This window comes from Sparus aurata, chromosome 22, assembly GCF_900880675.1.
Source record: "Sparus aurata chromosome 22, fSpaAur1.1, whole genome shotgun sequence".
NCBI classification, from domain to species: domain Eukaryota; kingdom Metazoa; phylum Chordata; class Actinopteri; order Spariformes; family Sparidae; genus Sparus; species Sparus aurata.
In genome coordinates this window covers 9383274-9627066 of record NC_044208.1, presented here as the reverse complement: position 1 = coordinate 9627066, position 243793 = coordinate 9383274, and the positions used below count along the sequence as shown (strand labels likewise).

At 40.3% G+C, this 243793-nt stretch overlaps 11 protein-coding genes, 1 long non-coding RNA gene and 1 other non-coding gene across 19 annotated transcripts in view; 5 read left to right on the top strand and 8 right to left on the bottom strand.

Annotated features, from left to right (window-relative positions):
- Positions 1-3541: 3541 nt before the first annotated feature.
- On the top strand, positions 3542-4296 carry LOC115574391 (E3 ubiquitin-protein ligase TRIM39-like). The gene has a single exon (XM_030405892.1). It carries the CDS (start codon positions 3585-3587, stop codon positions 4272-4274), a length of 690 nt encoding a protein of 229 aa, XP_030261752.1. The 5' UTR covers positions 3542-3584; the 3' UTR covers positions 4275-4296.
- Positions 4297-5109: 813 nt separating this feature from the next.
- Positions 5110-50332, bottom strand: ift172 (intraflagellar transport 172). The gene is made up of 48 exons (XM_030405891.1): positions 50294-50332; positions 49643-49786; positions 49109-49221; positions 48963-49002; positions 48504-48569; positions 48048-48127; positions 47751-47838; positions 47432-47646; positions 47172-47295; positions 46522-46617; positions 45626-45787; positions 44965-45018; positions 44374-44477; positions 43028-43113; positions 41403-41515; positions 37007-37174; positions 35511-35647; positions 33136-33243; positions 32125-32209; positions 31005-31097; positions 30263-30340; positions 29687-29935; positions 28359-28437; positions 27098-27218; positions 26416-26560; positions 23564-23653; positions 23290-23387; positions 22850-22985; positions 21097-21213; positions 19295-19437; positions 18790-18883; positions 17920-17984; positions 17076-17256; positions 16820-16929; positions 14323-14452; positions 12160-12258; positions 11956-12065; positions 11711-11774; positions 11325-11411; positions 10463-10579; positions 9271-9381; positions 9033-9152; positions 8742-8837; positions 8104-8163; positions 7898-7996; positions 7655-7808; positions 6381-6472; positions 5110-5950 (listed from the first exon to the last, which is right to left on the bottom strand). The coding sequence occupies exons 1-48, from the start codon at positions 50330-50332 to the stop codon at positions 5861-5863; spliced, it is 5250 nt and encodes a 1749-aa protein (XP_030261751.1). The 3' UTR covers positions 5110-5860.
- Positions 50333-50742: 410 nt separating this feature from the next.
- On the bottom strand, positions 50743-50814 carry trnaa-ugc (transfer RNA alanine (anticodon UGC)). The gene has a single exon. It is a non-coding gene; the product is annotated as a tRNA-Ala (tRNA).
- Positions 50815-54156: 3342 nt separating this feature from the next.
- Positions 54157-79705, top strand: cad (carbamoyl-phosphate synthetase 2, aspartate transcarbamylase, and dihydroorotase). Its single transcript, XM_030405721.1, has 44 exons — positions 54157-54585; positions 55464-55603; positions 55777-55906; positions 56132-56274; positions 56439-56580; positions 56904-57075; positions 58335-58520; positions 58612-58721; positions 59027-59169; positions 59395-59526; positions 59837-60070; positions 60157-60378; positions 60555-60743; positions 60828-60952; positions 61215-61348; positions 61467-61579; positions 62595-62759; positions 62849-62934; positions 63180-63426; positions 64313-64411; positions 64670-64894; positions 65040-65222; positions 65306-65524; positions 65724-65891; positions 65977-66159; positions 67110-67214; positions 71115-71360; positions 71468-71549; positions 71872-72038; positions 72217-72381; positions 72726-72857; positions 73022-73220; positions 73332-73522; positions 73674-73814; positions 74312-74401; positions 74609-74750; positions 74985-75178; positions 76216-76290; positions 76561-76773; positions 76971-77096; positions 77247-77402; positions 77493-77594; positions 77711-77805; positions 78762-79705. Exons 1-44 carry the CDS (start codon positions 54495-54497, stop codon positions 78859-78861), a joined length of 6702 nt encoding a protein of 2233 aa, XP_030261581.1. The 5' UTR covers positions 54157-54494; the 3' UTR covers positions 78862-79705.
- Positions 79706-80576: 871 nt separating this feature from the next.
- Positions 80577-103896, top strand: dnajc5ga (DnaJ (Hsp40) homolog, subfamily C, member 5 gamma a). 4 transcript variants are annotated; one of them, XM_030405551.1, is made up of 7 exons: positions 80577-80778; positions 91715-91842; positions 94060-94273; positions 96067-96223; positions 96638-96816; positions 98081-98120; positions 98745-103896. In XM_030405551.1, the coding sequence occupies exons 2-5, from the start codon at positions 91724-91726 to the stop codon at positions 96811-96813; spliced, it is 666 nt and encodes a 221-aa protein (XP_030261411.1). In that variant the 5' UTR covers positions 80577-80778; positions 91715-91723; the 3' UTR covers positions 96814-96816; positions 98081-98120; positions 98745-103896. The 4 variants fall into 4 exon arrangements, with proteins under 4 accessions (XP_030261411.1, XP_030261412.1, XP_030261414.1 ...); XM_030405552.1 differs by lacking the exon at positions 98081-98120; XM_030405554.1 differs by lacking the exon at positions 96638-96816 and having other exon boundaries at positions 98745-98882.
- A 3524-nt stretch (positions 103897-107420) lies between these two features.
- Positions 107421-124317, top strand: trim54 (tripartite motif containing 54). The gene is made up of 9 exons (XM_030404244.1): positions 107421-107892; positions 109328-109506; positions 113507-113684; positions 116485-116580; positions 116689-116922; positions 119139-119161; positions 121633-121757; positions 122042-122130; positions 124165-124317. Exons 1-8 carry the CDS (start codon positions 107701-107703, stop codon positions 122116-122118), a joined length of 1104 nt encoding a protein of 367 aa, XP_030260104.1. The 5' UTR covers positions 107421-107700; the 3' UTR covers positions 122119-122130; positions 124165-124317.
- LOC115573492 (uncharacterized) lies at positions 115602-124425 on the bottom strand. 2 transcript variants are annotated; one of them, XR_003982289.1, is made up of 4 exons: positions 124310-124425; positions 123924-124179; positions 117473-122642; positions 115602-116950 (listed from the first exon to the last, which is right to left on the bottom strand). It is a non-coding gene; the product is annotated as an uncharacterized LOC115573492 (long non-coding RNA). The 2 variants fall into 2 exon arrangements; XR_003982288.1 differs by having other exon boundaries at positions 117473-124179.
- Positions 124426-128010: 3585 nt separating this feature from the next.
- Positions 128011-131081, bottom strand: uts1 (urotensin 1). Its single transcript, XM_030404561.1, has 2 exons — positions 130523-131081; positions 128011-129941 (listed from the first exon to the last, which is right to left on the bottom strand). The coding sequence occupies exon 2, from the start codon at positions 129936-129938 to the stop codon at positions 129498-129500; it is 441 nt and encodes a 146-aa protein (XP_030260421.1). The 5' UTR covers positions 129939-129941; positions 130523-131081; the 3' UTR covers positions 128011-129497.
- Positions 131082-132401: 1320 nt separating this feature from the next.
- Positions 132402-150532, bottom strand: mpv17 (mitochondrial inner membrane protein MPV17). Of its 2 annotated transcripts, XM_030406345.1 has the most exons (8): positions 150393-150532; positions 149561-149641; positions 145585-145700; positions 143522-143614; positions 140588-140683; positions 135075-135107; positions 134858-134910; positions 132402-133985 (listed from the first exon to the last, which is right to left on the bottom strand). In XM_030406345.1, the coding sequence occupies exons 2-8, from the start codon at positions 149631-149633 to the stop codon at positions 133916-133918; spliced, it is 534 nt and encodes a 177-aa protein (XP_030262205.1). In that variant the 5' UTR covers positions 149634-149641; positions 150393-150532; the 3' UTR covers positions 132402-133915. The 2 variants fall into 2 exon arrangements, with proteins under 2 accessions (XP_030262205.1, XP_030262207.1); XM_030406347.1 differs by lacking the exons at positions 132402-133985; positions 134858-134910; positions 135075-135107 and adding an exon at positions 135140-138858.
- Positions 150533-151158: 626 nt separating this feature from the next.
- LOC115574243 (uridine-cytidine kinase-like 1) lies at positions 151159-174612 on the bottom strand. Of its 2 annotated transcripts, none has more exons than XM_030405644.1 (15): positions 174491-174612; positions 171599-171807; positions 168846-168952; positions 167795-167965; positions 165666-165737; positions 161496-161685; positions 161047-161108; positions 157918-157937; positions 156607-156705; positions 156320-156413; positions 156044-156106; positions 155794-155916; positions 154855-154962; positions 154403-154559; positions 151159-154007 (listed from the first exon to the last, which is right to left on the bottom strand). In XM_030405644.1, exons 1-15 carry the CDS (start codon positions 174577-174579, stop codon positions 153931-153933), a joined length of 1641 nt encoding a protein of 546 aa, XP_030261504.1. In that variant the 5' UTR covers positions 174580-174612; the 3' UTR covers positions 151159-153930. The 2 variants fall into 2 exon arrangements, with proteins under 2 accessions (XP_030261504.1, XP_030261505.1); XM_030405645.1 differs by lacking the exon at positions 157918-157937 and adding an exon at positions 158554-158570 and having other exon boundaries at positions 153591-154007.
- Positions 174613-176281: 1669 nt separating this feature from the next.
- Positions 176282-197884, top strand: slc30a2 (solute carrier family 30 member 2). Its single transcript, XM_030404501.1, has 8 exons — positions 176282-176773; positions 187493-187698; positions 188698-188844; positions 189871-190024; positions 190200-190419; positions 190874-190979; positions 192654-192788; positions 192919-197884. The coding sequence occupies exons 1-8, from the start codon at positions 176691-176693 to the stop codon at positions 193062-193064; spliced, it is 1197 nt and encodes a 398-aa protein (XP_030260361.1). The 5' UTR covers positions 176282-176690; the 3' UTR covers positions 193065-197884.
- Positions 197885-199360: 1476 nt separating this feature from the next.
- Positions 199361-231085, bottom strand: gtf3c2 (general transcription factor IIIC, polypeptide 2, beta). Its single transcript, XM_030406294.1, has 20 exons — positions 230810-231085; positions 229923-230033; positions 227587-228187; positions 227338-227483; positions 226297-226496; positions 225919-226004; positions 225560-225637; positions 224883-224984; positions 223678-223905; positions 223284-223395; positions 223039-223156; positions 214193-214218; positions 213839-213968; positions 213431-213575; positions 206870-207031; positions 205541-205619; positions 204231-204359; positions 203770-204048; positions 202352-202459; positions 199361-201584 (listed from the first exon to the last, which is right to left on the bottom strand). The coding sequence occupies exons 2-20, from the start codon at positions 229945-229947 to the stop codon at positions 201384-201386; spliced, it is 2955 nt and encodes a 984-aa protein (XP_030262154.1). The 5' UTR covers positions 229948-230033; positions 230810-231085; the 3' UTR covers positions 199361-201383.
- Positions 231086-242770: 11685 nt separating this feature from the next.
- znf512 (zinc finger protein 512) overlaps positions 242771-243793 on the bottom strand; it is a 14317-nt gene continuing 13294 nt past the window's right edge. The window contains exon 16 of the mRNA XM_030405837.1: positions 242771-243793. This exon is cut by the window's right edge and continues 3814 nt beyond it. The gene's annotated coding sequence lies outside the window, so the exon portion shown is untranslated.

Here is a 243793-nt window from a genome sequence, read left to right as displayed (position 1 = left end):
TCAGCCGAAACGTCACATGCGTTTCTTAATCTCCACGACCCAGTGGGTTTGATGAAGCACCTCTATCCCCGCATTGAATCATATCACCGAGGAAGAAAGGACAGAGAAACAGAGTCAAATAGTCTCACATACTCTGTAAAAGCTTAAATGTGGCTTTATTTATGCTGCCTTCACCTCTCCACTCCACCACCACGCTCGCTGTTTGCGTTTCTGCTCGGTTGCCTCTCACTTACATCACCCTCCGTCATTAAAATAAAAAAAAACCCCAGTCTCCCAGCGCGACATGCAGGTCAGGTTAACGTCCTCACCGATGCATCGGATTCATTTGAATTTATCGCCTTTTTTTACCGTAAAATAACAATTCAAGTTCGTTTTAAATAACTTTCAGAATCGTGTTGATGGCACAGTGACTTGTGACAGGGTGAATGAAGTCTCTGTCACTTGTTTCTGCGCTATGTGACTTCAGTTCTCAACACGCGAGCTCTGTTCGTAGCCAGCAGCCGACGTTACGTCTGACAAACTGCCCCACGCCTGGGATTTGTGTTTTTAGAGACTGGCCTTGCGCTTGGAAACTGTAGGGGGCACCAAATCGCACAAAACGCCAATTTCCACACAATGTTGCTTTAAAGTACGGAGGCCGATATTCGCATAACCAGGTTTGCCAGATGCCTTACACTGAATGTGGATCAGGCGTGCAGAATATCCTATATAACCTGTAGACATAATATAAAGGAGCTCCTGCTGATAAATACTCCCAACGACAAACCGAGAGGATTACAAACAAAATCACGAGAATTGCGACATGATGTGACCTTCATTTTTTCAATCAGTTCAGTAAAATGCACATTTGTGGAACCACAGCCTCCTGAGAACATCTCTATCACCTTCTTTCTAATAAACTTACGGTGTTTTAGCATAATCTTTGTCTTCCAATCACAGGTTTTTTTGTGTAATGTAAATAAAAACATAAATATAAACACTGATATATGAACTGAATTCAGTTAACCATCTCTTCTTGGCCCGAGCGATGTCGGCGGAGTGCGTTCAGTTTCAGGGGACATGGAAGCAGAGCAGGAAATGTCTTCTCTTATCGCTTACTAATGCGTTTCCCTCAAACACACAGGCTTCTGTACTGATTGCGGATGTACAGTATCTCTGCTGGGAAATGAGGCCATATATTTACTGTAGTATGTAATGTATGTATGGACAGTCCACCACAGTGAGGGGATATACAAAGCAGGCGGGACTTTGTGTTCGATATTTTGTTTTTTCAGATTGTGTTTTTTAAAAGTTGTCTTGTGTATTTTATAATTGAGGTTTTATTTGCATGTATTGCTCAGATGGAAAAAAGCGCTTAAGACAACTGCCAATCATCTTGCAGCGGTCGGTCTAGACTGAAAGACATCTGAAAAATATAAAACAGACGATCAATATAGAAGAAAGGCAGAAGATATATATATATATATATATATATATATATATATATATATATATATATATATATATATATATATATATATATATATATATATATATAATCCACACATTTTATCCTGCAACTACATTATTTTCTTTACATTTTCACAAACTTGATGACGTGTCCACATTTTTATGTCAAATTCAAATAAACAAATCAACGCGCTGTATTTTCCCAACGAATATTTTTCAACTTTGTTAAAATGTATGTATGTATATTTGCTCATTGACTACTGAAGAATGAAATAAACAAAATGATTCAAACTGTTTCCTTTGTGTGTTTCATCTCCTTCTCATTTGACAGATTTTGTTATATTCTACACATATCAAAGGAGCTGTCAGAATTTTGGTTTAAAACCTTAAGGAGAATCAATATTTGGGGAAATAAGCGCTGACATCATGTCAAACACGCCTGTGTGCAGTTTCGCAGAGATGATGAAATTATTATTATTATTATTATTATTATTATTATTATTATTATTATTATTATTGTTATTATATATTGATTTAGATAGGCACCCCTCTCTTCTTGAACTCTGGGTAAATAGTTTTTGGGTGTGTTATTATCATGTCATGCACATGGACTTTAAGGACACAGTGGTTAAACACACAGGAAATAGCTCTGAGGGGCATTTTGTGATTTTTTTGCATCAGGAGAATTGTCAACAACAGCTGCAAGACAGTGATGATAATATGGTTTTCATCCTCACAGTAAAAGTTTGACATCACTGGTCATCAGCTTTGACTGCGTTTGAGCATCGTCGACCTCTCCTCGTCCTGATGGAGTCCTGTTGCTGCACCTACACACATACATTTCTTGCAATGTGAACTTGAAGATATGAAGAATATAAAACTCACATTACACAAGTAATTTCTTGACTGAATCTGCCTGTTTCTACAGGTAATAGTGGTTTACCTGAACGTCCATAAGCGTGCACACAGAGATCTTTGGCTCATGTTCATGACATACCAGACATCAGCAGATCTTCTGTCCTCATGCATCAGGGACACTGAACATCATGATAGGAGATTCGCATCCACCAGTTTTTTCAGCATAGATGAGTGTTAGATTTTTGAAATTCTCAATGTTGAGTCATTAGAGCACAGAATACGAGCTGTTACCAGTGTTTAACCACACAGTTTATAAAAATCAAACTTCATAGGTGGGTGCATGGTTTGGAAAAACCTGTTTTTGCAGCCAGGAAGACAATCACATCTATGCAAATCTACAGTTTTAGTCGTACCTACTATAGCTAAGCTAGCTAGCCAGTGTTGCCAACGTTAGCTAGCAAACATTTACGTTGCTAATGCTGGCTAATGTTAACATTGCTAATGGTAGCTTGCTAACGTTAGGGCGCTACAGTTGCCTGAACCAACTGTCGGAATTCTAACACAGAAACAAAATCACTTTGAACGCGACAAACAAAAAATGATTAATTTCATGCATCCTGACGATGCTTTTAGGGAAAATAGATTTTAAAAAATGAAATTCATAAACATGTTATCAATATGACCTTCAACAGTTTGGGATTCAGAGATTCAGTTGTGCTCTGCTAGAAGCTGCTAATGTTGCTTCGGCCCAAAAACCAGTGCTGAGGAGAGTTTTCACATTTCACAATCCTCCATATCTCACATTTGCAGCTGTACTCCCCTTAAACCTGCAATCAGACGGTGAAGTGTAAAATCTTTGGACTTCTCCTTTAAAAACAACACTAGACTTGGATCCAGGATCAGTCTGACGGGATGAGTCAGACGCTCCCTCAAGTCATTTGGCAGTATCTGTTTTAAGAGTTATGCTAACACGGTGGAATGAAACACACCCCTGGTTCATTCCAGTTGCACATTAAGCTCCGCCTCCATCCTCTTCCTGACTCACCTGAGTTGTCATTCCTCCACTGAGAGGACACCCGTACACCGAGAGACGAGAGAGAATATTCAGGAGGGGAAACTGGAATATTAACACCTCGACCTGCCGCTGACTACAACCAGTAAGTACTCAGCGCTGCTCAGACTGCAACAAGTTTACGCAGGACCAGCGACGCGTCAGCTGACTGATATCTCGTCTCAGCATCGCGCCTTGGGTGTTTCCTGCTTCACAGAAAGAGAAAATGGCGTCCAAATCGGAGGAAAATCTCTGCTGTCCCGTCTGCCAGGACATCTTTAAAGATCCTGTTCTTCTGTCATGCAGCCACAGCTTCTGCAAAGACTGTGTGCAGAGATGGTGGACAAGGAAACAAACACTCAAATGTCCTGTTTGTAAGAGGACTTCTTCAAGGAAACACCCGCCTCGTAACCTGGCGTTAAAGAACCTGTGTGAGGCCTTCCTGCTGGAGAGAGATCAGAGGTCTTCAGCAGCTCTCTGCAGTCTGCACTCTGAGAACCTCAAGCTCTTCTGTGTGGACCATCAGGAGCCGGTGTGTCTCGTCTGCAGGGATTCACAGAAACACACCGACCACAGATTCAGACCCGTCGACGAAGCTGCGCGGGAACACAAAGAGGAGCTCCAGAAATGCCTCAAACCTTTGCAGGAGAAACTGAAGCTCTTTGAAGGAGCTAAAAGAAACTGCGATCGAACATCAAAACAAATTAAGGCCCAGGCCCGAGACGCGAAGAGGCAGATCAGGAAGGAGTTCAAGAGGCTTCACCGGGTTCTCGAAAAGGAAGAGGAGGTCCGGGTGGCTGCTCTGAGGAAGGAGGAGAAGCAAAAACGCCAGGCGATGAAGCAAAAGACGGAGGCTCTGCGCGGAGAGATCGCGGCTCTTTCGGACGCGATCAGAGAGCGGCGACGGAGGAGCTGAGAGCTGAAGACGCCTCGTTCCTGCAGAACTACAAAGCTGCGCTGGAAAGAGTCCAGCAGCGCCCCCTGATGGATGACCCAGAGCCACTCACAGGGGCTCTGATAGACTTGACCACACACATGGGCAACCTGAGCTTCAAAATCTGGAAGAAGATGAAGGACGCGGTCCGTCACACCACTGTGATCCTGGATCCAAACTCTGCTCACCCTGAACTCCTCGTGTCTGATGATCTGACCAGCGTGAGAAGCAGAGAGCGACAGGAGCTCCCCGATAACCCAGAAAGGTTGGACAGCTCCTGCTTTGTGCTCGGCTCAGTGGGCTTTAAACCAGGTCATCACAGCTGGGTCGTTGAGGTTGGGGACAGTGCGCACTGGGTCTTGGGTGTGGCACCAGAGTCTCTTCAAAATAAAGGAGATGTAGACTTTCAGTCCAAGTTACTGACATTAGCCTTCTACGACGGGACGTACAAAGCAATCGGCCCAAATGATCAAATCTACGTTCTTCCAGTGAAGAAGCAGCTCCAGAGGATCAGAGTGGAGCTGGGCTATGGCTCTTTGTCATTTTTTGATGGAGACAAAATCATACGCCTGGTCCCACACACTTACAGTGAGAGGCTGTTCCCGTACATCGCCACAAGAGATAAACTCCCACTGAAAATTTTACCAGACACACCAGATATCAGAATACTGTTACCAAATACTACCAGCATGAGTGACGATGACGATGACGATGACGATGGCAATGACGATGATGACAATGACAATCAAGGCTGGTATGAGAGTGATAGTGAGACGATTTATGAGTTTAGGGGAACGCAAACGGATTACTTGAAATGCAACTTTAAGTTTTAACTTTATTAAACAAAATACATTCCATATCAAACACACAATAAAGGCATTTTCACAGACCCCCCCCTCCCCGACTTTGCACATGAAGAAGTCCTTCTAACTTTCCGAAGAGGACCAGCTGAGAACAATAAAGTATCATCGTAACTGCTGGAACAGGACCTATGTGGTTGAAACGTGACAGAAACCTTTGGCTTTTATTCAGCGATGCCATCCTGAGAGAGAAAATCCTTCCGATGGGAGAAAAAGGGAGAGGATAGAAAGAGAAGGTAAAGTGGGAGGTTGTCTATAAATTACCAGGTTAAATCACGGTCATGTCCGAAGATTATGTTTACTACTTTCTTCCAAATAAAACAACAGGATTGTAGCATAATTTATGTCTTCCAATCACAGGTTCTATGTAATTGTGTATATAAACCACTCACATGTGGTCTCAATTCAGTGGGAGACTGTTGACTGTTTTTTAGATTAACTTGATCAAAAAAATAATGTATATATACGTATTAAGTAGCTCAACAGGATTACACGCCTGGAAGTGCGAGATGGCTTTGAAACAGCGCTGAGACGGCCAGAAAGGAGATGAAAAGTTGAATAAATAACAAAAAGTAGCTGGTGGCTGGTCGACCGTTTGTTCGTCAGTGTGGAGTTTTGGGACAAGTGTAAAAAAACGACAAGAAATGGAGAAGAAGAGAGGTGAAAGAGCACAGAGGAAAAAACACAAAAATAAAAGAAGTGTGTGTGTCAGTGGAAGGAGAATCCAGATGCCGGCGGGCTGTCGCACCACTGGCTGATGAAATTAAGGACGTCCTGACACTCTGGACTGTGAGTGGTCTGCAGGGGAAGATGGACACAAAAGACAACCAATCACAACACAGCTTCAACATACACTGTCACCACTTCAAGTGTGGGGTGTACAGGTGTGTGTGTGTGTGTGTGTGTGTGTGTGTGTGTGTGTTTCGTTAAGATGCAAGATAATGATGCTGCGACTAGTCGACTGCTTATGCTGATTCCCAGAAAATCACTGATGTGGAGAGATGATGAAACAAACTGAAATGAGTTTGGCTTTTGTAAGAGAGACATCAAACAACTTCCCTTTGTGTGTGTGTGTGTGTGTCTGTGTGTGTGTGTGTAGAGAAATTTGACAAAACTAAAAATTTAAACAAAAAAAGTTCATCCATGTTCTCTGCTGTCTTTGACCAATATAAAACAAAAAACAACAACACAAGAAATCAGTCAGACATCTTAAATCAGTCCTTCTCACCTTCGTGGCCATGAGGAATTTGTTCCAGTCTTCCTTGTTGGCCGCTTTCCCCACAGGAGAGAACTCCACCTTGTTCCTCAGCACCGGGTAGCCTGGGGGCAGGAACACCACAGAGTGAGGAGGGTAAAACTGAGGAAATCGACACTACAGTGAGGTTTAACCTCGTTGCTGCTGGAGTTTTTTATATTGTAGCTTTACATTGTCCTCATATGAAAACTTTAAAGGAGCCGGTTACCCTTTAAATAAAGGTGTTTGTAACAGGCCTTAGTTAAAAAGATGTTTAATAACATTATCATGAACAATTAATGTGTTAAAGGGGCACTGTGTAGTTTTGGGCGTCAATTTTATTCAGTAGAGAAAGATGTTTTTACGCCTAAACAAACTAAATAAACAACTGACCATAAAGAATATTACAGTTTTATTCTGTTTTACTTTGTTTATATGTGGCGGACCCTGCCACCTTTCAAGCTTCAAACCATGTTCTGGGACCTCTTTTTCCTCTGAGAATAGCTTGTTTATTCAGTAACAGAAAAGACAAATATTTCTGACTTTTGTATCAATTTCTTCTCTAAAAATACAGAGTGGCTTTTTAGATGAAATCTATAATTCGTTTTACATTTTGTGCTTTTTCATGTTAAAGTCTTTTACAGTTAAAAAGTTTAATATCCCCACCAACAGGAGCTCTTCTCTCACACAGAAAAAACTGCTCCTGAAACGCCTCGTCAGTTTAGTTCTGTGTCATTCTTGTGACATCACATTAGAACACAGAGTCTCACATTTGCACAAAGTACGTCTATAATCACGGTAGAAGTGAAGCTAACTGGGAGCTGAAAACAAGACAGAGCCGGCCAGAGACAGAGTGAGCGGTGCTGGCTCTTGCGTGTGTGAGCTGACCAATCAGCACAGACTTGGGAGACTTAAAGAGACAGTTTCAGTTTGAGAAAACTAATTAGTTTTTTTAACATTACAGCATACAAACCTGTTAATAAAAGCCTAATGTATCTTTGGGAGCATATTAAGCCAATTTGAAGTGTTTTGTTAAGAAAATGCATAATTAACAACTGCTATGTGCTGCTATGTGGGGAAATTTAGTAAATATAAAGGAGACTGATGTACAAAAGTTAAAAAGCATGTGTTTTTGTACACTAAATGTGAACATTTACTTCACCTCTGATATCTTTTCAGTGTTGAATTCATCTGATTTGATGAGTAAACAGGATAGTTGAGTTCAGCGAGTGTGTTTGTATATATATATGTGTGTGTGCGTCAGTTACCGGTGAGGATGCAGGGCAGAGAGCGCAGGCCGGTGTTGACGGCCACCAGCGAGGCTTCATACGAGTTCCTCTCGTCGCGTGGCAGAACTTGCTCCAACCGATTGTCCATGGACACCATCAGCACCCAGTCACGGATCTGCTCCCGCTGGGCATCCTGTAACACACACACACACAAACATCAGCCTCACCAGTGTGTCCAGCGGGATGTTTAAGTTTGAAGTGTTCGGTGGATGGATCTCTTACAGTGACACAGAGTTTGGAGGGAACCGGAACCTCAAAGGGAATATCAGTGTCGACGAAGTCCGAGTGGTCCAGAGCGTCCAGGGTCCCCTCTTCCACCGCCTGGAGGCAGAAATCAACCAGTCAGAAACGAAAAGTCCAGTGCTGATTTGAGACGCTAACATGTCATCATGTCCAGCTCTACAGTTGAGTTGAGACAGTTAACTCACGTCACACAGATCCAGGAAGTGATTGAGGAAGATGAAGGCCATGTTCTCCCAGCCAACAGCCTGACACGTTAAAAAGAAAAAAAGGAACATGCATCGTTAATCTGGTACACAGGTTCATGTATCCGTCAGAGGAACTGGGATGTTCTTCTAGTACAAAATGTACGGAAGCCCAGAGAGGCAATGAAAAAAAAAAATCATCGGTAGGATCATCTAAAAAAAATAAAAATAAATTGTTTATCAAATGTTATGTCCATGAAGAACAGGTGAGAGGACACTTAGGCTTACTAATTTCATTTTTCCTAAATAAGACTCAACACATTCTTGTTTTCTTCTTTGTGAGTTTTAAATTCTCTCTGTGTAGTCTAGACACAAGTTATATTGTGTGTTAGCAAACAATGTGATTTAAAAAAAAAATGTTTTCATGGACAGAAAAAAAAGAATTACCTAAAATTATCCTGGCTAAACTTTTTTTCTTCATTTAGCCAGAATGTCTCAGGGCTGTCCAATAAACATTTTAAAAGCTGAGAGCTTCAGAGCTTTTTCCAGGCACCAGGTAGACAGTTATTAAGTGTAAAGACTAAAAATCTGATCTTAAGAGGAAGAACTTGTGCTTCTTCCTCTCCTTACGGTGGACTCACCCTGCAGGCCAGTCCCGCCTCGTAGAACGCCTTGTCTGCAGGAACGAGCTCGGTGTGACGCAGCAGAGACACCGACAGCTTGGCTGCTATGCTGATCTGCAACAGAACAGCAGCAGAAGAAGAAGAAGAAGCTTTAATTTGAAAATGACTAATAAAACCACTATCAACCTGTTGCCTCCAGCTGTGCAGAAAGAAGTAGCGAGTTCAGCTCTGACATTAAAAATATCGTTTATCTATCAGAGCCTTGTTTTGTTAAAAAAGGTAAAAAATAATCTGTGGCGTTTGGAGTACCAGCTGCTCCACTCCTCTGGCGGCAGATCTCGTTGCGTAGTAGTGAGCGATCAGCAGCATCTGTTCAAAGTCTTCATGAGCCGGAGAGTTCGCCTCGGCCGACCTGGACATGTTCTCACACTGAAAATCACAAAGAAAAAACTAAATCACCCCTCAGCTTCACAGCAATTACTACATTTAGCATTATACTCCACATTAGAAGGTGCTTTTCATCTCAGGCGATTCTGTTGTGGTCTACCAGCTGCAGCAGGAAGTTGCGGAGGTCGCCCCACATCCGGTACGACTCTGGTCCATCGGTGTCAGGAAGGTTAATCAGGTCCAGGAACAGGCGCTTGTAGATGTTAAAGTTCTGAGAATAACAATGGTGAAATGTATTGTTCGTCTTTCCACAGATGCTTCGTGGTTTCATCACAAACAGGGTGACTACAGGTATCAGACACTTACATTTGACACTTTTTAAGACCTTTTCGAGATATCTTTCACCGAATTTAAGACAGAGGAGAGCATTGCAGGTTACAGTATAAAGGTGAGCGGAATATATGCAGTCGCATGCAGGGGAGATTTCATGCCAACAGGTAAGTGCAACTATAAGTAAAAAAACTGTATTCGGTTCAGTGGCAAGTATAAAGATTTGTAGCATCAGAAATTATGACTTTAACAAAGAAGAGGAGCCATTTGGTCAAAAAAAAAGAAGAAAAAAAAAGAAAATGAAGAGATAGACAAATAAATAAATAAAATGTCTGCGGCAATTAAGACCTTGTGGATTCACATTTACGACTTTCACATATATTTGTAGTGGAAAATACGACACATGGGACTTCCTTTAATCGACTGACTCCTTATAACACTGGTCAGGCCAGGAATGTTGTTTCGGACACAATCCTGGTGCCAACATCGACAGGGGTAAGGAGTTATGTCTGGTTTTTTTTTCGTGTTTTCTTACGTTACCAACCTCGCCCTTTGTCTCATCCTTGGCTTTGAGTCCCAAAAGGTAATAATTGTCCAGTGCGTTGACGTATAGACTCCAGATGTGGGTGTAACTTGGCTTGTGTGCATGTATATAAGTAAAACCCACAAGAGCATGTTTAATGGTTGAAGCGCCCACTTGCAAGTGTTGAATAAAGGGACGTCAGCTCTCCCCTGTGTTTGGTCCTCCGTTCACAAGAAATTGCAGCGACAAAATGACAACATACCGACACATGGGAGATACGACTCGAGATATATGACCCTGGTTTGTGACTTTGTTATTCAATTTTCACAAAGCAACACTGATGTTATTGTCTGGTGAAAACTGCACAGACTTTGGTGGATATCTTCGTCGAGATAACATATAACCTAGGATTTTTTTGAAGGTGTAGACTGGAGGGAGAGATGATAAATAAATTGGAGCTGCCATTGTGAATATGAAGTTAAAGGTGTTTGTTCAGTACCTGAGTGTTCGGCGGAGCTCCGTGCTGTATGTAGAGCTGCAGAGCCTTCAGAGCCTCTTCCTCCTTGATGAGGTGCGTGGCGTACAGAGCGACGTACTTATGGAGGATCTTAAAGTTCTGACAAAAACACGACAGGGAGAGTGAGGGATGATTTCAAACACAAACTGCACAGCTCTGAATTTTCTAATTTCTATTTATAATTCTTGACTTGCAGTACATGTTTTTTTAATCTTTCTTTTTATGTTGCTACTTGCTATGTGCACTAAAACACCAAGGCAAATGACTTTTTTTGTAGAAGCCTACTCAGCAATAAGCCTAATTCTGATTCTGACGAGGAGCGCGGACATGTTGCGCCAGGTTTTCATGAGCGATACCCCTGCACTACATGACATTAAACCATCCAAAAAAACAAACTGTAGCCAACTGCAGTATGTTAACACTACAACATACTCTCATAAATGCAGTCTTGTGCAAAATTGCCTATTCGCCCCTTACATGTGTTCTTAACTGCTCGATAATCTGAGCTTCATATTCAACAGTTTCCGCCAGGGCTGCGACTAATGATTATTTAAATTGTCACTTAATCTGTCAATTACTTCCTTAACAAATCGATCACTTGTTTCCTGTAAAAGATACGTGAAAACAAGATGATGATCTCAAATGTCTTGTTTTGTCCACAACCCTAATAAATCCAGTTTCCTGTCATAGAGGAGGAAAGAAACAAGGAAATATTCACATTTAAGAAGATGGAAATAGCTGAAAACGAATGGTTTAACAGATGAATTGTTGAAGCTCAAGTTTGCACCATTTATCCAAACGGATAATCTATCCAGGAGGGTGAGGCTGATTGTGTGTACAGTACCTGTTTCGATGCTGTATCCAGACATTTGTCCCACTGGCCTCTCTCTGCGTACATGTCCAGAGCCGCCATGACATCCACACCCACCAGCTGACCGCACGCAGGCAATCACAACAAACACATTTTTCAGTCTCATTGACGATAACAAAATCAAATGTCAACTTCCAGAAATCCCGTGAAGCAGTTTCTGTCTCTTTCCGATCGGTTTCACTTCCTGCACAATGTGAAGACTTTCCCCGCAGTGTTTCACCTGGTTCACATTCATTTGAGTGAATGAATGACAGCCCAATCAGGCTCAAACCTACTGCTCAGTATTGGATCAATATCATTGCAAGAGTTCCCTGGATAAATTTGATCCAGTCGGTAACAGAGTGTGTAGTTGTACTTACAGAGTCCACTTTGCCTTGGTTCTTAAGGTGCTCTTTGTATTTCTGGTCCACATATTCCTCGTACCTGCCAAAGATCAGAGTGATGACATACAGGGCAGGTAAAAACTACAGATAACTCCAATTAACCTGACCTGGAGACAGTTATCTTTTCAATGTCAATCTTAGATTTTTCTTCTGTTTTGTCTGCAATAATAACTGTGAAACACTGCGTGTGTGTACGTGCACGTGTGTCTTTGTCTTTAAACCTCGGCTTCAGCTCCTTGGCGACTCTCTTGGCTTTGTTCCACTCCTCGCCCTCGATGAAGACATCGATCGCCTCTTTGATGAGGCTCATGTTCAGGTAGAGGTCAGCAGCCTGAAACATGTGAGCACAAAGAAAAAAAGCGGGTTGAAACGGGGCAGATTCGCACCGAGGCGCGGCTCGTGTGCTTGCGTGTGTGTTGACTCACAGCGTTGAACTTCCTCAGCTGCGTGAGCCGCGGCCCGACCACCAGGATCACCTCCATCGCTCGATCTCCGCTGAGGAACTTGATGGACAACTCTGCTGCCTGGAAAACACACACACACACACACACACACACACACACACACACACACACACACACACACACACACACACACACACATATATCAACACACACATCGGAGCACACAAAAAGACCTCTGGTGAGAACAAAATGAATCAAAGTTAGCTTTCATTGGTTGGTACTCGCTCACTAGATTTAATTAGACTAGCCTTTGTATGTTTCAATTGTTTTGGTAACTCCGGAGAAGGGGCAGAGGTTAAGTGACCGTACCGGTAGATTAAATAAAATCTAATGTGCACTTTCAGGCATTCTACAGGAAGCCACTTATTGATCCTGTTGACCCTGCGACCTTGGCTCGAACACCACCAGGAGACCAAACGTCCAGTTCTCAAATGAAAACACGCTTGTCTTTCTTCTACTCGCGCTGGTTAATCAAACTCCCGAAAGCGAAAGAATTGATCTCTGAGACCCTGTGACCTTTCTCTTTCAGCGCCACCATCAGACCAGCCTTTCAGATTCTAAATGATCTGATCTCCATTGCACCTCGATCAATAACACACAATACCCACCGTGTGACCCCTGAGTGAGATCTATTGATGTCGGTGACACTGTGACCTTTCACAGTAAGAGAACGTTGGCTACAATTATTAACCTGTTCTATCATCTGTCCACCGCAGCGCTGAATGTGATACAACCAATAGGAGCAATGTTGTGTTTCAGTTGGAGGCGTTTTTTTCGGCTTAGCCCTTATTTTGTTTGTTAGTTATTTTTTCTATGATTAGATTAGATGTAGTAACACCCACGTTGCAGTGCCCTGCGAGTATAAGAAAGAGTTTATTATGACATGAAGACGAAGGAGTGGTGATCACACACAGGTACTCTTTGGGTGGACGGCTCATTGCACTGGTGTAATATCTGCCCAATCTAATACATCTAGGTGCAGGGTGCCCCAGACTGTTGTTGGGACAGAGTTCTAGGATGAAGTGTTGGGGCTACATTGCAATTCAAACTGATGTTTTCCAGAGGCACACATCAAAGAACTCTCTGTTGCGTCAGTGTATTTCGGTCCTTTTTCTTTACAACGACCACAAAACAATCACTACTAGTTCGCTGATGTCTCGGCTATTAGCTTGCTAGCTAACCTCACATTGTTAATACTGATCCGTGCATGACGGTCCCACATTCTGATGTATTTCAATGTCACTGAGGTATCTTGAGGCAACACATTCTGATTTTTGAATTTACTTAGTGTAGATTAAATGATGACTAATTGTTTCTCCTCATGTGAGTTAAAGAGTGCAGACATTGTGAGGCTCGCAGCTCCAGGTGTCCTAAAGTAGTTTTTCAACTGGTGAAGTCTAAAGGTTAACACACGGCAGGCCATCATAAAGTACTAAAACCTGAGGTTGGCCCCCGCCAAATGGTGGGAGATGACCGAACGCTTATGTTCCCGTAGAGGGATGGGGAACCCATTTGGGTCATTTTGGGGACAAGACCTACAGTTGACCGCAGCCAGGTCAGATGCGTTAGGGAGAAGAGTAGGGAAACAGGTCAACTCCTCTTTTAGTCTATTGGATAATATGCTAAAATGACCAATTAGAAGAAGTGGGTGTTTACTGGAAAGAGGGCTCTAAAGGCCAGTGCAGGGGAAGAAACGGGGGTGGCACTTGGAAAAACCTCCTAAGAAGCAAGAGCAAGAGCGTTTTTGGCATTGTTTTGTCCACAGATTTGATAATATCAGAACGCGGCCGCTTCTGACCCGGATTCAAGGCGCTAGATTCTGTGTTAATAAAGATTGCTTCTTCATTCCACCCGCCTTGCCTCCACAGACTCCTTTTATGATCAAACTACACGCCGACACCTTAAAGAAGAGAAGCCCAGAAACCACATCACACATCCCCCCTTTGATGCATATGATGCCAAAATTTGACTTAAGTCCAGTAGCGAAGTTGCTGCAGTTGGTACCGCTCCTCTAATCTTAGTTCAAGCAGTAGTAAATAGTTCAGCGATTATTCTTTCAGAGCTATAAATGGAGCTGTTTTCGTGCTGACTGTATGTAAATGCACGTGAAATTGTGTCCTTCACCTTCATCCAGCACTTCTCCATCAGGGCGGTGTTGGAGTCGTCCTTCACCTTCAGGTAGCACTCCACAGCCCGGGAGTGTTCACCCGACTGCTCCCACTCCCTGGCCTGTTCCAGCAGGCCCTCCACACTCCTGTAACAAACACACAGAGTGAGAGTCACAAGCAGGAGACACCAACATTCATCTCATCCGATGGTGGAATCAGCACAAGCATCAAATATGTAACAAGGCACTGGCATGAATAGAATGGATATCTGGGCCAATTAGGGCCGAAACAGCCATCGCGCCTCGTTTTAAAATATCAATCAGAATAATTAAATTTTGCAGTTATCATGCTTTCGTCATTCCAAGACTGAAGAGTGCAACTTGCAAAAAATAAAAAAGAAGAAAAGAAAAACGGAAGAATAGAAGACGATATATAATAAAAACATTCACATGCAACATTGTTAAACAATCGATGTCTCTTCAGTCTCTGGTCATCACATATTAATGCACTCAACAGGAAAAACGTTCTTTCTGTGTTCCCACTGTAGCTATAATAAAAACTATTTGTAATTTACATAAGGCGGTCTTTCAAAAAGGGTTCATGTTGTTATTTTCACTTATCCACAAATGATCCCAGCACCTGACAGGAAGGAATAACGTTTGTTCTGGCAGCTGACTCGACGTCATTGTAAATGAAGGTCACCACTAAACGATCTCTGAAGAATGAAAAATGGTAAAGGAAAAAAAAGACGATTCGACTGGCGTGCACCTCTTAACAAACTAAAGTTCGATCATGGCTTGCAGACGCCTTTAAGAGACAGGAAGCCTTGCATTTATCTGGAGCGTGAGCCTTAAACTCTGCAGGAATAATTCAGTGTTTTCTCACTTTAACCCTCTTCCCTGCTCGTTTCCATTGGCAACTTTTGATGTTCTCTCCCACAAGTCATTAAAGAGAGAGAAGCGATGGGAGGAGGATGAGAGCTGCGCGCTGCCGGCTAACTAACGAGCTATTCCTTGTTGGTAGTTTCAATTCGGGAGAACACATGAGCTGTGTTTTAATAAAGCATCAAACCGACTCTTTGTGCATAGATTATGCTGCCGGGCGAGATGGGAGAGTCTGTAAAATGTTCATAGAGCTCTTTGTGGTTTCCCTCTGGTCTTTTAAAGGGTTTCTTTATAACATTACAGGTCAACAAAATCTGATTGAAAACTCTTAAAATAAAGCCCCGCAGATACCAAACCTTGGATCTATAATTACGAGTCTCGTTGACGAGGCTTCTAGCATCTGCTGCTGCTGCTGCTGTTGCAACTATAACAAGATGCAGCTTCAGTGAACGCTTTTATTTATATTTAATCAGGAAGGGATCACAGTTTTCCTCCTGTTGCTTCTGTGTAATGAGAGGAAAACACTGGTAAATGAAGGTAAATTAAATCACCATTTCAGCGCTCAATGGACTAGAGCCTGACCGATATATCAATCAGCTGACTTGATCGACAGCTATTGGCTTATCACGGCTATAATTGCTATATATCCGTGTCTGTATATACCGTATATAGTCTTATATGTATTGATTGGAAAAGCATCATTTTTATTATTATAGTGAAGAGAAACATTCTCGTGATGATTTAGAAACGGTGTACTTTATCAGACTCTCTAAGCTTGGTTGTGTTTTTGCGGGTAACGAAATACAAGCTGTTGTTTCAGAGAATCTTCCCTCAGGCCATCTCGTGACTCTGCTTTTTTGCTTTTTGTGCTTGTGTTCAACAGTTCGTTCCAAGCTGACCGGCAAAAAAACTGACTACATTTTAAATAATTTATTTAAAGGAACAGTTCACCCCAAAAATGAATGATTCTGTCATTATTTACACACTCCCATGCTGATGGAGAGTCAGGTGAAGTTTCCACCTCTCTGGAGCTTCACAGCAAAACAGTCTTGCAGCATTCTCCTCAACAACTGAAGTAGCTGGGGACTTGTTTTTAAATGCAGTGTGCGTTGAGAGACTCGATAACGTCTTTTCAAAAAAATGTTTGGATCTCAAACTTCCGGTGATTTGGATTACGCCAGAGGAGGATTTGACGTTAACATTTTTTGGGTTATTTCTTTCACATTTCAAAAACAAGTCTGCAGCTACTGCAGTTGTTCAGGGGAATGCTGTTGATACTGTTAAGCTCCAGAAATGTTTTTGTGACCTGACTTTCCATCAGCATCGGTGTGTTTTTTTTGGTGAATTGATCCTTTAAATTTGACCACGTGGCCTTGGTGTGGTACATTCCCCTAGATAACATATCTTTTGAAAGAAGAATCTAAAAATGTAAATGAAAATACTTGTTTGTGTTGAAATGACAAAACAGTTGGTGCCGAAAAAAGCTGAAATCCAAAGTCAAATATCTGCTGATGCTTAGATATCTGAATTTTTATGAGCATCAACCCCGAAAATCCAATATTCATTGTGATCTACTGTGAAGTCTTGATGAATACTGATTTTTTCTATTTCTTTCTGTTTTATTCTCACCGGATTCCCTTCTTGGATGTCTCCTTCTCGTACTCCTCCTGGAGTATGGAGAGCTTGTTGGGGAGGTACTCCTTGCAGATTCTCATGGCGTCGCTCCACATGTCTGCATCCTGAGCAACACAAACAAGAAGACACAGAGGAATAAGGGAACATACGGAAAGGTGGTCGAGTCCAGGATGGGTAAAGTTTCAGTAAAATGAAGAAATCCTTTTAGCTCAGAACATTTTGAGACTCTTTCCTTGGCTCCCGTAGTCACCTTGTAATATTTAACAGCCATCTCTGGTCTCTGGGCTCGGAGCAGGAAGGCTTCTGCCTTCTGGAAATCTTTCTGTTCAAAGCAGAACTTGGCTTGGCCCACCAGAACCTCAGACACACTCTCTGGATCGTGGCCCTCAGCAACCCGCTGCGCACTGGCCCAGTCCTTGTTGTGAACATACCTGGAGCACACACACACATAAACACATGGCCAAAAAACTATATGAAAAAACACAACTTTTGTAGATGCTAAAATGCAACTGTAGAGATGGATGCTCTCTGTAAATTTCAGAGAGCAGACACTGTGTGGAAGGTGGAAACACTATTTAAAAACACATTATAGGCTATGATTAATATCATGTGCGCAGGATTTATAGTAAAAAGGTGAAAATATGCAATAAAGCAGCAGCATGACCCTTTACAATTACTGCAGCTTTTACAAACTGAGTTAAATCCTCAAACACTTTGAGCGAGTGAACTCTGTGAACCTCCATTAATAATTAATAGGAGCCGTATCTGCAATAGTGTTGGAGGAAGTATTCAGATCCATCACTGAAGTAATACCACACTTTAACACACTGTTACAGGGAAAAGTTGTGTATTGGAAAGGTATGGAGGGATGATCAGGAAAAACTAAAAGTATTCAAATTTAAAGTGCTAAATCCGTTGACAGTTTACTAAAATTACTCAGTTCAACTCAAATCCCGATATCAATACTTTCTTCATCTCTTAATCAACTAACCCGCTCTAGATGTACCCCCGAGTCTAACAGGCTTAGGTGACAGTCTCACTGAGCTACATGTGTTAGCGTGGCCGGCGCCACCATCATCATCTGCAGCACTCACATGAACACGGCTTCTTTGGGTTTCCCCGCTTTGATGAACTCGACCTCAGCCTCAGGAAACTTTCCCTGGACGACGAAACAGTTACAGAATATCATGACCGGCACCGCTCGGTGTGTGTGACATGTCATCTCAAAGCATTCTCAGAGAGGAGATAACAAGAAAGGTATGCAGGAACGCTGGGAGAGTCGAAAACCAGTCCATGTTGAAATTAAACTCCAACAGGAGCCAAGTGTCACATATAGGAATATGTGTTGAAATAAAAGGTAAAATTGGTAACACTTTATGGTAAACATTGTTTATAATTAAAGTTTAGACGACCTTAGTTAATAGTTATTTCACTGTTAATAAAACAATGAAATGCTGTTAAAAACATTTATTAAGGAATTGCAAAGGTTTATAAACATCATTTGTATCTAACAATCATTTAAATAATGTTTACAGATGCACTACACAGTATTTAATAACGTTTGACAAGGTATTAATATATCAGTTGCAACTTTCCTATAATCAATTATTTAATTAATGGTTTATAAAGCATTTAGTTCTTTGTTAACAATAACTGTTAACTAACGTTTAAGTAACTCTAAATGTACCATTCATTAATCAAAGTTATGCTAAGGGCTTAGGGAGAAAGTTATTATTTTTACAAGCCTGTTCTGTGTTTGAGCTGGAATATTGTTAAAAAGACGACAGATAAATATTGCGGACCACAAAAAAACATATCGGTAAAGGAGTATACAATGAATGAATGTCTGTGGAATTGCAACAAAACAATCCCTGCGTTTATGGTGATAGGTGTAATGCAGAGGTACGGTCACGGTACGGACAGCAGGCAGGTTAGAGTCTGCAGCAGGACCCTGACGGACTCACCTCGTCCTCCAGGTATATGGCGTGCTTGAAGTGGATCTCTGGGATCTTTTCCTTACACGAGAGACGAGCCAAATCAAAGGCAAAGTCAAACGTGCTGGAGAGTTAAAAAAAAAGAAAAGAGAAAAGAAATTAAATCAGGATTTAGAATTCAATAACCGACTGTTGGGTCAATATTCATTTGAGTATGTGGATGGAACGAGCTTATTGAGGTCTGCGGGTGGGTGTTGTGAAAGAATGTGCTCCGGGGGCCACACATCGGCTACAGTGCCCTCTTCGTACGCTGCATTTATCCCAGAAACTCCACAGCGCTTCGCACTTATTGAATCTCAAGACACAAATCATTAGGAAGCTCCCTGCCAGGCAGCGGAACTAATAAAACCTCCGGTTGAGTATCAAAAGTGTCTTTCCTCAAGATTTAAAACAGATTTGGCTCGATGTGACGCGAGTAAATAAGGATGAATCATCGCGGTGTGTGTTGGGTCTGTGTGCAGCGGGCGGGGCTCACAAGTTATTCGCCGCGGATTCGATGGCGTATTCCAGGAGGCCGAACTTGTTGAGCAGCTTGACGGCCGCCTCTCCTCCCAGGCTCCTGGCCCACAGGTAGGCCACCTGTTTCTGGGCACCAGCACCTCCATGGTTCTTCGCCACCTGACAAACACACACGCACACACACAAATACACGTGTAATCATATATCTCTATAGGTGAGCTGCAGCCGTTTCCCTCACCACAGATAGTCCCAGAGAAAGACATTAAGCCGAGGCTATAAAGTTGCAGCGAGCCCTCAACACAACAGCAGCAATAAACATTATCAACAGGGACGCGCACAGATGTAATAATGCTGCTCCGATGAGGGACTCCATGAAAACTTGATATTTCGCTCAGATGGGCGTGGTTCTGCCGTCTACACCCACGCTCTGACGGAGTGGCACAGTCTGGGCTACATTTACGTCTAAAGCTTGGAAAATTAGGCAAGCTACACTGAATAACACATGTTTACAATATCAGATCAACTTATTTGATCCATGTCATGTTTCCTGATACTAGGCTATATAAGGTCCCACACTTCTCAAATTGGTAGAATGCCTTATAAGTACCTTTGGACTCAGCATCAACTGATGCAAGATGCGAGTAAGGCAAAGACTAGGTTAACAAAAAAAAAACACATGTTTTGGTTACTTTTTTGTTAGCTGAACCAAAAAGTGACATGAACGTTGATGTATCAGGTACCAAGTTTTTACAGAGTCCCGTGCCCATGAAGTCACGTCTCTCTGTAAACTGCAACAATTCACTCCAAGTCCTCCTTCTTTACTTATACAAGCAGTTATTCAAACATTTAATAAAATGGCTTATAATGCACTGTTATACACATGTTAAGAGTTTATTGTCTTACATGTTTATGAATATATATTTTACATTCATCTAACTATGTTTTACATGTACTGTCATTCAGTATCTGTTTAAACCCCAGCCCACACTTATGAGTGTCCAAAGTAGTTATAGGAGTTATATGTAGTAGGAAATACATAAAAAAATGATATATGCTTACACCTAAAATGTGTTACAAACCATTTATAAAATGTTCTAGACTGTTTCCTATCCGTCTAAAGTGTAAAGGACAAATTAAATACAATTTGAACGTATCAAGTGACATTCAAACCACAATGTGTTTTTGTAATTATATTATTTTTTGTAGCATAAGTTTGTATACAGACTTTTTTGTAGATTTCAGTCGGTGCTGTCCACCACATTTTCTTTTTTTTATGTGACCACTGCCACATACTTTCAACCCAAAATTAAGATCTTTTAAGTCACTGATATTTAACTGTGTCTAACCTCACTTTATCATAGGTATTTATGCCTATTTATTTATTTAGATATATATTCATTTTTAATAGAACTCCGAATTCTCGCTAAAACCCTAGATTTACATACATACATATATATATATATATATATTTTTTTTTTAATATTATTGTGACATTCTCATATGTTTTTATGTTATGTCTTATTGTATTGGACTGACTGAGATGCATCTGTGATTTCATTGTAAGCTGAGCTAATAAAGACAGTAAAAATAATTCTATTCTATTCTGTTTTATTAAGTTGTAATAATAAGTAGTAGCTCTGACACGTCAAAGGTGTTATTATCTTCTCCTGAACAAGTAAAAGGTGGGTTTAGAAGCACTTGAAGGGGTTTAATAAACAACTACAGTTCAGATGATTGCAGTACAAACCTCTATGTTATCTGGAGATTAAATGGGATTTACAGCTAGCAAGACAACAAAACAAATGTGACCGTATCTACCCTGTATGCCTCTTCCCACATATCATTGACTCTGTACATGTGGACCGCAGCCTTCCACTCTTCGGCCTCCATGAAGTGGTACTCCGCCTCTGAGAACCTGGATTCGGCCTCCAGCAGCTACAAGAAACATCAAAAATGACAAACACATCAGGTACAGCAAGGCCTCAGCAAACAGCCTGACCCAGCGCTGATCAGCCTGAAAATGGGTTGAGGCACATGAATGTTTAAGTTAGAACAAGATGATTAAAGCAGAATTTCTGTCCCTCAGCAATACTTTCGCTCAGCAAGTGACACAGCAAAAAGGAAAACTGCTGACAAAATTAAATAAAAACCACTTAATGATGAAACTCTATTAGATTTATTTCTGAATCTTCTTTGCCGCAACTATCAGAAGCTTAAAATAGTCCCAGAGCGACCACAACTGGACACAAATAATTCATGAGCCCGAGCTTTAAAACTTCAGAATTTAGACCGAATTCTTCATTAGGGACATTTCTAATTATTGTTGGAGTTTAAAACACTGCTGGGCAATTCTCACAAGATAACCAAAGAACTGTGAACACACTCATTAACACTCACAGAACGGTCTCGCTTGCAGCCCTCATGACAAAATCACGATCGAGTTGAACTGGAGGTGTTCTCTGAGCCTATGAGAGCTTTTCTCAGATGGTTAAACTCATCCATTGCTGGCTGATTATTGCCAATGATGCCTTCAGAAGTCCTACTGACACTTTTCAACTCATCTTTTGTGAGCTCTGCAATGCTTGCAAAGAACTGAACAGGGAAAAATACTGAGATGTAATCTAAATCTAATCTCTGATGTTATGTGATTAAAGGTTCAGTGTGTAGGATTTGGCAGCATCTAGCGGTGTGGGTGCAGATCACAAACAACTGAACACCGAGAACAATTTGAAGGGCCCTCTCTAGATTCAGTGTTTGGTTTGTACATTCTGGGCTACTGTAGAAACATGGCGGACCCCCTGGAAGAGGAACTCCTCCCCCAGTAGATGTAAAGGACTCATTCTAAGGTAGCAAAGTCCTCAGAATTACTGCAGGGTGCCCTAATTACTGTTTGATAATATTTTGAATGTTTTTTTAATTTCAAATATTTAAATCAGTTATAGGTATTACCATCCTAAATCCCAATCTTGTGAGCCACAGTGGATTTTTTTGTAACTTATTGAGCAAAAGATTACATACCCTGACACATCCACCTCAGAGACCAACGGAGAAAATGGAGCGAGTTGGGCTAACGTTAGCCGCACTACAACTGCGGCCAATTTGTTATGGAGACCACTATAGGCCGCCCTCTGTAGGCCCAGTTAAAAAATGCAATAGGACTTTAACCTAGAATCCCAGTTTGAATCCCAGACACTGGACCTTTAATACAGGTTTTTGCTGCTGTGCCCGCTGACAGCCATCTGACCAATCAGCTTAGTGGGTGGGATTAACAATGAGGAGATCAACTTCCTTCATAGCATTTGGGTTCCAATCTACGTCAATGACAAACAGTGACAAAGGTCAGTTGGCTACATGCTTGGCTGACTCTGACTCAGCTGCAAAGGTCGTCCTGACAGCTACAGGATGGAAGACACCAGCTATCATGAGCACAATGAAGTGAAAATAAATGGCAATTCCATCTGATTATCAGGCTAATTCATTCTTATTTTGGGAAGAGTCCAGTTGCTGCAATCAAGATCGCTGTCTGAACCTCCCTTATCCACCAGTCCCCTCCTCACAGTGTGCTGTATACCTTTGCCAGGTGCAGGTGGGTCTCCGTCAGCAGGTCGGGGTGATGTTTGGCCACCAGGCGAATCACATCGTCAAACATCCGGTTCTTCTTGTACATGGCTATGGCGAGGTCGGGCTGCTTCACTGTGGAAAACAGCCTGCACACACACACACACACACACACACACACACACACAAGCAACCATTACCACGTTTGTTTTCATTTTAGTGTTTGAGTGTCAAAAAAAGTCAGAGAAGACTTTCGAAAGGTGAGCCAGTCTTCACATAATGGAAAGAAATGACCTGCCAGCAGCCAAGCACTGTGTTTATTATTTTTCTTGCCGTAGCTGAGGTGCGAGATAACCTCCAACATCGTCATGTTAGTCTGCCTCTCTCCATTCTCTGTGCTTCCAGCAGCCAGTGAGGCGATAAATTACTATAAATGAAGTGATCTCCGTTTACCGCTCGGCCTCCTTGAATTTGCCGTCTCTCTCCAGCTCCTGAGCTCTGCTGAGGTACAGAGCCATCACTTCCTCCTCTGTCATGCACTTCACCGCCAACTGCAAACAAAACACAGAATAAAATATACAAGAATAAAAAAGAGAAATAATTAAAAAAAAACACATCACATTTTATACAGAAAGGTTTGATTTCAATGAGACAAATTGTCACAAAAATGCATATATATGTGTATCTATGTTACATACTTAATTGTGTAGCTTGTCTCCGTACTGACCTTGTGAGCCTCCTCCCAGCGCCCTGCTGCAGTGTACATGTCTATAGCGTCTTTGATGTGACCTCCCTTCACAAACAGTTGCTCTGCCACCTGCAGGCCATTAACACACAAAATACACACAACATCCTCTCAGAGAATATAAAAGACAACCTGAATACCATAAGCTCTCTCCATGTAGCCTCACATTTTACATCATTCTGGCATGTAAGCTTGAAAATAAAACATTTTAGATCATATGAATATAGGATTTCTGCTGGACCAGGGCCTCCCTATAGGCACATCTGGAAATCTGGTAAACAAACAAAATTACATAATTGCAACATGGTACCTCCTTAATTTAGTTCGATATATTTTTGAGAGTATGTAAAGTAAGCCATGTAAGAAAACATGCTTATTTCTGTCACTGACATGAAGTGTTATTCTGCAAATTCTTTTACATTTTTATATTCTTAAATATTTAAATGTGAATATGTATGTGAATAAGTATGTGGGACATTATGAGGCAGTTCTTTTCTCATCTGTCTGGGCCCCCTAGTGGCAATGAGGCCCAAGACATGTGCCCAGAATGCTGATGCCTCGATCCTGCCCAGTGTGCTCTTTCAATTCCCATGTTGGCGAAATAACGAGCTAGCTGGTTGTGTAACAGGGCTGAGAAGGAAGCAAGGTGGTTCACTCGATCCTAACAGGTACCATCTCAGAAAATTTGAATATATATAAAATTATTTTTTTTCCCCCTAATTTAATTCATTCAATTCATTGCGGCGTGGCATGGAAGTGATCAGCCTGTGGCCCTGCTGCGGTGTTATGAAAGCCCGATTGTGGCCTTTCAACTCGCCTGACCTGAACCCCAAAGATAATCAACGGGGTATTGTCAGGAGGAAGACGAGAGACACCAGACACAACAATACAGACGAGCTGAAGGCCGCTATCAGAGCAACCTGAGCTTCCATATGAGTGTGAAAAAGAGATATAAATCAATCTGCACCTGTACGTCCATCCTCAGCTCCAGAAAAAAAAACAAATGTATATGGTGATTCTTCGTCCGCTCCGATTATAAAAATGTTTACTCATTCTTCCTTTCCTCATAATTCCTGCGTCGAAACCACAGGTGTGAGATTCCACCATTGTTTGAGTTTGCACGGAATTATACTTTCCTGCGACTCCCACAAGTTGGAAAGCAAAGAGCTTGTTATCTTAATTACTTTCTGTGAATATGCCCATAGAGCAAACAGACAGAAATGGCCTGCTATTTTCAGAGGCTGGCAGTCTGTGGAGGCTGTTTGGCTCAGCTGAGCTCATCAGAATAAGCAGAGCACGCTGCGTTCACCACCACCACCATCATCATCATCTCCCTTCCCGTTCTCTTCTCTTTGTGTTTAGACCAGATTTCTCTTTCTCTTCTCCTCATCAACACACTCCTGTATTTCTGGTATGTTGGCAACTATTGTTAGTACCGTCCAATTTGTCATCACTGCCAAAGCTCCCTCGAGCAAACACAGCCCACACTGCTCCATGGAGACCGAACTAAAGTTTGTGTACGCGCACGAGGCTGTGTGTGTTACAGGTGACTGCATATATCTCTGAGCGATGTGCAGATTAAAACTGCCAGGGGCAAAATGTCACTTTAACCCTGTGGCTGCCTCCGTCTCGCTGTCCGGTGCTCAGGGACAAAACTGACCTCAGGTGCTTACACAAGCACAAAGCCACACGCACCAGCATCTTGGCTGGCACATACAGTATTTCCATGAGGTAAGTCTACAACTGAGGGTCTATCAAAAGCATGCTATGCCGAATTTGCCGGTTGTTGTCAATCAAAGGTGCAGTAAGTGCATTTTGGAGAATGATAGATGGTCTCATTCTACAGAATCACTTATGTCAAGGAGCATCCTGAACACAACAAAAATAATAGGAAAATACAGTCAGAGGGCTGGAACACTGCAGATACAGACAACACCACACACTTCTAGTGAGTCATAGTTGAGAGGTTATTTTTGTTTTAACCCTCTTCATATTGTTATAAAGGAAAAATCCTGCAAAGTATACTTTTAAAAAACTACTTAAAAAAAAAAAAGTTAAGAATGTTACTAAACAGTGACCTGTTTACACATCCAGCATGCACAAAATAATTGATTTTATGCTAATTAAATAAAATTAAGTTTCTTGCCACCTGACAAATCAAATCCAACTTTCACTCCTGTTTTGGCTCCATTTTTGGTCTCCACCCACACCTGAGGGAAATATCTGGCTCTTAAGCTGCCAGATGCTCCACTATGTTCACCAGTTAGTCTAAGGAACTGTGTCTGTCTGTTGTTTGGTGCTGAGCAGGTAGTGTACAGTGGGTTTTTACAGCGTTTTCTCCGAAAACAGCTGCCTGCTGCTGAATCCAAAACAGAAAGGTTTAGGGGCACTCAACCAAAAAAATAAGCTTAAAAATACTAAATCACTCTGTCGAGCTGATTGGAACTGCAGAGTTTCACATTCAATCACTACCTTCGGCACCTTTAACAGTTCATATAGTCAATTAAAGGATTGGTAACACAAAAATATACCAACTAATTTTTTCTGTTAAGGAGTTATTTTATGCTAGCTAGCTTAACACCACAAAGCTGTTTTGCTGTGCAAGTAGTCAAAACTTGACCAACATTATCACGACAATCCTGCCGTCTTGGTGAGCGTACTTCTCAGGTAATGTGGATATGATTTACAAATTAAGACTTTGTCGTGTAAAGCTATCATCAAAGGAAAGTCATAGGTTAACCGTCTAACTGCCTCTCCTTCCCTTAATATTTCTTCTCCTTTCCCTTTTTTCTAGTATATTTAGTGCCTTCCATTCCTCGTCCCTCCTCTCTCACCTCAAAGTCCTGCAAGGAGGCGTAGTACTGAGCGATCTTCACGTAGTATTTCACTGCTGATGAATCCTCCTGTAACTCCAGGATGTGGACGGCTTTCTTCCACTGACGAGCCGCGATGGCCGCCTCGATGGCTTTGAGTGAACAGCTAAGTGGGGAGCAGAGAGAGACAACAGAACAGTTTTAATATGTTTGTACGTATGTAAGTGTCGCATGTCTCCATCCACTCTGAAATGTAGATAATGTGAGTATTCAACAATGTTTGGTTGACAGAAGGACAAAATGGAGATACAGCCAAATTCAAAGTATATCAACTTTGGTTAGAATTGAAGTTAAACCAAATAATTCTTCTTGGACAAACTTTACTGGCAGAAGAGATCATCAGCGGAAGCCTTTTTTTAAAAACCTTTGTTTCTGTGGACAGTGCTGGTTTCCCAGAATTCAGTTTTAGAGGCTTTTTCAACCAGAAAAGACTAAAAATCTGGGCGCTGATCACCTGCCTTTATTTGGTATTTTTGGGAAATGACTATAATGTTTAAAGATATCTCTTCTCATCTCTCCATTATGTTCCTGGTGATGATTTAAAGAACTGTTGGCCATGTCTGTTGGATTGTTTTTCATGTGTCATCTTTCCTCCTCTCCATCTGCCTGAATCTTTGTCTCTTCACTGCTCTACTCTCCTCACCCTGCTTCTATGAAGTGATTGATGGCGGCGTCCATCTGTTTCTGCTGGACGAGGTAGTCTCCCCAGGCCTCCTCCAGTTTCACCACCTCGGCGGGGAAGGCGAGGCGAGCCAGCTCCACCGCTACAGGAAGCAGGAGGGACAAACTTTGCATGAACTCTAATGTACATCTGAACTTAACTCAACAACATACATCCACACAGCACCTCGCAGCACAGCGCTTTGAGCTAAATGCTAATGTAAAAATGCTAACATACTGATGTGAAGCAGGTACAATCTTTTGACCATCTTAGTTTAGCATGTTCACATTAGAGAGGTAAGAGTTAGTATATTAATCGCTTAGTCTACAGATAGGAAACTATTTGCCAATACTTTGATAACTGATAAATGGTTAAAGTCATTTTTCAAGCAAAAAGGTCAAACATTTGCTGGTTCCAGCTTCTTAAATAAAAGGATTTGCTTTTCTTTCTCATTTAGGTCAGTCAATGAAGTGTCTTTTGGTTTTGGACTGTTGGTTTGACAAAAGAAGTGAGTTTAAGACGTCACGACATACGAAATTGCGATGAGCATTTTTATACAAGCTTTGCCATTTTATAGACAAACAATTGATTAATGGTGAAAATAATCAGCAGAATAATCCCTAACTAAAGTAATTGTTAGCTGTAACCGTTGCTAGAAAGCTAACATTGCCAATTAACTAACAACATTAAGAACAGCAAAAGCTAAGGTGAAAAGGCTTTCTTTTTGCAGGTATTTGGTGATAAATCAAAGTAGTAGGCTCATTTGAATTTTGCGCTTAATCCAAAGTCAGAGGATCGCCAAAATGAATACAATTTATCAAAAGGGGTTCTAGAGCCAACAGTTGCTGAGACATTTAATTCAAAACAACTTTATGGTGGGGCGAGAAGAAAAGTCAGAGAATCACCAAAGTCATTAAGATTCATCCTCTGTGAGCCCAGAATGACATATCTACCAATTTGTGTGCGAATCCATCCAATAGTTGTATCTGTATCAAAACGGTGGACTGACCAACATTGCTTCTACATGCCACCACCATGAAAAGTCTACCTTTTGGTATCAGATCAGCGTGCTGGGTATCTCAACACAGGGGTGACAAAAAACAAAAAACAAACAGGACAGTACAGCAGTTCTTTTGGTACCAACCCACAACTTTTCTCATTGGAAAATAATTGTTCCAGGGTGTAACAAACTGAACTGAACTGAATCAGACTGCTCGGTGGAAAAGAGATTTCATTGATTTACCTTTCCTGAAGGCCCCTCCTTTACAGTAGCACTCCAGAGCTCTCTGGTTGTTTCTGATCTTCTCATACAGATCTCCTGCCTGGTCAGAGGACACAGAGAGAATCAATTTGTTAAACACAAATGTACATAGTAGGAAAATACAATATGCTGAGTCAGGGTTACAGTAAACTATAAGGACAAAACTATGTGGACATACGTTATGTGGGTGTTTTTTTAAGGTTTTGGTCTTGCCCCTTAGTTACAATGAGAGGAAATCTTCCTGCTATAGGACACAATGATGTTTTTTTGACAACAGTGATCATCTTCAACTTCATCAGTCAGTGCCCACCTCCGGATGCCTGAGCTACACTGTCAGACTATGGCCTCTTGAGGTACAACTGGTACGACTACGAGACAGGACAAGCTAGCTGGTTAGCATGCTAATTTCAGTACATATCTCTGCAACAAATAGACATCTTTGACAAATTGTCAGAACCTTAATTTTTTCCACATTCTTTTGTTAATTGGAGCTATTCCTTGATGTTTTCAAACTAACACTCCCACATATTGGGTCTATAAACGTGTTGCATTTTATCCAGCTGACCTGTACTTACCATCTCTCTCTTAGTCATGCTTTGAACAGGAACAGGTTGGACCAGTATTCCTTATTCCTATGTGCATTTTCAAGGACACCTATTTTTCTTTTCTGTTCCAGATTTTCCTCCATTCTCATTTCAACTTCTCTAACTCTTTCATCCCCTAACTTTTAATTTAGTGGGATGCTTGTCCTTAAAGCCTCGGCCTCATTAAAACGACTTTCAGTGGAGAGTTTTCTTGCCCATGTTTTAAATGTTTATCCAGTGGCGTTTTCTAACCTCTTAACAACAAAATGCCAAGCACAAGCTCTTTCCGAGATACACAAAATCTCCTGAATGTCAGCAGGAATCGTTGCCATTCACAAGCTAGACACTGCCAGCCTCTATATCAACCTTCAAACACCCTAAAAACAACCATCAGGAGACGAAAACAGAACTTCTCTCTGTCGGAGCCTCTATCCCACCTGTTGCATAAACACAGATGGCTTCTGGAGAAGAATTGAGTTCTCAGACCAACAGCAACAGAGACAGATGGAGGGAGACAGAGCTTAAAACTGAATAAACAAAGAAAAATGTTTTTCCTTTCTTGATACCTCTCCTCTCCTGGCATCTGTTAGGAAAAGAGGTGTCTGAGAACAGTTCAAGAAAAGGAGGAATGGAGGAGAACATTTAACCGCACAGGTGAGCAGTACCAGCTGTGATCAGTCCATAACTCCCCAAAGGATTTGCCATGAAGACGGAGTGTCCACTCACCCGCTCATAAAACTCTCCCTTGATGAGACTGGCGGCGATTCGGCTCACGGTGTCGCTGTTGTTGGTGATCTCCGGCCGACTGATGGCCAATCGGGCGGCTTTGGCTGGCAGTCCGGCCTTCAGGTAGAGGTTGATGGCACCCTGGAAGTCCCCTTCGCTCTCTTTCACCTCACCGGCCTTCTCGTCCTGACTGGTCTCAGTTAACCAGTGATAGTAGTTCCCACGCAGGCTGTCCAGCTCCGGGTGGCCCTGATGCATTGATGGGTTGAGTGAGAGGGGTGAACTTACAATTAGTTTAGAAATCTACTAATCTTTAAGCCATTTATTGGGCAAAATGTTGGATATTCACTTCAGTTTGCTGATTTTGACAGTTTTAAATGTTATTGTACATTAAATATCTTTGGATTTGGACTGGTTCATTGGAAATAAGCTGTTTGAGGAAGATACAGGACCCAGCAAACACTTGTTAAACGACTGCACCACAGAGAAGGTTACAGTATGCAGACAGCGAGAACAAAATCTCCCTCCGGTAAAGTGCAGAGTTGTTCAGTACAAGTTCAGTCTGTTCATTATTACCTTGGCTTCGGCCACAGCAATGCAGTCGTCCCACATGTGGAGCTCCTGGTACATCTCTATAGCTTCATCGATGGCATTCTGCAGACACAAGATTATACTTCCACGAGTCAACAGCCGAAACAGTGACTCAGCAGTCCGCTGTGTGTTTGTTTTAAGTAATTTCGACTTTATGATTGATTGTGTTTGCGAAATTATGCTTTTAAATTGATCTCAACTACTTTCATCTGTTTTACTGGCTCTTAAAGTATTGATTGTATCCCAACTGGACTTTTAAGTGGTGGTGTTCGACTGCTGTAACAGCTCTGTGCTTGCTAGTTTTTACACACCGAGCACATTGAATTATCTATCTAAGTCTTGAATAAAGGTTTCTGATTGAATTAAACTGAAATATACACAAATATCTGATTATCACAATTACAATATTGGGTTCGGAAAGTAATGAAACAGATTTGAAACTGACACACAGTGTTTAGAGTTCCTGACCCGCAAATTTGTAGGTAAACTCTCTGACCACTCACAGGTGCAAGCATACTAAAATTAAATGATCAGTTCAACTGTTTTGGTAGACAAAACACTATTGTTTAATACATTACAATTAAACAAGCAAAAAAAAAATATCTTGTTCAAATGCTGTTGAAGAGCACAACTTTCGGGAGTGTTCACTTTGTTGTCCTATCCAAACTGAAGTGCATCAGTCATTAATTCTACACATTAGGTGTGAAAGGTCTCGTGTGTCACCAACCTGCTCCATGTAGTGCATCTCAGCCAGTTTGAAGTTCTTATCCAACATGGCCACGTGGGCTTGGACCTGGAAAAACGCTGTTCCATCTCCTCCCTGCTCAAAACAGATACAAACAGTAAACCAAACACACACACACACACACACACACACACACACAGAGTTATGTGTTGAGTAAATCTGATTAGTTTGACATTTCAAGAATTGTAATAATGCATTTTTATATAAGATGTGTAAAATGTGTCTTGATGAGAGTTTGGGGTGTTCATAAATAAATTAATGGAAATGACAAATGCCTTGTTCAGTCTGCTGGCCCAAATATGTTCTAGGCATATCAAGATTGATTTGACAGTGTTTGGCGTTGTTGTGTGTGTTGTGTGGCTAGAACATCCAGACTGAGGCGTATCTGTAGAAATCCGATTTTGGATCGCATTTCAAACCGCCTCCCAATGTGTTTATGGATTTGATTAGCAAAAAAAAAAACGCATTTCATGTCATTTTTTCTGGCCAGACTTCCTAAAATCAATCTGGGTACAATCTGGATATTCCCAAAAAATGTATGTGGGCTGCTAGTCTGAACATGGCCCGACTAACTGATGTCGTCACCACGGAAACCCGTGCATATGGTGATTTGGTGATTTCTGGACACACAAATTCCATCTTTTCACTTGCAAATAACAGCGCAGTCAATGTGTCTTAAGGTTTGATTTGAAAAGAGCCTGATTTCCCTCTGTGAAGCAAGCAATCAGAACAAAGATGAGCTGGTTTTGTGTTGATTCCAGTGTAGAGTTTTGGTTTTCTTTGCTCAAGTTGCTGGTTTTATTTTTTGTACCATGTGAAGCATAAATCTTTAAAGCAAATACTATTGAATCATTCATGTCTGTGTCGAAATATCCAAATACTGGTAATAATAACTAATGCTGGTAAATATCAACTTTATCCCCCAAAAAATCGCTCCACTTTTATCGGTTGTATAAGCCAGTGATTCTCAAACTGTATCACCCCTCCTGGAACCACCCCTGGCAGTCACCGAACCTCACTCAAGAGCACCACTGGCACATACAGTACAGTCACCGTGTCGATGTACTGTTGTGTGTTGTATCTGTTTTGACATAAAACGCACCATTTCCTGTGAAACTTTGTCTGCAATCTGGTTCGTTTGGTGGAGGAATCGCACGGTTGAGACGTCTCCCAGCGCAGCAAAACACCTGCAAAAGAAAAAGAGAGCGAGCAAGTAAACACAGAGAAGAAACCCAGAGAGAACCATTCTGCCGAGTGAAGTTAGAAGGTAATAGCGCCTAGCCAAAACTGAGAATGTCTTCACTTAATGAACTGAGATAAATTAGAGCTTTTGTCTAATTAGCCTTTGGATACACTGCAGTGTGAGGCTGCTGAGAAATGAAAAGGCACTTCTTAGCATTCGGCCACTTTATTAGCAACTCTCTCTGAACAGTTGCATCAGATTAATGAACGAGTCATGAAAGAAAAAAAGTTTGAAGAAAAAAAAAGAAAGAAAAGAGAACTCCTTCTGTCTGACTCTGTCTCGCTTCACTCCCTCATTAACATTACCCACTCCAGACAAAACCGTTTCTTTCCCCGATTTCATGATTTATGCAAATCAAGCCCATGCCTAACGAACAGCATATGCATTATTAATGACAGAGAATTCAAATCTGAAAAGTTTCTCAAAACAGAGAGGGAGAGAGAAAGAGAGAGAGAGAGAGAGAGAGAGAGAGAGAGAGAGAGAGAGAGAGAGAGAGAGAGAGAGAAAATAGTGCTTATGATATAAAATTTTTAAAAAAGTGTCTTTGATGATTAACAAAGTTAAAAGTTACAGAAGGATGTCAGGCAGGGACACAGTCATCTGCTGTGCGCGTGCGTGTGTGCGCGTGCGTGTGTGTGTGTCCAATCCAAGTGACCACAGTGCCCTTGTTGTCTAGATAAGTCAAGATAAGATAAGTCTTGGCTACAATGAAGACTGATGAGCTACGTAATTAGCTCAGAGACGTGAATATAAGCTTGCCAGGCTGAGTGTGTGTGTGTGTGTGTGTGTGTGTGTGTGTGTGTATGTGTGTGTGTGTGTGTGTGTGTGTGTGTGTGTGACTGTGCATACGACAGTGCGTGTCACGCTGACCTTTCTGCGATGTGCAGCTGGTGAGCCTCCAGAGCCAGCTTGCTGAGCGTCTTCCACATGGCTTCAGTCTCTGGTGACATCTCCAGAGTCTCAAGGAATGCTGTGGCTCTGTTAAGGCGCACACACACACACACACACACACACACACACACACACACACACCACACACACACAGTCAGGCAGTGAGACAGTTCCATCGATATTCTATGTTGCAGAGGCAGACCAGTGTAAATATCGGAGAATTGGGGTTTATTCAAAAGTCACTAGCAGATTTGGTCATTGAGGTCACAGTGAATTTGTTGTTCAGAATAAGGCCTAGAAAGAGTCGAAAATTGTGACATTGGAGAGACAGATGATTCAGTGTAAACATGTGACGTGACGTGAGGTGACGTGACGCACGAAGTTGGGCTGTGAACAGTGACAACGAATTTGTCTTCAAAATAAGAGCTTTACATTGCACCCCATTGGAGTTTAGAACTGGGTTCTTAGCGGGGGGCTTTTAATTTGAAAGTAGCAACCGTTCCTAGCTTGCCGCTACAACAACAAGCTGACACAACCAAACAGCTACAGAGACTGAGGAGACGCTAGCATCTCCTGGATCTCAGCGGCTGTCCAGTTGCTCATCTTAATGTCCGCGGATGAAGTGATGGACTGACTGCTGTGATCAGCTGTTTCCTGGTTTTAAACTCCCCGGCTGTGGGTTGCACAACAGTGCAGGTCATCGACACCTCCGCCCACCTCACGCAGGGGCCGGCACATTGACGCCTCGGATTTAGATAGCAGGCGAGGTGGAAATAAGTGTACCCTCCGAGGCGGAAAATGGGTGGACCAAAACAGACCCCTGATTTGCCAGCCTCTGTCTAAAACCGCGGACCGAGCCGCCAAAAGGACGGGCAAATTGGCGGCTTGCTGCCCTGTCTAAAATGGCTATTGTCTGGTGTTTATGTTCTATAATGTTGACTGCTGACTGGAGCTGGAGGGGAAATGTACCTTACTTCGTGAACATAGCTTAACAGAGAGGCGAGGGGGAAAAGAAGAGAGAGACCCGAACTCTCATGCAAGTGCTGGTTTAAGTGGGAGTAGACCTAAATTCAAACACACAGGCACACACCATCAGCATGTCGTTGTTAGCTACCTTACGGCTAATGTAAGTACACAACCCAACAAAATTAGATAACAAAGGTCTAGTTCTCCTTAGACATTCTGATAAGAAGATGTTAGACAATATATATTTAAGAATAGATCCTTATAAAGAGCCACCAGCCGAGGCAGTGAAGAGACAGCAGAGTCTAGCTTCGTCAATCAGTCTTTTTTATCTCTTGCAGGATTTCTGCAGGGTTCAAATTTAAGACTTTTCATCCACACCGAGAACACAATTTAATTCCTGTATTGCGATTGGAAGTATAATGTAAAGCCACTGGAGACAATATGGGCCGGAATTATTACACTTATTTTCAAAACTTCCTGCCGGGCAGTATATTGTAATTGTTCCTAATTATGGAATAATTAAATAAATGTAACCTGTTCTCAAATAAGCAGCAGAATGGAAGTGTCAATCAAAATGAAAATGATTTATTAATTATCTATTTTCTAATTTTTCTTCCTATTATACTTATACTTATATACTTACTAATTATCATTCTCATTTTATTATTTTAAAAATAATAGTATTTTTTGTTCACTACAAAAAATGCAAAAATTCAGATTGCTGTAAGTATAAACAACATTATATGTAACTAAATGTACATTTATATAAGATCTGGCATCTTTGACATGAAGTACAGTCACAAAATCTATTGTTTATAAATGTTTAACAGCCTGCTATATGGTTGAAGAAACATTTTTACTAATCATCTAACCCATAGATGGCAAAACTAAATGTGTAAGACAATGAAATGTAAAATTTTTATATCTAAATTTATAAGGAAACTGAATTCAAGACTGATCAGACTTTCAACGTAAAGAGAAGCGCAAGTCATCAAAATCCCTTGTACGGTGGCTGGCTCCACTTTATGTGACGGAGTTCAGAGCAACAGTGAAGAGTTCAGCTGCTGCTCCTCAAAACCAAGAGAGAGGCCAGTGATAAGGAGGAATCATTTTGGTGGCGTTCAAATCCTGACACAGTGAAGAGATTATAGATTATATAGATTATAGATCTCCCAGCTGGCCAAGGAGCTCTGAAGAAACCCTCAAGACGAGCTGGAGGAAGCTGCTGGATAAAAGGACATCTGGCCTGTTCTGCTCGCCCCGCTGTCACTGCGAGTCCGACCCAGAAAAGCAGCATGTGGTTGGAGGACCAGATACACGTTCAACTCGACGATAATCACAGCGACGGGCTGATTTTCTGTCAACTCACTATCGGAGTCAAAACGTACCGGTCGTAATCCCCATCATCGACAGCGGTACCAAACTCGATGAGGCCTTCGTCCAGTGTGTAGGAGACAGTGTTGACGCCCTCCGTCACGATCACATCCGTCTTCCCGTCGGTTCTTTCTAGATCGACGATGTCTCCCTGACGAAGAGAAGTGAAACCAGTTAGACGCGATGTTTATCTTTTATATACTTTATTGTAAAGGATGAAAGATCTTGCATAGATGTAATGTAAATTACATCTGACGTTCATACTTATAGCATTTTTTGCTTTATATTGAAGAAAAAAAAGAGAAAAAACAGGAAAAAAAAACAGGACTAAACAAAGACTTTAACAAAATAAACAAAATGCTTGTATAACAACTACTAATCATAAAAATGGTAGTAAAATAAATTTTGAAAAAAATTTGGAAAATAAGATCATTTAGTTTGATGATCTGCTTGTATTTATATACATACATTTATATTTCTATATCTTTTCAATATTTTTTACATAAATTAAAAATCAAGATTATAGCTTCTTTTCAATATATGCTATTTTCAAGGAGTAACATAAGTGTCCACTAAGGCGGGCACACGCATTAAAGTACAAACTTGAGGTGCAATTTCCGTTTCATGTTCCCCTACTACTACTCCGTTTAAATTCAGATGGAAATATATTGCAGCTACAGCTACAAATAACTTCTGAGATAAAGATTGTACATACAAAACATATCATCTTATAAATGTATGTGTGTTCAATATGATGCACTGTTATAGATTAAACTACCTAACAGATTATTGAGTAGTTCATTTTTCTGCATTAATACATTTTCCTTTTTTTACTTATATAACATTTTGAATGCAGGCTATAGTTGACCAGATCATTTTTACGGTGTACTATTAAAACATTTTAAAATGGTTTACTTCTTCCACGAAGATGTTGTAAATATTCGCACATAGCTTTAACTGTTATGAGCAAGCTCCCATCAAACATGCCCAACATCGGTTATTTTCACTATAAGATATCTCTTATTTGTCTGCAAAACACATTTTTCTGTCTTGTTCTGTCTGCTTTTTATTATTAATCAGAAAAACCAGTTCTCAGTTGTTCCACAAGTTTTAGAAGCTTGTTCCTGCTGAGGGCGAGAAACTGCTCCGGGACAGCAGCTCTGAAAACACTCGCTCAGTCAGCTGTGCGCTGAGCAGAGAGACATAAAGCTCGAGGAAAGTACAAGTGAAACAAGTGGTCTGGGGATAAAAACAGAAACTATTGAAACTATTGATTGCAAAGACAACCACAACAAATGGGCCAGAGGCAGAAACTTTTTGCCTCTACTGTTTTGTTTTTTACATGGTGCTGCCTTTTACTGTCTATGTTACTGTAAGAAGGCAAATGTGAGTCATGATTAACTGTGAAATCATATACCATGGAACCCTTTCATGTCATGTCAATTTGCAACTTGATGGAGATGCTTCTTGTTGCTCTAAACCCGCGCACACAGAGACGACCAAGTCTCACCTTGATGGGGAACATGGTGATGCTCTCCGGGCTGTCGATGCTGTACCAGATGCAGAGGTTCCCCCTGTTCTGGGCGACCACCACATCGCTGCCCGGCACCCACTGGACGTAGGAGCAGAAACTCAGCACCGTCGTCTTCACGCCGGACCCTATGTCGTACAGATGGAGCTGAGGGGGAAAGGAGGGGGAGATTTATATAAAATATTTTGTTCATTTCATCATCGAAAATTGTTCTGTTTCTTTCTGAGGGTGAGGTGAGAAGATCCACACCACTCTCACACAGCGTCTGTCCATTCAATATGAAGCTAGAGTCAGAAGATTATTAGCTTAGATTAGCCTGAAGACCTGGAACGGGGGGAAACAGCTAGCCTGACTCTGTCCAAAGTAACAAAATCTACCTACCACAGCTTTAAAGCTCAATAAATATCATGCTGTGTCTTATTATATCCCAGCGGTACGTAACAATAATTTCAAGTGACACATTTGATTACATCGATGCAACTTAGACGCGGATAAGTGGCATACAACTGAGAGGACGTTTAACCAATTAAAAATCATTAATCAGTTTAAGTTCATTTTAAATGTCGAGTGTCCGTGTGCACTACAGGTCTGATGGTTCTGACTGAAACAAAAAAAAAAAAAAGGACTGCACAGCCTCCTGCAGCAAAAAACGATCAAAAACTCCATCACTGCCTACTGCAGAGGGTGACAAAAAACTTAATAGTGAGACTTTTAATACATTTGAATCCTTTATTTCCATCATCTTCTAAAACAGAAGTTAATGCTTTAAAAGGATTTTCAAGGCCCTGAGCTGGTGCTATGACAAGCTAAGCTAACAGGCTCCTGGGGCCCAGCTTCATGTTGCATTAACAGCTAACTCGCTAACTCCTAATTCAATGGTAGGAAAGTGCAGGAAAGTGTTGTTTTTTTGTTTTTTTTTTAAATGTCCAACCACATAACAGTTCAAAAGTTTAAAATTGCTTGATTCAGTGCCGTCAGATGAGCAAGACGACTGCTCTATTATTGAATAATCTCTCATCCTTTTAGCTTGTAGAAAGAACTCCTTACAAATAGGTGTTAGGTTTTATAAAGGAGTTGGGGAAAAAAAATTATGTTTTGTACATAGAGAACAAAACACTGTACAAAAGTTCAACCAAAGGGCAAAATATCTCTGCGAATAAGAATATAAGAAATGAGCGGACACTGCAAAAAGAAATCAGGAGGCAGACTTTGGTTTGGCTGTGCTTATTTTTCAATTCCCTGTCTTGTAAAGTTTAAGTTTACATTATCACTTGAGGAAAAATCCTTCCCACTGGCTCCATATGAGCACTCACACAGCAATGTATTCTCCTCTGATGAATAAAGATTACGTATACTCTATAAGCTACAAAGGCTCCTCAAGCACTTAATATGTATGTGAGAGACCGCCTGCTGCTGTAATCAGCTGCTTTAATATCCTCCACCACCACCACCTCCACCATTTTTAATAATGCTCCGTCTATAGTTTCACCCTGGAGCTCAGCTGGCCAAGTTTTAATTCAATGAGGACGAGCAGCCTGTTGATAAGTTCACTTGAAAGCAAGTTTCAATTAAGGAGACATTTCACAACTTGACTTTTTATGATTTCTTATGGATGTGAGGTGTAATAAATCTGTGCAATGAATGTGAATATGTAAAAATGTGAAATAGTATAAATCGCTTTCAGTATATTCAGCTGCCCATACACACTTACATATCCGACAATCTGTCTCACTAAAGCTCATTTTGTACAAACTGAAAAAATGTAACACTATATATATATATATATATATATATATACACATACATACATACATATATATATATATATATATATATATATATATATATATATATATATATATATATATATATATATATATATATATATATATATATATCTATAATATATATATATATATATATATATATATATATATATATATATATATATATATATATTTATTAAAGTCTTTTATTATCATTATGTTCCATACAAGAGCAGACAAAGTTTGAAGCCACTGAGGGATTCCCAATTACCAGAGTTCTCCATGTCATCGCCCCAGGACTCAAATATCAAACTGATTGATTACCCCAGGGCAACAACTGACAACAGCACGCTGTCACTGTCATCTTGCACACGGTTCCCCAAAACATGAACCTCAGCACGGCCAAAGCATATCACAGAACAACACTGACAACTTTCATGGATGTTTGTTTTTGATAACGGGGTGGAAAATGTGAAATGTGTCTCCTCGTAAATTAGTGTAGGCGAGGAACTGGAGAAATAAAAATGAACGCAAGAAATCATCACCAACGTGACGATATGTTGTGGTTTATAGGAATTACTTTTGCATTAGAGTACCTGAAAGATTCTGTACTGGGTTTAAGCAGTTTCTACTATAACACAGCAATGAGTGAGAAAAGTCCAAACTGCTTTAAACTTTTCTGTCCCATTTCATTGTCTGTATTTGGTCATTTTAAGACAATGAAGGATAAATTCAGGGAGCTTTTATGCTGTATTGTTGTTAACCCAAGTAGATGCCAAACATATTGAGATAAGGTCACTAACAAATTTGATTTTAACTATTAGTTTAAATGAAGACAAATTTCAGAAATAAGGGAAAAGGAGATAAAGACAGTGATGTTTGACTTTTTGACAGGAATACAAATGTAGTAATCTTGTTAGACCCACTTGAACAAGATCCAACCTGGGGCCACTGTAGGAGGCGAAACAAACTGGATAAAACAGCCGAAAAAAAAAATAAAATCTTCGACCAAATTCTACGGAGCCCCAGACATGAAATGGTCAAAAAAATAAATAAATTGTGGCCACAATATAGCTATAACGTGCGCATGAAATACTAATTCGTGGCCACAAAATACTAAATTGTGACCACAAAATACTAATTCGTGGCCATGAAATAAATGTAACGTGCGCACGAAATACTAATTAATAATATCAATATCATTCCTGGACAGCTGGGTAAGCAAATCGAGTGCACCTTCTCTACAAACTGCAATAGCCCACGTGATGTCCTTAAGGTGAGTGTCTTATTCTGTTCTCGTCAATATCTTGTTAACCCACATTTAGGCAGTGCCTGATCATCTCCTTTGAAAGTAGCATCATGTGTGTCAGACTCTCAGCTGAGGGAATACAGAGGCTGTATGAGCCGCAGCATTTAATGATGCCACTGAACGGAGCCGTGCAGTTACTGTAGCGCTCACTGTAGGTATCGCCTGTTTTGTTTGCACCTCTTGAAAGATATAACTTATAACATTTCCATGTAAAAATGTCTAAAAGCTACAAGACCTTTGTTTTATATTGTGCACTTACATTTTCAAAAATGTTTCCTGCAGGGTTCAAAGGCACGAAAATCTTTTATATTCAAGCGAACAGTGTGTCTCATCGGGTTGCTAAAACCTCCTGGAAAACATTAGATGATACTTGAGAAGGAAGTCTGTGAACATGAATGAATGTAGTGTGAATAACAAAAAACACTTTACCTTGTCTGTTAACATTTCTGCCTCTGATAGATTTTTATCTACAATAGTGTTAATTTAACAATGAAGACAACAACTCCCAGGACCGTCATGCTACTTCATGTATCATCGGCCTACGTCTTTCAATTTCATTGTTTTGATCGAGAAACCCCTCCCGGCAGAAGTTAGACACTGTGCAAATTAATGTTAAATGAAGAAGAAATTAAATGTCACCTCGACTGTGTACTTGTATATGGATGGGTTAGCATCGAGTCTATCCCCCTGTGGACTACCATGAATATAGCATTATAGATGTCACTGTCTTGGTTTTCTGGAACAAAAAATGACCATACTTGGACGAGAGGGTGGAGCTGAGGAGGATATTCTGATTAGATCTGACTGAGAACCCGAGGACATGCGGTGGCAGCGGCTTGTCAATCACAAGAAAGCCACGCCCTAAAGCATCCCCTGAGTTATCTCTATTTCACACTAAATAGGACCATAATTTACAAAACGAACATCATCCTGTGATAAAGAAGACGTTAAGACTATAGACTGGGACCATAAACCCATTAGGAAACTGTTTACTGAGGTAATAAATCAAATGAGAATAAACTCACATATGATCGGGTTCTTCTTCAGTTGCCTCCTGCTGGCCATTAGAAAGAATACACGTCTGCAGTGGCTTTACTTTTCAGACTCGGAAGCACCGACCAAAACGGGCACAAGACATGTTTTGGGCGATGGTCGTGGCCATTACTCTAGTCATGTTCCAACAAATGTGCAGATTTTTCTACTTTACTAATCATCATCCTGTCTATCATTCGCCCCTCTCCGCCTTCCGGCCTCTCTCTCTCTCCAACAATCCCTCAGGGTGCTGAGGTTTCTTTCTCACCCGCAGCTTCTTGTCCCTGAACAGCAGTTTGCGTCCGGTTTCATTGAGCTCCAGCCAGTCAATCTTGGAGTCGTGGCTGAGGGTTCCCAGATTGAAGCCCCCGGCCAAGTCCACTGAGGGGAGGAAAGAAAAAAGGACAACTGAGCAGCGGTCAGACTGCCACTGTGCCAATGCATCTGACTAAATATCGGCCTTTTATTCAAGACTAGAAATCAGGCAGTCATTTATAATTATTACTGATTCTATCAGGCAGAGTGAGCGGTTTCTCCACTCTTAACTCACCGGCTCTGGGATCAAGATCATATTATTAGTCGGTCCATATCAGACCTACATCAACTTTTTAATTAAAACGGAGTGTGGTACAGTCAGTGGAAGAGATACGGTTCAGCTGATGATCTACAGCGATGGCTGTAGTTGCAGCAGGCCAGGACTTCATATCATATTATTGTGGTGAGTAAGAGACACAAGCTGGCCGTAATATAGTGATGATAACACATCAGCATGTTCTCCAATCAAAAGGCATTTCACAATCCCACGGCACAAAATGAACATTTAAATCCGCAGGAGTTGACAGTGCTGCTGATGACTCACTATTCCTCGGTCAGGTACGGAGAACTATTGTTCTGAAAATACACCAGCTAAGCTGTTCTCGCTTTGGAACAAAAGCTCATCACCCACGGCAGATTTAAAACCACATTTGGCATTTAAGGATGAGGCTGGCATTATTCTGCGGTTGGCTCCATTGTTGTCCACAAACACATCGGTGAGCCAAACTGTTGCGCTGCGTCTGACATAGTCTTTCAGTTTATTTTGAGAGAATCAATCAGTGTGTATTAATCCGCCACGCCTGATGAATTAACAACTTTGTTTCGCTTTAATGTAAAGCATGTGCGATTTAGAGGAGTAAAACCAGCAGTGTGGGGGAAAAAGCTTTGTTTTTAACCCCTTAAAAGGGACAGTTCACCCCAAAGCCAAAAATACATATTTTCCCCCTTACCTGTAGTGCCATCTATCCATCTTGTTTTGGTGTGAGTTGCTGAGTTTTGGAGAAATGTCTGCCCTCTCTCAATTATAATAGATAAAAAAACAACTTGCTTGTGATGCTCAAAGTGCAAAAAAAAAAAAACACATCTGAAAAACTCAACAGGAACGTCTGAAGCTAACCCATCGTTTCATGTGAGCACTGCTTTGTTTCTGCGACATTAGCTAGCCTTTCCTCCATGAGTACAAGGCACGCTTCCTTCTGAGCAGTGATACAGAAAGAAAATAGTTCCTACATGAAACTGCTCACAACAACAATGTCTGCGGATTACCTTGAGCAACCGGGTCACGATTTCTGGGTGAGACATTGCTGTCGAGTTTTTCAAGTGTGTGTGTATTTTATTTTTTTAGCTTTGAGCACCAGAAGCTGAGTAACATCTGGTTTCATTACACTGGAGAGAAGGCAGACATCTCCAAAACACGGCAGCTCACACCAAAGCAATCTACATGAATAAACAGCTCTACAGATAAGAAGAAAACAATGTGTTTTTGATTTCTTTTGCGGTGAACTGTCCCTTTAACCTAGGCGTCGAATCAGACCTCTTGTTACTACACCGCTACAACAGACAAACACACATTCTTACCAACAGCAATGGTCTTTATATCAATCAGATATGCAAGCTTCTTGTTGTCTTCCACCCCTCTCTGCTTCCTCTCATTTATCCGGACGCTACGAAACACAAACACAGGTTTAAAAAACATTAATCAGTATGACATGGCTGACTTGACACTGATTTACCATTTCTAAATCCAGTGTCAGCTCAGCTTAATTGGCGTCAGCTGCTGTTCATCCTACTGGAAATCCCAGGACAGCCCTGATCATGATGTTGTCATGCTACAGTGTCCAGCCAGAGGCGAGGAGCAGTCAGAGTGTCCTGAGACCTGCTGACGGCCATTAGTCAGTCACCTGGGAGCTGTCAGCCCTGACACTTTTGACAGGGCTGAATATTTAAAAACGGATGTGTGCTGACTGGCAGACACTGACACTGGATACATGATGTCTGCACAGCTCAATGCAGCCATCTAATGGACAGAGCTGGAAACACACAGCCTGTTTGGGAATGATCATGGACTCTGGTCTCTTAGTCGGGTATCATTAACATTTTCCTACGTCTAAAACCACTTGCTTGCAGTCACCTTGGAGATGAAAACATATGTTATCTTAAATTGCAGTCAGACATATTATAATAGTTAACAACCCAAAATTGTTACATATATATGTAGAAATTGCTCATCTCATTACTCTAAACTGTCACTAAAAAAAGGCAATTGTGTACGTATAACAGTGACAAATGGCATCAACAGATTGATTTGAAATTGAGACATAAGAATTTGGACATTAAACTAACTAAACTCTTCTCTTTTTTTCTTTCTTTCTTTTTTTTTTAATGCATTTATTGTATTTTTGTACAAAATAAAGAAATACAGCATAGTTCATTCAAACCTCTACACATACAAATACAGAGAAATTTCTAATAACAATCACAGAGAAAAGGATCAAATCAATTTTATAACACATGATTACAAATGATAAAATCTGGACTAAAATAAAATGTGACATAATTATCAACTTCCAGGGTCTCTTCTTTGCCTCTGTTATGGTGTTTGTATTTCTAAATATGCATATATTCTGTCGGGAGCATATGAAATACAGATACATATACAGTAATACAAGCTCTGAAACTGCTTTTAAAGTAGATTCACCCAAAAACCTACAGATTTCATCACTTAGGTTGGTAAAATGTCTATATATTTTGATCAGGATATCTAAATTCAATTATTTTTTTAAACAAAGAAAAAAGAAAAATCAGTAGATCGGTAATATCTCTCTGACTTATCCATGTTTCTTCTTTGTAAGCCGACAAACCGGTTGCGGTGTCACCAAACCAGCCTCGTAAGGTGCGTTTGTTTTTGGTGTAACTGGACCTACCTGATGAGGTGAGGGTTCATAAATTCTGTTCTGACTGATCCCAGGATCTCGTTGTTGCTGTACTCCACCAGGCTCAGCTCCCCAGCATTAAAAATCATACACACCTGGAACAGAAAACACAGCAGAAGAAAATATAATGGGAGCCGTGGGTAAGGGATGTTGACAGCCGATGAGAAGATCAGACTTGACCATCAGCAGATAGATTCATTAGACGACTAGCTGTTGAATTCATGCTAAAATCACATATCCACTATCATAAAAGCCTGTGGTTGGTTTATTTGCTTTTACACCAAAACGCAAACACTTGACAGTTCGATCGTTTAGTCCTCACAAGGGCTCAATTGACAGCTTTTACACCGGCACAAATGAAACAAATCTACCCGGCAAACGGGCCTGATTTCCCCCAATCTAACAGGTGAGCTGTGAGCAGTACCCACAGACATGACAGGACCTGCAACACAACCTTCACTCTAACGGTAGTGTAATTATACACCACAGTTTATTGCTCCTTGGTAAGTACTGGTCTGAACTGGTTGAAGTGTGACACAACAGCCTTCTCAACAATACACTTCACACAGCCACTGTACTCACTGTCTCATTTTCAAAGAAGAACTTCTCGTTTCCCCCAGAACCGGGCCAAGGCACCTGAAAGAGAGGCAGCAGAATCATACAGTAATACAGGCTGATCAGTCCACTTCTGTTTATTGTGACAGGTAAACAAGGAGCCAAGTATGTGTGAGGCGTTTTTCCAAATATATCTTTTCGAGGCTTTTGATGAAATACCTAAAATGAGATTTGTCTCTATTGTATCGGTATCCAGGCTTGGAGCAGAATATAAATTACGTGGCTATTTCAGTAATTAGTGAAGTAATCCAAAACAACAATAACAACAAAAACTGTATCGATCTGAATACTTCTGGATTGAACTCTGTAAATATTGTACCTTAACTTAAACATTGGACACGTGCAAATTCCCTTTTTCTTTTCTCTTTAATTATCTCAAAACATTTTTAAAGCAAATATATCGCATTAAGCATTTTAAATATTTAGATTATATTTTAAAAACATGATAAAAATCCTTGAGAAGATGAACTATAATCTAATAAAAAAAATTTCTTCAACCAAAGTATTATAGGCTGTTTCTAGTTACTTCTTTTTTATTATCTGATCACATAGTCTTGATTGTATGTAATCTGTTACTACCCGACCCTGAATGGGATGAAGGAGGAGGATGAAAAAGTTTGAATCCTACCTCGCTCAGTTTATTTGACAGCAGGTCTCCCAGCAGAAGAGTTTCGGAGGTGTGAGCCACCAGGTAGCGATCTTTCCCCATGATTTTGACTTCCTCTATCTCGTAGCCATAATAGGACTTCAGGACGACCCGTGTTCCCGTAGATAAGTTCCTCACTATCACCTATAAGAGAAGGAAAAATAGAATAAAGTAAGCCATCGCTTCGTTCATATTTTGCAAATTATAAGGGCAAAATCGATGCATCCGAGCTATGGAATTTTAGTGACCAAGGTCTTAAAGTTTATCTACACACAATGGATTCAACTTCCCTTTAAAACACCACTTTGTTAACTTAGTCTGGGAGAATCAGGGAAGAAAAACTGTCAGCACTCAGTAACAAGAGGAAAGAAAAAGAGTTGCTTTTGAACTTTTGGCTTGAAAATGTAATTACACATCAGCTGCCTCATTAGCAGACAGAATTACTTTCCCAATCATCATCTCATCAATCTAAATATTTATCTTTATTTTTTTCAAGCCAGAAGCAAAATCAATTTACGCACTAATTAACTTTTGATCTTTATTGTTAATCAGAAAATCCTAGATTGGGTTCAAAGGCCATTTTTGCACATTTCTATCTGTCGTTTTTCCACAATTAATATTCTCTTTCAGTTTGGGCCAAAAATAAGCAATTTTTTTCGCAGCTTTCACGGTTTTTCAGTACAAATAAGCATTTGTTCTCAGGAAAGACAGCAGACCTTTATTCACATTTTGTTAAAAACTCAAATAACGTGAAGGCTGGAATTTATTAGTTTGGTCTTGACTTCTACTCATTGTTGCGCACTTAAAGACACTGCAGCTTTTCTCTGGTTAGGACACGTGATTAATCGTCTTTGTTTTCTGTTTGCCTGCGTCTCTACCTGGCTCAGGCCGACGTAGGTCATCTCAAACTTGTTCTTATAGATGGTTCTCCGCAAGCAGCAGTCAAACAGCTCCACTCCTCCACACAGTGTTCCCTGTCAACACACACACCGTAAATAAATACACTTGCTACTATAAATGCAATTGTAGAATATTTACTTTATACCCACTGCAACCAATGACTGCTGCCACTTTGATTATTTCACCATCTGTTCATATTAACTTTGACAGTACATTTCGATCGTGATTATCTAATGCTTGCTAACTTGAACACAAGGAGACAACAAACAAATATAAAGACAGGATTGTTTCCTTTAAAATATTACACTTCTTTAATGATAAAGTGTCGACTAAAACAGCAGATCTCGCTGAAAATCAGGCATTTTTCTTGTAGTATATTCAAATTCCAGCGTATCCCTAACCTTGAAAACACAAACGAAAATTCCAAGAATTTGTGTGAACGCTGTGTTCAGTGTGAGAGGGATGTCAGTCTGACACCAGGTTATGTAAGCGACCAGAGAAACAACTCTCCATGCTGGCACACGTAGTTGAGCCACTGCTACAAATCTCTACATAATAAGTAAAGAGCTGTAGGCTGGCGTTTAAGTCACACAAAAATAGTGTTTAAAAGTATGGATAAAGTATTTACAGCGCAGAGGCGTGATCCGTCTTTCTTCCAGGCCAAGCTGGTGATGGTGTAGAGGTTGACGATCTCTTTGGGCTTGGCCTCGTCCCACACTCCTCTCCTGGGAGCCCAGTTGAACACCCGCAGCCTGAGTGAATCATCAGGAAGAGAAAAACAACTGAATTATCTGAGATGACTATTATAAATGGTGACCGAGGGGTCTCTTTGAGCTGACAGATATCACAGCACCGTCTGTATATCATCTGGGACACCACGATACTAACCGGTCGTAACTGCCGAAGACCACTGACTGCCCGCTGGGGCTGGTGGCGGCCACGGTGAACTCCCTCTCCGTGCGGTCGCGGGTGTAGTCGAAGGTTTGCAGGATGTGACCCTCTCTGCCGTAGGCCACCACCTTCTTGTCACAGCCGCCCACCATGATGCTGTTTGCACCCCAGGCCAGAGCGTAGGGCGGGCACGGGTGTATCAACAGTTTACCCTGTGTCAGAGTAGGAGTGTGAAATGTGACAAATTCAACTGTAAGATAAGAGAATAAAGTAACGTAACATCATGATGGACATCGATGTGCGAGGCTGTGAGTACCTGAGACTCCCCTGATCCTTCGTCATCAAAGAAGTAACGCACGACGGTCCCGTCAGCGTGGCCGGACAGGACGCCTTTAGCGGAAATGCTGAAACAAAAAAAAACATACAAATATATGATACCACAGAAGAAGAAAGTAGGTCATTTGTTGGATTTTGAGAGTATCCGTCTTTTCCTCTTTTTTTCCCCAAATGTTTTGGGAATAAAAAAACCAACAAAGAACCTTATAGTAAATATACTTACATTTCAATTACGTGACATTACATTAAATGACATCAAATAAAAATATGCATTTACTTGGAAGCTAATGAGACAACGCAGGACTCGGTGCCGTAGATGGTTGATGACTTGTTTGTCTGAGTGTTGGCGAGGCGAACCTATAAGCAAAAAATAGAACAACTTTTATTTAAAACAAACACAATTTTTTTTTTTACATTTGACCAAAAAAACAGAAATCAAATGTTTATATCTTTTGCCCCAACATGTCAACAAATTGTTTAAAGACAAAAAATATCAGTATGGACAAATTGATCTGATGCAATAATAAGACTACAAAGAACTCATATGTGCATTCAAAGTTGGAAAAAGACTGTAAGCACTACAACATTCACTCCTGTTGTATCTGCTGTCCTGTTGATACTTCTTTAACACTCAAACCAATAATAATACATGAACAAAATGTATGTTGTAAACTGTAATATTAACATAATGATTCCTTTTGTTGATTAGAGGTGGAACATGTTGCTGACTTACCTTTCCATCCACTAATCCGTACACAATTGCATGTTCTGCAGGCCACAGCAGGCAGGTCACAGCACTCTGCAACACAGTGGATAAAATGCTGCTTTAAAGAGACGGCAGAAAATCGGAAGTTGAAACTTTCTACTGGAAAATAAGGTTTTCACACATGAATGTGCAATTAGAGTCAGGATCCTACGCAGGGACCCCGACAGCCAAGATCTCCCACCTCATTACTTCTAAAACATACATATTTAATTACACACAGTTAACACTAAAGCAGCAGCTAGAACTGGACCACCTATGCAGCATCTTCATGAAACATTTATGATCCCATATCAGCTTTACAAGGCCTCAAGTCTACTACAACATCTGCAGAACATGCTGACTCACTGGCCAAACATCTTTTCATCAACATTAGCTTTTGCAGTAGTGACATTATTATCTATTAAATGTCTACTCATGTTTACTTACTGTCTGAACAAACTTGTTGCAGATGGCTTTCTTGTCACCCCTGGGAGAGAGAAGACACCACTGATAAAAATCTGTTTGCATGGATAAATACACATAAATAATAAAATTGTGATTATTGACGGAGACCAGCATGGAAAGGACATTACCAATCCTCCCCGATCCTGTAGACAAAGATGATGTTGTCGGATTGTCCGATGGCGATTTTGGTGGAGTCCGGAGAGAACGCCATGTCATTGACAACATAGCTCTGCTTTCCATACTGACAAAAGATTACATGGGACTGATGTTATTAGTCATAATTATAATATAACACATACTCAGGGATTATCTAACCTGTAACTGCTTATAGGAAAGTCTTTCAACAATAAACTTGGAGATGCACTGGGCAGGACTTACAGGGATATCAGACCTAATTCATTATCACAGGATCGTGCACATCCTGCACTTCATTTGGCATGTTTAAATCGGTTTTTATCACTTTATCTCAGAACAAATATCACTGACTATTATTGTATATCATTAATATTTTACTTATGATCGACTATTCCAAGGCTGTAACTCTTTTCTGCTTTTGCTCCTGAGCAGATTGTCTTATTTTCTGTTGCAGCTGTGTAATGTTTTGTTTGCTACAGTGACTTTGCGTGTGAGACAGCATGAGGCTAGCTGCCCTCCTGCCTCACCTTGGAGTCCAGGGGTTTGGTGGAGAATTTGTCTCTCCTTTCTCCCTGCTCGTCATACAGCAGCACCACCCTATCAACGGTGCACACGGCGAACTTGGTGTTGTTCGGTGCCCAGGCCGAGCATGTCACTTTGGCAGCACCCTCCTGTAAAGGCAGAGGAAACAGACAGCAACGTTAAGAAGTGACTAGCCGAGCATCTCTTTAGCTAACTTTAGCTGACTGTATTTACATACGTTCCGTTATGTTCTATGACGGCACGGGCTCCATGGTAGATTTGACTGTTTTAAATGTTGAAGTTGATAGAATTTGCCTGGTAAAAACCACTGCCAAAACAAACGCTTACATTATTGTTGAGACTCACGCTTTAGCTAAGTTGTGGCGTATTAGCAATACGTTTATCAACTAAGGAAACTCAACGCACCACCGTTGCTAGCATGAAAAAAATGTAAGTTAACTATAAAAATATGAATTTAATACTATTTAATCACGGATCAGTAAAGTCACTCAGATGCCGAATAGACAAGAGGAAGTTAAAGTTTCGTTGCACCTTTCGGTTCGTGAAATCAGTTTGATCATAACCGTTACACAGTTAGACTGTCACTGATGCTGCTCTCCATCAGCTAGCATTAGCTTACTTGTCACTGAGCTTACCTGGGGTGTTAATAGTGTCTTCAGGTGCTTCAGTTGCATTTTCGGTTTCTCTTCAGGAAGTTCGAACAGGGAATGGTGTTTATGATGCTGCGATAAAGCGGAAATATTTAGATCATGGACACATTTTGTTGAGCAGCTCTAAGGTAGCAGCTAGCAGGGAGGACATCTTTGTAGTAAACATAACTGTGATCTCCTTAGTTACCGCTTGGGCGGGGACTCATGGTGCGTTTAAAACTCTAGGAAACCGCAGAAGCTTTCACCGCGTCGTTTGTATCGAAAATAGTATAGAAACACTGTAAAAGCGGGGAAGCTCTTTGGTGTCACTTTAATAGCCAGCATTATCATCTTAATTGATAGTTCATACGCTATGACACGATGCATCCATATATGTAAGTACAATACTAACATATGTGGGTGAGCAGATGGCGGAGAAGGAAAAAGAAAAGAAGTGGAGATGCCGGGGATTGAACCCGGGGCCTCATACATGCAAAGCATGCGCTCTACCACTGAGCTACATCCCCTTCCATATCCGTATTTCCGAAAGTAGCATACTTATCGTAGTTTCCATCAAATGTGTATGTTGGATAAAGTACTAGATATATTTCAACTGGTTGTCAGGTGTTAACAGAGTTGTCCCGTCTGAAGCACGTCGTTCGTGCCATCGTCATCATCTTAAAATCATCAGGGTAATCCAACTTCATTGGCTAACAATGTTTTTGCCTGTTTACCAGCTAAATGATCTAACGTTACATATTCAAGGAAAATAAACTGTCAGAAAGATTGTTGTGTTATTGTTGCATTCATCAGATTCACAAAAAGTTCAAAAGTATCTCTGTATTTGTACCCTGAATGTATCCCTGAAAGCTGCATAATGTTTTCATTTTCTAATCAATTTGAAAAGGCAAAAACTTGACCAAAGCACATCAATTTCAAGCACTCCCATCAAACAAATTTGATTTTTAGGGGTAAGCCTACATGACTTTAACTTTAGTTCTAAGATTCAGTTTGAAATATCTGACCATTACTCATCAATAAAGCAGTTTTTAAGGTCTATGAAAGAAATTATGACCAATATACAACATTTGTCTCCATTCCTAGCTCCTGTGCGAGCGATGTAAACACTGACACTCCCCTGGTCCCTGAGCTCCCAGTCAGAACCAATAGCTGCATGGCTAACTAAGCTAACTAGCAAATGGCAGCTGTAGTCCACAGCAGTTAGTGGGTACTCCGGTGATATGCTGACCCCTAATTGTTTTGAGCATGAACTTGACAGGCGATATATAAGAATCTAAGTTGAAGTCATTCAACAATAAACTAAAACTATAAACAGCATGTGAAGAAAAAGTAGTTTCAACATTGTTTTATCTATGTTTTATGTTATAGAGATATCTATCAAAGTTAGCATGCCAAAGCTCCTGTGTAAACGCTCCCCTGGATCCCGAGCTCCTGGTCCATACCAGTAGCTGCATGGCTAACTGAGCTAAATAGCTAAATACAGCTACAGTTAGCATGGCTACACTGTTGATATGTTGCCCTCAATTTTTGATGATTATGAATTTGACAGGTGGTCAATTCTTACATATTGCACCTTTAAGGTGTCACAAAGAGATAAAGCAGTAATGTGAAATATGTTGTTAGCATGGGAACAGCAGCATGTTCTTTACAGTTGTTACTGTGACAGAGTTAGGCAGCAGTCGATACATGTGGAAAAATAAAAACAAGAAATGCATATAGCAATAGTTATGACACCAAAGTTGTGGTCAAAAGGTTGTTTCTTAGATACAGGAAAGTATGGGGTCAGAAAAAGTCGACTATATGGTTCCGTCCTTCAAATGATGCTGTTAAACTGTCCTTAAAGAAGGTACTGTACCCTTGAGCTACTTATAAGGAAAACTGTAAACATCTGATAATTCATACAGTCAGGCTGCTCATTAATACCATTTGTTTTTCTTTAAATGACCACAATGAACCAGGTGATGAGTCAAACAGGTAAACAATGCAAGAGGACTGTGACTTTTATCAGCTCTTGTATTTACCCCGTGTTGAAATACATGTAGGTTGAGACCCGTGAAACAATAACTGCAATGCATTTAAAAGGTACATTTGGGCCAACAGGCCATCAAGTACTGACCAATAATCACATGGATACTGACTGTAAAAATACACTGTTGAAAAAGTATTTCTGCTATTTTATACTTATACACTACCATTTTTTGGATGCCAATGTTGAACTTCACTACATTTATTTGACAAATTTAGTTGCTAGCTACTTAACAGAGTCTGATTATCAAAATAAAACACTTAATTACTCAATCTTTCATCACAAACCAAACTTACCTTGACCAGCATCAGCATCCTAGTGGGAGCAAAAGGAATTCCAGCTGTTGAGAAGTCGCTGCATATGCTTGCTGCTGCAGGTTGGCCTCCCAACTTCCCGCGAACGTGGTGACGTATGAGTGACGTAAAGCGGTGTTAAGTTTTCTGATGATGCCGGAAATAAGCAGCGTTGCCTTCAAATTAAAGCCCCACACGTATGACAACATGGCATTATTGTTAATACAGATTTGAAAACGCATAACCTTGGAGGCTACCTGCGAAAATGTTAGAGTTAAAACAATGAACATAATGTAAAGCAGATTCAGATAAAAAGCCACAAAAAGCTGGTGTATAACAAGCATTCAGATCGCTTGTTATAACCAAACACCCTGCTAAAATAACTGACTTAAAGTTGAATTTCAAAATTGCTCTATTAGATTTTATTTTCTACAAAATCCCCCATATGTATAGCAAAACACATTGCTTTACAGTTCTTATTTACTGATGTTGATATTATAAAACCAAGTGAAAGTGACATGCTTTAATTACAGCTCTGGTGAGCACACATCAGTAGAAAAGATCAACAAAAGTGATTGTAGCAATAGTTTTTATTAACAAAATGTGTAATGCTTTGTAAAATGTGACCTACAATACAAACTCTGACCTACTCAACACACCCTTTCAAAGTGTTTTCAATCAAGATTACACGTTACTTTGGCATTATTGTATGACTTTACATTGTAACATGTCAAAAAGACCTGGAAGTACAGATAATATACTCAGTTGTTTTCTTTCTTATAATAAGGAGGACTGAAACTGCCAAAATCAGAACTAAATCAAGAAATACATGAATACATTTTTAAATGAATAAATATAATGGAAATTAAAAGGTAGATTAAAACAGAAATCTATTTATGTCACAATGTATGTGTACATTATCAATGGCACATTCATTTTCTTTATCTTTATTTATCGTATTTAATGGCACATTGATTCAGCTTTTAAATATATCTCAGTCCTCAACATACATGTAGGCTCTAATTTTCTTTCAAAGAATGACAGTCAGTGTTAAACAATTTCATTACTTGATTTTAAATTAAGGAGTATTATATGTAGTTGAAAGGTGCACTATGTAGTTTCGGGGAAGGAATTCTAGTCAGATGAGAAAGATACTCACTGACTGTTTTTTGTATGCCTAGACAAATGAAATAAACAACCTGTCTTCATTTTCACGGCTTAATAAAGTGAAACACAATTTCATGCTGTTTTACTTTGTTTATATTTGGCGGACACTGCCACCTTTCAAGCTTTGAACAGTGTTTTGGAGACCTTATTCTTCTCTGAGAACAGCTTGTTTATTCAGTTATGGAATATATAAATATCCCTGAGTTTGTACTATTACTTCATTAATACTGTGAATATTGAACTGAATTTCTTCTCTCAAACTACATAGTGCCCCTTTACTCTACAACCCACAGCAGTTAATCAATGTACCTTTTATTTTGAAACATTTTGCCGGAAGCGCAGAGTGTCGCCTCGTCAAACTTACCGGTCCAGGCTGCGGGCCGACTTCCACACTGCTGGCGGCGTGTGTGGAACACTTTCCCCGCATCGTCCCGTCCGAATAAGCGGAAAATTATATAACTAAACTCGCTTTTTCGGGTTTTTGTTTCCTAATTTACTCCGTATTCACTGAGACGCTGGCAGAGAGCTGCTCGGCGTTCAAATCTGCTCTTCACCGGTAGTTTTTGCTCAGACTCCTCTGCATCCCCTGCCTCCTCGCGCGGCGTGTGTTTCACGTGGACACCGGGGCTCGTCACTATTTTGAATCATCCACGAATTTTCCGGTTACAGCGGTCAGCATTAGATATTATTTGAATTAAAAATGACAACTACGGGAAGCTTGATCCTAGAGGACGGGACGACGTTCAAAGGCCTCCTTTTTGGTGCCAATGTGTCAGTGTCGGGTGAAGTTGGTGAGTCCTTTTTGAAATATAAGCTAATTCATAACGCCAAATGCAACACTTGAGCTAGCCCGTTCAAAATCGCGCCTGAATAGGTAGCACATTTTAAGTTGGTCATTTTTTTGTGTATGTTCGGGCATTTGGTGTCACTTGACGTTACGTGCCACGAGACTGATGCATCAGAGTTGCAAAGCGCCAAAACCCCGATAACTCACCGTCACTGTCCCCTCTGCCCATGGGGACGTCTTGCCAAACTCCATTCAAACATCCATCAATTAAATCATCTTTTAGCTAACGTCGTCATCAGGCATGCGCGTACACCACATGACATTTCCTGTGTTCTTCTAAATGCCACTTCCAGCGAAACGGCAGCATTTGAATGTCGGTATTTAACCACAATGTTGTATGATTTGGCAGGTGAATGTGTAGACAAGAAGGCATGGCAGACACCTGTTTTAAAAAGTTGAACTGTGTTGTAGTAACTGCAGCTGAAAGTGGGCCAGGCGTGCCGGATTAAAGATGAGGCAATATTGATTTTAGGAACAGCCAACGTTTGCTCTATGATTCATGTCCATGTGCCGATTACCAATGATTTGTTAAAATGAATGGGAATTTCAGCGTAGTTTGGCGGGACAAACTGCAGACAATACATTGTAATGTATCTCCGCAGGTTAGATCAGTAGACTGTCTCACATCTGGATGCCATAATCCAGGCACATAATTACCTGTGGCTTTAAAAATGGCCGTAAACTTGTTTTTTGTTTGTTATGTTGTTAGTCCCACTCTAATACAGCTGTTGCTAGAGCATATAGACTGTGAAGCAGTTGTGACATGAATGAATGTGAAAGGCACGACTGGATAATGTACTGATGAATATTCTGTGTGTTTAGTGTTTCAGACAGGCATGGTGGGCTACCCCGAGGCTCTCACTGACCCGTCTTACCACTGCCAGCTGCTGACCCTCACTTACCCTCTGGTCGGCAACTATGGCATACCGAAAGACGAGGACGGAGAGTTTGGACTGAGCAAGGTGGGCAGTTTTTTACAGTTTAAGGTGTTTTTAATGATAACACTGAATCACTAGAGTGTGGTAGAACGTGTTGGGAGATGAAGAAAATAGAAGAAAACTTTGTCTTTGACCACAGTATTTCTTTAGAGGCATCATAGGATCACCTTTAACTCTTCTGAAATGAACTTTCTCAGTGGTTTGAGTCTTCAAAGATCCACGCTGCAGCTCTGATCATTGGAGAGCTGGCCGATAGTCCCAGTCACTGGAGCTCAGTCAAGTCACTGGACCAGTGGCTCAAAGAACAAGGTGTTCCTGGATTGCAAGGTCAGAAAATCTAACTATATGTAGACTTATACTGATATTTGAAGAGTAATTAAGTCAATGCAGAATTACATTTGAATTAGAAGTGGTGTAAATGTTGTTAAATATAAAAAAGTGGCACTAAATATTCATACAAAATTATTTTGAAAAGAATGAGATACGTGCAAGCTTTTCAATTTAAGAGCACAACTGTATATTTTAAATGATCTTTCTCCTCGTAAACTCCAGGAATTGACACCCGCTGTCTGACCAAAAAAATCAGAGAGAAGGGCACCATGTTGGGGAAGCTGGTTGTGGACGGAACCCCTGAGGACAGTATTCCTCTTGATAACCCGGACCACAGGAACCTGGTCCAGGAGGTCTCCATGAAGGTAACCCACCCTTAGTTTATTAACAGTGTGAAGTTTAAATTCAAGCCTCAATACTACACCTCGCAGTAAGATAGGAAGTTGATCAAACAGGTTTGAGGTAAAGAAATTAAACTGATTTGTTACATTGTTCTAATTTTGGTTACTTCTCCATTAATTGTCTCCAGGAGCCGAGAGTTTTCAACCCCACCGGTAGTTTGCGGATCACAGTGGTCGACTGCGGCATCAAATACAACCAGATCCGCTGCCTGGCTCAGAGAGGAGCCCGCGTCACTGTCGTACCTTGGGACCACCCACTGGATAGCACAGGTCGGTCTCACACTTAGAGCAACAAGTTGTTTGCCTGGGGTATAAAGTCGGTACCCACTGTGTTTGAGGTGGGTTATAAGATGTAAGATATTAGTTTCAATGAAAACTCCTGCTTGAGGTCATGTTGATTGAATTAAACAAAACAAAACACACAAGGTCTCAGAGATGAAGTAGTTTATTGCTGCTTTGAATGCTGCAAATTAAAAGTTCTACATCCTTGGCACAGTCAATTAAAGGCCAGTATTGTTCAGATATATTGACAATGTGATACATTTCCTTCATCAGTGGTAAGCATGGCGCTTTTCCCCCTTCTCTTTTCGTAGATTTTGATGGTTTGTTCATCAGTAACGGCCCTGGGGATCCTCAGCTCTGTCAGAACACCATCAACAACGTGAGGAAGGTGGTCTGTGTGGACCACCCCAAGCCAGTTTTCGGTATTTGTCTCGGGCACCAACTGCTCTCTTTGGTCATCGGATCGAAGACCTACAAGATGAAGTAAGTACCTCCAACCAAACACTTGTATACACCAAAATGTGATTTGAATAAAAAAAAAAACAATATTGTTTTAACATCATTTCAAAATGTGCTCTCCAAACACAACAATATCCATGTACAGTTATTTATTGCATTAAGTTCTTGGTTTATCATTATCTTTATGGTGATTTTATCACCCTGGCCAATTTATCATACACATTTTCAGTTGAGAATCTGTTTAATTTGTATCTCATTTACTTCATTTTTGCTGCAACTTACTGTGAGAACCATAGGAAAATCTCTCAAATAATGCCTAAACAATTTGTTGATCAACAGATGCCTGTCAAATTTCCTTCAGATTTGTTCCAATTTCATGAATATTGCTGGTTCCATTGACGTCTGTAGCTAAGCTGAGTCTCTTACAAAGCTTGTAGATTATTTTTGGAACAGGACAAAGACAGAAATGTGCCCTCAGTGACCTGAACCTGAGAACCTCTTCAAACCCATTTTGACACACTCTCGAAACAGACATTGTGCACACACACTTTCTTTGGGAGAGTTGTGATGTGAACTGCAGATTTTGCTGTTCTCAGCAGTCTGGGCTCTCCTGTACGAGCAGCCGAGTGTCGGCATGGTCGCCCCTTGTTATGAAAAAGACAAAACAAACAAGCCGGCACGCAAGACAAGGCGGTCGGCGCCTCGCTGTACTGAACTCACAGCCACATCTGTGGGGTTGGGGAGGTTTTCTTTCCCCTGAGACTTCGCTGATGGCAGCTTTATCAGGCTCTGTGTGAAGGTCACAGTGGGCAGCCAGTGTTTCCCTTACTCTGCTGGAATTTGGCAGCTTGACCAACAAGGGCATTCTGGGATTGCAGTGAAATGATATTACAGAAAGTTTTCACAGGTGTGTTTTGTAAGTTTCAACCAAAATATCTGATGATTTTACTCAGGTTTTTGATGGCTGAAATTTCAACCAGTTATTACACAACGTTAATTGACAAAATACTGAAAGTTATACTGCAGTAATCCCATTCTTTTTTCTAAGCACACTGGAAAAGCCTCTGTTAAGTCATTAAGTCAAATGTGGGATATCTCATAATTAAACCCTGAACAATGCAACAACTATTGCTGTCACCCAGAAATAATGAATGCCTCATTAATGTCTGTCCAGGTTAAGATTTGTCAATATGCATCTACACCTACTATACCATATACTGTTTAATAAGTAAACATGTCTGTCCAGTTCTTAATAACTGTTTTATTTTCCTCTCTTGTCTCAGGTACGGTAACCGCGGCCACAACCAGCCGTGCATCCACAAGGGAACAGATCGCTGCTATATCACCAGTCAAAACCATGGGTTCGCTGTCGACCCCGACACCCTGCCTAAAGACTGGGATGTCCTCTTTACCAACGCCAATGATCATACCAATGAGGGAATCGTACACAACACAAAACCACTGTTCAGGTAACAGGGCTCAGTGATAAAAACAACAGGAGTTAGTTGGGAAGACGCCTTTATGTGAATGTGATTAAATCTGTTGTGATGCATTTTCCAGTGTTCAGTTCCACCCAGAGCACATGGCCGGACCCACAGACCTGGTCAGCTTGTTTGATATCTTCCTTGAAACTGTGAAAGACCACAAGGAGGGCATCGCTGCCAAATCTGGTACAAATTTCAGTCTTTTAAGTGCACTCTCTCACTTCACCTTCTTATGTAAACATATATTATTTCTCAGACCAAATAATGCATTTTGATAGAATTCAAAGGCCAGCTATGTTTTTGATACTTTCCTTGCTTTCTGTCTGTTAAATCAAAACCTTTAATGTGCATGCATGCATGCAGGGCTTTATGCAGACAACCAGTTACATAAGTTCTGACACTGTTCAAGACATTTGTTATTGCGGGGGTTACTGGAGGACAAGAAGAAGATTTGATGATTATTTTGATTAAGATTTTTTTTTTTTTTCCAGTGAAGCAGCGTCTGATGGACCACCTCACCTACCAGGATTCTCCAAAGCCTGAAGAGGTATACCGCCCCCGGAAGGTCCTCATCCTGGGCTCTGGAGGACTGTCCATCGGCCAGGCTGGGGAGTTTGACTATTCTGGCTCCCAGGTGTGTCATAACTACCTTCTGATAAGAGTAGTGCAGATATTCTAATGTAAAATGGAGTTATTTTGGGATTAAGGGTAAATTAAGTGTCTTGTGCTGGCATTTGACTTCTAATATGATTGTTTGGCTGCAAAATACCTCAGTTATGCTGTATTCAACAGGCACATTGAAGTAGTGCATCAGGCCATTACACTAGCTAATGCTATTTAATTTGTTTTTTGTTTCCAGGCTATCAAGGCTCTCAAGGAAGAGAATATCCAGACTGTGCTGATCAACCCCAATATCGCCACTGTCCAAACCTCCAAGGGCCTGGCTGACAAAGTCTACTTCCTGCCCATCACACCGGAGTATGTCACTCAGGTATGGATGAGCTGCTATGACTGTAACTGATGAGAGATGAGAGAGTATGTGGAGATACTTTGATTTTGAAAGACCTAGATATGTTCCTGGAAACTAGAACATTTTATTAGTTACCAGTAAAAGTTTACTTTGGTTTGATTTGTTTTTCTAAAACAAGTTTCCTGTATCGCACTGAAATGCTACCCTTCTAGGTGATTTTTGTCTTGCATTCATTGTAATGAGATATTTTTTGATATTGTGAACACATTCTTACAATAACTGTTTCCATGGTGCATACACGCTCCATATCTTCCAACTTTTTCGCTCTCAGGTGATAAAGAACGAGCGTCCGGACGGTGTGCTGCTGACCTTTGGTGGTCAGACGGCTCTGAATTGCGGCGTGGAGCTAACAAAGCTGGGCGTACTGGAGAAGTATGCAGTAAAGGTTCTGGGAACACCGGTGGCCTCCATCGAGATGACTGAAGACAGGAAGATCTTTGTGGAAAAAATGGAAGAGATCAATGAACATGTCGCTCCCAGTGAGGCGGCTCTGTCTGTGGAGCAGGTGAGGAGACATTCAAATTCCTTTAGTCCTTTAAAAGTTTAGATTTTGTTTTTTCTTCAGGTCCTGTAAATATCTCTATGTTATAGGCACTGGCAGCTGCAGAACGTATAGGCTACCCTGTCCTGGTTCGTTCAGCGTTCGCTCTCGGCGGTCTGGGCTCGGGCTTTGCCAACAACAGAGAGGAGCTGACCCCTCTGGTGACATCAGCCTTCGCCCACACCTCCCAGGTGCTGGTGGACAAATCCCTGAAAGGCTGGAAGGAGATCGAGTACGAGGTGGTCCGCGATGCCTACGACAACTGTATCACTGTGAGTAAAGAAGAGACTCACGTTTTAGTGGAGGGTGTTTATAGGGAAATGCATCAAAACACCAAAGCAAAATGGTGTATGTGCAATCCTTCTTGGCCATAGAACTGTTTCTGATTTTTATTTAGCATAGATGTTACTTAACAGTAAAATGGGATTGATTTGTTCTTCTTGTTCAGGTGTGTAATATGGAGAATATTGACCCTCTGGGCATCCATACTGGAGAATCCATCGTGGTGGCGCCCAGTCAGACGCTCAATGACCACGAATACAACATGCTGAGGAACACGGCCATCAAAGTCATCAGACACCTCGGCATTGTAGGAGAGTGTAACATCCAGTACGCTCTGAACCCGGAGTCTGAACAGGTAAGAACACAGATCTAAAAAATTCGAAATAATGTCGTCCGTGTCCACATTCTGTAACGACCTCTGTGTGTTGATGTTTTGCAGTACTACATCATCGAGGTGAATGCTCGTCTGTCTCGGAGTTCGGCCCTCGCTAGTAAGGCGACAGGTTATCCTCTGGCCTACGTAGCGGCTAAACTGGGCCTCGGGATCCCGCTGCCACTGCTCAAGTACGTCTCTTGACTTTAAGGATAACAGATGACATGCAGATGAATCAATACAAACAGCAGTAGTCTGTGAATAGGGCTGAGGATTGAGCTCGCTTAAGATTTGAGAAGTGGTGTTTGTAATTGTTTAATCAATTTACATGTTTTTTTATCTTCTGATTTTCCCTGTTTTGTTTGTTTGTTCTGGACTTTTTTAAAATTTCTCATACTTTTTTGGAATTGTGTGATTTCATTCATAAAAAATATGTAACTTTGCTTTCTGTAGGAATTCTGTGACCAACTCTACAACAGCCAACTTTGAGCCGAGTTTGGACTACTGTGTGGTGAAGGTGCCTCGCTGGGATCTCAGCAAGTTCCTCAGGGTCTCCACCAAGATTGGCAGCTCCATGAAGAGTGTTGGTAAGAAGCAGTCAAATCATTTTCTGCATCATTAATTGTATGCTTTGGTGCAGGAAAGTGGACTGCATCAGTACAGAAGCAAAGTGGCAGATCTTCACCAGTTTTGTTTTCTCAACAGGTGAGGTGATGGCTATTGGCCGTAGCTTTGAGGAGGCTTTCCAGAAAGCCCTGAGGATGGTGGATGAGAACTGTGTTGGCTTTGACCACACCATCAAGCCCGTCTCTGAAAAGGTAACAAAGAAAAAAAGCAATTTGTTTGTATGTTTCGGTAATTTTTCCACAGCAATTTTGACGTGGTGTTTTCAAGGAATAAAAGTGCTTGTAGCAGCTTGAGATTGTAACTGCATTACTTAAATAATAAATCGCTATCTGACTGAATAGTTAGTTTTTTAGACAAGGAAATGGTTTCACCTCAATTAATGTGACCAAGTGAAACGAGGAATTGTAAAATGCTGTGTTAATATGTAAAGTTGTGATTTATCTTAGCTGTTATTGCAGGAATAGCTAAAAAATCCTTGAAAAGTGCTTGAATTTCACAATTGAAAAAGTGAAGGAGCCCTGTTTTGCTATGACCAGAGTGTTTATAAGTCACTTTTGAATGTTGACACTGCTGAAATACCTGTAATACCTGTAATCCTTATCCCTCCTTGAACCTGTTGTGAGTGATTCAGGGGCCATTATTTACAAAATATCAAATTTCCCATTCAATCATCACCAGTGCGTCATGTCTGCGAAGAGGCTGGCTTGATAGATACCAATTAATTTGAGAACATCAATATTTTTCTCTTGTGTACTTGCTATATAAAAAACCATGCTGAATGAGCCGTTTCCTCTCTGACCAGTTGAACTGAGTTCTTTAAATCTCGAACTCGAATCGGTTTTGTGTGTGAGTAAAATACACCAACATTTCCTTTTAGAAAAGGTCACAAAATGTCAAGTCACTCAAACCACAAAACCATGGTATTTTAAACTGGGCCACAAGATGCTGCTAATGAGCTACTGATCCAGGACTGATTCTGTACACCATCAGGTATATAATACCTTGTAATAATTCCACGAAGCAAGCCTTACTGAGACTTTTAAGGTCATATTCTGCTGTTCCTGTGTATGTGGCTGATGTCCTAAAAGATATACAGATGTCAGATAAGCTGAACAGAAGCTCATATTGTACAAATAACTAGCTAGGTAGTTGGATAGTTTTTTATCTCAATAGTCATGCCTTCCTCTCTCCCCCTCTGTTCACCAGGAGCTGCAGACTCCGACAGATAAGCGCATCTTTGTTTTGGCGTCCGCATTCAGAGCCGGCTACACGGTGGACCAGCTGTACGAGCTCACCAAGATCGACCGCTGGTTCCTGCACAAGATGAAGAACATCACTGACCACGAGCGACTGCTGGAGACCTACAACCAGGTGAGGCTGATAAATGTGACTAATGTGGGAAAGTTAGCAGGAGTTGTTTCCTCTTGATTCTTCTTGTAAATGTTGTTTTTCCTCATCAGGATGAGAGTGCCATGCCTCCAGAGGTGATGCGAAAGGCCAAGCAGCTGGGCTTCTCAGACAAGCAGATAGCATTAGCTGTGCAGAGGTGAGTGGAAAAGACAATATGAGCATAAGGACACAACACAACACATGATTATTTTGAGGCTAGTCACAGTGAGTTGGCGCCACAAATTAATTTCAAGAGAAATTAATTTCAAGAGAAATTAATTTGTCATGCTGACATGTTTTTTCATTTTCTATATCACTTGCTTGGAGTCATGTGAAGTAGTATGACTGCAAAATAATAACCCAAAATTGAAGATCTGAAGTTTTTTTTTTTTCCTCCTACAGCACAGAGTTGGTAGTGAGAAAGCTGCGTCATGATTGGTCCATCCTGCCAGTAGTAAAGCAGATTGATACAGTGGCAGCCGAATGGCCCGCCCACACAAACTACCTGTACCTGACCTACCACGGCACCGAGAACGACCTGCAGTTCAACGACCAGCACGTCATGGTGATTGGCTCTGGAGTTTACCGCATCGGCAGCAGCGTGGAGTTTGATTGGTGCGCGGTTGGATGCATTACTGAGCTCAGGAAGGTGAGTCCTACATGATGATGTCATAATTCAGCAAGTTGTTCAGGTTTCCCAGGGGTCCTTGAAATCTAATTGTACATATGACCTGGCATGATGACTACTTTTCACAAGAAATAATTGCAATTGATATTATTGTCATTTTAAGACAATTTTACGCCATTATTATAATGGTAATATATTATGATAATAATAATCCAGGTGCACCATTTCACAGAGCAAGGTACTTTGTATTCTTAATATTCAGACACTAGACTTGGAATGTGAACAAATAGTCATTTGTCCTAAATAAATGAAACCTAAATAAAATGTCGAAAACAAAACACTTAAGTGCTTAATTCTTATAATGATAGGGAAAATGTTTCTAAATATTTTGGTGTCGTGTTGGCTTAAATGTGGTGTTAAAAAAACAAATGCTAATGCAAAAATGATTGAGGTCATGTACGTATATCGAGAAGTTGATTAGATAATTTTAATGACAGGCCTATAACAATATTCTGTTATTAAATTGAAGAAGACGTTTAATCGTTTTCGGTCAGATTTGCTGACATGTCATATAAGCCAACTCCTCTCTGTTTTAAACAATGTCCGTCTGTTGATCTCTGATCTGACATTGAGGATGAGAGAGGCTGTTCCTGCTCTGTGGCTCTCAGCACTAAACATAAAAATAGCTCACTAATAAGAACTCTTAGTACTCCTCCTTGAAATTATTTGATACTGCTGCAGCGGACCTTTGTGACTTTAGCCTGGTAAGGTCATCACTATAGCTTTAGGTTGTTTTACTCGATTGCTTAAATCGTATATTGAAATCCTTTCAGCAAGATAACAGAAGAAATAAACTCTGTTATATGATTTTGATATTTAATTACTCATGTTGTCACTTTTATTACAGATGGGTTATAAGACCATCATGGTGAATTACAACCCTGAGACAGTCAGCACAGACTACGACATGTGTGACCGCCTCTACTTTGATGAGATCTCCTTTGAGGTAAGAATTTCTACTAATAGATAACTAATTACATTGATCTTGGAACTACCTTTGACTTTTGCGGCTGATTTGAAGCTTCAGCTTCCTCAAGAAACAAATTGTTAGATCTTGTGTCACAGCGTTGCTGCTTCAACCTGATAGAAATTGTTGATAGAACTTGTGGACACCGTCTCGATAAAAAGCCCCTTTATGAGCTTGATAAAAGTTGTAATATTAACAGCTTTGAGGATAATGAGTGTTATACTTATTGCATATCAGGTGGTGATGGATATCTACGAGAGAGAGAACCCAGAGGGAGTGATCCTCTCTATGGGAGGCCAGCTGCCCAACAACATCGCCATGTCACTGCACCGCCAGCAGTGCCGCATCCTGGGAACTTCACCTGAGTTCATCGACAGTGCCGAGAACAGGTTCAAGTTCTCCCGTATGTTGGACACCATCGGGATCAGCCAGCCGCAGTGGAAGGAGCTGTCGGACACTGAGGTACAACCGACCACGTTTATACCAGAATGTGTTTTGAAATGTAGCGTCTTGAGCTATTAGTATTGCGGATGAAATGTTTGGGGTCTTTTTTTTAGCGAAATCTTTCTTAACCCTCACATCTATTTCCTATTTTTTTTCTCTCCAGTCTGCTATGAAGTTTTGTGAGACTGTGGGTTATCCATGCCTGGTCCGTCCTTCCTACGTTCTCAGTGGGGCAGCCATGAACGTTGCCTACACTGACAGTGACCTGGAGAAATACCTGAGCAGCGCTGTAGCTGTGTCAAAGGAATACCCCGTTGTCATCTCCAAATTCATTCAGGAGGCCAAGGTTGGAATAAAAGACTTGTAGTTGTAGAAGTTGAACTCTAACTTCCTAGAAACTGTAGCACTGAACGTTATTGCCTTTTCCAGGAGATAGACGTAGACGCTGTGGCCTGTGATGGGGTAGTGATGGCCATCGCAGTGTCTGAACACGTGGAGAACGCTGGCGTTCACTCTGGTGATGCCACTCTGGTGACACCACCTCAGGATCTCAACCCGAAGACTATTGAGAGGATCAAGATGATCGTCCATGCCATCGGCCAGGAGCTGCAGGTCACCGGGCCTTTCAACCTCCAGCTGATAGCAAAGGTGAGAATCATTCTGGAAGCTCCGCCATCTCAGTATGGATCAGAAGCAGAAACTGGCTCCTTTTTGAGACCGTATTGGCAAGAATTTTTTGAGAAATAGGCGGAGAAGGTAGAACGAGGCATGAAAAGGACAGACCTGGAGGATAAGATTTAGTTTTCTTTGTTCTAATGCTGTGACGACAATTTGCTTTTTCTGCTAGGACGACCAACTGAAGGTGATCGAGTGCAACGTCCGAGTCTCCCGCTCCTTCCCCTTCATATCCAAGACGCTAGGCGTGGACCTTGTTGCCGTGGCGACTCAGGCCATTATGGGTGAGGAGATGGAGCCTGTGGGCCTAATGAGAGGAAAAGGGATTGTAGGAGTCAAGGTAACCAAAAACCATCAGTTATCATTTCACCTCACTGTGTGTCGATTATTCTATTCCTGCTCATCACATGTCCCATGTCCTCTAGGTCCCTCAGTTTTCCTTCTCTCGGCTGGCCGGAGCTGACGTGGTGCTCGGAGTGGAGATGACTAGCACTGGTGAGGTGGCCTGTTTTGGGGAGAACAGATACGAGGCGTACCTTAAAGCCATGTTGTCAACAGGCTTCAAGATCCCCAAAAAGAACATCCTGCTCTCCATCGGCAGCTATAAGGTACCTGACTGACTACAACATTAAAGTCTCGTTAAATCAGGATTTACTGACTCGTTTCTCGTAGCAAAGAGTTGGTCATTTGGCAGATGTTGTGTTCAGCTGATCCAGCTGGCAGCTGAAATCGTGCATCTTGGTGGAAAATGTGCAAACGGATGCACATTAAACTACATTTGCAGTCTTACATTGTGATTCACAGATGGCTCTTAAGGCCACTGAGTCATTTCCCACTGAACAAATCTATTACATGATACAAAAATTAAGGTCTCAATCTTCAAACCAGAAAAGAAAAAAAATATTTCTACTCAAATAAACCTTAAAATATGTAACACAAACATAAAACTGAATGTATTTGAGCTGTCATTGTTTATTGTTTATTTGACTTTAGTGGCATCAACTACTTTTCCTGGGGGCCATATGTACGAATGTTTACACTTTGTAGTTTTTATTATTAATAGTAAATATAGGTTAAATATTTAGCAATACATCTAACCTTAGAATGAAAGTAATGATAATATAATTAACCTTCTGCTAAGAAGGTTAAAGAATAATTAGTTATGTCATAGGCCTGCTTTATAATGAACATTTACCTTTAAAATTATATTAAATACTCCATTGTTGGCAGTAGTTGCCCTTTTTTACTAGATTTTTTACATTACATTGAGATACGGCTCTACACAGAAAATTGATATGATAATCAGACTGATCGGAAAGCTATAAAAAAAACTTCTGAATATTATCGCAGTAATTTGACACAGAAAGTTGAGAGGATGGTATTGAGTTAAAGTCAGATAGACAGACTAATGAATTAATGCCAACTGAAACATTTTCAGCACTGATGGTGGCTGAAAATGTAGGGAGTTGATTGGTGGTATCCAAATACTTTGTGTTAATCCAGCCCTTTCAGTGAACATAATGTTATTGATTACCATTTTGTTTTGTGTGTTTTTTAGAATAAGAGTGAGTTGCTGCCCACTGTGCAGACTTTGGAGTCTTTGGGTTACGACCTGTATGCCAGTCTGGGGACTGCAGACTTCTACACAGAACATGGAGTCAAGGTAACTGAAAATGCATATCATTGTTTTCATCGTTTTGATTTATTTTATCACAACAGTCCACTAGGGTTTGGAAGCGTTTTTGACCGATCACCAGCATCATATTAAATTATTGCTCATTGATTAAAAAAATCTGAAACATTTTTATTCTTGATAGTTGAAATTCCAGGTTCTTTTTGTCAGTTTTCCATGTAAAGTAGTAAAATCCATCCATCCATCCATTTTCATCCGCTTATCCGGGGCCGGGTCGCGGGGGCAGCTGCCTGAGCAGGGACACCCAGACCTCCCTCTCCCCGGATACTGCCTCCAGCTCTTCCGGGAGGACCCCAAGGCGTTCCCAGGCCAGCTGGGCGACATAGTCACACCAGCGTGTCCTGGGTCTTCCTCGGGGTCTCCTCCCGGAGGGACATGCCAGGAACACCTCCCGAGGGAGGCGTCCCGGGGGCATCCGAAACAGATGCCCGAGCCACCTCAGCTGGCTCCTCTCGATGTGGAGGAGCAGCGGCTCTACTCTGAGCTCCTCCCGGGTGACAGAGCTCTTCACCCTATCTCTAAGGGAGCGCCCTGCCACCCTGCGGAGGAAACTCATTTCGGCCGCTTGTATCCGGGATCTTATTCTTTCGGTCATGACCCAAAGTTCATGGCCATAGGTGAGGGTCGGAACGTAGATTGACTGGTAAATCGAGAGCTTCGCCTTTCGGCTCAGCTCTCTCTTCACCACGACGGACCGATACAAAGACCGCATTACTGCGGCCGCTGCACCGATCCGTCTGTCAATCTCACGCTCCATCCTTCCCTCACTCGTGAACAAGACCCCAAGATACTTAAACTCCTCCACTTGAGGCAGGAACTCTCCTCCCACCTGGAGGGAGCAGGCCACCTTTTTCCGGTCGAGAACCATGGCCTCGGATTTGGAGGTGCTGATTCTCATCCCAGCCGCTTCGCACTCGGCTGCAAACCGCCCCAGGACATGCTGGAGGTCCCGGCTCGAAGGAGCCAACAAGACCACATCATACGCGAAAAGCAGAGATGAGATCCATTGGCTCCCGAACCAGATCCCCTCCGGCCCGTGGCTGCGCCTAGAAATTCTGTCCATAAAAGTAATGAACAGAACCGGTGACAAAGGGCAGCCCTGCCGGAGTCCAACATGTACTGGGAACAGGTCTGACTTACTGCCGGCAATGCGAACCAAGCTCCTGCTCCGGCAGTACAGGGACCGTACGGCCCTTAACAGAGGGCCCCCGACCCCGTACTCCCGGAGCACCCCCCACAGTATGCCACGAGGGACACGGTCGAATGCCTTCTCCAAGTCCACAAAACACATGTGGACTGGTTGGGCAAACTCCCATGAACCCTCGAGCACCCTGCGGAGGGTATAGAGCTGGTCCAGTGTTCCACGGCCAGGACGGAAACCGCATTGTTCCTCCTGGATCCGAGGTTCGACTATCGGCCGAATTCTCCTCTCCAGTACCCTAGAATAGACTTTCCCGGGGAGGCTGAGGAGTGTGATCCCCCGATAGTTGGAACACACCCTCCGGTCCCCCTTTTTAAATAGGGGGACCACCACCCCGGTCTGCCAGTCCAGAGGCACTGTCCCCGACTGCCACGCGATGCTGCAGAGACGTGTCAGCCAAGACAGCCCCACAACATCCAGAGACTTGAGGTACTCAGGGCGGATCTCATCCACCCCCGGTGCTTTGCCACTGAGGAGCTTACGGACTACCTCAGTGACTTCGGCTTGGGTGATGGATGGGTCAACCTCTGAGTCCCCAGCCTCTGCTTCCTCTATGGAAGGCGTGTCAGCGGGATTGAGGAGATCCTCGAAGTATTCCTTCCACCGCCCGACGATGTCCCCAGTCGAGGTCAACAGCTCCCCACCTCCACTGTAAACAGTGTTGGCGGAGGACTGCTTCCCCCTCCTGAGGCGCCGGATGGTTTGCCAGAATTTCTTCGAGGCCGACCGGTAGTCCTCCTCCATGGCCTCCCCGAACTCTTCCCAGACCCGAGTTTTTGCTTCCGAGACTGCCCGTGCTGCCGCACGCTTGGCCTGCCGGTACCCGTCAGCTGCCTCAGGAGTCCCCCGGGCCAGCCAGGCCCGGTAGGACTCCTTCTTCAGCTTGACAGCAACCCTTACTTCCGGGGTCCACCACCGGGTTCGGGGATTGCCGCCGCGACAGGCACCGGAGACCTTACGGCCACAGCTCCGGACAGCCGCGTCAACAATGGAGGTGGAGAACATGGTCCATTCGGACTCAATGTCCCCAGCCTCCCTCGGGATCTGGTCAAAGCTCTCCCGGAAGTGGGAGTTAAAGATCTCCCTGGCAGAGGGTTCTGCCAGACGTTCCCAGCAGACCCTCACGATACGTTTGGGTCTGCCAGGTCTGTCCAGCTTCCTCCCCCGCCAGCGGATCCAACTCACCACCAGGTGGTGATCAGTTGACAGCTCAGCCCCTCTCTTCACCCGAGTGTCCAAGACATACGGCCGGAGGTCAGATGACACGACCACAAAGTCGATCATTGATCTCCGGCCTAGGGTGTCCTGGTGCCACGTGCACATATGGACACCCTTATGCTTGAACATGGTGTTCGTTATGGACAAACTGTGACTAGCACAGAAGTCCAGTAACAAAGCACCACTCGGGTTCAGATCGGGGAGGCCGTTCCTCCCAATCACACCCCTCCAGGTAACACTGTCATCGCCCACGTGGGCGTTGAAGTCCCCCAGGAGAACGACGGAGTCCCCGGTTGGAGCACTCTCCAGTACCCCTCCCAGGGACTCCAAGAAGGCCGGGTACTCTGCACCGCTGTTCGGCCCATAAGCCGAGACAACGGTGAGAGCCCTATCCCCGACCCGAAGGCGCAGGGAAACGACCCTCTCGTTCACCGGGGAGAACTCCAACACATGGCGGCTGAGCTGGGGGGCTATAAGCAAGCCCACACCAGCTCGCCGCCTCTCGCCGCGGGCAACTCCAGAGTAGAAGAGAGTCCAGCCTCTCTCAAGGAGTTGGGTTCCAGAGCCCAGGCTGTGCGTGGAGGTGAGCCCGACTATTTCTAGCCGGTACCGCTCAACCTCCCGCACCAGCTCAGGCTCTTTCCCCCCCAGTGAGGTGACATTCCATGTCCCCATGGCTAGAGTCACCATCCGGGGATTGGGCCGCCGGGGCCCCCGCCCACGACCGCCACCCATATCCCTCTGCACCGGCCCCGTCTGAACCCTCCCGCGAGTGGTGAGCCCACGGGAGGGCGGGCCCACGTTGCTCGTTCGGGCTGCGCCCGGCCGGGTCCCGTGGGCAGAGACCCGGCCACCAGGCGCTCGCCTGCGAGCCCCAACCCCAGGCCTGGCTCCAGGGTGGGGCCCCGGTGACGCCGATCCGGGCGACGTGCACGTCCTTGGTCTTGTTTTATTCATCAGGGGCGAGTGAACCGATCTTAGTCTGACCCGTCACCTAGGACCTGTTTGCCTTGGGAGACCCTACCAGGGGCATTAAGCCCCGGACAACATAGCTCCTAGAATCATTCGGGTGCTCAAACCCCTCCACCACGATAAGGTGCCGGTTCAAGTAAGTAGTAAGTAGTAAGTAGTAAAATACTAACATTAAATAATAGGAGATTATAGTTGAACTGTTTAAACTTTTAATTGTTTGTAAATGTAAAAGATTTTAACATTTAATGCAAATAAGATGTCAAACAAACTGCATCTTACTACAGGTGGGAAAAGACAGACTTTTAAACAAAGTGTGTATCCAGTATCTACAATAATAATGTGACCTATAAACTAAGTACATTGTTTGCAGACTCATCATTAGTTTTAAACAATAATATAATCAGAAATGATTATCAAGTTTCAAAATGATAATCTCGTTTTCTCGTCTTACCTTCGTTGGTTAACTTTTCACGTTTCAGGTGAAAGCTGTGGATTGGCCGTTTGAGGAGGATGACAGCGGGTGTCCCACTAAAGAGAAGCAGCGCAGCATCATGAACTACTTGGAGGAAAACCATTTTGATCTGGTCATCAACCTCTCCATGAGGAACAGCGGAGGTCGCAGGCTCTCCTCCTTCGTCACCAAAGGCTACAGGACGAGGCGCATGGCCGTGGATTACTCTGTCCCCCTCATCATCGACATCAAGTGCACCAAACTCTTTGTGCAGGTTGGAAATGGTCTTATCTTTAGTTGCGCAGACTCTTTTTAGACTTGTATTTGAAAACCTTGTTTACATATGGGCACATATGTAAATATGAATCAATGTGGTTTCAGGCTCTCCATCAGATTGGTAGGACTCCACCTGTGAAGACTCACGTCGACAGCATGACTTCCCAGACGCTGGTCCGTCTACCTGGTGAGTCACTTGATGTGGGGCTTTATTCTGAAGGATGGTGGGTGCTTTGTTTCCTGCTACAAATGACCATAAATGTCAAATTAACAAAGCTCTGCATAAACAGACAACCTTTCATAGAAGTCTTGTACGAATATTTAGAATAATGTGTACGTATAGGGATCAGTGTAACCAGGTTACATTTGTTGGAAAGTTATATCCAGCATATGATCCAAACCAGAATGAGACCTAAAGGATATTTGCGTGTATGTTATTGTACTTCCTGTCTAGTTTAAAATATATTCAAAAATAAGTTGTAATCTTTGTTTCTGGGATTGATTCTCAGGTCTGATCGATGTGCATGTTCACCTGCGGGAGCCTGGAGCCACACATAAGGAGGATTTCTCCTCTGGTACAGCAGCTGCTCTGGCAGGAGGTGTGACTATGGTGTGTGCAATGCCTAATACTTCCCCTGCCATCACTGACGCCAGCACTCTGGCCCTGGTACAGAAGGTACGCCCAGATTTATTTTCTTTGCTGGTTGATTTGCTTCAGGTCTCATCTGCCCAGTTTTCAGTCGGTTCTGCTTGTTGTGGCATTCTTAAAAATGAGCGACCTTCTCGTGTTGGGTATTTAATCAAACTTAACTGAAGTAATTGGAATAAATAAAAGTGTTATTTTGTATCATCAGCTGGCCAAAGCGGGCTGTCGCTGTGACTACGCCTTGTATGTGGGCGCTGCCTCAGACAACGCAGCCATCCTGCCATCCATCGGCAGCCAGGCCGCTGGCCTGAAGATGTATCTGAACGACACGTACTCCACCCTCAAGATGGACAACGTCTCTCTCTGGATGGAGGTTGGCTGAGTCACTGTGTGCTTTTAAACTCTTTATTCCTTCCTTTTAAAACTGATTTACAGACATTTTGGTTGGTGTTGAACACTTCTAAAACTATGTGGAAAGTTGCCATTTATATTTGGTAAATTATGTATTTTTGATTTTATGTGGGAACATGAAAAAATAGTTCCCATGGTTATATAATTTATCGCCGATCTGTCCTGTTTGTTATAATAGTTTGGGTGGAAAGTTTTTGCCATCTATTTACCTCATTAGATTATCTTCGTATCTGTGCTGACTAATGCTTGCAGAAGAACAGATCCTGCACACTGAACTAAACTCTGACTGTCTGGTTCTGTATGAAGCACTTTGAGAAGTGGCCCAAACAGATGCCCATCGTTGCTCACGCTGAGAAGCAGACAGTGGCTGCAATCCTGATGGTGGCCCAGCTCTACCAGCGGCCCGTCCACATCTGCCATGTGGCCAAAAAGGAGGAGGTAAAATACATTTATTATTGTTTTTTTTTCTTATTTAAAAAAAAAAAAAATGTTTTTACCAGCTATTTAAAAAGTCAAATGTTGCAGAAATGTGTAGAATACTGGTTGGCCTGTAATTTATATTGTGTTTACTGTATAAAGCTGAACTTTTCCTTCTTTTTCAGATTCTGATCATCCGAGCGGCAAAACAGAAGGGCATCCAGGTCACGTGTGAGGTGGCGCCTCATCTCTTCCTCTGTGAGGAAAACGTGCCAGAGATCGGCGATGGACGAGCGCAGGTCCGACCCATGCTGGGAACAAATGAGGACATGGAGGCTCTCTGGGAAAACCTGGACATCATCGACTGCTTTGCCACAGACCACGGTAGGTAACCACGCGGAAAGCAATCTGATCATTAATGCGTCGGTGAAAGCGAGGATTAGATTGACAGTTTTTTTTCCTCTATTTTACTTAAGTGCTTTGTTGTGTTGTCAGCTCCCCACTCTGTAGAGGAGAAGAGCAGCGATCGTCCTCCTCCCGGTTACCCCGGCCTGGAAACGATGCTGCCGCTGCTGCTGACCGCTGTCAGTGATGGGCGTCTTACTCTGGATGACATCATCAAACGTCTCTATGACAACCCACGCCGGATCTTCAACCTGCCCGTCCAGGACAACACCTATGTGGAGGTACACACACAAAACCCATAATGATAGAGCATGATTTATATGTGGTATGAATGTCTTGTCATATGTCTTTTTTATTTTTATGCTGCATTTAATGCTTTTACTTTTAATTTTCACCACGTCCGTGGGTCTTTCTTCTGTCTGTGCTCTTCAGGTGGACTTGGAGCAGGAGTGGGTTATACCTCAGGCCATGCAGTTCACTAAGTCAAAGTGGACCCCATTCCAGGGTCTGAAGGTGAAGGGTAAAGTCCGCCGCGTGGTTCTGCGTGGAGAGGTGGCCTACATCGATGGCCAGGTCAGCAAACGCACACACTTGTTGTGGCCTAATTTTGTTCACAGGCACAGATAGAGGCTGTATTAAATAATATGTTTATGAATTATTCGTGAAAAGGTATCACTAGAATGGATAAGTGTATTGTTTTATTTGCTAAATTCATTGTGGATCTATTGTTAGAGGTAAATTAACTTAAAATAGAAAGCTTTGAAATGCAGTTACACGCAAATGCAGCATCATTGAATCTGTACTTGCTCCTCCTGCTATTCACCCAGTAAAAGGATTAGTCTTCAAGAGCTTAATTAATGGGTTGCAAGATTTTATATTTATTAATACTTACACACGTACAACCCAACTTGATAAAACTTGAGATACACAAATCAAAATGAAAACATAAACAGTCGTGCCCATAACATTTTGAATTTTCATGTGTAATGTAATTTGATTGGCTGGTTGAAAAGCTTTCTCTGTGCTCTTTTTAAAGCTGTAGTTCTTTCCGGCTTTGTTTTCTCTCTCAGGTGTTGGTACCTCCCGGTTACGGTGAAGATGTGAAGACTTGGCCGACCGCTTCGATCCCTCCTCCTGAACCTGTTAAAGAATGTCCCATGGTATTTTAAAGTAGACGAAATACTTGTATAGAAAAACATATCAGCAATGCAAACGTTAGAATTTATAGTCTGGAACACAAATGTGTTTATGTGCATGCAGATAAATGGCGGCATGTATTATGATGTTGACTGCCATCATACGATCACTGTTTTGTGGGTGGATTTCGATTTCATTTCCTATAAGAGTGTGTATTTCCTGTGGTTTAGACTCCAGAGCACCCGCGTCCAACTCCTCCCTGGGATGGCCCAGTCCGAACCCGAGCACCCAGCCCGCGACGATCCGCAGGAGAGGGCCGCTACCTGCTGCCACCTCGTGTCCACCGCTCATCTGATCCTGGACTGCCACCAGGTACTACAACTCCCATGATGCTGTGGGTCATCCATAAGCAGGCAGAGAAAGCTTTTTTAGCATAATTCCCTTTTCTGTTAACATAAACTATCTCTGCAAAACTGTAGCTATTCAGAGGTGAAAATGCCCTGAGCATTGTTTTGTCTGTGAGCTTTAGATCACGACACATTATCCGCCTTCTTTATATGTTGTGTAACTGATGATTTGTACATTGTGTCACTGTGCCCTCTGCAGAGATGGTTATGCTCCCACCAGCTGCTGCTGGTGATGGTTACAGCCACCCTCCTCCTCTGTCCAGGCTGCTGTCCCCTCAGTCAGGACCAGGACTGTTACCTGCTGGACAGGTGTCCCATATCCAGACCTCTCCTCTGCTGCACCCGCTGGTGGGCCAGCACATCCTGTCTGTACGACAGTTCAGCAAAGAGCAGGTACAGCACATGCACACATAACTAAGTTAAATGATGTTGTTCAGTGTTTGGGACCTGAATACTGAAGCCCTGAGAGCCAGTGTTTCCAAAAAAAACCGACATGAAAAATGTAAAATTGAAATTTGATCACCAATTAGATTTTTTTTTTTTTAATTGTTGTTATTTATTCATTTATTAATTGATTTCAAAAACAAAAGATTAAAAAAGAGAAGAATAATCCTGGGAAATGTTTCTTCTCACCTACCATATTTAAGTGTTAAAACAAACTAAAAACAAAAAAACAAACAAAAATGCAACACTAAAGAAATATCCTGAGACTGTGTATCATCTGATCATTCAATTACTTAATCTGGCAAACGAAAAAACATGTCAATATTTCGTTTTTCTGTATGCACCAAACATTGAAAACTGGTGTGTGTGTGTTTTCCTATTTTCAGCCCAAAACGGAAAATATAATAAACAAGGAAACCAAAACGAAATAACGAATCTGTTATTGTTATACCATTTACCACGGTACATTTCTGCTGTGTGGCAACGCTTTGCGCAATATATAGTCTGGTACCTCTCATTGCTAATTAAGTTTTCAATAAAGCATTGGGGGAAAAAATGCCAAAAAAGACACACACCAACCCCCCACATGGGGCTGAGAGGGAGGTTTTGTAATGATTATACATTCATAGTACACCAATAATAGCATATACTTTTAAATAATCTTGTAAATCTATCACTATGAAATCATTAGCTCTTTTCAATGTTTTGTGCATACAGAAAAACTCAATATTGACTCGTTTTTTCGTTTGCCAGATTAAATGGAATAATTGAATGATCAGATGATACACGCACCATCCTGCCTAAACTTTTTTCTATTTTTGTTTTCATAGATGAAAAACAAACAAAAAAACCTTGAAAATGAACATTGAAATTAAATCACCAGAACTTTTTTTTCTCATTTGCTTTTCGTCTCCTCTGTACTTGAATGACATTTCAATGCGCATTATGTTGTTCTGCTCAGTTTGTGTATGTCTTATTTGTTTCAGATCTCGCACCTCTTTAACGTTGCCCACACGTTACGTTTGATGGTTCAGAAGGAACGAAGCTTAGACATTCTGAAGGTAGGTCCTCTTCACAAATGTTTTGTCTGACTTCTCATGTGTTTACAAATCAGGATAATCTTGTAAAATGTGCGCAAGCTAAAGACACAATATGACTAAACAGACTGTATAAACATTGTAATCCAGACCGAGCGTTAAAGTTTTGGCAGCCCTGAAAAAATTGTGTTTGGGCGATACACACAGGTTCTGTTTTGGGAAACTGTTTTGTTTCTGAAACCTTCTCCGTCTCTGGCCCAGCTCAAAACTAATCCCCCGCTCTTCATCATGCAGGGTAGAGTTATGGCGTCCATGTTCTACGAGGTCAGCACTCGCACCAGCAGCTCCTTCGCCGCAGCCATGCAGCGTCTTGGCGGCTCAGTCGTTCACTTCAGTGAATCCACCTCGTCGTCACAGAAAGGAGAATCTCTGGCTGACTCTGTCCAGACCATGAGCTGCTACGCCGACGTTCTAGTGCTCAGACACCCAATGCCAGGAGCTGTAGAGGTGGGTTTCAGCTCTGAATAGCCAGTAGGATTTATGTAAAGGCTCGCAGTCTTGGTCAGCAACACATCACATGACTGAAAGTGTGAAAGATTTTAGCATATGTTTTCTATAGTGAGCTTCAGTCGCTGTCTTGCTCACGACAGTTCAAAGGATTTTCAGTATTGTGTTGATGTAATTTGTTTCTCTCTGTCATTCAGAGTGCGTCACGTCATTGCCGTAAGCCTGTGATCAATGCTGGAGACGGTGTGGGGGAGCATCCCACCCAGGCCCTGCTGGACGTCTTCACCATCAGAGAGGAGCTGGGGACGGTTAATGGCATGACGGTGAGGGACAAAAATATCATTTTAGATTTATTTAAAAAAAAAAAAAAAAAAAAAAAACTGTCCTTGTTGTCCATCCTATATATTAATTTTTGCTCAAGTCATGTTAGAGAGAATTTTTATATTCATATTTCCTTATGTATTTCCTGTCAGATAACTATGGTTGGTGATCTGAAACATGGCCGCACAGTTCATTCCCTCGCCAAACTGCTGACCCAGTACCGCATCACGCTGCGCTACGTGGCTCCAAAGAACCTCCACATGCCAGCAGAGATCATCAGCTACGTGGCCTCAAAGGGCATCAAACAGGTGGGGACTTAACTGTGTTAAACACACCTAAATAATAGCTCTTGATAGTACGCTCGGACTAAATGAGGTTGTGTGTTTTATGTTTTTCAGGAGGAGTTTGACAGCATCGAGGAAGCTCTGCCTGACACCGACGTCCTCTACGTGACGAGGATTCAGAAGGAGAGGTTTGCATCTGAGGAGGAGTACAAAGCTGTAAGTAAACTCATGTTTCATTTAATTCACATGGTAGTAAACATTGTGTGGAGACCTGCCTGTATGACTATGAAACAGCTTTGTGACTGTTCCTCCCTCCCCCTTTTCTTTCTCAGTGTTTCGGCCAGTTCATCCTCACTCCTCACATCATGACTGTAGCCAAAAAGAAGATGGTAGTGATGCATCCGCTGCCCAGAGTCAACGAAATCAGGTACGATCCAGTCAGCCCCATGATGCATTCTCACAGAATTAGCTAGCCTAGATTTACCTGTTACCATCTTAGAAGTTTCCAAATCAGTCGTAATTTGTTTGTTCTACCTCTTATGAGCACTTGAATGCACCAAAAAGGAAGGATTATCAAAATTCATTTGTTTATTTTTTTTTTCTTCCTGTGATATTTTTGGGGCATTTTCGACTCTCTTAGATGGGTGAGAGTGTATATATCTGGTAAAGTATTAGGCCATCAGAAAATAAACCTGATCAAAAAGTCACTACAACATCCTTCTGTGTCCTTGGCCACTTTAAGGTCTACTTTTCTATCTTGACTCCAAAGTGGAGATGGAAATCTTTGTCAACAAAACAATCTCAACACAAGATCCGTTTAGTTACTTAAGTGGGACTGATTTGTCAGTTAACTTCTTGACTCTTCTGATGTAGGTTGAGAGGATGTGTGAAAGATGAATTTAACAGAAAGATTACTTTAATTACTGTTGCTAATTAGTGTATCGCTCAATCGTTGGGTCTTTAAAATGTCAGAAGATGGTGAAAAATCCCCTTCAGTGGCCTTCATAAGTTGGGGTGACGTCTTCATATTGCTTGATCAGTTTTCCCATGATCTAAAACTGAGAAGCAAAAAATCCTGGCGCTTGAGGAGCTGGAACGAAGGGAAGTCTGTAATTATTTGATTTATCGGTTAATCGTTGTAGCTGTAGTCATATGATGGGACTTGAGAAGGTCTTAAGGGAGCTTGGAAATGTAATTTCATGCAGATAAAGTGAAATTCGTCCTTGATAGCAGCTCTCCTAGAGCACATTTTTATTTGTGGTGAATTTGAATAATACTTTTACTGACTGCTTTACTACTGTACTGTCATAGATAGCGCAATACTTTTGTCATGTGCATCATACATGATCCTCCATTTTCTGTTTCCTCTCTATTCTCTCTCAGTGCGGAGGTGGACACAGACCCGAGGGCGGCATATTTCCGCCAGGCAGAGAATGGCATGTACATCCGCATGGCCCTGCTGGCCACCGTACTGGGCAGATAGATCCATGTGCTACATATATTATCACACCTTTAGAGTAATAAGTGTTAGACACCAGCAATTTCCTCCCTGAAAACTGAATTTCTTATTTCCAGTCCTTTACGAGGTGTCGGTAGAGGTAAATATAACAATAAGATTACATTATTATGATGCTGCTTCAGTTCGACATATAACTTGTTTTCTTTTCACCTACACAATTTCTATATTTCATTATAGCAACTGTAGTTTTAAGTCTTGCGCACAATAAACTTTTATCATAAAACTACTTCTGAACTAAAAGTGATTTAGAAGCTGCTTTTGGATTTTTGTTCTGTTGGTTACCAGAGTGTCAGTGAGCCAGCTGGAGGAGCTGAGGAACACTCCTTGGAAGAAAATAAAAGGGGAGTCAGGCATTTAAATCCTAACGTTGATGGGACTATAATGTGTGATGTTAATGAAATGAATGTTTTGGTAGCTGGGTCAAATGTGCAGCCACTGTTGCTAAGCTGCTGCACAGCTGTTTCCTTGTCTACCCAACCATAGGTACATTTAAAGGGACCAGTGAGAATATTCAAAGGGAGCAAAGGGAGAACGAATGCTGGCAGTTTGGTGTAAGGGAACGCTCTACTGACCAATAATGGTTCATGTTATTCTACTGTACAAAAGTCTCCTGTAACATTCCTTTGTTTGAACAAGTAGCAGTAACTGACAACAAATGTTTTCATGGTTGAGGGGAACTGCTGTTACTTTATGTTGTAGCAATTTAGAGGCAGACTTTTTATCCAAATGGGAATTAATGTCATTTAAATGTTGTTGAATGACTTTGTAATATGTGGGAAAATAAATAATAAAACAACGGTTTCACATCTGACATTGTCATTAGAGGTCATGAAGAAATTCACCACAAAAGATGTCGCACAAAAGCTGCATGGACAGCATGTACTTCTGAAGCTTCTGTCACAGTGTCAAGAGGGCTGACGAAGACCACGAGATGTGGCTGCAAGCTCTGGAAAAAGCTCATTAGTGTTTGGTCCTTGAGTTAAGATTATTTTGTCAAAAATTAAAATGCATTTTAATAGATGTTGCTTGACCCCCAGGCATAAAAATGGCAACACTGTCTCCAAGAACCATTGATTGTGAGAGTGTTTATATAACTGTTTGGCTTGGAAACAAAATGTCATACAGAGCAACACAGTGTTTATGATATAACTATATTAATTTCCATAGTTGTAAGGAGCAAACCAACAGTGAAAGTGGGGTTACATAAATGACTGCAAACATCTGAGTTTTGAGTTAAAATTAGATTAAATTACAAGAACGAAAATACATATATCATACAGTTGGTCTGCTGTATGACACTGAAGCTGCTGAGATGTTTAAAGACCAGACTGGGTTCAACAAATGACTCATAATGCTCTGCACTGTTATGTTATTGTTTGAAATCCCAATGGAAACAATGTGACAAAGTGTTATTATTCTTTGTTTATCTTGAATCACTATTGAAATTTCCAGATAAACAGGATAATTTTGTCTCGAAAGTAATGAGATGTGCAAATTCTAGGGAATAAATTCACTTGACAACTGATATTACAACATCCTGCATGCTTGTTTTAGTCGTGGCGTGTCAACTCTCGGATGTATTTGTGAAATAATCATCGTATTTTATTATTAGCTTAAGTGCTTAAAAGGTGGATTTTGCACGAAACCTTGAAAGCATCATCCTTCTTCATTTCCTGGAAGGAGGAACCAGCCAATCACGGCGAAGGTCCTCTGGCAGAGGGAGCGAAGAAGAAGCGACCCGGCGGCCACAGCAGGCTATCAGTTACCTCCCAGCCACCGGGCTAATATGAGCCTTTAAATTGAAAGTTAAGACATTAAAACGGATGCCTCTATGATCCAGCTAACCTTACAGCGAGATATACAGTGTTCAGTTTGCACAAGGTAAGGCATTTCGGCAGCACTAAACCAGCTAGCATGACGTTAGCTTACCGTGCATAGCACGGTCACGTACGCAGAACTCCATTCAAAAATCTGTCAGTTTAAGGTTGACTTGCTTCTCAGTTAACGTAGCTCAGCATAACTTAATCGCAGTAATTCTTAACATTGTGTAAAACGTTAAGATGCACTTTCATGTCGGGCTTGTAACAAACGACCACACAATGCTCATATAACACTAACGTTATTAAATTCGAGGGCGGTGGCAGGGAACAATTATGAACGGCTTCTGGTTAAATATATGCTGCATACACTAGTTTTGTGTACGCTGAATGGTAGATTATGCACGGAAAAAACATTTAGCGAAACGTAACGATACCCATATTGCACATATCTATAGGAATCATTAAATTGCTCGAATTTCAAATGAAGTTTGGTGTACCCCTGTAATCAGCGGCGTTGGGGCTACTTTTGGCTAGCAGGCGGCTTAATGAAACGGGCCACGCGTACTTTCAGACTTTTAAAAACATTTATTTATGAATATTGCCTTTTAGATAACGCACTTTAAGTGGTGAGATGCCACCTGTGTGGTTAGCCAACAGCTAGGTACCTGTCAACACCGGAGCCAGCATGACAGTTTCTTTACATATTGGAGAAAGCCGGATAGAAATAACTTGAGACACTGCGAAAGGGAAACGAGCCTCGTTAGGTGGATTAACGTTAGTTGAAATATTCCCTGTAATGTGTGTTTATGAATGGCTGGCTGTAAAATAGAAAGTATTTCTCCATGTGAGGGGAGATTAGCAAAGGATTAGGGCTCCACAAGGACAAATAGACGACAATCACGCGGCATTCCTTCTTCCGTCATACCGTTATCCCAAAACGCCAGACCCCTTTCCTCCAGAGCAGATTATAACTTTATCAAGTCACCCGTCTGTTAAGTTCGCTTTTATTTAGGTCATGCGGACGTTAACATGAAACACAGCGGTCTGCAGTAGCCTGTGTGTTCACTCATACCTGTTATAATGACCTATTTATGGAAATCGTGCCTTCTCTGCCCCGGGCGAAGTCTCCCAGGAGGCTCTTTCTCTCAGCCTGTGGTGGACACAACAAGTCCTGTGTTAGTGTTTATTATTCAGGTATAATATATCAAATTAATACATTTTAAAAAGCTCATTCTTTCTCCTCTAATAAATCACGCATCTGGTTATTTAATTTATTCACATTGACTCATCATGTTGGAAACGCTGCATTAAAGGGCATCAAACAAGCTGTTCTCAGAGGAAAATAAGGTCCCCAGAGCACTGTTTGAAGTTAGAAAGGTGGCAGAGTCCGCCACATGTAAACAAAGTGAAACAGTATGAAATAGTGCTGTCCTTTTTTAAAGGTCAGCTTGTTTACAAATCAGGACATCTAAAATATTTCTCTTCTGATTAAAATGTCTTCAGAAGATGTACATGTAATAAAATGTTTTACACGGAATTATTTGTGTGCGTGTAGCAAAAAAAAAGAAGGGGGGCCCTAAATCAGTGGTCCAATTCGGTCCATTCATTTGTTATGCTTTCGCAAACTGTAGTTCCTGTTATGACATTGAATACACAGGCCCAATCCAATGATTGGACATGTATTGAATATATGTACACAACACTTACACATTTGTTTCTAGCATGACATGTTTGAAATCAGTCATTATGTGGATATATTAGCGTGAGATGAATAAATATGTTTCTGATGATGTAATCCAGCCTGAAGCTGACAGTTGCTGTTCCTACATATTGGCAGATTGAATCCAAGGAGATCAGAACTGGTGCATCTCGTACTCCTTGTCTTGCCACCTTTTGAATATAAACAAATGCAGCATTACAGTTCGAGGCATGGTTTTAGGTTAGAGTCTGAGGAAGGATTTGCACATGTGAAGTGAAGTGAAGAGAAGTCTGCCTGGGAGGCTCAACTCAAGGCACAAGTTTTCAACACAAGGAAGTTGCAGTTTGTCATAAAACTAATCAATTAAAAGACTGTGAAATGAAACTTATGACTGAAACCTTGCTGAATCAGTCCTGTATTGGTATTCGTATTAAGCAGCTCACAAAGCTGACTAAGTCTAACTGTGGTTTTCTGACTTGTTGTGATTTCCCTGTGCCGAGGTGTGGTGACGTATATTAAGCCAGACGATGTAGTTCACTGAGCAGTTTGACACAAAAGTACATGATATTTAACTGTCTTTACAACACACTGTGACTCAATTGACTTGGAAAATGATCTTTAGGCTTTACAAATAACAATCTGATTAGTAGAATGATATCCAGTATTGGGCGCTCTCCAGGCGGTGGAGGTGCATAATGAATATATGAATGTTACTTTATACAATTTCTGAACAAGCCACGTGGTATTTATTTGATTTGGTTCGACTCAGTAAGCACCGATTGGCCAAACATTCATAACAGAGGGCAAGGCAGCTTTATTTGTTTAGCACAAGGTTCAAAGTTTGATGGTTGAAGTGCTTTAAAGTGATAAAATCCTCCAGTTCAGCCACTGTATCTCTCAGACACACATCTGATACAGTCCACAGAATGTTGGTCATTAACTGATATGTATCGCACATGCAACACGTTTGAGAAGTGGTGTACTAAAAAAACAAATTAGGATGACTGACATGTTTTTCTTTAATGCGTATTTTCTGCTTATTTGCTGTGGTGTCAGCATTGACTTTCACTCAACTTCTTAAGACCTGATTTTGAACTAGTGCTCATTATTCCTGTCATATTTGACACTTGAGCTCTTATTGATACGGTGTTGTGTGGGTTCAGTGTAGTTATCAGATCTGAGCGTCTGATTAGTGTCTGGTTGAGCTGTTTTGTAAGGGCCTTTGAGGTGCTTGGCCTTGGCTGTTGTGATTACAGAGTTAACATGTCACACACCTTAGAGAGAGAGTGTTATTTTTAACAATAGAGAGGTATTTTAAGTCTATTATAAGAGTCTTGACAAAGAGAGTTTTTGCGGGAGTTGTTGCCCTCTCTTGGCATGATTTTTTTCTGATTGGTAGATTTTTGACAAGCACGTTTTTGTCTGAAGCAAAAACAACAACGCTGTGTTGAGCTGACACAAAGCAGTCTTCAGAGTTTGCTTTAATGTTCTGGTCTAATAATATCCCTTTTAAAATGATAATTTATGTTTCTAAATGTGGACCTGAGTAGTAGAATAAGTCTAAGCAGTTCTTTTTTAGATGGTTTTGCAAGTTGTTACAGTCCCATTGTTCACTGTGATACTAGAATGAACAAATGTCTTGTTAAAGGGCAACTCCACCAATTTTACACATCAGAGTGTGTTTACAGGTCTTGGGGAGTACTGCTGCATAATGTGGAAAAAGTAGTATGAAGGTTAATCGACAATGAAAATAATTAGTTTCAGCTCTCAAACAGATCAATGTCTGTGTTTTATCTTTTAAAGATATTTTTAATTGTTATGATTTTTTTGTGATTATAAAAACAACGTGCTCACTCGGTTTTTCAGAATCAGAAATATTTATCGATCCCCGAGAGGAAATTGGTACGCAACAGTTGCTCCTTCTAGAATAGAAATATCACACTATGGAGACATTTCAATAAGATGCCAATAGAGGAATTAAGATAAAAAATAAAAAAAAACAAGTAATAGAATATAAAAATACTGTTAAAAAAGACTTGAATTAATCTATATGTAACAACTATATATGTATTTTATATTTTGAAATAGAATTGCTACTAGTAATAGAACTGTATAGTATAGTTTCGATCTAACCCTAAATACATGCTTGCAGGTACTGGAGTCCCTCATTTCTGCTTTTGTCTCTCAGCTGACAGGCTTTCCGCTGCATGCTGAATAGTGGCTAAAGTTAGATGAATATCTACACTTCATAAAACTTGGAGTACAAAAGCCTCACAGTGAAATGTTCGGAAAGGAAGACAAAAGATTCTGTGTTTCTCTTTTTCTCTCTGTCTCTAGTTTTAGTGTCTATGAAGAGGCTGTTGTCGACTGATGGTTCCTTTTCATACCGTCGGTCCTGAGAGATAAGTAAGAACAATTTGCATATGCACAGGCAGGGCAGTTTGTAAAGTCTGCACCATGACGACTGCAGTTAACTAATTAACCTAATAGCCCTGGATCGATCCTTTCAGCTGGAGCCACAGAGTGGCAGTTTGATCAGTGCAGACCTGTATTGGCAGGAGCCTGGTGGTCCTGAAGGTTTAGTGTGTAAAAACAAGTGCGTTAAGGCTTCTCCTTTATGGACCTGCTTCCTCCCGCCAGACTGCCCGATGGTTTCTGCAGCATGTTTTGGAGAATTTGGTATTTACATCAGGTTTTTTTTTTTTTTTTTTTTTTTTGGCTTCAGCAGGCGTGCCATCTGGGCCTGCAGCGTTTCCATCGTTGAGAAAAATAACACCCCTTTTTTTTTTTTGATATCTTCTTTTGTTGGGTTTATTTCAATCAGGCGCCTGACCAGATTTTTGTCTTGTTAAGAGCACTTCATGCAATATTTCTGTGTAGTATACAGTCCAGAACACAGATGCTTTGATAGGATAGTTGATTGTACTGACACTGTTATAGTCACAGCTAGAGCTCCAACTAACAGCTATTGTCGTTGAGATTATCAGCAAGTTATGTTGTCTATGAATAAATGAATCATTTATCTTGAAAAACATCAGAAAACAGTGACGAATATGCTATAGGTAATAGAAGACAAAGAGAATATTCAGACGTCTGTTTGTTTGTGCTTCTGTGTTGGCAGCAGCATTATGTTTCCTTAAAGCCTACTTGGACAGATTAGATTTTGGTGGTAAAAGGTCATTGAGACCCACAGAACACACTTTTGGTCCTAACTGAAAATTTTATACGCTGATTATGACAACATTTCACACAACTACATCTAATAAAGGAATACAGACTCATTTTTACGCTGTAGTTGCAATAGTGCTCCTTACAGAACATTTTTGCAGCACCACTGAAATCGACATGCAACGCAACACAGTCATCATTTTCCATCCTAACCTGTAGTACTGCTAGGAAAATCATTTGCTAATTAATAGACAATTTACAGAAATAAATAAGATATGATGATTTTAAGAAATAAAATCGAGGAGTGCATATTTATTTGCTAGTCGGACAGGTGCTCCTAGTGATACAATTTAGACACAATGTTGCCAAAAATGGTTACAAAATGTGATGATGACATTTTATATCCCAAAGGTCAAAGGTCAGCTTTGCTGCGACATCTTTATGTGCTGCAGAAACACCTTTTTGTTCCATTATTCCACAACATGGCTCATGGACAGAAGGGGACATATTTCACATTTGTAGCTTCTCTGTGCTCCACGACAATCAGCTTTATTGGCTAAAACGTGAACACATACACAGTATTTGTCTGTTTTTGGTTTCAGTCAATGAGCTTGCAGACAAATGGATGTATGAGAGTCTCCAAAAACTTTGTTGAGCAGGAGGTAGCAGTATGCGCTTCAGCGAGCTCCGTGCCTTTGCTCTGAGTGCATGTTGTTTTTCAGTAATTTGTGTACCTCATCTGTGTGCATGGAACGTGATATTTATGGTTTTTATGAGAAGTTTACCACTAGAAACCTTTTTGGAATGGTAGGCCTGTAGGTGATGTAGTATAAAAATGCTCAATTACCAAATGACCTATGTGTTTTGCTGGTAGAGTGGAATATACGTATGACTCTTGTGCGGGCGACAAGAATCATTTCACCCCAGAGAACATTATTGGGTATTCCAGACCCTGCACCACTCTGTGAATACACTCAAATTGAGCTGATATTGATATTTGAAGCTGCCATTTTGCAAAAATATCTGAGAAAAAAGCATGACCTCATTGAATTAAATAATGACTAAAATGGGCCCAACTTACAGTAACATCTTTTATAAGTTACAAACGCATGGAAGCATTATGAAGCTTACTTTTCGTTTTCATGTCAGGAGGCCCGTAATCGGGTGAGAGACAATTGAAGCAAAGCTGCTTTCTCTTGCACTGGTGCAGCACTGGAGCCATTCAGGTTTTTTTTCTCATCAAAAGCAAGAAACGAAACATAAAGAGTGTGTCCAAGGAAGTGTAGCATATTCTGCATACGGAAAAGTTTCTTCTCAAAGATGCCCTCAGGTTGGGGATCTTATTATAGCAATTGAAAATAGTCTTGATATGAACAAAGTGAAGTACTGTTTGTAGGTGGTTGATTTGCGTGCTGTCATTAAACTTTATAACTTAATAAAGTTTGAGGTTTTACAACGGCAGTTCAGGGCAGCACTATTGATCCTTTTAAGGATACATATACTTGATGGTCTGTCACAGCGTTTCTATATTTTGCCCACGATAATGATAATACCACAATACAGTGATTCTGCAATAATCGATATATTGCAAGAAATTTCATCCACGATATATCACGATATCTGTGTCACTGAAGAAATTCAGAATTTATTGACTGCACTGAATCCATTTCACAGGAATTATAAAACATTTTCCATCAATTTCACATGAATGACAGCCAAGTAAAACAAAGTGTATACTGCACAGTGGCTCTTCTTAACACACACTGACCGCAACTTAGATATTATTGAATATCAATATTTGCCAATGCCAGTGTATCGATAACGTACCTCAAGACGAAATATCGCGATATATCGTAGTATCGATATTTTGGTATACCCCTATTCTGAAGGCCGATATTAATAATTTTTCCAGTTAACAATATCTGTATTTTTAGATGAAATTAAGTAATTAAAAAATATTCTACTTTGTGTAGAATGATGCTACATCAGAGCCAGTGTCCAGCCCTTAACACTATCTGATTGGTAAGGCATCACAATTTATAGCTTATAAAGAATCAAATAATATGAATCTGCAAATTACTTAAGTAGAGAACCTTCATCAACATTGGATGACTAGTAACTTAAGTAAATGGAAATTCTGAGTAAATTCTACCTAGGTTCGTTCCATCATTGGTGGTTTTATATTTGACACGAAGATTTTCATTAATCTGCAGATTAATATTTGTTTCAGATATCATTTATCAATCTCCTTGATTTCTAATAATATGTTATATCAGGTCGACCTCCTAGTTTTTACTATGATTATGTTCGATCCTCTTATTATTCAGTTTCTTTTCACTTATAAGGTAATTCTGGTATTTTAAAAACACATTTAATTGTGAAACTAATTAAAACTTACCAACAGTTTTGGTGCTTGTTTTTGACACTGACATGCTGAGGGTGTTATTCCGAAACACAGAGACAGACCTTTTTGATAAACAGTAAGATCCTTTTTGTAGCCAGAAACACAAGCCCTGCTGTGAAATCTCGTTAAGTGAGCTGTTGCAGGAAGACAATGGTGAACATATGAGTAAGTGATTTGGAGAGAGGAGTCCGGCTTTTACTTTCGAGGATCTGCCAGCAAGAATTCATTTCCAAAGCCATAGCTAACTATCTGACAATCTGGAAGAGGCAGCTACTGTACATCTCACCCTGGGAGATTTTTAGAGTTTTCTGGTTACAAAAAAGGATCTTATTGGCCAATGTACTGGACCGATTCCCAAACTTTTGATAAGTATGGATCATTTACACACCCGAACATGTGAATATAGGGCCCAGGCTTTAACATACCAGAATTTTCCTTTTAATAATATGAAAATCTGAGTTTGACAAAGAAAGCCGACGACTGTTGTTAAACAACAAAAGCCCTGTGTTCACAGAGCTGCAGCATTAGCTGGGGTCACTGTGTGTTTTGTAATAACTGCAAAAGGTCATCTGAGTTTTTAATCCTGTGCAAATCTGCTCACTTTGTAATATCTAAAGTAAATAAATCCACAGCAAATTGCCTACCCATATGCCCAACAGCATGCCTGATATTATTTATTTCTTTACTTTCAAGGATTCCCTGCATTACCTGTACTCTAAGTCTAATAGAGGCTGTAGCAGTTTTGGCCTTGTTTAAAGCAGCTAGACAACATGATTCCTTCTCTCTGTTTTCTCCATCCCGTCCTGTGTGAGACATTTCAATAAAGATCAGTGGACACTATTTAGTGGAGTTTGTTGGGCGTGTTGGGCTGTCTGGCCAGAGTCTGACCAGGACACTGGCTCTCTCTGACATGGACTCGGACGGGTAATCTGTGAGATCAGCAAAATGTAATCTTCTTTAGTCAACGACCCGCACAGCATTATTTGTGTGGCTGAGTAAGAGTCTGTGTATGTGTGTGGTTCTGTGTGTGTTGTGTGTGTGTGTGTGTGTGTGTGTGTGTGTGTACTGTAGCCACAGTTCAATAGAAATCCCTCTGTATATTGTAATTACGAAGCATTAAATCCGAGCTTTTGAACATTACACTGTCAGTACCTCCAGTTATGAAACAATAGTGATTATGGATGTAAATATAAATGATTTTATTTGTGTCTCTAAACCAAAGACGTCCCCCTATTAAATATAGCGGTCAGGTGATTTATGTTTGCATGTACACAGAGCCTACACAAGTGGCCTGCTACTGTGAGTATTTATACATGTGCGCTGCTAGTCTGCGTTGCAAGTGGGTGGTGGTTAGTGGATGCCACCTGTAGTCTCCCTGGTAAACACACCACACCTTCAGCTGGCAGCTGTGTCTCTGAGCCAGGCAGAGCTGACTGGCTAAGTGTTCGCATGGAGGGCTGCCTCTCCATACATCTCTGGCTTTGGCAACCTGACGGCATTTGCCACCAAGCTGCTTGTAGAGAGGCAGCCCACCCTTTGGATATTCAGCAGTCTGCTTTCTCTAGCCCAAAGACACAGCAAAGAGTGGCTCTGCAGGAGGCGTGTAACCCAAGAAAAGCAGCAGCTGGCTAGTCAGGATTGACTGCAACAGCCAAAGAGGTTGGTGTGTTTACTAGGGAAACTACAGGTCACAGTCTGTGTTAGCACCACTGCTTACTACTGGAAGAGAAGTCGAAGAATGCAATGAGGGGAGGGGAGGGGAGCCGAGGGGAGCAATCGCTGTTGTTGCGGTCTGTGTTGCTGTGATGTGCAGTTACATTTCTGGGGAGGTGCGGTTAGGCTATAGTGAAGACTATGGAATATGGCTTCAAAACGGAAACATAAACGAGTTTAACACCTTGGAAACTGAAACTCTTCCTGTTAGCTTGCAGATCACGATTGAGCACAAAAATGGGGTCTACAAAAATGACTGTATTGTGCATGTGACTTTATGCATCAAGGTAGTTCTGTTGCTCAGTCTCAGACGAAGAAACATTGGACCTGCTCTGTCTTTAAGCTTATCAAGAGTGTGAGAAATGACATTGTCTGATGCTCATTCTTTCAGTTGCAGAGTTTTCTATCTCTGTATGCTAAAAAGAGAGATGATTTTATCTATGAGTTAAAAGTTTTGGTAGAACACTCAACTCATCTAACAGGATTAGCTGCACTTAACAACACTATGAAGGAGAACGCCTTGTGCTGATTAAAGTCTTGCTCAATATGCTGTTCAGTCAGTACTGTAGGCTCATTAGAAACCCCCCTCTCTCTGCTACAATTGGTTTATACGGGATTTAACATTGTAATCCTGGTCTTTGTTAACAGGAGGAGAAATGGGAAGTAGTCCTCCTCTTTGAGTCTGTGCTTCTTATTATGGATGTTCCTATGGATGTTCCTATTGTTGTTATTATTATTATTACCATTATTATTTTTATTTTTATTATTATCATTATTATTTTTATTATTATTATTATCATTATTTCAAAAACATCTCAACCTTGGAGGAAAAAAACATTGATTGTACTTTGTGTTGTGATAATGTGTATAATAGGATAAGTTCATATCTCTCCTTCTTTTTCCGAAACGTACCTACATGCAGTTGTGTTTTCAACAATTTCCTACTGTCTTCCAATCTGGTCACTTACCACTAAGGAGATTAGTGAACCAATAGCGCGACTGTATTATCCAGCTTTTAAGATCTACAGTAACCTCCCAAAGTTGTCTCACCATTGCTCTGCACTCACACGCTCCAACGCCTTGACCTTTCAGGATTACATACACAGCCACACTATTAGATATTATTTTCAGTTTTGAAACAGCACATCACAAACACTTGCTGCACTTCTCCCGACACATAATATGAAACAAGTGCACCTCACTAGGTCAATCTCCCGGGCACTTGTTCCAGTATCTGCATACAAAAACAGCTATGGTCGGAAATCCATCTTTTATACAGACACCAAAATTTGGAATGACATTCCCATTAGAACTTTACCATCTACCACACATTTCAAAAGGACATACAAAGTACACCTTCTCAACACTTAAACAATACATGAAAAATCAATGAGTGCAAGTATAAGTATTGTTTGCACTATCTGTATTGTCTGTGTTTATTTGTCTGTATCTGTCTAGCCCATGCTAATGTCCTGTAAATGTGTTTATGTCTTGATGTGACATGACTGTGGTTATACTCCATGTTCTGCAGAACAGGAACCTGCTGGAAACCAGTTTTTTAAACTGAGTCAGGCCCACTTAACTGTAACTTAATGTTACTTTTAAACTTTCCTGTATAATAAATGGAAAACAAATAAATTATATATATTTATTTTGTATTTCAAAATTAAATGTACAGTACAGTAGTATACTGGATTCTTTGCTGCATCCTGATATTATTTTTTTACTGCAGAAACTGATACAGTTGTTTAGATTTTTCAGTCGTCTGAATAAATTCTAGACTTAAACATGATTTCATATGCATCATCTTAACACAATCTAGGCTGCTCCTTTGGTAAACAACAGGGCTGGGTTGTTTATAGCAAAGTGTTTCAGGTTGGCTGTTAAATTTGACTGCTGAGTCTTGCAACATTTGATCCGTAAGCCCTCAGCAACATTTAATAGCATGTCACCATCTTTAAACGATTTCTAACTTGCTGTTATATATTTTCTCCTTTTTTTTTTTTATAACAGAGGTGAGCCATGGCTGAACCGAACCCCTCCCGTCCCCAAAGGAAGATGTCCACAGCTGGGGAGAGTGTGTACAAGGTGCTAGGGCTGGAGAAAGGAGCGTCGGCTGAGGACATCAAGAAAGCATACAGGTAAGCTGTCTGAACATTTAGTAATCTGAAGTATTACTCCAATTAAGATCCATCAAATGTCTCCACAGAAAGGATTAGTTTCTCCATAGCAGGCAGGCGTACCACGTTGTAATTATTACTTTAGGTATTTCCTCAATCCTTTGCTTTAATTTGAGTAATCCTCTTCCTGATTGTGTTGGTGAATTCCCCCTCATAAGTGGCCAGATTACTCGAGGGCTGTTCAGAGACATTGCTCCACCACTCATGTTGCCAAAGAGCATATTTCCGTTTGTGCATGTGGAGACAATTTGTTTTAAAAGCAGATGCTAACAAGCAACTATTGATTATTTCCATTATTTATTATTTCAATTAACTTATCGAAGTAGATAGCATTTCAATCTGGATATCAATAATAACAGTTTATAAAGTCATCCAGTTTTCTCATAATCCAAACTGACATGTTTGACCAACACTCGAAAACATAATGCTGTTATATTTTTACAATAGAGCTGCAATGATTAATCGATTAGTCAACTAATCGATTATTCGATTGAAAGAAGATTAATAGTCTGTATGAAAAAGTCTATTGGTTCTGGACTGTTGGTTGTTTGGATGGAAGAAGCAATTTGGGGATATCTTATGGACTAAAACATTGTGGAAATAATCGCTGGATTGATGTATACTGGAAATAATTGAAAGGCAACAAAGCTGAGAAGCTGGAACTACAAAATGTTCCCGTTTCCTAATGTTCCCCCATCCGTTATTTCCTAAAGAAATGGATCACTTGTTTGCTCTAGAATATTGTAAAAAACATCAATACATCCCAAAGGTGATGTCATCAAAGCTCTCATTTCATCCAAATATCAGTCTAAAAACTTTTCCGATTGCAAGGAAGGAGGGAATCATAGTCATTTTTTATTTTGACGTTTTAGCTCTAATTCAGTGTTGTAAACACAAACCAAAAGGCAAACTTAAGTAAAAGCAGATTTCATGTTAAAATATCACTTAAAGTGAAAGTCACCTTATCATGCATTTATTTTCAGCAGGTTAGATTTATGTAATTGTGTGTTTACTGGCCTCAGTAAAAAAAGAATAATCAGACAGCTACAGCTTGAACAAAAAGCTGCTACCAGAGTCCTCAGTACCTTTAAGAAGGCGGAGCACATTACATCAGTCCTTAAATCACTGCACTGGCTTCCAATCTTACTACTGACCTATAAAACTCTAAATTGGTCTCAGGCCTGAATACATCTTTGTTTAACTTGTATGTCACGAAGCTTCGAACTCCTCACGTCATCTGTGACAGGTTTACTCGATGTTTCCTGGATCAAAATCAAGAAGGTGGAACAGCTTGTCATTTCTCTGCTCGCCACCTGTGAAACAAGCTTCCCGGGGGCTGCCAAAACTGTCTGCTCATTTGAATCAGGCCTTAAAACACTACTGTTTACTGTGGCTTTCCTATCAGCTAGATACACGACTCTTTAACTTACTACTTTCTAATTGTCTTTTTAAATGTCATGTAAAATGTTTCTTAATGCATTTCTAAATATCTGTTATGTTTTCTACAATATTCTAGAGCAAACAAGTGATCCATTACTTTAGGAAAATGCATAAGAATTTCCCAAAGGCGATGTCAACAAATTGCTCATTTCATCCAAATATCAGTCTAAAACCTGTTAAGCATTTCGCTAATCGGAATCTCTGTTATATTTTTAACCGTTGGCCGATTAAAATAAACACATTTGAAAAATGTGTTGCTCTGCTCTGAAACAGCATGCAATCTGCAAAGTAACCAGTTATCAAAAAAGTTTAGTGGAGTAAAATGTGCAATATTTGCCTCCAGAATGTAGTGGAGTGGAAGTATAAAGCAGCAGAAAATTAAAACACTGTAGTACAAGTACCTCAAATTGTACCGTATTACAGTACTTACATTCATGACTGACTGTTACTGAAATGTTTAAATTCGGTCAGTCAGCTAATAGATTACTCAACCAGTTGTTTCAGTTCAACATTAACTTCTTGTCATGAGAGCTAGAACTGATAAAGTGTTATATAGTTGTCCATATAAACCGTATAAACTTGACATCCTGAGTCTGAATCTGGTGAACTCTGACACTCTCTTTTTAATAGACAGAAAAAATTACCCAATCTTTTCCTTCATCACTTGATCTTTTTCCACATGCCCCTCTGCATCACATCGTTAGATTTGATTTCCTGTGTGCTCTTCTCTCCTGTCAGGAAACTAGCATTGAAGTACCACCCAGATAAGAACCCAGACAACCCTGAGGCTGCAGAGAAGTTTAAGGAGATTAACAACGCCAACTCTATTTTAAATGATGAGACCAAGAGGAAGATCTACGACGAGTATGGCTCCATGGGCCTTTACGTCTCCGAACAGTTCGGAGAGGAGAGCGTCAAATATTACTTCCTCATGTCCAAATGGTGGTTTAAGGTGGGTGCTGTCAGTTTAGATGGATTTTAAAAAGTAATGTTTGTGCTTCATTTCACTGTTGTGAGGTCTTCTTTCAGTAAAGTCCTTTTGTTGAGGATTTTTCTATTTGTGCACTGCTAGTGTAATATTAATCAGTTGTACAGTAGAAAATGTTGGCTGTCTCTTTTAAAGTTCATGTACAAAAACACTTCACACAACTTTTCTCCAGCACCCCACCATGTTTTTTTTCCACCACACATTTCTTGTTTTCTTGGCTTCATCAGTGTGGTGCCTGAGGCTGTTTCCGCTCTCATACTGTATACAACCCATTGATCTGTCTTGTGATCAGTACACCATGCACAGTATATCTTCACAATCATGTCATGTTTCTTCAAAAACCACAATTTTTACAAAATGTATTGCCAAGATATTTTCCCACAGATGAAGATGGATAAGCGTCTTTTGTTTTGTGAATGATCTAAAAAGTTAATGTTGTACTCTGTGTTCATGGTTACAGATGGAATGTGTGAAGAGTATGAATGGTGTTTTAAAAGGATAGAATTACTGTTTCTGTAAATGGAGTCTGGATTTGGTGAAAGAAACGGCGTCTGTTTCTGTAAAACAAAAAAGATTTATTTATTTCCCTTTAACAAAACGGTACATTTCTGTAGGGGTCCTGTCCTGTAATGCTGTTAGACACAAAGGCCCCGATCCACAGGTGTTTCTTAAAATGATCATTTTAATCTTTTGTCCACGCGTAAACAGCGTTTTAGGTTTCACATTATCTGGGTTTGGGGAATCTTTGGCAGATATGACGTTGGATTTTCATGTTATGATAGTGGAATATTTGAAAAGAGAGACCAAAACAGCTGCTTACAGTGTTCTGCTGACTCAACAGCATTATCCAAGAAGATTCTGTAAAGAGCAGTCAAGTTTCACTGCTTTCTTCATAGTACTTTCTGTAACCTGGCAAGCGACTACAGTTAACCGTCTGCTTCGCATTCACAACAGCATGCACTTCTCCCAGTGTGCATGAATGACCGTGAGGTATGACATTATTTCTAAAACGGTGCTAAAACGCTCGCCTGGATTGAGATTTTTGATATTTATTTAGTTAGTTAGTTAGTTTCCAAAAATAACATTCTATATGTGGACTAAGTCTTCAAAATCACAGTCAGTTGCCAAAAGCATTAAGTTGCAGCCCATGCTGTTGCCGCCAGCTGACACGATCCACTGGACTAATTGTTAAACTTTTTGAACAATTTGGTAATTTACACACTGTGTACAAATATGTAAGCATAGGGAAGAACTTCTCCAAATCCCTCCCTCTCTCTTTGATGGAAAACAACTTCCTCAATTCCCATAGATTTCAGGGAAGAGACTGGGTGATTAATTTCCATAAAATGTATTGCAACTGGACGGATATCTTTTAGGCGTCCTCCGGTAGGACTCCTCACTGGTGTGGTAAACACAATGACGGCAACACCTTTGCATGGGATTGCAATCTGCTGCAGTCTGAATATTATCTTTTATAGGACTTGTACTGTGACACGCCTAGTTTATAGCGTTCTATATTTCACCTGTAGGGTGGTTCTGTCTTCATGTGTGTCATCTGCACACAAAAGAGCTGTCTCTGATCACACATTGTAATAAATCATAAAGAACCTTCCACCTTTTCCTGATGACTCTCACACATCCACAAGTCCTCAACATGTCCAGACAATTAACTGTGCAAAACTACATGTTCATAATTTGGTTGTGAACACAGTTCATTGTAAAGGCTGAAAATTGTTTCTGTTTTTTTTTTCCTGCAGGGTCTGGTACTGTGCTGCACGTTGTTCACCTGCTGCTGCTGCTGCTGCTGCTGTTGTTTCTGCTGTGGGAAATGTAAACCACCCGACGATGATGAACACTACCAGTACGTCGACCCTGAAGACCTGGAGGCCCAAATCAAAGCCGAGCAGGATGGAGGTGAGAGGGTGTTTCGTTTAGTTAGGGTTTAGGCTCTGCTAACAACTTTAACTGCTAATAACTTTGTACATTTGACGTCATTCTTACAAAAGAATAAACTGACCAAAATACAGTGTGAGGAGAAACACGAAAAGCTACATTTTTCAGTCCTTAATCTCCCCAGTGTTTCTACAGCTCAGGTAAAAAAGGACACCACTGTGGACTCCTTTTGTGCATGAAGGAAGACTTTAGTTATGAAAGACAAACATTATAAGTAAATCCAACAGCCAAAGTGATTGTTAGCTTTTGGTCCATCTGTATCTCTTGTATCTAGAAAGAGCAGTACATTTTCTCAGTGCTGTTAGTGCACCAGTGATTTTACTGAACATGCTCTCGAGCTGCAGGATGTCATGTTTTCATGCTCCAAACCAACAGGTTTCACAGTAATCATAGGCCAGCCCACATCTAATGTGGGTCCAGAAAGCCCAGAAGGCCAGAGTCAGCCCATCCCTCTGCCAATGCCAATGCCCATGCCTCCAGCCGAGCCTCAGTCGCCGACCAGTCCGGCCGGGGAAGAAAACCCCGGAGAAACCTTACCAGAGTCGAAATGACTCGTAAGAGCCGCCTCGTATGATTTATGTGTCACGTCGTCCGTTCAGTCCGTTTTGTCTCGTGTGAGAAGTCGTCTTCATCCTTCCCTATAGCTCGTCCATGCTTATCAGCTGCCTGCCTGGCTCATCACTGCTGCTTTACTCATCCATATCAAACCGCCCACGCTGTCCAGTAATCACCGCCATGCATTCTTACAGCAACACTCATCATGTCACTCAAGTCGTCTTGAACCTGCATGTTGTTTGATGCTGTCCATACGCTTTGCCATCAGTGTTGAATTAAGTCACTGTACCATTGTGCATGAAATGCCGTCAGAAAATAAGCATGGCTGATTTAATTAACCGTAGCTTCAATGTTTAATATTGTACTGTTGTGTGTACCTGTGTCTGATACTAGATCATTGTCCTGTGAGAGACGGGAAAATCTTTCAGAAAACTGAAGTAGTCATTCAAATGAAGCGGTTATTTTATATATTTATATTATTAGAAGATTTTGGTTCAAAATTCAGTTCTTTGCACAGCATGTTAAGGTTGTCAAAATACCAGAATTTCAAACTTTAATACAGTTCTGGTATATAAACGATACTTAATACCCCTCTCGATACCACGGGGGGGGGGGGGGGGGGGGGGGGGGGGAATGCCTCGACACAGAAACGTTTATTTTATTTATTTTCCTATTTACACAGTGTGGATACATAACAATTATTGACATTTTTTGTTTTATTTTAGATAGTTTAGATTTTTTTGGTTGAAAGTATCTTGATTGTTTTTTCAGGTTGTACGAAACGATAAAATCCCATCCCACATGAAGCCACTGCACCATTACAATAATCGATAAACGATCTATAAGCATGCAGAAAATACAAATGAGTTGAGTTAGAAGGAAAAAGAACTGAGGATATATCTATACATTTGAGCTCCTGTACCTTTTTGAAAAATGGAAATTTGTATCTTTTTGAATACGTGGTATCGAAAAATTATTGAAGTATCGATACTTCCACAACCTTGCAGCATGTTCACATCTTGTTAAAAAAAAGTAGTGGGTTGTTTTAATTTGCAACTAAATGCAACAGACCATCTGTGCCTTTTGATAATTGGATCATAATGTTTCTGGTCTAAGCTTTCAGAAACTGACAGATATCCTGTTTTGATAATAATGGTTTTTACCAACCAGGTATAAAGATAGTAACAGGAGAAATTCAGTTTAAACCAATTGTAACTTTTTATTATATGGAAGTAACGTGGTTACCCTCCTATCCTCCCACAGGGAAGTGACGGAGTGGATGAGCCCCAACTAGTGAAAGCAGGTAGGTTAGATACTGTGCATGTTATTTTATTAGTCCATAGGACCCACATGGGAAGGTGCACTATGTAGTTTTGGAAAATGAATTCAAACTTCTTCTTTTTTTATTTAAGTAAATGATACAAACTCAGAATTCTTTACTTGAAGAGTATCTTCCTTAATAAACAAGCTGTCCTCAGACTGGAATAAGGTCCCCAGAACAGGTTGTTTATTTGGTTTATACTGTCAAGAAAAAGTAACAAATTCTCCTAATGATTTAACATTTCTTACCCAAAACTACATAGTGCACCTTTAAGACCAGCTCTAATTGTAATTTCAACCTAATCCAGTGGAAAAATAAGCAAATGGTGAGGTTAAGAATACACATACAGAGAATCACAACAATTATAAAAGGGCAAAACTTAAAAAATTCACAACTAAAGGAAGTATTTTGAGAAAAGCTCTACGAATAGTAGCTTTTATTGTGTCGTTTTTTCGAGAAAATTCTTGGCATGAAGTGGCAAAAGTTCTTTATTCTGTGTTAATTGGCATGGAATGACCCGTTTCTAATCACTGCCAGCCTCTTCTTGTCACAACAGCAACTGTATCTGGTTATCTCAGTTTGACCTCCACTTTTCTCCCTCTCCAGCCTTTCGAGCCCCTAATATGACCCAGCCAAAATCCACTGCAGCCAGCAAGACAGAGATCAACCAGCCCAAAGCTACCAGCCGGCCCAGGCCCACACCTCAACCCTGACCTCTCAGACTACCTGATCTACCCGCTGGAAGAAAAAAAAAAAAGAAAAAAATGCCTGTAAGGTGGTCCCCTCCATGGAACTCAAGTTATGGAGGAGTGTTCATGCAAATTCAACTAAAACACTACGATTTCTCACTGAGAACTTCAGTTCCCGTTAGCCTAGCCTGGGCTAGATGTGCTTTTGCTAGCAGTTTGGTCATCCAGGGCTCGGCTTGCCTGGACTCCTTGCTAATCTGTTCTTGTCATCCCATTACAACCAGTAAGGATGTGACACTGGGCAGGAAAACTGGCTGATCTGAGGGCAACAAAAAAAAAAAAAAAAACATGGAAAGGTGTTCCTTTTTTTATTGATCCACTATCCAGACCAGGACTGGACTTACCTTTTTTTTTTTTACATGTTTTTTTTCTCCTCCCAGTCGCCTCCATTTTGGATTCCACTGGTCACCAATATTTTTTTTTTTTTTTACATTTCCCTTTTTAACTTGTTTTGGAAAGAAAACCAACAAGGGTTTTTTGGTAAAAAAAAAAAATAATAACTCCAGTATGGAACTGGAAGCCACATGTCCACATCATCAGACGCCAGCAGCAGCAGCCTGACGATGTGGGTGAGGAGGACCTTTCTTTCTTCTTTTTTTTTTTGTATCCTCTCCCTCCTCCTTCAGTCTGGTTTCACCATTCAGCTAAATGTTGCATTGCTACCCTCTAACGTTCATCCTTTGAAATACGCTCTTGATGCCAAGTGCAAAGGTAAAATGAGGTTTTCAAAAGGAGGCAGGAGGACTGAGCTTTTCACGTGAACGCACAAACGTGAAAGGGGAGGTAGCAGAGCGAACAGAAGACGGATTATGAGGTCAAATGTCTGAGCCAAAACCCGGAGCGGCGGCTCCCCTCCCAGCATGCATGCATTTTCCTTCCGGATGCATGCACCTCCTACTGTACAGCACTGGAGTCCAGTACCACAACACATGAACGAGCTGCCTAGCCTAACCTTACAGACTACTGGTTATACACGCTACAGTATATCCAAACATGCACTTGTACCAGCCCGTGTGTCATCGTGTGCCACCCTCTGCTAGAAAAATACAACCCCCCAGCATAATCTACTAACTCAAACAGACAATGACTGATGCCATACCACGGAGACAAACGCAGCATTTAAGTGTTACCTGCAAAATCATTTTGCTTTTGACTATGTCAGGTTGAATCTGCATCCTTTAAATCCTTCTCGTGTTGCAGTTAGACCAAAAGCAACAGCTCCATGTAGCCTGCCAACACATGATGACTCTGGTTGGAGTAAAAAAAAAAAATGCAGTTTGCTCTGTAAGCCACAGTTCAGTTTGTCAAAGTTGTTTTGTATAATATGCATTTGGGTCTATGCACCTTGTGAAGCGGGTCTGTTGCCAGTTCATATGGTTGTCTTTTTTTTTTTTTTTTTTTTTGGTTAAAGGAACTAGGAAATGAAAATTCAGTCGTTATCCATTCATCCTCATGCAGATGGGGAGTTTGATGAAGTTTCGTGGTCCTTTAAATAGTTTTGCGTTGCAGCGTTCTCCTCAACAAACAAGTTAAAAATGCCGAGAAGCAAAACAATAGAAAAGTGGTTCCATTCAGGTCATCCGGTGGAATCAAAGTCTCTGAAAGCCCCGGGATGCCAAAATAATTGGAAAGGACGTTACTTTTAGGACTCACTGTGTCTGGAGGCTCCGATTAAAATTTTGTCATTTTTTACGTGTTTATTTTGCGCTTTGGTTCTTTTGTTCGTAAATTTTTTCTGTGGAGCGTTCAGAAATGTTTTGTGGACTACACAACTCCACCAACTTTCCACCGGCATTTAGGACTCAGCGCTGCTGGGGTTTTTAATGTTTTGTTTTGCTGTAGAGCTCCAGAAATGTCTTGTGGACTGCGAAAACTTCGCCCCTCCCCTGACTTTCCATCAGCATGGGATGAGTAGATAATAACTACATTTTATTTCTGCCGTACCTGTTCCTTTAAGCCTAAGTTCAGGGTGTAAAACTTTGCTTGTACCTCTTACTTCCAGAATTGCAGTAACCACCGACTTTAAAGTTACTTGATACTCTGTAAACTCAGGTCCAGATTCACTAAGGCTGCATTGCAAGGCCGATCCTCTGATTTTATGGCACTTCACTTACTTTTCTACTTTTTATTGAAGTCACATCAGGTTTTCTCGGTTAATTTGTGGCCCTTGAAAACAGCACCGAGCGATCAATCAGGCCCTTTTAACGGCAAATTTCAGGCACTGTAATTTTAGTCGGAGGACTAATCCTTGAAAGATGAAAGCCCTCCATCTCAGCACTGGTTCTGTCTTGAGTTTCCGAGACAGAAAAACCCTCTCACCCTTCTCCCTGACTCGATGGTGACGGTGATGTGCCTTGAACAGTAATTGCAGCGTAGAAAACTCCTGACATTACATTTCAATGTCAAATGTAAGTGCGCGAGAGTATTTTGTGGCTGCTGGTGTCTTTTGTTTAACACAGAGAACCAGACACAAGTACGCGACAGCTTTTATTCATTGGTTCCACTCCCATTTTCTCATTTTGGTCATGTGTTCTTGCTCCTCCACGTGCAAACATTTAGTGAATCTGGATCAGTGTTGTTTTCAGCTGCATATGGAGACCACATCGAGAAGTCTTTGTGACGTTTGCAAAAAGTTTTTAAACAAATGCGCATTTTTGTTTTTAAAATCTTCTCCTTTTTTTCCTTGCTTGTGTCTGATACTTCCCTTTCACCCATCAAAGCAGTGTTTGCATCACTTCATCCGTGTCAGAAAACTGTGAAAAATGTCTTTCATAGTTTCCCAGAGCCCAAGGTGACCTTCTCGAATGTCTGTTTACGTCCTACAAATTCACCAAATTCATTTTTTTCTGTGCTGCAAGACTGAGAAGGGCTAATGTAAGAGACTGGAAACACAATGTCTGGACTTCTTGCTTTTATCTCATCAAGCTGCAACTAATGAGTATTTTAATGATCTGTCAGTTTGAGTCATTGTTTTAAAGTAAAAAAGTTCACATTTTCTGATTCCATCTTCTTACATGTGAGTATTTTCTGCTTTTGTTTACTCCTCCATGACCGTCAACGGAAAATCTATAGGTTGTGGACAATAATGAGACGTATGAAGATGTCACCTCTCGCTTTTGGAAACACTGACCAAACAACTAATTGATTAATCAAGAAAAAAAAAACCTTATTTGAAGCCCTGGGAGTGACTGGAATGATCAATCTATAAACATTGTATTGTTAGATTAATGGTCTAATCATTACATTTTTACACTTGGACACCCGAGGTCCCTTGTTGGGTTACTGCCACAGATCGTGACAGCCTTTCAGGATTTAAGGTGGTGCAGCACAGTTCTAAGCTTTGTGGTTATTGATCTGCATGCAGGTCTACTAACAGGATTGATCGGCCGTGTTAAGACTCTTGCTTACGAGAGATGTTTCCCCCTCCGTTTTAATCCAGTCTAAATAGTTTCCTGCTCTAATTCATGATGTCTATGTTCCATGTAAAGTCAGAACCTCTGTGTAGTCCAGCTCAAAATGCATATACCGTTACCATGCCAACAGTCAATATCGTGTGACTGTAGTTGGTACTTATTGTAAAATCAAAGCTACTGTAAGTGCAACTTCCCTCTCAACTTGTCGTGTTTGATCACTAACTCCACTGGGGCTTTGACACACTTAACTTCTGGAACATAACGATGATTAATCCTGTAACATGTTTTTGGCGAAAGCAAACCTTTTTTTATTAATGTCTTGTTGTCGGCATTTCTAATTTGTTGACTTGTCTGAAACGCACCATGACTACAGTTTGAAACGGTTGAGCCAAATCTGCCCAGCCAAAGGTTGTAAAAGGCCATTAAAGGAATAGTTTCACATGGTGGGAAATATACTGTTTGTTGCCAGTAAACGGTCTGAGGCAATCTCGGTACAGAAAAACCACAGCTTGTTTTAATTAGACCTTTAAAATGTTCTAGTGATTGAACGAACGCACAGAACCAAGCTAGCTGTTTCCAGTCTTTGTGCTATGCTAACCAAACCATCTGCTGGCTGTAGAGTGGTATTTTTTTTCTCAAACCAGTCGAAGTATTCCTTTTTTTTTTTTTTTATCTTCCCCAAATAAATGAAGGCCCTAGTGTCTTTGTACCTTGCTGAGGCTTAAAACACACAAGACTACAACTGAACTCGTCTTTCAGCTGCCATACACTAATGTAGAGCTACATGTTAGGACCAGCAACCAAACTCTGTTCATAAACCAGCTCCAGACAAATATCAACATCCCTTTTTGAAAAAAAAAAAATAATCTTTTTGCTCAGTCTTTGATGGATTACATTTCAGCTTTCCTCTGGTCATCCTTTTCATTTCAAAGTTTTCAACTGTTAAGAGCCAAAACCTGCAATTTCATAATTAACCATAACCATGTTTCTTTGTCCGTGTTCAGATCTTCTCAAATCAAACTCACTGACATGTTGAAGCCATGGAGCACTGAGAGAAGACATATTATTTATTATTTTTTGTAATTGTTGTAAATAACTCATAAAACTGACAAATAACTGACTAAATTCCTTCTCGTTAATGGACATGTTTTATGAAGTAACGTCTGTTTTGACAGTGTACATACATTTTTGATTTCATTTCTTTTTTTTATTTGTCACATAGAAATACCGTCATTTGAATTTAATAATACTAATTAAAGAAAAAGCGTTGGTGTTGTGTTGTTGGTCGACTTTGGGTTTGAAATGATTAACGCCGACTCTGACTCATTCTCCCGAGGACAGATGGATGATTTGGTGTCCATGTCGTTCAGTCAAACTCAGTCGACCAGCGCGACAATTTACCAAAATTGCTGTTTTTCTCTGAAGAGTGTCGAGAAAATATTAAATTGAGCGTAAGAATAGAACTTGAAGACATTTTATCAATGTAGATGAAGTTGTTTTTTTTGGGTCGGGGGGGCGTGTCACTCTCTGTTGTGGTCCCATCTGTAAATGAGTTATTATGAAATTCAACCAAATAAAAAAAGGGGGATTTTATAACTTCCTGTCTGTTGGTTTGTTTTTTGTTTGCACTACATTAAAAGGGGCACGATGTAGTTTCGGAGAAGAAATTCAAACTCAGAAGTCTGATATTTACAATAATAATGAGGTAATGATACAGACTCAAACATGTATTATTTCCATAACTGAACAAACAATCTGTTCTCAGAGGAAAATAAGTCTCAGAACACTGTTTGATGCTAGAAAGATGGCGGGGTCCGCCACATATAAACAAAGTAAAACAGCATGGAATTGTGTTGTCCCTTTAAGGTCAGTTTGTTTGTTTATTTAGTTTGTTAAGGTGTAAGAAAAAAATCAGTCAATGAAGTCTTTCTCTTCTGAATACATTTCCCCCCCCAAACTACATAGTCAGATTACAGCACATTAACAGCTTTCCTTCTTTTTTTTATAGCATTTACTTTCTGTAATAAAGAAAATGTTTGGTGTCATTCTATATTTTTTGTAGTCCATAGATTTCAAGAAAAGACTGCAACCAGGTATGAGTTAGCTGGTGTGCCCTTTAACTTTTTGTCACCACATTTCTTCCTGCTGAAAATGCAAATCATTAAAAACAGCTCAGAAATGTATAGTTTCACAATACCAAAAAAAAAAACAGTAATTTCCTAAAGCAGCTGGTCACTGTAGTTTTTACCAAATGTTCCTCCAACAGGAGGAAATAGTGCATCGACTGGGGACTATTTTCAGCAGAGGATTAATCCACATTTAGTGAGTATTTGTGGCAGCATCACTACAGTGTGACAGAACAGTGTGGCTCATAAAACTGTTTTTTAATAATTTTTGGATGACAATGGAAACGCCCCAACACTTTGTCATTCAAGAATTCCAAAATAAAAGCAATATAGTGGTGCACAAGGTGAACAGTAAGCAGAATTACATTCTCAACAGTATTAACTTCATGGTTTGAGTTTGTGCTGTGAAACGTTCTGTAGTTGCCAACATTTTTTCACAGAAATGTAGCTTAATTAAAAGATACAGTGCAAGAAGATGCTTATTTCGCAGAGATAAACCCAAAATTGACATAACCATAACTGTCTTTTGTCATAATTAGCTTCTACACAAAATAGTAACATGAACACAACTACTGATGCACTAGGACACCTTTTGATTGGAGGGCTGCAAAATGCATCAGAATGTTCTCATAATTGCAATACTGCCAAGTGCAATGTTTTTTGATAAAATGCATGACAAATGAGCGTTATAACGAGGTGCTGTAGTGCTGCAGAGATGTCCTGGACTACAAATCTTGATCTCCAGATGTAAGAAAACATGTTTGTTGACAGAACTATCATCTTCCGACAGTCAATAGTTTGCTGCATATCGGTCATAGGAAAAAAACGTCTCGGGCTGTGTTACACAATAATACGTATTGGTTGGATCAATCCCTCGTTGATAGTAAAATACATACCATCCTACTATTCTATCCCCTTTTAAGATGTACAGCCATACTGCTCTGTAAGTATTTGTGGCTAAAGCGCCTGCAGTGGAGAGGCATGAATATTGAATATAGCCGTGTGTTGGTATGTTTAGCTTACTCCGCAGCAGCCCTCCACTCACGCGCCTATAAATAGCGAAGTAATCCCATTAATAGCTTAGTCTACTTAGCCGACTCCATTCTGTTGATTGGCAAATGCCTCGCGTGTGTCTGGTCGCCAGGACCTGACCTCACTGTTACCGTTACATGCACTCCGATCAGCGAGCGAACAGAGGTCAGAGGTCAGGGACAGGAGGAGAGAGTCACTGTCCCGTGATTACTGTAGGGCTAGACTAGTGTTCGATTTCAAAATGATTTGAAATGGGATACGTATTTGGTCCAATCAGTTTATTTTTCAGTTTCTAAGCAAACTTGGAATTTGATGTAAAGTTGAACGTTCGGCCACAAGCTGAAAAGCAAAGGACTAGTTTTTGTTTTTTTTCTCCAAGAATTTTAGAATTAAGATTTATGGATACTAATCCAGAATGAAACTCTCTTTTCTGTCATTAAAGATAGATATTGTTTAACTCATTTGTGCGACCTTGGTATAATAAGTAGATGGTCTTATTTATTTATTTTATTTATCAATCAGGATATATTGAGGTCATAAGTCCACATTCCTTCAAAGGAACCTCGCCAGACTACTGAGATTTCTCACATTTATTATTTAACTATATTAAAATTTATGTTTTTGTTCTTGCTGTTACAGAGTTAAAAACACTGTGAGCAAGACAGACAGTGTTCTGTTGTGCTTTTCCCTAAAAAGTGTCACATGTTGAGGCCGTGACAGCCACTCATTTACTGAATGAGCTCTAAGAAGAATCCCCCCTGAGTTTGTCTTTAATTGTAGAACAAAAGCTCCTCCTCGGGTCTTTTAAAGATCCCCAAATTATCTCCAAAAATACAGAGCACATGACCTCAGTACTCAACAGCCCACTAGTGATGAGTTTAGTAACAAGTCTATGCCTTCTCATATGAGTCATTGTTGGTTTCACGTTCACATTCGACACGCAGAATCAGTACATGCAACCTGTTCTCTGTAGCAGTTGAACGCTTCCTCCGAGCTCTGTTCATTGTGAGCTGTACGTTAGGATCTGGTTTCTAGCGGGCTCTCTTTTCTCTGTTTTATTTTTTACGCTGCCTCTTCCGGCCCAGTGACTCAATCAAAAAAAAAAAACACTGCGCATTTTATACTTAGAACATCCCGGTGGGTGTTACATTTTTAAAAAGAGACGTGTGCATTTCACGAATCGAGCCCCGATCTCTATTAATAAGTTGTTTTGTATTCTGCTGCGATTGACATTTAAACAACAGAAGGCCGTGTTGAAGCCTGGTTTAGAGTCTTTAAGGAATCAGGTTGTAGTAGGAAGAAACTGGAAACATTGAAATGTTTTCAACGTAAGGCTATTTAGAGTACCCATACACAATGTCTGCTGGTGTCGAATCGGTCCACGGAAAGGAAAACAAACTCGAACAAGAGGTGTGTGAAGTGCTTGTACGGTCATTCAGTTGTGTTTTACATGTTTCGTCCAAACTGTACCACCATTAATACTTGTTATTTACCAGCAGCTATATTTTGTCTTTCACTGATCAGAAAGGTTAAAGGAGGATGCTAACCAGAAAAAAATAGCGAGGCATTATCTGGTCTAATGCAGTACCAATCACATTTATCAGGTCTTTGTCAACCACCTCCCTGTCAACAGTGTCCTGAACACCGTCTTGACAAACACTAAATCTAAGTTAAGAAATGAAGCGTGCTGTTTATGCCCAAGTGCTAACGACCTTAAACATGGCGGCCAGGGGCTGCATTATGCCACCCAGGACCCCCTCTTAAGTATCAGACTTCATAAAAACATTACCATTTGAACCCCCGGTGCTGACCACTGTCGTGACGCCTGGACTGTTCCACCGGTCCGGGCCGTGGCACGCAGTTTAGACAGTAACCCAAGCCAGAACAAACCGAGGGAGCTAAAAATACCGACGGTCAACAATCTGGCTGCTGTGAGGGCTGAGACAGGAGCATGGGAGGGTCTTTACATGGGGTTAGACAAGCTGGCACAGGGGTGAAGGGATGGACAGCTGGAGGGAGAGACTTTGTACGTGCTAGAACAGAAGACGGAGAGAAAATACGACTAAAAAACAGCAGCGACATTTTTTTTTTTTAGGGTAGAAAGTTAGAAAAAGTCAAGACAGATGAACATAGACGTGTGTGGATATTGAATCCAAAAAGAAATCCCTAGAAAATCCTCCACTTTGGGTTTCTCTGCTTGTTATCCTCCTCTGTCTTCTGACTTCGCCGCTCCCTGGGGGTAATGAACTTTGCCCTCAGCTACAAGCCTCCATCAGCAGGCAGTTCTGGGCCCGGCGCCGGCCGAGGAGCCAGCATGGAGAACCTGGAGAAGCAGCTGATCTGCCCCGTCTGCCTGGAGTTGTTCTCCAAACCCGTGGTCATCCTGCCCTGCCAGCACAACGTCTGCCGCAAATGCGCCAGCGACATCTTCCAGGTGAGACCGTGTCCGATGATCTGACAGTCTTAATGCCAGAACACTTCAAGCAGCCATCAGTATTTCAAACTGGGGAGGTGTTTCAATTCATTTAACATGAAAAGAATGGTTAAAATGACGGTACAGGTAACAGGAACTCGGTTTGACAGCAAAAAGGGATAAAATGTTTCTAGAAACCTTACTAATCAATAAAGATTGACAAAAAAATATCAAATTAAAATAAGATCCTTTTTTTTCTCTGCTCTATTTTTCAGTACCATATATTTGTTTCAGTGTCAGTCCCATTTTCAACTTACACAAATGTTTCAATGCCAACATTTCAGGTTTTGTTTTTAAATGTTAGTTTCGCTGCTGTGTGGCCCCATATTCCTGCCACCTGATCCCATTTCCACACTGTTCATCCAGGAGTTCAGTGTGTTCCAGACAGAGAGCCTCACACCGTATTACGTTTGGTTGATATTATACAGCTGATACTGGCCTACCACAGATGTAGCTTTATCGCCGTATATTTTGCCCGATATGTGCCAGTATGAAACGGAACATAATGCAGAAAGACATACTTGGCGTGATGTGTAATTACTGAATTTCCAGTGAAGTTCATTGTGTTGGTGAGCTGATGTCATTTCTGACCACAAAGTTTATAGTTTAACTAAATATCCTGCCTCCATTCTGTCTGTGTCTTTGACCTAAGCGTTTGATCACAACATTTGAGGAATGACTGCAAAAAATGTGCCCATATCAAATCAGCCCATATATATAGATATCAGAATTTTTTTACTCCCTAATATAAGTATCAACAAATCCAGCACCAATCGGACTCTAGCTCCACATCAAGATATATATATATATATATATATATAGAGAGAGAGAGAGAATATTTGTGTTCTGTATCTGTATGTTTTTTCTTGTAAGACATGATTATGAGCTGGCTGTGAAAACAAATTCCCCTCCTGGAACCAGAAATATTCATGTGTTTAGTGTCAGTTTGTCAGTAAGATGATTTGAATGTTAGTTTTGTTGCCGTGAGCAAATGTAGCTGCGTGTGAATTTGTAGTAAGACAGCATTTTCTTGACGCGTTCAGAGTTCAGAGCCATCACAAAGATGAATCTCGTGTCACAAAATTGTAAAAAGTACCCAGATAGAAAGATATTATGTTGACATATTACTGTTGTTAAATTCAAACGTGCCCATATGTATAGCACTTGATGAAAAGCCTTAAAGTTGATGATATTAAATATACTTAACTGTACCAAAAGGAACCTGATTAGGGAACTGGTAGATGGAACCAGCCTCAGTTCAACACTGAGGCCTCTCAATATGAGCAGCATCATAAGAAAATGAGGCTACCTGTGGAGTTACACGTTCCCAAACCTGAATAGATCCACTTTTGTTTTTGTTTTTTTACATACTTTTCTGCACCTTCTCTCCTTCCAGGCAGCCAACCCTCTGTGGCAGTCCCGCGGCTCCTCCAGCGGCACCTTCAGTGGCAGTCGGTTTCGCTGTCCATCGTGCCGTCACGAGGTGGTGCTGGACCGCCACGGAGTCTTCGGCCTGCCGAGGAACCTGCTGGTGGAGAACATCATCGACCTGTACAGACAGCAGGAGTCGACCAGGTGAGTGAGGGCAGGAGGGAGTGAGGTGTACTGTAAGAAGTCAACATAAAGAAAAAACGGGTAACAACCCCCTTTAACCTCCCCTGTTTATCATTTATAAGCACTATACATACATGTTATAAATGGTTTATAAACACTATAATGTAGTTGTGAGATATATATTAAGGCTTTAAGTGTTTCTATGAATTCTACTCCATTATACTCGAAATTTAAGATAAAAAAAAGATGCATGTTTTTCCCCTTCCCACCTGTCTTCAGTATTCACGTCACATCTTTCAAAGAGGTTTACAAGAAAAAGTCTTTATATAGAATCTGATGTCAGACTGCATGTTATTGTAATCTGAGCGACCACCAACAGAGAGCAGCATTGTATTCCATTACTGTCTGCACAGTTCTGGGCACAGCCTTTCTCGGAAGTAATGGACTTGGCAGCAGACAATAGTTTGACATTCTGAGGCCGATAAAAACAGACTTACAGCGGTCATTTCTTACTTTCTTACTTGCTTAAAAGACATATATGGTGGTCTAAATGACAGGAAACGGCATGAATGAGTAACACACTGAGTTTTTTGGGGTTGTTTCCTTTTGAACATAAAACGTTTTAAAAAATTGTTTGAAAAGTTTTATAACACTATTTTTTATACAATTTGACAGTTTTGACAACAAACCAAACTATAACTTATTCTCAGCATTCAAAAATCTTTTAATCATTTTACAAATGATAGGCAAAAAGCTATGTTTTGGGAAAAAACTGAAAATATGAGAAGGGCTACAACTTTCATGGTCATAAACTATCACAGTCTAGTATTAATCAGGGTCAGTTATTATCTATCCATAAATAAATGAAAACAGAAGCTTCTTTTGGTACAACAAATGCATAAACATGAAGCGGCACAACACCATAGACAAGCATAGAACCGTTGGTTTTCCTCCCATTGTATTCTTTGAAACTAGTTTATTGTTGCACCCCTGTTTATGTGATGATCAGTGAATCAAGAATGTTCTTAATTTAAGCATATTGCAACTTAAGAAACAAATGTTGCTGTCAACAGATCAAGAGATCGAATCGGACATCAGTTACATCAACTGAACACCATAGTGAATTGTTTCTGCCAGTTCTTTGCTCATGTACCGTCTTGATTCTTTTGTATTGACTCATCAGGAGATGAATACCATTTCCTGATGCACTGTCTGTTGACTACAAGTCTCAGACATAATGTGCGTGCATTGAAAGCATACTAAAGATGAAACATGAAATATAGAATGAATGAATTTGTACATATAATGAAGATGTAAAAAATGCAGTGATGACATGACGCGGAGCTATTGATGTTTCAGCCGTAAAGTGTAAAAAAGTAGTTTTTAGATAAAAGTTAGAGTTTACAACTGGCAGGATTAAAAACAAAATGGACGTTTTAGTGACGGCTGGAGGACGTGGAGCTGAGACAGGAGTGACTTTCCTGTCAGGTGCCCCGTCATCAGCAGAGACTGACCAACATTTTCTTATTCATTTGCTTCTTTTTATTCATACTACAATCATCATACACTCCATAGTTTAGCAGGTAAGCATCTCTACATTCTTTTGTATAGCTCCACATATGAAGTTCAAGGATTCAAGGAAAAATATCTTAAGCACAAACAAAGGTACCCCCCCCCCCCCCCCCAAAAAAAAAATCCCAACAATAACAAAATAACACAGAATGATTCAGTGAATAACACCAATAAACATAGTTGGGGACAATGTGATTTTCTATGTTTCACTACGTTATGTTTGACATGGCTGATATCCATGGTGACTATACATCCAGAAAAGTTTCCATTTTCAGCTGTATTCTAGCTGTGACCTTTTCCATAATGTAAACCTCATTCACAAAAAAAAAAGAACTTAGAACTCATAATCCCTCTTGGCTGGAACGTAGCGTGCCCTGTGTGAATCTGTTGCTGTTTGCTGGGTGGTGCCTGCAGGCAGCTGCAGAGATTCAGGCTTTTTGCGGATTTACAAGCTTTGTGAAGCTTTTTCATGATTATTAACTTCAGAACAATTGTGCATAATGCTTTTGTTATTGTCCTGAATTTGGTCCCAGCTTCGGTTTATTTGCTTACCATCATTCACCTAACTGATGCTTTAAAATCCATCTTGTTGTACGAAGTCTACTGCTGCTTAAAAAAACTGGTATAAAAAGTAAAATGTTCCCAGTAGAAGCCTCTTCAGTTCATCTGTTTTATAATCCTACACACCGACTACGGCTGCACAGTGATATTTAAGTCGTCCTCGGTGTAGATTTGTCACTTTCACTCCCAAATAGCCGCTCAGTGAGTCACTGGTAAGGAGACAGCAGGACAGGACTCCCCTCATTATCCTCGTGGGCTTAAATAGATGTGATTGTTTGTTTTGTAACTTGTAGCTTCCGATCATTCTTTTACGTGTGATGAAAAATGTTCTCATTCCTTAATCATCATTTCTGTCAGAGACACCTACATCAGAGGACAAAGGACACTTTAATTGCATAATTTTTTTGCTTCCGTTCAATAGTCAGCCGTCTACATGTAGCACTGGGACTCCCATGTGAAGTCCTTAAAAGCTGAAGCTACAACAATAACAATAAAATGATATCATTAGTTAATTATTTGAGAATCAGTTAATAATTTCATTTTTCAAGCAAAACGTCAAATATTTGTTGGTTCCAGCTTCTTGAACGCGAGGAATTGGTGCATTTATCTGACATTTATGACATAAATGAAGAGTTTTGGGGGGTTTTGGACTATTTGTTGGACAAAAGAAGCAATTTCAGGACTCTGGGAAATGGCAAAGAGCATTTTTTTCACAATTTCTTTGACATTTTATAGACTAAATGATGACTTGATTAGCCATGAAAAGCAGTAACTGGAAACTGGAAAATGACGTAAAACCAAAGGGAAAATATACATTCATTATGTCCTTTGGATGGAAGTTAGCTGACTGAGTTTATAGGAGTGAGAAACAAACGTCATCTCAGCCAAACTTTTGGCGTGATTCCTCTGTCGTCCACTGACGTCAGTGCACAGAGCTGGTTCAACAATACAGACGCTGGTGCCAAGTCTTCTGGACACGATGCCACCAATGCACATAAATCACATTAAAAATTGGCCAAGTTTTAAGGGCATCTAGGATTATTTTTTGAGTGCATTATAATGACTGCTAGCAGCAGAGACGACTGTGTCTGTTGTGTTATTTATGAAGGAAAATAAATATTCTCCCTCTGGATTATCTAACAGGTATAACAGTGGGTGTACTTCTGTGTGAAAACAATCTTTTTTTCTTTTAAGGGTTAAAAAGACTTGAGTTTGCCCCCCTCACTGGAGCTTTGCAGGTGCTACACATGGTATTTACTGCACTTTGATATTTGGATTAAACTCAGGAATCCCAAACAAACTTTAGGATCACACAGTTTGTACTCTGGTGTTTGTTTATGATAATATAAGTATTTTCCTTCTTTGTCAGCTTCTTGCTGCGAGTGATGAGATCCTACATGAACTATAACTTCTGAGGCGCTGACAGATTTCTGTATTTCTGGTTTTCTCTGACATTTGCTCACCGGTTTGAGGTGGGCGGAGCTCCCTGTCACTTACTTCTAGGCACCAATCAGAATTTTGCATAAATTAATTATGAATTAGATGACAGGTGGGTTTTTTTTTTTCCTTTTCTGGTGACCCATTTTCTAAGTCTGATGCAAATTGTTCCTTCTCCTGTGGTTGAAGAATAGGTTTTTGAATTTCAAAATTGAATTTTGAATTTTTATTCTTAAGAAAATAAGTCAATCTTGCGTGGAAAGCTTTTGCGAATCCCTGTTATTCATTTTTATTTGTTTGACTTTTTTTGTAAAACCCATATTAGTTCAACTTTGATCAGAACAAATGGCCCCAAACAGGATTGTAAGTTAAGAGCCAGCTGTACTATAAAACAATGTGTACTGTGTTGTTCAGTTCAGGTTGCACGTTCTACATTTATGCTGCGTTTCAGGTTGGTGGACATGAAGCCGGAGCAGCAGCAGCAGCTGATGTGTGAAGACCACGATGAGGAGAAGATCAACATCTACTGCCTGTCCTGTCAGACGCCGACCTGCTCCATGTGCAAAGTGTTCGGCAAACACAAGGACTGTGAGGTGGCGCCGCTCAGCAGCGTCTATGTGAGACAGAAGGTAAAGAATCACCGAGGGAGTGCTTGTTGGTCCGATGTGGTGCAGTGCATTGTGGTTGTTGCAGGTTTGAGCAAATGGGAACACCACAGCCCTTTTTCACATTTATTTAAGCACCAATTTTAAAAATATTTTAGTTTTTCTGCTGCATAGACCGCCCAGATTTATGAAAAGACCATCTTTCCAGCTGTGAAATGTCACTTTAGCATCACTCCACTCAAATCCAACTCTTTACACTTCATTGAGGAGCAAAGAAACCAAACAAAACCCAAAAGATTCAGCCACAAACAAACCTTATGCTACTGTGTTGGAGGTTAGCTGGCAAGTCTTTTTTTTTTCAAGCTTGTTTAAAGGTCAAAGGACCATCAGAGACACCCTCCAATAGTCTCAACTCTAACATTTCTCCAAAAAGTGCATGTGGGTGTTGACTCCTTATAAAAGACGATGGCCTTTATACTTTAGCTCACACACTTTCTTTTGGTTTCTATTTTTAACTCTTTTCTTGTTCTTGGCGTCTCTTTCCAAAACACGAACATGAGTCTGGATACAGACTGACCCCCCACCCAGTGCAAATACCGAGTACACAGGTAAAAACTGTATTTAACCACTGAAATCAGGACCTACACACACAGTGGTCAGTGGTGGAGGAAGTATGGAGATCTTTTCTTGCAGGGGAAACACCGTTTTATTATACATTTTGAGATTTGGGTCTATTTTGCCCCAAAATCATGTCTTCTTTCAGACTGTTGGAAAGTGTCCCAAACACACATTGAGGTGTTGATATTAGTTAGAATGTTAGAAAACCTTTAGAAAGAAATGATTGTCTAGAAATGTATGTATTATTCCTATCTAGTTCATATGTCATTCACAGCCTGATTTATATCATATCTGTTCTAAATCTGTTTCTCAAAACATGGCAAAAAGGGGATTTATGGCTGTTGACAGTATTTTCTGATTTATAGAGTGATTAAAAAAGAGAGACAGCCAAAAAATCCCCTGTGTAAAACCTTTGACTCTAATATGTTAACAAAATGAGACGTGAAGTTTGAACCTGGCTTTATGTAGCGTTTAGATTTCTGCTCAGAAAATGTCTGCAGGTGAGTGCATATTTAACTGGAGTACGCCTCATTTGTCATAACATTTCAGAAAAATCTCTTGACTCTACGGAAGCCCTGAGTGGTCATAGGTCAAACACAATATTGTACTAATTAAAACCTGATGTTTAAGAGATCGGCAGTGCCATGCCAGCATGCATACATGACGTCTTGAGAGTGTAATGACTGATTCTAGCCGGACATGTCAGATTAAGTAGTACCAATTATTAATGGCGAATATTCTTGAAAAGTTCATGCGGGTTGCTTTGAATCAGAGTGTGTGTAACGATCCACTCCTGATTAATTATCTTGGTCGTTACGAGGTGACCCATGACTGTTTAGGGCTTCTGTACTATTCCAATTTAGAAATACCACGATTGAAAAAAACCTTACCTGAGTAAAAGTATGAAAGTATCATTCAGGAAATGTACTTGAAGTATGAAAGTAAAAGTACTCACTATGCAGTCGTAATGGGCTCTGTTACATTATTGAATGCAGTAGAGCTACTTCTATGCATTTTGTTTTATGCATTGCATTTTATTTGCACTTTATATGTATTTTGACATGTTCATCTATAAAGTGCAGAGCAACTACAGGGGTCTAATGTATGTAGTTGAGTACAAAGTACGATATTTCTTTGGAAATGTAGTGATGTGGAATTATAAAGAAGCATAGAATGAAAAGACTCAAAGAACAAGTACCTCAGAATTGTACTTGAGTAAATGTACTTAGTTACTTCCCACCGTTGCACCTGGTTGTCTAAAGGTCTGCTGAGGTCATACCAGACACAGCTTTAAAGCAGAATCAAGCCAATACACCGGAAGCATCACGTGAAAACAAGTTTATTAACTCATCTGTTCACTTGATGCAGACGCACAAAGTCACACAAAGACAAAGTGCAGCCGTGTTGTCATGCAGATGGCGGCGGCGGCGGCAGCAGTGTCCGGCATGTTATTGAGCAGTTGGCTTTGTTGACATTTCAGCGCCGGCCTCTGCATCTCTCACTCCGTCTCTGATTCACTCATCTGAAATTTAGATGAGGTGGACGAAAGTTGTTGATCCTCCGTCTTCGTGCAAAGGTTAATCTGAGAGACGAGGGTCGGTGGTTTCACTCGCACAGAGGTGAGAACGTTTGTGGCATTTGATAAAACCTCAACCGACACTAAAACTGTACAAACTCTGCAAATGTAAATGAAATGAAATGTGCATAATGAGAATGTACATGATGTCACGACACTCCTAATACTCCTAAACAGATGCATGCTGGTGAATCATTTCGCTGGGCTTTAGGGTGGTGACAGGCTTACTGACGAGAAAGTACACAGAGTGCATTCCTCCTCAAACACTGAACAATCCACTAGATTTGTCTTTTTATCACCAGGAAATGATTGATAGACACGAATGCGGATTGATCGAAGAATGCTTTGGTCAAGCTGGACTGAAAAGTATGTCCAGAAAAGTCCAAAACCCAGAGAACGACAAGGAAAAACAGCAAATCCTTTCATGGAACGCTTGGCATTGATGGCATTTTTGCTTTGGAAAATGAAGCGACTAATCAATAATCGAAATAATCACCGCAGCTCTGCTCTTTTTAAATTCAGATTGGTGGAAAGTCCAAACAATCTTTCAGTTTCACTGGCTTTTAAAGCATATACACTTCCTTAATTCTGCAAGTTTCAAGAGAATTTTGGGGTCTTGTTTGCTTGCAGTCGGAGCTGAGCGACGGCATCGCCATGCTGGTCGCCAGCAACGACCACATCCAGGCAGTCATCTCCCAGATGGAACAGATCTGCCGCACCACAGAGGTCAGACACACAGACATATAATGATACAGAGAACAACAAAATGTTTTGTATTTGAATTTGTATTTGAATGCCTGGTGAGTAATTCTCTCCCTCTCTCCCTCACTTCAGGAGAACGGTCAGCGGCAGAGAGAACAGCTGGCCAGCCGTTTCGACGGCCTGGTGGCCATCTTGGAGGAGCGGAAGCAGGAGCTGGTGGGGCTGATCACCAGGCAGCAGGACGACAAACTCAGACACCTTCGGTCTCTCATCCGTCGGCAGAACGACGACCTGGAGGCCGCGGTGACGCTGGTGGAGTCGGCCATTCAGTCGATGGAGGAGCCACAGATGCCTTTGTTCATACAGGTGGGTGACGGCTCGGATCAGCTGACTCCTGCAGGTGGAGTAACGTGATTGGACCGACAATGTGTTTGGGGTTTCATTCTGAGAATTTGGGGGTTCCAAACAAAAATCTGGGTGATACAAGGATTTACCTGGGCATGGTCAGTATGTTAAAGGTTCATTCCTATAGTTTTTAGATGCTTTATCTGTGTCCGTATGTTTTGTGGTCGGTTTTCGTTAAATGGTAGTTATTTCTACTGGGCCTTGGTGAAGGTATTTGCTCTCCTGAGAGCCGTTGTAGTTTCATGGTGCAACCTTGCATAGCAAAATGACAATAATACCACTTTTAGACCAGAATTAAAGTGTATGTGTGTGTATATGTTTGCAATGGAAAATCAGGGAACAGTAAAAGGCAGCAGATCATACACGTCATCAGATTTCAGACAGATATTAAAACGTGTTTTTAAGTCTTTTAGTTCACTGGTATCTTAAGTATATAAACTGTCAGGTTCCTGATTTTAAGTGAACCGTATGATCCAAACAGTTTGATCCTCCAGCAGGAGTTTGTTCTCACCTCACACGTCATTTAAAGTTTCCTTCCGCCTGTCGATATTTTCCCGGCTGCAGGTTTCATTCGTCAGGTTGATCCATTTTCAGTATTCCCCAGGTTATATCTGCTGCTGATGATGGTGAGCTTAGTGTGCAGAGCTGCAGGGCGACGACGGAAAACGGGAGCAGAAAGCCCAGCGGGGAGGCTCCGTGTCAGGCTCTGTGTTGCCACAATCCTCCCTGAGGAGAGCTGGAACTTTGGTCCTGCATACCTTCAGACCCTCACACACAACAAACACATGATTAATTCATGCAGCTGCAGAGCTAATGAAGAGCAGGCCAGTCTCTCCAGTGCCCTGTATTGATCACCCGATTGATCACATGCACACACATGAAGCAAACAATGGGATTCATTACAGTAAATCCACTGACTTCTAAACTCATGTCTTCAACAAAAACTCATTTTTTAAATGAAGGGTTTAACTGACACTTATTAGCCAATTAGAGTTTCGATAGCTTTCCCATTTTGTCTGTTTTGGGGGCTTTTTTACTGATACACAACAAATCTTGTCCCGTCACGCTGTTGGACTCAAATGATCAAAATCATTTTGTTTTCATTCTTTACAGAACCTTGCACCTACATTACCCACGATGCACCTTAGCCCCACTGAGTGACATCGCTGGCATAGGCAGCAGTTCCCCACAAGACCTGTTAACACACTTTAATGTGTAAAATTGGTGGAATTACCCTTTAAATGGTCTGTTTAGGGGGGACGTGCAGGTCCTGGAGCACATTTCAGTCTCCACATCATTGGATTGATGGATTCATTCCCACATAATCAGACGGACAGAGTGGCATCACGGCGTCACGATGAAAACAAACACCCGTGTTGCATCACTACGGCTGGAATTAATTAACTTTGAGGAAAATGAATTCGCTCAAAGTTACGTACAACGCATCTTTGAACTTTCCAACTCTTTTGAAACCGTGTCGGCCCTCATTATAGCTCACTTCACATCCAATCAGGGAATCGTCCAGTACTCTCTACAAACCATTTTTTTTTTTTTGTCATTTGGTTAAACACAAATGGAAAAAACACATGACAAATGCTTGGTTTCGCACATGGGAAAAAAAAAAATCGCGTGGTTTCAGGATTGACGGGTCAAGAAGGAACGTAGAGTCAATGAACCCTGTGACCTGTAAATCCAAGGATACACATGTTAAAAAGAAGCTCTTGACGTCACTTGAGGTTCGATCGAACGTGACCAAAGTTAAAGTTAGTTATACTTGACAGCAGACGGATGGATGGTCGTCCCTGAAGAGACCGGCAGGTTGTAACTAAATCCAGCATCCTCAACTGCTGATGCAACGTCTCTGCGTCACTCCGTCTCCTGTGAGGAAAGTGTGTGTTCGTGTGTGTTGTGTGTGTGTGAGAGAAAAAGTGTGAGCCTCAGGTGTCACTGTTTTATGTTCAGCCACAGCAGGTGTTAAAGAAGATAGAGTTGGTAGCAGCAGGTAGTAAACATCGTGAGGCCAATCTGGCAGCTGGCAGTATTTCTTAAAAAATCATGTTTTTTATTTTACACGCTGACGTGTCTGTCAAACACTGCTGACAGATGTGGCTGGCACAGACAACTGAAGCGCAATGTGATTAATTTCGTCTCTCTCTGTCTGTCTCCTTCGCTGTCAGAGCGCCAACGTCATCCTGGAAAAGTAAGTCGAGTGTTTGCTGCGAAGCGCTTGATTCTGCATGTGGTGACTGTAGTCTGATTTTAATCATTACTAACTGAGTGCTGAGGTCCTTAACTCGAGTATCATTACACTTTATGCATCTACTCCACGTCCCTCTATGTCAGAGGGAAATACTGAGTGTTTGACTCCATTACATTTCATGTTTGCACGCATTATAAACCTACAACAGTGTTAAATACAGCGCATTTTAACACAGAAGAGAACATTAAATGGCTGCTTAAACCTTAGGCAGCTCAGTCGGCCAAATAAAATGTTGCCGCTGTACGTTTCTGGAAACCACAGTTATGTCAAGTTTGTGAACGTATCTACAATATGTGTCATATCATGATCAGATTACAGTGAGAGAGTGACAGAGCACTGTTTGCTGCCATTTTCAACCAACGAAACTGACTTTGGCTACCGTCGGGACATTTTCCAGCCGTCTTTGTGGCAACAAAACCAGTTATTTTAAGCCATAATAGGATCTTTTCCTAACCCTAACCAAGTGGTTTTGGTCCCTCAACCTAACCAGACCATGAGCACAGCATTATAAAATTGAAACGTAAAGAATTGCATCGCTTTCTACATTTTACTCTTTGCCGTATCGCACTTCTCTTCTCGCGATCTGCTGGTACATTTTTCTGCCCTCTCCGTACCACACCGGTGAGAATGAAGTGCAGCGAGAGCATCGCACCGCGTTAACCAACTGGGTTCAGACGGTGCAGAGCTCTGTGGGCGACTCATGACTTGCAGCGATGGCTTCAGCATCTGTTATAATTTCAAATCCGCCAAGGATGCACACTGATAGTCTATTAGAAAAAAGTTTGGCTGCTGTCCTTCATTGTGTTTTTTACATATTTGTTCTTCAGAGATCAGCAGAGAAGCCCCCCCCTCCCCCGGAGAACATCCCACAAGTCTATGGTCATTTCAACTTTTTAAACTTTGAACTTCTCAGCTGAAGTAGAAGAAATATACTGCTTTTGTCCTGGCTGAAAGTATGTCATGAAGAAATAACTCAAAGGTTTAAACATACTGATCTTTAGATTGGAATTAGTGCAGCATATGGAACCGTGCTGCCCACAGTCGTCAGCTCTGTGTCAGACGTTTAGTCACTTCGTATACATTATGTAGCAGATGATCGCATAAACCAAACAAATCTGCTCCGAGCGCTGCCGTCACCGACCCGCCACATGGGGGATGAGACAGAGATCACCGAGTGTGTGTGTGTGTGTGTTTGGTTTGCTGATGGATCGAGCCAGTATTGACCTTTTTTATTTGAAAATCAACATCAATAACCTTTGAAGCGGATGTTTGCCTCATTAAGTATTTATTAATGAATGTATCCGTACGACACACGCTGCAGATTGCAGTCAGGTTACAGAATATACCAGCTTGTGTCCTCCAATAAATGATTCAGATCCATTCCGTGTAGACACACCAGGCTGGAGAATTCTTCTAAACAGTTTTTTTGTTCTGTTGATAAATTAATATCAGTGTTCTGCTAAATGAGCTCTGAATTCAGAGAATAAAGTGCGATATGTTTACAATCGCCGTGACTTGTTGATGTGCTTTGTATGTTTATGAATAGTTTTGAGTGTAACTATGTGTTTAACCTGTACATGTACTTTTTTTTTTTAACACAACTGCCTCAGAATGCAAACTGAATTGTATCCTATTCTATTGTTTCATATCAAATCATATCGTATTGTAACGTACCATATCGAATCATATTGTTCTATATCATATCCTACCATTCTGTGTTTCACCTTACTGCATCGGATCATATCATACAGTATTGTACTACATTGTACAGAATTGTATCGCACTGTATTATACCGTACTGTATTACCACGGATCTTACCGGTCCACACTATACCGATCCTACCGTATTGTTCTGTATCGCGCTGCATCGCACCATATCGTACCGTACCATAGCCTACCAAACTGTATTGAATCATATCGTGTCGTATGATGGCGTATTTTACCATATTGTACAGTACTGAAGTGAACCACACACTGTATCATACGGTAATGTACTGTACCAAATGGTATTGTACCATATTATAGCATACCGTATCATACAGCACCATGCTGTCTCGTTCTGTAATGCAGTGCATCCCAGGTCATCGTACCGTTGCGATCATACCGTTTTGTACCGTATTGTAGTATACCGCACAGTATCCTACTGTATCGTATGATATTGTATCATAACATATTGTACTGTAACGTACCGTATCGTACTGTATTTTAGTATTGAAATAAGATTTTAGCAGGATTAGCTTTTAGTGTTTTTGAATAAAACCAAAGTTCCAAAATTGAAATACTGTACTAATCACAGCACCCCCCATTAGCAACAGTGGAGTCAAACTCCTCTGACTGGTTTCTTTCACACGGAGGCAGCTTGACTTAAACGTGTCTCATTTGGAAATCTGTGTTGATGCGTTTGTTGTCAGAATGGCAGCAGCAGCCAGGGCCTCTAACATGGAGCGTCCGGAGCTCGGTTATGAGAGTATGAGCCACTTCGTCATCGACACAGACGACGCCGCCGTCATGCTGATGAACATCGACTTCTGCTCTGGTAGGCACAGTCATCCAACACAAGAGTAAAGTTTTATCAACATGGTGACAGAATGTCATGATAATAAATGTGTCTCATGTAACCACCTCAGTTGACACCGACCCAATCAGGCCTGATTGAATTCATTTCAAGTGGGACGCCGTTTAATCTTTGATAGTCCAATCAGTAGGACAATGTAAACACTTTCTTTTTGGTTGGAATGAATATTTTCTTCGGTCAAAAAGTCAATCCAGTGTCTTAAAGACAGGCTTATTTAATGTACACATGTTTGTGTGTGTCTTTAGGGGGGGGAGATGACGAAGAAGACGATCCTGACGACGGCGGAGAAGAGTCAGAACTCGACTTCAGCTCCAGATATTAAGACCAAAAACAGGTGTCTGTTGTTCTCAAACACTCTAGTGCAGTTGTGGATCTTTTTAAAGTTTAAAGATAACTTGAGTAACAAAGGCGATGCAAGGTGTTTGTTTCTGCACAGAATCTCCCTGTTGACCTCTATTGACGAATTGATCTAGGTGTTGCTTGGCCAAGGCTTTGTGGTTTGTTTGATTTTGGTTTAGAAAGTGTCAGAATCCTCGCATCAGTTATTCAGCCTACAGGGCTTGTGGGATGTACCTGCAGCACCGAGGCCTCTTGTTTTCTATAACAAACTTATATTAGACTTTATAGAGTGAATGTCTAGCTTCTAGTTTGAGGGACTAGTAAGGGAAAATTTTGTTTGTCAGTTGAAATCTGGATCATACTTTTTTTTTATAAAAGACAAAAAAAGGGAAAAAACATCTCAAGGTTACTAAGCTTTTGTGGAGAGTTGAAGTGCATCTTGGAGTCTTCGTTAGCAGATGTAGTTTGTTCAGTTGTCATCAAGGTCATTCGCATTGTACAGACCATCTTTGAACAGAGCCAGAGGTTTCAACAAATCACTGTAAAGTCAAACGTCCTCATTTTGCTGTAGAAAGCCAATTTAAGATCCGTTGTGTTTCGTGTAACAATTTTATCTGAATATAACTGAATACCTACAGGAAGGAACTTCACTGTTTTTGTTCACTCTCATTGCATCATTTTCAGTATAAAAACTCACTCCCTGCGCATCACCAAATGATTAAGTTAGTGTCTGTAGTGTCATGTAGCATCTAAAAAGTCAGATATTTCCCCGATCCAAAAACTGAGCTTAAAGAGAGTTCAAATTGTCCTTGGATTCATCGTGTCGACGCAAACACGACTCCAAATATATTATAAAGTTGTCCTGTGACAATCTGAATAACTATTTTCCAACAAGTTTGCCCCATCGACTAAAAGGTGATATGCCAATATTGTGTTTGCAGGCTGTTTGTGCTGCCCCCAGGTGGCCAAAAAGAATCAGGCCGGTTTAAAGGAACAGTTCACCCAAAAATGAAAATGCAGTCATCTATTTACCCCGGTGCAGTAGTTTTGTAAAAGAAAAACAAAATAATAAAATGGCTCCGTACAGCGTGACCAGAGTGACTCATGACAATATTTGCAACATCGACCCACCAACTTTAGATGAGACGTTCGCTCACGCTTTTAGCTTAGCAGCTACAATGAAGATTTTAGCTAAAGGAAGGGTGTAAATAAAGTATTTTCAAATCGATTTAGAAACTTGGATTATGCTGAGATGTCTCACTCTGTAGCTAAAACGGAACGTTCATGACACAGTGTAAATAGTGATGCTGCAGCAATGCACCGCGGGCGAAAAATAATGTGTTATTTAAAAATTAAAGTATGTTAACCTGTTCTACCAGGACCCCCAAGCAAAAGTATGAACCTGAAAATCAGCATAATATGACATCTTTAATGACTGAATTTTAATTTTTGGGTGAACTATTCCATTAAGTGGATAGTGTCATAAGATGTGACATACTGTATTTAAACACAAACACATGATGCTTTATAGCTTCGCTTGAAATGTCTTCATGAAGTGCACCCTGCACACACACGCACACACACACACACACACACGTGTCTTAGATGCAGAAGAAAAAGCCACTGTACTGACGAGGCGCCGGTGTGTCAGAGCCTGTTTATAGATGTTCTTGTTGCTCTCCTGATAAACTGTAATATTTGGAAATGTGCACGGTCTGAAGTCAGCAGAAGCTCACTGTGTGTCGAACAGAGGGGAAGTGTGAAATCGCCTCTAACAAGACCACTTACGTAAAGAGGGCCTCGGCCAGAGAGCGAAGGATTCCCCTCATCCACCCAGGAAGGGGGACGGCATCAGTGTCTTCGTGCTGACTCAGTCAAAGGCACCAACAACAACAGCATCCTCCTCCGCGCTGTATTGGTGCGGCGTGGGTACATTAGGCCGGAGCAGCTGGAGAGTCACTGGTGATTGTTTGGACGTGGGATGATGGCACCGATCTCATGATATTTCATCTTTTGTTCCTTACTCGAGGTCCTCGCCGCGGCGCTGAGGAGATTCAGACGGAAATAGAGGTTTACCATAATCCTCCGGAAGAAGGAATCCACACAGTGCTCAAGACGAACATGAAACAACAAAGAACGACATGGGAGAAAAACATAAATAATCAAAATCATACCTCTATGTGCATTATCCCTGTGTTTCCAGCCCAGATGCACGAGGACCGACTCGGACAGATTTTTAGCCTCCCACTTTGCATCCTTTTGTTCGGTGTATTGTGTGTAAATATATCCCTCTATGTAAAAGCGCGCAGGAAAGACATACAATGGATTTAACTCTGTATTCTGTGCAGTGGGAGGGAAAGTAAAAAGATTGTGTTCATGTGTGTCTTCAGGATTTAAAGCCCCTATATAGATTTCTGTCACAAGGCTTCTATAAAGACTCCAGGTTTATACTTGTACTGTTCACATGTTCATTAAAATAAACAGTGTGGGGATTAAAGTCAGTAAGGCAGAAATGGTTTCTTTCAGCTGAGACTCATTTCTCAACGGGGCAAGTTAAATCATTTTGTGGATTTACGCAGCAAACTGTATATTGAGGAACGGAATTGTCCTTTTTTGTTTTTCCTTTATACATAAACGCAGGAGAATGAGAACACCAGGGAGCTGGATGTAAAACTGCAGAGTGGGAGGAAAAGCTCATTACTGTGGGCTGTGCTGCAAAATGACTTGCTTGGTTAAGGTTTTCGAGGCCACCCTGCTTTCTCCCTAAACCAATTGTAAGACGAGGGGTATTCAGTTGGTTGCAATCTGCAACCTCAACACTAGATGCCACTAAATCCTACATACAGGACCATTGCGAAATTGACGTTTTTTTTTTTTTTTTTTTAGGTGGAGGGAAGTCTAAACTGTGAGGTGTGAGGGAGGTGGGTGGAGGATTTCAGGAGATCGGGTGTGGTGGAGTTGAAATAGAGTTGATTAACAAAGAAAAGTCAATACTTTTGTCATTTTCTCTCACCTGAAAGACAATTTTTTGACACTTTCATTGATTTTTAAAGATTCCCTTCTTTCAGGCTTAAAAGAGAACTTCGGTCGATTTAAACATGCAGCTTCTTTGCTCAAGCTACCCTTGACTTGCCAGTACCGAAGACGCGAACACATTTGGTCCAACCATTACAGAGCTCCGTGAACGAAGACTTAGCATTGAACGCTAACAGCAGGGGGTCAGAACTTTACACTGTGTTTTAAGCATCTTAACATGCTCCACATCTCACACCAAAAGTTATGCAACATCAGCTACCGGAAGACACGGATGTCAACAAACAGGTAAGTGTCTTCTTGCGCAAACACACTGTTTTAACTACTTTTTTATTCAGTTTGAGTCATACACGCTACAGTGCTGTGTTGTAAGGTGTCTGCTGATGTTGCATAACTTTTGGTGTGAGATGTGGAGCATGTTAAGACGCTTAAAACACAGTGCAAAGTTCTGGCCCCATGCTGTTAGCGTTCAATGCTAAGTCTCCGTTCACGGAGCTCTGTAATAGTTGGACCAAATTTGTTTGCGTCTTAAGTACTGGCAAGTCAAGAGTTGCTTGAGCAATGAAGCTGCATGTTTAAATCGACCGAAGTTCTCCTTTAACTCCGAAATGTATCACTGACCTGTTTATGGGCTTTGAGGCTTGTTTCTAGGTAGACATGTTTGGCGTTTATGATAAGGGTTAGCTAGCTGATGGCTTGTTTGATCTTTTACAAATAAAGCACAAATATAAGATAAAGCCACTGTTGAGTTTTCATTTGATTAAATTTTGTCATGCCCCAATTCATTTTTGCTGTGCTGTTAGTCAGGCTGTGGTACATCATGGTTCTCTTTGGTGGAAGACACAGTAAAGAATTTTTAAAAATGACATTAATGTGAAACTGTAAAATACGGTATTTACTTTTAACCAGGAAGATTAAAAAACAAGTTAAAATAATGTTAATATAACAAGGAATGAATAAAAGAATAAATGAATGCGGATTTTAAGAAAAAAAAATATATAAAAGAATAATTTCCTAGTTTTAGTTTATTTTTGTACGTATTTTCAAAGAAATGTATTGTTTGCACATACATGAATATATTCTTCTGAATATCTTATTTTACAGATATTTTTTTGATGGCACTCATTTAATTCCGTAGAGTGGAAAAATGTGAAGTACTCTCAGTCACAGAGTGTTTCAGCACCGTGATTTTGCATCGCGTTTTATGCTTTAGAATAAACATTTCAAGTCTGAAGTACGCCGACACGCACGTTTGTCACTGCTTTAATCTACAGATTGATGTGTATTGACGTGTTAAGGACGATGAGCGAGATGAAACTGAACCAAAAAAACACACACACACACACACGAACAGGGCGATAAGGAAGAAGAAGAATCACCAACACACCCACAGTTTGGACTGAGTCATGAAAACAAAGGCCCTGGAGGCCATTTTGACTTCTGAGTTTGTTTCTTCTCTGTAATCAGTTTCAACAACCTGAAGAAGAAAACATTAACCGTCTCTTCCATTATGTCTGAGCTTTCAGACTTAATGGATCTAGAAAAAAGCTTCTGTTGCAATGACACTTGAAATTACTCAAATGTCACTGCAGTTTATATATTTTATCAATGTTCTACAGCTCAGCCATGGTCCAATTTTTTTTTTCTGCGCACAGAACCAAAAACAGAAGATAAAGGAATAAATTATCGCCTATCAAGCCACATCAAGTGATCATTTTTACCAGAAGTTACCGGATGCAGTCAACAGGGTAGAAACATTTCTTTTAAACCCCATTTAACCCCAAAATTCACAAGTATTATGTCCAGTAATATAGAAAACAAAACTCCCAAACACTGCTTCTTTGTATCGGCCTAAAACTGGCAAAATATCTGAGTGTAAGTATAAAGTTTGTCCTGTGGGTGGTATTAGAGGGAAGTCAACAGACATTTGTTACATGTCATCTTGTCTATCTCGCACCCTCTGTTAGCTTATAAATGGCTACAGATGATGCCCAAAAATGTTGAAATAAGAGGGTTTGTTTCTTTTGGAGCACAAATACACTGAGCAAAATGAATGACTTGACCTGAGGGTTATAAATGAGGTCTACATGCTGTTTAAATACGGTGAAAGTGTCAAAGCACCCAATACACACAACTGTTCTTTTAAACCAGCCATCAAGACTTCTGCTAAGTTGTGATGTCACACCTATACAGTCACCGCCCTCAGTATGGTTTGGTTACAAAGAGACCAGCAGATCTGATGAGGAAACGCGATGGGCGGTGCCTGCTCAGGCTTGTGAGAGCTGACCAATCAGAGTAGGAGGGGAAGGTCTTAAAGAGACAGGAGGGTTCAGACAGAAGCTGCAGCGATGGACAGTATGAGAAAATCAGTGTGTGGTAAAGTTAAGCATGTAAACATTTTCTAGTGGACGCTATAAATGAAATTATAAAACTGATTTATAGCACAATGTGGGACTTTTAATATTTTTTGTGTACGTTGGGAATATATTTTGGCTGATGGTGGCGCTAAAGGACAGCGACAAAAACACGAGGATTCAAATCAGATTTTTATTGTAATAGAAGTATTATATTAGTGCAAGTACTGGTTTTTTTTTTCTAGATACTTGTAATGCAAAAATGTAATGCTATAAAGGTCAGCAAGTTCACCATCATCATTAAGAATCATCCTCACAACGGGGACACGAAATATAAACAACATTTTAATGAAACGTGTTGTCAGACAGACAACCTAACAGAAAACTATATTTAAGTCCTCCCTACAGGTAAATTTACGGCTTTCAGTGATTTTAATTTTCCGTACCATTCTTTGGGTGGATCTTTGTAAAAACAGGAAAACATCAGATGACTTAAATCATGTTGTACTTTAGGATCGGTCGACACACATTCATAATCAGCACAATAACGGAATCAAAAGCAGCGATTTTTGTTTTACTTCAAACTTTTTTATTACAAAATATAAATGGCAAAAAAGCTTCTTCTTATTTTTGCGAAAAAACAAAGACAACGTGATCAGAGTGTCGGACGGTAAAATAAAATAAAGCTTTTTTTTCTTGTTTTTTTTTTTCTTTTTCTTGTAGATTAGCATGCTACAGTTGATACAGTACATAGTGATAGTGCTCCTGCTCCAACTGAAGAAACAGAACAGAGGATGAAAAGAAGGCGAGAAGATGGAAAACAAAGCAACGCAAAGAATGTTTTGTGTTTCTTTCCAGCTCAGATACATTTCCAAACAGATCCCTTCAATCCTGTGATGTTAAGTTTGATCAACCAGGGTGGATTAAAACAAAGAGGCAGAGGAGAGTTAGATATCAACAGAGAGGAGTTTTAATTCCAAACCCTGCAGAGCTATAGTCGTCTTCTTCTTTCATTTTAAAGGTCAATTATGAGCTAATATGGCTCGATTCAGCACTTTAAGTTGCCAAATGACACCTTAAATTGATCAGTTATGAGTAATATCAGTTTTTTTTGTGCCGGAACCCCGCACCATAACTTGTATTAAGTCTATTAAGTTGTTGTTGTTTTTTTTATTTGATATATGTGTGTTTATTTATAATTTTTAATATAAACTGGAGTCAATTTTTGGTGTCTGCCACTATTTTAAGTGGGAAAATCTGGAGGATTGTGTGTCTGAACCATAAAACCATTCAAGGTGCATGCTGGTTACAAGCCAAACACCCATAATGCACCTTGTTGTTTTGCTGCGGGGACAAACAAATGGCCTAGAAAGGGGGTAGATATTAGGAGCATCACTCAAATGTCAAATAAAAACGTTCACACTGTGGTCAACATTGAGATCTTGAGGACTCAGACTGTAATTTGAGGGAAAAATGTGCAAATATATGCAAATATTTCGGTCAGCCCACTTTCAATCATTTATTTTGTCATCGCTCATTTGTCTATTCATGCATCGAATCATTTGATCATCGGGACAAAAAAAAAAAAAAAAAAAAAAAGACAAAGAACATCGCAGCTCACATCCGCAATAAATGTGTCCAAATGTTGAAATCCAGTGACTCCAGGAGTCCAGTGTGGAGAGCAGAGGGGGTGAGGAGGGTGAGGAAAGTGAGAAGGGTGAGGGTTAGGGTGAAGCCAGGAGTCCGTTTCCATGTTTTCCAACAAAGTCTTTAACTAACACTTAAAGATGTTTACGTTTTACTCGCGGATGCTGTGATGCGTAATTTGGCACCATCTGTGCGTAAAATGGCGTGGAGGAGAAGGCAGGCGCACAACAACAACTAATGTCAGAGGTCTTGATGATTACTTATAGACAGCGGCTGGGCTGTTTTAATGAGGCATTTCTCTACAATTAATAAAAACTAAATAGAGCTTTTACTTCCCGACCTCGTCTAGCACTTTGCGGTTGAGCTGCGCCTGCTCCCTCTGGCTCTCCATCTTCGCCATCTGGATCATATTCCTCAGCAGGTGGAAGGTCAGGTCGATGGACAGCGGCGGCTCCTCGCTCCGCTTCAACAGCTGCGCCGCCGCCGTCCTCACCGCGTCGTCCCGGCTCTCCTCCTCGGCCGGGAACAGGCGCAGGGGGTCCGGGGTCCTCCTCTGGAGGAGCCTCAGGAGGTTGTCGCCCAGCAGATCTGAGGCGGTGCTGTCTCCGGCGGCGGCCGCTCTCAGGAGCACTTCGTCCAGTCGCTGCGTCTGGAGGCGGCCGCTGCCATCCAGCCAGCCGGGGAGGGTGCGCGGTCTGCCGGCGGCGGGGCGGAGGTGCGATGAGAGGAGGACCGAGGAGAGGAGCAGGAGCAGGGGGACTGGCTTCATGTCCTGCGACCACACGGATTACACACAGTTTAACCACAGGAACACGCGGCGGCCAACAAAACTTAACAAAAACCACTCATGTTGCGCACTTCTGGAATTCTTGGACTTCCAACTGATGCAGAATTATTTTTCCCTGTCACGCATAAATTATTATAATCAAAGTCAATCGGATTCATGTTAAGAGACTAATGCACCTAAATTAAATTAACTTAGCTGCCTATTGCGGGTGATTTTTTACCACTGTAGTCCGTCACTAGTTGTGGCAAATGTAACTCAATAATCGGTTTAAGTTGACCTCTCCATTTCTAGGTTGAACTGCTGTTATCTGATCACGCAGTCATCTTTAATTTGCCATCATGCGAGAAAATAAGCCTTTTTTTTTTTTTTTTTTTTTTACTTTACAGAAGGTTAAACTTGACTTAAAAAGCACAAAATATTCAAAAGTTATCACCTCTATCAGCTGAGTCCAACAGAAGCACAAGAGGATATAAAAATGAGGACACAAAGATGGAGCTGCTCAGCCTCCACCTGCAGAAATGTGTCCAAATAAAATATACAGGCTGAATGGAAGCAGAGACACTCACTTTATTCTGTCCAGATGCTGCAGCTGAACTTCGGCCGGTGGGATCTCTCCTCCTCGGAGTCTGGAAAAAGTCCCTGTGAGCGTCGACTGGAGAGGACGGAGGGTTTTATACATCCAGCTCGCTGCTTTGACGTCAATGCGAGGCTCAGACAAGCTGGTTTGGAAGCCGGACAGCTACGACAGGGGCAGCGTGGTCCTGAGGGACAGCTGAGGGGTCGACAGGTTGATTTCCTCTGAGGTGTCTGGGAGAGGGACCTCCCACAGGGAGGGGGGAGAGGAGGAGGATGCAGAGGGGCTGCAGGGGCCTCGGGGTTGGGGGACTCCTTGATAAAGTTTCAAGGGCACTTCATGAGTAAAATGTTATCACCATCTAGTTTCTGTTGTATATTATCCTCTAATCCTTTCTATGTTTGACTGTTTCTGTGATTGTTATTGAATTGTTGATGTAATCTAACATTTGATCAAACTTCCCTTGAAGGACTAATAAAGTTATTTTGAATTTTAGTGAATTAAACTGAACTGCACAGTTACAAAGATCCACTCTGTCTTACATTCAACTTAAGCACGCTTCACCTTAACCAGTCATGGAATGTAACCAAGTACTTTTACTCAAATACTGTAAAAAAAAAAAAAAAAAAAAAAAAAAGAAAACATTTAAGAATGTACTTCTCTTGATTATTTCCCTCCTCTGTGACATTATACTTCCACTCCACTGCAGTTTGGAGGCAAATGTTGTTCCTTTTACTCTGCTATGTTTATTTTACAACTCAAATTTGTCTTCTAGTTACTTTTTGCAGATTACGTTCTGCATCGGGGCCAAAGTGGCAAGCAGGTTGCGACTTCCAACCGGAAACCACCCAATCAAATAACTCTGTTGAAAGCTGAGACCCAAAAAGATGGAGCGTGTGAATCTGGGAGCTGTCCACGGTGCTGAACCTGCTGTTCAAAAGACCCACAACTCACATGAGAAGTAATCTGGTAAAGAGACCAGAGGTTCTGACTTGTCCTTTTAGTATTTTTCTTTTTCTCTGTGCTTCCCTCACTAGCTTGAAGCTGGCAGGGCTCAGTTTGAAGAAAAGCTCATGTCAGATACACCGGCACGGCGTCATCCAGTTTCATTTTACACTCATAAACGTAAACCCCTGGATGTTTCCGAATGAGACGTCTGGACACGTTCCAGATGCGTTTGTGGCGACAGAACCGGTTATTTTAAGACAAACCATGATCTTTTCCTAAACCACAACCAAGCCGTTCTGTGCTTAAACTAAACCAGAACACGAGCACAGCGTTGTCAGAACATACAAAATTGGGACATAAAGAAACGTGTGGTTTGTAGAAACGTACCATTCCAACATCTATTCTGGTGATGGGGTTGAAACATGTTAACAAAATAATTTATTTTCTCCAGTATTTTAGAGGAAAATGCATATTTATGACTTTGTACAAATGTAAGCCTCACATTCACACGTCTGTCTGATGACGTTAAACACAGATGTCAGCTCCATCAAGCCTCGTGTTCAGGTTAGAGAGCTAACAAGACTCCTGTCCTGTCTCTTAATTTAATTACCTGGATTTAAATGTGAAAAACACTGCGAGCTTTGGTGCTGAATCAAAACCGGATTCCAGCTTTTCCAGGGAGAGGCTGGTAGACCCCGAGGGGGGAAAGAGGCTATTTGGCGGATTTTCAGTGAATTCGTCAGACTTTTTTTTTTTTTTTTTCCTCCCCCCTGCTTGCTGCTCCCTGATAAAGCCCCAGAGTGTTTGTGTGGAAGTTAATTTGGTTGACAGCCGAGCACGGCAGCCTCCACAGCTCCCTCTAAACAAACCCCACCCAGCCGCGGCGAGGCTGGCCACCAAAGTTAGCGAGGTCAAACGCGCCATTCACATCACTTCATGTAAAACTTTATTAGCTTCATGCCAGAGACGGCCTTTGTTATTACAACTGTGCACATTATCAGTATAAAGACTCCACGTACATGAGATAAATAAAAGGAGAAATACACATTTCAACAGTGATTGTCGGGGATTTTCTGAGTGTTGTTGTTTTTTGGTGATTTTCCAACAACTACTGTAAAATGCAGTTTGACAGAAAATAATTCAATGACACTGGCTGTGAAAAAGAATAACAAAATTTCTTGTCCATGGTTGGATGACCAAGACTGATGTCATGACTTAACAGTAAATATGAAGTCAAACCCAGCAGCCAGTTAGCATAGCTTAGCACAAACAGTGAACACAGGGGGGGAAACAGCTGGACTGACTGGAATGTTACACCACTCAAGGCGGCTAGACGGCTGTGGCTCAGGGGTAGAGCCAGCATCTTATTATTGGAAGGTCGCTGGTTCGATTCCCCTGATCTGCATGTCAAAGTGTTCTTGAGCAAGATACTGAACCCCTGAACATCTGCTAAATGTAACGTTGTTAGTTACTGAGATTTTGACAGTTGTTTTTTGTTACCTTCAGACAGAACTAGTCAAACTGTTTCCCCCTGTTTTCAGTCTTTGTGCTAAGCTAAGCTGATCAGACTTAGATTTACCACACAGACATGAGCGGTATCTTCAAACTCTTGGCAAGAAGGCAAACTGTCAAAAGTCAAAATACTCAGGTTTTGTTGTCACTCCTTTCCAGATTCTGTGTCACGTGATGTCAGTTACACCATCCAAATAAGCCTCAACAGACCAGAATGCATTGCATCCTTGCAGCTGATTAGACTTTTTTCAACACATGGGTAAAGATCGCTGCTTTCTTATTACTCACTTTATACATTTCTGACAGAAATGTACAAAATAATTGGTCGTCTGTTCCTGAGCGTTGTTAAAATGGCCTTTCGGGAAGTGTTGGAAAATAGATACTAAAGTAGAAGTGCTTAGATGAGGTGAAGAGTAAATGGAAAACAACATCATTACAAATTCTGAGGTAATTATTTCAGTTGTTATATGTCAAAACAAGATACTATAAACCTTTAACAAAATATCCTTTATCATAATTGTTTCAAGTGATTAACATACATTACATGGTAAGAAAAGTTTCCTTCCAGTGGGTGTAAACGTATGAGTGTGTGTGTGCGCGTGCGTGACTATGTGTGGTTAACACCGCCACCAAAGCCCATTTCCATAAATAACAATCTCTCACAGGCATTTCTGCAAATGCAAGTTTGACTTTCAAGTAAGTGTGAATGTGTCATTCAGAGTAGACGAGCACTTTCTCCCGACCTTTATAAGTGACTCAGTCACAGTTTTACACATTGGAAATACCACAAGACGAAGTAGCATCAAGTAAGTTAGACCAGAGCCGCCCATGTCACACACACACACACACAAGCACACACACTACAAATGAGTGTAAAATCATCATCAGCAACAACAGCACAGGCCGGACTTGTGATCATCATCGCTCACATCTTATTGGCCTTCCAGGTCAGGTAGGAGTTCCAGCCGACAGCGACAACCTGGACGACCGCCAGTCTGGAAGAAGGAGGAGGTTTATGTGTTTAATTTGTGTGTCTGATGAGTTAAAGCACAAAGAAAACGACAATTAAAATTACAGTTCTTATGACATTTTAGGAGATTGGCTCAAAATTGTACAGTGTTGTTCTGGAAGTATGACCAACTTTCAGATTTGTAACAAACGTGCATCAAGAAAAACAATAATTAAAAGTCAGTTTTGCATCTATATAGGACTTTTCAAGACTTCTTCAAGCAGATATCCAATTCATACAATTTATATTGTATCTCACAAAAGGTTTGGGTTTTTATTGTACGTTTGCTTAAAAAAGCAGAGTAGAACGCAGCACAAGTGTCGCTGCTAGTTTCTGATCGGTGCTGTGGTCATTTTCATGCCCAGCACCCACATTGTGTCAATAGCAAATGTACTTGCACAAACAGGCGTGTTGGTGTTAATATGAGGTGTGGTCTGGCACACTGCTGATGCATTGCTATCGCGAGGCAGCAGAAAGTGACAGCGCCATAGACCAACGAAAAGCCGGTGTCAAGTCAAAGGTGCAGTGTTTTTCCTGCTATTTAGAGAGTGCATTATCAAGTAAGCAAGATGCTCCTACACAGGAGGGTTCACAACACGCATGCACACTTTGATTAAATAATCAGAGAGGCTGCTTTTACTCCTTTTAATCATTTCTATGTGCTGTAATGTCACTGTGGCTAATATTGCGGTACAGTCGAGCAGCAAAACGGTATGCTGTAGTTATAAACCTGACATGACAGAGGAAACTCTCCAGATAAAACAGAATAACACTATTTTTTTTAGCTCCAGAAGGAGAAATGGACTTGTTGGGTTAGGGTTAGGATAGATGATTTGAAAAGGCCCTTTAACCTCTTACCTGTGGTGCAGTGGAATAAAGTAGAAATTGGCGATCTGGACTGGGGGCCACAGCTGGAACACAAACAGGAAACACTCAGGGGGCAGTTTAACTCACTTGATGCATCATGAGGTCGAGTGAAAATGTCTTTCAATCAATAAGTTAATTAAAATAAAACAAACATTTAACTTCACAATCACATTTCAATGAAATGGTAAATAATACAGGACAAACTTACATAGTAATTTGAGATCAGGGCATCTGTGTAGTCCTGTGAACAAAGTTTAAAAACAGTTAGTGATTCTGCCAGCATTCTATCAACCGCTGGGTCACCTTCAAACAGGGGACATATTCACAAATATACCCCAATAATGATCACATTATCGTGAATCATACTGCAATTGTAATATGTTTTTCTTTTTAACCATATCATGCAGCACTTATATTTTATTTCACATTCTGTGTCAGCCCAGTTACCTGTCAACCAATCATAGTAGGTGTAGTGAATAAATTAGTTCATAAAAACATGATGTCAGTCGTTCAGGAAAAGTTGCTCTCTGCAACTAAGTTAAAAAGTCTCAAGAGAAAACTTAACACCATTTCGGACGTCTCCAAGAGGAGAGATGAGACATGAAGTGATGCTTGCTGTACATAGGTCAACAAAGCTGTAGAGCCGAGCTGATTGATTAAGGGAACGTTTTAATAAGGTAGGATAAGAATCTGGGAGAAGAATAATACAAACATTTTTTGTCAGAGGTTGCTGATAGTTGAGTCTGTTTTGATATTAAACCTCTGAAAATAAAACTTTCTGGCCTAGTCAGGTTTTCAGGTTGAGCCCTCCAACACTTTCTGTCTGAGAACAGTTGAAGACATCAGTGGGGGATGAAGTGAGAGATGGTGATGTGTTGAAACTCCAGTTGGTGAGGGGTTTTCATTCCAAAAACAATGCAGGATAGACGTGTTACAGCCAAAATATCAGCAGCAGGGAGGCCAAGTAATTGTTGAGTGATTGTTAACGATCGACACCTCTATCAGCCCCCTACAGATAGTGTGTATCAGTCATTTTAAAGTTGCACACAGGAAACAGCTCTGTTTTCCTTCAGTGTTGAATATTCACACTGAACGAACATTGCAGCATGTACAAGAAAGAAAGAAACAACACTTTTTTTTAAGAACTGCAACAGTGGGACAAAAAAAGAAGCGTTTCAGTGGCTTGTAAATAAGCCCACAATGCAATGCATCATATTCAATAGTCGGGAAAATGTAACTAATGCAGTTACACTTGTTAAAGATAATGCAAAGTGTCTGAAGGATTTATTGGAGCTTTATTCTCTTGGTAACTGGTTCTGAAACATCAAGACCCTGTTAGCTCATTCCTAAGATCTCGGTACAGCCACAAAAATAAGTCCTTGCTTGGAAGATTTACGTGAATGCCCGTCAAATTAGGAGACCGACTCGTAAAAGTCAGTAAAATTGGCTTTCCGACTTTGATGTCATTCATGTAGAAAACTGGCGGATGAAAAGTCAATGTTTGGTTGAAGGTAAGAAACTTTCTTGATGTAATTTGTAATAAAATATTACTATACAACGGCAACTGTGTAGTTTCTTGTGTTTTATTTATGATAGGTGTCAAGGATGGTCAAGAGACCTGTTGGAAATGAAAGGATGCAAAGGATTTTCATAGATCAGAGCTTCAAAACATGATACATATTCACCGATTTTAGTCACTTAACCTCACACTCTTTACCACAATTATCTAATTTGCAAATAATACTAAAGCAAGAGTTGTACTGGCCATCGACCTGTCGAACTCCCCTTTCAAATCCCTGCAAAATCAACACCCTCAGTGATGATACACATTTTCATAAGCTCATCAATTATGTAAGACTTTAGCTGGGTTTCTTCAAGAATTCAAATTGTGTGCAGGCAAAAGAGAAAAGTGTTAATGTGGCTTAAAAAATACTGAAATATGCTGATATTACTGTGAAAATAATCAAAGATATGTATTGATATAAGTGAAAATGGGTGTTACTTTAAGTTCCTTTGACATTTTAAAAATGACTTTTCCACTCCACGGTAAATATGAAAGGCACGTGTGTGTTTATATACAAACTCTCTCTCTCACACACAAACAAATCGCTCCGTCGTCCATTTAAAGGTCACCTCAACAAGTCTGGACGTATAAAAACAACAAGCCAATATTCCAGTTACAATCTTTTCTTTCTGGATGATTTTTATTTTTTCGAGGTCGAACCGTTTTTCTAATTATGGTCAACAAGCTCCTTGACCACCTGAGGTGAAATTACCTCCGCTGCGTCAGAGACACGTCAAAATGTTTCCTCACACACTCTGAAGAAGACGGACCTTTTCTGAGCTCTACCCGGGGGTTTCTAAACTGGCTGTGTCAATTAAACTTAAAGAAGAGGTTAAATGCTTTTCCAAAATGTAATATTTGATTTGATTTCCTGCAGATGTCTATAAAATTTGGTATAAGCGTACAACCTGTCACAATGAAAAGTCATAATTCTGGAGAACATCAGGATACACATCATCAGATAAAACTTCTTTTTAAACAAATGTGTTAACATGTAAATTTGCCCAAAGTGGGGCACGTTTAACGAATCTAAAGAGGAGAAGAAAGAGATCCAGGATGGGAGCCATGCTAGGACAGCTTTGATTTGCAGCTGTTCTGGTTAATGTCTAGTCGCAGAAAAATGAAATGGACTGAATTGGGCTCAGGGTGAAACTGAGGATATGACAGCGTTGTACCTACATCTTTACAGAGACCTGTTTCTGCCACATCATCCCGACATAGTGCTACAGCAGGACGAGGAGAGGTGGACCCTGTGTTTATATCATTGATGCCTGGTGCTCAAAACCAACCAAAGTTGATGTACAGCGTTTCCTTTTAAAGTGAAGATGCCAACCTTATCATCATCATCATCATCATGTTGCCTCCGTTTACATTCACCCAGGCGCAAATTTAAAAAAAGCACAAAGAATTAGAGTTTACATGTGTATAAATACATGCCCACAAATGACTGCATAAAAAGATTCTATTTTTGTGTAGCAACCACGAATTATGAATTAACATTTCGATATGCACCACTGTGTCGTACAATGACAAATACATCTCATACAAATACATACAACCTCGCGGCTGGCCTTTAAAATAATAAAAGGTCAAATTAGTCTGTTATCGTTCAAAACTTACAAAATTGACAGTTTTGTGCATTAGCTCACATTGCCAACAGTAGCTAAGGTAGCTAACGATGCTAATGTTAGCTAGCAAACTTTAGCTAACCTTGCTATGGCTAGCTAGCAAAAATTAATATTGCGTATGTAGCTAATGCTACCTAGGTAACAGTGGGCACACACACTGTAGATATCAGCCATTTTAACTTATTATTACAAATTGGCAACTAACAAGATGCTGACAAAACACAGATACCGATGGCGTTACACCATTGGCTCACAATTCTGTAACTCCTACATTTCATTTAAAAAAAAGATTACATAAAAAAGTCTACATAAAAAATGTATTCAAAGAGAAAATAAGCTCTGACTTCAAAGCAAAACCGATATATTTGACATGAAGTATATACACTTATTTCTATAAGTTAAGTAGTGTATACACACACACCAACAGAACTTGATTAACTAGGACACAATGCAAGAAGTTTGTGCCGTCTCAGGTAAGAGCAGAAGACAGAGGATAGACAGGTGGCAGGTAAACAAGAAGGTTAAAGTCTTGATTACACCTGTGTCAGACTTTAACAATCATGGCGTCCGTCTGGTCGACAGCTCCATTAATTTTCATCTCACATTTCCTCAGTGCCAGGCCTCATTGTAATGAGCACATTTGTCATTTATTTTCTGTCCTTTCTGACATTTACCAGGTTGGCCTTTCAGGTCCACGCGGCTTCGTTGGTAAATAATTGATGGTGACTGGCCGCATGTTGGGTAAGCAAGGCGCTGACGAACGTTTGAGCAGCTGGCACAAGATGACAGTTAGCTCTGACCTGGCATACAAATACAAACACACACACACACACACACACACATATATGAAGGTATGAGTCACTCCAGCTATTTCCACAGTCCCCCCCCCCCCCCTTCTCTCGTCTCTGCCTCCATCACAGGAAATAGTTTCTAATAATAATGAGAGGTGAGTGCTGGAGGTCAGATACTGTGTACTCTCATTTACCTGAGGTCTGCTCATACAGAGAAAACACTGCTCCCTAGCCAGTTTGTACCAAGTAAAAATAAAGACTATGTCACCCCATTGTGGTTGGAGGAGAGTTTGGCGATTTGGTCATTACCGAAAACAGGGCGGAGCCGATCCGACTGAAGGACACACCGACACACCGTGGTCGCTATTTTACTCCAAGGGCCTCTGTCCACATAGTGCAGGTGACTTTTTTTCAATTGTTTCCAATGAAGAGCGAGCACGGAAAAGGTGTCGCGAACACTCCGTCTGTGTTGTGCTTTAAGTTGAAAAATCACAACTTTTCAGAAAGACGCTGGTTATTTCATCTTAGCTCTCTTTCTTCATCCTGGCCTGCGCAATAATATACATCATATTTTTGCTTATGCATTTTTTTTTTTTTTTTTTTTTTTGCATTTTCTCATAAGCTTACATACAATCAGTTCTTTTTGAAACCAGTTGAAAGGCTAAAAAAGTATCTTTAAAGCCTTGAAGTCATATGAGCAAAATTAGGACTTTTAATCCAGAATTTAAATAAAACACGTTGCTGCGTTATTGTTCATTTTTCAATTTGGAATATTTCATTATAACTTGCTGTGATTCTTCTTTCATATCCGTCAGGCTTGAACGGGGCATTCTCCCCCTCATTGTGCCTCTAATTCAAAATTCATAAATGAAAAATGAGCCGAACACTGAACTTTTACCTCAAGTGGAGATAATTTTGACCCAGACAGTTTTTCAGGTTCAACTCACCTACATGAGCAAGCATATTTTCCACATCACTACAATACAGACAGGAACACTCGTGTCAGAAAAACAATAAAAAAAAAATCCCAAAGAAAACAGTCATTCTATTTTTATATTCTTCTTATTTCAGGGTGTATTGGGACAAGAATCTTTCCCAGCATGCACTGGGGGAAGGCAGGCAAACACATACTGTGTCTCATTAAGAGTGTCCAGTCGACTTAAACACAGAATATTTAGCATGAGCAGCTTGGTGTCGCTCAAACAAAACTATAAAAAAACAAAAGACGTAGTTTGATGATGTTGTGAAGCAGTGTGGGATCATGGGAGTTGTATACACTGTCAAACAACCACATAAATCTCTTAAATAACTCAGGCAGAAATGTTAATGGAGGAGGTTAGGTTTTTACTTTAACTTATTATTATGTTTAGTCTCATTTGCCAACTTTTTTCTTCTCACTCTGAAGAATCATCTGATGTTGACCTGGATGTTATAGTGACAGGCGACCAAATGAAACTCACCTTTAAACTTGAACAAAATTAGGATTTCTCTGGGTTCGATTATTCAAAGTGTTTTCAATATTGTTCCAAGTAAACAACTCAACCATATATATAACAAAGGTGTAGTGGTTTTGGATATTCTAACTCAACAATGTCACATATCGTATCTTTAACTGCAGCAGAAACTGAAGCCTGGAAGACGGCAGGGATCATACCTACAACCTTCTCGCTGCGAGGGAGCTTAGAGTAACTTTCTCGCTGACGCACAGTTATGCGGCGTTGAAATGAAGTGAACTCACCCTCTTCAGCTTGTTGACGTTCTCCTCCACCGTCAGACCGTTCAGAGCGCCGGAGAGACAGAGAAAAGCTCCCAGGAAGCACGGAGCAAAACCCAACTACAGAGAAAGACACGGAGAGATGCGGAGAAACGGACTTTACAAATCAGTGAACATTATGATGCCAAGACACAAGTGAAGACAAAGTAAAATCGTTTTAGCAGTGAAGGCTATGCGGTACTTTAATGGATGGGTCACACTGAATGCAATAGAAAATGGGAATGACAGCATTACAATGTCAAATTACAGTACGTCTGTAATAAAAACAACCACTGCTCAACTTTTTAACTCAACTCTTACTCCTGTGGTCTTTTTATGTGCATCTGATATTCTTATATGAACTGTATTATATCTTTATAGGGGTCATGCACTAGGGAAAGGCATGTTAAAAAATGCCAGCATCCATGGAAATTTTTTTTTTTTTAATCTTTGAATCTTGAAAAATAGGGTTTGGTTTGTTTCTTTAAATACATAATCTGAAACTTGAGTATATAAGATTCAGAGGATCCAGTGGGTGCAGCTGTTAATGCAATAAAAATCTAAATGTTTAAAGCTGAATTGAGCAAAGCGGATGAGTGAACTTATTTGACGTTGAATCATCCTTGAATTTGCGAGCGTTTATGTTGTTTGAGACATGTTTCCTTTGGTATGTAATGCATCTGATGTTGGCGTCTTTTGCTTTTTTTTTTACAAAAAATTTGATGGAATTAGTTTTGGGGGGTTTGGGAAAACCTTACATGTTGATTATTGGTGTATATCTTCAGTCAAAACTACATTTCAAGATTCTCATGTGATGCTTTTCTTCTCAAATATGAAAAAAGAATCACTCCCCATTTGTAAGTGAAGCTACACTTTAGACAATTTACGTTAATTTTATTTAAATATAAATATCTGGTTAAAAGGAAATATTGCTGTACAATGGATTTTAGTATTCTACGCATAAAGGACGCACAAAGAAAATCTGAAATCTCTGTTCAGTTGTTAACAGTGAGGTGAAACTGCTCCTTCCATACGAAACTTACATAAAACAGCGTCTTGCCTTCCATCTGTTATTCAGCTCTGACGCAGATCGACGACGCTCAACCTTAAATCTTTCAAGTCACCAAATGGCACTCGAGTTATCGCTGAAGCAGAGGGAGCAACATTCAGTGTGACCACATCACTATTCAAGCGTGAGACTGGACCCCTTTGCTCCTGTTAATATTTCAGTAGAGGGGGGCGCGTTGAAAGCTCTGAAGTCTTCTTCTGTGGTGGTTTTAGTCAAAGCTGTGTGCAGTTTGTGTGTGCAGTTTGTGTGTGCAGTTTGAGTGATGAGAGAAAAACTACTTTTTCAGTGTTTTATATGTTCTATATATCGTTTTATGTATGGATTCTTGTCACAGACTTTCATTTCATCATTTACATTCCTGGTATTCTATTATTTCTGTTTCCTTTATTCTTCTAACCACATCTTAATTTTAGCTGACGATGACTTCCCTTACCGTTTAATGTTGTACTTTGTACCTGATAGGTTTACATTTAAAAAATCACTATTTTATAGAGGTGAAATGATCAATCTATACATTCATTAGTTGCTCTGCAGAAAATTGATACAAAACGATGTGACGATTGTTTAAAAATGTTACAAGTTTATTACATGTCACACTGCGATGGGTCTAATGCTATGTTCACACTAGCAGCCCAAATCCATCATTTGACATGTCCACATTGATTTTAGGAAGTCTAGACAGTGAAAAACAACATGAAATGTGAAAATCATCGGAGGCGATTTGAAATGTGATGCAAAAAATCTTATCTTCCACAGATTGGTCTCAGTCTGGGTGCTCTGGACGCCCCTATCATATTTCAAAGTGTCCTTTGTGTCACTCGCTGACGTCAGATCCAGAGCGACGGAAGTGAATCTGCGCGGCTGAGCAGAATCAGGCTGCAACATGCAGAATGTACGGAAATCAGCCCAGTGACGTACAGTCCGTGGATTCAGGCTGAAATAAACTGCATGTTCCATGATTGGACAGCACGATTATTTGAGGATTGAGATGACAGACCTTCATTTTTAATGCTTCCATGTGGGGGCGTCGCATCAACGTACGTAGTTACGTACGCCTAACATTGTTACCACGGCAAACGATTGATCCGTTTGAATTACTTACAAATAACAGCTCGGAAACTCCGTCTTTAAGATCTGATTTGAAAAACAAATGGGATATGCCCGCAGTCTAAGTATAGCATTATGAAGTTTGTTATCTGTGACTGTATGTCTATTGAAGAGCATCAGATGGGGCGATAAAGGTCTGGTGAATCTCTGTACAGCTCAACAGCTGTATGGAGAGGGAGGGAGGGGGAAATCACAGAAAACAGCCAAACTGTTCAGCCCGGTTTGTGCCAAACTCCTCATGTAATTTAACAGTTTTGTCCGATCAGCACAACAGAGAGCCGTCTGTCAGCCTGATGTGAGGAAACTGTATCTCTGTGGTTGTGTGGAAGACGGAAACACACTCACACACACAGTCGTATGGTTGTATCACCAAGCTCGTTTTCACTTTGTTGCTTTGATTGATGAATGCATCTGGACCTTGGAATTATTCCGGACAAAATAATCGTCAACTATTGTGATAACCAGTTCATCGTTTGAGTCTTTTTTCAAGCAACATTTGCTGGTACCAGCCTCTGAAAATGTGAGAATGTGTTGTGTATTTTTGTCATTCATGACAGTAAATGACGAATCTCTGGGTTTGGGTTCTGTTGGTTGGATAAAATAAGAAAACTGAAGACGTCACTTCGGACTCTGGGAAATCGCGATAAGCACAATTCAATCGAATGATTCGTTGTGAAAACAATCTGCAGGCAACAATCTGGCACTAAAAGAAGAAGAGCAGAGGGACACTGTGCTTCTCTCACCTGGTCAAGCAGCATTTTCTTCATGGCAGCGCTTTTAGTTCCTCCGACCACCAGCCTGTCCAGAACTTTGTACCAGCTGCCAATTACTGGACCCTTCAATGCAAATCAAACAGAATCATGATTCGCTTACCGACATCAGTTTTCTTGGAAGTCATCGAACATTAGCATCTGTACGCCAGCAGCACATTAATTGAATTAAACGAACAAACTTAATAAATCATTGATGTGACAAAGAGCGGTACATGATGTATGAGTCATGAAACAGTTGTGTCTTTCTGGATGAATGAGCGAACATGTCTTAGTGTAACGTGACTCCCATATGTGGCAGCAGAGCTGTTCTCAAGACAAGAGTCTATACATCGTCCCTCTATAATTCATGGCGGCGAGGCAACCGATTGGACGAACGTAAGACGATTATGGAAATATAAATAAACTTTGTCGACGTCACGGTGATGTCAGAAAAGAAATGTGCCACTTTAGAGGTGGATTGTTCAGCCGTCAGAGGACTTGATCGGTGAAACAAGTCAATTCACGAACACACAAAGGCTTCAGGAAACACTACGTGACACAGATAAGCATCCACACACACAGGCGGTTTGAATGGTCACCTATAGATCTATAAATAAGACTTTTGATGCCATTGAAGGTGGAGTTTGTCCATGAATTTCTTCATTTTGCTTTACATTGGTTTATCATGGTAAACAACCAAACAGATGGCATAAAAAGCACTTATTTTATATTTAAAAATCTAATCATGCTGTATGTGTGTATGTATCGTTTCATTTCAGCATACAGTACGTGATTAAAGTGAGTAAAGGGCCGTCCACACCAAGAACGATAACTATAATGAGCGGCACAAAGCACGTACTGCATGCTCCAGCTGTGTTGGCAGATTCGGAAAATGTATATTGCTGACCTGCTACTCCTGAACGTCTACTTTAGTATAAGTCAATGCCAATTACCCTGGAGATCTTTACAGAGGACATCGGTAAAGAGTAAATAAGAGATCCAAACTCTATATCCTGATACTGTCCCGCCCAAATTTCGTGACAGACGATGATATTGTTTCATGACGAAGACAACATGTCGTCTCAGTCAAAACTCTTGGCTCGCCATTTTCTCCTGCCCTAACTGTCTGGAGGACAAACTAAGTCCTCAATGTCTGTATGTTAAAGTGCTGCATGGATGGCGTCTCATTTGGACAATTAACCCGGAGTGACCTCCGCCTCCACTAAATAGCAACACGCGATGCCTCCTCCGCCACGACAGGGTGCATTTTCATTTCAAAATGACAAGCCAAAGAGGCGAACAGCTGTTCCATATTCGATATTGCAGAAAAATTGCAATATTCATCAATATCTAATAACAGCCCAAGCCTAATCAGTGCCAAGGACTGTTTGGCAGTACATCTCAGATAAAATCACAATTTTGTACGTGTCATTTTCAGCCTAATATCCAGTTATGGAAGAGTTTAATAAGTTGTGTGTAAATTCAGATGATGTCTGTCACCGTTTCTGTCGTTCCTTAAATCTCAATTAAGACTCCGCCATCCAATTGAGTTAGAACAGATTTAAATATGTCCATATAAAGTGATTGTTATACTTGAGATTGACAGAAATAAGACTGGAAGTTTGTTTTAGACAGCCAATAAACCCGTTATCTTAAAGAGATGTCAATTATTGTCTCAGTCAAATCTTTGGGTTACTGCAGCTGTAAACGGGGACTATTTTCACACATTTATTATCTACTCATTCGTCACTTACTAACTCATTATTGGTTCATCTGAAGATCCTATGTCATATATAGTCTTTTTTTTGTTTTATGATTATTGGACAATTGTGATGGGGAAAATAATAAATAAAATAAATATACAACAAGAGTTGTTACGGTGGACCAACTGAAATAATTCAACGTCACAGTTACTTCTGTCTTCCCTTGTTCTGTGTTTCTGTATAAATAAATGTAAAACATGTTTGTACCTACAGATGCCGATATAAAAAAATTTGACGTAAAAAAAAAAGTTTTTTATTGAATACATCAGGAGTCAGGAGGAGACTACTTACCACGAAGAAGAAGCCAATACTCATCATCTTGGCCGTCCGTCGCACGCTGTGATTAGCCAGTCCTCTTCTCTCAATCAGCTGTTGGGAGATGACATCACCGACACCCACTAACGACCCTGGAGGACAAACAGGAGACAGACGCAGTGACTCAGACCACTGAGTATGGCGACACAGGTGATAGGTAGTTGATACTTTAACACAAGAGGTTTTTGTATTCGTGTTTACATCATATCACATTGACCCGGTGGTATAAAACTATTCAGTTACTGTGCAGCTATAACATGTCCCCCGTGTGTCCACAAACTGGTGATAATGTGACTGCAAATCCACCTCATGTAGCGTCACAAGTAAAGATAATCTAGGGTTAGCATGGACACACTCACTGTAGTTAATTAAAGAGGAATATAAAGCCCTAAAAGTCTGTTAATACGTTACCGCACATATGTAACGTGATAAAAAAAAGGCGACAGCTGTGTTTATAGAACAGAATAGAAAACACATAATCGTCCATCTTTTGTGTGCAGAAAGGTTCATTGCAAAAACAGCATCACACATTCAACAGGCCATATTAAAACACACTAGCAAATATTATGCTGTGAGCAAAGGTGGAGCAACAACGCTGTATGATCTCTTGTTAACAATGGGACTTTTTGTTTCCTTTATGCTAAAAGGAAACGTTGGCATCAACGGACAAAAAAGCAATACAGATAGTAGACAAGTGAAGTAGAAGGGGTCTAAAAACATAATAAAGAACAAACAAAAAAAACATAAAAAGGCTTCATACAGCTGGTTTGGTGTAATCCAAGTCCACAGAGGACCCGAGGAAGCAAAGAAAAGACGTTATTAACACCTCTGACGTGTGGTAGAGCTTGTGCAACCATTGCAAATTGAGGTGTCTGCTAACGCTTCTAGCAAAGCAGATACAGTAAAGATTTCTTCTTAGAAAAGGCTGTAAATCACTCCTTTTCAAAATCCATGAGGGCCATTCTGTGTTTGTCTTTATGTCGATTATTACGTTTTAAACGGGTCACCATCGACCATGTGACTGGAGTGCGAGCAGGCAGGAGGATTTTCGATGGAGTGCAAAGGAGCATTTAAAAACACTGAAGTGACGCCTTGCTTGATGGTCATTATCTTCCGTTACATCCCGCTCCATTAAGGCTCACAGCATGAGTCCAAAACATGCCAGATGTTGAAATAAATCAATTCTGCTTGGAGAATGTGTTAAAATTAAAATACAGCGCCTTTTTTTTTTGTTTTTTGGAGCGAGCATTGAGCGATTCAAGTGGAGCGGGGTGAAATTTTAGAGGTGCAAAGAACTTGCACCACAAGCCATTTTGCTGTCAAGCTCCAGAAGCATTTGGTGACAGACTAAACATCACCTACATTTCCATCGTTATGACTGAATTTTAATTTTTGGGTGAATTGTTCTTTTAAATTCTGCCTGCTGCTGCTGCTGCTGGATACAGCAAATCTCTTGTCTTCTGTCTGCACAGCCGTCCATTTAACTCCTTTCAGACTGATATTTACTGTACATTTTTTTGTCCTGACTCATAAAAAAAGGCGTTCGGCAAGTGGAAAAGCTCTGAAACTCACCAACATAATATCACCCACGTGCAGCCCACATACTGAAAGCTGACAGCTCAGTGTAATAATATAGACCCTGCTTGAACAAGAGCTAACCTTTCCTTAAAATGTCATGCGGGAACTAATAAAAACCAGTTGGTATGACAAGGTGGACACACACCCACAAACACACTCAAACAGAAAAGTCTTCACCTTGAGGGCAATAAATACGAGCATTTCCTCTGTCACTTTGACTCAGACACTTTGATGGGCAGTAAAGCACCGAGACAGAAGAGTTACAGCTCAGGAGCTTCAGTCTGTTGCTCAGAACTTCATTTTAAGATGATGAAAAAGAACGATTTCTGTTAAAAACCTCTCACGGACGGACTCGGAGCTCACAGAGGGCTGATGGAGGAAAGAATCAAGGGTCAAAGAGAGGACACAGAAGTATCCGAACATCAAACTTGACACCTTAAATCTGATCTCAAATCAGCAAGCCGTTTTAAAGGGAAAGTCCAACTCGTGCTCTGGTTACGTCTCAAGCAGCGTTTCCAGATTTGACTGACATTAATTTGCCCAATCGTCTCTTACATCTCTGATGTAAATATGAGTGCATGTTTACAACAATCAGAAATGATTCCATTCAATGTATTGTCTGATATTAACAGATTTAAGCTTTTACAAGGCTTTTATATCAGAGCTGAGTAATGACCTGAGGGTCAGAAAGGCTGAAATGAAGTTAGAGAAGATGGATTATTTGATGTTCCAAAGCTCTAAGGTCATAGAAATCATCCTTCCCATCAGGACCCTGACGGAACAAGTGCAGCTCCTCCTCCTCCTCTACGTCTTCCTCTTTCTCTTCATCTTCATCATGTGATTGACGTCCTGCAAACCAACTGACAAGATGCATATCGTCGCCTACTGAATGTGTAGATGCTGCACTTGTTAAATCCATCAAAGCCATTTGGCTTCTGAGTAAATGTACCTATATCCACAACTGTTAACGATGGATAAATCCAACATGTTTTACTTTCTCTGGACCCTCCGTCAGCTGGATGCTGAGGTGCATCTAACAGGTGAGCACTGCCTCCATCTAGTGGTGATTGCACTTAACTACACTGGTAAACTCAGACTAGATTTTGCAGTAGAGCCACAACTATTAGATGAATCAGTTCTGTTCTGACAGCTGTGAACTACTAACCATCAACTAACCATTTCATACAATTTCTAAGCAAAACCGTAAACATTTGATGGTTCCAATAAGTGAATGTAAGTGATTTTGTGGCTTCTGTTCATCGTTTATGACAGCAACAAGTCTGAAGGGTTTGGGTATCAGTCTTTTAGTTGGACAAGAGAGAAATTTTGAAGGTCATTCTGGAAAATTGTGTTGAGCATTTTTTCACATTTTATTATTATTATTAACATTATCATAATTTTTTACAAGTAGTCAGCAGATTAATAGGTAATGAAAATAACCGTTAGTTACAGTAACAGTCCTAAAGTGACCGCTCAGATATTTGAACATAGGATGAGTTTCATTTTGGAGTAATCGCATGTTCAGATGATGTCAAATTCATCGTTATAGTGCAGCTCTAACAAGCTTTCTACAGCTGTAAATGTTGCCTTACATGTGAGTGACATTCAGAAAGAGGGAACTTGAAGCATTTCTTTGCATTTGTGGACAAAAGGTCCCTGAAGGACCAAATCTGTCTGTGTCCTAACTATAGGCTTCCTTTTCCTCATATTCAAACTGCTGTTGTTGCACTCAGGACTACTGATCACTATTGTTCGAAAAAATTATTTTTTATTATCAATAAATCTATCAATGATCTGTTCTTTTGCTCTTAAAAAGTGAAAAGCTAAAGTGGCTGTGTATGATGGTTTGTGTATGATGATTGCAACATCTTTATTTAATTATCCTTATCTCGTTTTTGTTCCCATGAAACAATTTTTCCTTTTTTTCACTTTGATGACAAAAGCTTGCAAGTTTCCAGAGCCAAATTAAGCCAGTTACACTTGCTATCAAAAGATCCTGCTAGGTTTTATGATGAGGAAGTTTTACATACTGGGGCAGAAAAAGCTCTTTAAATCAAGAAGGGATTTGGATTTCAGAAAGCTGAAAATCTGTGTGGTTCAAAGGTCTTTCCTCTTTGTTGATTCTGAAACTGGGGTTCTCTGTTAACTGGAGCAAAGGTCATGACTGTGACCAGATGTTGAACATTCTCAGCCATTCCTCATCTCTCACACTCACTTTATCTTTACACAAAAAGTGAGTTTCAGTGTGTTTCTGCACCTCTTGATTTGGAATATGAAATCTGTGTACTGTCTTTTGAAAATCACAGCAGCATGTTCAGGGGAGAGATACAGCTGTTGGATTGATATGACGTGTGTAAGAGGGAGCCTTTCTTACCAGCAGTCACTATCTGTACTGTCCAGGGGTACTTGGTCATCAAGACTTGGTAGGATCTCCACAGGCCTGCCATTATTCCGCCTAGGAGGAATACAGAGAAATCACAAAGTCTTCAAGAGGGGAAACTGCAAAAACGTGATTTGTCCGTCAATCCATCCCGCCCACCGGCAGGCAGCGTGACTCAAATCAAGCGACCACCACTTGTCAATTAGTAGTTTACTGTAGGGATACAATTTGGTTTAACAAGGACCTTTTCACAAACCACGTTTTCTGACTAAACTGACAAGAACTAGCTGAGCTTTTAGTTTGGGTGAACATTATAACGTGCTAGCTAAAATCCGCTCCATTGAATGAAGCTGCGTCCAAAAAAGTCAAATATTTCTTAAAGTTTGTCATTCTTTTAGGAATTTGTCAACGCCGAATGAAAGAGTGGCTCCAAACAATAAGGGGAAAAGTGTAAACCAGGTTCTGACGCCCCATAGATTTAGAAACAGCAAGGGAAACCTGAAACTGTAAAGTTTTTCAACGCGGTTCGGCTTAAGGTTGACGTTCGGTATCATCATGGCTAAGCTAACGGGCATTAGCTTAAGTTTCAAGTGCAGCGTTACGTTTAAGGTCATTTCCAGCTAACGACTCCAAGTCTCTAACAACTTTTGCATCAAAACAACGTTACTTCCCACGTCATTATCCTGTGTATGTTGACGTTTCTTTACAAGTTTAGGAACATTACTGAACACAACAGCGCTACTGCGTGCTAACAGACACAAATATCAGCCACAACACTGTGTATTAATATTGAATATATTACAGTAAGTGTAGATGAAATGTGTACCTGCATGAGCTCCCGGCTGTACTGAGAGAGCTGCTGCTGCTGCTGCTGCGTTCAGGTCTCTGCATTCGCTCGGAAGTTTGTGCTCTGGGCTTCTAAAAAGGGTTTAATGTTTCATCCAGGTACATTCACTCCATTGTAACCATAACCATACATTCGGATGTAGTAAAAAAAAATCAAAAAATCAAAAAAAAAATCAGAGGACTCATTTTATTTCTAAATCCAACGATTACTCCGATAGTTGGTTTTTTTTAAACTTCAGACCTCAACTATGTCAAATGATTTCCCCTCTTAGATTAAATGTGAAGAGCAAATTAAAGACGTCCATTTACAGGTCACTGTTTGGTTTAATCATGTATTTTAATTAGTAAAATGCAAGCAATCGTGAAAAAATATATTAGAATTAAGCATTTATTTTTCGTAGACTAAAAAGACAAGTTGGTAATTATTTAAATGCGATCTGTCCCTAAATTCAAATTCTCGTCCCATATTCATTAAACCCCTTCACTTAAGTTACTTGCATGATGTACACTGTATGCAGTCCTTTCACTAATGAAAAGTGAAAACTCGCACTTGCTTTGACGTCTTTGCTGACTTGAAAATGACGGTACACAAAGTAAAAGGGATAAGTTCCTACAGCCTCGGAAGGCAGCATTAAAACTTCAGTGTCCGTCACTTCCGCTGTAAACAACGACCTGTGAAGTGTGGCGCCCCCCCCCCGGGTAACCCGGATGCAGAACAAAATGACAATGAAAACCACACTGAGGAGTCATTTTAAGTTACTATTTTTTTATTCTGTACAGGTAAAGCGGAATTTACAAAAACAAAATGGGAAACCAACATATATTTAACATAAAGGAAATGCTGACTGGCCAACACAGGTGTAACTACGTACATTCAGTGAAGTACAGATAAAAAGTGACAGCAGCTGACTTTGTTTCAAGTTTTTGTTCGTGTTCTCAGATACATCTGTGACTTGTGTTGGCTGCACAGCTGGACGTTAATAAAATCAATGCAGGTGTTTGGACATGATCAGAGTACAGGTGTAATTAATAACTTAATTGACGAGCACCTGAAAGGAACTCAGCCATTATTTCCACAAATTCTACACATTTAAGTGTGTTTACAGGTCTTTGGGAGTACTACTGCATATGTGGAAATAGCAGTATATTTCCTTTAGTGGCTTTTGTTTAGGTTTTGAAAAGAAAGAATGTGTGAACTGAAAAGGAAATCTGTTGTTCTGCTGTATTGAGTCCAACAGTGTTAGGGCTGCTTTTCAAAACCTGCTGCTTACATTACCCACAATTCAACTTCGCCACTCAGCAACAACACCCGAGGCAATTTATCAGATTCCATGCAGCTTCCTCTGGGGCCACAAAAGGCTTTATACTACTTTTTCCACATATGCAGTAATACACTTTAACCACACTTTAATATGTAAAATTGGTGGAGCTGCCCTTTAATGGTAGTTAAACTGTCCAGTGAATAAGACCTAGGCTGCTGTCTAATAGTCAAAACAATTATGTTCTGTCAAATTCATCAAAACATTTTTTCCATGACAGAAAAAGTTACGAGGTCAACAAAAGATGTGAAGCAGAATTCACAAGGACAAAAAAAGACAGCCAGCTCACTTACACTAGAAACCCAAGGTACTGTGGGATGGCATTATCATCTTTCCTTTTGGAAAGAAAGGTCGAATGTATCCTATTCTTAAGGAGATAAGAAAGAAATATTGAAGCACCTTTCCTTATCATTTAGAGAGCAAAAAAGACTATTTAATCACAGCCAGTGTTAAAATGACCTTGTGTTTGACAGATATGATCTGGACAGACTGCAGTCTGCAGACCTTCATAGTAAAAACATTAAAACAACAATATGTTGGTTATGTAACTTGGATGAACGGCTTTAATATGATGCAAACCCGATATGTGAAGATGTGGAACTGCTGCTAATGATACAATAAATAAATAACATAAAAAAGGCTACAAGCAGCAGCAAATGTTATCACAACAAGTAAGCGTCACATTTCAGTTTCTCCATTATATCCCAAAAGAAAAAAAAAAGCTCAAAATATGACCAGTTCAAGCATGAAATGCTTACGACTATAAGCCTGACAAAGTATATTTGAATATCTGATGCTAACACAAGTGCTGCAGTTTTGTTTTAAATCAGGACATTTGACCACAAAAAGAACACCTGGTGTTGTTTGGTCTCCTGGTTTATACGATTATCATCAGCCAGTGACAAAGCTCACATGTAGACAGTGCTACTAACAAGTGATTAAAAGCCACACAGAGCGTTACACCAGCAGCTTCTGACAGACAACGCAATACAAAGCATTAGCTAGCTGTACATTGACTTAATTATCAGCAAAAGCTAAGTGAAATACTGGTCTGTAATGTAGTGACGTTCAATAACAAGTTTAAAGAACATGGCTCTTTGTTATTGCTGTTGTAACATATTGGTGTTAAATCAAATTCATGAGAAAAAAAAATATAACAGATAAAACAAATGTGACCAACAATATTTGACTGTTTCCCTTAATCAGTCAGTCAGTTTTCTTTCGTTCAAGTATGAATCCTTATTTTTTGCCTGAGTTATAATTATACAGTACAGCAGTACAGTCAGCTGGAGCTTCATTAGCAGAGCAAAGCTGTGATATATAAATAATTGTTTTTTGTTTTTGTTTTCGGGGGGGGGGGGCTTACTAGACAATTCTTCGTGTTTTTATTCTAGGATTTTTATGATGTGACTACAACCTTATTTGATTCGATTAATCTCACTAACTTCACTTAGTGATTCTATTATTCCATTTTATTTTTCACGTTAGCATCCTGCTCTGTGCTGCCAAATTAACAAACAAGTAAATAATTGCTCATAAATCAAAATTTTAAAATGGGCCGAAAATCAAGTGTTGGTTGGGCTCTACTTTTCTTTTCTTTTTTTTTTTTTTACTGCTAAGGATTAAACCGAGCATAGCTCTAGCCAAATCTTCCCCGCTAACTTCCTATGATTTATTTAAAACATCTGGTTTATGAAGGCAAAAAGACTTACCATGCAAAATCCTGTAAGAAACTCAACAATTTCAAGGCTCTCCCAGTAAATTCACAGTATGTGAATATAAACATTTTCAAAGCATTGCAGCCTGCAGCAAAATAAACACTTTACTGGCAACATTATTTACATCATAATCAAGCGTTTGTCTCAAAGCTGGCAGTAAATGCAGCTCAGTCTGTTGAGATTTGCAGTGGAACTGAGTTAAAACAGGCAACACTTGGACCCCTGTAATAAGTCACTGGAAACTTGAATGAAGAATGGTCGGAATCCTGCCTGGCACAAATCTATTACTCAGTTAAGCAACTGCACTAGCCCGACAGTGAACTCTGTGTACTCATCTGAATAGGAAATGGTTTATACAGCGTCACCTCCCTGTCAGGACGATGAGCAGGTGAGAGCAGTGAGGGATGACCGTCGCTCTTTTCACTGTGTCATGTTTAAGTGCTTCTGTAACAACCCTCCACAACCCTGATCAATTCACTCCTCAGTAGTCCATCCCTTCATCACTTTCACACCAGTCTGACGGGGCGTCCGTGCCAAAGTAACGATCTCCAAAATTACCTTTGGGAAGAAAATAGCAAAGTAACACAAGGCTATACATGACCTTAATCCTAAGTAATTAGTAGGTTGCTTCTGGACATACTCAGTTCAATTAGATTTTAAGGTCGATTATTCAATTTACAGTTTCATTCATTAAATCGGATACCATATGTGTGGCTGCATTTTAAACACTAAAGTCAGGGCAGGGTTTTTCTTAGGCTGTGAGAGTATTGACTATGACATCTTCAGATTCTGCAGTTTTCTATCATTCTTTCCTGTCTGATTCAGTGTGGATTTACCATTTGATGCCCCCAACTCACAAATTCTTGTTTTTCATCACCTGCCAATAAAAGTTTGTGATTTTTCTTCTCTGCAACTTATATTCAAAGCAGTACTTTGAAAAGAAAGCTCCTCACCAATGCCTGGTATGATGTGGAACTGGTCATTGACCTCCTTGTCCACAGCAGTGGTGATGATGCGGACTTTAGGGAAGGCATAGGCCACTGAGTGGACACCCATCTCTGCCATTAGCAGGGACAACAGGAAGATTTTATCCTCGGCTACATCGTGGTCCTTCAGAGGAGAATGGGGAGAGAGACAGAGCATGTTCATTAAAGACCTCATGGACTGGTTTCCATCAAGGCTGACTGAATATATTTACATTTTTACAGCAGTTACAAAATGCCAGCTTCCTTCCAAATATCTTAATATGGATTAGATGGCTTATTCTATCTCATATCAAATTTCTAAACAGCGATGTGAGGTTTTTCAGCGAACCACTAAGGAAACATTGCGACTAATGAAATAAACATTTCTAAGCTGATATTCATCAGTTGGTCAGTGTTTTTAATGACAGCTGTAGACCCACTAGCAGGACTCTGACGGCCATGAGAGCAGCAGCTCCGGTGGACACAGTGCTATCCATCAGGATGACGTAGTCTTCTGTGATGTCTTTGGGCAGACGAAGGTAGTGGAGCTAAAGGAAAGGCATGAGACAGTACATCACATTAGAAATGTGCAGATATTCTCATATTCAGTATCTGTTACCAGCTTTAATCTCAGGCTCTACAAAATATTTTGAAGCTAATTTGTTGTATTGACAATCAAAAAAAATAATCCGAAGCTTCAGTACAACCCTACCTAAATCATTAAATCGCTGCAGGAAAAGTAAAAATATGTCAGATACAAATGATCATCAATCATTTCAACATAAAGCTGTTGACAAGCTTGTACAATAGTCTATTAATTATCATTCTGGGATTTAAGTGATAAAATAAAGCTCACAACAGATGTTGCGATAAATCCCATTTTTTCCTTTATTTACGCGTGGAATAAATGAAACATCAGGATCTCTCTTCTAATAACATTTGACATTTTTAACATGCTATGCCCTAACCTTGACTCACAATCCAAATAAAACATGCCAAAGATCATGAAGAGCAAAAACAGAATGATAAAGTTGTACAAGTAATAACAAAGAAGATGCAATCAGTAAGAACAGAAAACCCTCCAGACAGAAAATCCAGGATTATATTGTTTTGGATGAGCAACTCCTTTCTGATGAGATCGGATGTTAAACTGGTGCTGTGAAATTTCATCTCGCTTTTGATACGGCTCTCCACACAAAATGAAACATGCCAACAACTGCCAAAATGTGACTAATCTCCAAATCCAAGATGGAATTGTCAGTGATGTAAGCTTGTGGAACTTTTAAAGACAACACACTCCTGCTAAAAAGTATTTATTCCTGATAATTTTGTACTTAATGCTGTATTTGTACAGGTTGTAATGTTTGAGACTCACATACCTCTGGTTCACCTGTGTCGTGGTTGGTCTGGATGAGAATCTTTCCCAGTCTGATGTCTTTGCACACAGCCATCAGAGCCTGCTCCATCGTCTCTCCTGCTCTCAGGATGGAAACACCTGTGATCTGAAGAAATGCATATGATACATTCAGGAAATATTTACTGGAATGTTCATGTTAACTGGATCGGAGGGCAATAGAAAGGCAATAAAAGTGATGATCCAGGTGAACAGAAGCATAAAAAAGGACTTACTCTTTTACCGCTCAGTCTTTTCCCGTCATAGACACCACCTTGAGGTGTCTCAACAGACACCGGCTGGAGAGGAAGAAAAAAACAAAGTGGGAAAACATTTTGTCAACTTGCCAGTTTAACAATTATAGCAGCCAATTGGATGTTGAGAGCAGAACACTAAATCATGGAGGAGAATACGTAAAACGCTCGTTATTCCAACGAGATTCAACCTTCAAAAAAGGAAGCAGCAGGTCAGTTAGTGATCTCCACTTTAATAACAGAAACACCAGAACTCACCTTGAGAGGCAGGAAGGAGAGGGCATGTTCTATCAGGAGCCTCATTAATCTCTTGGAGTAAAAGATAAACTCATCCCTGTTCGTCTCCTTGTTCCTACACAAACACACAGAGGTCAGGAGCAGAGAGGAGGGAAAACATTAAGGCTCTGGTGAGAAAACTGTTGGAGCTTGACATACACCAGGGAATAAAAGTCAGAATCCCACTTTGTTTTTCAATGTCAAACAACAAGTTATTCTTTGTCAACAAGATGTGCTGGTGAAATGTGTGTCCGAGTGTGCATTCTGACCTGATGATGGTGTGCATGCCGCGGACCTGCGGTGTGCTCTCCATCACACTGAGGGTTTTGGGTAAAGGCTGCCCCTGGTGAGCCGAGGCCAGAGCCGATCTGTGAAAATCAAACGTATACAAACACACAGTGACTCATGTGTAGAAGAGATCAAGACTCATTGAGTAACATACTGTAGAAGTAGACTAGGGTTTCTCTCTAACGGAGGTTTGTTTTTGAGATATAAAAAGATACAAATAATTCTTTCCCAACAATATGTAAAGTGATGCCATTTTAAGAGTTTTAAGTGTATTTTGATGATTATGCTGGTAAACATAATTGCAGTTAAAGATAATATCACAATACTAGTAACTCAATATTTTCATACTGTCCCATTTTTGGTCACCTGAACTGTAATGAATCAGGTCAATTATGACAAGTAAATAGATTCTACTGTGAAAAATGATCAGATAAGATTGCAGATTGAGAGAGAAGGCAGCTCGTCTCCTGAAAATCCACCCGATTCATTTTCCAAATCAACTGCAAATGTTCAAATTATTAGTACCCACTACATACAGTATGTTGCTTCCAGCAGACATGCTAGCTACTTGTGATATGAAGCAGATGTTCACAACATGCTGTGTGAGTGAACAGGGGCTGGTTTCAGACTCTTGACCATCTTAAATCAGGACTAATTGAACCTATACAGTCTACAGGGTTAAACCGGCAGCTGTGATCTAAAAGCAAAATGAATAAAAAAGAAAACAGGATTGTTTTAAGATAAGTAAAACATCCAAAACAGGCAACCCACGGTGTTGGCAATTCACCTGGAAGGTTTCTAATTTGAATAATTTCATTCAGGTAATATTTGAGTTGTAGCAGAAATTGTTGCCGTCATATCACAAAAAAAAAAACTAGCTGAGAGTTCTGTGTTGTTCTCGACGCAAAGGCTGACACAGTGTGTGCCGTCACCTGAAGCCAACAAGATGCAAAACAAGAAATGAAGTCCTGAAAATTAGCACATGTTGCAGAAAAAACACTTTCAAACACATGCTTACATTGTTAGAGAGCAAAGAAATAATGTGTTTGCTGCATGCTCTGATCCAGCTCTAAAGGAAATAAAGCATGCTTTGGCTGCAAATGAGTTTAACGCTTTTACTGCAAAAACAACTTCAGTGTTTCATCATCAGATTTTGGTCTTCAAAAGGGAACAATCAAGCATGTTGGCTCAAGTCATTCACTTAAATATGCATTTGAACAATAATAAAGAAAAACTACAAAACTGCTTTTTAAAGTACGACACTAAACGAGGATGCACGGGGGGAGCCTCACATATCCCAGCGGAGCTTCCTCTGAAGAAGTGAACAGATATTCATTTGTTGAGATTAAGTAATAAAAAAGTGAGAAGAAAGAGAAAGAAGAGGAAAAGAAGAGAAAGAAGTGTATTAGAGTAGTGAAACGGCTTCACTACATCACAACTGTGCAACACTGAACATTTCAAGTTCAGGGCCGCAGGGAAGCTCGATCAATTCAGTTTGTCTTGAAGTGGGTTTATTTTAGGGTGACTCATAGGTCTTTACTGCACAGCTAAGTACACTACAGGAGGCTTACTAACAGCTGAGTGCAGCCTGCATTCAACCTTATTTAACAAACTGACAAGAGCATCAACCTTTTTTATGTAAACTTAAATTTCAACCCTAACTATTTATGTGTCTTTTGGCCTGTGTCCTGAGGCTGCTAAGGGGTTATTCTCTGTCTGTTGGTTGGTTGGTTTGTCAGCAGTGTTGCACAAAAACTACTGAACAGACCCCATTAACATCGGTCGCAGAGCCATTTAAAGCGACAAATACAAATATTTATTTTGTCTTTGTTTTGAAACGAGGTCTGGTTGACAGCAAGAGGAGAAAGAAAAAATGAGGAGGGTGAAGATGTAGTAGGCTAATTAAAAAAAAAAAGCAACAATCATACCTCACAGTGATCTCACGCTGGAATGGTTACACAGCATTCAGCCAGGCAAGGGGGGGAGGGGGTCGTGCACGCACAAGGAGACACACACACACGCGCGAGCATGTGGGTTTGTGTGTGTAAACAGTGAAACACATGAGGAAAGGGGAAAAAAAAAACATGAGATAAGCCAACCTGCAACATTAAACCTTTGAAACAAACATTTAAAGTTTAGTAAATGTTTGTTAAAATGTAGAATCAATGACATCACAACATTGAAAAATAATGAGAATCCTTCGAAAAACAATAGGGACCTCGCAGGTCTGTGACTGCTCGGGCCCTAATTATGAATGTAGGCTCGAACAATGTTTACTTATATCAATCTGCAGCGGAATTATGTGGAATGACCATGTTATCATTTCACAGATTTTCATAATAAAGAGCTTCCTGACATGTCAGGCGGTACTTTAATCTAAATGTTAACATCAGCATGCTCACATTTTAATCACTAGTATACTTATGTTTCCCTGGTATAAGCTTTACAATGTTCCCGGGCTGCAACTAATGATCATTTTCAGTATTGATAAATCTGCCAATTTTTTTCTTTAATTGATTAATAGCTTGTGAAATGTCAAAAGTATGAAAAGGGTTCAAATGCACAAAATGGTGTCATAAAAATTGCTTCTTTTGAAAAACAAAGATTCTTCATTTGCTGTCATAAATGACAAGAAAAGCAACAAACCCTCACATTTAGGGAGCCGGAACCAGCAAACGTTTTTGCATTTTCGATCAACAAAATCCTGAATCAATTGTTTAACAGAAGAGCTGAAAAAATAAAATAAGGAGAAACTTAATTGCCAACTAATTTTTCTGTTTATAGCCATTTTGCTGGAATTGGTTATTAAATACTGAAAAGAACAAAACATTTGACCTGATGATGGTGCTAGATGAAGTTAAGGAGTCACCAGTGTTACAACAATTCATCCTGAATGGAACATTAATGTGTGTATGAAATTTAGTGTGAATCCATGAGGTAAATGTTGGGATGATTCACTAGATTAGTGGACACTTTAACCTGCTGGTGATGCTGAAGTAGGAGTCAGGAGATCACTGCTTTGACGGGGGAAATATTGGACTATATTATGCTAACCAGTGTGTGTACCTGCACTTGTCCATGCCTCATACTGCAGGTGTAGAGAATGTGAAAGATATTCTGTGAGTTCTACTTGGAGACATGCATGAATACGTTGGAGGTACATCACAGATCATAGTTTGGTGCAGGTCATTAAGTGGCTGAGGGTACAGTGAGGTGAGGAGAGATGGAGGACACCTGTCTCATTAACCTCAGCTCGTGTTCAGAAGACTACAGAGGGGAAATGACGGATACAGAGACAGGCAGATTTTTACCTGAGAAATTAAATCTTAGTTTGCTTTAAGTGTCATTTAATCATCTTGAAGTATAACTCCTGAATTATGAGTCTACTGTAACAGGAAACTAAACAGAAAGTGAAATCTGAGTGGTTTCATCCAGTTTTTCACATGCAGAAAACAGCAGGAGAGGCTGAACATCATACAGCTGTTCAACCAGCAGAGGGAGGAAGAGACAACATGTGGTTTAACAAAGTGTACCGAGGTCACCTGAGCCAAGAGCCCATTCATCTCAGGTATTACAAATTCTATCATTTCCAAAGTAATTTCATTAACTAGAGTTTTAAATAAGGCTTACAGAGGTGGGTGATGGCAGCATATATTTCTTAATGGAACTTCTGAGGAGGGCTGAAAAAAAATCTCCTAATGAGATCAAATCCTCCCTTTCTAGTTGACCAATTTCTTGGGACCTAAACCAGAGATGTATATCAAAATAAAACACCCTCAAAGCACTTTGAAATGCAAAGTTTTTAAGGCCAGAGATGGAAGTTGTTTCACACATGTCTGACCCTTTCCCCGTAGCTAACAGGGCATTATATGACAGCTAAACAGGGAAAAATATGAATAAATTTGAATAATATATCTAAAATATAAATGCCCAGTTTCAACCAATTTAGTGCAGTCGCAGACAGACTTCGTGTAAACATGGTAAATTACTAAACATTGATCGCCTCTTTTTTACTTTAAGTTTGGCCATAAATTAATTTCAGATTTTAGAAAAGCACATTTTTCTGTCCATGGAACACTGATCATTTAAATCCAAAGAGGCAAGTTATGATGAAAACAGCTAATTCAAACAGTCAAACGTTCTGCAAAAGTTATCATTTTGCTTGTTTTGAAACCCACTAGCTACATTGTGGAGGTTATGGTTGTTTAAAATAATATTCCAACAGCAGATTAAAGAAATTCAATAGTGTCACACTGTCCAGTACAACAGCACTTTTTTTTTTGCAAGAAAGCCCTCACAGACTGGCGAACGATTTAATATCAATAAGGGTGGAATAAATAAGAAACCAAATGTTCAGCTTAGTCAGTAAGATTCTGCTCACTGTCCAACTCTCACACAGAAACAGACTTAAGAGTCCTTACCTTCTCCAGCTGGCTATGAACATGCTGAACAATCAAATCAAGGGCGACAAAGTTTTCTCCACCTGGAAATAAAATGAGATTAAAAACACAAAAGAAAAGACATTAGCGATACTCTTCGAATTGAACCTGCCCCACCCAAACAGTACACCTTTTATCAAAGCCAGACACTGTAGAAACAGAAATTAAAATAAGATTTTCACACTTTCAACATTCTCTGAAGGCATCATTTTTTCATTCTTACATTTTTCCACAGGTCGTCTTGGCCTGAAGAGCAGCACTTAAGATGAGCTGCTGTTGACGACTGCAAAGAAGCTTCAACAACAGCACACTGGTGTACATAGTCTGGACCAGTAGGAGGCCAGTAGCACTAGTATCAAGTAATATGTAGAGTGTACACATATTGAATAGTACCGTTTTATTCCTACACAGTAATCTATATTTCCACTGACCTCTGGGCACCACGATGTCAGCTGCCTGCACTGTAGGCTCAATGTACTGCTCGAACGCCGGCTTTACGAACTTATTGTACTGTTTGATGATGCCGCTGATATCCCGTCCACGCTGTGAAATGTCCCTCTTCAGCCTCCGTATCAAGCGGATGTCAGAATCTGTGTCCACAAACACCTTCATGTCCAGAAGCTGGCAGAAGGGAATGAAAAGGAAAGAAGTCAGTCCAAACATTCTGTGGGTTTTTTCAGCACTTTCCATGTCAAGACAACACAGTAGCCTTACAATAAATGCTATATATGTTAATCCTCTAAAATGTAGTGTAGGAATAAAAACAAATACCAGGTTAAACCTTGTAATGCATACTTTTTTCTGACATGTTTATTGAAGCATGTTTTACTGATTATTTTAGACTCGGGATCAACCGATACTCAGGACCGATACTGATACAAACCCCCTAACCGTAATCCATTCTTTAAAAAAATTAATCTATTCGCAATCTGACAAGAAAAGGCAAAAAAATGATCAGATCTGATCATTTCAAAATCTAGTATTTTTATTACTCTTGATTATTCTGTCAAATACTTTCTTGACTGATTGTTTTTCCAATAAAATGCCTCATGTTCACCAATGTTTGGTCTGTTAATGATGATTATAATCTCCCAAAACAAAAGATTAATTAAAATAGCTTGTTTTGTCTAAGTAACTCGGTGTGAATCATAAAGAAGCAGAAAACATTTGATTTGGAGAAGCTGAACTGGAGAATATGTTAGATTGTAATAATGGTTGGCAACCAATTTTCTACAAATTGACTATTTTGGCTCTGACTTTATTTAATATGTGGTGTGCAGAAACAGTATAAATTTTACTTATATTAAGAAAAGAGGAACAAATGGCAGACAGAATCAAAGAAAAACTGAGGGCTTCATTTCTTATAGCCAAAGACAATGTTGCTTTGCTGCAAACTGAAAGTCAGTTAAAAAAAGCATTTTTCTGCCGCTTCTATGATTTGACATTTTTATAGCTTATATGTGGCATTGGGGTCAGGACATGTTAAAGAGTCAAATGTATAAAACTGAGAAGACATTAGTTCTTGCTGTCACTTTAAAAAAGGGAAAGTCAGCCGCTGATCTGTCCAGTAAGCGCCATTAAACTGAACCTCAACTCAGCAAAACCTAGAAAAATCAATGAGCTGCTATCACAACAGAGGTGGAACAACAAAGAGGCAACAGCCTCGCTCACCAGCACAACTATTGATGACTTGTGAAATAAAAAAGAAGTTTGTGAATGGTTTAGTTGAGGAGGGGTTCAGGTCTAGGTATAACTCAGTTGCACAACAAGCTGTCCAGTTGTGACTGCTGTAAATCTGAGGAGCTGACCAACTGAAAGACAGCATGTTGCTGGATAAGCACGGCTGTCAGGCTATAGGACGAGGTGAGTGAGGAATGGATTGTTCCCAAATGTTAAAGAACAAGGCTAGGGCAATAAATAGGCTACATTTTCTAAACCGCGCAACAGGAAAACACCTGGGTGTCACTATAATAGTGAAACATGAAACCGAAAACGCACCCTTTAGTTAAGCTTTTTTTCAACAAGCCGTTATCATCATCTGTCACAAGGTGAATCTCAAGAAATCTACGGACAACCAAGAAACAGAACACAGTATGTGTTTTAACAAAATATCCGGAAGTGTCTGCCAAATGACCTTCAACGGTTCTGAGATTTTAATGGCAATTTACTTGGAAGATCCCTAGAGAAAAAGATTTGGTGCCAATTATAAAAAAAATAAGGTCAGATCATGTAACTAAAGTGTTAAGATTGTCAACAGACAAATGAGCAATGCAGCATATTAATCTTAACTTGGGTTTAAAATGGAGACCCTTTTAAAAAGGAGATTACATTTTAGTTTAGCATCGAACAAAGTTTCTTTACAGAGAACTATTACTGGGAAATTACAGACAAACTGAATGGCAGGATGCTGTACTGAACTCTAGTGATGCATGTAGCCACAAAATGCAGCTTTCCATTAATACTCCACCTCCATCCATCCATCTTAAAATCAATCTTGGATTCACTTAAACACGTAAATTCTCCTCAAATCATGTTGATGATTTATTACCAACATGGACAGTGAGAGAAGAAATAAAAAAACAAATGTACTAATTTCTCATTGTCCAGATCCCCCATATTTCCTCCTTGTGTGAGGTAGATGTAAATTCAGTTACAGAGGACGGCAAAAAAACTTTTTAACTTTGGATGGAATACCATCTGCTATTCTCTGCCGGGATCACCTTATTTCACAATCCAGCTCTCATCCACTAAAATTATGTTCAGTTTGCCGTCTAGCGTCTCTATGAATTCATGTATTGTATGATAAAAAGCAAAATATTGTAACTACCTAATAATATCTGTTTATCTGTGTGCATGTCTTGGTGGTATGCCATTAAACTAAGCAAGTAAGTGCCAAGCCAACGTCACTCATGTATGCGTCATAAACAGAGAGGATGCCCTCTTTTTGGCAATTCCAGTGAATTAAAAGGGAATTCTGCAGACTTCAAACATATAGGTCAGTTAACCAGTCACAGGGAGTTATATACAGCCTGCGAAAACAGTTGCACAATGTCTTCTGTGGCTCTAGAGTGAGCTCTCCAAAGTTTGAGATAACAACCTTGAGGTCATCAGGGTTCATGTCGACTTGGAGATAAATTTGTGTGTTGTGTGTGTTGTGTGTGTTGTGTGTGCGCTGTGTGCACTGTGTGTTCAAAGGAAATGTAGGATCTAGTGGAGCTTGACCAATATAAGGGTCTAAAAGTCAGGGTCTCTCTGCGTCTAGCGCTTTGAATTTGTGTCTTGAGTGTGTCTTGTGGGAGTGGAGTTGCAATACTAAAACCCTGGAGTCAAACTTTAAATAGTGAAATAAATCCTGCTGAAATCCTGTATATCCAGTTTTGCCATGATGAAGTGCTACTTATATGCCACTTTGATATTACCGATGTTAATAAAACAAGTAAAGGATGAAAAATATCCAATCTTCTATGATTTTTTCACAGTATGTACCGTCATATGACCAAATCCTAGCATAAAATTAGTCTTAATTACATTCTCAAACCTGACCTCTCCATTAGCATATCAGATTTGAAGCAATAATTGACTTCAATTACAAGAATGGACACAAAACACAATTAATCACCGTGGACAAAGGCTGTTATTAAGAGAATCAGAGGGTAATCAACTACACAGCCAAGTCCCTGGGGAGGCTGTGTGCCTTATCGCCACGGTCTAGCTCTCACAGACACACGCAAACGAAAGCGCGCGCGCGCGAACGCAAGCACACACACACACGCACACACACCAGAAGGTTAAGGAGAGCAAGGCATAGCAGCTGTAGGACCACTCTGTTAAAAAAGGACGCCCTTTAATTCATATGGATTTCCTCGATATGCAGGATTACATTTCTCCCAATGAACCAGGTCTCCTATACACAAGCACACAAAGATGTTTTTTCAGTATTTTTGCATTCATTTATTAGCTTTTTATGTACAGAAAAGTGTAAAAATATAGGTGCTTCTCTAGTAATGTTACCACTGATTTCCTATAATATGTAGTTACTTATTTAATACTAAGGGGAGCTCCTAGTAATAGACGGGAATTTTGTTTTAAAAAAACAAAACATATAATTATTCAATTTAAAAAGAAATATGGATAAAGATGATCAAACCACTGATTGTCATCATGATCTGTGAGGAAAAGTGACTGACATTTATAAAAAGGCACTAATCAGCACCAGTTCCTTCTGTCCCCCATATGAAACAATTCATCACACAGATAACTTAGCAGTTAGCAAATTTAATATCCCTGCTCGGAATCATAGAATTTAGTTCACCATTAATCAGTCTGTTGGTTGTCTCTGGGCTGACTGGGCCATTAATCAGGTCTGGCTCAGAGAAGACAGCATTATGAAAACTTTGCCGATGCAATAAATGTCTGAAGTTATTTAAAGAAATGTAAACCAGTTGCCAATCAGTGCTGCATTCACTGTCTGCATTCCTGTATGGTGTTATTCATCAGGCACGTGATGTGTGAAACTGTTCAGGCATTTATGAGTTAAAAACAATGAGACAGGGCAAACAAAAGAGTGAAAACTTAGTTGTGGAGAAATAGAGTTTTCTTACCTTCAGCAGTTCCTTGTTGGCGAATGCCAAGATGCCCTCAAAGATGACAACATTGGCCCCGTACACTGTTTTCTGTTGAGATAAACAAATTATGGAGGGCAGATTTAATATTTTTAAGTCTAGCTTAACGCTCAAAGGCCCATAGATGTGTGTTGAAGGTGTTAATAGATGCCACTTTCCACATGTTCACACTGGCCATGAGGAGGCTGCCTCCATGTCACAGTTAGCAGTTCAAAGATGGTTGAATACAGCCCTAGTTCCAATTCAAAGTGCGTCCTCAAGTTAAACCAAACCTAATGAGACTTCTGAAGTCTTAAATCGACATATCCAAAGTCTTCCAAAGTTGCAGACTAAGTGAGTCATGAGATGTTATAAAGCTAGCCTGGAAAATCAGAAGAATCTGTGAGCTCAGGTTTTATTTGTTCTGGCAGAAGCGTCGGGTTTTCACGTCAGGCCAACTATGTCTAATATGCGACTGATCTTACAGGAAACAACCAATATGATATCAGAGAGACCACAGAGAAATATGCCGTGGGTAGGCCAGAAGTTTTTCACATTCGACTCTGGAAAAAAGGGTTTATTTCAACCAAACCTGAGCTGGTGATTGTTGGAACAGTGACATGACAAACCATGACTGAAGCCCAACCAATATATTAATATGTTGATTGATATTATTGGCTGAAGCCGATGATAGATATATCTGTATCTGCCTAATCACTGCACGATATGTACCACGACAGATAGAGGGTTATACGTTATAATACAGAATATAACACATGGGTTAGTTTATAATTCATTAAATCCCCATCAAAGTTTAGACTTCCAGTGCATCCATCTTAATACTAATAATTCTGAAACTTCTTGTAGACATTTAGACAACAAAAATGCAAGTATGTATGCATTTTTTCACATTTTATAGATGATTACATTATTCACGAAAAATGGCAGAATAATTGCTAGTTTCGGCCCTAATGATCAGTTGAACGTGGCTGTCGAATTTCACGCAGCCATGTAGCCCCACAAACACAACCTCAGCACACATCCATGTTCTTCACTGTTATCTGATGAACCTCATTGTGAACCTGCTTTACTACCGTGGAGAGCAAGCGTGTGTGAGAGATTAATCACCATCTCAATCAAAGAGAAAATGGTGCCAAGTAAGTCACAATCCTATTACCTTCCTCTGGCCAGCTTCATGCTAAGGTCAATGGACTGGACACTTGAGTATTGATTTGGAGGAAGAAAGAGAACCAGCTGGTATACACAAAGTGAGGGAGACAGAGATCGTCCATGCGAGGCTCTGTGTGAAAAGCAGAAAGTGAATTCTAAAGAAATGGATGAGTGTTTATCGATTTGTTCATTTCCCTGATATTTGCTAGGAGATGATTTAGTGGCTCTTTACATGTTTAAGAGAGAAAGAGAGAAAGAACGTGACTGTTTTACCAGAGAAGAAGAAGCCACTCTTCTTCATCCACAGAGTACACAGTATATCCAGTCTGAAGCTAGTTGGCCCTTTTCAGTCCTCCACTCCCCCGGGGCCTGGGGCTTAATTACACTCACCCCAGTACAAAAAGGCCCATAAAATGATTTCAGAGTCGTGATAGGCGATTTCCTTCGAGGTGTTGTGCCTTTCAGCCATGAAATTACATTGCAAAGAAATAGAGAGGAGATGTCAGAGTGCTACACAGCTAGATTGATTCTTCACAATGCTTCTGGGAGCAAATTTGTGCTCTTTGATTGGGTTAATGTCTTGTACATTAAATCCTTAATAATTAGCAAATTAGCAAGCATCTCAGTTGGCACCAGCCCAGACGACTAATACATCCCTGGAGAGAGTTAAGGGATTTGTCATCACATTGGTAATTTTGTCCTCTAAATTAGGAGAAAAGAAAGAGAATACAGTTGACTGCTTTTATTTTGGTGAAACAGTTTATCCTCTAAAAATTTAAGTGAAGTGGTCGATCCCACTGAAGCTTAGGTCCTAATTCTTTAACTACGAAAACAGCTTTAGAGATATTTAAGCCACACAGATTTGATCATCAATTGTGCTCCAACTAATGATGATTCTTGTCATGCATGTCCAGGTAAGTTTTTCCCCCAGAGTCGATTAAGTAGTGAGAATGTCTTACCCATTCTTTGCGCCTGCTGTGAGATGTAAAGTTGTAAACTGGGACTTTGATGCTTTTTCCTTTCTTCAGCTTCCTCAGGACGTTGACGAGCAGCTCAAAGTCGAAGGCATCAGGGTGGTCAAAGTTATACTCATTCTTAGCTGCGAGCTCCTGCTCTTCTTTACTCAACACCTAACACACAAACACAGCGCAGATGAAAAACAAGATATAAATCTTTTCATTCAGTCTATGTCCTTTGAATCATATGTCAGTTGTAAGTATTATAAAAGTTCCCATGGAGGATGACTCCTCAGTCCTCAACTGGAATTTCGGAACATAAAAGTCAAAGCTTATGTTTTAAATACTGAAATTGTTGTGAAATCGTGAGAAAGTTATGCTTGATGTAGCAAGAGACATTTCATACAGGAAATGTTGATGGCAAGATTTCACAAAGTGTCTTCAATCAATTTAAATTTTAAAGAAAAACATGTGAAGCTCCTCATCTGTTAATATACAAAGCATGTAACATTAACAAAAACATATTATAATCCAACACTGTGGTGCATTAGAGGTCAGTTTTCTATCTCCACTTATTTTACTCATCAGTGTTCAATTGATTACAAGAATACCACAACTAGGTCTCAATCTATAGAGACATGCAGACCTAATGGGCTCGATTCTGTGAGTAAGGCAAACTGAATACACAATCGACCTCTCAGAGGAGAGAATGGAATAAATGGTATGAGCTATTGTCCTCAATCGGTTATCAATCAGCAGCTTTTACTTATTGTGCTGAAATCAGCAATAATGACAAACAAGCATGGAAGGAACAGCTGTTTGATTGGACGTCAGCTTAATATTCAATTACACTGACTGGGTGTTGTTTGAAAATCAAAAGCTAATTAATCATTATGGACCACCGAGTTTAAAATGCTGAGCAAGTAATCTGAATGATGATTGGACTGATTAAACTAATTAGTTTTTACAACTAAGCACTGCTAAATGGCATCAATCAAATTATTCACATTTTAAATGACAGTTTATATTGAGTGCTGTTAAGTGGATTGTATACCTTGTAGAAAGAGTCCATGGAGAGCAGAACCACCCAGGGAACATCCAGTGCTTCAATGATCTTATTGGCAACTGTGGTTTTACCAGAGGCACTTCCTCCACACAGACCTCCAGGAAGGAAACAGACAGAAACACCAAACAGTTACCGATAAAGAAAAATCTGAAAACATCTAGAAATCAAGCCACATATTTGTCACACTGAAACAGCAATGACGGATCATGATCTTTTGATCTTAAAGTCATAATTACCATCACATTTCCAATGTATCTGGCTGACCAGTAGAGCAGTGATTCAAAACACTTTTGAAGCAAAAACCTGGTTTCAGCAGTTTCTAAATTGTAATTTCTGCTATTCTTATGTGATAGTTACCTGCAGTTTTTTAGAGTAAGATTCAAATTCAATTCCAAAAATAAAGTTTACAGAATCAATGTATACTTTTTTCATCTTTGATTATATATTTCTATTCATCAATATGTAATTTCTGCTGCTCTTGATGCCAGGAGACATCACACAAATATGATGACAGGGTTGTTTCATTTCAAAAATCAAAAAGATCTTGTGTTTACATGAGTGATTGTGTTAATGAAACACCAGATTGTGTTGAAAAATCACACATTTGTCTAAGAATTATATTTGATTTAAAGAATAGTCATACTCTTGAAAAGATTATGGGCAGGATTAAGCATTTTTCAAACTTCTGAGACTTTTTTCAAACTCTTAAACTGAAAATATTGGTAATTTGTACTGTGTTAGACAACACTCGTTATCTAAAAATCTTTAGTAAAACTAAGAGGTTAGCTGAATTGAGAAAATAATTGGCAGAGTAATCAAAGCTGAAAAATATCTGCAGCTCTACTTAATAATGTTTTGGCGCCTATTACCATGCACATCTTTAAACTTTTCAACCCTTTTCCATTTCAAATATGTAGTCTCAAGGTCAATATTACCTTGTCGAAATTATTTTAGTCTTCCATTTAATGTCAGGGAAATTAGTCATTAGGAATATCTCTCAACTTAATAAATACATTTAAAAAACTGTCATCAGATGTAATAAACGGTGGTCTGTAGTCGACCTCCTGGGTTAAAGACCACAACAGTAATCCTTCAGGACAACAATGCTGGGTAATGGGGCAGAACAACATACTGGCCGACTGGCGAGAAGGTGGAAAAAACGGGATGCATTTGCTGTGAGCGTTTGTGTGTTTGTCGGTGTGTGCACAGGAACAGAAATAGCCTACAGAGCTACTTCAGTGGTAAAAACAACTCTGAGTGAGGTGTTTTCTTTGCTCAGATGAGAACCATCAAGGTCAAAAGTGCTGACGGAGGAAAAAACACTGCAGTGCTGCTCATTTCTCTGTATGATTACAGCTCCAGAGGGGTTGTAGAAATACTGGCTCTGACTTACAATTGATGTATTAAAAAGAATTAAAATCCTATTTACTGTGCTCATATGGATTTAGCATAGGTGACACATTTTTTGTGAAGCCTGGCAACTGAAGTGGCTTGTTAAAGCAGATAAAACTGCATTTTCCATTAGCAATAAATCCAGACTGAGGAGGTAGAAAACAACCTCGGCCATCTATGACGCTTCACATCCTGTCCTTACATCCCCTCTTCATCCCTACTCTTTTTGCTCATCTGTCCATCCATCTTTTTTCCATCTCTATCTCCCCTTAAGCTTTTCTCTCTCTCTCAGTTTTTCCTCTATCTTTCCCGGACCTTTAATACATTTTGGCTCATGCTCTCCAGCCATGATGCTCTGTCCAGTTCCCTGCAGTTACACAGTCTGGTCCTTTTTAACTGGAGCCACAACGACCACGGCACAGCAGAGTGTGAAATTGTAACCAGTCACTGCGGCTCATTGACAATAATAGATTGCCTACTAAAGATAATGTCCACCTCTCCCTGCATGCATTCTCAGTCATGCCAATCTGATGTGTTTAAAACCACGTAATATCGGCTCAGTGGATGTCAAACACACACCACACACACTTACAGATGTGTACACACAAACACACAGTCTTTCTGTCATGGTTCATATTACTGCTGCATTGACTGGGGCAGATATTTTACTGTGCTGATCAGCAGGATAGTGGCCAGAGCATCGTGAACACTTGAGACTGCTGACTGGGCACGTATACACAACTGTTACCCAAAGTGACAGTGTTTCTTGACAAAAAATAGGTTCAGTACCCAAAAAAGTCAACTTATCAATTAGTTGACTAAGGAAATTAATCAACATTTTTTCTGATAATTCAATCATTTATTTCATTCTAATTCTAAATTATTTTTCCTACCGTTCTATTGGATTTTGTATTATTTATGCACTTGCCTCCAAACCTGACGCAACCAAATGGTTTGTTACACAGAACCGTCTGGAGAGGCTGCTGCTGCTAGAAACTGTTTGCAAAATGTCAGGCACAAAGATGGACAACATGAGAGCTCCCCAAAAGTTAGGGCCAGTACAGGTGATGGACATTATGATTGACAGCTAGGCCTTGCTCACAGTTAAGTGGATGGGTTTACGGGCAGGACCTTGACCTCATGGCTTAAGTGCCTGACCACTCCTGCGCAGAGTCTGACTCCAGATGACACCACCGGCTCAAAATGGCAGCACTCGTATGTGGGATATTTTGGCCTCATTTTTGTTCGGTGGGAGGTAGGTGGACACTCTTCATCCATATTTATGACGCTTGTCAAGTAGACATAAGGTACAGAAGAACAAAAGAGAGACCGCTTTTTTGATTTCTCACCAATGACAAATGCCTCTTTGAAGGTGGTCCCAGTGACGTTGTACCAGGGTGGTCTGCCGGCGGTGTAGATGGTCCGTTTGTTCGTCCTCAGCAGTGGAGGCTCTGTCTTCGACTGGCTTGTGGTCCGTTTTTGTGGTGATAAAGACGGGGTCAAAGGGCATCGAGGGACATGTTCTGAGAGGCTATCCAAGGAGTCGTCCCCACTCCCACTGGAATTAAAGACAAGATGACAGCCAACACAAAAATCAGAGAGCAGCACATTGACTTTGTTCCACAGGTTCAGCTCACAAATGTTCTATTTACTGTTAGAAATAATTATAAAAAACATAATTCCAAATTAATGGTAATTGGCTAAATAACAGGAATTTACTTGGAGTCTTCACAGCAAAATGGATCTCATTTGGCTCCGACTTTGTGACTTGTTGCCTGCTTGATAACTACTTTAATTTGTGCTGGTTGCCATCAGAGATGCCCTGTTAGCTCATAGTCGGCCCCATGCTGCTGCTCCAATTCAGGCATTTAATTCGGTAGCATCTGCAGGTTCCACAAAACTAATTTTAAGACCAGTTTCACAGTCAAAATGCTACTTTTGATTGTAAGACCTGCAAAACGACCAAAATTGATCCGCTTTCCTTTTCAGCTTTTGTGGACCTGCAGACACTCTGCTGTCCTGTAGAGAGATGAGAGGGAGTTTGTGTACTCTCGTATCTCGCTCTAAACTTTCTCTCCACAGTGAGGTCTCTGCTGTCGGTGTGGTTGAGGGGGAAGAAGGGTGAACTTTCCAACACTCCCCAGGAAATCACATCGCTGCCCTGGAGCAAAGCATGAGGTGGGGCCAGCATTCACATGAGTAAGGCTGTCATCACTTGGCAGGGACATGTTGCGACTACAATCAAACTATCTCACTATCCTCGTACTTTCATTAAACCCTGTTTGAATAAAAATATAGTAATCTAATGGTGCTTTGTTTATCCAAAAATATGAATATCATGCATTTACAAATCATAGGGTCTGCTAGCAATACTCAACTTAATTTAGCCTGTTAAGCTCTGCTCTTTGAATAGGCAGTTTTCCCCACGCAAGTACTTTTTCAAAAGTACTTGAAAGTTTGTATAAATAGGGAAATAAAGAACTACAATACATTTTTGCCACTGTTACTCTCAGGCAGGGGTATTTATTTGAGGTCACAAAATGACATTTTCCCCCAAAGGCCTGGACACTTATTTAGAAAAACAAGTGTTAAGTGTCCATTTTCAGTGATACTGTTGTGTCATTTAAACTTGGACCAAAGCTAATAGGGGCAGTTTTAAGTCATTTGCAGGCTTATTTTTGCGTTGAAAAAAAATTCACGCAGGAAAAATAAATATGTATAAGTATGTTCAAACTACAATAGATCAATAGCAGAAGCATTTACGGAGCTTCTGAAAGTGATAATTTTACATACCTTTGAAGATATAGTTACTGGTGAGATAAGATTTTATGGACAATTTTAAGTACTTCCTTGGCCCCTTCAGTTTCTAGTTTTGTAGTGCCTAACCGTGGGTGTGACTGTGCCGCTGTAGTAACTCAGGTAGCAGTGCAGAGAGGCCAGTAATTGTACAATTGGTAATTGGATCCCAGTCCTCCTGCTTAAATGTCAAAATTTCCTTCAACAACACACTATATTCTATCAAAATGGCTTCTCTGGGTGACTGGTTATACAGAAGTGCAAAGTAAATGTAAATATATGCTTGTCTACTGCAGACTTCTTCTTGAGGTAATTATAGGGCTAGGTTTCTGCTGTCTTAACACAAATGATATCTCTAATGGTTAAAACAGACCCTGTAATAATACAATGCTGACTGTAAACGTGTTGTTTTAAAAAGTATTTTGAAAAGACACTGGAGAAAGCCTCTGGGAACGTTGTCACTAGTAATCATAATTGGGAAAGCCAAATTAGCTGAAGATCAAGCATTTACAGTCATTTTTAATCAGTCAAGCAAATATTTACCTGACCCAGGTTTAAATGGGTTCGTGCATGAAATAAAACAACACATATCAGAGCTATTCTCAAATAACCACCTGGGTTCCACTTAGTTTGCCCCCCCATTTCAGAATAATGCTTATGGGAGATTTCTGACCGTAATAATCACAGACCTACCCCCAACAAACCCAACGGGACAGGTGTGCAAACACAACCAGGTCTGCATGGCTGCCAGGCAGACACCTGACCCCCTCCCCCCCGCACATCATCAGTGCTACGTGTTATGAATGATCGAGTGTTAGCCACGAAGCAGCATTAGCTTGGGTTAAGAAGAGAAGACCAAGAGTAAACTCTATTTTCTATCGAAACTGTTTACATGTCTCGCTTGTTATTACATGCCCCTCTTCATTAAAACATACATTCATACAGAGCAGAATGAAGGGAGGTTTCGTCTATGGTTAGTGGTTGATATGCCGAATTTATCAGGCCAGGCTGAAACGCTGTCAAGTCAAGCTACGTCCACTGTAAACGTTTGCAGACACCATAACGTTAACTCGCACAATTTGTCAAATTCTCACAGAAGTTTGGCGTGACGTCCTCAATGAAACAGAATAAACCGTTCTAAGCGAAAGTGGAACCAGGGGAAGAAAGCTAGTGTGAACATAACAGTCGCTGGGTATAACACTGCAAACGAACCTATTACAAATATGTTATGATTAAGGTGTTTGACCTTATTGTTGTTTAAGTATTATAGGCAATTGTCCGTCTCTTTGTCCTTCGCTTTTGTGTACACGCGCACACAATGCGTGGGTCTGAAAGTGGAAGCTAGCCAGCTAGCCACGTTAGCTAGCTAACGAGAGCCAGTTTCACTCCGTTACTCCTTCACAGCGTTCTGACACGGACACAGATATGAATACTTCATGTTTTACCTGTCGGACCTCGACATGGATCTGTCTGTGACCATTCCTTCATCTGTCTGCTGTTCGTCTGGTTTACATTCGCTGCTTGTTGTTGCCATGTCTGCTCGGCGGTGCGGCGCGGAAACCAAACACTGGAGACGTCATGACGCTAAGAGACGTATACTGATGCTGTATTTGTGGTAATCAGACATTGTGTTATTGTAGCGTGGAAAATATGTTAATAGTTTCTGATCATTTAAATAGTAGAATGAAATATATGTTAAATAACTCCGGTGGGTTAGGGTTATGTATAGTAATAATTTACTTACTTCTGAGTGGTCACAGAGCATTTTCTGTCAGGAAATGTGAAACGCTTCACGGTAGTCCATTCCACGAGATGATAGTGACCAAATAATCAGTGGTCACATTTTTTACACATAAAGCAGGCAAACATGATTGACATAAATAAAAAAGGCCATATAATAACAGGAGTTTCTTAATGCTATTAAAAACATTGTCATCCTAAATCTTAAGGTGAGCATGTCGCAACAACACAATAAATGTTCTAGATTGCTCAATTGTTAGATTGAAATTATACTGTAATTTCGAATTATAATTAATAGGTAAATGTACTATGTGTTTTTTATGCTTGGTGTTGTAAAAACATTGCTGACAAATGACAAGAAGAAAAACTTAACTTCAGAGTGGCGTAATGAGGCCAAGCTGATTTAAACGGAACGGATATACGTTTGTCCTAGCAGCACGTGAAAGCAGCATTAGCGCGGCAATCATGACGAGCAGTGCCGCAAATCCACGTTAAACCCGCATTACATTTAATTTTTGGATCCTATTACACATTGTTTTACAAATGTAATGACAAAGAACTGGACTTTACACTATTAGTTAATAATTTACACTTTTAGATCTTTGTCTTTGGCTGTTAAAAGCCATAACTTTGTATGTTTTATTGACGCTGAACGGATTTCTTAGCTATCATTATAGATTATTAGGCCTAAAGCTAAATTCTAAAGCCATTTTTTTTTCAAGACTGACACAATAGATATACATAACAGACATATACATGCAGTCAGTAGTATCTTTATCATACATAATGACTTTATGTATCTTAAATGGGGATCTTTCAAAACATAAATTTGCTTTAAAAAAAAAATTCTTTTCATTTTCTGTTTGAATGTTGGCTTCAGATGGTGAATCCTTTTAGGCCTAGTCTTTAATCTAACACATCTGTAGATATATAGGATAAAACTGCAATAGCACTGATTTGTTTCCTAATTCTTGTTTGGTAATATTGTTTTAGACTCTCATCCGTTTGTACATTTTTAGACACAGAGAAATTCCTTTTTTTTCTTTCAAAAATCGAATGATTCATTTTTCTTTTATGACTGGATCTGTGATAAGCGCGGATGTTTTGCTCTGACATAGCCTGTAAATCAGTCAACATGGCATAAATCTTATTGTACATCACCATATCACACGCTGACGTGGCCTACATGTATGAAAGAAGAGCTGATCTAAATCCAGGATAAGGATCTATCTGAATATCGGCAACACATCCTCATATTTCGTGTAAGTGTAACTAATATTTGGGAAACATGTGAGCCGAACATTGTGCGATAATTAAAATTTTAACACAGTTTTGTTGTAGTTCGTGCGAGTGAAACAGCCTAAGCACATAATCTATTGCAGGTCTGTGAATGAATTGATTTTCGTTCACACACTGATGTCTGTCCCATTATGATTTCACCCCACCGGAGGTCCTGCTTGCACCAGGCTGCGCTGAGGCTGTCCTGTCCACTGACAGCAGCTGCAGTGTTCAGAGCTCTGAGCCTCATTATCACTGTCGCCGCAGCTCCGTGTTCGAGGCTACAACTCCAGCCCTAATTAAAAACCTCCCCTCCACCTCCCGCCTCTCCGCTCCCACTCCGCGCCGCAATGAAGGAATTTATCCGTCCGGTCCTGAAGCCTCTCTGCTCACAGAGATGAGGTCTCGGCTGACTTTTCCCCGCGTCGAGTGAAAACATCGAGGGAGAACGGACCTGTCGATTCTCAGCCACCCGGCAACTCCTGCAGCATCCTCCAGAACAAGAAAGAAGAAGAAAAAGAAATCACCTGTACTTCTTTTTTTGTTTCCTCTCAGACTGGACACAGACTGACTGCAGGCTGAGTGATAATCATCATCATCATACTAATAATAATTCTAGTTCTAAAAATGGATAATAACGCTGCAAATTCGGAGACATCGCAACTGATACACGAGAAGAACGCCAAAATGTATTCTCTGAAACTGCAAAGGTGAGGACATGTCATGTGTTGCGTGACTGCGGCTGCATGGAGGATAAGTTACCTGTGAAATGTGACATTTTGCATGCAATTTTATTTATTTATTTAATTTTTTTCAAATGTAAAAAAAAAAAAAATACTCAAGTTTAAAGAAAGTCTGACTTTTCTTTTAATCACAAAGTGTATTTTCTGCTGATCGATGCAGATTACATCTCACGCCGTGGCCGTTTGAGTGCCGTGAGCGCTGGTGTGTAACGCGCGGTGGGTTGTTACCGTGGTGCATGTTAAGCAGGGCTGCCGGCTCTCGCGGGCTGTTTTATGTGAATGAGCAAATTCATTTCCATGCTTGGCTTGTTTCTGGACAGCCTGTGACAAATGGCCCCGGGGCCAGCTCCACCGAGCAACGCTAAAAACTCATCATCTGTCATTAGGAGGGAGGCACGAGGCAGGTGCTCCCTGCTGCACGTCCGGTCCGCGTGAGGAGGGGGACTGGACGAGACGGAGACCACCGATAACACCTGATAACAGTACAGACATGCAGGTGTTTTTTTTTAAAGGTGCCACAAATACATCTGGAGACATTTATTATCTTTAATGTGGTGATGTGATAATATTTTTTGCCGATCAGGTAGGAGTTTAGGTTTAAAAAATATATAAATAAATAAATAAAACTCACTGGCCTGTAAAAGCATTAAAAAAATGTTTAGCACAGAAACTGACATTTTTATTCTCCTTTAAAAACGACAAAAATCAGCCTTAGCAAATAAAATGTAATATAAGGCGGAAAACAGGCCTACGTGTAGATTTTGGACATGTAGCTAAATAATTCATAAAAAAAACATTATTTAAGTTATTAAACAAAATAATAAAATTAAGAATAATAATCTAATAATCAAATGATCCGTTGTTTTTTTCGTCACCAAAATACCCCCCAAACAAACCAAATAACGCAAATAAATAAGATGGACTTTCTGCAACAGATTCCCTTCAGCTGCTGCACAAACACACCTGGCGGGCTTCAGCATCCCTCCTGCAGCCCCGTGTTCACGTTAGAAACATCAGCTCACACGCGGAGAATAAAAACCAATCAGGGGGGAAAAATATTTCTTAGTCGTCACATCTTTTAAAACGAGGCCTCCTGATGCATCTCCGCTCACACCTTCTAATCAATAACTGTGACAGGCTGCGGACTCTGAGGCAGCTGGAAGCGGTCTGGGACCTCACGTCAGCCGCTTCTCACTTTTCAGAGTCGGTCAGTCCTCCACGTTTTAAAAGGTCTGACGGGAATCTGATGTTTGAACGTTTTCTTGGAACTGCTGGGCTGCAGATATTTAGGCCTCTGAGAGATCCCGCTCACTGAGGTGCAGAAAAAATATCCTGCAAGAATGATAGAAATTATGACCAGGGTTGAGAGAGAGAGAGAGAGAGAGAGAGAGAGAGAGAGAGAGAGAGAGAGAGAGAGAGAGAGGTGCATATGGCACCACATTTAGGATTTCATGCACCATTTGCACCGTGTGTGTGTGTGTGTGTGTGTGTGTGTGTGTGTGTGTGTGTGTGTGTGTGTGTGTGTGTTTACTGTGTCATCTTCGGCATTTTTCCCAGCTGGCAGTAAAGTGGTTTATGCGGTCAGTGCTGGAGGAGGAAGTCCTCACATCTTTCAGTAGTTACATTAGAATACAAATAATCCGTTATAAGTAAAATAAACCTCACTAAAGTTAAAGTACACACAAATTTGCACCAAAACATACTTATATTACCAACAAAGATACATATATTTTATATCACTGGATTATAATTACTGATGCATTCATGTGTAAGCCGTCATGGAAAGGAACTAAGTCTGTTTATTTAAGTTCTGTCCCATTTTGAGGTACTTGTACTTTACTTGAGTATGTTTGTTTTTTTTTCAGCTATTTTATACTCCACTACATTTTGGGGGCAAATTGTGTACTTTTACTCCAATACATTTATTTCACTTTAACTAACTTTACTAGTTACTGAAGATGACAGGCTGCACCAGAGTCAAAGTAGTGCATTCCTAAATAATCTTTTGATCAGAAAAATACTGAATATGATAATCGACAAAGACGATAATGGGTCAACTAGAAGTATACGTATATAATAATTATAACTTTAAGACTTTTACTCAAGTACTATTCATGTGTGAGCATCACTAATGTTGCAGCCTGTAAAGATGGATCTAATTTAAGGTGGATCCTTTATTTACTTTATTTATTTTGTGTTGCTATAATGGCTCTCAAATTGTAACAGAGTTGAAGTATAAAGTAGCATTAACTAGAAGGACACAAGTTGGCCAAAATTGTACTTAACTACAGTGCTTGGGTAAATGTGCTTAGTTCCATTCCATCAATTGTGTCATCATTCTAGGCCCAAAATGTGTACAGCATTATCTATATAATATACTATAATATACATATTTAAGAGGCTGAGAAGAGTGCGCTATTTGCAATTTTTTTGCATGATTTGTTGATTGATCGATAAACACCATTAATAACCTAGGAACCCAAAATGGTTCTGATTAACGACTTACAACTGAACTAAAAAGCATTTATAAATGGTTGATCAACGTCAATAAATCCATTAGTACTCATGAAACAAAGGTGCCGTTTCATCAGCGGTGAAAGTATCTAATTACAGCTACTCTAAGGCCTTTCTTGGAATACTCATACTTCTGTGAGTATTTTTTAAAATTCTGTTATTTTACGTACTTACTGTAACGATTTTCAGCACTGGTTCCGCAGCTACTTTTCAAAAATATATTTAAAAAAACAGCTGAAATAACCTCTCGGTCACACACTAACAGCCATCAGGTCTTTTCATGACGTCCATCTGTAAAGTAACCTTACTGACAGCAAACAAGACTTCTGGTGTACAGATGTGGGGAAACGCCAAATCTGCCAGATCCCATGGGAAATTCACGAGTACACAAACATAAATGTTTTGGTCCCCAAAAAAGAGCCGGATCATGTGGACTCAACCAAGTCATCAACAAAATCCATGACGAGAGACCTCAACCATTTCTAGCCAAGGCACCGACCAGCCAACCAGGCAGCCGGGCTAAACCCTCCAATTAAAGCTGTTTTGTACAAGTTACAAAAAATATAAATCTGGGGTAATGTTGAGGACAAATAAAGCTGCTACTTTAATCACAGTCTGTGTTCATTTAGCTGAAGGGTTGGTGGTGTTGTGTACAGAAAATCAACAGATTCCCTTTCACATCACTCCTTGTAACTTACCATCAGTCTCAGTGAAGTCACCCAGCTGTATTTACAAAAGCCTGTTAGGTGGATCGTTTTTCTCAGCGATAATTGTGATATTCCTGGCAGCATAATTGGCCGAGGGTTAATGTGTGTCTGGCAGGAGATGCTGGATCCGTCACTGCTGCTGCAACTTCCACAGAATCCCCCAGATAACAACCAGTGGAGCCAGACTTCTCATGGACTGTGGTTACCAGACCTGTCCAACTTGTACTCTAGCCAAGATAAGTTTAACTTAATGTCCCTTAAGAGAGTTAGCAATGTTAGCCCGCTCAAAGAAGGTTTTTCAGAGGCAAAATATACTGATATCATCTGAAACGATTTGAGTAAGCATTTAGCTCGTTTAGATAGTTTTAAAGCAGCTAAGCACGTATAATAATTAGCAATGTTCACCATCTAAAACCCCTTACATACTTCACAAAAAACCCAATAACAGTGAAAAAAAGTTCAATCAGCTGTTTATTTTCAGGTCAAATGGCACAAGACACCGAGGTGGACACACTAATGTGCATGTATTGGTTACGTTTGAGGTGCGTAATATATACTGTTTATAATCCTGCAAGGGGAAATTCTTTTTTCCACTCACAACGAGCAGTGTTAGGGGTGTGTGCCTTGCTCAAGGGCACCCCGGCAATGCCCAGGATATGAACTAGCATTCTCCAACTACTTGTCCACATCATACTTTATTTAGTCCGAGCGGGACTTGAACCGGCAACCTTTGAGGTCCCCAAGCCAAGTCCCTACAGATTGAGCTATTGCCACCCCTAAAGTAAACACGTTAACCAATTATCTCCATTCAAAAAGCCCCAATAATTTCATGCAACTCACAGCAAAAAGGTGAAAACATATTTACAAAAATGTTGGCCAAATCATTTAAAGGAAAAGTTGATTTGAAATGGATCTGAAAATATGTTATTTATAGCATTTTTGAGCCAAAATTCTTCACTGTAGCTGCACCCGAGAATTGTCGAGGGTGTAAATAACATCTTCATTTCAGGGTGAACTTTTCCTCTAAGAGAAGATATAAAAAGAACCAGCCCAATCAGAACAACCTCCGATATGTTGAATCTTTACGTTTGATATGGTGAAACTTATAAGTTTCTTTATATCGCAACTTTTCTTCTCATAAGGTAAAATTTTGCATTTCATGTTGTGACAATCACACAAAAAACACTTTGCCAGGGATTGAAAAAATATCGTGTTTTGGCTTAAAAAACCTGGTTCTTTTGACACAAACACAGCAAGAAATTGTCTTGCTAAATACATCCAGCGGTTTTGTTGAAACACGGTCTCGAACAGTGGTCTTTTGCTCGGCGGCTGTCTGACACAGCTCTCATGTGTGTAGATATGTTGATCTGATACATATAAAACGTGAACATTTGGATGTAGCTGTGGTTTGCAGAGGTGTAGAATGCCAACATTTTATATTGGCAGCTGGGCTGAAGAAACACAGAGACAGTATGTAAAGACACATACTGATTATTAGGCCACAAACACATGTCCTAGCAAGTGCTAAAATAATAGTAGTAGCAGTAATAATAAGATTACCACCGAGCAGCACTTATCTCTCAGCATCCTTCCTCACTGCAGGCATTGTTAAATATACTATGGTGCTGCAGCTGTAATTAAATGCTCGATGGTTAGTTCTGCTTTCAGTGGACAGCTCTTCTGAGGTCTCTTCATATCACATAATTTCGCAGATCACTGAATATTCCCTCCGGCCCTGGCACCGCTCCTTACTCCAAGTGTCAGAGGAGAGAAGAGCCAACAGACACCACACACCTGCCCTGTGGGATATTGACTGACAGATGAACCCGGACATTTAGGAGACACAACGTAACCTCAGCCAAAGAAGAAAATCAGTGCATCAGCTGAAACAAACTTGATTGGATACATTACGTTACTGTAGGCGGGATGATGGCTACAGAAATCATTAAACTGCTCACTGAATGTTACTGTAAAGAACTTTATTACCTCTGGATTGCTTATCAAAGTGGTTTATTTGGAAGATAGCAGTTAAACAAGAGATAATCAATGATGACAGACATCAAAGAAGCAGAATCTCCGAAGGGTGTAAAAATCATTAACTGCACAAGTCTGAGTGCATTACCTACTTAGTGTATATTCAAATAAGAGCATTTGCTTATTTTGTTGAGCCTTTTGGACATTATAAAGAAAGTGTACATGTTTCCAAACCCAAATCTTAAATGTTATATTCATTAGGCAGACACTATTGTAAAGATTGAAGATACATTTATGTACATTATGTACATTTACCAACAAGACATAATAAGATGTACCTCATAGCAAATTGAATTATACAAAACCTAGAAACTATATGTTCTTTAATAGGCAGTAAACAATCAAAGTAATACCCCAATTACACTAATAAGACATAAAAATCCAATGTTCTTTATGAGACATAGTGTTGAATCAAACTTCGGGTTTTCATGTCATATTAATGTACTAAGAACATATTTAGTTATATTAGTTTTGTGTAATTTGTTTTTACAGCGTATGTCCGATCATTTTACAAGATGGTTGCATGACAAGATGAAGTTTCTAGTCCCTCAACTCACAAAAAAAGAAATGAGATGGGTGTAGTATAAGTGAAGTGTGGAGGATGAGTTAAAGAGGCTCACAGCCTGAGAAAAGGAGCTGCTCTGTAGTCTGGTGGTACGGCGGTGGATACTTCAGTATTGCTTGGCTTCAAGGTGACTTGCTAATCTTGCTAATAAACGCTGTATTTGGAAAAAATGATGAAAAGGAGGAGCTGTCAGTGACCTGGTGGCAAAAAGGAGTCAGTTTCTATGTAAGCTCATGAGAAACTACTTCTTACTTGATTTATTACCTCAGTAAACGGTTTCCTAATGAGTTCATGGTCTCAGTCTCTAGTCTCAAGTCTTCTTCACTACAGAGTGATGTTCATTTTGTAAATAAAAGATTAAAATAAACATTAAAGCAGGGTATGATTTCGGGTGTGGCTACCTTAGCATGTTTTGGGGTTTTCAGTCGGATCCAATTAATATTCTCCCCAACTGCACCCTCTCATCCAAATATCGTCACTACTGGCACCAAAAAAACAATGACGATGGCCATAATGCCAAACTTTAGGCTTTAAATGGAAGTCCACAAAAAAGGCAACACACCAGAGGTAAAAAACAGCTAAAGGATCATGCATATCTTGATCCTCTCAACAGAAACAATATACAGTATAATAATAGCTTTGTTTTGCAATATAGCAAATTGTGCATTTGGACTGTAAAGGAGAAAACATCAGTGTGATGCTCCGTCCAATGAAATCTGACTGGTTTAAATAGCCATTGAAAAGTCTCCTAACCCTCTTCATTTAAGGTTAAGTACCCTAACATGACTTTAATTAGCAAAGATTTAAAAGTGCTGCTGGGGTAGCAACTCCAGCAGGTGGGCAGCTTTGGCAGGAAAAGTGTGTTGAGTTTGAGTGAGAACTAATTACCTCATTGATCAATCGAATCAACTCTCACTGCGCTACTTATTACCCCTTCAAACTAATTAGGCTACAATTAAATAGTATACATAATACCTGTTTATGGTACTTGGTTGAAAAGATGCGACATCCATTTTAAGATGCCAGAACCCATACTGACACGTTTATATGGAGACACGTGGGGAATGTCTCTGCAAGCATAAATTTAAGACTGCCATTTGATATTTTTACCTTTAGGATGTCTGATGATATTGCAGATATTTATCAGGAAAAAATTGGCTTCAGACAACTCACATTAATAAAACTGAGGTCCCAAAAGGTTTTGTATTTTTAGAACTTGTAAACACAAGATAATGACATGTGCGAAGATTAAGTAATGTCCAGCTTGTATGGGTTTTGTGATACAAAATATGATTCCCAGGACTTCAGAGGCTCTGTACTCAAACTACAATCAGTTAACTAAAACTTTAAACAATTTCAAAAAACTACATAAAGGAGAACAGTAAACCGAATTAGCAGCCATAGCAGTGACAGATTGTTGTTCAGCTGCAAACGGAGTACCACAAAGCACAAAGCTCCTGAGCCAAAGAAAACGGCAGCGTCGGCAACCCACTCCTTTAGCGGCTAATGTTAGCATAAAGCACACACGCGCTTGGCAGCCTTTTTCATTCTGACGTCCATTCGTGACTGTTCTTTGGCTTGTGTTGACATTACATATTATGCATCGAACAGAGTTGTTTGTTTATGTATTTATTAGTCTAAAAAGCTAAGACAGTGTGTCGAATGTAGCAAGCAACTAGCTACTAATTCCCCAGCTGGCCATCCAGAGCTACAGCACTACAATGTAGGCTGGCAGCACACGCTCATGTGTTTTGGAGGTGGGATTTTATCAGTTGGAAAGACTCAATATTTAGCTTGCTTTTGACAGTTGTTAGAGTTTTACCAGCCCCAGCTTTAACATCAGCATGTTAGCATTGTCACTCTGAGTATTTTAGCAGGCCAATTATGTTATATTTAAGACAACTCACTGCTAAGTGCTACTTTACACACCAGGTAGCATAGAATATAATTTTACTTTCCATGTTAGGTAGGTAGATTTTGATCACATTGCCGTGAAGTGTCAGAATAACAATCGATGAGTATTAGGCCAAAAATCATGTAATCATTTGGCTGTTACATGGATAAACTAGTAAAAAAAGTGGGTATTGCTAAATGTAAACAAAAGAATAATTGTTTAATCTTTGAAAATGTTGATTTAGTCTTTAAAAAAGAACAGAAAATCTCACTAATATTTAGGCTTTAAGAAAAACTAATGAAAGAAACGCTTTAGCTATGTGAAAACACAGTTAGCTTACAGAAGCTAGTGAGATGCTAGCCAGGAAGGTTGTATTTTAAACAGCTAATTCTTCTGCTTTGATAGTGTGGTAAATACATTTGTTCTACCACACAATGTCTCCACATTTTGTGCATATTCGTTGTGTGTGTCTTCATTATTGTTTGCGTTGCTGTAGTTGTTCACCATTGTTTTCATCATCTGTATTTGGTTGAGCATATTTTGCACTAATGTTGCAAAGACTATGAACCTTGTCTGCTTTTTTTTTTCACCCATCAGAACAAAATGCTCACCATTGAACATAACATTGCCCTCAGGCTTCAGAGCACTCAAGTGTGTATACTATATGTGCTGTGTGTATGCAGGCTATGTGTGTGTGTGTGTGTGTTGCGCTTCTGTCCGTGTGTTTGGGGGGGTGTTTGCTCTCACGTCCCAGTGGTATAATTGAACAGAATCTGTTTTCCACTCGGCTGCATCTTTTCGGGTTGGACATCCCGTAAGACTTTAAGTGTGTGTATGTGTGTGTGAGAGAGAGATAAAGGCTAACAATGAAACACTGGCAATCTCCCATGTGAAGAGAGTGACATTAAGTGTGTGTGTGTGTGTGTGTGTGTGGTTATCTGAAGTGAGCCCAAATTAGTTTTTTTCCACCTCATTACCCACATCATCGCAGCCTTCCCTCAATGCACTTGGCAAGAATAGCAACCTGGGCGTGTGTGCGTGCATTTGTGTGTGTGTGTGTGTATGTGCGTGAAGAAAATGGAGAATTCAGCGTTTTGTTCAGTTCTCATGATTAAAATCCAGCTCGTTGTAATGTGTCGTCAGATGTGAAGTAGCCTTTATCTGTAATTGTAATTCCCAAGTTGAAACATTAACGTTCACTCTAAACACGTAGCAATGTCAAAATAATCTCTATGTAGTCAGATATGCTATTTGATTGAGAACATGCAGAAGAATCGATCAATAATGGAGAAACCTGAATATGAATGGCTCAAGGGATGGATAATTATTTGACTTTTTCTTTAGCGCCACCGTGAGGTTAACCTTTACAGACATTTAGTTGAAGTTTCCTCACAACTATTAGATGTTTTGCCATCAAATGTTCTCCACGTGTCCACGCCCACTTCGCTGATCTCCTGACTTCTCATCAAAACTCAGAGAACCTTCTAATTGGGAGCGGCAAAGTGAGATGCTAACTGCTGCAGACGCTAGCACATGAAACTAAGATTGTGAATGAGTTGCTGCCTACTCTGAGTGGAACATTAGCATTTCTTCCAATTCAAATCACAATAACTGTGTGTGGTTTGTCCAAATGGCGTTGTCTGACCGAGATGTTCAAGACGCGGTTGCGCATTCGCCACTCCGATCGGTTAGTGACAAACCCCTACGACTGGGTGCAGCAAAATGAGATGGCTACCCAGAGGAAACGAAAATTGGAAAAGAAATCTCAGTAGTGTCTCATTCATTTCTCCTAGACAACTATGAGATCTATGTGAGACCAAAGTGAGGCTGTGGCTGATTTCTCCTGTTTCTCAATTGTTTCTCCTGAGAAACAGGTGCAGAAAATCTCAACTTGGGCTCCCTGTAAGTTTCAAAGAAGATCTCATCAAGCTCTCAATGAAGTTCTAGAATGTCTCCTCAGTGATGGAAAGGAGCAAGGTTTAAGTGGTAAAGTCTCAAGTCTCACCTGTTGCTCCTAAGGAATTTTAGGAGAAACAAATGAGAAATGTTTGAGACCAAAAAAGACTACAACGAGACTGAAATGAGAACTCTCACTGAGCTCCTTTTTTTACGTCTCCATAGCCATAAAGGAGCAAGCTTTGAGCAGTAACATTTTCCTTTGGGTAACTGTGGCACACTTTAATTCAATTCAGTTCAATTTGATTCAACTCAATGGGCCTTTATTGGCATGGAATCTCGAAAACAATATTGCGGAAGTATAAAAGTGCAACAGCAATACGAGCATCAAGAAAATTAGCCTTGCTTTTTTCCTCGTTAGCCAAGGATAATGACATCTATAATTTAACGGCTGTCTAGCTCTATATTGCATTTTCGCAATCAGGGCTGAAATTGGGCTGAACTTAGCTGAAAATTGGAAGTTAGTCTGATCTTAGGGTCATGTATAGTTAGGGTCTGCTTGATGCACTAAAACATCTTTTATTTAATTAAAATCATTTAGGCTAATCTTACCCTTATGAAAAAAACATAGCCCAGTATTATCCTAAATGTCTCAATGTTAATCGTCTTGCAAATCACCAAACCTATGCTTACTGGGTAAAAAGCTAAAGGAAAGAGGAGTGTTTTCATTCACACGCCCCACCTCACTGTTGGCATCAATCGATTTCACAAGCTTCTTCAGTGGTTGACCGATCTCACTGTTCTTCCACTTTACTGAACATTGATTGTAATTCACTTATCAGAAGAGTATCTGTTTCCGTTTATCATAGCACTTTCAAACAACATTATGCTCTGCAGCAACATTTACTCAAAAAATCAATTCACTCAGCGCTCTAATATACTGCAGGGTGGAGTCTGTTACAGAGTGACGGTGAAAACCGGCATTACTTCAAACTGAGACGGCTTTGACAACTGTACGAATGTCAGGGATGATCCATCCATGACCTCATGAACACATCCCTTCTATATCCCTGCAGCGCCTTCCCAGACTCCAAAGATCCTGACTTTCCTTTTAAAAACGGAGGCATGGCCGGCGCCATCGAGCTGAAGCAACCCGTAGGTGCCCACTGCCACGGTGCCAAAGCCCTGGTGTGTGAGGACAGTGTGGACAAGCTGTTGGCCAAAAAGAAACTCTACATCGCCTCAGCCGTCTGCCTCGTCTTCATGATCGGCGAAGTCATAGGTAAAAGTTCATACACTCAATGAGAACAGAAGGTTTGATTCTCAGTGATGTTCATTTTCACCATGAAAGGGGGTCAAAACAGCTGCAAGACAGGTCAAAAAGATGTTTCATCAATGTTTGTTTGTCCTACGATAATGTGCTTACCCAGTCATGTCTTGGAACACTCTTAGTTGTGTCCTGTCTTGTCTCAATTGTTATGTCTTGCATCACTAAACAAAAAAATTAAAATATTTCCTACCATCTGACAAACATCAACTTAATCCACTGTGGTCGTTCATTGACAGGCTGGCGTAAATTTGACCCTAACGACCAGGTTTTGGTGTGGTGCATTGACGTATGTTGGCCGAACATGGTTGGCGTGAGTCTTTCCAAATCCTTCGAAAACAGCTGCAGAAACTATTCTGAGATTTTGACTTTGTGCACAAAACCTGGAGAATTGTCTACTCTTGGGCAAACTAAGTGTGCAGTTAAGTTTAAGACAATGCCATTCAAAAGGGAAAACCGTCATATCACACATCCATAACAGGGATTTACCTCTTCTATTTAAAAAAAAAGAAGATCTTATTCAGACACTGATGGGACTGTGATGTAAATACTGTTCTGCTGACATCTTGACTAACTGCACGTTTCACCCTAAAACAAAGAAACTACAAAGAACTTAAAACTTTTTATAGTCAGGAGTGTAAAATGGCTCACAGTCATTGGCTGATTTCCCGGACGTTTATGACGATATAAAATAATATTGCATTTCTTTTACCCGAGGCATTACCCTGTGTCTAAGAATTAATACATTTCCTATTTTGTAGCTGCATTAAATAACAGAATTAACAAACCTTTAAATGGGCTGAGATGGATGTTATTAAGGGTGGAGGGTGCTTTCACGGTCGGCGACACACTCCTCATCAGCAGGTTTTCTTTATAACTTGATAAAAGCTGAAAACAAAAAGGGAGTCAGCGCGGCTAACTCATATTTCGTGGTTTTGTTCTGGTTTCCTCCAGGAGGCTACCTGGCTCACAGCCTGGCCATCATGACTGACGCAGCCCACCTCCTGACGGACTTTGGCAGTATGATGGTGAGCCTGTTCTCTCTGTGGATCTCCTCCAGACCGCCCACCAAAACCATGAACTTTGGCTGGCACAGATCAGGTCAGGACGACAGATCGGACACCTCTGGGTGGATGGGTGGAGTGAGGCAGGAGGAGAAGAAGATGAATGGATGTTGAAAGTGATGGATGATAATTGGGTGAACAATATAGTACATTTACTTATTGATATTTACATGTGAGAGTCATTGATTAACAGACGGGTGGTGGAAACACTCCTTGGTTAAAATCTTGATGCTTTAGACTGGTATATATTTTACATCATCCGCAGGTGCACAGTGCTGCTACTGTTATTTTTCCTTTCCTGAAGGTGGTGCCTGTTCGCAACACAATCGCCAGAACAGCTGCTGGCAATGTACTTTTTCTTTTTTGTTCTGCAAACCACCGATATATTGAAAGTTTATATTCTTTATGTTGCAACTTTATGTTTCTTCAGGTTCAGTTTTTAATGTGATGTTGTGACAATGCTGTGGTCATGCTCCAGTTAGGTTCGGCACAGGTTAGGGTTAGGCAGCGATCATGTTTTGGCTTAAACCACCTGGTTTTGCTGCCACAAACAAGGCTGAACAATGTTTTAACAAAATAAATTTGGGATCCTGGGTCTTCCAGAGACTTGGATTATGGCAGACAAGCTGTATGTATGTATGTAATGACTGAATTGTATTTTTTCTTGGGTGAACTTTTCCTTTAATGTGTCTCTGTCTCATCCAGATGGAAAAAGTTGTTGTTCAGCAGGAAAACAATCACTGGCATCACTTTACCAATCTCTGGAGTTTCTTTTCCACCAGCTGTTTTAAACCCTATGTGTTGGAGAATCTTTACTTGTAGCAAAATTTGTCAACCCCTTAAAAATAAGCTGCTATTAAACTGCATTCAAAGCTGTGATTGTTAACACGCCTTTGCTCCATGTGTCTAACTCCTGACTCTACTTTGATGATCTGCCTCTGAGCGATGCTGTCTGTTATTCAACTTCACGTCCCACTCTTGGTTTTCAGATGGCGTGTGTTTTGTGATGAATTGTGTTACTATGTGATTAACAATCCCTCCCTCCCTCCTCGTGTCTCCACAGAGATCCTCGGGGCGTTCATCTCAGTCATCTCCATCTGGATTGTCACGGGGGCCCTGGTCTACTTAGCCATCGAGAGGATAGTACACAACGACTACGAGATCAATGGCCACGTAATGTTGGTCACCTCCGGATGCGCCGTCATCGTCAACATAGTGTGAGTGGTTCTCGGCATAACGGGTGTTAATGTGGTAAATTATGGAGCTATAATAAAGTGGAAAATCTACCCACAAGTCCATGAGATATTTTTGACTAGAAATTACACAAATATACGGTGTAACATTTTGAGTTTTTGCAGCGACAGGCAGACAATCACCTCCTTCTCTCTGCAGCATGGCCTACATCCTCCACCACTCCACCACCTTCCACGCCCACGGCAGTGGCTACCACCAGATTGATGAGGATGGCCACAGTCCCGTCGCTCATGGACACTCCCACGCGCTCCTCGGTGGCCACGGCAACACGAGCGTCCGTGCCGCCTTCATCCACGTGGTGGGCGACCTGCTGCAGAGCATCGGCGTCTTGGTGGCGGCGATCATCATCTACTTTCGGGTCAGATATAGCACGCATTTGTGAAATACCAGTGTGAATTCTTCCCTTTTTTTGTCATAATGTTGGATTTTAGCTGGATTTTGACTAGTTTATTGTCTAAAAACTGCTGCAGGAGCTTTTCTGTAAAATAGTGTAAAAATAGTTAATTGATTTTGAAATTTTCAGCGTTAAAATACTCAAATTAGAGCATTTTAACTGAATATTCCTTTTGTAATATGTCTTAAATTAATCTAATAATACCTAATAAAAAACATCATGGTGTCCTATAAAAATATATCTTATGCATTTAAGCATTATTGTGGATGAAAGGGTGAAAGACTTCCATCATCTTGCAAGATGTTCCCTTGTTTTTGCCCTGGGCACTTTAATGGCTTGTGACAGTGGGAAAAAAACAACATCTGATGTCTCTTTGCTCTCTTCAAAGCCTCCTTAATTGCTTTTATCTCTCTTTCAGCCCGAGTATAAAGTCGCAGATCCCATCTGTACGTTTCTGTTCTCGGTCTTCGTCCTCTGCACCACCATCACCATCCTCAGAGACGTCTTTAGGATACTCTTGGAAGGTACTTGGAGATAAATGAACAGGCTTTTCTTTAAGGACGAGAGAGGGAAATTTGGGAAAAAGTTATCCTCCAGTGTGATTTATTGTGAAAAGAAATGTAGGGTTGTGGCATTCTACTAAACAACTGAAATAGCTGGAGATTTATCTTAGAATGTAAAAAAAAACCAACCCCCTAAAAAACTTGGTGAAAATGTCGATCAGTTTCCCAAACATGACGTCCTCATTGTCTTGTATTGTCCACAACCTAAAGATTTTCAGATTACTGTCATAAAGGAGGACAGAAACTTTAACTAACCTTAAGAAATGCTTAAACCGCTCAATGGATTACTTTGAAAGTTAGCGATTAATTGAACAGCTGACAAAAAACTGATAATTAATAGATGAGTTGCAGCCTTACATGTAGTTTCTTGGTATTTCTTGTTGTAAGTGCTGTATAGTAGATAACCTGGACTTATTTCAGTTTGTTGAAGACGTTTCACCTCTCATCCAAGACTGGAACTGGAGGGGAGTTTGCAGGCTTATAAACTCTGTGTGGGAGTGTCCTTTACGCCTCTGTAATGACACTCCCACACAGAGTTTATAAGCTTGCAAACTCTCCTCCAGAGCTCTGAGTTTCAGAGTCGTTAGGGCCACTTGTTGGTCCAACCGCCCTCATGTGGGTCTCTAAGGCTAGGTGAACCAAGGTGTGAATGGTTGTTTGGGGAGAGAACTCAGTACTGCACTGTAGGTGGGTGACAAGTTATGTCTTAGGCCACCTCCTCTGTTCAAAGATGGTTGTTCCAGTTTGACATAGATGGATTCCTTTACTACGCTTTCAAACCATCTTTCTTCTCTGACAGGTTTCTTATTTCTTGCTTTGTCTTTCTTACCTATATTTCTTTATTTTTTTCACATTTTCAAAATAAAAATCTTGATCTAATCTAGCGATGGCACACGAGTTGCAGTGGATACGACCATCACACAGAGCTGGGGTTTGTTTTGCCTGCAGCTGAGATCAAGCTGTCGAGTTTTGACCTGGTTGACAAGGTCACATGACGCTCCGGGCTCTCACGTTCTTTGAAATCTGAAACATATTTTTAATGTACTGAAGGCCGTCATGTGGAGGTTAAATCTCCGCACACATCAGTAGACATGGGCTCATGTTTAAATTACATAATCTCTGCGCTGTACATAAACACGCAGACCTCAGTTGGCTGTTTCAACTTTAAAGTTTTTGCAGAACAAAGAACAAGAGCGCAGATGGTCACGTCCCGGGGATGTCGCGTCAATATTTTTGGGGACATTTGAAAATTCTCCATGCACATCAATGAACTTCCTTTCAAATGCCCCTCGCAAAAAGTAACGCCAGAGGCAAATTCTTTAAAACAGTAACAACAGAAACAGGCCCGTGGTGAAGGAATGACTTTCATGTATGTTTACTGAATACATACTTCTGTCATGGCTTTGTCTTTCGGCAGCAGTGGGAAAATGTAGCAAATTAGGAAATGTCAAATTAGACTTGAAGATAAGTGAAATGAAATATGTTACTAGGAAGCTGAACAGGCTTTTTTTCTTTATCATCCTCAGAAAAAGCCACTGTATCCTGTCCGTAGCCATACATAGCAGACTGTGCTTTGCATAAAATGACACATCTCGGGGGCTGCTGTGTATTAATGTGTGTTCTGTTGTTTTTCAGGGTCTCCTAAAGGAATCGAGTTTAACTCTGTGAAGGAGGTGCTGCTGTCTGTGAAGGCTGTGAAGTCTATGCACTGCCTGCACCTCTGGGCTCTGACTCTAGGCCAGGCTCTGGTCTCTGTTCACCTGGCCATAGGTAGTGAACACAACAATATATGCCTTATATATATTCATTTGTATCTCGCTGTCATGTTATAGCCTTGTTATATTAATCTTCTAAGATAAAAGGAGGAGTCAAACAGACTCACCGTGTTGTTTTTCCACAGAGGAGGGTGCTGACGCTCAGTCTGTGCTGCAGGAGGCCACCGATCTGCTCCACACCAAGTTTGGTTTCTACAGCATCACCATCCAGGTGGAGCTCTACTCTGAAGACATGAGCCACTGCTCCCACTGCCAGGACCCCAGTGACTGATACCCACACTGGACCGCACCAGACTGGACCCAACAGGACATGGAACGGGACTCAGGCACATTGTCATTCCCTCTGGGTGAGCTGGACCAGTGAGAGCTGTCTTCACGACGCAGCCCACTCTTAAAGGATGGAAAGAGTTTTTGGTTGCGTTCGCCATCAAGTCACAAGAAAGTAGACAACAAAATCATCCATGTGTTGGTGGTCAGAGTGCTGATGCTGGAGCTCCATGCTAACACGGAAAGGGCCAACTAAACTTAGCAGCTCCCCTCAAAGTCCCCCTTCAAACAAGGCTTGTGTAGTGCTCAACTTGTCAAGGTGACATGGAGCTTTTAAGAAATAATGGAATTTAACAAAAGAACTGGGGCGAAACTTTATGCCTAGGTGTTGGCCCATAAAGAAGTCTATCAAAACTAATAGAGCCTGAAGAAGACCTTTTCCTAAAAAATAGTTTGTGTCCTCAGAAAATATGCAAAAAAGCCACAAAACTTCGTCCGTCTTACCTCCATCATGTCATCTGAAATTCTGAGTCCTATCACAAAAACCACTAAACCCAAAGTAACATTAGTCCTATATATGAAATGAGTAGTTATTCAGAGATGGAAACATTCTTAGAAAAATGTAAATTTATAAAAGAAAAGGTGTTCACCAGAAGCGATCTCACAGATAGTTCATTGCAGCTCATTGCAGCTTGTTTTGTGTTGGCAACATAAGTCTTTGCCAACTTTAAGGACAAAAAACACTGTTAGGTTTAAGAAAATACCTGGTTTTGGTGTCCTGATATCTCTACGAATATACTTGCTTTTGTTGCTATTATCAAAGCTGGAAAATGTCCCGACGTCTCATCAAGAATAGTCAGCTTTGTTGCCTCTAGATATTATCAAAGCTGGATATTGTCCAGACATCTCATCAAAAACACCACGTTTTGCTGCCAGTAACATGGCTGAAAGACGTCTTGACATCTTATAAAAATGTCCCCCTTATGTGACTAGAAATTGTCCGGACATCTCTACAAAATACTTGTTTTTGTTGCAACTAAAAATGATATTTTTCTCGTCATCAACCAATCTTTTTACCCTCAGCCACCAAGTTCCTGCGCATATGATGTCAAAGTCGATGAGTCGTGTACCAACACTTTAACCGACTCGCAGAGTCGCTCTCCCAACTTGAGTGGTCGTTCACGTGAACTTTCCAAGAGTAATTTTTCGGATTATTCCGACATCACATGATGAAAGTAGCTGCTGCTGGTTAAAAACACTGCCTAACTTTTTGTATTTCATGTAAATTAGGGGAAAAACTGCCAAGTATAGAACTGTTCACAACTACTTTACAGCTTTGGGTCCTCTACTTGTTTTCTACAGTAACTATCCTGATAATGCTACTTCACCACAATATGTTAGCATGGAGCACCTGCTGGACACACATGGATGAATTTGATGTCTGACGTTCACTCACTCTTGTTAAACTGCTGTCCGCTACAGGCCAGAGATGAATCAGCAATGCTACTGCAGATGGTCAGTCGTGATATTTTCTAGGCTTTTTTTTGTGTTGTCGCTAAAAATGGTCTTTGTTGAGCTAAAATCATTGCAAACATTGAGGTAAGGTAACATCCACCATACCGATAAAAGTTGTCTTTTAGGGACGGAGAAGCATGATTGATACCTCTCTAAAAATCTACATTTTGTATATAGTTGTATGTTGCCTTGGGAAGATCACAGGCCGAGGGCATAAGGACTTTTAAACCTGCTGATTCACCAGTGTCGTGTTAAAAAAATGAGAAAGTACGCTGATGATTAAATGTTTGAAGACACCTTTTAATCTACAAAATCTGCACTATTTGTCGCCAAGTTGACCCCAAAGACAGCAGCCATAAAAATGAATTCAAGACTGACAGACACATCAACTGATCGGTCATGATGTCAGTGCAGCTTTCAGCCAATTGTCACAGATATAGTCGAGATAGTTCCAATCTTACGCACGTACAAGCTGTTTGATTTGAACAAGGCCTGGTAGGATCCCTCACATACCCCTTTTCGAGTGCTGGTTCTGGGCCGGTGCTAGTGCTGGTTCAAAAGTTTGTTCAACCCGTGAACCTTTAAAAAACCCGTTTGTTTTTCCACAGGCATGAGTGCCACTGTAGTGTCACTGTACACATTTTCAAATTTACCAGCATCATTAGGAACAAAGATGAGTAGGCTTGGTGTCGTTCTGGAACCAGTTTTCCTGACCAGGAACCAATTCTTTGGCTCCGAACCAGCACCTGAACCTCCTTGGTTGAAAAAGGTTGACACTGGTCTTAAACCCTGAGGTACCCTGGAGTAAACTGTCCCAGTATTACCTTTACACATCGCACTGTACTGTGTTCTTCATCATGCTCATCTTCAAGTGTCTGTCGTATATGTAATGATTCAGTTAAATCTGGACTTGACCAATCTCCTACTGTACTGTACTGTTATATTTCATGCCAAAGATAGTCTGCTTCATGTCAGAGGGGTTTGGAGGATCATTAGAGTCAGATATCAAAGATTAGTGAACATCTAGACTTAAAAAATTCAGTGGAAAAAGGAGGATTGACTTGACATGGAGTTGTTGCTGTTTAAGATACTAACAGCGTTAAATCTGAACTCATTCCAGGCTATTCTTCTGACAGTTTTGTTGTGGTACGGGCATTCTTTGGTTTGTCAGGTCACAGAGAACTGCCCCCAGAAGAGTTTCCATAATAGTGGGCACGGTATCGATTGAGCAGAAGGAAAATGAGTAATTGTCAGACTGAGAAAGCATGCAGCTGCTCCCACTGTCAACTCTGAGCGGACGCTCAGGTCTGAGGGCAGAAATGATTTAGTCCTGCTGTTGGACGATTAGTTTCAGCTTCTCGCTGTCATCCATCTCGTCTATCTCTCCTTCCTCCTTTAGCCCCGATGTTACTCATCCATCTACTATATGTGTCTGTGTTCCCTGAGCTGTCATGTATCCATCCATCCATCCATCCATCCATCCATCCATAAGGAATAACTTACTGTGTAACATTTGCCAAATTTACAACAAGGGACATATAATGAAGAATTTGTCTTAGAGTCATAGACAGCATTTCAAAGTTTATAAAGTTTCCCCAAACTCAAAAAGCTGTATTTAATTTTTTTTTTTACCTTAATAGAGGTTGGCTTAAGTTTGGATGGTTCAACCAACGTAAAGTCCATTCTTAAAACTGGTCTTGACAAAGCTGTCTAGGCTTAATAAAGACCAGTGGATCTTCCAGGTAGGCTAACACTAACCAAACCTTGCCTTCCCCTTACCTTAACCAGGACCACAGAAATCTTGTTTTGATGCATTAGGACCGTTTTTTGGCTTGGACCTCAGACTCCCCATAAGCCCAGATATCAAAAAAAGATTCTGTAAAATGGTGGATAAATTCTTTTGAACATCACAACCGCGACAAAATGACTCGTTTCACTGTCAGAATTTGATCCGTTCAGTTCAATAAAATTCAAAGTCTAGAAGACCCACACAATTATATTATCTCTGTTCAAGTTAGCCAGCTCGATTGGCTGAAATCTCTAGTGGGTAAACTTTATGGGCCGCACAACACGGAAGATCCGTTTTTTTGGCTTTAAATCGCCACTGAGCAGCTTTCATAGGAATGAACAACACTCTGCCTCCAACACTGAGTCTAGATTTTAATGTAACGTCCTAGATTCAGCCCCAGCTATACATGAAACAATACAGTTCAGCTTCCAGCTCTTCAAACAGTGCAGTTCAGCTCCCGCCTGCCCATCGAGCAATGCAGTTCAGCTCCCAGCTTTTCAACAGCAAGCAATCACACCGCAGTCCCTTCAGAAATTGCGTTCTCTAGTGGAAAGGTTGCTTGATAAGCAGAGGACCCTTTGGAATTTAATTCAGTTTTGGGTTGATGGTGGTGCTAGAAGGACAAAGAAGAATCTCTGGGTACCACAGTTATTCCCTGCATGTTTCATGGGACCAGCTTTGGCGGTTAAAACTTTGGACTTGGGTAAAGAGAATATTTTTGAGGTCATTGTCCACCCATAAGAAAAGCCAACAAGCCAGTTGACATGCCTGTAATGTTTCGCAGCTACTATAAAGTGTTGATGTTGTTAGTTTTTCTCCCCAAGAAAGGACAATTGTACAATGTAAACGCTGAGTTGACATCCATTCTGATCCAAATACTTGCATGGTTGTTCGCTGTTATTCAATATCATGTACAGTAAGACGTTTCTTGTTCAACTGCCAATCAGAATATGTTGATATACCATGTGGAGGATTAATCAAAAGGAAAGATATCGTCTTTAAAATTCTATATTTTCACCAATTTTTAAGGAGATCCTGTATATTTAAGTACGTTTTTCCAAAAATGTATGGACCCAACAGCTATGGAGTTGAAACAAAGTGAATGTAATAAAGACCAATGCATTTTACTGTTCTAGTTTTGATATACATGCACACTGAAGTTCTCCTCTCCAGGCTGTGGTGTCAAACTTGAGCCAAAGTCTTTCTTTACAGTCGGATCGAGTTCATTTCATTCCAGAGTAACACTGTTCCCGTTTGTTCACTATGGAAGTCTAACGTTTGAGAATGCTCTGTATCGTGCTGTCGATGTCTTTGTGTGACCGTCGTTGTAAATATGTCAAATATTGTGTATTTTCTGTGTATGATTTTGTGTACACACGTGTAAATACGTTTCTCTCTCCTTGTACAATCGGTCTGTGTTCTGGTGATGTTGCATAAATCCGCGTCACATCTGTGAGGTTTGATAGTTCATTTTTATGTGTGGAGTTTTTTTGTAAAGTGAAATAAAAGACTGCAGATGACGGGTGGTGATTCTTCTTCTTTGTATATCCTTATGTTCTCCCACCTGGAGCAGCGCTCATCTTTCAGTTATTCTGGCATCTAGTTTGACTTGGAGCTTGAGCATTTCTGTTAGGATATCCTCTGTGTTTTGACTTGTGTTCTCAGCTTCATCTAACCGCTCCTCAGACTGCCCCGGCTACGTTTGTTTTAACAGTGTCCTCGTTTATGTCCTCAAATTTCTCTCTGTTTTCCTGGATAAAGCCCCTCAGCTCCTGAAAAGCAGCTACAGATTGGCAGCCTCGTTTGTCATATATTTCTGGTTGCCGTGTGTTTTTCTTGTGGTATACATGCTGCCCCCTTTCATTTTGAGTTTGGTCTGATAGGCAACTGTCTGGGTGTTGTTTAAGTCTAAGCAGCAAGGATCAGACAATCAGTCGGTCAAAACTAAATTTGTTGCCTACTATTCTGATAATTGGTGAATTGTTTGAGTCACTTTTCAGTTAAAAATATCAAACATTTGCGATTTCCAGCCTTTTAAATGTGAGGATTTTCTGCTTTTCTTTGTCATTCATGACAGTAAATGAGTCTTTGTGTTTTGGACTGTTGGTTGGACAAAAGAAAAAAACGTTAAAATGTCATTTTATCAAAAGGATTACTTGATAAACGCAAAAACAGTCAGATTCCCAGATAACGAAAATATTTGTTAGTTGCTGCTTGAACTAGGTCACTTAAAGGAACAAGATTAGCCAGTTTAGACCAGAACCCTATTTGTAGTGGTTGACCGATATTATTTTCCCTGCCAATATTGATATTCATTTGCAGCAAATATTAACATCTTAGTGTCAAAATTTAGACAGATGGCTGAATGTAACCTCAAATTTAGTACAATTTTGAGGTACTTTACCTAAGTATTTCCATTTTCTGCTGCTCCACTAGATTTTTTGGATAACTTTCGATACAGATTTAGAATGATTAGTTGTTATTTTTTGGCAAACTGAAAAACAACAAAAAACCCAACACACTGATAACTGGGAAAATGCTTTATATTGGCTACAATAAATGCCCAGGACGATAATTGGCCTTTCCCTACTATTTTGTTTTTGTGTTCTTGATAAAACTAATTGTTCTGAGGCTGAGTAGCGTTTATATCATTAAACAAGTTCCAACAGGAAGACACAGACACTTTTGGCACATCAATGTCACCACAAGATCCGATGGAAGCTGTTCTGGGGCTTCCTCAGCAGTATGAGTTAACCCAGTTGTCAATAACATGCTCCAAATTTAGTCGTCAACTGGTGTAGATTTTTAAGATGTTTGAGGGTCGAAAAATCAACTGAATAAAAGACAAATGCAGATGGAGGCAGTGTGCGACAGTTAAAAGCGTTAAAACTCTATTATCTATTGAAGATCATGTAATATGATCAAAAGCTCCAGAACAGTTATTAAATAACCTTCGGAAAGATTGTTTTGCCAACTGCCATTTCCGAGGTCAGGAGTGAACTATCAATCTCAAGTTTAATATTTATTTTTTATTACAAAAACATTTATTATAACTAACATTTCAAAAAATAGCCAGAGAGCAGAAAAACAAAGGAGCAGGTGCTGTACATTCTGATACTTCTATATGATTTACAGGTTAACAATAATATTGTCAGGACTGAAATATATCTAATGACTGACAACATCGTCCTGTTGTTTACTAAACATCATTCGGAAACTGTCAATGACACTTGTAAATAATTTAAAAAACAAAAACGGATCAAACCCCTAATTTAACTTAGAGGAACACATGTTCAGACCAGCTCCGAAAAAAGAGACAGCCGTCTGTAAAGTTTAACATTTTCCAATTTGATTTGTTTACTGAAAAATAAAGCTGTTATAATCTTTTTTAAAACAATTGAAACATCCGAAAACAACAACAGCAGGAGGTTCGTCAAGGAACAATGAAAATGTAACATTTATAAACATTACATCCAGCAGTGTTAGTGTAAAAAAAAATTCAAGTATTTCCTCTCACTTACATCCTGAGTTGGTAAAAGACAAAAATCACATTAATTCAGCAGCAAAAATTAGCTTTAACATAAGCTCCAATGTTTCCCAGCTTGCTGTTGAGGTTCTGAAACATCAACAGTGATGTGAGAGGAGATCTGAGGGGAGATCTGAGGGAAACTGTTACTGCAGTGGAATGTGTTGCTGATTATTAAAACCAAAAGCTTCATCAAAATAATGTGCAAGACAGTCTTAAGGTTTGAGGTTTTCCAGCTTCTCATGTTTTGCAACTTTGTACCTTCAATTTTGTGACCAGAAACAGTTTTTGTCTGAATTTCCACACAAACTAGTGACACACTGGAGAGTAATGAGTGATGTCTGACTTGTGGACGTTGGAAAAAAAAAAAAAGATCTATGTTTTTGGTATTTTGTTGGATTCACTTTTTTTTTTAAGCAGGTTCAAGTCTGTTGCACCAGCAACCACACCCAACAGTGATGTCACAGTGCACCGACACACCCTGAAGTACACTTTGACATCATTGTAGCACTGCTAAAAACAATACTTTCAGTTGTTATTACACAGGTATTAATTCATTATCTTGAAAGCAGATGATTTTATAACAGCAAACGCAGCTGATAATTTACATTTCTTTCATCTGCTGTCAACAATAGATATACAGCCATGTTTGCCACCTGCAAGAGAAGAGAAACTGGAACAACCCAAAACCTTACTGGACTAACTTAAAGGTAAAAACTGCTAATGTGGCACGTTTCAAGCAAGGCACTTTACCAGCTGATCAGACTTCCTGAACACAAAGCAAACATGATGATCGACAAAATGTTCAAACATTGGAAACAGAGATTTAGATGGTGGACGTGGTGACGCTATAGGAGGAAAGGTTTTACCGATGGCTCTCCAATAAAGGAACACTTCACCCGAAACTGAAAATTCATTCATTATCTACCTGCCCCTGTGCTGATGGAAAGTCAGGTGAAGTCTGCAAAACATTTCTGGAGCCTCACAGCAAAACAGTGACGCAGCATTCTCCTTCCAGAGAATTGGGTTACGCCAGAAGAGCTATATGGAGTCATTTCATTTAATTATGTATTTTGCTTGGTTTCTATTTTTTAAGTCCCCAGCTACTTCAGCTGTTAAGGAGAGTGCTGCAATGCTGTAAAATGTGTATCATAGAGCGAACTGTTCCTTTAACTTGCACCATGAGTTTAATGAGTGTGGCACTGAGCGACTGTTGAGGGAGAGCCACAACACCTGCAAATAATTTCACTTCTCCTTCTTCACTTTAAAAAGTTGAATTGTTCGACCGTTATGATCATTAAATCGATGTTGGCCTTTGGCCTTGAAACGAGATTAAACCCAGTTGATAAAAAGTAAATGCATACAGTAGTTTACTGTATGTGCTGATAAAAACATTGATATTGTTTCAGTTATTCTTAAAAACAGGTTTTTGCAGTTCTGTGGATCATAAACCAACGTGTGACCGTGGGATCCTGCTTGAAGATGAGCTCTTGCTATAGAGCGTCGGTCACAGTTTGGACCTCCTCGCCCGGGTCTTCTGACGTGTACAGTGCGTTGAACTGGGCCTGGTTCTTTGTTATTATTTTCTGGAACTGGGGGCTGATCATGCTCCTCAAACAGTTCAGTCTGACCAGCCCCGCCTGGCCTGCGGACGCCACCCAGGTGTAGCAGTTCATGTTGGGGTTGAAACGCACCTGAGGAGAGGAGGAGGTGGATGAACAGTCGCTCACAATATCAAGCATCGGTCTTTACTTGTAGCTGAGGACCGCTTTAATTTGAAGTTTACACACTGAGGTCAGTGGAGAAAGAAAAGATGCAGTGAGGAATTATAACACACAAAAACACATTTTGGTTTAGCTATTTCAGTGTGACTCAGCTGTTGCTCTTCCTGAGTCAACACCACAGCCTCCTCCTTCCTGTCTTTACTGACGCTCATCCATCCCCCCCTTCATCGCCATAAATCCTCCTGTTGAGCCCCCTCTTTTATTTTTTCCCCTTCCTCTCGTCCAGTCAGTCTCTTCCTCTTTCTAATCCATCTATTCCCTTCAGACCAAAAGCCGGTCAAACACCCAGTGGCGTTTTTGTGTTCCAGAGTGTCCCACGAAAGTGGCCGTCCATCATCTCATCCCAGAGGGCACGGCGGCACCCTCCGCTCTGCCTCTCTTAGAATTAAACACATCAAATCCTCAAATGGCCGCTTTCCATCTCCCCCCCTCCCTCCTTCCACTGAGGGGTGACATTTTTCTCATTTTACACATCATTACATACAGCCCGTCTTTATAGCTGCCCATCAGAGGAGGAGGAGGAAGAGGGAGGAGCAGGAGGAGGCTTTTCTTACATCCCCTCACCTGTTTCTATTCTTCATTGTCCTAGTGTTTATCTTTCTCACCCCTCATTCTTCACGTTGAGCTAAAGAGGAGTCTGATGATGCCTGTGTGCGTGTATGTGTGTGTGTAGATACCTTGTGTAGTGCAGCCAGTGGCATCTCATCCATGTTCAACTTTGCCTTCACCTCCGTGTCTCTCATGCGTTTCCACACAGCTCGCTTCTCGCTTCCAGTGAAGGTATCCTGAGAGTGGGAGAAGATGATTATCATATTGGCTCATGTACAGAAGGGATGAATCTAAACATAAAAATATTTAAATCCTTCACTAATCAATGATGGATTAGTGAGTTAAAGATTTAACAGTTTCTCCTCGTTGTTATGGAAATGCGATGGATCACATTACACAAATTGCCCATGAAATGATTTAATTAATTTGATAGCGACTTAAAAATGTAATCAAATCAATAATCAAATGTTATCCATCTTTTTTCGACAGTTGTGATTATGATGGTTACTGAGTTTGATGCTCACACTTGTGTCACCATTACATTGTGCTGTCACTCGACATCTGTTGGTTTATGAGAAGTTGCATGCTGGGTTCAGTTTCACACATTTTGATCTTATATTTAATTTATATCGTGTTGAACATATCATGTGTTCAAGTCTGTGAGTGGTGAATGTGTCACATGACATGTCACATGTGTTACAAATATTAATGCTCACTACCTATCATGCAGTTTTGATAGATGTCATATAACTGTCTCTATCAACAGTCTGCTATTGATTTTCACGTCACAACAACATATGATTTTTGACTTTAACATTATTTTTCAGCACTGACGGTCCTGCTATGTTATACAACCAACAAGAGATCGATTGGTTTGTTTTCCTGACATCTGTCATTCACATTTTCAAATTCTCCTTTAAAAACAATGGGATATTTTACAAAGACAGTTTGTCTCTGTCCTGGTGGCTCTTTGCAGGTTAGGTTTGGAAAGTTATGAAGTTCAATAAAATCTCTGAAAAAGAAAATAATCTCAGACGCTGTACAAGTCAGCTGATCGTCTTCATACACATGCAATAAGTGTCTGTGAGTTCAGCTGCAGGGTGCCAGATAGCCAGCCGTGTTGTATTCAAAGTACTACTTTTGTTTTTCTTGGGGCGCTTTCGACATTGATGATGGATGAGAGCTCATTTTGACTATGGCTTTGGCTATTGCCAAATAAAGGAGTAGTGGTGGCCTATAAATCACGTATTAATGGATTCCATTTGTAACTTTCTAATTGTTTCCTATACCTAGAGCTGAGGATCTGATGAAATGCTGATGATACCTACATTTTTGCGCAGATAACAAAACATTTTTTTAAATTTAGAAACACATCGCTGTCACTCTTGAATTTGACCAGTCATTGATGCTTCTGCGTACTCGAGTTTTCAATACTGGCCTCTGTCAACACCAACATCTACCAAGTATCTCTTTAATTTCTTTGATTTTAACTTGATTTGTTATCAGGTGTGAAGCACTTTTTGTCTTCGTTTTTGAATCTACCCACCAAATCATTGTCCATTAGGAGGAGGCTGTATTTCTTCACAGCTTCTTTGTACGTCTGGAAGCGCAGAGGAGGAGCTCTGTCTTTTCTACCTCGTCCTCCGTTTCTTCCGTTCTCATTACTGTTCTCATTTCCTCCTTCAGATCCAGCCTCCGCTCCCTGTGTCTCTCCTCCATCCTGCTCTTCATCAGCATCCCCCTCCTGCTCCTCCTCCGCTCCTCCCACTTCTTGATTTTCTTCTTTAGTCGTAACATAAGGCACCAGAGATGTGAGGTAGACGGGCTGAAGGGAAACACAAATTTGCTTCTACTTTGAAACTGAAAAATTCTTCATTAAATCCAATATTTAATTGTGAAATGTGAAACATCAAATCATTATCTGGAAGGTGCTTACAACACGGTAAAAGAAAGGAGGAGGAAAGAGAAGTACATCAGAGAGAATAAAATGAAGAATAGTTAACTTACAAAACGCCTTTCTAGCGTGCGTTTGATGTACTGAGGAGTGTAGGCGATATGAGGTAACACGGAGAAGATCACCTCACCAAGGCTGTCTGACGTCAACACACAGTTCAACCAATCACTGTAAGATATAGACTGCAATCAAAGAGAAAGAGACAAATCAGCATTAAGATGTTTTATTTCCCACATGAATTACTGTCTTGTTGGCTTTTGCTGACAGTGATGCAATTTAACTTCAGTTGAGAAAACTGGTTTCTAAATGACTGTAAAATAGTAAAGTTAGTCTAGTAATCTAGCGCTGTAGTTTGATAACATTAAAAATGCCAAGCATGTATTGGTTTAACCTGCTGTAGTTCTGTCAGCACTCAACTAACAACACAAAAGGTGCACTGAAAACACTATGAAAAGACCAAACCAACAGTGATGCCAAAATGTGTCAAAAAATCCTATTCCCCTGAGAAAAAGAGTTTTGTTGTTCAAAAACACACGAGCGAAACCACACTGTCGCACTTACGGACACTTCCTTAATAACCTAAACAAAATGAATGTACATTATTGAGCCAAACCCACAAATGTCATCCTGATGGAGTAAATACTAACTAGAGGGAATGTGTATTAATCCACCACTGAAAACAGTCCCAAATAAAACTCTATTTCTTAACAATTGTCAAAACCTGATGTGCCCAGCTGTTGTAGGAAAATACATGTTTATGTGCCTTGTCTCAGTTTTATGAGACTGAGACAAGGCAGGCGAGTCAGGAAGTGCTGAGGGGAACTAATGCGCTGCTGGTTGGTCTTTTCATTGGAATATTTGACAGTAAGAAAAATGTATAATAACGGCAGCCTTAAGCTTCATTTCCATAAATGTTTGTATTGTGTACCACAATGTTCACTGTTTTATGTGCACATGGAGCATCACCAAGACAAACAGAGGACCAATAATACGCGGCAACAAAGAAGAAAAGAGGCTGCTGTCAGAAATCCCCTAACATTATGCATTCAGTCTATCTCGCAGAATAAATACTTCAGGTTTACTGCATGTACACAGAGCTATTGGGAAATGAGTCACTATCGTTTCATAGTCTGGATCAAACAGACCAACTGGATAATATGTCCTGCAACGAGGTACCATATAGAAAGTGTTTTGTCCAAAAACAGAGCCCGTGTGTTTGTTCATCCTTGCCAACATCAGTGTCATAGACACATTTCAAGGACTTCCTAAAGAGCGAAGCTAATCTATCTTGTGCCCCGTGGCTGATTTAGGGAACGTCAATGACTGACTGACGGTTGGAAGATTACAGCACAATCACACTCACCCACAGAGTGCCTGTCCGTGGAACTGCGAAGATGGAGCGCATTACATGGTCGAAGTAATGGACGCCATGTGAGCCAATCCTACACAACAACATAAAACAGACAGGACAGGTAGGAAGTCAGGAACAGAGAAAAAGAAAAATGAAATGAAATATCCTGAAATCTAAAAAATTGCCCTTTTTTATTTATGTTGTTTGTTTCGGACATGTCAATTCATAAGCATCACATTTCATCATTGTTCAAATAATACAACACACATGGCCGAAAGGGAAAAGCGGGAGAAGCCAAAGCTTATCAAGTCCCGCCCCCATTACCCACAGTATAAAATCTTCATTCTGATCTTTTCTTGTCTTTTGCAAATTACTTTTTTCTTTTCTTCTCTTTTTTTCTTTTGTTATGACCTTTGACAAAACATATTACAGCAGTAGCATACAGAGCTGAATTCAAGCTCTAGACAGTACATACAGATTACATGTGTGTCTGCACATGTGTCCATATTAGTCCATCAAGAGTGAACAACAGTCTCATCTTATGGCCTCATCTTATAGCCAGGCTTGCCACAAAGTCAGAATATCCAATTGAGAGAGAGCAAAAGTCCAGTGTATTTATTATTTGTTGAGATGGTGTTGGGATGGTGTAAGAGCCCTTTAATGCATTTTCATGTTATTCATCAGTCTCCTCTGCAGCTTTTATGCAGTCTGCCCTCTCACTGCCCTTGTGTACACTCTTTAAATAAACTTCAAGGAGAAACCAAATAACTTTTCAATATCAAACTCAACTGTACATGAAAGGACTGGTGTGTAATTAGATATTTATAAAACTTTAGTTTGGTGTAGTTTTTATTATTGAGGTTGTATTTCAGAGTTGATTAATCAACTAATCAATTGGTCAAACTTTGACAACTGATGAATTGTTACAGTAATTTTTGAAGCAAAAGAAATGCCCTTTTCAACCTCCCAAATATTGAGATTTATTGTTTTGATCTGTTTTATATCAAATTCTGGTTGTAAACTGACAAAACAAGATATTTAAAGACATTGGCTTCGATTTTGAAACTGGAATAATTCAGGACCAAACAAATAATTGATAACGAAAATTATGGATACTTTAAGCCTTAAAAGTTAAACTGTTTTGGTTGCACTGGTGTAAATTACTTTATATAATTAAAAAGCATTTCTCTTGCGTCTACCCATTTTTGAAGTGGACAAAATCCCTTTTCTCATCCATCCTAGGTAAACTGCAAATTCACATTACAGCCGTCAAGTGCTGACAGTTACATTATACACATTTCTAGTTGTATGACAAGTATAAAAACAATAAAACTCTCTTACGCTGCATAGGCGTTCTCCTGAGCCATCATGACGCCAGGTGCGTTCAATGGCCAATGAATTTCATTGGTGAGATAGCGTTTGAGAACAGTGACGGGCCTGTAGAGCCTCCTCAGATCCCACGTCTTCACGAAGCGGTCCTCTCCTGCTGTCGCCAACAGGAATCTGACAGAAAAAGAGAAGGATCTTTAACAACTCAACAGATAACTAGAATGGTACTCTGTAGAGCGAATACCTCTGCCAAGACCCGACAGTCCCTGGTGATACAATCAACCCTAATCCAGTATAAAACCTGAGTACTCTTAATTTAATTAAAATATAATTTATTTTAACACAATAAAACATTTTTATCATAATGGACTGATAGGATCCACATCAAATTCTACTCATGGATACCAGCCACCTAAATACGCCTGAGTTTTTCCATCCAGATCCATGCTTCATTCCCTGAGAAATTAATGAAAATGCCACCTTCTCTTGCAATGGTAAAGAAAGTGCCAAAAATATCAGTCCCTTTATCTGGATCCACACAAAAAGTTAATGGAGTCTATTCTGGGCTGAGAACCATCGTCCATCAAAGCTTCCTGGAAATCTGTTCAGAAGTTTTTGTATAATCTTGTTGACCAACCAACCAACCTACCAACAAACATCCTTGGCAGAGGTATAGTAATGATACCGATTACTGTGATGAGCTGATGTCATTTGGGCTCTAATGAGTACATACATTTACTTGTAAAGCAAAGCTTCAACACAGAAATGGAATGCATCACTCCCCCCGCATTGATCAAATCGGACAGCTGTGTCTGCCATAAAACAAATGAAGATGGAGCAATCAATACCACCAGATTTCATTGTGACAAAAACTGTGGGGTGTGAATGTGGGGAGCAGAGAGGAAAGATGACAAACTGTTCAGGTGTAAAAAAAAAAAGAAGAAAGGAAACGCAGACGTGGAACAGAGAGAGGGAGAGTTTTTATCTCTTTCAACACGGCTATGTAATTAAAAAGCAGTGATCCAGACAAGATATGTGTCCTCTCTGCTGCCAGGAGGGTGACTCTCTCTGCAGGATTAGTCTTGTAATTCAAGTACGCACCTTGGGTTCAACTTTAGGTTCATCCCTTCTACGTCAGACTTTAGAGAAAAAAAACTTTTCTAGAGTGAGGCACAAACATGGCAAGTGATAAATTATGTAAAGAATAACATGTCCATCGGTTTGGTCTCAGATCTGCCCAGAGATGAACAATCCTGCAGTAATCTTAATGGCGACATTAATTACCTAGAGAAATGACTGAACGGTATATAAGCGTCAGGCACGCAATGTGAATACAAAGCTCTATCTGCCTGTAGGGATTGTTTAGGAGGGGAGGGTCGTACTTTTTTAGTGGATCACTGCTCCATCAAGGCAGTACAATGAACAACAGTGCAAAAGCAGTACGATGAAGTTAAAAGAATAGAACTGATATTGAAAAGATAAATTTTTTTTAATAAAATGGAATTTTACAATATTCTAAAATCAGCTCGATGAAAAATAGGTTGAGGAAGTTTCATCAGGACTTTAAACTTACAATCATACATTTATTGTAGTTAACATTTAAGGCTGATTTATGGCTGCACGTATACTCTACACAGAGCATACATCCTAACCAATGTAAGTGGCCTGCGCCATAGTGAGCCGAAGACTATGGTGTGTTTGCTGGGGAAACTACACCAGGTAACAGTTGCATGTATTACCACTGCTGGTAAGCACTGAAGGAGTAGCCAGAAAATGTGATGCTACGAAGCTGCGACGCGCAGTTACATTTCTGGGGAGGTGGTACGATGTAGATACATTGTAGATTCAACACAGAAGCATAAATCAGGCTTAAGTGATAATATCATCAATATTGGGATAGGATTTTCTTGTACTGGTAATAATGAAAAAGATCCAATAAATTAAAGATGAACACATCATGAATGATTTTAACTAAGCGTGCTGGCAGCTCTCACTGTCCACTTTGGATACTAGGCTAATGTTAGCTACCTTTGTAATAACATTGACTGAGAACGCTGCCTAGCTCTCAAAGTGAAATTGGAGATTATTAAAACATTAGTGACCTGTAATTGTTAGTGTTAGTTGTTGACATACTGGCTCATCCCTCTGTTGGTCTTTGTGAACCGAAAAAAACATGCAACCTTTATTTCTTAAGATAACAGCCAACATGCCTGTTGTGTTGTCTGGCTAACTCACAACATAAATGGTTATGAAAATATTTAAATATGAGAATGAGGAGCTTGCAAACAGCACCGACCCTGCACTTGATTTTTGTGAGATGACTGGACTCTGGACAATTTGCAGTTTAAAAGAGGTGCTCTGGCTTGACCCCTGTTGGGCTAATACTCATGATTAAGGTTAAAGGGACTGTACAGAGCACCAGCAGAGTTTTAAAGCTGATGCTGATATCTCATAGTTTGACCTGATGGTCAATAAGCATTTAAAAAATGTTCTCCAAAAATGTTTTTCAGCATTTCTCCTGGAATAGTAATCTCAGCGTTTTTCAATAAATTGTCAGGGGGGGAAGCATTTGAAAAGACATTTACATCATATAACACCAAAGGCCAGATTAATCATTTTTTAGGTGGGCTGTCAGCACCTTACAAAATGATAGCGCTAATTTAACAGAATTCAACTACTGAGGTGGTTTAGATGGAAAAAAGAGGAAACTCTTTGACATCAGATGTCGATGATATTCTGACTGGCCAATTTCGACTGAGGACATTGCTTTAGCCCTTGTCATGTCAGTGAATCCTTGTAGCAGACATTAGTGATGTAAATGACCCCTACATCTTTCTTCTCAGCTACACATACATCAACTGAGTAATGGAGCAGAGAGAGGTTTCAGAAGGATGACAGCGTCTCCATGAGAGTTAAAGTGAAATGATGAGCTATGACCTTATATCACATATCAGATACTGGCCATTCAGTGTTCACCTCTGTGCACAGTCATAGTCACATGCAGTGTGAATCAGAGTCTGGGATTAGTTATTTAAGTTAAGTTATGAGCAATGAAGTTAAGACTAGTAAGAACAATGTCATATTGGATCACCAAATTACTGCATAGAGAAACCTACAGAGGCAATTGTTTAAATCCTTTGATGGTAGAAATGGTGTTATGAGATATTACTGCTCCATTTCACTTAACTGAACACAATACATAGTCCGTTTCTGACTTTCCAGCACAGTTGATTAAAATCTTATTTAAAAAACCCCAGAAAATGTTCTACTCATTTCTTGACAGGTCTAAGTGGACAAAAATAACACATGGGGTTCCACAGGGGTCCATCATAGGCCCCTTTCTGTTGAATCTATACATGCTTCTAGCAACTTAAATAATACAAAATAACAAAAGCTCTCACAGCTTATCATATCCAGGCACCACAGACCTTCTACTGTTTAGAACGGTATCCATAATCAGCTAAAGGTTGTTTATCAGGTAGAAGAAGCATCAATCTGTCGCATTACTTTGCAATGATGGGTAGACTGAGTGTTTTTGTTGTTCAGTAACTCAAACAGAGTGATATGTCTTCCATATAGCGGATGACTTCACATTAATTTCAAGAGCTGGGTAAGGTTCCTTAATATCATATAAGAAATTCAAGCTGGTCAATGATGTTGCTCTGAACAGTAACTTGCCTGGAAATGTGTCTTTGCAGATCTCTCCCATAAAAGCAATCAGCTATCTGCACCTTATTTGTTATATTGTAGGGGTTGTGAAAAAAATCGATAATTGATTAATCGAGATTATTATATTGACGATCATGAATCGATTGTTACATTTCCAAAGATCGATTTAAAAAAAAATAAAAAATTGACAACTAAGAGTAGTCCTCTTACTGGCTTCCGCTACATGGTCCACAGTCTGGAGCCAAGATATGTTATTCCATCCCGGAGCTTTTTCACACTTAAATCGATTCCAAATCTCTACAAGGAGACACAACTTTCCATGCAAGAGTCCCTCAACTCTGCTCACAGGGTAGCAATAACCTGTGATGCCTGGACATCCAGAGCTACAGTCTCATATGTGACCGTTACAGCTCATTATGTCAGCAGTTAATGGAAGCTAATGTCCTGCGTACTTCAGACAAAAGCTATGGATGATAGCCACACAAGCGCAAATATGTGTGAGTTTCTCAAAGCAATGGCAGACGAGTGGGGAATAGAGAAACACGCCCTGGTTCTCGTCACCAACAATGCTTCTAACATGAGTCCGGCTGCTGAGCTTGGCAACTTTCTTTTAACAGTGAAACACTACATTTAAAACAATGTAAAAAACAATAATTTGGATATTACACTTACACTATACAATACTGAAGGTGCTGTGAGGTGTTACTCAAAAGAGAAGTAAAATAATTCAGCAGCTGACTGATGTTTAATGGAAGATCAATAATCGTTAATAATCTAACATCGATTTGTAATCGAATCGAGACTTCAATAATCGGAATCGAATCTGGAAATTGGGCCGATTAACCACCCCTATTATATTGAGTAATTTATTAGTGACAAATAAAATACAATACATGCCAAAAGGATAGAAGGTTACTGTATGAATGAATTGCTTTTTTGTGAAAAACTGGCTTATTTTCCTCTTTCAATACTCCTGGGCTGTACTGTCTGAAGATCTTAAGCCCGAAAACGATGGAGTAATTTAGGGAATATCTTACACAAGGTTGCAGCCTGAAGGTCAGTGGATGCTGACTAGCAGAGAGATAAGTTAGGATACCTCTTCTGAATAGTGATGGCTTTGAGAGGACATGGCTTCATGCCCGGCCTTGTACCCCACATTTTGAATTAGTGCCTGAATACACTGGAGCAAGGGCTTTTCTGCCAAACTTCAGCACAACTTTCTGCTCCCAAGATTTATTGCGCTGCCTTTGGCTGCGAGTACCAGAGCTGCCTTTAACCCACATTTTAAGTGGCTGTGAATAAAACTGCCAAACTAAAGTAGACGGAGAAAAAACCTTTAAAAGATAAACGAGCAATCAGACAATCCTGCAGTCCGTGAAATTCTTTCTCTCTTCTGTGACACTTTTCAAAATGATTGTATGATTGTTCCTGTGAAAGAGTTTTTCTTTGCCTGCATGAGGCTGTTTTATTGCTGAAACTGTTTTCATGATTTTGGAGTTAAACAAATGAACTCAATATGTCTTGATTTATAGCATGTGAGACCAACTGCCATATAAACTTGTGCTAGTGCCTTCAAATCAATTTAAAGCTGTTGCAATGACATCAATGCTGTTTTTTTCAACAAGCTGATTTAACACATTATCCCTACTTACTCACAACAGTACTCGTATCACACACTTTTCCTTACTCTATTCATCAATGACAAACTGAGTATTTGCAAGACAGATATTTGTAATTTTTGTATTCTGGTGTCAAAGAATTTTATCTAGTGACTGATTAAAGGGGTTAATGAGTCTATTTTTTGCTATTGCTTGCTTAAAATTTGAAAGACCGATTAACGTTTTCCTTTAATAGACAGTAACAAAAACTGTACTAGTCGAGAGGCTTAGGCCATTATTAGATATTATTGATTATTTGCCATCATATGCGATATTTTTCACAATATACTGTCATGGTGCTGATATTTGACGATGTGGGGAACAACTTACAGACTAGCTTCACCTAATATTGTATGCTATTCTGTCATGTTTTGCTCTGAAGTTCAAATTTAAAATCTGTAATCTCGACCCAAGAGTGCCAATTCTGTATTTCATGGTAGAACTCAGGAGCATCCATAATTTTAAAGATTCCCAGTGTATCAAAAACAAGGTAAATTAAATCCCACGCTCGGAATGAATGATAAAATTGTCTATCGTGATGTTTGGGACAATACTGTGATTCTAAATTTGCCAAAGCCTACTACAGATTAAATTGAAAATCTGAAAAGTTTTCCTTCATTACACATTTGTGTATGACTAATGAAGGTAAAAGTGACATAATCTCATACAGGTGAGATCGGAGTAGAGCTGCAACGATTAGTCTATTAATCCTTTAGTAGTTTTTGCTGATTCCAGCTTCTTAAATGTGAAGCTCTGCTTCTTTTCCTTGTCATTTATGACAGTAAACAGAGACTCTTTGTGTGTTTTCGATTAGTGGTTGGACAAAAAGAAGCAAACTGAGGATGTCACTTTGGGCTCTGGGAAATTGTGACAAAATCGGACATTTTATAAACAGTTAATCAGTTATATTTGAAAATAATTGGTGGATTAATCAATAAGAAAAACAAACAAAGTCCAATGTGGGTAAAATAACCAGACATCAATGTCTAATCCTGAAAATAAAATACAGAAGTACTGAATATTGATACAATGACAGCTTCGACATTGATGTCCACGAGGGGGCATGATGATATACTTATTCATACAGAAAGGGTGGATGTGAATGGTAGATGACAATAGACACATTTATATCTGGGCTACAACTATTAAGTATGTAATAATCAATTATATACTAGTGATAATAAAACTATTAATTGCGAGTGCCCTAACACCATTTGTAGCCCTGGATCAGAGTGAAAGTGTCTACCTTGAGGCGGGACAGAAGGTCACAGCTCGGACAGCGTTGTCGTGAGCCAGGAAGCATCGATAGGGCAGCAAGCTGAGCGACCTGTCGGGCTCTCGCACTCGCAACAGTGCAGACTTCGAGCACAGATCCCACAGACCTACTGAACCTGGAGGACACAGAGAGAGCATGGATGGAACACACAACACTGTGTAAAAATAGAAAACACTAGCTCAAGGTGCAGAAGCTACCAGTATACAAATCAAGATGAGAAGAATATCATAAAAAGAGGATCATAAAAGAAGACAGAATGTGCTATTTTGACAACAGTGGCATACAGATAAACCTGAGGGGATTTACACTGTGCATTTGTTTTTTCTTTCAAACACTGATCCAATTCATCAAAAGCATCTCCAAGAAATCAATTCACACCATCATAAAATCCAATAGCCATTATATCGTGTGGTTTCGTAGGCAGCCAATCCATAGACAGGACTTGTCCACTCCTTTCATGGCGAGGAGCTTTGAAGGAGCCGAGTTTCAGTTTCAACACTCCTGCTGCCTGCAGACAACGAGAGGGAGGAACAAACTAATGTTACTGCAACATCAATGTTAACAGCAGGGTGGGACACTATGTTCTCCTGCAGCATTCTGTTGTATTATGTACATATTTCCCAAACTAAAGTGTGGGTAGGCAGAATTTATCAACGTAACCAGAGAATTGTGACAGCAGGAGAGTAAATGAGGAAAGAGAAAGACAAATGTTTTTTTTAATTAAAAACCTACCTGGTAAATTGGCAGCTGTTGACCGGCTGTGGAGAGAAACATAAATTACCGTTAGAAGTTGTTGACTGGTAATAACTAAAACTAAGCATAACAATGAGCATTTTGAGATAACAAAAAGCTAGACTCTTGTATTGAACGTAAATGTGGAAAACATTTAGTTGTAGGCTGTGCAGGCTCGAGCATGTTTAACGTTCAGTGTTTTTCCTTTTGTGATTGCGGATGACAATTGTTAATATGTTAAATACAATAATTCAGTTAGTGGAAATTATTCTATTTTAAGCTCAATCGAGAACCAGGTTGAATCTACGTTTTGTTTATGTATTTGTACATAATATACTGAATGTAAATTGCAAAGCCAGTTTATTTTCGAAAAGGCTGCTGCAGTTTGAAATGGGAGAAAACAAATGCTGTGTGAAGAGTGGGACTAAATCAAAATGTAAATATGTGCTAGACCTGTTACATGGATATTATTTTATTTGATCTTTTTCTTTGTCTTTCTTGCGTCCATTGTGTGACACCATATAGTCTGGTGTTTCTGTATAAAAAAAATTTTTTAGCATGCAATTTTTACCATACGAAAGAGCAACTCATCAACTGAGGCTGCAGCACACTGGGGGGTTTTTCTTGCCGTAGGAAAGTTCATCACGGAATGAAATGACCCTGGAAGTATTAAAGTGGCAGCCACGATTAAAGCTAGTCGTATTCTCTAAATATTAAGGAAATGAACAGTCAGTGCTCCCTGTTTTATTTCCTTACCAGGGTACACTGGACCAATGTTCACTAAAGGACAGAAGATAATTTTGTCCCACAAACACTTTCAGGAAAAACATTTACAGCAATGCACCAATCATCCGCCATTACATAATCTGTAGCCTAGTAGAGGTGCAGTTGGATTCCCTTGTTGTTTCAAACGTTGTTTTATATCAGGGTCAAATTTCCATTATAAACTACTTGTGACCCCACCCAGCTGTGAATCATTTTTTTTTTTACAATAGCACAGTATGTAAAGTAGATGCCTGGACCTAAACAACCCAACCAACGAAGCAGAGTAGAGGCAGAGCAGGGCGGGTCTGAACAAGAAAAGCAGTGGAGTCAATATGGCGCTAAAACTTTGCTGACTTAAAGAATGTTAACATTAAGCTAAGAGTAAAGCTGAGGCTGAAGGGATCTCCATCAGCACTTTTAGAGGTATCCTGAAATGAAATGAAGTGTGGAAAGGGGATCAATAAACTAAAAAGGTACAATACATACAATGTCTGATGAGCTGAGACACTCTGGACTAGACTGTCGGAGAGACAGACCGACTGACCAACTGATATTGCCATCTGTAGAGCCCCTCCCCCGCTGGGTTAAAAATGACTGGATGTTAAGCACCACTTTAAAAGTAATTCTGAAGTGCCTGCCTTGATGATCACTGTTGTGTTTAATAGATGTAAAATCCAATAACGGAAAAAAAAAAAAAAAGGTGTTGGACTGTTCCCCATCATTAGTTTCCTCACCTCCTTCGGTTTAGATTACTGAGAGTTCAGATCAATACAGAGTCCTCCTCAATCCTCCTCCACACTTTCCATCGACTCGCCTCGGCCTCAGAAAAACACACGCTCATACTTTTAAAAGCCTCTTATGTCCTAAATCAAGTGCGGACCAAAGTTCAGACTGGGTGAAGGTTGCCGTTAACGAGAATATGTCCACACGCGTCTTCCAATATGGCTTCATATACACACAGATGTTCAGGGAAAAACACTTGACGCCAGTTAAATAGGTCTGCTGTATATCATGAGTAAAACCTCCAAAATAAATGCACATCACATGGGAGTCAGTCTGAATCTTATTTTAACAGCATCGTAGCTTTAATCCAGGCAAAATGGGAAAAAAAAATAACGGTGCATTATGTAAGAATTGGGCCCCTGCCGAATTCACACTCCTCATCATCCTAACAAGTTAGCTAGTTAGCTAGCGGTCCTATTTACTGAATGTTAGGTGACGGGACAGGCTGGGACAGGCCATTTCAGGTTCCTGTAGCTAGTCAGTATGGTGGAGATTTTAGAGTAGCAGTTGAGATGACAATGTGACGTCAGCACTTATTAGTTCATCCAGTCAGAGGATAGAAAATATGCTGTATGTCTTTTAAATATATGCACAAAAGTTGTTCTATGTAAAATGGATGTTTTGTTAACATATTAACCACTGCAACTCTAGATATCAGTGAACATAAGTTTTACAGTAAAACTTTTATTTTGTTGTTATGGAATTATCACGATGATTTTTTTGTGGACGACCTCTTGCCTTCTCAGACGTAAACCCTCTACTACTCAGCTACAAGGATGAGTGCATTATTTTTCCATTAAGGAATTCTGCCAAAATGTTGAACACAAAGCAGGCACATTTTATTACCTGAAACTTTATACATCAATTAGATTTCAATGTCTTTAAACAACTAGTATAATTTTGTGTTTTTGTAAAAGTGTGTATATTCAATGCTGCAGAGCTGGGCCTAGTATGAACTGTAGTGACAGTCTGGTATAACTGATGATGGTAATTAGCCTGCATTGTACACAGACGGTTTTGTGGGAAAATTACAACACACAAAGAAGTGCCGCTACGTGGCCTTCCCGTGACCCCCCCATCTCCTTCCCCGCCCAATCCCAAGTAAGTCTCGGATGATTGACAGAGTGGGGATACAAGAGGTGTCAGATACTAGACCTAAAATTCATAGCTTCCAACACTAACAACTGGCTCGGTGATGCATCTTCTTTGTCATTTCAATTATAGATCCTTGTCTGATGGAGAACGGCGCTGTAAATTATGTGCGTTCACTTCTCTCCCTTTTGTCTTTTTTTTCCCCCTCTCCACGCGACGCCCCTACACCTCCAACACCCCCGCCCTCCACTTCTGCAGCTTTAACAGCCTCCGCTGCTCATCCACTTGCTCGTTCATTTTAGCAACCGGACAGACAAAAGCCATTTATAATTATCTGTCGCAAACAGCACCGGGCTGGCGGAGAGAGAGAGGGATAGGCACACACACACACACACACACACCTACACACACACACACACACTTTAGCCAATTTCACCTTTAACCCTTTGAACTGATACTGACTCTCATGGAAATCCTTTCCACCCATGGTCATGCAAGATAGCTAATCTACATTCACTTAGCACTCATCACGTCAGGCTAAAATAAGTGCGGAGCTTTGAAGCAACTCGATGGTTATTTTTCACTTGGTTAAATGTACATTCACTCTCTCCATCCCTCCACCGCCTCTCTACCATCAGTTCAAGATACATTTCCCTATCTGCCAATCAACATGATGAAAGGTATTTTCCAGCCACAATAAACGTCAGCAGCTCAAAATCACACCTGACAGCAGAGTCAGATTGCAAATTATTAGCTGAAAGCCTACAGAAATGTCCACATCATACCTGCATTTGAAAAGTGATTTGTTTATGTGAATATTTTGCTTCAGGCTGGTGGACAATATTTTATGTGATGGTTGACTGATGACATTTTTTGATGTTTTTCATATGTGCACTCAAAAGGTTTCACATGGGCAATGTATGTGGGTTTAAATGTAATCCCAGTGGGTTTCAAATGTTGCCTCACAGGTTTAACATGAGCATTTATGTGGGTTTTACATGTATTCCCTTAGGTTTCACATAGGAATTCAGAAGAATATAGGTAATTACACAGGTTTCACATCCCACAGATTTAATTTGGGAATTGAGATTCACATATTATTATTACTTGATTAACTAAAACATACTAAACATATTTGCACTGAAGTACTTTTTGGCCAACAAAAAATAAGGTATTCGATATTTCCCAATAAGAAATATAATTCCTAGAAGTGTGGAGGAAGATTTGAAGCAGTGTTTACACCACCCAGTTTCGAAAAGGGAAACACAACAAACTTAGACCCTGTTCAAAAGTTTACCATTAGGCCAAGTGTGTGTGTGTGTTTAGGGCGACCGTATCTTCAAATGTGAGCGCTCTGCAACCTTTCTATCCAATAACTATAACCTATGCTCGGAAGCAGGGGGCTGATGGAGTAGCTCTCTGGATACGGGACCCAATGACCCGTAGCTACAAAATATAATGGAAACCAGGAGCCATGAAACAGTGGGGAGAAGGGGAGAAAAAGAATGGAAATGTCAGTTTTTATACAGCCTTTTATGTCCAAACTGCGCAGGACTTTTTTCTTAATTGTGAAACCAAGCCAAGTGTAGTATAGTGGAGTCTGTGGTAATCCAGTATACTGTGTTTCAATTACATATTAACATATGAATGACTATGCTTGAGCACTTCCATAATGGTGTCCTTAAATCATAGTAAAGGGAGTTTTGTGTTGCCTATTCCCTTAGATCCATTCCATAGATTTATAGGTGAAGAACGGGGTTGATGTGATTGTTTGATCAAAAATTTGATACCAATTTGGGCAAGTTAAAGAAGAATTTAAATGCCTACAAGGAGTTTTTAAGTGGAAACATCATGAATCAGTTTAATACTGATGCCTCTATATGACCATCTGTTAGCTGTAGGCTAAATGTAAGCTAACTGGGGCGTATGAATGGCTATAGTTTGAAGTTGACTTTTTCCACCCTTATCATATTGCTGTGTTTAAAAAGTAGTGTTAAAAACATGTTGTGTCTTTCCTTTACTTGTTCTCTAACAACTAATGCACGCTCTAGCCAAATCAGGATCTTTACGACGGGAGGCGCTGGTAATCCAAAGGTGCCGCCAGAGTCAACAAAAACCTAAAGCCATTTGTAGCTTCGTTAAGTTTATACTCTCTTTAAACGAGATGCCCGTGGCACAAAGGGAGTTACTGTCTGTTTGAAAGTTTTTATTGTTTCAAAAGTTTAAATGTGTCTGAAAATACAAATTAACATGAACCCAACGTGTTGTTGGCAAAGAAAAATTCATGCATTGGGCCCCAACAGACATTAGAAAGGAAACCTACCTTTACATCTACCCAAAGCAACAGTATACAGATACAGTATTCTTGTAAACTACGAAGGATTGCTTTGTAACTTTTCCAGCAAGACACTCTTAAAAAACCGGACAAATCCACTTCAGAATCCACTGGAGAAAGTGCAGAAGGTGAGGCTGTCACTCTTCACATAACCCTATTACAGCTTCTGTTGACTTGTTAATACATGGTGCCATAGGCTGCCTACACGTTTTGAAGGACGGCCTATAAAAAGGTGCAGAATTAAAGAATTGGCAAATTGTCCTTTAATGGATATCTATGCAACACCACACACAGATGTCATGAAAATATGTAACGGTTTAATACTCGAGAAGAATAAAATTCAGCAAGACATCCTCATAGTTTTCAGATTTTCCTGAAACAACAAATTTGAGGTACTATGCATCTACACAAAATGTTGAATATGAGTATTCTCTACTGAAGAAGCGTCACTATCACTTCACAACAACAAACATCCTCCAACCCTCGGGTTACATTGTGCTACAGAGAAGATATGCTCCAGAACACAAGGCTTAATGGGATGTGTGAAGATTGTGTCAGCTGTGATGTGATGTAAGGTGTGTGAGAGTTCATTTTTTGAAGTGTGCGCTGTTCTGAAATGCTATGATCTCAGAATGGTATAATGTTCAATCAGATTAGCTTCTACGACTGTGCAACGCAGACAGATGAACACACACACACACACACACACACACACACACACACACACACACAGACACAACCAGGTTTCTGTGTATGATGGATGTGGCAGATAAACTCCCCATTAATCTCATTCATACAGTCTTCTATCAGCAGAGCCCCAGAGGCAGCTGTAGCAGTGATCTGAATAGACGAGACCACAGGCTCCAGCATCTATAATGTCAGCATATACTCACACTCCTGGAGAGCGTTCTGTGTGTGCATGTGTGTTTGTGTGTGTCTTCCAGAGGAGCAGTTAACTACTGCTATTCATAAAGCTGCATTAAACAGCTTGAAAGACCCTCAAGCTCTAAATATTCACAGGCAGGCACACAAGGAGGCTGAGGGGCCCTCATGGATGCTGTCCTGAGATCCTGTCCAGTTAACGGTGTCCGAGTCTGATATGATGGATTTGGTGCTGTGTGATTGATTGCATACTAACTGTGGAGTTAATCAGGTTGTGTATTAACGCCTGTAGCCTGAAATCATTTTAAGGAGACTACAGCTAGAACAATTTAGCGGCTAATCGATCAACAGAAAATTAATCAGCCACTATTTTGGTAATCAATACATTGTTTAAGTCATTTTGTCGATGATAATTCCAAATATTCATTTGTTCAAGTTTTTCCCATGTGAGGATTGGACATCAGTGTAATAGTTTTGACTAAAATAAGACCCTAATAATCCAATTAATTAATATGGAGATATTTTTAGGCTATATATCCTGATGCACAATATGTCTCAATATTTTGAAATCATCTCAAAAGTACTTCATGAATGCTAGGATGGACGACAAAATCAATTATAACAATATTTTTCACCACATACCTTGATATCGATACTGTGGCAATATTGTAGTGATGAATGTCTGTAATTCACAGATTATTAATACAACTAGAGTGGCACTCAGTAGAGTGCATACCTCTGCCAAGGCCCAACAGTCCCCTTTAAATCAATCAAGCCTTATCCAATATCAAATTGGCCAAGTGCTTGCTCATGGCAGAAACGTTGGGCCTATATCTGTGTCTACATCCCTTAAAGGGATAGTTCGGGTTTTTTGAAGTGGGGTCATATAAAGTACATATCTATAGTCGATCGGTTTCCTACCGTAATCACCGATCAGCACAGCCTCAGTTTGGAGAAGTAGAGAGCCGCTCCAGCCCAGAGGCTCAGCTTTGTACTGCAGTGAACGGGGTTCAGCCGAAATTAACCACCTAAAACAAGGCTCACGTAAAATTTTTTACACCAGTTCAAGTGTACGTTGTATAGGTAAAATTCATACCACTTTACATCGCTGTCAGACAGCGCTTACTTTTGGCACTACATTTTCTCAACCACAGAACCTTCGTATCCCTACGCATTAGCGTAACTGGGCAACAGCTGATCTTCGAGTGGCGGCTGGACGAGAGGTTAACTTTGGATAAAAACGAAACGTAACTCTCCATATCCTTCCGCATTAGCGCTCATGCGTAGGGATACGGGGGTTCTGCGGTTGAGAAAATGTAGTGCCAAAAGAAAGCGCGGTCTGACGGCGATGTAAAGCGGTGTGAATTTTACCTATACAACGTACACTTGACCTGATATAGATTTTTTTAGGTGAGCCTTGTTTTAGGTGGTTAATTTCGCTTTTTTGCTGAACCCCGTTCACTGCAGTACAAAGCTGAGCGTCTGGGCTGGAGCGGCTCTCTACTTCTCCAAACTGAGGCTGCGCTGATCGGTGATTTTGGTAGGAAACAGATTGACTATAGATATGTACTTTATATGACCCCACTTCAAAAAACCCGAACTATCCCTTTAATTTACCTCTTGAGCATAATAAAATCATACACACTCACAAAGATACCAGCCAACTTAAAACAATGTTTGTCATCAACATCCATGCAATATTCCTCGAGGCACTACCATCTCACAATGTTAAAGAAGGAGAGAAAACATTTCTGAATACATCCCTTTATTTGGATCTGCACCAAAAGTTAATGTGGTCTATTCTGGGTTGGGACCTGCCCTCCATCTAAGTTTCATGAAAATCCATTTACTAGATTTTGTGTTATACTTCTGCCAAACCAACCAAAAAAACAACAAATGTACTGGGTGGAGGTGATGACATTTTTGATAAATAATATTCAGAAATGTGGATAAAATGACTAAGTTGGTTAAAAAGAAATATTAGAGAACAGCCTGGTAAGTTCAGAAAATTACATCACTTGATTGCAATGCAGGCTGTAAAACTATAAAAGATAACACTTATGTCTTATCGTAATACAAGAATATCCAAAATGTAAGACAATATATGGTGCTAGATTATGATTAAGATACTTCATAATATAAAATGATTTCCTCCACCTCTACAATTCCACCGGACCTAGCCACCAATTCTTTGAATCTGTATAAAATCAAACAAAGTGAACAAATATTACTGATTATATTGGATTTTACGGTCGACCCCACACAACCTCAAAGTCACGAGTTCCTGCAGGTTATTAGTGTGTGTCCTCTGCCCCTCCCAAGAGAAATTTAAGGTAACTGGCCACTGGATATCAGATGCGTTTCATGGCAACTCCAAATGTCTGAGTCACCAAATGGATCCACCTCACACCAAATCACTCTCAGGGTGCTTCAAAGTGACTGTGACGCCTGTAAAAGCACCTTATCTCAATCTCTATCCTCGCCTTATAGTGGTTTCAACATGGATGTGAGCTATGGGTCAGACTCTTCTAAGACACAGTAGATGGATGCATCTGTGCGCAGATACAGAAACTCATTAAGGTGTTTTTATCCATTTCCTTTTTAGTGGTGTGTGAAGAAATAGAGTGAGGAAGCCGTGTAACACGCTGCAGCAAACCTCATTTTAATCAGCAGTTGGGTGGAGTTTAGTGGCATGTGAACCAATCCATAGTCCAGCTGTTAATTTTCACAATGCTGCCATGATCTGCTGCTTTACTGCAGTCCCCTGTCCTCTCAGGCTTCAGCAGGAGTCATTATAACACTGACTTCAGGCTTCATAAGGACAACACTGCCCTCTGCTGATCACCGTAGACAGTTCATTTTATGGGTGTCTGAATCTGCTCAATTCAGTGTTGTGTACTGGTCAGAAAGGTTTTGTATATTTTTATATTTACAACTAAAGAAAATTGTAACACCAGTATATGCAATACTTGTTATTGATGGTTCTTACCAGTGTTATCTTTCTTGTTTTTGGAAAGCAGGGCATCAGGGTGAGGCAGGCTGTAAATGGTGACCACGCTGGTGGAGGTGGCAACTGCCAGAAGACCCAGTCTGGGCAGGAAAGGTTCCTGGGGGTGTAGCAGATTTACATTTGTTTTAGTATCAGCTATAAGGCAAAACCAGACCACATATGTTAGTACTGTCAATCAAAAAATCATGTCGGTGGAAGCCTACTTCGCAAACAAAGCACTTTACCTTTCTGCCACAGCTGGGAGGCTCCCAGCCTCCTGCAGGACACCACTTTAAATGCCAGATGAAGCCTTTGTCCTGGGCCAAACCATAGGCCAGGGCTGGCTGGGAGTCTGGTCTGCAGAGACACAGAGGGATAAACAGGACAACATAAGATGTAACTTGTAAAACAAAGATTGGGGAAAAAAATGTTGCAAAGGCAAAACATAGATATCTTATTTGGTAAGAAAGACAAATGATGGGTTGATTAATAAAGAAAAGTGCTGGAAAACTAAAACTAAACTCTGGCAGTGACACAGCTATTCAACCTGAATGCATGAGTCTATAGTGCAGCAAAGATGATCCCAAATATATCACGATCAATCCTCAAATAACCCCTGTGCACCCACTCCAGCTGTACCTGCTGTTGTACTCCAGCTTGCTGACGTCCCACAGCTGAACGAGTCCAGGCCCGCTGTACGTCTTGTTGACATAGTGCTGGTCATCCATCCCTCGATGACAGGCCAGAGCTATGTACTGAGAGGCCGGTGCACCGTCAGGTGTAGGACACCACTCTAAGGCCCAGACTGGTCCGCCTGCATACAGCACCGTGTCCCAACGATCGAGGTGAGCAGGTCCTGCTGTGAGCCTGATCAGTTCCAGACAGAAAGGACTTTACTTCAAAATACAAAATAAGACTTGATCACTGAACTAAGATCAAAAACTGTTTTCACTTTTGTTTTTACATTCTCCACATAAAACGAAAGAAAATCACCTGGGTCATATTTTCGATCAATGCTTTTTAGCACAATTAGCAATTACTTGGCTAAGAGAAACATTTAGCAGAACTGAAACATGTAGGACGAAGATTTATTCCCACAATCAATCAGATTTGCAGGAAGAAATGTAAAAATAAAATAGAGAAATAAATGAATAAATAGGATAAAAACTGTTAATGGAAAGAATATTAAATAAATATATAAAAAATTATAAAGTTTAAAATTTAAATAAATACACTGGAAAGTCAATAAACAGAGGAGATATAAATACAGGTGCAAAGTAAATCAGAAATATTCATTTCAGTAGTAGTAGAAATATCAAAAACAAATGTTCCATTAACATATTAATTTATTTTTACAATTATTTTTGGTGTATTAAATGGCAGATTGATTTATTCATTAAGCCATTCATTTACTTGATTTTGGCAGTTTTGGTCTTCTATACGGAGACCCAAACTACAACTAAAACAGGCAGCTTAATTACAAAAGAGGAATGTATCAATTGGAAGAAAGTAAATACTCTGGAGTCTGTACAATAAGCAACTAAAAACATATAGCTTTCTCACTGCATTACCATTAGTAGGTTATTTATTTAGCAGGAGTGGACAACTTAGCTGTAGCTGATATAATATCTCTAAAACAGGAGAATAAAACATGGATTCTGAAGTAATAAACTATACGACACTAATGAGTCTGAAACAAAATCTTTAGGCCTCAATATAAAAAATAAATACATTAGCCTAGTAAAGTGATAAAGTTTCTTTAAATGCTGGTGTACATTTCTTTTTGTTTCATCTAATTTTTAGTATTTTTAGTAGCCAAAAGTTTGGCTGTTGCTCAGTCTCACCTGTCGAGTCTTTGCAGAGGCGTTTCCTCCTTACTGAGACCATGTCTGGACACTCTGAACGCAACTGACTGAAGCTCCTGAGGCAGGTACTTCTCCACATCACTGAACAACAAATCAGACACACAAATCTTTAATAGTTAACTTAAATAACCTCAATGTTATATCAGAATGGCCAGCACACCGGACACACACAGTACACTGCATAACTGTTGAACACCTGAGATGTCTACTATGTAATTACCAGGTGTGTATATCTTCGTGACACACTTGTCAGATCTTTTACAGTGAGATGCTAGAGCGGTGACAGTTTCATGTCTCAGTATAAAACAGCAGATAAACAAACAACATCCATTCGGATTTGTTCAGCCAAACAGGTTGCCAGCCTTGAAACACAGTCAGCCTTTGATAGCTACTGTTGAGGAGCTGAGAAGGTCCAACATGGCTTCCTGAGGTTAGATGTCTCACTGTGTAACAACAAAACAGACAGTCACAGTGATAAAAACTGGGCTACAGTAGTAAGTAATTAGGTTTATTTTTATGCAGAAAGTGTTCTGCAATGAAAAATAAAACATTAAAATATAGTAAAACTATGACTTCATTTTGTTCATCACCTTACAAGCCTCCTCTCTTGCATGATGCTGGATTATATCTATGTATGTCAGTAACTGAGTGAGTACCTTTGTGGTACAGGATGCCAGTCACTGGTGGAGGGGACCCATGCTGGGAACACCCAGCTGCTGAGGTGCTCCTCCCGGCTTGAAAACACACACGTGAACACGTCACAAACACAAACCAGGGCTAAAAATAGTTAAGTCACCGACTCCTGGGTTTTCCAGGTGTATGTTTTTCTAGCGATGCATTGTACAACAGCGTCAATGAATTTGTGGAACAATGTCCTCACTGAGTTAACGAGGTAAATGCTCTGGCAATAATAAACGAAGATCTGCGCTTTTACTCTTAAAAAAGCTTTTCATTCATATTTTCAAAAAACAGATGACAGAAACAACCAGAGTTAGTGTCGAGTAAAGCTACTTACAATTTCTTGTTTGTCTCAGCGGTTTCCCAAACGATTTTCATGAGGTTTGTGTTGAGCCCGTTGGGGGTTTTGGAATTTGGGCCAGACTGAAGGAGGAACGGAGGGTTTGGATGAGTTTCGTTGGTTGCTTTGTAATAAGTGTTCTGCAAAGTTTAGTCTTGAAGAAACCTTTAGTTTTTTTATTTGTTTGTTTTTTTTCGTTTTTTTTTTTTTTTTTTACAAATCCCTTATTTAAGAAAGTGAGAAAACTGTGATCATAACTACCAAGCCATTATCAGTAACCGTCACCACTGAGGTGATAAGGGGATAGTCGTGTTTCCTTCAATATCAGGTCAACGCATATTAAAGAGACACAACAGAGATGAGAAAACTACTAACCCAGCTCCTATTGAAGTGATACGCCGCTGGATTTCCTCTTGTCTTATACTCTGAGTCCGAGTCTTCTGCTTCTGCTTCTCCTTCTTCATCATCATCATCCTCCATCTCCTCAGCCTCGTCTTCATCACCTGGAACAAAGTCTCCATCATCCGTATTATCGCCGTCAGAGCCAGCCCGTTTCCTCTTTTTGCCTTTACGCCCTGCAGGAATGTAAAGAAGAATGATGCGTGTCAGAGTAAGTAGGGATCCTCACTGTTGGAAGTAAGGGAAGATTATATAAAGGTCAATTGTTTTATCAAAAGAACACCATGCAATTTCTGCCACAAAGCAAACCAAGGAGGTAGTTTGATGACATCTTGAGGAAGTGAGGGATCACGTGAGTTGTTGTCTTCATTGCTGAACAACCGCTGTTGCCTGATTTTTCCCAAAAAGGTACAGCGACTAACTTTATTTCACATCGAGATATCGTTAAATATCACGATACAGCAAGTTAACTGCAAAATAAATTTTGAAACCCTTTTTGTTGTTACAGGTATTCTGGAAATGGTCAGTGGTAATGGTTACTCAATGGCTGAAACTAATATAGAGGACTGAAGCTGCCAAAATGTAAAAATAAGAAGAAATGTTTCATCAAATGCAACAAAAATAAAACAAAAATAAATGTAGGCATTAATAATTGTTTAAAGTGTGACATGATATTACAGCTTAAATTTGCGTTTATATCTTTACCATTTTATGTAGTTATTTATGTATTTACTTTCCCATATGATTTCCTGTTTTATTTATCAATCCATCAAAATGTATTTATTTAGTTATTCATTCATTCATGCTTTTATTTATGCATTCTTTTGCAAAACACCAACGGACAGGCACACAGAAGTAAGCATATAATAGAATATTAATTAATTTATTGAGCCGTTTCTTCATGTCTTTTTGATTTGGGCAGTTTTCAGCCCTCCTCAGTTTTGGAAACTGAATAAAAACAACACCATCGTCTCGATCATGATGTCTAACTGAGCTGTGAATCCACATCCACTGTACCTTTGCTTCCCTTGAGACTTTTGCGCCCCATTGTTGAGACCGCTTCAGTTCGGGTGACATCACTGTCGGCCCGCGGCTGGGAGCCTGATTCATCACCGGGGTGACTGAATACTTCTTTTGCCAGAATTTGGAGGTACTTCAAAGCCCTGGAGAAGATTTAACAACATTTTTTTAATATAAAGATGACATTGCTCCATGTTGTGCAGCACAACATACAGTAAACATAAAGACAGACTGCATGTGACTTACGCTTTAGCAGCACCTCTCCTGCGGCGCCCACCCGGTTGGATCTCCTCTTCAGGTTCTCCTTCAGCCTCCTTACATGGTGGTTCTCTAACTGGTTCCACCTCCTGTGCAGGACGTACTTTCCTGACATACTTTCTCTTTGGTTTCCCGTTTTCCTGCTGCAAAGTATTTGAAACTCCGTCCTCCTCGGCTGGGAGGTCTCCATCAGCGGCGGTAGCTTTCTTGGCTGGAGTTTTTTTGGCGGGAGTTTTTCTGGCGGGAGTTCTTTTTATTGGGGTCTTCCTGGCCCTAACTGCCTTTTTAGGAGTTTCCTCTGAGATTTTCTCATCAGACTCTTCAGGTGCTTTGTCACTTGCGTCTATTTCCCCATCTGCAGCCTGCTCTGTGGCATCCGTAGCTTTTCCACTCTTGGCCGGAGTCCTTTTCGAAGCAGCTCTTCCTCTTCCTCTTCCTCCTGAGCTCTTTCTCTGCGGTTTTTGCTGGGCACTTCGCTCATTAGTCGCGTCCTCAGTTTCATAGTCTAAATATTTGGGATTTTTCTTCCGCTGTCGTCCTCTGGAGGTCGGTGTTAGATCGCAACACTGCTCTGACAGCTTCTCTTGCCCTGTGAGGAGAGTGAGTTACCACTCAACAGATGTACAGTGTGCAGCATTGTATAAACTGTAATCAAATTCAATAAATAAAAATAAAGAATGTGCTGAAAAGGAAAATTAAAACATACAGCTTGACAAAAGGACCCATCGTCTTTCTATTCATCCTAATCAAATGTTGCTCTTACAGGCTGCAGCCTCACAAGAAGAATCATTCTTTTTAGTAGGGTTGTATGATGCTATGATGCTAAATAAATAATTAAATATTGTGATCACTTTGACAGATAGTGATATGACTCAGGATCTTGGACATGGTCATTTCTGAATGTTGATGTGATCTGTACTACACAATGTAGCACCTCCTGCAATCTGGATGTAATACTTGGCCATATTGCGATTTAAAAAACATTGTGATTAATTAAGGAGCCCTACATTTAAACACAGGACATATATGATACTAATGTGTTTCAAAGTCTGATATTGTATGGCAATTGCGATTAAAAAATGAAAGAAAGGAAAAATAGTTAGTCTTACATTTAGAAATTTTGCAAATTAATAAATTAACTTGGCTCTCAACTTAATCAGCTGTGTGCAAAAATGAGCTGAATTACACATGTTGAACACCAAAAATAACAGTTCATGATGTTAAACAACATGTTGAGGGGAGGGCAGCTTTCTAGATTGCCATCATCCGTGGCCTCACAACTTTTGCCTTTTTAAAAGTTTGTACTGCAGTCGGCTACACAGCGGTGCAAGTTCACTGAACAGCCAAATCTGGCCAGAATTACTGAGACAACATCAGTGTAGCATCAAAGTGCCATGGTCACAAGAACAAGTAATGAATGTGAGAACAACAATATTAATTTAAAGGGGTTAATTCACCATTTGCAGGTGCCTCCACTCCATAGCAGCACACAGCTGACAGCCTGCCACTCGGCGTGCTCTTGCATAACTGAAAGTGGTCAACGATAGTGATAGACCGATACATCGGCCGGCCGATATTATCGGCCGATTTTTGCGTTTTTTACGTGTATCGGCATCGGCCGATGCGGGCTGCTACGTTCGCCGATCCGGCATTATTTACAGACAGGCGTCCACAGGCAGCTCCGTGTTGCTGGAGACGCTGCAAGGAATGGCAGAGCAGAAAACCAATCCAGTGTGGCAGCATTTCACAGAGCACTGTTCTACCTCACCTGTTTTTAATATTTGTCAAATATTGTTTACTTGTTCTTGTTCTACGTCACTTTTTTAAATTTCAATAAATGTTACTTTTTTTTAAATTGAGACTCGTAACATTTGTTATCATCATTGTGTAATTTTTATGATGTAAATTGAGGGAGCAAAAGTAGTATCGGCTCCAAATATCGGCTCAAGAAAATCCGCAGTCCGTATCGGTCATCGGCTGAGGCTGATGAAAAAAAAAACGGTATCTGCCCTAAAAAATCCATATCGGTCGATCCCTAGTCAACAACCTGCAACCTCAGCTCCTATTACTACAGTTTATTTTGAATTTTTATTTGAGTATTTTTTTTGGGGGGGGGTTTGTTCCGTTACTTGTTGTGATAGCTGGAGAGTGACGCCTGGGCTCCTGGGGTGCCCCGTTGCTACAGTATCCTCTCATGAATTCCAGAGCAACTTACAAATAAGTTACTAAGTTTTTCCCACATGACACCCTTATAATAGACAGTAACCAATTCAGTAACCAAATGAAGCTGTAAAAAAAAAAAAAAAAAAGAGCATGCTGGCTACCTTGTTCAGAGTCAACGGGATCCATAGGCCCTGGGGTTCTTGTGCTGTGGTGGTATCGACTGATGGCTCCTCATGTGTGGAGTACTTCCTTCTCACTCTCGCCTTGGTGCTCTTCAGACAAGAAACAGAAATTAAGAAATATAGAAGACATATGACCAAAATCACAATATTTATAAAACAGTACTCCTGAAAATATGGTACAAACAAACATTCATTTCTCAAGGTATGTACATTGACTGTACACACACACACACACACACACACACACAGTAGTAGTATTTCATCATTACTATTTCATCACCCCAGTGTCTCCTCCTTTAGGCTACAAATAGTCAGTCATGAATAGGCAGCCTGTAATAACATTAACATAACCACAAACCTCTCTGTAACTGTATTTGTTACAAAGCTTGACACCTTGCGTTAGATAGCTTCGAATAACTACCACGGAAACGTGGTGTCACAGAGCCAGACATACTGTCGATATCGCGTTGTCTGACACTGACAAACCAAATCTCATTCAATAAAGTGACAGTTTAATGCTCTCTGTCGTGCTGGCAGCTATACACGGGGAAGAGATAGATGTACGATTAACATTACTAATCATTTTAACCCACTCATAAATTCGGCACATGTTTCAAATACCAGAAATATCGAGAAACATGTTATTCGAGTAACACACTTTAGTTACTCGTTTGTTTTCCCAGTGACTCACATCTCCCTCTAGCCACGCTATTGAGCTAACACCACACAGCTAAAGCTAACAGGCTAAAGTAACTGTGGGGTGTAGCACTTCTTAATCTCACAGTCAGAAGCTGGAATACTTTATCAATGAGCCTGTTAACAGGCACACTTTGTCAGGAACACCATCACCACCGTTAAAAACTCACCCTGCGCTTCGCAGAGGCTTTCTCCACGGTGGCGAAGGGTGAAGCGCCTCGGACCGAACCCGGGAAGCTAGATCCTCGCCACTCGGGATCGAATCCCAATCTTTGCTACCGGGAATGACTCCGTGATAGACCACAGACAGACCCGACATATAAATCCTTCAGTTTTTATTTCACGGATGGCGAAATATCAACATCACCCGCGGTGTTCCCACTGACCCAGGCTGCTGAAACTCACATTCCGCTGACATCAGACCGCCATGTTGTTACTGTACAGACATGGAGATCACACCGCCCCCTATCAGCGCAACGTGGGATTACACCGAATAACAACTGACCAAATATCAGGTGGTCCCGAAATACACTGAACAAAAGGTCAACAGGTCAATGTCAATAATAACACTAATGATTTTAACACAATACCTTTACTTATTATCGAGTATGACTTTGAGGTACTTCTTACAACACTGTATAAACTTTGCTGTTCTTTGGTAAAAGCCAAAGATAAAATTCCACTGAGGTGGATGTTGTGGAAATGTCTCAATATAAATATATAAATATCTCTCTGGTAATGGAACTCGGTTGCTGTTGTCTCTCGCTCTCGCTGTCAGATCACTTGAAGTTTTGACCAGAAGTAGTGGCCCACACACTCAACTTCGAACGTCAACCGTCGCCATATTGTGCACGGAGCGGATTGCACCTTATACCAAAAAAAATGGACGCAGTCACAAAAGTCTAGTAGAGTTCTACAAATGTTCTTTTCTCTTTAAACATCTTCAGTGACATTGTATCAGTCCAAATTACATTTAGCAGACACTTTTGTCTAAAGTGACTTACATTAATTCATACACTGATGGCAGTGGCTGCTGTAGAAGGCACTGACCAGCACATCAGGAGCAGTTTTGGGTTCAGTGTCTTGCCTGAGAGCACTTCAGTATGCAGACCAGGGGGAATTGAACCAACATCATTCTGATAACAAGACTCTGTCCCTGAACAACAGCTGCCACTTTTTCTGTACAGCTATTCAGCATGTTGGATGCTGTTTCTTTTGTGTAAGTTGTTGTTCATGTTTTTAAATCCGAAATCACATGGAGGAGTTCCCCGAATGTTAATCTTTCAATTGTTCAATGGATTATCCACCAATTATTATAAAAAAAAAAAAAAAAAAAACAACAACAAAAAAAAAAAAAAAAAAAAAAACCAAAATGGAGCTGGAGACGCCACCTCAAAAGTGGTGTTGCTGATTAAGGCCATAAGAATAATTATGTACATTCACCACTAAGTGGAGCACTTTTTGAATATGTCAGACATGGTCATTATTACTGAATAACAATACTCTATTAAGTAATATTTTGCATGTCTGACATATTTGAAAATCATGCAGACACATCCATATTTTATGGACATTATCTTGTAACCCTTGTCATTGTTGCCAAAATCTAATACACATATTTAAATGACGTGTTTTTTGTAATATGACCGCCTAAACCGGATTATTTTTAATCTGTTACTGTTAAACCTTGAATACTGGTGCTTGAATGAAAGAAGGGAGTCCAGTCATGAGGTCCAGGGACATGAGGAATAACAGAAGGTGTAGGTGCAGCTCACAGCGATCTCTTGTATTGAGCAGACAGGACAGGTGAAGACCACTAAAGGAGGAAGGCTGAGGAGCACAGGTCAAACAGGTTAATCAAGGAGAGGAACTTTTAAGTTTTTCAGATCATTGTTCACTGACTATGATAGTAAGTCCAGACGATGTAGCACTGAGCTGTACAGGGAGTCTTCTTCTTCTTAAAGGACAGGAAAGTGTAGCAGTGTTTAACAGGTAGCAGTGACAAGGACATGTGGTTTAAGTTAATACAGAGACAGGTCAATGAAACGTCTTCAACTTTATTTAAAATCAACATAATCAGGCTGATGAGTAAGTCAGTCACTGTGCAGTTGAATTAAAAGCCTTTTCCACAGATCACCACAGGGGGCGCCAAACCCCACTTACTGACACCAACACAATGCATGAGCTTTTTCCCTCTGAGACGAGGACGGCTGTAGTTACGTGCCAGGAGGCCAAGTCAAGGTTTAACTGTGAGCCTCATTCTAAAAAAGGTTGGAGTACTCTCTAAGTAATACAAATCTGATTTTAAACTTTTCACATTCTTTGACTCTTGGTGCTGAAAATGTCACCTTGTTTTCCTCAACTCAACTTCTAACACAGGAGGAAAAAAACCAAAAAAAAACCTAAAACACTTTCAAGGTGTGAATGACGACACTGTCTCATTCTTGCTATCACAGCATCACATCATTATGTGTGAAATGGAATTGGAAACATATTTTAGTCATGCTGATAAGGAGTGGCTGTGTTCCTTCTCATGCTAAGAAACGCTACAGTTTATTTTAGTATTTTGTTCATTTGATTAGATTTTTCCTCATGATGATCCTATTTGATATCTGGATTCATTGTAGTAACACGAGGCAAAAACAAAAGCATCTCAGTTTACAGATATCTTTACTCCATCTTTATCAGGCTGCAGCTCACAGGACAGGTTATGTGTGTGGATCCACGAGCTGTCAGCATTTACTGCATAAAATGCACAAATATACCTGCAACAGAATGTTAGTATATGGTGTGATATGATATTATGATATATGTGCAATAATTACTGTTAATGTCACTTTTTCATTTTACATTTTTTAGGGACCTTTGCATGTCGTCACTTCAAGGTGGTTTTGTCACAACTTCCCCGACAGAAGCTACAGAACTCTGAGAAAAACAGTTCTCGTGCAATATGATTAAATCCAATGATCTTATGTTTCTTGGATGTGAAGTAAGGATGAGTAACAAACCTTTGTGAGGGAGATGAACTGATAATTTATTCCCAGTGGAAAGGAAATGTAAACATGTCGAAGTATGCTGCGGTCAACGCCACTGCAGTGGTTTGAGCTTTGTGTAAAAGGAAATAAGAGTCAGAACTATTTATACGTATTGAGTAGAAAGTTTGATCAGAATCAGAGTGGCAGAGTGACAGTGTTGGTGCTGGATGTGAAGATGGGTCACACTCTGCTCGGTGTGCTCGGGTTATTCTGTGAGTACATCTGTGACTTTCTATGTGATTTTCAGCATTTATATCAGTGATATATGATATAAGGTATTATGTTTATAGCTGTGGAATTACATTGTTGGCTTATTTTACTCGGCCTCTATATATTGAAGAGTTTTTAAATGTGTTTCCCACCTCTGTAGCTCTGCAGCAGAATATCATCACAGATTGATCAACAATAGTTGCCACTGATGAAACTCCAGCTGGATTTTGTATTGATTCTGGTCTAATGAAGTTTTCATCTTTATTTAGTGTTGAGTATACTCCTGTACGGACATGCTGAAGGTGACTACTTATCTTTTCTATATTCCCTGATTATGTTTGTCCTGTATGTCACACACTGTATCACTCTTGATCACTTGTTTTTGCAGTTGTGTTTTTCCATGTTTCCTTTTACTCTGTGCACACTATGAAATGACTGGATTAGTGCTCAGTTGTTAAAGGAAGCTACTTGGAAAGTGTAGCTCTGCACGACACCACTGACTTCACACTGGAATAAGTTTAGTGACTGTAAAGCTACTTTAGTTTAGTTCACTGAAGCTCTGTAAAAAAAGCTGTTCAAACTGCTTTGTTAGAAAGATCAAATTAACAAAACCTCATCTGGATCTAATAAAAATTATAACAGAATATTACACAAAAAAGTCACAAGAATAGTGAGTTTAACTGCGAAAGAGTTCACTTGTTCACAGGTTCATACACGAAGAGAAGAACAAATCAATAAACCTCAGTATTCATGGGGAAGTGCAGAATGTGAATTTTGGTTTTGTCCAACAGACACTTGCCTTCCAAAAACTAGAGTCCAGATGAGTAATTTCTGAAAAAAAAACAAAAAAAAAAAACACTCAACAACTCTGAACATTTGTTAAAAACGTCAATAATCAAAACTTAGGACTAATTGACACATACATGGAAGTGATGAATGGATTGCCTCGACGTTCCTTCACTGCAGTCGGGATCAGAGAAAAAAGGGGAGCAGGGCTGGAAGAGTAAAAGAGGACAGAGAAGAGCAGCAATGTTAAAATAAAAATAATCATTTCATTCTTATTATTTTTATGGCCCTACACTGTTTCTAATTGTGTGACTTACAACTTACAACACTCACTCTAGTGACATGGTGTGTTTGCTGCCTCATGCTGTGTTTCTTGGTGTGACCTCTGGGAGCGGCAACAGTCACAAGCTGCCAAATGCTTCACAAACAGATGGGTGACAAATTATAAACCAAGCTAAATTATCTGAAATAATAAAAATCCTCGTAAGTCTTTGAAAACTACAAACCTGCAGAACAGTTTCACTGCGCATGATTTCTGTGTGTCTTTAAACTTTATTAATCTATAGTGTTTATGTATGAGTAATACACGGAGAAAAAGTGGGAAAAGAAGGGCAGAGTTTAGTTTTTCACATCAAGAGATTCATATAAATAAATAACAGTTGGTTTTAACAGCAAACCATCAGACATCATTTCTGTGTGAAAGTCAAATACAGGACTCGACCATAAAAATAACCCGTCCACTGTGGACCCTGCAAGGGAAAACTTTTAGAACTGTTACATTAAGCTAAATAAACTTTTCTCTACTCTCTCTACCTCTGTCACATAGGTGGTGACGCAGTCCTGGAAATTCCTGCATTCACTTTGTTTGAACGAGATTATGTGACTCTGTGCTGTAAGCATCGTACTCCAGGAAGTACGATGACAGCTTCCTTTTTCAAAGATGGATCACCGGTTCAAATGGACAGAAACCATCAGTCGTTCACAGCAGGAGAGATTACCATTTTTCCAGTGTCAGTGTGTCAGATGGAGTCCAAAGAACACGTCGCAACATCTCTAAACATCAAACATTCACTTATCAGCTTTTCAAGGCTTTCAGTTGCATTTCAATGTTAAAATATTTTGACTGCGTGTCCATTTGACTTATTTCCCTTGTTTTTCTAAACCAAACAGCAGGTAGACGTACGGTCACACTGACAGCAGACAGGATGGTCATACCACTGGGAGGCAGCGTGACACTGACATGTTCAGTGAAGCGTCCTGATGGCTTCAGATATGACTGGTACAGAGAGACCTCAGACTCTCCTATAGAAACTATTCATCATGTTTATGAATCTGACAGAGTTATCTCACGAGGGGGCAACTACACCTGCAGAGGATGGAGTAGTGACCTGTATGTCGTCACACCTCATAGTAACACAGTCTTCATTGAGGAAACTGGTGAGTTTAGTATTTTCTAATGGAATAAACAACCTACAGTCCTTATGTTCTTAAACAATGCCCACAGTGAGGAGGGAAAGTGTTTGTTGTCATTTTATTAATGTTATTCATGTTTTTATTTCAACCAGATTATAAGCAAAACAAATTTCAAATCCTGATGTAAGGAAGGTGTTGATATGTTCATAAAGGCCTTTCACCAAACTGTTTAAAAATCCAGCCTGCATGATAAACCGGACATTAGACTCAAGACAAACAAAGAGGGATAATGAAAATGTTCTTCCATGTTGCTGTGGTCAAACAGTCTCCTGTCTGTACTAAATGCGTCCTGTGGAAGTCACTGAATGATAGAGTTAAACATGTCATGTTTGATGTGACTTTTTTGTAATTTTTACGGAAGCCCTGAGGGGTCAGTGAGAGTTTTGTTTCTAGTGCTCCATTTTCTAAGTTCAACAATATGTTAGATTCAATTATAGATCTGCATGGTCATTAACATTCAAACCAACAGTGATAGTCACCTACTTGCACATCCATGTGTGTGCATGTAGCATGTAGTGTAATAATTATTCCATAAACACCTTTCAGTTTAATATCAGCCAACACAAATCTTACATCAGTACTTACTCAGTCAGCGCTGTGTCATCATCACATTCCCTTCCCTGGAGCCCAGTGGATGGTAGAGGTAGATGGCAGAAATCCAGGATTAAATCAAATATCATTAAACGATGGATACTCTGCATATTTCATAATACACAGTATTCCAGCTGTGACACTAACAGCAGATTAGTGCTAATTATGACATAATCCTGTCCAAAAGTAACATGACAGTCATGTTACATAACCTGCTAACACAAACTGTGATAGATGCATCTTGTGTTCAGAGTGCAGAGAGAAATTAAAACTCTCCTAGAGGAACATGGATGCTTCTCATCTTATTCAGGACATGAGTAGTGGTGCACCGCAGCCTCTTGTGGTCAAGATGAGTATTACAGAAAAAAACACTTGAAAGATTGAGTCTTAATTTCCTCTCGAAAAAAAAAAAAGTTTTTCACTTGGTTTCACACACAAAGACAAAATTCCACCCCGGATCTTTTTTTTTTTTACTCATGAACAAAACAAACTGAACATTTTAGTATTAAGAAAATGGGGCACAAGAAGAAAAATGTCTCACTTGCCCCTCAGGGCTTCTGTACATTGTTGTTTCCTTATTGTGAATTCTTGAACATGAACAGATCCAAACAAGGCCGTTGTGACTCTGAGCCAAACTAGTCCGAAATATACAGAGGAGAGACGATTATTCTCAGATGTGAGATCAAAGATGGAGGAGACACTGAGTGGGAGTATGAATGGAGAACAACCAGCTCAGAAAAACCACCAAATCAGAATGAACACAGAATTACATCCGTCTCTGACTCCCACAGTGGAGACTACAGGTGTAAGGGCAGCAAGAAACATACGCAGCATTCTTCAACAGACCGGAGTGATCCCATCACACTGACAGTATCACACAGTGAGTCACATCACATTTCTTTCAAAGTGAAGATTAAACAGCTCATTAAAATCTGTTTTGGTTCATATATATTTCTAAAGTAAATCTTCATTATGTACTGATTGTACAGAATGTATCTGATCAACTATCAATACATGTTTTCATTCTGAAAAATCATTTTCCAACAGAAGCCCTCGTCACTGTGTCTCCATCATGGCTGAGTGCTGCAGCCTCAGTAACTCTGACCTGCAGTGTTACAGATCAGTCTGCAGGATGGAGATTCTACTGGTACAACACTGTTCCTGATCCATCAAACAGCTACTACAGCTATGAGCTGCTACCTGGCAGCAGCAGTGGGACTGAACAGGATTCCTACATTGTTCATGGACAGACACACACAGCAGGATATATGTGCAGAGCTGAAAGAGAAGATCCAGTGTTTTACTCTGACAGTAGACCCACGTTTGTCTGGTTTGCCTTCTCAGCTTCCCAGTCATCACATTCAGGCAGAGATGTCGGGGATTTAATATGATTTAAGAGAGGTCTCCAAGTCCCTTCAGAGTTCAGCACTAAGACTACTCCACCTATCCAAGTGTAGTTTACACCTCTCAAGGAGAAGAAAGACAGTTTTGGAGAAAAGTTGATTAATTGAATTAGTAATAAACACCCAAACCCAAAATATTTGAAACCATCTGTAGCATATTTTAAAGGGGAAAAGGTCTGGGGTATATTTTTCGCCGGAGTTGATTGGAAGAAGCTCGCTCTCGTGGAGGTTCAGTTTATAGCCTGGGCTAACATAAAGCAACTTAATCCAAGATATAAATTCTGAGTTGAAACCACATTTCTGAAAGACAAAAGAAAAATATCTCCACTCCACCCTGTCGAAGGCTTTCTCCGCATCTAGTGAGATAATTACATTAGGAGAGCTTGAACTAGGAGGGTTAAAGACATTTAAGAGATGAAATGAGTGTCTTGAAAGCATGAATCCTGTTTGATCAGTTGATATTATACTTGACAGGACCTGTTGTAGACGCTGGGCTAGGATCATTGACAGGATCTTTAGGTCAACATTTTACAGGGTAACGGGCCTACAGCTGCCACAAAGAAGAGGGTCTTTATCCCTCTTAAGCAGAAGAGAAATCGAGGCCTCCAACAGGGTGGGGGACAGGTGACCCTCAGCAAAGGACTCATTGTACATTCTTTGAAGGGCTGGCACAGTGGTGGCAGAAAATAGCTTAAAAAACTCAACAGTGGACCCATCAGGGCCTGGAGTTTTAATGTTCTGAAGTGACATAATTGCTTCCTGATAGCGACTGGACTGCCCAGTATCATATGGTTTTAATCTTCTGTTGTATTTGGTATACAGAGTCTAGATTGTCGCCTATAATGATTGTAATGTTTTGTTGTTTACGTCCGGTATGTTCTGACACCTTTGTTGTTGTTTGTTGTCGCAAAGACGAGGTGATGGTGCCACTTTAAAGTCATCTTATTTTGTAATTTCTGATAAAAAGAGTTAAACATTTATAACATTGAATTTATTTTATGTGAAAAGGAATCCTGTTACACATACAAGCTTGATTCTGTAATTTAAAAAAAATGGCTTGATTTTCTCTGTATTTCATGTTTTATACATATAAATATATATATTTTAGCAGTTGACCATTTTTTGCATCAATAAACTTGTTCCATCAATAATCTGTCTCGATGATTTAGAGGGAACAAAAGGAATATAACTGTAGTTACTTAAGTTTGAAAGTCTCTTCATATTTGTGTCGAGACTCACTCTTCATAATGTGTATTGGAGTCAAGCCCGTTCAGATATAAATTGTACTGCATGTCAATTATCTTTGTGTCTCAACACAATGCTACGCACTGTGGAATTAATTTATATCTCATTTACATTTCTTTATGTTTTTTACTAAACTGACACCAGAGGTAGTTTCAAAATCAGAGTCAGGCAACTAAATGAAACCATTTCTGGGGGCTTGAACATTGTTTGCAACATTTAAGATAATATTAGCACAAAACTCAACAAAGTATATGAAAAAGGTCATTTTAGACATTTCAGTGCAGAAATGAAACATATTATTTCCTTGACATGTTTCAGACATATATCACTATCGTTGTATCATTACCATTTCCAAGAGCGCCCTCTTGTGTTCTAAACTGTTACATCACCTCAGTGGTTATGGCTCTTTAGAGCGACTAGTGCATTGCCCGTAGGAAATATGTGTTCCTATAGAAAAGTGGGAGGTTAAGCAGCTTTTTCATGGATGGCCAAATGAGGCTGTGTTTGAAGGTGGGACGTCAGGGATATTTAGGTTTGTTGTGAAATCCGATATTCCTGGGTATAATTGTCCGTTTTTGACTATTTTTGATTTTGCCATTATATTTCACCCTAAAAACTATTTACTTGGTGTCATTATTTTCAGCACAACCTCACATGTGTGACTGTAAAGTTACTTTTTTATTTTGACAAACTGTATTAACACAATGGACATAAAATCACACAAAAAAACATAAAATCTGAGTAGAAAAAGTTTGAATTTTTTACTGTGAAAACCACAAATATGTTTGAAAAAACATTTTTTATTACTTATGCCAATATAAATTGTTGTTTGCTAAATATGTGCATACATTTTAAAAATTTATGAAGTTATATGTAACTATTTACCTTTAAATGCAGGCAATGCTCAGGTCTGCCTGTGCTCCTTCCAGCTGAATGAAGAGCTGCACTGCCTGCTCCACATTCAGCATCTTCTCATTGTTTTGACTCATTAAACAAAAAAACGACTTCACTACAGTCTAAACACACTACACCAAACACTACGTAACACACTAACTATACACTCCAAACACGCTAAATGTCACAAATCTCTCAACTCTCAATATCGCTGTCTGTACACTGACCGTCGTTGCCTGTCAATCATCCGCCTACGTCCCTCCCACAACTTCCTGTTCCTCAACAACCAAATTTGCTGCTTGGACACTTTCGTGACAAAAGCCCGTTTTTACCATTTCTTCTGCACCAGACACAAAGCAAACGTGACGGCAGTGTTCGCGAAAAAGGGTGGGTGGGTCCGGTCCGTCGCCTCGGAAGGTGGGCCGTGTAGGTTGGCTAGCGGCTAGCAGCTAGCTACACACGAACATCCACAGATTCTGATTCCACTTTGTTGTCCGCGCGTCTCCGGATCTCCTCAGAACGGAACAGACTCGGTCCGGAACAGAACGGAACGGAACCGCCGGCAAAATCCCGGTCCAGCTCGCGCCGCTGCAGGTATAGATCTGCTTGTTTCTTAAGGTGGGGGGTCGCGGTGGGCTCTGCAGTGATTGGCTCTGGTGCGCACGTGACTGTGGTAGCTCCGGTGGACAATGCTCGCGGATTGGTAAAGCATTTATGAAATAATTTATTAACAGTATCATTGCAGTCCAAACAAATGCGAAGTCGCACACCATTAAACCACGCAGCAGCCATGTTGTAAGTCTCAGGTCAGTCTAATCCTGATCTGCAGAGATATTTGACAAACACACACACAGACAGACAGACAGAGATTCCTTGCTTTTATAGAGAGATAAGAAGGAAACAACTGTTTGTACTTCAGGTTTTCATTGTGGAACATATGAAAGATAATTGACCACCAAATAAAAGTTCTGACCTCATTAAATTCAGTTTAGAGAGTATGATGCACACACATACAGGATGTAGAGGCCTGCACAGTTTATCCATACAACAACATGCACAAATGAACACGATGAAATGTTAGTGAGTATATGATATGATTATATGTAATGGTCTTATGTTTCGACGATGTGTTATAATGACTTACTCTTGATGTCATTTTTTATTTTTAGCACAGGAGCACTGAGGGGCAAGAGGGAGATTTTTTTTCTGGTGGGTTAGAGAGAAAAAAAGTAATTTTATTTTTTCACTTGTGAAACTGTGATGAGAGAACAGATAACAGTAATCTCTACAAGCGTTTTCTCTGTCACAGAGGAATGTTTACCTGAGCTGACAAAGGAGGGACTGTCTCCTTGACTGGTACGCTTGCAATATGTGTTGCTTGTAGGTCTTGGCACATGGGTACCTTCCCCCAAAGTTTTCAAGGCATTAACATCACCGAGGGTGATTTGGCTTGTTCAGCTGCCTTTCGGAACATTGCTGTCTGTCAATCAGAGAAAGTTCTTTTATTGAAATCATTTTCAATGCCATCATAATCTGCTTCATTTGGTCCTGATCATGATATACAGATAAGTGCATCCTCCACCAGCTCCATTATTGTTGATCTCTTCTGACTCGTTTATCATTGATACTTAGTGAACAACATGAAGGCGGGATGTGTTTTAACTGTTTCCAATGATCCTGCTGAGCTGTAGCTTTTCGTAAATCCTCCACTGGACTCAGACTGATACTGAGTCTAAGTCGTCCGTCTCTGAGGGCGTCTTTGTCCCACTGGACTGTTGTTGATCCCGGGGCCTCAACGCCTTCATCTAGTTCAAACAGGACTGAGACTGTTTATTAGTCGTCATATCACAGTGGATAAAACGTGAGTCGGGGTAAGCGTCAGTAGTGGTTGTGAAAATCCATTCCAGTGTGATGTTGTGGTTCTCCTCTGCCTGATCGGAGGTCTGTTTGTTCCTGTTGAGGAGACAGAGAGAGAAAGTGAGGAGCAGACACACTGACAACTCTAACATGGCAGCCTTTAAACTCCATCTACATGTTTCTGTGGACAGTTTAGTGATGTCTCAGAGCGGCAGAGGCTCATCAACATCAATTGTTTGCTCACATGTGGGCTACTTTAACTGATTCATTGAATCGCAGTGTGATAAAGTAAACCTGTAAACTAACCACAGACACAGTTGAGGCTGATGAGCATCTGGATCCTGCAGATAGTCATATCTGATGACATGATTTTATAGTAAAAAGTGAATGAGTCCAGTTGAAAAGTCCTGAAGAAGAAGAAAGCTGAAGCATACAAAGTCAAAACAAGTTTGTTGAAGATTACATACATAAACACTTGCACACACATGCATATACACTACTGAGAGCATGCATGTTATGCAAGTATGTAGTTATGGCCTAAACGGCTTTCCATAAAGAGCGGTGACCCCACTCGTGAACCTGTGGACAAAAATAATCAATTACACATCCTTGTTACTGAAGACACAGAGACCAAAAGGACATTGAATTAAACTTTTAATCATCTGTGGTTATAACACTGCTGGTACTATGAAATAGCAGCACGTAACTTCTAAAAAAACAAGTAATAACATATCAAATGGACAGATTTTTAATGAAGGGTTGGTTGAGAGTGTCAACTCTTTTTCACTTGAAAAGTTCCCAGAAAATGAAAAAATGAGGTGCTTTCTTTACAAATGATACCAGACGACTAACTGAACCTTCACTCAGATCTGGCCTAGATCATATATATATATATTCATGTTTATCTTCTGTATGGACGGTTGATGGTGATGGCACAAGACAGGAGAACAGTTTCTCATCATTTTCAACCTAGAGCTCCTTCACCGTTCACGGTTAGTGACATTACTTACAGCGTCACATCTTATACGGTCACACGATTCAGACTACTCCAAAAGAAATCCCTTTACACCAGGAGGCGTTCAGAACAGATCCTGATATCCAGAATCTGCAGGGGTTCAGTCAGTCGGAGACTACTTACATTTCCGTCTATATAACTCCAAGAAACACATCTGATGCCTCTTTGTGAGGAAAACTGGACTTCCTGCTGGTCACCATTGATAACATTTAATAACACAATGTGGCTGTTTTGGTTCTCTTGCCCACAGTAGGTGACAACTCCTCCGTTGGCACTAAAATATCAAAAAATACGGCACTGTACAGGCTTTCTATTTTGTCTAAATCTGGATTAAACAACTGTGCTCCAGCATTAGGAGGAAGAAGAAGAGATGCTACTGTAGGTAAAATAAAAGCAGGTAATGAACAGCAAGTCAACAGTTTATCCTATGAAATATGTCAGTTCTTCAGTTACTGAAGCCGCACTCAAAATTCAACACTTTGACCTTTTAAGCTTTTAAGAAGGTTTGTGGGCTGATCAAATGTTGAGTCATGGACCAGGACTGCTTTATAAAACACATGTTAAGTGTCTTAATATCGAGTAGTGCTTTCATTTGTGCCATCAACGAGCTCAAAGTGCATGCATGGTGATAAAGGTTTGGTCACA

Bases quoted from the DNA above. Each gene is read 5' to 3' on its own strand.
- trim54 (XM_030404244.1), top strand. From the start codon at position 107,701: ATGAACTTTGCCCTCAGCTACAAGCCTCCATCAGCAGGCAGTTCTGGG. The intron at 107,893-109,327 runs GTGAGACCGTGT...CTCTCCTTCCAG, and splicing joins GCGCCAGCGACATCTTCCAG to GCAGCCAACCCTCTGTGGCA. The intron at 119,162-121,632 runs GTAAGTCGAGTG...GTTTGTTGTCAG, and splicing joins GCCAACGTCATCCTGGAAAA to AATGGCAGCAGCAGCCAGGG.
- slc30a2 (XM_030404501.1), top strand. From the start codon at position 176,691: ATGGATAATAACGCTGCAAATTCGGAGACATCGCAACTGATACACGAG. The intron at 190,025-190,199 runs GTGAGTGGTTCT...TTCTCTCTGCAG, and splicing joins GCCGTCATCGTCAACATAGT to CATGGCCTACATCCTCCACC. The intron at 190,980-192,653 runs GTACTTGGAGAT...GTTGTTTTTCAG, and splicing joins CTTTAGGATACTCTTGGAAG to GGTCTCCTAAAGGAATCGAG.
- cad (XM_030405721.1), top strand. From the start codon at position 54,495: ATGACAACTACGGGAAGCTTGATCCTAGAGGACGGGACGACGTTCAAA. The intron at 59,527-59,836 runs GTATGGATGAGC...TTTCGCTCTCAG, and splicing joins CACCGGAGTATGTCACTCAG to GTGATAAAGAACGAGCGTCC. The intron at 76,291-76,560 runs GTAGGTCCTCTT...TTCATCATGCAG, and splicing joins GAAGCTTAGACATTCTGAAG to GGTAGAGTTATGGCGTCCAT.
- mpv17 (XM_030406345.1), bottom strand. From the start codon at position 149,633: ATGGCAGGCCTGTGGAGATCCTACCAAGTCTTGATGACCAAGTACCCC. The intron at 135,108-140,587 runs GTGAGTTCACTT...CTTTGTTCACAG, and splicing joins ACGTCAACAAGCTGAAGAGG to GACTACACAGATGCCCTGAT. The intron at 134,911-135,074 runs GTAAGTTTGTCC...TTTGTGTTCCAG, and splicing joins CCCTGATCTCAAATTACTAT to CTGTGGCCCCCAGTCCAGAT.
- LOC115574243 (XM_030405644.1), bottom strand. From the start codon at position 174,579: ATGGCAACAACAAGCAGCGAATGTAAACCAGACGAACAGCAGACAGAT. The intron at 168,953-171,598 runs GTGAGAAATCAA...TCCTTCCTGGAG, and splicing joins CAAAGAGGCATTTGTCATTG to GTCTGTGTGGAGGAAGTGCC. The intron at 154,008-154,402 runs GTGAGGAGCTTT...TTCTTCCCAAAG, and splicing joins CCACATCATACCAGGCATTG to GTAATTTTGGAGATCGTTAC.
- LOC115574391 (XM_030405892.1), top strand. From the start codon at position 3,585: ATGGCGTCCAAATCGGAGGAAAATCTCTGCTGTCCCGTCTGCCAGGAC.
- uts1 (XM_030404561.1), bottom strand. From the start codon at position 129,938: ATGAAGCCAGTCCCCCTGCTCCTGCTCCTCTCCTCGGTCCTCCTCTCA.
- dnajc5ga (XM_030405552.1), top strand. From the start codon at position 91,724: ATGGCTGAACCGAACCCCTCCCGTCCCCAAAGGAAGATGTCCACAGCT. The intron at 91,843-94,059 runs GTAAGCTGTCTG...CTCTCCTGTCAG, and splicing joins GACATCAAGAAAGCATACAG to GAAACTAGCATTGAAGTACC. The intron at 94,274-96,066 runs GTGGGTGCTGTC...TTTTTCCTGCAG, and splicing joins TGTCCAAATGGTGGTTTAAG to GGTCTGGTACTGTGCTGCAC.
- ift172 (XM_030405891.1), bottom strand. From the start codon at position 50,332: ATGCAACTGAAGCACCTGAAGACACTATTAACACCCCAG. The intron at 49,003-49,108 runs GTAATGTCCTTT...TCTCTCTCCCAG, and splicing joins TACAGGATCGGGGAGGATTG to GGGTGACAAGAAAGCCATCT. The intron at 8,838-9,032 runs GTACTCCAAACG...GTTCTGTTGCAG, and splicing joins CCAGAGGAGTGGAGCAGCTG to ATCAGCATAGCAGCCAAGCT.
- gtf3c2 (XM_030406294.1), bottom strand. From the start codon at position 229,947: ATGGATCCCGTTGACTCTGAACAAG. The intron at 213,969-214,192 runs GTAGGTTTTTAA...CGTTGTCTGCAG, and splicing joins AACAGCTGCCAATTTACCAG to GCAGCAGGAGTGTTGAAACT. The intron at 213,576-213,838 runs GTGTGAATTGAT...TGTGTCCTCCAG, and splicing joins GGCTATTGGATTTTATGATG to GTTCAGTAGGTCTGTGGGAT.